This window comes from Schistocerca cancellata, chromosome 3, assembly GCF_023864275.1.
Source record: "Schistocerca cancellata isolate TAMUIC-IGC-003103 chromosome 3, iqSchCanc2.1, whole genome shotgun sequence".
NCBI lineage: Eukaryota > Metazoa > Arthropoda > Insecta > Orthoptera > Acrididae > Schistocerca > Schistocerca cancellata.
The window spans coordinates 113,753,205-114,041,562 of NC_064628.1; the positions used below are offsets into that span (position 1 = coordinate 113,753,205).

The following is a 288,358-nucleotide window of genomic DNA, read 5'->3' on the forward strand; positions in this document are numbered from 1 at the left end:
AATACTTCCTCATTAGTTATGTGATCTACCCATCTAATCTTCAGCATTCTTCTGTAGCACCACATTTCGAAAGCTTCTATTCCCTTCTTGTCCAAACTATTTACCGTCCATGTTTCACTTCCATACATGGCTACACTCCATACAAATACTTTCAGAAATGACTTCCTGATACTTAAATCCATACTCGATGTTAACAAATTTTTCTTCTTCAGAAACGCTTTCCTTGCCATTGCCAGTCTACATTTTATATCCTCTCTACTTTGACCATCATCAGTTATTTTGCTCCCCAAATAGCAAAACTCCTTTACTGCTGTAAGTGTCTCATTTCCTAATCTAATTCCCTCAGCATCACCCGACTTAATTAGACTACATTCCATTATCCTCGTTTTGCTTTTGTTGATGTTCATCTTATATCCTCCCTTCAAGATACCATCCATTCCGTTCAACCGCTCTTCTAAGTCCTTTGCTGTCTCTGACAGAATTACAATGTCATCGGCGAACCTCAAAGTTTTTATTTCTTCTCCATGGATTTTAATACCTACTCCGAATTTTTCTTTTGTTTCCTTTACTGCTTGCTCAATATACAGATTGAATAACATCGGGGAGAGGCTACAAACCTGTCTTACTCCCTTCCCCACCGCTGCTTCCCTTTCATGTCCCTCGACTCTTATAACTGCCACCTGGTTTCTGTACAAATTGAAAATAGCCTTTCGCTCCCTGTATTTTACCCCTGCCACCTTTAGAATTTGAAAGAGAGTAGTCCAGTCAACATTGTCAAAAGCTTTCTCTAAGTCTACAAATGCTAGAAACGTAGCTTTGCCTTTCCTTAATCTTTCTTCTAAGATAAGTCGTAAGGTCAGTATTGCCTCACGTGTTCCAGTATTTCTACGGAATCCAAACTGATCTTCCCCAAGGTCGGCTTCTACTAGTTTTTCCATTCGTCTGTAAAGAATTCGTGTTAGTATTTTGCAGCTGTGGCTTATTAAACTGATTGTTCGGTAATTTTCACATCTGTCAACACCTGCTTTCTTTGGGATTGGAATTATTATATTCTTCTTGAAGTCTGAGGGTATTTCACCTGTCTCATACATCTTGCTCACCAGATGGTAGAGTTTTGTCAGGACTGGCTCTCCCAAGGCCGTCAGTAGTTCCAATGGAATGTTGTCTACTCCGGGGGCCTTGTTTCGGCTCAGGTCTTTCAGTGCTCTGTCAAACTCTTCACGCAGTATCGTATCTCCCATTTCATCTTCATCTACATCCTCATCCATTTCCATAATATTGTCCTCAAGTACATCGCCCTTGTATAGACCCTCTATATACTCCTTCCACCTTTCTGCTTTCCTTTCTTTGCTTAGAACTGGGTTTCCATCTGAGCTCTTGATGTTCATACAAGTGATCCTCTTATCTCCAAAGGTCTCTTTAATTTTCCTGTAGGCAGTATCTATCTTACCCCTAGTGAGATAAGCCTCTACATCCTTGCATTTGTCCTCTAGCCATGCCTGCTTAGCCATTTTGCACTTCCTGTCGATCTCATTTTTGAGACGTTTGTATTCCTTTTTGCCTGCTTCATTTACTGCATTTATATATTTTCTCCTTTCATCAATTAAATTCATTATTTCTTCTGTTACCCAAGGATTTCTACTAGCCCTCGTCTTTTTACCTACTTGATCCTCTGCTGCCTTCACTACTTCATCCCTCAAAGCTACCCATTCCTCTTCTACTGTATTTCTTTCCCCCATTCCTGTCAATTGTTCCCTTATGCTCTCCCTGAAACTCTGTACAACCTCTGGTTCTTTCAGTTTATCCAGGTCACATCTCCTTAAATTCCCACCTTTTCGCAGTTTCTTCAGTTTTAATCTACAGGTCATAACCAATAGATTGTGGTCAGAGTCCACATCTGCCCCTGGAAATGTCTTACAATTTAAAACCTGGTTCCTAAATCTGTGTCTTACCATTATATAATCTATCTGATACCTTTTAGTATCTCCAGGGTTCTTCCATGTATACAACTTTCTATCATGATTCTTAAACCAAGTGTTAGCTATGATTAAGTTGTGCTCTGTGCAAAATTCTAACAGGCGGCTTCCTCTTTCATTTCTTAGCCCCAATCCATATTCACCTACTACATTTCCTTCTCTCCCTTTTCCTACACTAGAATTCCAGTCACCCATGACTATTAAATTTTCGTCTCCCTTCACTATCTGAATAATTTCTTTTATCTCATCATACATTTCATCAATTTCTTCGTCATCTGCAGAGCTAGTTGGCATATAAACTTGTACTACTGTAGTAGGTGTGGGCTTCGTATCTATCTTGGCCACAATAATGCGTTCACTATGCTGTTTGTAGTAGCTTACCCGCATTCCTATTTTCCTATTCCTTATTAAACCTACTCCTGCATTACTCCTATTTGACTCTGTGTTTATAACCCTGTAGTCACCTGACCAGAAGTCTTGTTCCTCCTGCCACCGAACTTCACTAATTCCCACTATATCTTACTTTAACCTATCCATTTCCCTTTTTAAATTTCCTAACCTACCTGCCCGATTAAGGGATCTGACATTCCACGCTCCGATCCGTAGAACGCCAGTTTTCTTTCTCCTGATAACGACATCCTCTTGAGTAGTCCCCGCCCGCAGATCCGAATGGGGGACTATTTTACCTCCGGAATATTTTACCCAAGAGGACGCCATCATCGTTTAATCATACAGTAAAGCTGCATGCCTTCGGGAAAAATTACGGCCGTAGTTTCCCCTTGCTTTCAGCCGTTCGCAGTACCAGCACAGCAAGTCTGTTTTGGTTATTATTACAAGGCCAGATCAGTCAATCATCCAGACTGTTGCCCTTGCAACTACTGAAAAGGCTGCTGCCCCTCTTCAGGAACCACACGTTTGTCTGGCCTCTCAACAGATACCCCTCCGCTGTGGTTGCACCTACGGTACGGCTATCTGTATCGCTGAGGCACGCAAGCCTCCCCACCAACGGCAAGGTCCATGGTTCATGGGGGGGTATACAGTATTAATGTTACAGAAAAAAATTAGAGATTATAAAAGTAGTACAATGATAATTATAACAATCAAAAAATAATGATAATAATCAAGAATAATAATAATAGTAATGACTATGTATAGGAAAGTAAACATATTTTTTCTTTTATGAATGTCAGTCCTATTGCTAGTTGGGAATTTTCTCGTTATATTCTTGCAGCTTGTGAGTTATTCTCATCAAGCAGAGACATAAGACGATAGAATGGGGTGAAAGACATATAGAAGAGGTAGATAGGTTAGAGGAGGAGATATAGAATGGTAAAATTCGAAGCTATGATGGAGAGGAGAAAGAAAAAGATGAGAGGGGCACGACAATGGTGGCTATACCGTCCCTAATATGTAAGTCTTGAGTTACCTCTTGAATGTTAAGTGGTTCTAGATAAGACGCAGATCACAGGGGAGCGCGTTCCATAGTCGTATGGCTGAGATGGAGAATGACACAGAGGAAGATTTTGTGTTATGTAAGATGCTAGACGTATCCGATCTGGTATTGCGGTTGTGGAATGATAATAGGTGTTTAATGTGAGAACATAAGTATTGGGGGCACCAGCGGCTAAGAAATCGATGAAGTAAGCACATAGTGTGGAGATCGCGTGCCTTACATGGGCGTATCCAACCTAGCTGGGAGTATGAAGGTCTGATATGATCATACAACCGTATACTGCATACGTATCTAACGCAAGCATTCATCACTAGCTCGAGGCATCTCGAATTTTCACTATTTGTGCCGTGTTGAACTACATCACAGTAGTAAAGATTAGGCAAGACTAGTGTTTGGACTAAATTTTGTTTAACATGGGTTGGAAATATTTTTCTAAATTTTTGAATTGCATGTAGGGAGGAGAGCGATTTCCGGCAAGCTGTGACTGTTTGTTCTTCTCAGTTTAGGTGTTCATCCAAGATTATTCCAAGGTCTTTTACTGTTTTTTGGTATGGTAGTTGGGTACCATTGAGGAGTATTTGAGGGACTGTTTCGCGAAAGTACCGACTGATTAACTTTGGATGAGATATAATTATGACCTGGGATTTCTTGGGGTTTAGTTTCAGACCTAGGTTCTGTGCCCATCGAGAAACAGAGCAAAGATCTGCGTTCATACTCGCTACTGCGTCAGCAATGTTCTTGGGGCTTGCACTTATGTACAGTTGGATGTCGTCGGCATATAGATGGTAGTTGCAGGAGTGAATCACTGAAGAAATATCATTAATGTACAGTGAGAAGAGTAATGGACCAAGGACGGAGCCTTGGGGAACTCCAGAGCGCACGTTTTTCCATGATGATTTTTCCGACCCACAAATGACTTGTTGACTTCTGTTTTTGAGGTAGCTGTCGAACCAGTGTATAGCGCTGTTTGAGAAATTCAGCTGTTTCATTTTAATTAGTAATATATCAAAGTCAACTGTATCAAAAGCCTTGCTAAAGTCAAGCAGTGTTAGGATGGTAGCTTCACGTCTGTCCATAGCATGTTTAATGTCATCAGTTACTTTGATTAATGCAGTTGCTGTACTATGGTGCTTTCGAAAGCCTGACTGATATTTGTTGTGGATGTTATGAGTTTTGAGGTAATCCGTCAGCTGTTCATGGACGATGTATTCTAGGGCTTTAGATATTGCAGGTAGTATGCTGATCGGCCTGTAGTCACCTGGCGACTTAGGGTTGTCAGTCTTGGGTATAGGTTGAATTAAACTTTGCTTCCACTCAGTAGGATATGTACTACTGACAAGAGACAGGTTGAAGATGTCTGCGATAACTGGAGTAATAGTGTCTACGACGTTCTTAATCATGCCAATATTCGCTCAATCATTTCCTACTGCCTCGGAAGAGATTCTCATAATTGCCTTGTGTACTGTGCCGGTAGTTACATGTTTTAGGAAAAACTTGTCTCTCGAGAGATTGATATCTTGGGGCTGGTAATTTGTCGCTGCGTGGCAGTTTACAGCTGTTGAGAAGAAATCGTTGAATTCTTCTGCAGACGCTTGATAAACAGCGTCAGATCTTCGCTTCCCTATACCGAAACTGCACAGCTTTTTCCACAGTGCAGCAGGTTTTGTTATACCGCATACGACAGAGCGGGCATGTCTGATTTTGGTATTCCTCACGCTTTGCTTGGTTCTATTTCGGAGTTTCCTATAAGCTTCGTACGCCTCGGGAGTTGGGTTACGCTTGAAGGCCCTATGTGCAGCATCACGTTTATTCATTAACTGGCGTAATGCAGTGGTGAGCCACGGGGCGGGAGCTCTCTTTACCTTGACAGTGCGTTGAGGAGTATGTTTATCATACAGCGCAATAATTTTGCGACATAATTCCCGAATTTTTCCGTCTAAAGTCGGTTCATTGCTTATATCATGCCAAGGGATGTCTGAGCAATCCTTTTGAACAGCGTCATGGTTAACATTTTCTAGGTTTCTGTAGGTTACCAGGTGAGATTTTTCTTTGGTAGTATGCACTGAGTAATTTAAGAATATCACGTCGTGAGCAGAGAGTCCTGGAGCGGATGTCTGATTGGCGCGAATTATTTTATCTGGTCGCTTTTTTGCTATTATATCAATGAGTGTATGGCTGTGTGGCGTGTGATGAGTTGGGTCCAGCGGTGTTAAACTCATATCATTGGAGTGGAACAGTCTCCTTAGTTTTTCTGCAGAGGGAGATTTTAACTGTAAGTCGATGTTTGTGTCGCCCATAATGATTATGTGTTCATACAATGTCATGAGCGAGGACAGGGCAGACTGAAAGGAGGACATAGCACCGACGTTTGGAGGTTTATAGATTACTCCAATCAGCAGTTTCTGATTTGATGTATTTATTTCGAAAAACAAGAACTCTGCTTCTCCTTCGCCCTTTGCATCCGATGTGCATAGTACAGTAGGTCTGAGATCAGAGCGAACATAGGCACCCACACCACTTCCGCGTCGTGTTTCACGATCTGCCCTTAGGAGAGAGTAACCAGTGATTCGGATAGCGTCAGAAGAAATATTTACTATATTACAAAGCACTTAACTGTGAAGAATGCGAAATATTTTGAAATGCTGCACAAAACTACATAACCTACTGTCTAACAATAACAAAACCTGCACAAAATGGCGAAACTGTTTATGGCCGTCTCTAGTGCACATTCCTTCGTACGATTTTAAAATCTGTCTCCAGACTACAGACTAAAGTACTGACCAAAAACTTCAGTTAATAACACTCTGTCCATTCTAATCACAACTCTACCATTAACAGATGTGAAGCTAGATATCATTAACAAAACATACCGAACCTATGTGCCCGACCGAGACTCGAATTCGGGACCTTTGCCTTTCGCGGGCAAGTGGTAGAGCACTTGCCCGCGAAAGGCAAAGGTCCCGAGAACGAGTCTCGGTCGGGCACACAGTTTTAATCTGCAAGGAAGTTTCATATCAGCGCACACTCCGCTGCAGAGTGAAAATCTCATTCTGGAAACATCCCCCAGGCTGTGGCTAAGCCATGTCTCCGCAATATCCTTTCTTTCAGGAGAGCTAGTTCTGCAAGGTTTGCAGGAGAGCTTCTGTAAAGTGTGGAAGGTAGGAGACGAGGTACTGCAGAAGTACAGCTGTGAGTACCGGGCGTGAGTCGTGCTTCGGTAGCTCAGTTGGTAGAGCACTTGCCCGCGAAAGGTAAAGGTCCCGAGTTCGAGTCTCGGTCGGGTACACAGTTTTAATCTGCCAGGAAGTTTCATATCAGCGCACACTCCGCTGCAGAGTGAAAATCTCATTCTGGAAACATCCCCCAGGCTGTGGCTAAGCCATGTCTCCGCAATATCCTTTCTTTCAGGAGAGCTAGTTCTGCAAGGTTTGCAGGTGAGCTTCTGTAAAGTGTGGAAGGTAGGAGACGAGGTACTGCAGAAGTACAGCTGTGAGTACCGGGCGTGAGTCGTGCTTCGGTAGCTCAGTTGGTAGAGCACTTGCCCGCGAAAGGTAAAGGTCCCGAGTTCGAGTCTCGGTCGGGTACACAGTTTTAATCTGCCAGGAAGTTTCATATCAGCGCACACTCCGCTGCAGAGTGAAAATCTCATTCTGGAAACATCCCCCAGGCTGTGGCTAAGCCATGTCTCCGCAATATCCTTTCTTTCAGGAGTGCTAGTTCTGCAAGGTTCGCAGGAGAGCTTCTGTAAAGTTTGGAAGGTAGGAGGCGAGGTACTGGCAGAAGTAAGGCTGTGAGTACCGGGCGTGAGTCGTGCTTCGGTAGCTCAGTTGGTAGAGCACTTGCCCGCGAAAGGCAAAGGTCCCGAGTTCGAGCCTCGGTCGGGCACACAGTTTTAATCTGCCAGGAAGTTTCATATCAGCGCAGACTCCGCTGCAGAGTGAAAATCTAATTCTGGAAATACCCAATCTAGGTCACAATCGAAAGTTTCTATGAAGTAAGTTCACGGACAGGAGTACAGGAAGTAACCTAAGTACGTTGCCAGTAAGAACGCAAACTGAGAGTGAGCAACATCAGGTGATGCTTTAAGCTCCAGTGGTGAGCACTGTGCATGACAGTTGCGCCAGTAAGAGCACCGAGAAGCTCCTCCTGGTGGCGCCCTCTGGAGGCAGTACCGACTGCGAGTTGGATAACATTCGTTCATTTGACAGACACACTATAAGAAGCACACTGAAGAGCCAGAGATACTGGTACACCTGCTTAATATCGTGTAGGGCACCGGCGAGAATGCACAATTGCAGCAACATGACATGGCATGGACTCGAGTAATGTCTGAAGCAGTGCTGGAGGGAACTGACACTATGAATACTGCAGGTCGTCCATAAATCCGTAAGAGTACGGGAGAGAGGAGATCTCTTCTGAACAATACGTTTCTCTCATAAATTCTCAATAATGTTCGTGTCTGGGGAGTCTGGTGGGCAGCGGAAGTGTTTGATCTCGGAAGAGTGTTCCTGGAGCCACTCTGTGGCAATTCTGGACGTGTAGGGTGTCGCATCGTCTTGTTGGAATTTCCCAGGTCAGTAGGACGGCAAAATGGACATGAATGGATGCAGATTTGTATCCAGACGTATTGAAACGTCTCCTTAGAAAAATTATACATGACTGTGCTTAAACTGACACACAATATTTTTAGCGGAACGCAATCTGACTTTCAAAAATCCCTACAAAAGAATGGCCCTTACTAACATTAACCTATACCTTTCTCAAATCACTTACCTCACAAAATCTTCGTTACTCGAACTACTGCAATACAGCGAGCGCCACTACTGCCATATAAATAAAAGATTTAAACTACTGAAGGCACTAACTACTGATAGGCATAGTTAGCAAATGAAAGATTTTGACAGAGAACAAACAATATATTTACCTTAATTGTGTTCAAAAGTCATAATATATATAACAGTTCATGTCATCCATTCTTACAAATGTACTGTTTCTGATTGACACACGTGCAGATGATCCGCTCTCAAAAATCCGCCATCTCACTTCCCCACATCCACCACTGCTGGCGGCTCACCTCCAACTGCGCAACGCTATGCGCTGTTAACAGCCAACTGCCCAACACTACAACAGCTAATTCCAACAATGCCACACAGCCACAGACTGCACACAGCACAGCCTCTGATATTCATACAGAGCGCTACGTGGCGGTGGCGTTACCAGTATTGGAACCTAAACAACCCACTTACATAGCCCCCATGCTCCCCACAAAAAATTTACAATTTGTTTTGGGCAGTGGCCAATACAGATTTGAAAAAAAAGTATTTCATAATTACAGTAACAAAGATATCAAATGCACACACTTATTGATACAATGTTGGTCAAAAGCTAAAATTTTCTCACAGTACATAAAGACAGTCCTAATCATTTATCACAGTAGTAATTACAGTTTTTTTCACAAAGTCTCATTAGTAAAAGAAAATGCACATGGAAGTAGTTGATTTCCATGCTGTCTTGAAGAAGGAGTGTAGTCCTTCCAACGGAAAGACAGTGCTGACTTTTGACATGCAAACAGGTAATGGGCCATAACAGAGCAAACCCACAGCAGAGTCAGTCGAAGTTTTGAAGAATATTGGTAGTTAGGTCATCACAGAGCAGACCCACTGTAGTCCCAGTAGAGATTACGGTATTGGTGGGCCACCAGAGATGCAGACCCACTGCAGTCCTTGTAGAAATAATGGTATTGGTGGGCCATCAAAGATGCAGACTGACTGTAGTCGTCGTAGAAATAATGGTATTGGTGAGCCATCAAAGATGCAGACCCACTGTAGTCGCTGTAGACACGGCCAGCAGCCATCTGTTGCGACTGTGCAGGTGCACAATCACCATCGAAGAGTCTTGCAGAGAATATAGCAAGTCCATAAACCACCGCTTGTGCACTCACAAAGTTTTTAGAATTGTCCTCAAAACCAGCAATAGCAAGTCCATAAACCACCATTTGTGCACTCACAATTTTTTTTAGAAGTCCTTAGAATCAGCAATGCTGTTAAACAGTCCCTTGCTAAATTATTAACACATGTGCAAACACTAACAGTCCCTACTTCTCACATATTGTCCATATACTATGACCAACAGAAATGTGTCCAGTGAAATTAACTTACAAGTTACTTAATTTGATGAACTAGCGTCAATTACAATTTTATAACATAAGAATACAATAACAAAGGTACAAAATACACTATTAAAGAACATAACAATACAGATAACATTTGTAGTAGTGCAGGCTTTACAAAAGAATATAAATAAACAGATGCAACAGTGTTACATGAATTATTACATAAGTAAATATACATAATAATGAGAATAGTTTTCAAAACATTAATTTCACATATGAGCATTAAAACAGAGGAGAATAAATAATGTCTAAACATCTTTACAAAGAAAATAACATAGTATTTGAAAAATTCTAAAACATAAATGTTATTAGCTAAACACATAAAGACAGGAAAAAGACAAATACACAAGGGTACATAAACACATAGCGGAATAATACAAAAGGAAAGGCAGGGTTCGTTTTCAGTGTAACATTTGGTACTGCAGTCCAACCCAAAACTTCATTCCATAGATCTTTCCTCCTATTTCAACATTTGTTTCCACCAAAAAAATCGTATCCAAGCATGCTTTCTGTATTTATATGTTCACATATTTCTTACCTCATTATTGATTTTCCATTATCTTACCTCATCATTTATTTCCAAGAAAATCCTACCTAAACATGTTGTCCCTAAACCCTACTGTTTCGTTCATATCCTCTTTCAAAATACTTTTTTGGCCAAACCATTTTCTTACAGCTTCTCTGTGCACTTCTTCCAATTCATTGCAACTCGTTCTCTTATATAGCCTACCCCATCTTAAGCTAACTTAAATCTACTGAGCTCGGATGCATAAACTAAGGGATGAGGCAATGCAGCAGCACAAAACAATTAACACAAACAGCAATAACAAAAATATGCAAATTGGCAAAGCAAGCAGCAATATATCTAAATTAGCAGAGCAAATGCAACATTGCAACTAATATGAGCCAATGTGCAGCAACAAGAAAAATAAATCAGTAGTAAAACTGGCTTAACAGAGTAATAAAAAGTGAAATTCAGTAGCACTATACCTGGCAAACAGCAGCAGCAAATACTATAACTTATACCTAAACATGGCAAAGCTCAAGCAGAAAAATTATTACAGTAAAGATGGCCATGTCTAATACCTATGTCACATCTTAGTGTCTATGTAATTAGAGTGGTGCACCACAACAACTTATTGTAAAAAAATATTACCATGTACTTGAAAAGAAAATTATGTATGCAGTTACTGTTACTAGTCCCTTCTTATTGTTCTTTCCTTTCCAAGTGCTCCTTGTTTGAAGAATGTGGATCATAAAATTATTATTTAACAGATCTGTTGACAGAAAGTTTTCACATTAGCAAATGCATTTAATTTTAGTTTATAAAACAAATGCTGTAACACAGCTGGAAACCAGATATCAAATGAAATAAGCAACTATCTAAAGCAAAGCATAAAAATATTATTCAATAGTCATGTGGCATTTCATAAGTTAGTAGAAATTCTCTCAACTCTCGTAGAAAGACACTTGTCATAATCAGAGGTGCAGATGGAAGAATATTTCCCATCAGTTCATAAGCATTTCAGTAAGTAGCACAAAGTACAATATGTTTCCAAGTAATGAGAGTGTCGTATTTGCGATGCTTTCTACAAAGGAATGTCAATACAAGGATAATGGCAGCTCTTTTTTCTCCACCTGTGCCTCTGAAAGGCACACACTAATGGCTTTTTTCCTGGCGACTGTCGTGCAGCTGGGTGCTTACAGTGACCTACCTTCCTTAGAGAAATATTTATGACATCAGTTTCCGCTACAGTGACAGTTTGATACAAATAAAATTTCACAGGTCGAAATATTTGCGTTACAAATCTGTAGAAACAAAATCCTATAGATATAACTGTGTCCAAAAAATCTTCACCGGCATTGTGATACATTCACACATTTACACACATTTCATAACTCTTAAAGTATGATTCTTGGTTTCCAACATCCTTTTTCACAAGTCAGAGTCCCTAACCACTACTCATTATTCCTTACCTTGTTACATATATACATATTCGTCGACATTCTTCAATATTTCATCATTATAAATATGTAGCATAATCAAATTCCTCATATAGCATCAGCTTATTGATCATAAACATACCTCAACAGCATAATACACATTGTCGTCATAAAAATAACATCATAACACCTCAGTCAAATCTCAAAAACGTCGTCGTAGCTTTCTGCAATAATGTCAAACCTAATAAAATTCTCTGCTCATTTCAATAGTGTCATCTACCTCCAACGTACTTTAAAAAACATGACCCCACACCAAATACATCATTCAAAGCTTTCATAGTATCACAATGGTTCCAAAAAAAAAAAAAATGAACGGTTCACAAAGTACAGGCAAAATACAATTTCATAAGTGTGAAATTATCCAACTGTGTAATTGCGTAAACATGTGTCACTGACATAGTAAAAAGGTTTTTGTTTCTCTGTTAAATAATCAGATAGCTCTGTAATTCAGTGTTAGAGAAATGTGGTACCGATGTGTAAAGTTGTATAAGCAAATACCATATTAGTTAGAGCTCCTCGTGCATGCCAAACACATGGTACACAAAGTAAGCGTGTATCCCCCTGAGGATTAATGTAATTATACCCTCAGGTGTTACAGATTACAACAACGGAATGAAATGTATCACGGAAAACTTTCTTTGAGATTCAAAAATCTTTAAAAATAAATGTTTTAAGTACCAAATTAATCACTCAAATGCGTGTCCTGTAGCGCTAAATGTGCGTCTTCCTGTAAGATAATTCTGTGGATGTGTCTTAGTTATCGTCCACTGTAAGCAAAGCTCTGCTGAAGTCAATGTACTCACCTCATGATAAACAAAAGTGAAATGCTTTGCGTATAGATATCGTAGTTATTATGCTTATTGCAGTAATGAAGAAAGTACTGCACGGTAACGTATAGTTGTGCTATGGAAAAGGCTGTCTCATTGTAGGTATACCACAAAAGTTACTACTAAAACATGTTTTACTTTCCAGAATAATACAGAAAAACTGTGCAGATATAAAACAGATACACCGCAAAAGCAACAATGTAAATTGTGTCACACATTAGTAGCGTTGTGGTATAATTGTGTAGCTGTCAAAGAAACCAAATGCTAAGTCATCTTTAATCTTACAGAAAGTACTTCAAATAAAGAATGTCTTTTCAACTAAACCAAAATGTTGCATTAAAATCTCATTAGCAGTACTGGTATATGTTCTAAGTATGTAAGCCTTATAGTCGTTACGTAATCATGCAATTAACAAGCAAGAATGTACACACACAATAATACTGTGTCCTCTGTTCACTATAACAATGCATTCGTAATTTCTGTTTAAATAAGTTCTCTTGGTTCTTCACTGGATATTTAACTTCAAACATTGTTGCATGTTAACAGATTCTAAGTCTGACGAAGCATACTAATAATGTAAAGTGAAAAATTTTATAGGAATGACTAAGTTAAAAAAACAGATTATCTCTCAATAAACGGTTTTACATGTGAAATGTGGTGCAATCCTTTACTCTTCCTAGTACGCAGAGTTTCAACGTCAACTCAATTATCATGTAGTATACGTCGGTAAAGAATATTGGAATTTTTCTCAAGGTTAGCGTCTATGTTATTTTTCTCTGAGCCAGCTAGCGCACGTGGCTGCCTGCGGTGGGAGTCATTGTCTGTCTCTTTGTTGGCGGGCGTCGTTATTGGGATTAGGAGACATAACTTCTACAAATTCACCTTGTCGAAAGGGTCCTGCCCTGTTTGAATCCCGCCAGTTCTGATGAAATTCAGGTCTGTCGTTTTGTCGGTAGTTTATAGTGTTTCATTTTTGTCAGCCATGTGGTGGAGAATTTCTCCCTGAATCGTAACTGCGTACTGGACTGTTGCGTCTGAAGTTATTCTGTCTCCCTCAATAATATTTATTTTGGTTCCCATATTGTCTGCTTCTCTGATTGTCTCTGTGATAGTCATTACTGTGGAGAGGTGATCTTTCCCTGTAATTATTACTACTCTGCCAATGGTTGTCATACGGGTGGTGTCTGTTTTGGACACCATTTACGTTGAAAGAATAGCATGGTCATGTCCAATTATAATTTCCGTCATCGCGGAATTGTGACGGATGTGACCTGTAATTGTTGTGTTCCTGATTTCGCGTTCCGCGATTGTCAGTGTCAATTTGTAACAGTCCCTGAAAAGCTTCAATGTCGTCTTTGCAATGTCCTGCCAAAATAGTATGTCGTAAATGTTCAGGTAATTTGATTAAGCAAATGCGGATGACTTCTGAGGGGCTGTAAGGGTTTGACAGGTACTGATTCTTGGGCAACATGTCTTCAAAATATTTCACAAGACTGGAAATTTCAGATTGTTCGAAATGTTTCATCATTACGATGCTATGTTTTACTCGGTCTTGTGTGGCTTGAGACCAATATGCTGAGAGGAAGGCATGGTAAAATTCTTCTCCACTGTGGCAATCGTGAATGACCGCTCGCATTCTTACAGCTGGTTCATTCTCTAAGTAGCCACACATAAATTCTAATCTGTGCTCTAATGACCAGTTGGGAGGAAAACAACGAGAGAATTGATGAAGCCACGCTTGTGGATGAATGTCGTTGCCGGAATGTTTTGAATTTACGTGTCGTAATAAACAGCTTATAGTCAAAATCATCAATTTGGCGAGTCGCATGTCGGTCATTGTTACGTCGTTTCGGCGTTTCCATCTCAAAATTCGGTGTACCTTTCCAATTTGTTTCATAATTTCCGAAGTGCCCTGTGTTATTATTTTGTGGCTGTTCCGTATTTCTATGTCCCTTCTCCAGTATTGGAGCACGAGTGTCCTCTGAAATATGTAATTCTTGTACTACCTGTGTCAACTGATCTTGTACTTCCGGATTTCTCTTTGGTGTTGCGTATTAATTTGATTCTGATTTTGTTTGCATTTCCTAATTTGTTCGTACTCTTCTGTGTCAGTGAAGGCTACAGGTCTTGTGTCATTCAGATCATCATCCACCTTTGTAGATAAGTTAGTGAACTGATCCGAAAGTTCAGCTACTTTCTCCGATAGTGAACTTATTTCCTCAGTGTGTTTTTCTGAACCAAGTTTCAGAGTGTCCATTTGTGTTGAAATCGTATCTACTGTGTCCTTTAAGTTTTCCTGAGTTTTTGCAAGTCGCGCAACCGAATCGGTAGATGCAACTGAGTCAATCTTAGCTTGCCAGGTCTCATGATTTTCATGAACAACAGTTTGGAGTTCTTTTATGGCTGCTTCGTGATTCTGTAATGTATTTTCATGCCGCGAAAAAATAGGTTGGAAATGCTCACAAATTTGTGTTTTTACGTCATTACAGACTTTTTGAGATTTCGTTTCGATTTTATGAAACTCAGTAGTTAAATCTTCACGTGTTTGCTTAATCGTGGTGTCTAACGTTTGAAGATTTTGTTCCATTGTGTCTAACTTTTGAAGATTTTGTTCCATTGTGTCTAACTTTCGAATATTTTGTTCCATTGTGTCTAACTTTTGAAGCTTTTGCTGTGTTAGTCCCATTTGTTGTATTAATTTTAATAACAATGCACTGGTGTCTGAAACATGTTCCTCACAGCTTTTCGGCAGTGAATTTGCACCGGCAACATTCACATTTTGACAAACAGAAGATGTGTCTTGACTTATTTGAGAAAACGGTGAGGACCCAAAACCTGAATCAACAGTATTTGCGAGATAGTGTACTGCCATTTCGGATTCCTGAGGCGAGCTATTACCGACCGATCGCTCGATAATGCTTCCCTGTTCACTAATTGTTTCACTGTCTACGCCATTATTTGCCGCCCGCTCTATTTCCCTATGCACAATTACCAAATTACCACTTTGAATGTTTGTTAATTCATTACACAGTGGTGCTGATAAGCTACGCTCGTCGTCACTATCATTTCTCAGTTTAGTTTGGAGCCTAGTGTTACGTTTCTCACACGGCAATATTGTCACAATATTTCACACGATAACACAGAAAAGCACAATTTGAAGAGAAAAATAAGAAAACACATTAACATAGCACTGATAATAATATCTAGTTAATTGCATGCGCATCTGCGAAATACTTGGTGCAAATCTACATGCATGCCACAACTGTTTTACTGTACAACAATGAAAAATTACAACTACAAAGGAAATTCTCTCTATGATTATGCGCTAGCAATAAACAATAGCTACACTAATTATACAAACTACGTGAAAAAATCAGAAGATTCCAGTGAGGTATCCTCGGCTAAGAGTCGACATATGAAACGTCCCCTTGGAAAAATTATACATGACTGTACTTAAACTGACACAGAATATTTTTAGCGCAACGCAATCTGACTTTCAAAAATCCCTACAAAAGATTATGGCCCTGACTAACATTAACCTGTACCTTTCACAAATCACTTACCTCACAAAATCTTCGTTACTCGAACTACTGCAATACAGCGAGCGCCACTACTGCCAGCTAAATAAAAGATTCAAACTACTGAAGGCACTAACTACTGATAGGCATAGTTAGCAAATGAAAGATTTTGATAGAGAACAAACCTTAATTGTGTTCAAAAGTCATAATATATATAGCAGTTCATGACATCCATTCTTACAAATGTACTGTTTCTGATGGACACACGTCCAGATCATCTGCTCTCAAAACCCCGCCATCTCACTTCCCCACATCCACCACTGCTGGCGGCTCACCTCCAACTGCGCAACGGTATGCGCTGTCAACAGCCAACTGCCCAACACAACAGCAAATTCCAACAACGCCACCCAGCCACAGACTGCACACAGCACAGCCACTGATTTTCATACAGAGCGCTACGTGGCGGTGGTGTTACCAATATGAGAACCTAAACAGCCTACTTGCAGTATCAAGGGTCGAATATCACTCCTTCTACGTACGCTCCACACCACTGCAGGGCCTCCACCAGTTCGAACAGCCCTCTGCTGACATGCACGGTCCATGGACTCATTAGGTTGTCCCCATACCCATACACGTTCATCTGCCCGACAGAATATGAAACGAGACTCGTTCGACCAGGCAACATGTTTCCAGTCATCAACAGTCCAATGCTGGTGGTGACGGGCCGAGGAGAAGCGTAAATCTTTGTGTCGCGCAGTCATCAAGGGTGCATGTCGATGATGTTTCGTTGAATAGTTTGCACTCTGACACGTGTTGACGGCCCAGCATTGAAATCTGCAGTAATTTGCGGAAGGGTTGCATTTCTGTCACGCTGAACGATTCTCTACAGTCGTCGTTGGTCCCGTTCTTGCAGGATCTTTTGCCGGTCGCAGCTACATCGATGATTTGATGTTTTACGGGATTCCTAACATTCACTGTACCCTGGTGAAGTAGTCGTACACGGAAATCCCCACTTCATCGCTGCTTCGGAGATGCTGTGTGCCATCGCTTGTGCGTCGACTAAAACAGCACGTTCAAACTCACTTAAATATTGATAACCGGGCGTTTTATCAGAAGTAACCGATGTAACAACTGCGCCAGACACTTGTTTCCTTATATACACGTTACCGACCGCAGCGCCGTATTCTGCGTGTTTACGTATCTCTGTATTTGAATACGCACGCCTGTACCAGTTTCTTTGGTGCTTCAGTGTACAAAAGACCTGGGGTTATCATTTCGATACCTGTAGTAGTATTCGCAGACGATGAAGCGCTAAGGACATAGACAAAGATTATTAAGAAATGTTGAAAGGCTTGAAAATGATCAGCGTCACGTCCCAACAGGATTTGGGCAACTGAACCAGAAAATCGAATATTATTAGGCTATACTACCGTAATGGCTGGTTAGAATCAAGATGTCACCTATCTATAAGTGGTTTATAGTGGATCGATCACATAAATCGAAGTGCAAGGAAGGTAGATATAGTTTTGTTGCAAGAATCCTATGATAGTATAAATGATACACGAGTAAGTATGTTTAGTAATTACCCATTCTAGCAATACGTCGATTAGCGAAGTTAGACAAGTACATAGCGCGCATCTATCCAGAGGCATTCAGACTAGCAGCAAGAGTTCCTAGAGTCGGGAAACTGCTTCCTCCCCTAGTTCGGGTCCTGGATACGTGCTTGTCAGGTAGATTTAATGGATGGCAAATGCTCAATAAATTGCAGTTGAGGACTCTATAAAGAAGGCCCTATTCTCGAAAGTCGGAGATCTCTCGCTACTGACTACAATATGAGAGACCAAATACACTGCTTCCTTCAGATTTGTAGAAAGACAACGAGGACAAATTCAGTGTAAACTGTGCATATTAGGACCACGAAATAATTTACTTCCCCGAAGTCCGCGTATACTCCTAGATGATCAAACACAGTTTCCACGTACGTGAATCAAGAAACACTTTACTCCCTCGAAATTATTTTTCAAGTGATGGACATTAGGGCAACAATTACAATAATTCGGCCGTATGCAGGATGTCGTCCTAGAAAAAAGAATCTGCACTTAAAATAGGGTAATACGCTTGTAATTCTCAGGAAAATGGATGTAAACTATGGAGGAAGAATGGTTATATTCTAGAAGTACAAGAACCAAGGGGGCGAAATAAGAGTGGCAGACAAGAAGGAGGGGTGTACTGTGTCGCACATGTTGTTAAATCTACACGTCGAAAAAAAATGAGAAAACAGAAGGAGAGGTTCACGAGTGGGACTGTATTTCGCTTTTGGCATTGCTATCATCAGTGAGAGCAGGAAGAACTGAGGGACCTGCTGAATGACTTTAATAGTTTAATGATCACAGTATGGCCTGGCAGTAATCCGAAGAAAGACCAGACACGAGGACTAGGAGAAACTGGGGATCACGAAGAATACGTAGGGGAAGGGCTTCTTCGGAAGCAAAAATAACATACAACTGACGAAGTACTGAGGATGTGAAATGTTCGCTATTACTGGCCAAGACGACACTCCTGCCTGCCTGAAAGAAGTCTTCTAGTGTCAAACATTGGCCTCAATTGAGGAAAATAATTTATGGGACTGTATTTTTCAAACACAACATTTTATGGTAGTGGATCATGAACTGTGGGATAACCGGAAAAGAATCGCAGGGTATGAGATATGGTGCTATCGAAATTGGAAATTAGGAGGAATGACAAGAAATAATGAGGCTCTCCGCAGAATTGGGGGAATCGTGTACTGAATGATTGACATGAAGAAGAGACATGGAGATAGGCCATGTATTAAGACATCAAGAGTAACTTCCAAGACTTGAATAATCTGTAGGGTGTGAAAACTGAATGAGAACACGGAGAATGGAAGGTAAATAAAAAAAAAAAAATGCCGGCCAGTGTGGCCGAGAGGTTCTAGGCGCTTCAGTTTGGAACCGCGTGACCGCTACGGTCGCAGGTTCGAATCCTGCCTCGGACATGGATGTGTGTGATGTCCTTAGGTTAGTTAGGTTTAAGTAGTTCTAAGTTCTAGGGGACTGATGCCCTCAGATGTTAAGTCCCATAGTGCTAAGAGCCATTTGAACCTTTTGTAAAAAATAATAACAGAGGACATTTGATGGATGACATTTGCACAGAACAGGAACTGAGGCGAACTGCATCAGACTAGACGAACGTTGAGAAAAAAAAAATACTTGAGTGGTATGGATAAACTACTTTCCCGAACTGGAGCAATAATTCGTTTGAGGAGGAGATGTACGACGCACATTAAGAAAGTATGTGTACTAAATCCTTACATTTTCTTTTTACAAACAGTGTATTTCAAAAAAAATAGAGGATATTTTTGAGGCACTGGTTGAATATTTTTCCACGTAATCGCCATACCGTTCAGTGTATGTTGTGACCCTTAGCAAAAGCTTCTTTATGCCCTCCTCGATGAACTCTGTCACCAGGTTCTTCCCCCACTGCAGAACATCTTCACTGCAAGCTCAAAAAAACCTCACCTTCCATCAAGTCACTCAAGAAACTCACAGGCACTATGGACTCGAGTTTTCTTGTGCTGCTTTGGTTTCCGGTATCCCAGCGTTTTTGTTAGTGTCTCGTATAGGAGTTGTGGGGAGTTGTGGAAACATTACCGTAGAAACGCCATCTGCTGTTAATCGGTGGTCTTCACGGACAGTTTTCTCGAATTTTTGCATCAACTTATTATTCAGAATGGAAGGTCATCCATTCCCCTGTACGTCATGAACATTTGTTCTGCCTCCGCTGCCGTTTTAATTAGCAAAAACGTTTCGGTAAGTGATATTCTTTCCGCGAGTAGGAAGCGCATCACAGCACGTGGCTTGCAGTTGGTGGGATTCCTTACCGACATTTTTCAGGCAACTGGACACTACTACCGTGTTACTGTGATGCTCCCTCTGTTCATGGGAACCTACCAACTCTACCATTCAGTGTTGCCAAGGTCAACAAACAGAAAACAAAAGTACTTTCGGAACATGTCTCGTAATTCTGGAAAATCCTGTGCCCTCCAACACACACCATACTGAGCAACCATTTTAAAGCATACAGGGTGAGTCAGGAGATAAGATAAATGCTTTGAGGGATGATAGTACTCGTGATAAAATACTTCATGAGGACTTATGCCCTATACCGAATGGTTTGCGAATTTAATATTCATTGTTATTTATTCTCTGTACTATCAAACATTTTTACTGTTTACAACGTACCACAGTAGTGTAGAGCAAGTTGAGACTAACAGTTTGATACGGGACAGTTGTTGTCTATCAAGTCAGGTAACTACCTCAAAATGGCTTTCAAAAACCACGTAAGACACAGCGAATAGGACCTTTTTTATAGGAAATTCAATGTAGTCTAATTTTATACGGCGACACATTTTCGCTTCAGGGTGCGGTTTTCGAGTTATTCAAGAAAAACGTAGAAAAGTGATATTAAATGTGTTCTATCTCGGAGACGCTGGAAATAGGTCATACGTCCACATGAAGTTTTTCTTGTTTAGTATCACGAGTACTGTGACCTCTCAAAGCACGTACCTTTCCTCCCGACTCACCCTGTATATCAGATGTACGTAGGTGTTATGTCCTGTCGGTAGTGACGTGTACATTTGGACATTAATTTGACTACACTTGAGTTACTCTACCATTTGCATATAGGTTATCCTGCTGCCTTTGCTCGAAAACGCGTGCATGCTGCAGACTTTGTGATCATTTGTGTTCTGGCATCCAATGCGTGTCTGCGACATGAAAACAGCGACTGCACAGCGCGGCCCTGCGAAGCGACTGCCTTGCTAATTGTGTGAGTGAGGGCGTGGCTAACAGTTGCGCCTCGCCCCTGTGACGTCACTGTGACAGTACACTTTACTCTGGCTCGCATGGAGGAAAATTAAAAACGACCTTCGCGCACGGGCCTATGGTCGGCAATATCTTGGCGCGCGCGCCCGTATGCGGCCAACCACGCTCGTCCCACGCAGCGCGGCGTAAAGCGTGCGAGCTGCACGCGGTCTGCACTCCTCGCAGTGGGGGCGCAGTGGTAGACAACGTCGCGCAGCAGACCACGGTGCGAACTGCTCCGACGAGGCGCTCTTCCGAGCGCCACGGCCGCCGCTGTCGAGCACCAGAGAGCGTTACCGTGTCAGCCACGCTGGCGAAACTGAGAGCAGGAGTTGCCCCTCGCCGGCATTAGTTACGGCGCTAACTTGTTGCTCCCTGCCGGGTAGTAACGACCTCACAGTCCTCGCGAACGGCCGTAAGTAGCGCACCACCCGCCGGCTGCCATTTTGTCCGCTACCGTAGCCTCACTCCCCTGCTGTTGCAGGCGTTTACCACTCCTGACGGAAATGCTCTTAAACACGTTGTTCCCTCTCATCGGCGGTTTTACACTAACAATCGTTTTCGAGCTTGAAGGTGCGGACTTTCACGGCAGTAAATTATCCGACGAAGATCTCAGCTTGGGGAACGTTTCATCTACATCTACAGGATGGGTCTATAGTCTTTGTACAACTATCGCAATTTATTTAATAAAAAATATAGAACTTAAATATTTCTTGTTTGTGACTAACGAAAGAATAAATCATCAGGTTTATTTGCATATCTGTGTTGTAGGTGGAAACTGGGTGGAGAGCACTACATCGCTGTTGTTGTAAAGTGACTTCACACGAGGAGAAGGTGCAGTGTTTTCTGTGATATCACGAAACAAAATCTCTAGATACTATGAAGCAAAATTTCCGAAGTCAGTAAGGAACAGAAGTAACTAACTCAAACAGTATTTGTGGTGTCACCGCCAGACACCACACTTGCTAGGTGGTAGTTTTAAATCGGCCGCGGTCCATTAGTACATGTCGGACCCGCGTGTCGCCACTGTCAGTAATTGCAGACCAAGCGCCACCACACGGCAGGTCTAGAAAGACGGACTAGCACTCGCCCCAGTTGTACGACGACTTTGCTAGCGACCACACTGACGAAGCCTTTCTCTCATTTGCCGAGAGATAGTTAGAATAGCCTTCAGCTAAGTCCATGGCTACGACCTAGCAAGGCGCCATTAACCATTTCTATAGAGAGTCTCACTTGTATCATCAAGAATGCTGTATACAAATGATGGATTAAAAGTTAAGTATTTCAGCAGCTACGTACTTTTCTTTATAGCATTCATTACGTATCCTGTTCCAGACCTTACGCCCGTCTGCGTTAGATTATAGCGTGCATTTCGGCCTCCTCTATCTACAAGGTGTTGGCACATTTGCCAACACATCAGTATTTATATGAGGACAGAACAGATACTGTTGATGACCGTGCAGCTTTTCCCTGGAATAAATGATGACTAACTGAAACCCTCGGCTGCCGACAGGTGTTGTTAATATACCTCGATGTGGACAGCTGAAAATGTTTGCCCCGACCGGGACTCGAAACTGGTCTGGGCACACATTTTCAGCTGTCCACATCGAGGTATATCAACAACACCTGTCGGCAGCTGAGGGTTTCAGTTAGTCATCATTCAAACAGTATTGTTGCACAGTAAATGAACTTTAAATAGATCGTCATTGTCTTGGATCTTCAGTGAACAGGGCGGCGTTTGGTCATTGAACAAAGCCCTTCCAAATCTACTCCACTCGCGTCTCGTGACTTAGGGATTTCTAAGACCACAGTGTGAACAGATCTGCATAACAGATTGCACCTGCATTCACGTCAGGTCCAGATAAGACATGCGATAGGATGATAGAACTTGTCGAGAAACTTCTGCGACTGAGATTCAGGCACTAATCGACCGCCGCAATGAATATCTTCGACGGTGCTTTATATTACATTAAGGATTTGTCTAAAATGATTGTGTAGCGCTGTTTAACGCGCTGTTTTCATTGGCCCTCGCTTTTTTCTCGAAAAGTCAGTAACAGCTAACATCTTTCTGGATATGCTAGGGCAGTCTGCGCAGACTGAGATGAGAGATATGCATTCTCACGTAATTTTAAATAATATGGTCCACCACCACATTGGGAATTTCAAGTTAGAAATTTTCACAACTAAATTCTCCCGACAGTTGTATTTGGCGTGATGCTCCCTCTGCCAAACCTCCAAGATCATCACACGTCACCCCTTTAGACTTCTACATTAAGAAGAACATGCTGCAACTGATGTTAGATCGGGAATGATGGCAAACGTATGGTTTGTAATCGTTTGTCGACTAGATATTATTCGAGCAACAAAAGGCTTACGACGTCATTCTTTCATTTGTCACAAACCAGTTCAGTAGTTTATGCAAAATAAGTTATACAAACACTCTACAACCACCCTGTAAAGCTATACCCGGCAAGCCACATTACACAGTCTGATGGACTCTACGTCTGGCACCGCTATCGTTTTTCCGTTCCCTGTTCCCATCGCAAATGAAGCGTGCGGTGGAAAGATGTTTAATTTCTCTGATTCCTCCGTCGTGGTCATTCGGCGAGGTGAGACATATGTGAGAGGAACTAGATTATGCTACTCTCGTTCGATCGCACACTCCTAGAATTCCAAGAGTCACTTTTTGAAGCTAATTTCCTCTTTTGTAGCGAATGCCACAGTAGTTTGTCGAACATTTCTGTAACTCTCTGGAGCTTACCAAACAATCCCCTCGGGAAACATGCCCCTCTGCTGAAGAGCAATGCTCAAGAATCTGCCGAACGTACTCGAGGCGGAATTACATTTCCTTAAGACTGTAACAATGGATTTCAGTTTGTTATCCGATTTTTCTATAATTTGTTTTACGGCGTCTTTCCACTTTAGATTGCTACGGACAGTTACTCCTAGGTATTTTACGAATGTCAGTTTCCAATGATGTTTCGTCATTAGCACAATCGAACAGTAATAGATGTCTTTGTTTACGCACAAAATCTGGCGTTTCCTTGCGTTCAGCATCCACTGCCAGTTACCATACAAATCATCAATCATCTTCCAACGTACATTCTGGTGCACAAAATGTAAGGACTGGTAACTTCCGCATGACGTATCATTGTCATCTAACAAACTTCGTTTACCGTGTGGTGAAGAAGGTAACCGGAATAAATGCGCAACGAGCCGAACTGAAATGACATATTCAAAGACGATAAAGTTACCGCGATTTATGACTCGGACGTTACAAAAGACAGGACGTGTTTCTTAATAGGACGCTTGATCACCATGGACGCCAACGCAGGCTCTGCTACGTGTTCCCAGGCTAGCCATAAGTTTCCTAAGGAGCTCTTGTGAAAGGGCATTCCATTTGCTCACCAGCGCGGTTGACATTTGCTGGATGGTCGTCGCCGGTGGATGTCGACGTACTGCAATTCGCATCTCCAACGCATCCCACTAGTGCTCGATGTGATTTAAGTCGTGGCGGAGGTGGGGGTAGAAGGGTTAATCCGTTCGCCGAATGTCCTCTCAGTCTTCGAGCTCCTCCATGTGCCCACTTCGATGTTGCCGCGCATTACCATCCACAAGAATGAAGTCAGCGCCCAATGCACCGCGAAATACGCACATGGGGAACGAGTACAGTGCCACAATAACGTTAACCATAGAGTGTACAGTGTTCGGAGATTTGCAGATGAGTATGCGCAGGCAACATTATGCCTCCCCACACCATAACAAATTCACCACCAAAATGACAATGTTTGGCAATGTTCATGAGTGCCCCCCCCCCCCCCCCCATGAACCATGGACCTTGCCGTTGGTGGGGAGGCTTGCGTGCCTCAGCGATACAGATAGCCGTACCGTAGGTACAACCACAACGGAGGGGTATCTGTTGAGAGGCCAGACAAACGTGTGGTTCCTGAAGAGGGGCAGCAGCCTTTTCAGTAGTTGCAGGGGCAACAGTCTGGATGATTGACTGATCTGGCCTTGTAACAATAACCAAAACGGCCTTGCTGTGCTGGTACTGCGAACGGCTGAAAGCAAGGGGAAACTACGGCCGTAATTTTTCTCGAGGGCATGCAGCTTTACTGTATGATTAAATGATGATGGCGTCTTCTTGGGTAAAATATTCCGGAGGTAAAATAGTCCCCCATTCGGATCTCCGGGCGGGGACTACTCAAGAGGATGTCGTTATCAGGAGAAAGAAAACTGGCGTTCTACGGATCGGAGCGTGGAATGTCAGATCCCTTAATCGGGCAGGTAGGTTAGAAAATGTAAAAAGGGAAATGGATAGGTTAAAGTTAGATATAGTGGGAATTAGTTCGGTGGCAGGAGGAACAAGACTTCTGGTCAGGTGACTACAGGGTTATAAACACAAAGTCAAATAGGGGTAATGCAGGAGTAGGTTTAATAATGAATAGGAAAACAGGAATGCGGGTAAGCTACTACAAACAGCATAGTGAACGCATTATTGTGGACAAGATAGATACGAAGCCCACACCTACTACAGTAGTACAAGTTTATATGCCAACTAGCTCTGCAGATGTCGAAGAAATTGAAGAAATGTATGATGAAATAAAAGAAATTATTCAGATAGTGAAGGGAGACGAAAATTTAATAGTTATTGGTGACTGGAATTCGAGTGTAGGAGAAGGGAGAGAAGGAAACGTAGTAGGTGAATATGGATTGGGGCTAAGAAATGAAAGAGGAATCCGCCTGGTAGAATTTTGCACAGAGCATAAGTTAATCATAGCTAACACTAATCATAAAAGAAGGTTGTATACATGGAAGAAGCCTGGAGATACTAAAAGGTATCAGATAGATTATATAATGGTAAGACAGAGATTTAGGACCAAGTATAAAATTGTAAGACATTTCCAGGAGCAGATGTGGACTCGGACCACAATCTATTGGTTATGACCTGTAGATTAAAACTGAAGAAACTGCAAAAAGGTGGGAATTTAAGGAGATGGGACCTGGATAAACTGAAAGAACCAGAGGTTGTACAGAGTTTCAGGGAGAGCATAAGGGAACAATTGACAGGAATGGGGGAAAGAAATACAGTAGAAGAAGAATGGGTAGCTTTGAGGGATGAAGTAGTGAAGGCAGCAGAGGATCAAGTAGGTAAAAAGACGAGGGCTAGTAGAAATCCTTGGGTAACAGAAGAAATATTGAATTTAATTGATGAAAGGAGAAAATATAAAAATGCAGTAAATGAAGCAGGCAAAAAGGAATACAAACGTCTCAAAAATGAGATCGACAGGAAGTGCAAAATGGCTAAGCAGGGATGGCTAGAGGACAAATGTAAGGATGTAGAGGCTTATCTCACTAGGGGTAAGATAGATACTGCCTACAGGAAAATTAAAGAGACCTTTGGAGATAAGAGAACCACGTGTATAAACATCAAGAGCTCAGATGGAAACCCAGTGCTAAGCAAAGAAGGGAAAGCAGAATGGTGGAAGGAGTATATAGAGGGTCTATACAAGGGCGATGTACTTGAGGACAATATTATGGAAATGGAAGAGGATGTATATGAAGATGAAATGGGAGATACGATACTGCGTGAAGAGTTTGACAGAGCACTGAAAGACCTGAGTCGAAACAAGGCCCCCGGAGTAGACAACATTCCAGTAGAACTACTAACGGCCTTGGGAGAGCCAGTCCTGACAAAACTCTACCATCTGGTGAGCAAGATGTATGAAACAGCCGAAATACCCTCACACTTCAAGAAGAATATAATAATTCCAATCCCAAAGGAAACAGGTGTTGACAGATGTGAAAATTACCGAACAATCAGTTTAATAAGCCACAGCTGCAAAATACTAAGACGAATTCTTTACAGACGAATGGATAAACTAGTAGAAGCCGACCTCGGGGAAGATCAGTTTGGATTCCGTAGAAATACTGGAACACGTGAGGCAATACTGACCTTACGACTTATCTTAGAAGAAAGATTAAGGAAAGGCAAACCTACGTTTCTAGCATTTGTAGACTTAGAGAAAGCTTTTGACAATGTTGACTGGAATACTCTCTTTCAAATTCTAAAGGTGGCAGGGGTAAAATACAGGGAGCGAAAGGCTATTTACAATTTGTACAGAAACCAGATGGCAGTCATAAGAGTCGAGGGGCATGAGAGGGAAGCAGCGGTTGGGAAGGGAGTGAGACAGGGTTGCAGCCTCTCCCCAATGTTATTCAATCTGTATATTGAGCAAGCAGTAAAGGAAACAAAAGAAAAATTTGGAGTAGGTATTGAAATCCATGGAGAAGAAATAAAAATTTTGAGGTTCGCCGATGACATTGTAATTCTGTCAGAGACAGCAAAGGACTTGGAAGAGCAGTTGAACGGAATGGACAATGTCTTGAAAGGAGGATATAAGATGAACTTCAACTAAAGAAAAACGAGGATAATGGAATGTAGTCGAATTAAGTCGGGTGATGCTGTGGGAATTAGATTAGTAAGTGAGACACTTAAAGTAGTAAAACAGTATTTCTATTTGGGGAGAAAAATAACTGATGATGGTCGAAGTAGAGAGGATATAAAATGTAGACTGGCAATGGCAAGGAAAGCGTTTCTGAAGAAGAGAAATTTGTTAACATCGAGTACAGATTTAAGTGTCAGGAAGTCATTTCTGAAAGTATTTGTATGGAGTGTAGCCATGTATGGAAGTGAAACATGGACGGTAAATAGTTTGGACAAGAAGAGAATAGAAGCTTTTGAAATGTGGTGCTACAGAAGAATGCTGAAGATTAGATGGGTAGATCACATAACTAATGAGGAAGTACTGAATAGGATTGGGGAGAAGAGAAGTTTGTGGCATAACTTGACCAGAAGAAGGGATCGGTTGGTAGGACATGTTCTGAGGCATCAAGGGATCACCAATTTAGTATTGGAAGGCAGCGTGGAGGGTAAAATCGTAGAGGGAGACCAAGAGATGAATACACTAAGCAGATTCAGAAGGATGTAGGTTGCAGTAGGTACTGGGAGATGAAGAAGCTTGCACAGGATAGAGTAGCATGGAGAGCTGCATCAAACCAGTCTCAGGACTGAAGACAACAACAACAACAACATGAGTGCATTACATGTTCTCACCTCTAGCTACATGAGGCTATGTCCAGACTCACAACTCAGAGTGATCCAATCACTCTTCCTTGGCACCATCGCAAACGGTACTGCAGACGTGCGAGGGTCAATGGAACAAATGGTACTGGTCGTCGACAAAACCGCCATCACCCTGCAGTCACCGTGCCACTGTGCAGTGTGGGATTGTAGTCCTGTTAAATGTCATTACAATTACACCCACTGTTTGACGTGGGCCCTTCTTCCCTCTTTCACAATTTAGTGGTCATCTGTTGCTGTATTTCACCATGGTCGACCACATCCTCTTCTTCAGGCAACGCCGGCCGCGTTGGCCACGTGGTTATAGGCGCTGCAGTCAGGAACCGCGCGACTGCTACTCTCGCAGGTTAGAATCCTGCCTCGGGCATGGATGTGTGTGATGTCCTTAGGTTAGTTAGGTTTAAGTAGTTCTGAGTTTTATGGGACTGATGACCTCAGATGTTAAGTCCCATAGTGCACAGAGCCATTTGAACCATTTCTTCAGGCAACAGTAACTCTGGTTCGGAACGATTCCCATGCTCGTGAAGCAGTACTATGAGCAATAGGAAAGTCCAGGGCTACACTCATAAAACGTCGTCCCTATGATTTTTCGCAGCATGAAGTCATCCAGATTTTGTCTCCGGACCATTCTGTAATGAAGAACAACACCACAGAGCACCCTAACTGTTCGCTAGTTACCCACTATGCTTTCTCCGTTCTTTCAACTGCCTTTTATTGCAGGTCCACCTGCGTTTGACATTATAATCACTCTGTCCTCACGCCACATGACGTCCAACATACTGTGCTCAACTTGGAGACCTCTGTCAACATTGACCCGGACTTCTTATTCCGTCGAGTTGTTATTATGTTATCTTACTTCGCCTATTGTAAGTTTGTTACTTTAATTTGCTATGATGACGGTACTGCTCGACAATAAAAGCGGGTTAAAAGCTGTGAGCTGTCTGGGGAAGTTAATCTTGCATTACTAAGCAACTGTTTCACCAGGTATCCTGTCTAGCTTACCAAATTCCCAACCAGACAAACATTAATTATAATCTTTTAATAGTCATACGAAAACCGGTGATATATATATATATAAAAGAGAGAATTTTAAATAAAAAGAAATAAATCAGTTTATATTTGGAAATTTATTTTAAGATTGATCATTGAAATTTCAGCATACTAAAACTGATTCCTAACTAAACTGGTGCCTTATTTAGGATTGTGAAAATGTGAAAATGTGAGATTGCAATGTTACGGAACACATCAATTATGGAGGCAAGATTGGGAGACTGCATACAACACTGCATTCATAAAACAACACACAAAGAACGCTGAAACGTATGCAAGAGAAAGTTAACCACTACCAACAGATTCAAATTTTCACCCAAAGAAATTACGTTCGTAGCACAAACCTGTCCGTCATATAATTACCACACACTGGTATACTAAATTCATATTAACTCTTTGTGAAATCTTCGCGAAAAGAATAGCTGAGGGCTACTTTGATGATTACACCACATGCTTCACGTGGTCAACTTGGTTTACACAAAGAGTGTAACTCCACAATAATTTTGATAATTAAAATAAATTAGATCGAAAAGCAATTTACAAAAGAAAAACCTCGAACTGGTTACTAACGTCTTACTGTTAACCTGACGGGTCAAACAGTTATATAAGCACGTGGTACTGGTCTCGCAAAGTACACCCCACGTGGGTTGACCATAAAGAAAAGTTGCTATACTGAAAAATATTGTCAAGACGAGACGTTATAATCACACAAGCATTCGCATTTAAGATTGATCTTAGTTAGAGTTACTGATCAACACGTGGTTCCACTTTACTCACAAAGTAGTGACAAAGCAACTACCGGAAAATAATCTGAACTTCATACGAGAATTACACTGCGCTGCAATTTAGGGTAACATTAGATATTTTAGAGCTAAACCTGAAATAAAGGTGATTAAATTTTCAGTTAGGCTGAACTTAAGAAATCAATTGTCCTGCGGACTTAGCAGAGACGCGCTTAGCCGGAGATCTTACCACTTCAGACGCTCGCCCCGGACCGACTGCCCTGCGCTCCTACCGAGGGTGCTTTCCAAATACAAACGGAAGTGACCAGAGGGGCAGCTTCCTATACCAACATGACAACGGACGGACAGGACCATACTAAAGATAGAAACCTCTTTGCTTTTAGAAAGCGTAGCTACCTGTTCCGACGTTGGTTCTACTGTTCTCTAGCAGACAGCCTTGTCTGCTACCCTCAAGCATGCAACTAGAAATACATTTGCTCATTCATCCTCTCACACAGAAGGGAAGGGGGATGACAGTATCTTATCATATACAGTATATAAAAGAAAGCGGATGTAGGTTCCGTATGAGACTGTGTGACATGAATTACATATAAACTGTGTTTTAAAGTGTAGTAGTGTGACAGATCGTTCTTGTTTATGTGTAAAAGTAACACGTTCCACTACTCAGTCTCCTCCCAGATAGTCAGAAACACCACAGTAAATTTAGAAGAGGAATTTATTCCATAAATGACAACAGATTTAAGAAATCAAACATGAAAGAAATCCAACAGAGACCTTTCACTATGTCGACCTCACGTTTTGTAGCGAAAAAAGTGGTCCACCTAAAACATTCATATTTCTTTAGTACTACACGAATTTGTAATAGAAAATGGGGGTTCCTATTTAAAAAAAAAAAAAAACAGTTGACATCCGTTTGACCTATGGAAGTGCCATCTAGCGGGCCAACCATAGCGCCATCTGTTTTCCCCCTTCAAGTTTCATTCTTTGTAGTTTTTTCGTTTGACGCTTACTTCGTGAGATATTTTGCCCGGTCACGATCAATGGAACACCCTGTGTACGATCTCCCGTGGTAGTGTTGCCTGAGAAATGTAGATGAGGCGATCCACACCTATGTCGTTGGTTATGGAGCAGGTGACCGCCTGGGGATACAATATGGTAAGAGAACTGGAAAACCGAATTATAAACTAATCGATATTTACGAAATTGTCCCAGAATTCGTAACTCATTGAGGTGGTGACTACGAAGACCACATATGGACCACCTCCTCTAACAGGTTCAGGTGTACGGAAAACTGTAACAGTTAAGGTGTTGAAGTAGCGTTGTATTTATTGTCAAGGCAGGCCATGGGTAAAATATGCGATCAGTTAGATAGGGACTTGGTCGAAGAATTGAAAATACGTTTGTACTACCTTGAACAATAGTTGATACTGAGGTCGTTGGTGCTAATTAATCACACATCCGAAGTTATCTATCATCTGGCTCGTTTGCGGTCTCCTGGTTCCTGAAACGTTTTGTTTTTGCTCTTGTGTACTTCCACTAGCGTCTATTGGTTCAAATGGTGAGCACTATGGGACTTAACTTCTGAGGTCATCAGTCCCCTAGAACTTAGAACTACTTAAACCTAACTAACCTAAGGACATCACACACATGCATGCCCGAGGCAGGATTCGAACCTGCGACCGTAGAGGTCGCGCGGTTCCAGACTGTTGCGCCTAGAACCGCTCGGCCACCCCGACCGGCTAGCATCAGTTTTCACTATTATGATACACTCAATATACACGTAGTTTCCTCACATGCCTGTCGGAAATTCTGTTTCGTGTTATTGTTAAACGACTTTTCTTCGAAGTCTTCTGATCGTGAACCTCTTTGTTATTCTTGTATCCATTGATAAACTGCATTTATTGTTTTGTTGGATTTGATTTTCGCAAATATTTACATGTGAGACAGTGAAGTAAGTGAAAGAGTAGTACTTAAATTCTCGTACTGATGACTTTTCGCATCCATCGACGTAAAGACACTGAAATTACGTCGATTGAACTGTCGGTTCAAGCAGGAACTAAATGTTTAGTAGTATGAAACGTATGTTAGGAGATAAGTCGACAAGACCTGCGAAGTGTATGAAGTGCATAACTGTTTGAAAACATAAAAATTTAAATGGAAAATATTTTGAATAGTGCACCTTGCAATTAAGTTTAAACTGAATGGACAGCGGTATTAGCATAGGTCGTAAAGAAATTTTCGAGACCAGACTGTGAAAAATAGGTTACTGGTTAGCAGTTTCATTTAAGAAATATTTTTTGTTTCTTTTTCGATGTAGTCTTCCGGTACCTTTTGTTACTGTTGTTCTAAAAGACTTTCACATGATTAGCCAGTTTTTAATCTTCGCAAGAAAATCAAAAAGGAGAAACTCTTTCGTATGCCTGGAAACGTTTGCCAGAATCATTTCATGGAAAATAAATAGTTTCATCCTTCTTGTGATGCGAGACGACCAGGTTCGATCTGCTGTTTTAATTTCAGGTTCATTCTATCTGCAAATAGGGAACCATTTTATAATCTACAATGTTACATTGGGGCGTAGTATCCACCTGTTTCATTTAAAAACAGTCCGAACAATACCAAAAAACGCTTTGTCACACTTGCTCTTTGTCAGCGTTCAGTAGCATTTATTGGAATACCAGAACCTCGAAAGCTTCTTTAATTTGATCAGTTTGTCCTCACCAAAACTGCTTGCTTATTTTGTGTGAGTGTACAGAGAGTTTGCTGTATGTAGTTACGTAAGGAGAGGCTGAGTCGGACTGGCCGTATTTCACGTAATATGGAACAAGTCTAGCTTGTCTGAAAACTAGACCTAGCAAAGCCTTCATTTTCTTCCTTCCTTAAGTGAAATATGGCCACGGTTCGATCTGCCACTTATTACGTAACTATTGGCTGCAAATGCTCCATAAATTCATATTGGACATGCAATCCCGGTGACGGTGAACTTATGAAATTAGAGAATATTTTGACTTTCTCGTATTCCAATACATCCATTTGAACGAAACACTAACAACATGATTATTCAATGACTTGACTCCGCAATTCAAATTGGACGACATAGAAAACAACCTGCAGCGGTATTGTTTTGTATTACCTCACTTGGGCCTAACTTCATTTTAAATCCAGTTCATTTACTGTTATTATTTTGGTTTTCAGATTATGATTTTAATCGGTTTTAAGACTTGTCACTATTTCTGTTGGGGAAGAGTGCCGATGACCCAGCATTTTATGGAAGTAAAATTTAATTATCAACATCACTGTCAAAATGACGGATAAAAATTCATCTCGCCTTCACAGTAGCATGAAGAAAATTGTAACTGTAACTGTTATACTATTGTCCCTAAAGATCAGTTCCAAATATTTTTACGGTACCATCGACATCACTATCGCAGCTTAATAGCGAACTGGTAAATGGAAGCACTGTTAATCGCCTTTCGCAGCTGCCTTACTGGCCATTTGCCAATTCGGTCGAGAACTCGCCATATGGAACATTAACTCTCACTCAACTGCTTATCGCAAGAAATCAGGCGCTTCCTTAAGCGAAATCCAATTATTGACTTAACTGATTTCGATACCTCATTTTCACAAGAATCTAAATTCAAGAGATTATCTTATCGTTATGGTTAATCGAAGATGTATACCATAAAAAATACTGAAAAAAGTCAACATATTCTACCAAATACTTCACAGGACGATTGCACAAACTGTCGGGATATTTACAGTTGCTCTTTATTGTCGTGTAGCCCGCAGTGTGGCCGCGTGGTTTGAGGCGTCATGTCACGGACTGCGCGGCCCCTCCCGCCGGAGTTTCGAGTCCCCCCTCGGGCATGGGTGTGTGTGTGTTGTTCTTAACATAAGTTAGTTTAAGTAAGTCTAGAGACCGATGACCTAAGCAGTTTGGTCCCTAAGGTATTCACACACATTTGAACATTTTTATTGTTGTGCAGAGGATCAGTGACAAGAATACGTGCATGGCTTAGTACGGCAACGAAATTATTTGTAATATGTCTTCTGCGTTTCAGTTTCGAACCATTCGTTGAACTTCGTGGTTGTTTTCCTCACTATCGACCACTATTCTTCATGTAAGTTTAGTTCATGGGCTATTGCGCAAACGTAAATTCCTTGCTTTGTCGGCATGGATGTATCTTAGCGGTTTAGCCCTTAAATAGAAACGCTTTACCTCATCCTCAGCCTCTGAACTCTTGGTCTTTGGAGTGTGTATAAGTTAGTGACTTAAGTGATTGGTAAGTGCGATGGTTACAACACCACTTCACCTCTCTGCTCTCATATGGCTCTGAGCACTATGGGACTTAACTTCTAAGGTCATCAATCCCCTAGAACTTAGAACTAATTAAACCTAACTAACCTAAGGACACCACACTTAACCATGCCCGAGGCAGGATTGAAACCTGCGACCGTAGCGGTCGGGCGGCTGCAGACTGTAGCGCCTAGAACCACTCGGCCACTCCGGCCGGCCGGCAGTCTCATACATTTTACACACCAACATGACTAGTCGTTTGATACCTTTTCCCTCAATAATTTTAGAAATTCCGAAGGAATGTTGTCTATTCCTTCTGCCTTGTTTGATCTTAAGCGGTCCAAATCACTTAAATTCTGACTAATAATTCGTCCCCTATCGCTTCGTTGTCGTCAACTGTTTCTTTTTATGTCAGGTCATCAGGGTCGTCCTCCCACATACAGAGGTCTTTAATATACCGTTTCCACCTGTACGCTCTCTCCTCTGCATTTACAGTAATAGTGGACTTCCCACTGCACTCTTAACGTTATCACCTTTGCTATTAACTTCACTTAAGGTTGTTTTGACTTTTCTGTTTACTGACTCAGTTCTTTCGAAAATAATTTCTTTTTCTGGTTTTCGCATTTTTCTTGCATCCATGTCGTCTTAACTTTCTTGTACTTCTTATTCATTTCCTTCATAAGTGACTTGTATTTTTGTATTCCTGAACATTCCTGAAATCTTTTTGAACCTCTTCCTTACGTCTAAAACTGAAATATTTCTTATATTAACCAAGGTGTTTTCGCAGTTACTTTCCTTGTAGCTTTGTTCGCCTTCCCATTTTTAGATATGTCCGTTCTTCTTCAACGTAAGTGCATATTGAGCTATTCAGTATCGTAATATCTATAGCTTCACAGAACTTCAAGCGTGTCTCTTCATTCCTTGGTACTTCTGTATCCCACTCCTCTGCGCATTGATCTTTCAAAATTAGTTTCTAAAACTTCAACCTACGCTTCATCATTACTACATTGTGATTTGAGCCTACCACTGCTCGTGGATGCACTTTACAATCCAATATCTGATTTTGGATTATCTGTCTGGCCATGATGTAATCTAACTACAATCTCCCGGTGTTTTCCAAGTACAGAACATCCTCTTGCGATTCTTTAAAGCAGTCTTCTCTATTACTAGCTGAAATTCGTTGCAAAATTCAATTATTCTTTCTCCCTTCTCATTCCTACTACCAAGCTCATATTCTGTCGCAACGCTTCGTTCTTCTTCTCCCCCTACAACCGCATTCCAGTCCCCCATTACTATTAGATTTTCTATATGTCTGAAATTGCATCAGTTTTGGGGGCGATCTGAAACTTTTACTGTTTTTGAAGAATCAAGTGAGCCTAGATTGCTAGCATTTCCCTTTATTATTACAGCGGTTTCGAGAGATATACGCCGTCGTCATCTGACCTGAAAGTTACAAAAACAAACATTCAGAGATTGTTCTGTTTTGTTTTGCTTTAAGGCGCCAAAAACAACTGGGGCATATGCGCCCAAGTCAAAACTACAGAAAACGAAGACACAGAGGAGCTAAAAACGACTATACGTCGGTCAAAAGTGACATACGATAAGACAGCTAAAAACAGGGACGTGGAGAAAGGGCTAAGAAGGACAACACGCAGAAACGGAGGTCCAAGACTAAAAATTAATTGGCCTTCGCCATATTGCTTTGGCGGATAAAAAGTAAAACGCGGTCGGCAGCGCGCACGTCATCAGCTAAAACGACCGATAAATCAGACGGCAAATCCAAGCGGGAACGTAAACGGTTAAAAAATGGCATTCCGTCAGCAAGTGACGGGCAGTTAAACCTTGGACGCAATGTGTACAAAGTAGTGGGGTAGCGCTATCTATCAAATGACGATGGGTAAAAAGGTAGTTCGCAATACGCAGCCTAGTTAAACTGACCTCCTCCAGGCAGGAGGGACGAGGGGAGGGAGTCGAAGCCGCTGGGAGAGGCTGAATAAGCCGGAGCTTATTCCCGTGAAGGGAGGACCATTGGCGATGCCAAAGGGATACCACCTCCTGACGACCGGCAACACATAGATCACGAGTGGGAATATAGGAACTTTTGGGCTATGGTGCGAGGGCTGCCGCCTTGGCAGCATCGTCAGCAGCCTCGCTTCCTGGCAGACCGACACGACAAGGAAGCAACATAAACATCACAGTGGCTCCACCAAGAGTGAGCAAGTGACGGTTTTCCTGGATCAGTTGCAGTAAGGGATGGGCAGTGTACACCTCACATAGACTTTGAAGGGCACTGAGTGAGTCTGAACAGAAGACACAATTGGAAAATCTGTGTCGCTGGATGTACTCTGTGGCTTATTATAGGGCGAAGAGCTCGGCTGTAAATACTGAGCTGTGCGCCAGACGCCTATATCGAAAGTCATGGGCGCCAATGACGGAGGCACACCCACTGCCACTTTGTCACTTTAAAAATCCTTGAAGGAAACAGGGCAGGCGGTTATGAAATCCTCACGTGTAAAGAGTACGGAAGACATCACTTCTCCAGCAGGCATTGTAGGCCTTCTCCAAATCGTCCGCCGCTCGTGGTCTCGCGGTAGCGTTCTCGCTTCCCGTGCACGGGGTCCCGGGTTCGATTCCCGGCGGGGTCAGGGATTTTCACCTGCCTCGAGATGACTGGGTGTTTGTGTTGTCCTCATCCTTTCATCATCATCCAGGAAAGTGGCGAAATTGGACTGAGCAAAGATTGGGTAATTGTACGGGCGCTGATAACCACGCAGTTGAGCGCCCCACAAACCAAACATCATCATCATCATTCTCCAAATCGAAAAACACGGCCACAGTCTGGGATTTCCGCACAAAACCATTCAAGACGTGGGTGGACAAAGTAACGAGATGGTCAACTGCAGAATACCGCGCTCGAAATTCATACAGTGCATTCGTCAGCAAATTGCGCGATTCGAGTCATCATACCAGCTGGGCATGAATCAAACGTTCCATCACTTTGAAAATGCAGCTGGTGTGAGAGATTGGGTGAGAGGCACACCCGACCGCCTCGAAATTCATACAGTGCATTCGTCAGCAAATTGCGCGACTCGAGTCATCATACCAGCTGGGCATGAATCAAACGTTCCATCACTTTGAAAATGCAGCTGGTGTGAGAGATTGGGTGGTAGCTAGAAGGAAGGACCCCAGGGTCAGTCCAAGAGCCATCAGTGTACACAAAGGTACTATCCTGAAGTTCCATGCGAAGGTCGCGAAATTGAAGGCGATAGAGCGAGGCTGGAGTAGTGCCCTTATGAAGCGAATGAAAGTCAAGGTTAACATGGGCCGCTTCACGAAGCCAAGATGGTGAAGTGTCCACACCCACCGGGAAAGTTGCAGGTAGTGTGAAGTTAATCCGCCGTAGGAAGTGTCTCAAGCGGACTCAAAGAGATAACAGAGAAGAGGGACACGCCCCATACTGGCGGTCAAAGAAATAATCGAAGAGGAAGACATAGGATGGGTGGCCACGCATGACAGACAAACGGCATGCATACCTGCTAAGGATAAAGTCACTGCGCTAGGACAGTGGTAGTTCAGCAGCTTCAGCATACAGACCCGCAAATGGGCTAGTGTAAAAGGCACCAGTGACCAAATGGATGCCACGATGGTAGATAGCATTGAGAGAGCTTAGGAGGCATGGACGTGCAGACGCATAAGTACTCATAATCGAGTTTGGAACGGACAAGGGGCCGATACAAACGTAGGAGGGTAGTTCGATCGGCACCCCATGAAGTACCATTGAGGGACACGTAGGACATTGTGAACCGCGTAAAGCGGGCTGCCAGGTAAGACTCACTGGAGGACCAAGAGAGTTTCCTATTGAGCATGAGGCCAAGGAATTTCGAAGTTTCAACGAACGGAAGGGCAACAGGCCCAAGATGTAAAACTGGTTGGAGAAACCATTTGGGCCGCAGAAATTCGTACAGACAGTTTTGGCAGTGGAAAAACAAAAGCCATTGTCGATGCTCCAGGAGTAAAGACCATCAAGACATCACTGAAGCTGCCGCTCAGTGAGACAGGTCCGTTGAGAACTGCAATGGATGGCAATATCGTCCACAAAAAGGGAGCAGAAGCTGCCCGGCGGGAGACAGGCAATTATCGGGATAATGGCGATCCCTCAGGCACACCGTTTTCCTGGATAAAGGTGTCCGATAAGGCAGAACACACATAAGCACCTTGAAAACTCTGTCACTTTAAAAATCCTTGAAGGAAACAGGGCAGGCGGTTATGAAAGCCCCACGTGTAAAGAGTACGGAAGACATCACTTCTCCAGCAGGCATTGTAGGCCTCATCCAAATCGAAAAACACGGCCACAGTCTGGGATTTCCGCACAAAACCATTCATGACGTGGGTGGACAAAGTAACGAGATGTTCAACTGCAGAATACCGCACTCGAAATTCATACAGTGCATTCGTCAGCAAATTGCGCGACTCGAGTCATCATACCAGCTGGGCATGAATCAAACGTTCCATCACTTTGAAAATGCAGCTGGTGTGAGAGATTGGGTGATAGCTAGAAGGAAGGTTTTTGTCCTTACCAGGCTTAGGTATGGGTATGACACTGGCATCACGCCAAAGTCTGGGAAATTTGCCCTCTGCCCAGATGCCGTTGTACGTGTTAAGCAGAAAGTGCTTTCCCGCGGGAGAAAGGTGCTGCAACATCTAAATGTGACCAGCGTCTGGCACTGGGGCGGGGGATCGGGATGAACTGTGAGTATGATCTAGCTCTTTCATTTAAATTAAAAAGTTCTCACTCAACAAAAATTATATAATTAATTATTAAATAATAAATACCCAAAATAAAAGTTAGTTCTCGAAAAAATATAAAAAAACCTTTAAGGAAAAAATACAAAAGAAATACACGGAAGGCGGCATTGCAGCACTCGCGATTCCGAGAAGAGAAGGGTATCGCCCGAGCCTCCACCGCTCGTTTCCGATGAAGGAATGCGGGGTGATAGTGGGAAGAGCTAGAAACTTCCGCAAAATGGCTGCCCAATGTGTTGGAATACCAGTAGTGTCCACGATAACATTGTCTGCTGGTCAGGCCAGAAATTGGCGAATGGATCTTGGTCCCAGACAGCCGTCGGAAGTTGGGCCAAATGACAGAGGAACGGCTGGAACTGTTAAAAGAACTAGTGAATGAAATCCAGGTAGCTTTTTAGCTATCGCGAAGAAGGCGACGACAATTTGCATACATCACTTTATAATGAATGCAATTTCCCATCGTAGGATGACGGTTAAAAGCGCGGAGAGCACGTCTCCGTGGGCGAATTGCGTTGTGGCACGCCTCAGTCCACCAAAGGACTGGGACACGGCGTGGTAAAGAGGAAGTGCGAGGAATGGAACTTTCCGCAGCGATAAGGATAAATTTTGTGAGATATTCCAACTGGTCATAAAAACTTTGGAAATCTTGTTTTCCGAAGGTCGCCAGGGAGGAGTAAAGACGCCAGTTAGCCTTAGTAAGCTGCCATTTGGCTGTGCACGCTGGTGGGATAGGAGTCAGCGAACGGATAACACATGGGAAATGGTCGTTCGAGTAGGCATCCGAAAGAACGGACCACTCAAGTCGATGGGCAAGCTGGGCAGTGCAGAAAGATAGATCCAAATAGGAATCCGTGTGCCAGGAGCCGGAAAGGAAAGTGGGTGATCCAGTGTTGAGTTGATTAAGGAGATGAGCCAAGAGAGCACCTCTCTGACAGGTCCTGGGAGAATCTCAAAGGGGATGATGTGCATTAAAGGCACCGTGTAGCAGAAATGGGGAAGGTAGCTGCCCACTAAGCTGAAGGACGTCTGCCCTGGTGACATTGAATGATGGAGGGACATAAATGGTACAGAGGGGGAAAAGTGAGATGGGGAAGGAAAAGGCGAACTGCAACAGCTTGAAGATGGGCAGTCAGGGAGATATCTCATCCTAAACGAGCAGCATCACTCCCCCATGAGATGGGATACTGAACTCAAGGGAAGGTCAAAACGAACTGGGAGGAAACGTGGAAGCTCAAAGCGGTCATGACGGAGCAGTTTCGTTTCCAGAAGACAGAGTGCAAGGGGACGCTACAATGCTAAAAGCAGCCATAAATCCTCTTTGTTGGACCGAAGTCCGCCGAGGAGAGTCATGATGAAGAAGAGATGTAAGGGTGTCACCTCGGCGGCTGCTGAGTGACCGCCTGTGAAGTGTCACTAACACAGGGCACAGAAACAGGAGGATCCTACTCCATGGTGTCTACAGAAGCATTCGCTTGCTTGTAAAGTAGATCTTTGGAATCCAGCGCTGAAAACCGGTTAGTGGTGCGCACCAACGACACACAGGCTGGCTGGGAAACGTATCACGTTGCAACACTGCCAAAGAGGATCTTCGAGTTGGCCAAGGTGAAAACTGTTTGCCTTTTTGCAGTGAACACATAGTGTGTAGTGGGGCGATCACTCCTTTGTAGAAATAATTCAAAAACCAAGATCGCTTAAACACTGTTAACTTGATAACCGGTTTCAACACACTAAACGTGCCATCATCGTATCTGAAAGTAGCTTCACATTTATAAACCATTTGGATATAACGATACATGAGGCACACTCCATGATATAAAATCATAGTCACAAAAAATAGAAAAAAAATAAAAAATAAAAGCCTTTCAGGTTTGAGGATGACTCTGGTTTCGGGTGGCTGGAGGGACGTACGAAGTCTTCACAGAAGTACTCCTTCTGTCCTGTCCAGCCTACTGGTTGTGTAGCTGGTAGCTTCGCCCCTTGAGGCGAGACTTTGATGGCCTGTTGCACAGCTGGACGGGGGGATGGCGATGCTACCTTGACACTGCACGATTTCACAACCTCGGAGCTGAATTTGAGCTCGCATGTCTGCGTGACCATGTCCTTCATTGAACGCGGGGTAACAAGAACAGAACTATAGGTGCCAGACTGGAGAACGCAGCGTTTGCGACTAGCCAATAACTTGGAAGCAACTGGGTAAGGCACTTTTTTCTTTATCCAGATCTCTTGGACAGCCCGCTCATAATGATACCCAGGGAGGCGGCGGCATGGCCGCCATTGTAGTTGATAAGCGGGGAGAAGAAGGCGGACAATCCGTCGTTCGCATCCCTACCGCAAGTCACACTTTTGGCTGGGTATTGACAAGACGTTCTAGGCAGTTGAAACGATGACACTGGTAGCAGCATATGGCTTTCGGAATGTATGGCTGGACTGTGATAATTTCATAGCCTGCTTTGATGTTGGACGGAAGCACTACTCTATCAAAGGTAGGAGAAAGAGTGCGGGTGGGCACTAAGGAGCTATCTACCTTTTTCATTACCCAATGGACGGTAAAGACACCCTGATCACAAAGGTAACATTGGATTTCGGCCTCAGCTAGACCGTCGAGCAGCATAGTGCTAATAACACCACGGGAAGAACTCAAAGTTCTATGGTATCGACACGAATAGGATTGCCATGGAGAAGCGAGGTGGCAAGCAGTTGTTGTGCTTGGGAATTAGAAATAGTCTCCAAAAGCAAAGTGCCATTCCATAAACGAGAGCAGGGTTTCATAGGTCCGGCAATTGCGTCAACACTTTTCTGAATAATAAACGGATTTACCGTGGTGAAGGAAAGACAATCTAGGGGACTGATGACCTCAGAAGTTAAGTCCCATAGTGCTCACAGTCATTTCAGCCATTTTACTTTTAGAAAACAACAGTTTACTATAGGCTTACATGTAATGGATGGCAATATATACACTCCTGGAAATTGAAATAAGAACACCGTGAATTCATTGTCCCAGGAAGGGGAAACTTTATTGACACATTCCTGGGGTCAGATACATCACATGATCACACTGACAGAACCACAGGCACATAGACACAGGCAACAGAGCATGCACAATGTCGGCACTAGTACAGTGTATATCCACCTTTCGCAGCAATGCAGGCTGCTATTCTCCCATGGAGACGATCGTAGAGATGCTGGATGTAGTCCTGTGGAACGGCTTGCCATGCCATTTCCACCTGGCGCCTCAGTTGGACCAGCGTTCGTGCTGGACGTGCAGACCGCGTGAGACGACGCTTCATCCAGTCCCAAACATGCTCAATGGGGGACAGATCCGGAGATCTTGCTGGCCAGGGTAGTTGACTTACACCTTCTAGAGCACGTTGGGTGGCACGGGATACATGCGGACGTGCATTGTCCTGTTGGAACAGCAAGTTCCCTTGCCGGTCTAGGAATGGTAGAACGATGGGTTCGATGACGGTTTGGATGTACCGTGCACTATTCAGTGTCCCCTCGACGATCACCAGTGGTGTACGGCCAGTGTAGGGTGTTGGCCCTGTGTGCCTCGGTCGTATGCAGACCTGATTGTGGCGCTCACCTGCACGGCGCCAAACACGCATACGACCATCATTGGCACCAAGGCAGAAGCGATTCTCATCGCTGAAGACGACACGTCTCCATTCGTCCTTCCATTCACGCCTGTCGCGACACCACTGGAGGCGGGCTGCACGATGTTGGGGCGTGAGCGGAAGACGGACTAACGGTGTGCGGGACCGTAGTCCAGCTTCATGGAGACGGTTGCGAATGGTCCTTGCCGATACCCCAGGAGCAACAGTGTCCCTAATTTGCTGGGAAGTGGCGGTGCGGTCCCCTACGGCACTGCGTAGGATCCTACGGTCTTGGCGTGCATCCGTGCGTCGCTGCGGTCCGGACCCAGGTCGACGGGCACGTGCACCTTCCGCCGACCACTGGCGACAACATCGATGTACTGTGGAGACCTCACGCCCCACGTGTTGAGCAATTCGGCGGTACGTCCACCCGGCCTCCCGCATGCCCACTATACGCCCTCGCTCAAAGTCCGTCAACTGCACATACGGTTCACGTCCACGCTGTCGCGGCATGCTACCAGTGTTAAAGACTGCGATGGAGCTCCGTATACCACGGCAAACTGGCTGACACTGACGGCGGCGGTGCACAAATGCTGCGCAGCTAGCGCCATTCGACGGCCAACACCGCGGTTCCTGGTGTGTCCGCTGTGCCGTGCGTGTGATCATTGCTTGTACAGCCCTCTCGCAGTGTCCGGAGCAAGTATGGTGGGTCTGACACACCGGTGTCAATGTGTTCTTTTTTCCATTCCCAGGAGTGTATTTCATTTTTCTAACATTGAAGTAGCGTACAAAATGGTTATATGAAGTCGTACTTGTTTAAGCCACTTTCACATGGGATGTTCGTTTTTGTAACTTTCAGATCCGATGATGAGAGATTAGATTTCATCATCATGCACTTGCGACATTGACATGTATGCCTGAGAAATTGTCGTCGGTGTTGGTCTCCTGTCGATTCTGATTCTATCCCTGAACTTTGTCACAGTATCTCACTCTCCTCCCCACGTTCCTATTGATAACCGGAACCTACTCCCGTTATACCATTTTCTGGTGGTCTTGATACTGCCCTATACTCGTCTGATCAGTAAGCCTTATATTCTTTCTATTTCACTTTAGCGACCCCCAAATATATCTAGATTGAACTATAGAAGTTCCCTTTTCAGAATTACTAGCTTCCCTACAATGTTCAAACTTTTGAAATTTCACTCCCCGACTCGTAAAATGTTACCCTTTTGTTGGTTATTCAGACTTTATCTGATGATCAACTCTTCCTCGTCAGTCTTCTCCCGGAGATCCGAATGGGAAATTAGTCCTGAATCTTTGGTCAATGGAGACATCACTTTTTCAATTAGAGTCCACATGTCATGTGAATACAAATTATCTGTCTGTAAGTCAGTGGTGTTTACAGTCTCCTCTATCTTCATGCCGTTGACCATTGCTGATTCTTCCACCTTTTGGGGATAGTTTCCCACCCAAAGAGAGTGACCTGCAACTCTGTCCGCATCTGCGCCCCTTCTGACAAGGCCATTGGCAGAACGAGGGAGACTTCTTACGCCGCAAGTCTTCGGGCGCCATTGGTTATGATTTTTATCCGAAATGAAGCAGTGGGGAAGTTCAAACTCGGGACCCAGGACGTTCTGATTACTAGTCAAAGACGCTACTCCTAGAAACAAAAAGGCTTAAAGTTACTTCTATCCAACATAATATTTTACAAGCGGAAATTTTGACTGGAAGTTGAGCAGCGAGTTAGTATTTTTAACAGACATCCCTCATATTCCTTATAATTTACCATTTCTCCTAAAACAGGCAGATTTCCAGTGAAGATTCGTTGCAGCATGACAAAACATACGGGAGACGCTGTATGTTGCGGGGTGGACCTTAATGTCGGATCCTTTTCGCACGGCCCCTCTACGTGGCTCTCTTCATGTTAGTTGAGAAACCGAGCACTTCGTTCAAGTCTCCCCACTAGTGCCCCAGAGAATGAAATGTTATCTAGAGTGTTACCAGTTATTTTACTGCCTCTTACGATGTATACATTAATAACTAACATCAAACGATTATTTTAACATGTCACACATTTGCTAACCATGTTTATGTGGCAGTTTTAGCCCCTGCTAGTTTTTCCAGAGTCATTTGTGTACTCATGTGCTACATTAGCTGTTCCAAGCATTTTACAGATAACTTGAGTTTTTCACTCAGTTCTCCATCCAATCACGACCTGCATTCCTTCAACTGTTTCCAGTCTCCTGGCCCACTATACACTTTTACACTTTTACGGAGTGTGAAAGACATGAATACCAAATTTGGTTGGAATTATACCAGGTGTTCTCGATAGACAGAAATATTTTTCTTCGCATATTTAACATATTTAAGTTCTCACAAAACTACAACGTCATTTTGTATCACTTAGTAACGTTTCTTAGTAGCGCTGTGTGCTGCTACGGCTGATATTAAGGTAAGCGAATGGCAGCTCCGAATCGATTGCTATATGTGTTTCCAATTACCATTATTGCAGCATCGGTGAAATATGGTTACGCGAGAAGACGTTAGGTGGCTCCATTACGACGCGTTATCGGGCACGGAAATGCCGTTATCGTTAAGTGAGATGCGTATTAATGTGTGAGTGAGGGAAGAGTACTTCTCTGGTCTCTGGTAACCTTGGTCATTGATATTCACTAACAAAACTGCTGTATAAGTCTGATCTGTATAGGACTCCGTGTGATAATTTGAAAAAAATGCGTAAACATAGAAATGAAATATATGACATAACAAGAGCACAGATAGTTCTTATTTAAAAACTTCCTTCTAATGAACACGCGACCATCACTGGCACCGAGGCTGGATCAGCTTTCATCAGAAATCACAAAAGACCTCCATTCTGCCCTCTAACGAGCTGTTACACCACTGAAGTCGCAAATGGTGGTGGTTTTCTGCCAGTGAAATACACGCTACAGAGATAATCTGGCTCAGCGCTGTCCTTGAAGTGAGCGATTTGCAACAGTCCGTTGTGTCACTATGGTGTCAGCTGCTGTTCAAATTCCTGCTGCAACTACAGTACAACCTGCCAGAACTATATGTCGAGCATGATAATGTTCCTTCTTGATAGAGTCACATAGCCGTCCAGAGTTCAGTCTTCTTGCGTCAGTACATTCCCTTGACTACCGTTGCCAACACTCATGTACAGTGGCTACACTACAACCAAGACTTTCTGCTGTATCACAAAAGGAACATCCAACTATTCGTAGCGCTACTATTCAAGCTCGTTCAAACTCAGTGAGGTGTTGGTAATAGCGTTTGAGTCGGCTTAAAGGCGTTCTTGACTGCCCCCAACTCAACACGTCTAATCTCAAACGTAACTAACGCTCACGACCATTACAACATGTATTCAAAGCAAAATTTATTTGCATCCTCATAGTGGCGTTACTAACTCCTCTTTCACGCGACTGGAGAGAAATCTGAATAGACACCATCTTTCGTATGTGGAAACGCGCCTACCAACTTTCGTATATGTCGGACAACTCCGTCGTGGTTTTGCGATTTTTCTTCCGCCAGCGTGTTACACTGGTGTGATTTCTCAAGGGACTAGTCACTACCAATAAGGCAAATCCACACTTAAGGAGAGTTCGTTATTATCACGGTTCTCAAATATGGAAAACCCTGTTTATGCATTAGGATAAAACGTTTACCACATACTTTACAGGCAAAGAATTCGTCAAATATTCAGGAAAGAACTTAAACATATTATAAAACCTCATTTAATGAAATACAGCGACCTATTCCTAACACCATCATTTGAGAGGGCATTATTGATACAAATGTTTGCTGATGTAACAATTAAATCTTATTCATGGAATAATCAGTTTCCGCCAAAATTAGCCATTTTCAAGTGATGATGAGTAGAATCGGCGTACTTCAATGTTACATTGAGGCGACCTAACTGATAGTAAAATTGCTGTAATTATAATCATTTTATGTATACTTGAACGACCAACGAGATATAATTGATGTGAAGAAAAAACTGAATTTATTTGCTGTATACATTGTAAGGCGTCAGGAAAATCCAACACCTTCCATGAAAACCCTGAAATGATAAGCAAATCCAGTAGTATGTCACATAGCTCCGAATAAATCGCGACATTAAATTAACCAAAGTAATACGAGTAACGAGTGAGCAAATGGAATACCACAGACTAACACCAGAATGCATAAATGCATGTCATACCTTCCCACCGTGAGACAGACGAAGTTCCGAGGGGAGAAACGAGAACAGAAGCCGAGAGCAGAACCGTGTTAAGCTAGAAGGCCCTACGATAAGGGACAGACACCCACGTCGCCAGCTAACCGCCAGGACCACCCCCCAGCCCATGTTAAAAGATAGAGCTCTCCTGAAGGACAGTATAGATCTTACGATAGCACAAAACGGGCCACACCAGCCGCAAGTTTTAGCGTGAGACTTTTTCGCGTCTCTGTTACGTTGCAAACTTTAAAAACATTGCCCCGCCATGAAAAGTACAACGTTTCTCATTGGATGGACAGAGTTTCTGTAGGCGGAGCTTAAGGTTAAAATTGAGACCCTGACTGGTCAGATGAAAACACAGCCAGACAGTTTTTTTTAACCAACTTCGGTAAATTGTAGTAAGGAAAAGTTAGGAAAGAGTTGCTTCGGAGACGGAGAGTTATATGGAGCTGCGTCGCCCGCCGCCCTCTGATGCTGAATAACCAACGAATAGGTAATGAACGCAAGCGATGCCGCATTTTTGAGCACATAAGGCTTCACTCAGAACTGCAGAAGTCTCATCTGTTACATCCCCTTTTTACGTAATACTAATGTCGATCGTCAATTGAAGCTCGTGGTATTCACATTTGGTACGTAAGTTAAAATCTGAAACGAGATGATTTTTCTGTTATATTATTATTGAGAAGCCACAACAGCTACTGTAATTTATGACAAGTTAGATAAGTAATTAATGATAATTGAGGGTCACTGTAGACCATTTTGATAGTTTTCTCTTTTGTGAAACTTAATTTAAAACTAGATTATTGATGTGATATGGCATAGGTCTTCCTTCGATCCATTGTAGAACTTGGAAACCCATTCAGGGAATATTCGTTCACATTTTTGTTGAACGCAGTTGGTTTTTATCATCCTGTATTAAAATATTTCCTTTTATCAACAGTGCCATTTATATACAATGTATTGTGAGTAGAATAAAATATTCAATGGTAAACTTAACTGCTTTTTCGACGTTATTTTACCAGCTAACTAAAAATTGGAAAGCCTTGAACCCCTTCCACTAAATTTAGTTAGTATTAAGATTCTTTTACAGGGACTGCAGTGGAGCTGACGCTGAAATCATTAAGTATTTGGTTATATCATCGCTAGTCTCACTGAACTCTTCTCAACTCTACATGTCATGTGTGGTCTGGCGTCTCCTTACCAGCAACAGTTCCCAGGTTCAAACTAGTCAATTCCCTAAAATACACACTCAGAGCGTCGTTGCGCAAAGTGGTAGGGAGACACGACTTAGAAGTGACAGACACCACGCAGAATGTTAGGAAATGGCGACCCTGCCAGGATGGTAAAATACCATGACTGAAGGTCGACCACATGCCTAACTAGGTCAGAAAATTATCCTGTTGAAAAATTTTCGCAATAAAAATTTTTTTTTGAAAGGCATAAATAGTTGAAAACAGTAGCTGCAGCGATAGATAGTAATAAAGTATTCAATAGAAAGTGAGACATTCTAGCAGAGACGATAGCATAATTAAGTTATGAATTTTAATATTGTTAGAATTAAGTTTTCTCTTCAATGCAAGCGCGCAGGTAGCGGATACATCACTGACAAGTTGGTTCTGACCCAACAAGTAAGTGAACGGATTGTCAAGTCGTGTGTGAAAAAAGTTTATGAAACGCGTGAGATCGTATGAGCGCATGTTGACGCGAAGTAGGGCGCGTGAATTGCTTTTAAAAGAGAAAATAAGGGATTCGGAAAGATTAGCAATGGCAGATCGAGACCATGACCGAATTGAGGTAGAGACCCAGCATGAAGACGGATAGAGAATAGAGGACAGTACAACAGACGATGCAATATCGTGAGAAATAGGACAGATAACGCACCTTAACGAGGATAATGTACGCCAAGGCACAGAAAACCTAGGTCAGTATACGAGAGAGGAGCAGGAAAGTAGAGAGACAGGCGATGAGGATTCTAACTTGCGTCTTGAATACGTAGAACCCATAGTACAAGTAATCAGAGCTCCCTCACCACAGAGTGCAAAGAATTCGAGCAGAAACGTGTCACCGCACAGTTCAATGCAATCGGTTGCAAACCAACACTTGGGCGAAAACACAGAGCGTAGGACGTCGGAAGAACACGCAACAGGACCCACCAATCTGGCAGAATTTTACAATTAATGACGGAAACCATGACAAGACAAAATAAAGAAATTGCGAACCAAATTAAAATTCAGAATGCAGAAAAGACGAAACAAATTGCAGAAACCACGAGACATATGCGTGAGATTAAAGAACAAAACCAAAAAATTCAGTTGCACCTAAGTCATATTGAAGACGAGGCAAAAGAACCTCGAGAAGTGATAGGAAACTTATTAACAGGTCACAATCAATTTAGAACAGACATTGACAAGGTACAAGCGGATGTACAAACATTGCGTAATGACACTCAGGACGAGATCAAAACATTACATAACGACACACAGGGAGAAGTTAAGAAACTAGAGAAACAGATAAACGTAAATACTAGACAAGCAGCAGGTACAGCGCGTGAAATTGTTGAAAACCGTGTGTTACGAAAACGTATCATAAAAGCAGCGCTGAAAAGATACGATAACCGCATAGTCAAAATAGAAGCGGAAACGAAGCAACATTTCAGAAATTGGGAACAGAGTTGTTGCAAACCATTGAAGAGCGTAGTGAACAGGATCGAACAAGCACTGAGTCGGCAACCACTTCCGTATCTGTAACAGCACCGGAAAAACAAGCAATTAACGAAGATATCATGCATTTTCCATTCCAATCACAGGCGGAAAATAACATACGTGAAATCAGACAGCCTGCACCGCGGGTGCGCGAAAGTTACAGTGGACAATATCCAATGGATCTACCACAACCGGAAAGAACGACGGGAGAAATAATCAGAAACAAATGTGGCGAAGAATCTCGAATTTCATTTGGAACTATGACGAAGTACGACAACGATCATTTACCCACAGTCAGAAAATTTCAACACTTTCGAGAAGGAAACTCATTACATCCACGAACTTTTATTGATCAATTCCGAGTAGGATTACCAGAACACTGGACGCTAGCACACAAATTAGACTTTATATGTGCACACATGTCAGGAACCGTCGCAGAAACCATGCAGAAAGTTGCAGCGACATGCCGATCGTACGAAAATTTCAGAGAGAAGTTTCTCTCACGATACTGGTCCAGCGAAGCACAGAACAGAGTGAAATACGAATTATTACAGAACCCATGTTTTGAAAACTCAGGAGAGAGGAGTCCCGTGAAATTTTTCGAATTAATGGCAAAGAAAAATCAATGCGTAGATGTACCATACAGTGACGGATAGTTGATAAAATTATGCGCGATGAAGTTACCATCGAAATACCAGCAATCATTAGTAGGACGTGGAGGCAATGACGTCGAAGCATTTAAAGGTATTCTAAGGGAACTAGAGTTAATATTTTCGGAAGATGACGCAAGAAAAAGACGAAGCGCACGTGAAAACGAAAGCAGAAAGCAGTGGAATCCACAAGACACAGTACGAAGAAACAATAATTACGAACAACGTGATAACTTCGCACCAAGAAACGACAATAGATTTCAACAAAGAACCGGTTATGGATTTAGAAGAGAATATGGCAATAATTATAATTCACCCAGGAACTGCAACAACTATTACAGAGGGAATAACGACAACCGGAACGGGTATTGGAGCGCCAATAGACCGACAAATTATGAACAAAGGAACCAATATCAACAAGCGGAGCAAGAAAAGAGAATACAGACAGAAGAGTGGAGGTAATACCACCAAACCCCGAAAAACGTTCGAATTGACAGCTAAGCGCCCATGCCAATGAGAATGACGCACCGACCCAGGACCATTGCAGCACTTTGAACAGAGAAGTAAATACCTTATCACGAGAAGAGAAGAAGGAAGAAACAAAACCACAGGGACAGGATGAAAACGAAGACAGGAAAATAACAATATCGTGTTGGGACGAAATTAATTGGGAGAATACTGACGAGGAAGATGAATTACCAGAGGCATGCACAACGAATGTAGGAGGAAGAGGACGTAAAGAGTATTGCAGAGCTATTTGAGATGGAAACCAGGGAAAGCGAATTCAATGAGGATAATGTGCAGTCGACAGAAGTTGAAAATAAGTTACTAGTGGGCACACAACCCAATGTATATAATGAAGGAAGTTATGAAGCGATAATTAGAGCATTTAGATGCGTTTATGTGGAAGTAGCGACGAAGAAGGAGAAGATAGACGAGGATGAGGAAAAAGTAGAGGATGTTGAAGAAAGCGTAAATGAAGGAAGAAATAGAGAAGAGGAAATAAAAGAGAGAGAAGTAGCAGTCGAAGCTTATCCTACAGAAAGTTCGAATTCACAAGGGAAATTCCTGAAAAGATTCATGTATGATTCAGTGGAGGATTCATTGATGCAAGAAGAACAGAACCAAACCTTTCAAATTCAGCCAATTGTGAAGGCCATGGTAAAGCATATCCCAGTCAATATTATAATTGATAGCGGAAGTGAACTGACTGCGATCTCAGAAAATTTATTCATGCAGTGTAATCCCAATGAGGAATTGCCAGTTCTGAAAACACGGTAGATTAAAGTAAGAGGTCCTATTAGAAACAATGCTGCGGAAGTTACGAGTAAACAAGGTTAACTCTTTCGTGTCAAGGTCAAAAGATGGAAGCCAACTTCGTGATTATACCTAAACTAACTGTAGATTTGATTATAGGTGCAGATTTTTTAAATGAGAGACGAGCGATAATAGATATGGGGTAAGGTAGCGCAACATTCGGGAATATCACACTTCTCTTTGAGCAAAAGCTAAAATTAGAAGAAGTACCAGTTATAAGCAAACAATTAAGAATGACACGAGATAAAGAGGATGAAGAATTACAACGGTATGCACAAAAGGTGGAATGGCCTCAACTCATGTTAGAAGTCCATAAAGAAATCGACGAAAAATTGCAAGAAGTTCAAGGTATTTCGGAACACAGTAAAAGAGAATTAGATGGTATTTTACGAGATAAAGTAGAGGTATTTTTACCTCAGACTGGCAGTATTAAACACTTTCAGTACAAGTTTGAAGTAAAACAGCACAAACAAGTAATAGCAACAGCGCTCTCCAACATCAGAAAGGCAGCAATTAAAAGAAAAGAAAGAGGAGATAGAACAGCAATTAAAAGAACTTCCTCAGTAGGCCAGAAAGTATTTGTAAAAACACACCATCTCTCCAGCAAACAGAAACACAAAATACATAAGTTTTACGCTGCATACAAAGGACTTGTCATAATTAGCCGAATTGCTCATGATAATGCTGTGGAACTAATGAACCCAAAAACAGGCAAAACCTTAGGACTTCACCATGTGAGCCATATCAAAAGGTTTGAAGATTAACTTTATTACTGGTAAATAATCAGCAAAATATTTCAAGATTATGTTGCAGATAAGATCGTCAGGAGAAAGAAGAATGAAGAGAGAGGAAGGTGGGAAAAAGAAAGTAGTTACAATTAAACAAAAACAAAAATAACAGCAATAGTACCATAGATTAAGGTGAAGGGATAAAGCGTAGATAATCTAACAGCATCAAATACTAAAATGTTATACACCACGACACTACACAAAAATAAAAAACGAATTTGAGGATTCTTGTAGAAGTTCAGACTCAAAATATCTTAGAATTGTAACATGGAAAGGGAGCCAAAATTTGTAAAGCTTTTTAAGAAGGTGTAAACCAATGTAGGTACTAGACATATGTTAGATGATTATAAGTAGAACTTTTTGTAAGAACCATTGTAAAAACTCCAGCAAAGACCAGATGCAACGACCCACAAGTTGCAACACGAGAAGTATCAAGAAAGAAAACCACGTAATAAGCAAGACACGATTCCTACAAGGCAGAAGCGTTGTGGGAAGGGAAAGGACAGCGAGACCAACAGAAGGCCCTTGCATCTCATGTGTGCAGTAAATCTGCCCGCTAAGCGGAACCCTGCTGTGACAGAACATGGAAAGCCAAGAGGGTCTTGGAATGCCCCGACTCAGCGGAGCGAGCAAAAAACGGCCCGACGCGAAGACGGCTTGGGCAAGCCACCATTGGCAAAAAATATGTGTAAAAGTCACACTACTGCTATTAAACAGCACACTGATGCACGAAACTGAAGAAAACATCCACAAAGTAGAAATGACATGTCCAAACAATTTATCAAACTGTTACTAAGAGGAGAACTTCAAAGCGACTAGTTATCAATAGATATTCCCATATCCTGCCGAGAGAAGAACCAAGAAGCAAGTAAGAAGCAGGGAAAAAGCAGGAAGAACAGAAGTTGAAGACTCGCATGATTGAGACCAAGAAAGAAGATGGGTGAAGAATAGAAGACATACCTTCCCAAATCCCTATCCTATTGTAAACTAGTCATCTGCGAAGTATTACAACGAAAAACGACGGCTCTCAGCGTCACATAACGATGACTTTCACGCATACAAAGCCAGTAAACGACGAGATTCTGCACTCACAGCTCCATTCCATTATGGGACCTCCACAACAGCAACACACACTTGCAAAGCCAACAAGGAATGATGAACGAAGCTATACATCAAATACTTGCCCACATCCATCTCACTCAAGTCCATCACCTTCGTGCAAAACTATTTGCCAACCTCATGTTTAAACATTCATAGGATTGTGTGAATGTGTGAAATCAAATTATGTGATGTAGAAATTGTGCAAAAAGAAACATGTGAAAAACTAAATAAGTTAAGCACACCAGACAACTAATAAACTACAAAATAACAGTCATTCACTATGGACTTAAGTAAAAAATAGACTAACGATAAAAATAAGTCATTAGTTCTGAAATGGAAGGTATATAAAGAACAAAAGTACGGCACAATAAACACTAAAACTATATGCCAATATTTCCTCCACATAAAAATAAAAGAATATCTATATTTTACTTATTTTCTCCTTATAAAAACGAAGAATAAAAAATTACCTTTTTGGATGTTTTCCCTTTCTTTTAAGATTTGTACCATTTGTTAGGATAATATCTCAATACTTGTATATGTATATATCTTTTTCAAAGCAATTCTTGGAAATAATTCTTATTTGTTAGTGTAACATTGTTGAAATGAGTGTCTAGAAACAAAAACATTTTACTTGTACATGATATTTAGAAAATGTGTTAGGAATAGATTTTACTTAATTACTACATTTATGTAAAAAAAAATATTTCTATGAAAATCGATGTGAAAGACTCCTCACTTTCGATAACAAACTTCTTAAAAAACAAACTTCACACTTAAAGAAAGAAAGAAAATAATTAAAATAAATAATAATAATAATAATAGCATAAAAATAATCTTCTCTTGTCATAAACATATTTTTGAGAATAATGTGGAAGAATATAAAAATACAAATTACTAATACAAACTAGCATACAACCAGAATTATGTGGCTAAACAGTAGGCAACAAAATTTAGACAAAGGAATAATTTTTGACTGACTTAGACAACGATTCAATCACTGCCTAACTTCAGTGCAAAAATTAAGTTCGAAGGGTGGTGATATGTAAGGTGTCAGGCAAATCCAACATCTTCCATGAAAACCCTAACAATGTAAGCAAATCCAGTAGTGTGTCATATAGCTCCGAATAAATCGTGACATTAAATTAACTAAAGTAATACAAGTAACGAGTGAGCAAATGGAATACCACAGACTAACACAAGAATGCCTAAATGCACGTCATACCTTCCCACCATGAGACAGACGCAGTTCTGAGGGAAGAAACGAGAACAGAAGCCGAGAGCAGAACTGTGTTAAGCTAGAAGGCCCTACGATAAGGGACGGACACCCACGTGCCAGCTAACCACCAGGACCACCCCCCAGCCCATGTTAAAAGCTAGAGCCCTCCAGAAGATCAGTATAGATTTTACGATAACACATAAAGGGCCACACCAGCCGCAAGTTTTAGCGTGAGACCTTTTCGCGTCTCTGTTGCGTTGCAAACATTAAAAACATTGCCCCACCTCGAAAAGTAACCGCCAGGACCACCCCCCAGCCCATGTTAAAAGATAGAGCTCTCCTGAAGAACAGTATGGATCGTACGATACCACAAAAAGGGCCACACCATCCGCAAGTTTTAGCGTGAGACTTTTTCGCGTCTCTGTTACGTTGCAAACATTAAAAAAATTACCCCACTACGAAAAGTACAACGTTTCACATTGGATGGACAGAATTTTTGTAGGCGGAGCTTAAGGCTAACCTTGAGACCCTGACTGGTCAGATGAAATCACATCCAGACAGTTTTTTTTAACCATCTTCAGTAAATTGTAGTAAGGAGAAGTTAGGAAAGAGTTGCTTCGGAGATGGCGAGCTGTATGTAGCTGCGTCGCCCGCCGCCCTCTGATGCTGAATAACCAACGAATAGGTCATGAACACATGCGATGACACATTTTTGAGCACATAAGGCTTCACTCAGAACTGCAGAAGTCTCATCTGTTACATACCTTATTACGTAATACTAGTGTCGATCATCAATTGAAGCTCATGGTATCACATTTGGTACGTAAGTTAAAGTCTGAAACGAGATGATTTTTCTGTTATATTATTATTGAGAAGCCACATCAGCCACTGTAATTCACGACAAGTTAGATAAGTAATTAATGATAATTGAGGGTCACTGTAGACCATTTTGATAGTTTTCTCTTTGTGAAACTTAATTTAAAACTAGATTACTGATGTGATATGGCATAGGTCATCCTTCGACCATTGTAGCACTTGGAAACCCATTCAGGGAATATTCGTTCACATTTTTGTTGAACGCAGTTGGTTTTTATCATCCTGTATTAAAATATTTCCTTTTATCAACAGTGCCATTTCTAAACAATGTATTGTGAGTAGAATAAAATTTTCAATGGTAAACTTAACTGCTTTTTCGACGTTATTTTACCAGCTAACTAAAAATTGGAAAGCCTTGAACCCCTTCCACGAAATTTAGTTAGTATTAAGATTCTTTTACAGGGAGTGCAGTGGAGCTGACGCTGAAATCATTAAGTATTTGGTTATATCATCGCTAGTCTCACTGAACTCTTCTCAACTCTACATGTCATGTGTGGTCTGGCGTCTCCTTACCAGCAACAGTTCCCAGGTTCAAACTAGTCAATTCCCTAAAAAACACACTCAAAGCGTCGTTGTGCGAAAGTGGTAGGGAGACACGACTTAGGACAAACACCACGCAGAATGTTAGAACATAATGAATTGTTGATGTTATCTCTTATTATGATCTGAATGTAACTTATATCGGCCGAAACTGGTTACATTTGGCAATAATTCCTAACTTTGCCAGTAAATAGCTTTAAAATTTGCTGTCAGTCAAAACTAATGTCTCTGCTGAGATGAAAACGAAATAACTTTTTAATCAACCATTATAAGAATTTTACTTCTTGAGATAAGATTAAAAGGAAATTGTGATTATAACATGTCAATTACAAAAGAGCACAAATCAAATCACCAGCTTAACAAGTTATTACAAGTAACAAAAGTAGTAATCTTGACGTAACGTTTCATAAAACAAACCAGGAACAACATGCCTAGAATAAGTAGTATGCAGTAAAGGATAGAGTAGAGTGGTGCAAGATTGCGCACTTAAAGTTTAATTAGCGTTATACGAAGGAAACTTCACAGATTACAATTATATTTTAACTGGTATTTCATATGACTTTTGCCTGCTATATAATTGATTCCGAAAGTCAGATGCACAATTGAAATTGCCATTCACATGTAATAAAATAAGCAATGGAGGTGGGCAGTCTTACCCGAGCGTGGGATAAGAGTGCGTGTCTAGTGGAGTAAATATGGGCATTATCGATACATGAGGAAGACATATATGCCATTCAGTCCTTTGTTTAATTTATAGCATACACAAACATCATAAGCCTTGTTTCTTAGCGTGTAACTGTTGATAGGAAAATTGATTTAATGAGCAACTCTGGGGCCTCTGCACTAAAATCTACAACAAATATTCTTAATAGATGAAAAATGAAGTGTCCAGAACTTTCATTAAAACTGCTACCATTCCTCTCATATAAGACATTAAATCCAGACTTATGTTTGTGGATTATTATACTTTCCAGTACAGCCTCGACAGTGAAAAATTTGTGACTTACCCGTCGACGTATTTAACATTTACTTTGCTGTATTTTTGTTTGCTTGATTTGGATGAAACAGGTTCCTCTTTGGTTTCTTTATTTTTTGTTCTGTAGATTGGGATTCCAGCTGCTTCTTGAATGGGGCCCCAGATACAGTTTCTGACTTCTACCATTTCTTCTGTCTTATTTCGCAATCTTTTCTTGTTGGCAAAGGAATTATTTCGTTTGGGGAAAGGTGGGCACTTAGTCCTTTTGTGGTTCATTTGTAGACGCTGTGAACTTTGGATCCACAGTTACATTTGACACTTTGGTGTGTAACGACAGAAGGTAGGAAATCTTCCTCGGTGAATATGTGACGTTAGACTGGATAAATGCCGCATATCTTGAACGCCTTTATTGGATTCGTCGTTGTGGCCGTCCTTTGAAGTGTGTTTCTATGCAATTCAGCACTAATTTCTTGCATAAATACATATCCAAGTTGGTTAATGAGCCGCTGATCGCATTATTGTTAATAGAAGTCGTTCGGGTGCTTGAAAAAGAGCGATCCATTGGCTGCAGTTTGTGGCTGCTCTGTGGAGGAATGGTAAGCACACGAGTGTAATATAGGACGGGATTTGGACACAAGTGTGACGAGTGATTATCAACAATTTAAAGAATGGATTTTCTTCTGTTGGCCATGTAAGTTTCTCAAAGTGTTGTTAGATACAGTGTGTGAAATCTTATTGGATTTAACTGCTAAGGTTATCAGTCCCTAAGCTTACACACTACTTAACCTAAATTATCCTAAGGACAAACACACACACACACACACACACACACACACACACACACACACACACACACACACACACATGCCTGCCCGAGGGAGGATTCGAACCTCCACCGGGACCAGCCGCATGTTAGATACAGATCTGAGTTGATGTACCCAGTGTCCTGACACATCAATAGTGACCCAGGAGCGGCACCAAACTCCCTTTCATCCTTTTCACAGGAGATACTCCTCCAGGAAGATCGTAACTCCTCCCGCATCCATGCAACATACAACCATTATCAACTAACCTCTTTCTCCGGAGGCCAGTTTGCCTACGTGCATTTTTTACTCATGCAAATACTTTAGGAACTTCGTTTCGAACAGTTGTAAACCCAGACTCATCCATGTTGAATATGCAGTGAGGTTCAAATCTGTACCTCTCCATTAGCGTTTTAAAGATTATCAAAGAAGATGCTCGTCTGCTGCTTGTTGAACCCCATCACATTTCCAAGACTAGTTTTCTTTGGGATCCGAAGGTTAAATTTTCGTCTCTGCGCGAAATCATAAGCCCAGCTGTTTCCAGCCATCGTAGTGTTCTTGCCATATTTTATTTTTATGTGGAATGTAGCAAAGAAAAGTGGCGCAGAGAACAGAGTTCGGCTACAAAGAAACACAGGAGAGAAAAGGAAACAGTACAAACCTGGCTGTAGCACATTAAACTGACCGTCATTCATCTCTTGACACTTTTGGGCTCTGGTAAACAAGCTGCTGAAGCCGGATCGAAGCTGGATTGTTGGAATTGCTGCAGTCACATCCGAAAGGAACTGCTGCAGGTCTTTAGTACTATGAGGGTTGTTGCAATACACCTTAGACATGAGGGCTCCCCACACAAAGAAATCTTTTACTGATGGATAGGGTGACCTGGGTGGCCGCGACCATACTTACCTCTGCTAATAAGTCTGTCAGGCGTCAAGATTAAGTGAATTTGCTCCAAGGTACGCCGACTATATGGAGAGATTTTCCATCTTGTTGGAAGCACCGTTTTCCTCCTCCGTTAATTCTGTCATAAAAGATTTCAAAATTTTGGCAATGTAAAGCGCTGAAGCCTGCTTCTGATGGAAGAAGTCGAGACCAATAACGTGGCGTGCAGACGCTGCAGACAAAACCCCAACCTTCTGATTACGCACTGGTGTTTCGTGGACGTTGTACTGATTCTCCATTGCCCAGAACTTCTGATTCTGTGAACTGACATAACCATTCAGGTGAAACAAGACTACATCAGACATAAAGAAAATATCCATGTCCAAGCCATTCATTGTTATCTCGGTGAACCGAGAGTCACAAAACTAGATAATTATAGTTTTAATATAGAAGGAAATAAACCTATTCTTCATAAATGAAATTTATTCAGCGAGAAACATAAAAACTGATATTAAATTTATAATATTCTTATCTCTTTTATCACTAGTAATGGAGACGCTGAGGATCATCTGCTAGTTTTAATGTACAAGCAGCAGACACTCGGCAGCGATGCATTTAGACGTCCAGGTGCGGTATTCGTCCACATGATCGACGTGATATGCCGGTCTCTGTCAATTGATATGGTAGGAATCTTGAAGCATTTTATGGTGAACTGCAGCCACATTTTCAGGTGTGAGGGCTGATGTCTAAATGTTTTTTGATGTGTCCAAAACAGTTCCTGTCTGATGCCATTTTGCGACTACGCGTTGCATGGTACTCTTTACTGGCATTTTGAAACCATTATATCTTCTCAAATCTTTCACTGTCATACCATAATTACATTTCTCCAATGATCTCCAGTGTTCATCGATTTCCGGTTCCTGCTCATCATTAAAAGTTTTTCCGAATCTTCGCAGTTTGCGTACCCCAAAATCTTTTAAAAAAGTAGTTGTTGAAATTTATGTAGGCAAGGGTCCACAGATTAAAAAAGTATAGACATAAAAGTACACTCCAAGGGGCGTAGTACCTCCGTAAGGCGATTTCTCAGGGCAGCTGCATGTATTCCAAGCTCCCTTGCTACTTTCCGTTTAGACTTACCGTGTTTCAAGCCCTGGTTTTTGCAGCTGCCAGCATTTCTGGAGAGAACGTCTTCCATTTGGTTTTCTTCTTATAGACGCTAAAATAGAAAAAAAACTAGCTCTTTCAATAATAATATCGGCATACAATAACCACCTGATGGTTCGTAAATATTTCTAGCTTCATATCAATTTGAAAAAGCTGTTAATTGTAACAGGTGGGTTAAGATTACGCGCTGTGCAGTATATCGCCACCTGCGACACGTACTACGAGACTGCATCTTTCGTCTGTAAGTGGAAACGCTTTGTAGAAATGTCGACGTGTTAGTAAATCACAAGACTGACAATACATCGTCGTATACAGTGGAATGAAGTTAACATTCGTAAGCCCACCATTGACTACATTATAGCCTATTTCCACAACACAAAATTTTATATGAAACATGACAACAATGGGGCAGCCACAGAGGTTATTTCGTGTCCTCCGGAGTAGCCAACTTCTGGATTATTAAATCTGAGATGTGAGCGTTGCGGAGACTTACCTGCCGCGCAGACTTCTTCCGATCTACTATAAATCGCTTTTACCAAATTAACTTTGTTACACCACTAAGGTAAGTAACGTTTTAGACTTTGTACATATGTACTGTGTATGTTTTCCATTTTTCGTTTATAAATGTATAGCCATGGTGTTCTTTTAATCATTGACAAAGGTCTTCTTAGGCACTTGTGGGTTTTATTTTTCTGAAGAAGGTGTAGTTATCTACGCCGAAACCTAGGTAAACACTAGGTGCTTCTTTCGCAGTCGAGGCGGGTTTCTAGTTTTTTAATAGATTAACCAACGATTGCTGACGCGCTGCAATGTTGAAGATTCTTACTCTCCTATTACACCTATATCATTTTTTCTTGTTATTTTCCCAAAACGTCTTAACACTAATAATGGAAGAGGCAAATGCTTTTGCCTTGGTGTTTTTTGACACTAAAAACGAGGGTAGCTCGCTGTAGCGAGTGGTTCTAGGCGCTTCAGTCCGGAACCGCGCTGCTGCTACGTTCGCAGGTTCGAATCCTGCCTCGGGCATGGATGTGTGTGATGTCCTTAGGTTAGTTAGATTTAAGTAGTTTTAAGTCTAGGGCACTGATGACGTCAGATGTTAAGTCCTGTAGTGCTTAGAGCCATTTGAACCATTTAGAATACTCTTTTTATAAACGACTTATTCCATAAGCCATTATTGAGCGGAAATATTCAAAGTATATTAGGAGGATAATTCTTCTCTTATCTAGATCAGCAATTACACGAAGGGCAACAGTAGCCGAATTTAACTGTTTCAGAAACTCTGCAATGTGCTTCTACCTCTTCAAGTTTTCATCAAGATGTATACCTAAAAATCTGTATTACTTTACCACACGTACTGAGACGGAGAAAAAGCTCGGTATGTTTCAAGGATAGAGAAGGAAATCGGCCGAGCCCTCTCAGAGGAACGGATAAACCTGACGCATTGATAGTTTAATATGTAAAGAAGTTCTAACATCAACTCTCGTGATTGCAATGTCTTTTCGACACTACGACAACTTCTCTTATCACGATAAATTTTGCCTGGCGTGAGAAACGCGTTACTGGTTAATTGTTGTGTGTTAGGTTAAATTAGCTCGTTGTAATATAATTGCTAAACGTTACCGTTAAAAATTAGTAGTAAAGTTCCTCTTACAGAGGAATCAATACTCGGACACGAATGCCGCTGCTCAACGGAGTCAGAACGAGATAAACAGTGGGAGCGCGGGCCATCCCTGTTCACAAGCACTCTCGTTAAAGCCGCCCGCAGCACGCTCGCCGTAATCTGTCTGGCCATCGCGCACGCCACCCGCCCGGCCGATAGCATCGAGCGCACGTGGGGCGCGGAGAAGTGCGGCCCGCGCACACAGAGCGTTCCGGACTTCCCAGAAGTCACAATTACCGAAGTAGCTGCTGCAGTTCTCATATCTTCAGTCTTAAGTAGACGAAGGGTATTCCACCAACAAGAAACAAATCGTCCTATCTCATTTCCATACTCCGACAGCAAGAATCCATTAATTAGGTCACGTGGTTCGAAATGACGCACGATAGATCCATCACTTACAACTATTTACCGTTCTCTGTAAATCGAGTAATTTAATCGTGTTGCAGCAGATAAGACGATCTGCTACATATAAAAAGTGTTGACTTCACGATATTACCAAGTTAATTAACTGAGCCTCTTACTGCAGGGGAAAAGAGCAGGCGAGATGGGTATAACATCACTTGCATATTAACGGTCTGCTAGCTTCCACTGAAGAACTGAGATTCAGTTTTCAAGTACATGTATCGTAGTATATTACTTCTTGCATCAACAGCTGTAACACAGCTAAATATTTTTATTTATTATATAGATCTTGCCTATAATCTTCAAATAAACATTCCTTACCTTGTAACCTCCCCCTCACTTATCGACCTTAATGACAGTGAAAAATTAAACCGCGTGTACCTAATGGAAATTTGGGAAAAGCAATCGTCACCGAGGTTAATTTGTCGGTAAAGAGGGAGGAAAGGGTTACATCTAAATGAAAGGAAAAATGCTAATGAAACTGGAGGAAATTAATTTTGAAAAAAAGGAGTAAAGTTAATACAGAAAGTAAATGTGCGGCCGTTATGTTAACAATCAACTAGCGGTAATTAGATATTTGAGATCTGGGGGAAATTACGGTCGCCAGTCCTAAGGACAATTACTATAGTAACCGAAAAAGAAAGATTATTACACATATAGTTAGCAGTAGAAGCGTGGCAACAGAAGGTTGACAAGTGTAGTGTGAAATCTGAAAGTTTGTCAGAAGTAATAAATTTCGCTACACTCTGACTTAATTTAGCAAAATAATTAATAAAAACCGGAAAATCGAAAGTTAATTTAGTGACTGAAGTTAATAGTGAGCTTTCTTTCTGAAGTACATCGAAATTCAGTAAAATACGGTTAGTCTTCGACTACCTCAACAATCATTTCAAAAGCTACTTGAATCTACGCAATTTAGAAATAAGAGATTTAACTTTGAACTTGAATTAAATGATTCTGAACAATTGACAATAGTAAAATTTAGTACGTACCAAGCTGAGCTGCAGTCACAGGTAAGCTAAAATACGGTAACAAAACTCGCACTCTTAATTTGTGCTAGTGTAATCTAACTATTGTAGCCAGCTATGAATACTTTAACTGAACTTTGAAATTAAAGCAGCGAAATTGAATGGTTGTATTTTAATGCTGGCGTCTGAATTCGAACGACACTCTGGTTCATTCCGGAAAAGGAAGGGACCCTGCTTGGTAATGCAATTGGGACAATGAGCAACAAAGGTTCATGCTAAGTAGCTCTAATTTTGTGATGCAACAATTTTGATAGTTTGAAAAGCTGAGGTCTGCCATACAGTTCTAAAACTTTACGTGCTTCCAGTCTTCCTTGTTGGTTGATTGAAGGTTTCAAGCCGTCGATCGAGGAGGTGGCGACAGTCACTAATTGTCGGCCGTCGCTGTTGCAGAAGCTGGATGTTGGCGCGCCTTCTTCTCGACACGGTCACCAGACGAAACGGGCTCTTGATGTGCGCCAGCTAATGCTTCCCGTCCGCGACACCATGTCAGAAACTATCATCGCAAGTCGAGCGCAATTACATGCTGCCAAACCCCGAGAGCGCGGCAACTCGCGGGAGCTTCACACCGCACACCTGCTCCACTGCACTCCCCAAACTCCCTCTCTGCCCGCGCTCCACGCGACAGAGTTAACACTACCAAAGATCCTAAACACTTTGGTTCTTCACACGACCTATCGATGTAATCGTTCGATAGCAGTTTTCCCTAGGCAAGACCCAGCGTAAAAATACAAATAATATTCACAAAACAAACCAACATAAATGCATAAAAATATATATACAAACAGTAACAATTACAATATATAAAGAGACAGAAATGTCATATCTTCAGGTGACAAAATAAGGAAAAAAATTTGCAGTGCAATAGATGGAAATAGGAGGATACGCATTTCCGGCGTTACAACCTTCCTACTTTTCGCAGTTTCATTATCTAGCTTATTCTTCGCTATGAGGTTATACATGCCCTCGCCTGAATTACGTAAAGACATTTATATTAAGTCAGCCTGTTGGTCTAGTGTTACAACGGCATGCCTGGAAACCGAGATTCATAAGGTCTGATTCTTGTCCGGCCACGAAATAATTCTTACTTTTAACCAACAAGGAACGGCACGTGGTGCGAATTCCATTTTAAACTGTTCGTCCACTTTTCCCCACGGAACTTCTAGTGTAGATTAGTGACACGGGAGGCGTCAAAGTCGCGTCCAACTGAAAAACATGCGCCATGTTGTAGAGCTTAACAGTAAACCATGAGAACGAGAGACAGTTGCAAACTATCTGCAGTGCTTTGCACATACAAACAACCTAAAGAAGACCAAAAATAAAATATCTACGAGAATAAATGTTCGGAGAGAGGATATAAAATCTATCAGATAAATGACATTGGAGACACAAAGATCTAGGAAGATCAGGTGAATAGAATGGTTTGCCTCTTTATAAGAAATTATGAGGTAGAGATCTCAAAGTAACGCTAGTTGTGTGTAGTAGAGCAGATACTTGAGTAATTAGATCACGAATTGGGCCTTAAAAGCCGTAGATGAAAACTCTTGTTTGGGCAGCAGAAAACGGACGATGCAGGAGTAAAGAGGATGTAGCAAGCAGAAGTGCACTAGTAAGAAAAAAGGAAATTTGACAGCCATGAATACAAACTTAAGTGTTGGTAGGCCAGTATTTGGTACTAATATTTTTGCAAGCAATATTCCCTTTGGCTATCGTAGTTGATCCTCATACTCTCTTCGTGTCACCGTCAGTGCATTATTTTGCTCCTATGGTAGCTGAATTCCTTCACTTCGTCTGCACCCTGCTACATTTTATGTACCAATGGATAAATGGAGTGAGAGCTGGACGTTAAAAACGCAGATTTACACTTTCGCATACTTATTAAAACTAAACATTAACAAGAAAATTACAAAATATTATCAACCATAAATGTTAAGCAGACACCTCGCAGTTTGTATCCAAACGGATGAATTAAGAAAATTTCAAATGAAAACAGTTTACCGAGGTCTAACTCAAAATTCAGCTGATTCTTTTGAGTTTTCGAATTTCTAAAAATACCTTGGTAAGGGGAATTTAAAAGTGACAATAATCGTTCAAACCAACGCAGTCATTATGCTAGGCATCAAGTGCCGTAACCAACGAGATATTAATTAAAATCAAGAATTTGTTAAACTATTTACAGACACTGCACACAAGGGAGGCTAGCATTTTACGTTATCCTACATACACGTAACAGTAACAATAATTAAAATACTTTGGCGAAATGTCAAAGGGCAAACAATGGAGACGACCCTATCGGCTGCAACATTAAATACACCACACCATTTCATTAGGTAATCCAAAAACAACCGTAATTAGTTAACGGAAAGCAGCACCACTACCAGCTGATAGAAATTACCAAAGTCCGAAGACAATTACGGTGACAACGTTGACGAGGATAACCTCTTCCTTAAGATAATTTACCATATAAACAAGACAGCAGCCTCTCGTTGTAACGTAATCAATAAAACAACACCATGACATTTACATTAGGACCTACGTGCATCAGCATACAGAGCTTAATCAAAAACATCGCATGATATCAGTAATCACTTCATTAAATTTTCCACTTAATATTTAAGACACGCCTCTATAATGCTCAAAAACAAGTGTCTCTGTCCATCCGCATGATATTTTTGCCAATTCAATCCGAACTTCCAGACTCACGTGCTAGTCCCACACACAAATTGCTGCACATCCTATCAGTCCACCAAGGGGTTTCCTGTGACATTCATAACACTCAGAAAGGATATCTGCCCTAGCACTCTAATAACACTTGCTCCTAATACCACCCTCACCTGAGTTGTATAATCACAACCGTTCGAAGGCAAGAATCACAAAAGTGGAATAATTTTTCCACTACTAAAATACAACGCGACTAGAGCAACGGAAATTGCAGACCACTTTCCAACGCAGCAAAAGCATAGGACGTAGGAAACACGATAGTTGACATACCACACCAGTTCTTTGTTGGGTGTAGGGCTGACACGACATTACTTCCGTAACGAAGTCCAACAACCTACGCTGAAGCTACTGTTACAAGCCATCTCCCCATGAAGATTAAGCTACTGGATCAGGGTAAGCACTGGAGTATCCCCAGTATCTCAAAAACCAATCAGTGCTGTTCGCGAGATAGGTAACATCGAAACCGCCAACACTGCGTTTACCCGGCGGACACCATCCTGCGTCCCCGAGACACGCCAATTAACTCAGCCTCCTTGCACCTCCGGTTGAGGCATGCGATGGCGCCGCTGCCTTGTGTCAAAAAGGCACTATGTCGTAGATTTGTTTACCTTATATATAGCCTTGCTAGCCACCTCGGACATCTGCACCGTGACCTTATAACTAAGCTGGTAAGGGCATAGCGTGCCCACTGATTCTTTTGACAGTAAATGTAAAATATACAAAGTATATGGACTCTTGTTAAAAGTGAAATGTTATCCTAATACTAGAAACAGTGATGAAATATGTAATCAAGTACATTTAGTAAATAATACTTTGAAATGGATGTATATAGAAGAAGCCAACATGTAATCGCTGGCTGCTAACATTTAATATATATAATCGTGCGATAATATTATCACACTGGATTCTGTTCTTTTTGCTCTCTCTTGCTATTGTTTTGTTCGCTTGCTACTGATCTGACGTACTCGATGTGAGTAACAGTGAATTGCTGTACTCTGCTGGGTTAGTCTTAAATTTTATTTATTCTGAAATAGAGACTTAGCAGTAAATGTGGTTACATGTTTTCGTTTATAGAAATGTAATTCCCATTCTCCACAATCTTCCGTTTGTATCATTTTTAGCATACGCTGCTGCAGAGACGAACATAACGTCGCTGGTCTCCTTGCGGTCCACGACCACTCGGAAATTTTAATTTTCAGTAATTATTTATGAAACAGTGCAACTTAAAGCGCACAGACAGTTATATCATCATTCCACAGGAGTTTTGAAATGTGATTATCACAAATATCTTTTTGAAAAAGTTTTAGAACTGATGTCAGTAAAAGGTCCAGAATCGATAATGGCTTGGCTCAAAGCTTAAGGTAAAGTAATTAATTATTAGTTTGTGCTGGTGTAGAAGTGAAAGACAGTCAACTTTAATATTACTGATTTATGGGGTACATTTTGCAGAATTAAAACTGTTTCTTTGGTGTTTAATCCATACTTCACGCGCACGTAGGTACAGACGCTTAACTTCGCGATACTGTTTTCCTTGAATAGATTATTTTCTCTTGAACCGGAATGCTTCTAAAGACTTAAGCTCCAATTACTTTAAATATATGAGGCACTGAGTACAAAAGTGGGTGGATATTATTCCTGTGGCCTACGTGTAATGCAAAGGTGTACTAACAAGATCCCACCCGTTTAAACATTTATAACGTATACCACTTGCAAAAATACTTTGCGTCCATAAAAATAGCAATTTCTTCTTCAAAAATCTAACAAAGATACAGTAACATTTTCCAGTAATATGCTACAAGGGCTAGGCCTCCGACCTGTACTAATCCTCCGAGCTTGTGAGCATTTCTGATGTTGCGTGCTTCCCTTCACTGGACAACCAATTGCTCTGGCGAACTTTGTCAAGGAAAAAGTCCTCAATGAACCACAGGCTGCTCAGTGGAGCGGTATCCTTAAACATGAAGAAAATTTCGGCAGGCGTTGTCCTGACACTCGTGATGAGCCGTATTAAAGGCTAACATTAATGATGGTAGAGACTAGTTCCACAAGGTATGATCGCGACTGTGATAAACAGTCTGGGTTGAACGCAAGTTCCTATTAACTCGCTCCAAATAGAAAGAGTTCAAGTAGTGGGGGACGGTAGTGTTACAGCAAATCCCTACTCCTACACTAAAGTTCTTTCACATACCACGTAAAACACATACCGTTGTAAACAATTAAGTCCCTTGGCGGGCAGTACATGGGAAACAAACTTATCGAAGTATGAATCACCGTCTTGGTCGTAGCTGAATTGGTGGGAAGGAACCAAATACATCGCGAAAAGGCATTTACGCACACCAAAATGTAGGTATGATCCTCTTTCATTTACAAAAATTATGTACATTTTATCCCATACCTTTTCCTCGGATTTGGACCCAAGAAATCCCGTATGTGCGTTAAGCACGCTTCCTGCTTTCCTACGTCTCGTAGACAGCGACTTTCTTGTTTACATCCTGACTATGGCGTGCCATATTTAATGTTTCTCTTATTTTATTCCTTGTCTTGGACTACTCCGAAGGGATAACCAATTTCGATCTTAAGTTAATCGCTGTTCTTTATTACTTCGTCTTTTTGGTTCATCTTCTGCATTTATTCTGTCCTCATTTATTTGTTCACTTTACTGAATAGTCCTGTCATTCTTCCTCACTTCCACAGAGAGCTCATGATCACAACCAGTCTTCTTTGCTATACTTTCACCATGAATTTTAACTTTTCTTGTATCTGTGTGAAACGTCCCCTTTGAAAAATTATACAAGACTGTGCTTAAACTGACACACAATATTTTTTAGCGCAACGCAATCTGACTTTCAGAAATCCCTACAAAGGAATGGCCCTGACTAACATTAACCAGTACCTTTCACAAATCACTTACCTCACCAAAAATCTCCGTTACTCGAACTACTGCAATACAGCGAGCGCCACTACTGCCAGCTAAATAAAAGATTCAAACTACTGAAGGCACTAACTACTGATAGGCATAGTTAGCAAATGAAAGATTTTAATAGAGAACAAACAATGTATTTACCTTAACAATCATAATATATATGCCATCCAGTCTTACAAATTTCAAATCTCCTCCATTTCTCTCCCCACATCCACCACTGCTGGCGGCTCATCTCCTACTGCACAACGCTACTCGCTGTTCACATCCAGCTGCCGCTGCCCAACACTACAATGGCAGACAACAATGCAAACTAGCCACAGACTGCACACAGCACAGCCAGTGATTTTCATACAGAGAGCGCTACGTGGCGGCCGTGTTACCAATATAAGAACCTGAGCAGCCTACTTACATAGCCTACTTACATAGCCCCCATGCCCCCACAAAAAATTTTACAAATTGTTTTCGGCAGTGGCCAATAATGATTTGATAAAATTTTTCATAATTGCAATAACAAAGATATCAAATGCACACACTTATTGATACAATGTTGGTCAAAAGCTAAAATTTTCTTACAGTCCATAACGACAGTCCAGATTGTTCATCACTGTAAAATTGCAGTGTTTTTCTCAAAGTCTGAGCAGTAAAAGAAAATGCACACGGAAGTAGTGGATTTCCATGGAGTCTTGAAGAAGTAGTGTTGTCCTTCCAACGGAAAGACAGTGCTGACTCTTGACATGCAAACAGGTAATGGACCACAACAGAGCAAACCCACAGCAGAGTCATTCGAACTTTTGAAGAATATTGGTAGGTAGGGCATCACAGAGCAGACCCACTGTAGTCCTGGTAGAGAGTATGGTATTGGTGGGCCACCAGAGGTGCAGACCCACTGCAGTCCTTGTAGAGACAGCCAGCAGCCATCTGTTGCGACTGTGCAGGTGCACATTCACCATCGAGGAGTCTTGCGGAGAATATAGCAAGTCCATAAACCACCACTTGTACACTCACAAAGTTTTTGGAATTGTCCTTAGAACCAGCAATGCTGTTATCCTGTCCCTTGCCGAATTATCAACACATGTGCAAACACTAACAGTCCCTACTTCTCACATATTGTCCATATACTATGACCCACAGAAACGTGTGCAGTGAAATATAACTTACAAGTTACTAATATGATGAACCGGTGTCAATTACGATTTTGTAACATGAGAATACAATTACAAAGGTACAAAATACATCATTAAAGAACATAACAATACAGATAACATTCGTAGTACAAGCTTTACAAAGGAATCGAAATATCATATACATCAGTGTTACAGGAATTATGACATGAGTACATACATAAAAGATCAGAATAACGTTTGAAACATCAACTTTACGCATTATCATTAAAACAAAACAGAATAAATACTGTCTAAACATCTTTACAAAGAAAATAACATATTATCAGAAAAATTCTACAACATAGCTCTCATTAGCTAAACACACAAAGACAGGAAAAAGACAAATAAACAAGGGTACATAAACACATAGTGGGATAACACAAGGAAAGGACAGGTTTTGTTTTATTGCAGTATTTTGCAAACAAAACTTTCTTTGCTTCTTGGAGATCTCCCTTCATTCATCATTATTCCCAAAAAGTCCTATCTATACCTCCTTCCTGTATTCTATTCCTATTTCTTTCAAAATAATTATTTCTGATTGTACAATACTCATTTCGGCCCAAATCGTTTTCATATAACTTCGCAATGCATTCTTTACCTATTCTCCATAGTCAGTTTCTTATATAGTCTACCCCTCTTAAGCTAACTTAAATCTACTGAGCTCAGATGCTAAACTAAGGGACGAGGCAATGCAGCAGCACAAAACAATTAATGCAAACATCAATGAAAAAATGCAGATTTGTGAAGCAAGCAGCATTATATAAATTAGCAAAGCAATTGCAATATTACAACTAATATAAGGCAATGTGCAGCAAACAAGAAAAATAAATCAGTAGTAAACTGGCTTAGAAGAATAACACAAAGTCAAATTCAGTAACACTATGCCTGGCAAACAGCCGCAGCAAATGTAATAACTTATATCTAAACATGAGAAAGCTCAAGCAGAAAAAATATTACAGTAAAAATGGCCATGTTTAATACCTATGTCACATCTTAACACTACAGTGATGCATCACAGTTTATTCTACAAATGAAATTACCAAGTACTTGGAAAGAAAATTATGTATGTAGTTCCTGTGAAGGGAAATGTCTTTGTGCTCCCCCATTTTTGGGAAATGTATTACAAAATTAGTATTTACTGGATCTGTAGACAGAAAATATTTATATTAGTACATCTATAAGATTCTATTTTAACCAATGCTGCAGTGCAGCTAGAAACTAGATATTAAAAAAATGAAAATATGTACAAAGGAAGGCATGAAACATCATTCATTAGCGATATGGCATTTCATAAAGTAGTAAAAATATCTCTCAACTCTCGCAGAAAGATACTTGTCATAATCAGGTGTGCAGATGTAAGAATGTTTCCAAGTAATGAGCGTGTCGTATTTGCGATGCTTTCTACAAAGGAATTTCAATAGCGAGGATAATGGCCTCCCTTTCTTTTTTTACCTATGCCTCTGAAAAGGCACACCCTAATGGCTTGTTCTCCAGGTGTCTGACACAGCTGGGTGCCCATGACACATTATGTGCAGGTGGTCACTTAACTTTCTTACGGAAATATTTACGATAGCAGTTTCCGCTACAGTGACAGTCTCATATCCAAAATTTCACAGGTCGAGAATTTGCGTTGCAAACGTGTAGAAGCAAGATCTTATGCATATAGGCAGTGTCCAAAAAATTTTCGCCAGCAGTGTGATACATTCACGTATTTACACAAACTCTTAAAGTATGATTCTTGGTTTCCAACATCCTTTTTCACAAGTCAGAGTCCCTAACCACTATTCATTACTCCTTACCTTATTACACCTATATATATATTCGTCGACACGTCAATCTTGCGACAACACTTCAATATTTCATCATAATAAATACATAGCATAATCAAATTCCTCATATAGCATCAGCTTATTGATCATAAACATACTGCAACAGCATGATACACATAGTCATCGTAATAATAACATCATAACACCTCAGTCAACTCTCAAAATCGTCGTAGCTTCCTCCAATAATTTCAAAACCTAAAAAATTATCTGCTCATGTCAAAAGTGTCATCTGCCTCAAACATACTTTAAAAATCGTGATCCCATACCAAATATATCATTCAAAGTTCTCATAATATCACAATGGGTCCGAAAAAAAATGAACAGTTCACAAAGTACAGACAAAATACAATTTCGTAAGTGTGAAGTTATCTAACAGTGTAATTACGTAAACATCTGTCACTGCCGTAGTAAAAAAAATTGTCTCTCTCAATTAAATGATCAGATAGCTATGTAATTATGTGTTAAAGAAATATGGTACCGATGTGTAAAGTTGTATAAGCAAATACCATATTAGCTGGGGTTCCTTGTGCTTGCCAAACACATGGTACACAAAGTAGGCATGTACCCCCCTGAGGATTAATGTAATTATACCCTCAGGTGTTACAGATTACAGCAATGGAATGAAATGTATTACGGAAAACCTTTGTATCATTGTACTTCAAATATCTTTAAAAATAAATGGTTTAAGTATAAAATTAATCACTCAAATACGGGTCCTGTAGCGCGAAATGTGCATCTTGCTGTAAGATAATCTCTGTGGAGGTGTCGTAGTGATTGTCCTCCGAAAGCTAAGTTCTGCAGAAGTCAATGTACTTACCTTATGATAAACAAAAGTGAAATGCTTTGTGTAGAGATATCTTAGTTATTACGCTTATTGCTGTGATGAAGAAAGTACTGTGCTCTAACGTATTGTTGTGCTACAGAAAAGGCTGTGTCATTGTAGCTATACCACAAAAGATACTACTAAAACATGTTTTACTTTCCAGATTAATACAGAAAAACTGTGCAGATATAAAACAGAAACACCGCAAAAGCAACATTGTATATTGTCACTCATTAGTAGCGTCATGGTAAAATCGTGTAGCTGTCACATAAACTAACCACTGTGTCATCTGGTATCTCACTGAAAGTGCTTTAAATCCAGAATGTATTTCCAAGTAAACCAAAATGTTGCATTAAAATCTGGTTAGCAGTACTGGCAAATGTTCTAAGTATGTGAGCCTTATAATCGTTATGTAATCGTGCAACTAACAAGCAAGAATGTACACACACAATAACACTGTGATGTCTGTAAACTATAACAATGCATTCGAAATTTCTGTTTAAATAAATCTCTTGGTTCTTGACTGGATATTTAACTTCAAACATTGTAGAATGGTAACAGTTTCTAAGTCTGACAATGCACAGTAGAAATGTGAAGTGAAGAGTTTTATGGCAAAGACAAAGTTAAAAAGCAGATTATCTTTCAATAAACCGTTTTACATGTGAAATGTGGTGTAAACCTTTACCCTTCCTAGTACGCAGAGTTTCAACTTTACCGCAATTATCATGTGGTATACATCGGTAAAGAACACAGGAATTTTTCTCAAGGTTTGCGTCTATGTTATTTTTCCCCGAGCCAGCGGGCGCACGTGGCTGCCTGCGGTGCGAGTCATTGTCTGTTTCTTTGTTGGCGCGCGTCGTTCCTGGGATTAGGAGACCTAACTTCTACAAATTCACCTTGCCGAGAGGGCCCTGCCCTGTTTAAATCCCGCCAGTTCTGATGGAATTCAGATCTGTCGTTCTGTTGGTAGTTTACATAGTTTCTTGTTTGTCGGTCATGTGGTGGAGAATTTCTCCCAGAATCGTAACGGCGCACTGAACTGTTGCCTCTGAAGTTATTCTTTCTCCCTTGATAATAATTGTTTTGGTTGCCAAATTGTCTGTTTCTATGATTGTCTCTGTCATATTCATAGTTACGGAAGTGCGATCTTTCTCTGTAACTATTACTCTGCCGTGGTTGTCGTATGGGTGGTGTCTGTTTTGTTCACAATTTGTATTGTGAGAATAGCCTTGTCGTATATTATTTCTGTCAACCCGGAATTGTGACGGATGTGATCTGTAATTGTTGTGCTCCTGTTTTCGCATTCCGCGATTGTCAGTGTCAATTTCCAGTTCTTGTAACAGTCCCTGAAAAGCTTCAATGTGTTCTTTGCAACGTCCTGCTAAAATAATTTGTTGTAAATGTTCAGGCAGTTTGATTAAGCAAATGCGGATGAGTTCTGAGGGGCTGTATGGGTTCGACAGGTACTGTTCTTGGGCAACATGTCTTCAAAATATTTCACAAGACTGGAAAATTCAGATTGTTCGAAATATTTCATCATTATGATGCTATGTTTTACTCGGTCTTGTGTAGCTTGAGACCAATATGCTGAGAGGAACGCATGGTAAAATTCTCCTTCACTGTGACAATCGTGAATGACCGATCGCATTATTACAGCTGGTTCATTCTCCAAGTAGCCACACATAAATTCTAACCTGTGCTCCAACGACCAGTTGGGAGGAAAACAATGAGAGAATTGATGGCGCCACGCTTGTGGATGAATGTCGTTTGCAGAATTCTTAAACGTTTTGAATTTACGTGTAGTAATGAGCAGCTTATAGTCAAAATCATTATGTTGGCGAGTAGCATATCGGTCATTGTTACGTCGTGCCGGCGGTTCTATCTCAAAATTCGGTGGACCTTGCCAATTTCTTTCATAATTTCCAAAGTGCCCTGAGTTATTATTTTGTGGCTGCTCCGTATTTCTATGTCCCTCTTCCCATATTTCAGCGCGAGTGGCCTCTGAAATTCGTAATTCTTGTATTACCTGTGTCAGCTGATCTTGTACTTCCCGGATTTCTCTTTTGTGTTGCGTATTAATTTGATTCTGATCTTGTTTGAATTTCCTAATTTGTTCGCACTCTTCAGTGTCAGTGATGGCTATAGCTCTTGTGTCATTCAGATCATCATCTACCTTTGCAGATAAGTTAGTGAACTGATCCGAAAGTTCAGCTACTTTCTCTGATAGTGTACTTATTTCCTCAGTGTGTTTTTCTGAACCAAGTTTCAGAGTGTCCATTTGTGTTGAAATCGTATCTACTGTGTCCCTTAAGTTTTCTTGAGTTTTTGCAAGTTGCGTAACCGAATCAGCAGATGCAACTGAGTCAATTTTAGCTTGCAAGGTGTCGTGATTTTCATGAACAATAGTTTGGAGTTCTTTTATGGCTGCTTCGTGATTCTGTAATGCATTTTCATGCCGCGAAAAAATAGGTTGAAAATGCTCACAAATTTGTGTTTTTACATCATTACAGACTTTTTGACATTTCGATTCAATGTTATGTAACTCAGTAGTTAAATCTTCACGTGTTTGTTCAAGCTTATGTTCCACTGAGTCTAACTTTTGAAGCTTTTGTTCCATTGTGTCTAGCTTTTGAAGCCTTTGCTGTGTTTGTCTCTGATTTTGTTCCATTTGTTGCATTAGCTGTAATAACAATGCATTAGTGTCTGGAATCTGTTCCTCTACGCTTTTCGGCAGTGCATTTGCAGCGGCAACATTCACATTTTGACAAGCATAAAATGTGTCTTGACTTATTTGAGAAAACAGTAAGGACGCACAACCTGAATCTACAGTATTTGCAAAATTGTGTCATGTCATTTCGGATTCCTGAGGCGAGCTGTTGCCAAGCGATCGATCGATAATTCTTCCCTGTTCACTAATTGTTTCACTGCCTACGCCATTGTTTGCCGCCCGCTCCATTTCCCTATGCACAATTACCAAATTACTACTTCGAATGTCTGTTAATTCACTACACAGTGGTGTTGATAAGCTACGCTCGTCGTCACTATTATTACTCAGTTTACTTTGGAGCCTAGTGTTACGTTTTTCACACGCCATTATTGTCACAATATTTCACACGACAACACAGAAAAACACTATTTGAAGAGCAAAAATAGGGGAACACATTAACATAGCACTGAAAATAATATCTAGTTAATTGCAAGTGCAGCTGCGAAATACTTGGAGCAAATCTACATGCATGCCACAACTGTTTTACTGTACAACAATGAAAGACTGCAACTACAAAGGAGATTCTCTCTACAATTACGCACTAGCAATAAACAAAATCTACACTAATTACACAAACTACAAGAAAAAATCAGAAGATTCCAGTGAGGTATCCTGGCAGGGTCGACATATGAAACGTCCAATTAGAAAAATTATACATGACTGTGCTTAAACTGACACACAATATTTTTTAGCGCAACGCAATCTGACTTTCAGAAATCCCTACTAAGGAATGGCCCTGACTAACATTAACCTGTACCTTTCACAAATCACTTACCTCACCAAAAATCTTCGTTACTCGAACTACTGCAATACAGCGAGCGCCACTACTGCCAGCTAAATAAAAGATTCAAACTACTGAAGGCACTATCTACTGATAGGCATAGTTAGCAAATGAAAGATTTTAATAGAGAACAAACAATGTATTTACCTTAACAATCATAATATATATGCCATCCAGTCTTACAAATTTCAAATCTCCTCCATTTCTCTCCCCACATCCACCACTGCTGGCGGCTCACCTCCTACTGCACAACGCTACACGCTGTTCACATCCAGCTGCCGCTGCCCAACACTACAATGGCAGACAACAATGCAAACTAGCCACAGACTGCACACAGCACAGCCAGTGATTTTCATACAGAGAGCGCTACGTGGCGGCGGCGTTACCAATATAAGAACCTAAACAGCCTACTTACATAGCCTACTTACATGTGTTTCCGAAGCATCAATAAACTGTACGGAATGTATTTTCTGTATGCGATTTTCTCCTCAGCAAGAATTAATTTTTTATCTTACTTTATTTTCGCTCATTTAGATTCGAATATGGCTCATTTTCACGTTGTACATTTACGGAATTTTAACGTTATTTACGAACTATGACACTGCCAAGAGAACACAGAGCATAGGCGTGTTGGAAGGCGTTGTAATATCCACCAGAAGTTATTTTATACCTTACTGTTTGCTACTTTATGTGTCTGCCATGTTTCTGATGTAACTGTGCACTGGGATACTGTCTATCCGTTAGTTATTTTATACCGATAATATGATAGTTGCGTACTTATATTATAAATAAGACAGAGCAGAATAAATTCGTATTTCAAGGTCACCGCAAATGTACCACTTGATAGTCGCCCTTGCTCGAAAGTAACATCGCTAAAATAAAATAACGAAGAGGCATAAATTGCATCACTGGTGGCATACATACATAGAAAATGGATTTCATACAATGAATGTTGAATCTACTCCTTCAATGGAGTGCATTAATTGCTTCTGCGGTGCCGGTAGGGAGCCTTACTGGTACGGTTCACTGGAGTACTGGTTCATAACCTAGTGCTACAAGTTTTAACACTTCCTTTACAATTACTATTGGAGCAGCCATTCCACTTTTAACTTGAACAAAATATTTTTCGTTGCCTTTACCGTCTTTGATAACCTTTCATGCTTTCCATCGTTTACAGTGGAAGCATGTGAATATGATTTAGCTTTCTAGCTGATGTAATTAGACTAGAATAATTTAATAATAAAGAGGTAACATGGTGTTAGTACAGCTTTGTGACTTAAATATACTAAGAACATGAAAAATCAAACAAATAAGCGTGTCTAGGTTGCTCCACAGGGGCATGCTCGAAAAATAACTACGATGTTGTTGGATTTTATGTACAGGGTGTTTCAAAAATGACCGGTATATTTGAAACGGCAATAAAAACTAAACGAGCAGCGATAGAAATACACCGTTTGTTGCAATATGCTTGGGACAATAGTACATTTTCAGGCGGACAAACTTTCGAAATTACAGTAGTTACAATTTTCAACAACAGATGGCGCTGCAAGTGATGTGAAAAATATAGAAGACAACGCAGTCTGTGGGTGCGCCATTCTGTACGTCGTATTTCTGCTGTAAGCGTGTGCTGTTCACAACGTGCAAGTGTGCTGTAGACAACATGGTTTATTCCTTAGAACAGAGGATTTTTCTGGTGTTGGAATTCCACCGCCTAGAACACAGTGTTGTTGCAACAAGACGAAGTTTTCAACGGAGGTTTAATGTAACCAAAGGACCGAAAAGCGATACAATAAAGGATCTGTTTGAAAAATTTCAGCGGACTGGGAACGTGACGGATGAACGTGCTGGAAAGGTAGGGCGACCGCATACGGCAACTACAGAGGCCAACGCGCAGCTAGTGCAGCAGGTGATCCAGCAGCGGCCTCGGGTTTCCATTCGCCGTGTTGCAGCTGCGGTCCAAATGACGCCAACGTCCACGTATCGTCTCATGCGCCAGAGTTTACACCTCTATCCATACAAAATTCAAACGCAGCAACCCCTCAGCGCCGCTACCATTGCTGCACGAGAGACATTCGCTAACGATATAGTGCACAGGATTGATGACGGCGATATGCATGTGGGCAGCATTTGGTTTACTGAGGAAGCTTAATTTTACCTGGACGGCTTCGTCAATAAACAGAACTGGCGCGTATGGGGAACCGAAAAGCTCCATGTTGCAGTCCCATCGTCCCTGCATCCTCAAAAAGTACTTGTCCGGGCCGCCATTTCTTCCAAAGGAATCATTGGCCCATTTTTCAGATCCGAAACGATTACTGCATCACGCTATCTGGACATTCTTTGTGAATTTGTGGCGGTACAAACTGCCTTAGACGACACTGCGAACACCTCGTGGTTTATGCAAGATGGTGCCCGGCCACATCGCACGGCCGACGTCTTTAATTTCCTGAATGAATATTTCGATGATCGTGTGATTGCTTTGGGCTACCCGAAACATACAGGAGGCGGCGTGGATTGGCCTCCCTATTCGCCAGACATGAACCCCTGTGACTTCTTTCTGTGGGGACACTTGAAAGACCAGGTGTACCGCCAGAATCCAGAAACAATTGAAGAGCTGAAGCAGTACATCTCATCTGCATGTGAAGCCATTCCGCCAGACACGTTGTCAAAGGTTTCGGGTAATTTCTTTCAGAGACTACGCCATATTATTGCTACGCATGGTGGATAAGTGGAAAATATCGTACTATAGAGTTTCCCAGACCGCAGCGCCATCTGTTGTTGAAAATTGTAACTACTGTAATTTCGAAAGTTTGTCTGCCTGAAAATGTGCTGTTGTCCCAAGCATATTGCAACAAACGGTGTATTTCTATCGCTGCTCGTTTAGTTTTTATTGCCGTTTCAAATATACCGGTCATTTTTGAAACACCCTGTATATGGTGTTTATCGTTCCAGAGGTTTAGCACAGAGCGATCTCCAAAGAAATGTTGGTGGGTATTACGAGCTAACATCCCAAAGATGTTCGGGCACACATGCGTTGAAATGTCTTCGTACAAACTCGTCTCGGCATTGAACCGCACATGTCGCACTACAAGCCCTAGATTACACACTTGTGACCCTTTGGTGGACTACTCGTCTGGCTGGTGGCAAGTTTTCGAAATACAAAGTTACAACAACGTATAATAACAGTAAAAATAATACTGTTACACTCGAGCGCGTATCCATGTGACAGAGATCATTCACAATCTCATCGCATATTATGTCTACATCGATACCCTGCAAATCCTATTTAAGTGCCTGGCAGAGGTTTCATCGAACCACCTTCACAATTCTCTATTATACCAATCTCGTATAGCGCAAGGAAAGAATGAACACCTATATCTTTCCGTACGAGCTCTGATTTCCCTTATTTTATCGTGCTGATCGTTTCTCCCTATGTAGGTCGATGTCAACAAAATATTTTCGCATTCGGAGGAGAAAGTTGGTGATTGGAATTTCGTGACAAGACCAAATCCTGTATCAATTCTGTGACACTCTCTCCCATATTTCGCGATAACACAAAACGTTCTGCCCTTCTTACTCTTACGATGTAGTCCACCAGTACTACCTGGTAAGGGCCCCACACCGCGCAGCAGTATTCTAAAAGAGGACGGACAAACGTAGTGTAGGAAGTCTCCTTAGTAGGTCTGTTACATTTTCTAAGTGCCCTGCCAATAAAACGCAGTCTATGTTTAACCTTCCCCACAACGTTTTCTATGTGTTCCTTTCAATTTGAGTTGTTCGTAATTGTAATACCTAGGTATTTAGTTGAATTTACGGCCTTCAGATTTGAATGATTTATCGTGTAACCGATGTTTAGCAAATTCCTTTTACCACTCATAAGGATGGTTTCATACTTTTCGTTATTGAGGGTCAACTACCGATTTTCGAAGCATTCAGATTTCTTTTCTAACTCGTTTTGCAATTTGTTTTGCTCTTCTGATTATTAGTCGATAAACGACAGCGTCATCTGCAAACAACCGAAGAGGGCTGCTCAGATTGTCTCCGAAATCGTTTATGTAGATACGGAACAGCAAAAGATCTATAACACGACCTTGTCGAACGCCAGAAATCACTTCTGTTTTACTCGATGACTTTCTGTCCGTTACTACGAACAGAGACCTCTCACAGGAAATCACAAATCCAGTCACGTAACTCAGACGATATTCCATAAGCACACTATTTCACTAAGAGCCGCTTGTGTGGTACAATGTCTTAAACCTTCCAGATATCCAGAAATACTGAATCGATCTGAAATCCCTTGTCAATAGCTCTCAACACTTCATCTGAATGAAGAGTTAGCTGTGTTCCACAGGAACGATATTTTCTAAACCCATGTTAAGTGTGTGTCAATAGACCGTTTTCTTCGAGGTCATTCATAATGTTTGATCACAATGTACCGTATGTTCCAAAATCTTGCTGCATATCGCCGTAACGATATGGGCGTGTAATTCAGAGGATTACTCCTACCATCTTTCTTGAATATTGGTGGGACCTGGGCAACTTTCCAGTCTTTGGGCACGGATCTTTCGTGGAGCGAACGGTTGTATATGATTGTTAAGTGTGGAGCTAATGCATCAGCATACTCCGAAAGTAACCTAATTGGTATACAGTCTGGACCAGAGGACTCTTATTAAGTTATTTAAGTTGCTTCACTACTCCGAGGATATTTACTTCTTCTTTACTCACGTTGGCACCTGTTCTCGCTTCGAATTCTGGAATATTTACTTCCTCTTCTTTTATGAAGGCATTTCGGAAGGCTGTGTTTGGTAACTGTGCTTTGGCAGCACTGTCTTCGATAGTATCTCCATTTATATAGCGCAGAGAAGACATTCATTGTCTCTTGCCCCTAACATACTTCACATACGACCAGAATCTCTTTCGATTTTCTGCCAGGTTTCGAGACAAAGTTTCGTTGTGGAAACTGTTATAGGTATCTCGCATTGAAGTCCGCTCTAAAACACGAGCTTCTGTAATAGATCGCCAATCTTGGGGATTTCGCGTCTGTTTAAATTTGGCCTGTTTGTTTCTGCGACAGTGTTCTAATCAGTTTTGTGTACCAAGGATGATCACCTCCGTCGTTTGTTACTTTATTTGGTATAAATCTCTCAATTGCTGCCGATACTATTTCTTTGAATTCAAGCCACATCTGGTCTACACAAATATTAATAATTTGGAATCAGTGGAGACTGGCTCTCAGGAAGCCGTGAAGTAAATTTTTATCTTGTTTTTTTGAATAGCTATATTTGTCGCTTATTTTTGGAGTATTTCAGGTTTACAATATTAAATCTCGCTACGATAACCCTATGTTGCCTAATCCCTGTATTGGTTTTGATGCTCGTTATTAATTCAGATTTGTTTGTTGCTAAGAGGTCAAGTGTGTTTTCACAATCGTTTACTATTCAAGTGGGCTCATGAACTAACTGCTCGAAATAATTTTCAGAGAATGCGTTTAGCACAATTCCGGATGATATTTTATGCGTACCTCCGGAATTAAACATGTGTTGTCGCCAACATATCGAGGGTAAATTAAAATCACCACCAACTATTATCGTATTTGTGGGGTACGCGTTTGAAGTCGAACTCAAGTTTTCTTTGAACCTTTCAGCAACTGTATCATCTGAATTAGGAGGTCGGGGAAAGGATCCAGTTATATTCCGGTTGCCAACAATGACCTCTGCCCATACTAACTCACAGACTGTATCTACTTCAATTTCGCGACAAGTTAAACTACTTATGACAGCAACAAACACGCCACCGCCAACTGTGTTCAACCTATCCTTTCGAAACACCGTTAGATTCTTCGCAAAGATTTTGGCTGAGCATATATCCGGCTTTAGCCCGCTTTCAGTGCCTATAACGACTTGAGCATCAGTGCTTTTTATTAGCGCTTGGAGCTACGACAATTTACAACTGTTATACCAATGGCTCCTGTATCTACGTTCTTCCTGCGATCGGCCTGCACCCTTTGTGACTGAAGCCCTTCTTGTGTTTCCCCGAGACCCTCTAACCTAAAAAAAACTCACTCCACGCAACACAGCCCCTGAAACGCGTGTAGCCGCCTACTGCGTATAGCAGACTCCTGACCTATTCAGTGCAACCCTAAACCCAATCACCCTTTGGCGCAAATCGAGGAATCCGCAGCCTACACGATCGCTGAACCGTCTCATCCTCTGATTCAGACCCTCCACTGGACTCTGTACCAGAGGTCCGCAATCGGTCCTGTCGACTATGCTGCAAATGGTCAGCTCCGCTTTCATCCTGCAAGCAGGACTGGCAGCGTTTGCCACTTCTGTTAGCCGCTCGAAACCAGAGAGAATCTCTTCTGATCCAAAGTGACACACATCATTGGTACCGACGTGAGCAGCCACCTGCAGTTGGGTGCACCCTGTGCTCTTCATGGCATCCGGGAGGACCCATTCCACATCCGGAATGACTCCACCCAGTATGCACAGAGAGTAAACATCGGTTTTCTTTCCCTTCCTTGTCAGCCAAGTCCCTAAGGGGCCCCATAACGCGCTTGACGTTGGAGCTCCTAACTACCAATAAGTCCACCCTCTACGATTGCCTTCATCTTGCAGGCTGAGTGGTTTCCTCTGAAACAGGACAGGCGACAGCACCTGGAACCTGTTTGTCAGACAAACCGGTAAGGCCTTACGTGCGACCGCCAGTGAAGTCTTTCGCCGCCTGCTTCGCCCCGGAGCGACCTCCTACTGACCACAGGTGAGGGGTCAACCTCAGTGCGAGCAGTAACTGGCTTGGTCACTAGTGTGGTAGTAGTTTCTCTTGAAGTTTAAACAGATAGTTCCTGCAATTACAATGGGTAGAGGTTATAGTCAACAGCCGTACCAAATTAATAATTGGCTCTTTCTACCGACTCCCGTCTCAGATGGTATAATAGCTGAAAGGTTCAAAGAAAACCTTATTCTCATTACAAATAAGTACCCCACTCCTACAGTTATCATTAGTGGAGACTTCAATCGACCCTCGGTTTGTTGGCGAAAGTGTATGTTTGAAGCTCGTGGTAGACAGAAAACGCCTTCCGAAATTGTGCTAAATGCTTTTTATGAGAGTTAATTTGAACAGTTAGTTCGTGTGCCCACGCGAATTGTAAATGGTTGCGAAAACACACTTGACCTCTTAGCCACAAATAATCCTGATCTAATAGAGAGCGTCATGACTGATACAGGGATTAGTGAACGCAAGGTCATTGTAGTGAGGCTCAAAAACCAACCAAAACCACTAAAAATAAACGCAAAATATATCTATTTAAAACAGCAGATAAAAATTCGCTTGATGCCTTCCTAAGACAGAGTGTTCATTCCTTCCAAGCTAATTATGTAAGTGTAGGCCAGATATGACTAATTCAAAGATACAGTATCGGCAGCAATAGATAGATTCATACCGCATAAGTTAATGAGAGACGGGACTGATCCACCGTGGTACACAAAACTCGTCAGAACGCTACTGCAGAAGCAACGAAAAAAGCGCGCCAAATTCAAAAGAACGCAAAATCCCCATGTCTGCCTAAGTATCACGGAAACTCTAAATTTAGTGCGGACATCAATGGGAGATGCTTTTAATGGTTTCCATAATGAAACATTGGCTCCAAATATGGTAGAACACTCTAAGAGATTCTGGTCGTGTGTAAAGTACACCAGTGGCAAAAGACAGTCAATACAGTCACTGTGCGATAGCGATGGAAATGTTACCGATGATGGTGCCACTAAGGTGGAGTTACTAAATACAGTTTTTAGTAGTTCCTTCATAAAGGAAGACGAAGTAAATGTTCCAGAATTCGAAACCAGAACAGCTGTTAGCGTGAGTGACATCAAAGTAGATAACTTAGGTTTTGCGAAACAACTCAAATCACTTAAGAAAGGCAAGTCTTCCGGTCCAGATGGTATACCTATCAGGTTCCTTTCAGAGTATGCAGACACAATAGCACCTTTCTTAGCAATCATATACAACCGTTCAGGTCTGTTTCTCACTACTGGAAAATAGCACAGGTGACACCAGTATTCAAGAAAGGAAACAGGAGTAACCCACTGAATTACAGACCCATATCATTGACCTCAATTTGCAGTAGGAGTTTGGAGGATGTACTGTTCTCTAACATTATGAATCACCTTGATCAAAATGACTTACTGATACATAACCAACACGGATTAAAAAAATATCGTTCTTGTGCAACACAGCTAGCTCTTTATTCCCAAGAAGTAATGAGAGCTGTTAACAAAGGATCACAGATCGACTCCATATACCTAAATTTCCAGAAGGCTTTTCAAAAATGGTTCAAATGGCTCTGAGCACTATGGGACTTAACATCTATGGTCATAAGTCCCCTAGAACTTAGAACTACTTAAACCTAACTAACCTAAGGACATCATACACATCCATGCCCGAGGCAGGATTCGAACCTGCTACCGTAGAGGTCACGCGGTTCCAGACTGAAGCGCCTAGAGCCGCACGGCCACTCCGGCCGGCAGAAGGCTTTTGATACTGTTCCTGATAAGCGAATATTAATCAAATGTAGTATAATTTGCAATAGGTACTGGGAGATGAAGCTTGCACAGGAGAGAGTAGCATGCAGAGCTGCATCAAACCAGTCGCAGGACTGAAGACCACAACAACAACAACAGTATCGTCTCAGCTGTGCGGGACGGAATTCGTGATTTCCTTTCTGAGAGGTGACAGTTCACGGTGGTAGACGGTAAACCATCGAGTAGAAGAGGTATCTGGCGTTCCGCAAGGTAGTGTCATAGGCCCTCTGCTGTTCCTGATTTACATTAATGATCTATGTGGTAATCTGAGCCCCCTTAGATTGTTTGCAGATGACGCTGTAATTTACCGTCTAGTAAAATCATCGGACGATCAATTGCATTTACAGAATGGTCTAGAGAGAATTTGTGTGGTGCGAAAAGTAGCAATTGGCACTAAACAAAGAAAAGCGCGAGGTCATCATCATGGGTACTAAAAGAAATCCGATAAATTTTGGATATACGATAAATCGCACTTATCTAAGGGCTGTCAATTCGACTCAGTACCAAGGAATTACAATTACGAGCAACTTAAACAGAAAAGACAACGTAGATAATATTGCGGGGAAAGCGAAAATGTGACAAACGCACTAAACAGACAGCCTACATTACACTTGTCCGTCCTCTGCTGGAATATTTCTGCGCAGTGTGGGATCCTTATCAGGTAGGGTTGACGGAGGACATCGAAAAAGTGCAAAGAAGGGGAGCTCGTTTCGTGTTATCACGCAATAGGGGCGAGAGTGTCACTGATATTATACGCGAGTTGGGGTGGCAGTCATTGAAACAAAGGCTCTTTCTTTACGGCGAGATCTGTTTACGAAATTTCAATCACTAACTTTCTCTTCCGAATGCGAAAATATTTTGTTGACACCCACCTACGTAGAGAGAGATGTTCATCATAATAAAATAAGAGAAATCAGAGCTTGACCGGCGGAAAGCCTCAAGGAAACATGGACAGAACAAACATATACAAGGTGCAATACAAACGGCTGAAAGCCACAAATTTCAAAATTCTGAAATATATTACCATAAAACATAAGAAATACTTTTTCTTTTAAGGCGTTGGCAATAATAGACTACCCACAGACCATTAAACACCCATGAAAACAACAGTAAAGACAACGCCACTCAGTAGCCACCAGGGGTCTGCCCTCGTTAGCTTAGGTGAGACAGGTGGTGAGCCGAACTGCATTTGATCCCTCTGAACCCAACCAATGGACAGCCACAGACATACCGACAAACGGCTTGCTTGCCACCAATCGGTACATAAGAAGTCAAACACAAAATGTTACGGGCGTGATTATCCACAACCAAATATGCATATGTATTAAGCTGTCAAAACTACAGACCCTGTTGGGCAACGAGAACAGGTGAAGAGAGGACATCGCCTGAAATTACGTTAGTGGCCAGGGCACGTAACCGGAACACTAACGGCCACAAGGCAGAAAATTCCGCTTGTTCACTCTAATTGTAGTCAGCCAATATAGTTAATTGCACAGCATGGCGGCTAAATCTCAGCAATACAAACACTCTGTTTGCTCACAGGAAAACGTCCCCAACAACGAACCAGCGAAACGAACCACACAACATAAATGGTCGTATCTTGGATACTTCAAACCACTACTCAACTTTGACGTCTTGGGTCGGTGAACCACGAAGCTCGTAGCGATCGAACAGCTGCACACACGCTCCGACACTGCGTGAGGATCGGCAGCGGACCCTGCCGACTGTACCGCGCGGAGATAACTTCCCTGGTCCGCAGCAACCGACCTACTGCTTGCTGTGCTGGTCCATCCGCGACTGCTGCACCGTCGCGACTGCACTGCTGGTGCGTCTCCCACTCACTTCCAGACACACGATGGCGGAAATACCGACTCTGACCCAACCACGCAGAGGAAACACGCCCACTGGCTAAACAGCATCTCTGCAACAGGAAAGGACCGACCAAAGTTCCACAAGATGGTAATTGAAGGGGCCCAGAAGCGCGCGGAGAACCACCTACACGTCGCCCGATGAAACGACCGACCTCTCAGAGGCAGTACGTCGACAACATTTAAAGTAACTTGTCAAAGGAAATAACGCCAACTACACACACAACCTGACAAACACTTCCACGAAGACGTGAACGATACGCAACAGTAACTAGACATGCACGAAGACAAGTGGGTAGTCACACACACACACACACACACACACACACACACACACACACACACACACACACACACACAGCCGACTCATGAACAACAGGCGAGCCAAACGCGTCGTCCACTAGAACGACCGACCGACGATCCCCCAAGACCATATCCTGGGTCAAGTGATGCGTGGCAGCAATGGTCGGGCTAGCCATGTCGACGCAGAGCTCACTGCTGCTCCAACCCGACTGCGCTAGTGCCGCATTGCAACTCCCCGACTGGCAGGTGCGGACTGCGCTCCAGACGCGTTCCAGCCGACTGGCAGACCCGAACTCGCGACCCGAACTGCTCTTACGTCAGACAGCGACCAGGAAGAAATAGCAGTCGAGCAAAGATACTACGAAAGGGGATATATCGATACACACTGCTAGCGCCGGTCACAGTCAGGCAAAGTAGCAACTCAGTGACAGTAGTAATTTAAATTAACATATAGGTGGAAGTTGTTGTTGTTGTGGACTTCAGTCCTGAGACTGGTTTGATGCAGCTCTCCATGCTACTCTATCCTGTGCAAGCTTCTTCATCTCCCAGTACCTACTGCAACCTGAATCTGCTTAGTGTATTCATCTCTTGGTCTCCCCCTACGATTTTTACCCTCCACGCTGCCCTCCAATACTAAATTGGTGATGCCTTGATGCCTCAGAACATGTCCTACCAACCGATCCCTTCTTCTGGTCAAGTTGTGCCACAAACTTCTCTTCTCCCCCATCCTATTCAATACTTCCTCATTAGTTATGTGATCTACCCATCTAATCTTCAGTATTCTTCTGTAGCACCACATTTCGAAAGCTTCTATTCTCTTCTTGTCCAAACTAATTACCGTCCATGTTTCACTTCCATACATGGCTACACTCCATACAAATACTTTCAGAAATGACTTCCTGACACTTAAATCTATACTCGATGTTAACAAATTTCTCTTCTTCAGAAACGCTTTCCTTGCCATTGCCAGTCTACATTTTATATCCTCTCTACATCGAACACCATCAGTTATTTTGCTCCCCAAATAGCAAAACTCCTTTACTACTTTAAGTGTCTCATTTCCTAATCTAATACCCTCAACATCACCCGACTTAATTCGACTACATTCCATTATTCTCGTTTTGTTTTTGTTGATGTTCATCTTATATCCTCCCTTCAAGACACCATCCATTCCGTTCAACTGCTCTTCCAAGTCCTTTGCTGTCTCTGACAGAATTACAATGTCATCAGCGAACCTCAAAGTTTTTATTTCTTCCCCACGGATTTTAATACCTACCCCGAATTTTTCTTTTGTTTCCTTTACTGCTTGCTCAATATACAGATTGAATAACATCGGGGAGAGGCTACAACCCTGTCTTACTCCCTTCCCAACCACTGCTTCCCTTTCATGTCCCTCGACTCTTATAACTGCCATCTGGTTTCTGTACAAATTGTAAATAGCCTTTCGCTCCCTGTATTTTACCCCTGCCACCTTTAGAATTTCAAAGAGAGTATTCCAGCCAACATTGTCAAAAGCTTTCTCTAAGTCTACAAATGCTAGAAACGTAGGTTTGCCTTTCCTTAATCTTTCTTCTAAGATAAGTCGTAAGGTCAGTCTTGCCTCACGTGTTCCAGTATTTCTACGGAATCCAAACTGATCTTCCCCAAGGTCGGCTTCTACCTGTTTATGCATTCGTCTGTAAAGAATTCGTGTTAGTATTTTGCAGCTGTGGCTTATTAAACTGATTGTTCGGTAATTTTCACATCTGTCAACACCTGCTTTCTTTGGGATTGGAATTATTATATTCTTCTTGAAGTCTGAGGGTATTTCACCTGTGTCATACATCTTGCTCACCAGATGGTAGAGTTTTGTCAGGACTGGCTCTCCCAAGGCCGTCAGTAGTTCCAATGGAATGTTGTCTACTCCGGGGGCCTTGTTTCGACTCAGGGCTTTCAGTGCTCTGTCAAACTCTTCACGCAGTATCGTATCTCCCATTTCATCTTCATCTACATCCTCTTCCATTTCCATAATATTGTCATCAAGTGCATCACCCTCGTATAGACCCTCTATATACTCCTTCCACCTTTCTGCTTTCCCTTCTTTGCTTAGAACTGGGTTTCCATCTGAGCTCTTGATGTTCATATAAGTGGTTCTCTTATCTCCAAAAGACTCTTTAATTTTCCTGTAGGCAGTATCTACCTTACCCCTAGTGAGATACGCCTCTACATCCTTACATTTGTCCTCTAGCCACTCCTGCTTAGCCATTTTGCACTTCCTATCTACCTCATTTTTGAGACGTTTGTATTCCTTTTTGCCTGCTTCATTTACTGCATTTTTATATTTTCTCCTTTCATCAATTAAATAGATGGAAGTACGGTGTGTAAAATACATGATGACTGGAACACGAGCCACGCACGGCTCATATTATGCATATGATCAATACTCATGTTTTATTGGGATCCCCATGAAAATTTATGGATGATGACAGATTAAAATTAATGCGGCTTGATTCCCTGCATTACCAGAGCATTAAATAGATTTCATAAATGTTCCCCTTTATGGGAAAACTTAGGTCCGCCATATTTAACACTGCTACGTATCCTCAGCCACAAAGGCCTTCTACTGGGTTTCCCTATGACATAGGTTTTCGTCTGTCTCACTCGCACACTACATCACTTAGGCCTCTATAGACAATAGATGCCTGCGAATTTCCCCATCCCGTGGTGAATCTTCCGCCTCTGTGGCATGTGGTCCTGGACGAAGGTGTTCATTTCAGTATCCCTGTAGGCTGACTCTTTTGGCAATATATTTAAATGAAAGCGCGCAATGCTCGTTTACTTGACAGTATCGATAGTTAACGTTCATTAGGCTTCCCTAGATGTATGCAGTTGTTGGCTGCTATGGAGATGGTAGATGCTGATCTCGGGATGTTCGCATTGAAGTGGCCACAAGTATTGATAAATGATCCTAGTACAGACCACTACATGGCTGTCTATGGTAAACGATTGTTGGTCGTAATATACTAGCAAATGACAGAAAAAGTGGTATGAGTGGCTAGGAATACTAAAGGAAAATACTGAGCACAATAAAATATAAACAACGAAGATAATTCCGTGATAAAAGGTAAAGTTAAAAATGCACTGCTGCGACTGACCTCACTTGGTGATTATTTATACTCTGCAATCCACTGTATGAATGCGTAAGAAAGTAATACGAAAGTAAAGAAAAAGGCATAAGCCGAAATATTTCTTCTATAAGTTAGTCACAAAAAAAGGATCACAATGAAAGGAATGTGAAGAACAATTTACAACACATTTGTACAGCTATAAAATGTAGACATCACACTAAATGTTCAAAGCAAATCGTCAAAATGCTGAAAGATATGTTTTCCTTTGAAGTCCAGCTGCTCATTTATAGCAGATAGGATTTGTTTTTGCAACATGAATAGATTTTGATTTCTTTGATGTATTAAGAAATAGCCCTTTAGGTACATTAAATAAAATTCTCATGTTGTTAGAAGAGTAATTATATTCGTCAAAACGCTGACGAAACAGTAATTTGCTACGTGTAATGCAAGCAATACGATCTTTGAAGCATATCAGAAAGTACAGCCGCTTTGCCTGATATACCGCTATCACAGTCATTGCACTGTATTTTGTATGTACCAGAATTTTGGTACTGGTTTGATTCGCCAATTGTATCTTTCAAATTTTTGGTGTAGGTTGTTAGTTGTGCAGCGCATCATTAGATTTCTTTTTCATCATCATCATCATCATCATACAAGACTGATTATGCCTTTCAGCGTTCAGTCTGGAGCATAGCCCCCCTTATACAGTTCCTCCATGATCCCCTATTCAGTGCTAACATTGGTGCCTCTTCTGATGTTAAACCTATTACTTCAAAATCATTCTTAAGCGAATCCAGGTACCTTCTCCTCGGTCTGCCCCGACTCCTCCTACCCTCTACTGCCGAATCCATGAGTCTCTTGGGTAACCTTGCTTCTCCCATGCGTGTATCATGACCCCACCATCTAAGCCTGTTCGCCCTGACTGCTACATCTATAGAGTTCATTCCCAGTTTTTCTTTGATTTCCTCATTGTGGACACACTCCTGCCATTGATCCCATCTACTTGTACCTGCAATCATCCTAGCTACTTTCATATCCGTAACCTCAATCTTGTTGATCAGGTAACCTGAATCCACCCAGCTTTCGCTCCCATACAACAAAGTTGGTCGAAAGATTGAACGGTGCACAGATAACTTAGTCTTGGTACTGACTTCCTTCTTGCAGAAGAGAGTAGGTCGTAGCTGAGCGCTCACTGCATTAGCTTTGCTACACCTCGCTTCCAGTTCTTTCACTATGTTGCCATCCTGTGAGAATATGCATCCTAAGTACTTGAAACCGTCCACCTGTTCTAACTTTGTTCCCCCTATTTGGCACTCAATCCATTTATATTTCTTTCCCACTGACATTACTTTCGTTTTGGAGATGCTAATCTTCATACCATAGTCCTTACATTTCTGATCTAGCTCTGAAATATTACTTTGCAAACTTTCAATCGAATCTGCCATCACAACTAAGTCATCCGCATATGCAAGACTGCTTATTTTGTGTTCACATATCTTAATCTCACCCAGCCAGCCTATTGTTTTCAACATATGATCCATAAATAATATGAACAACAGTGGAGACAGTTTGCAGCCTTGTCTTACCCCTGAAACTACTCTGAACCATGAACTCAATTTACCGTCAACTCTAAATGCTGCCTGACTATCCATGTAAAGACCTTTAATTGCTTGCAAAAGTTTGCCTCCTATTCCATAATCTTGTAGAACAGACAATAACTTCCTCCTAGGAACCCGGTCATATGCCTTTTCTAGATCTATAAAGCATAGATACAATTCCCTGTTCCACTCATAACACTTCTCCATTATTTGCCGTAAGCTGAAGATCTGGTCCTGACAACCTCTAAGAGGTCTAAACCCACACAGATTTTCATCCAATTGGTCCTCAACTAATACTCGCACTTTCCTTTCAACAATACCTGAGAAGATTTTACCCACAACGCTGATTAAAGAGATACCTCTGTAGTTGTTACAATCTTTTCTGTTTCCATGTTTAAAGATTGGTGTGATTACTGCTTTTGTCCAGTCTGATGGAACCTGTCCCAACTCCCAGGCCATTTGAATTATTCTGTGTAGCCATTTAAGACCTGACATTCCACTGTATTTGATGAGTTCCGACTTAATTTCATCCACCCCAGCCGCTTTATTGCACTGCAATCTATTGACCATTTTTTCCACTTCCTCAAATGTGATCCTATTTCCATCATCATTCCTATCCCATTCTACCTCGAAATCTGAAACATTATTGATCGCATTTACACCTACATTGAGCAACTCTTCAAAATATTCCCTCCATCTGCCCAAGGCATCCTCAGGATTCACCAGCAGTTTTCCTGACCTGTCCAAAATACTTGTCATTTCCTTCTTACCACCCTTTCGAAGACTGATAATTACACTCCAGAATGGTTTTCCAGCAGCTTGACCCATAGTCTCCAACCTGTTTCCAAAGTCTTCCCACGATTTCTTCTTGGATGCTGCAATTATCTGTTTGGCTTTGTTTCTTTCTTCAACATAACTTTCTCTGTCTACCTGGGTTCTGGTATGTAGCCATTTTTGATACGCCTTCTTTTTCCTTTTACAGGCTGCCTTGACTGTATCATTCCACCAAGCTGTTTGCTTCATCCTACTTTTACACACTACTGTTCCAAGACATTCTTTAGCCACTTCCAGTACTGTGTCCCTGTACCTTGTCCATTCCTTTTCCAATTACTACAATTGACTACATTCAACTAACTGGTACCTTTCTGAGATCGCTGTTATGTACTTGTGCCCGATTTCCTTATCCTGAAGTTTCTCCACTCTTATCCTCCTACATATGGACCTGACCTCCTGCACTTTTGGCCTCACAATCCCAATTTCACTGCAGATTAAATAATGATCAGTGTCATCAAAGAATCCCCTGAATACACGTGTGTCCCTCACAGCCTTCCTGAATTCTTGATCTGTTATTATATAGTCAATGACAGATCTGGTTCCCCTGCCTTCCCAAGTATACCGGTGAATGTTCTTATGTTTAAAAAAGGAGTTTGTGATTACTAAGCCCATGCTGGCACAGAAATCCAAGAGTTGTTTCCCGTTCCTGTTGGCCTCCATATCCTCTCCAAATTTACCCATAACCTTTTCATACCCTTCTGTTCGATTTCCAATCCTGGCGTTAAATCACCCAAGAGCAGAACACTGTCCTTGTCCTTTACTCTAACAACTACATCACTGAGTGCCTCATAAAAACTATCCATCTTATCTTGATCTGTCCCTTCACAATGCGAATATACTGACACAATCCTAATTTTCTTGCTAGACACTTCTTTTTCTAAATAATATTTTTCCCTGAAATAAGTCCCCTATTAGTCATTTTAGTACAACTCCTACTGGAATTTCAGACAATCTAACTTGTGGTATAAAAGTCTATTTAACTAGAACTAAAGTAAATAGCAACAGAGATTTGTTTAACATATCAGTATCTTTTTGGACTCCATCAGGTTGAAGAGGTAATTTTAATAATCAATGAACCATTGTATTGAAGAAAGCTATTTTTAGTTGGAAGGAGGGCTTGAAATGACATTGATTGTTATATCGGTTATGTTGGTTTTCTGTAAATAGAAGTACAATGTTTCCATTAGAAACTGTAAGACCTAGAAGATCAAAACGGAAAGTATTGAACTTCTGCTTACAGAAAACCAATATCAACGACTATAATAATTAATTCCATGACTAATTAGATACCAATTAACAAAGGAGTACGACAAGGCTGCTGTATACCCCAACTTTCTTTAACATTTATATACCTGAAATAATACATATTTTGAAAACAGAATTTTAAAATGGTATATACCTATACAGGAAAACTCTTTTAAATAATTTACCATATGCTGAGGACACAGTGATCCTAGCAGATAAAGGAGAACCTTCAGAAAAGAATTAACGTACTGAAACAAATAAGTACGAAATAAGGCATGGTGATCACAACAGAAGAAACTAAGACAATGACTTCATTGTGAAAGAACACATCACAACCAAAATAGTGGTAGATCAGGAGATTTTAGAGCAAATAAAACACTTTACCTATCAAGGTGGCATATGGATACATCAAAGTTATAGAAATCAAGCTTGCTAAATTTAGCCAGGTATGTGGAACAGGTAACAGAAATCTTAAAAACCAAGAAACGTACTCAACTTATTTCTACAAAACAGTTGCAGTCCCCAAACTACTCTATGGACATGAGACCTGAGTGATTAGCAAAAAGCAAGAAAGCCGCTTTCAGACGCAAGAAATGAAATTGCTGAGAAGAGATAAAGGTTACACAATACAAGACAAACTAAGAAATGAAGATATTAGAGAAGAATTAAAAATATTTGACCTAAATTATAAATTGTAAAGTATAGGAGAAAATGGGACGAATATCTAAAAATAATGGAGAGTGACAGATTCTTCTTACAGGCAAATATTTTAAGTACCAATGAAGGAGAGATAGAGGAAGACCACGGCAACGATGGGTACCATAACAGGCAATTATAGCTAATACCTGAGGAGAAGAAGAAGAGGAATGTTCAGATTATTTTATGTATCCTGTAAATTATACCTTTGTGTTATATTACAATTTGGAAAGTCTGAACACGATAATGTGGTGATGAAAACCGGCCACCTTGTAGAAAATGTGCCTTTGCGATTCAGACTGTTTAATAATAATTTCAGATGTTTTCTTCCTGACCAAGAAAGTGCAAAAATTCATACAAACTTACCCTTGAACAGAAAGCAGTTCCACAGATTTGGCAAATACATGTAAGCAGTAGAAAATTACAAAGCGATATAACGGCTTCGGAGTAAATATTAGATTCATAAAGTACTTTTCGTCAGTAATAAGATCGTCGTATTCAACTAATACACCCTCACTGACATCTGAGGCTGGACCTCATTTCCTAGAAAAGTGACGCTAACGAGGTGACATTTTCAGTTTTCTGTCACTTTTCACGTTGTGCGAGTATTACGCTCTTGGACGAATATCATTTGTTCTGGAGGCTGACGCTAACAACCGTGATATTCAGTTACATCTGACTTTAAAAGCTGAGGCTATGGTTCCTGGAAAACATAACTGGCAAACTGAACCTTCTTTCTTCAAGCGGGAATAACGCTCTACACGCATTATTTTCCTTTTCTTTGTGTAGCTTCGAGCTAAACAGTGACTAACAAAGCCCTGCTGCTCTGTTGATAAAATTTTGTCGAGTACTTGAAGATCAGTTGTCGCCGACATTGATTTATTTGTTTTTGTTTTGTTTGCTTGACGCAGCACGCCTATTGGACAGGTTTGGAAATGAAATCTATGTTCCTGATATGGACCTGTGATCTCTAAAGAAAATTTCATTCTAATAATTTTACCTGGTAAGTGTCCGTAGGCCTCTTTCCACTTTTAAGGAAACAATATACACAAACAGGATTAAGTGCCAAAACAGAGAAATGAGGTAACTGAATTCCAGGAGTATTTTGCGTATAAACATTAGACAAAGAAGCAAAACCATCTGCAATTTTTTTCTGCAGAAGTCATAACGGAATATATTTTGAAACAGTTGATGTTTGAGGTTATCGGTAGGAAATAGAATAGAGAGAGTATGCTAAGAATAACAAACAATCCTCAGTCACTATGCGTCTATAATCTGTGTGATGTCCAAGCTGTTTCTAAACAACGGTCATAGAGGAGTGTGATAAGAGTTTGTTGTTATCAAAGGCACACAGCTACAATTTGTTGTGGCTTTCTCCCATATACCGAATTAGCACTTCGTAATTTAAACATAATATATGGTTTACTAGTTCGTTTCAGTACAAGAATAATAGTAACTACCCATATCTACGTACATTTTGAAGATATTTTCTACGTACTTAGCTTTATCTCGCCTTATTTCAGCGCAAATCCTTTCTTTGTTTCACAGGAAATAGCTGCCTAAATTGTACCACTCTTGTAAACTATGTCCCTGAGCTTGAAGATATGTACAGGTCTAAGTTAAGGTAATATTCCGTATTACATAATTCTTACATCGCTATTTGCAGATATTACCCCGAATCTGATATATATAAATCTTCGTCGCACAACTCTCAGTACCATTCTCTAGTTCTATGAATGAGTTTATTTTTCTCCTGGAAATCTTTAAAATTTCCAATGTTGTTTACACACAGCTGACTGCAGATAGAAACCATTGTCTGAAAGCGTCATCCACGGAAGTAACAGAGCACTGCAGTGATAGGAGACAAGACTTTTCCACCTAGGAGCCAACCTCATCTTCCCCACCGGCGACCGTGGCTATCATTCACGATCAGTGAATAACAAAAAACATTGCGAGATGTTCTACCTAGGGTTCGTCAACGTAAAAAGTAAGCTGCCGACGGAGTGACCGAGTGGCAAGCGCCGGTGCCTATAACGTCCACGGTCTTCAACGGCATTGGCTGACGTTTCTGGACACGGATACCTATCGTAGACTTGTTTCTCAAGACGCCTTCTACTACCCCTCCAAGCTTGCTCTTAGGATTTGTGGACCTAGAAAATTCTGGAGGAGGACGGTTCTGGTCTGCGTTCGCTCATCGAAATTTAGGTTTTCCCTTAATCGCTCCAGGAAAATGCCTGGATAGTTCCTTTGAAAGGACACTGCCGATTTCCTTCCGCATCCTTGACGCAATCTGAACTTTTGCTCCGTCTCTAAGGACCTAGTTGTCGACAGGATGTAAAACTCAATCTTCCTTCCCTTCCTTAGACCTAGAAAAAGCGTTCAACAATGTAAAATGGTGCAAGATATCCTGATTTCTGAGAGAAACAGGTATACGTTTTAAAGATAGACGGGTAATACACAATATGTACAATAAACAAGAGAGAACAAAGAGCCTGGAAGATCAAGAACGAAGCGCTCGGATTAAAAAGGATGTAAGACATTGATGTGCTCTCTCACCTGTACCTTTCAATCTATGCATCGAAGAAACAATGACGGAAATAAGAAAGAAGAATAAGAAGAACAGACTAGCACCAACGAAGAGGGCATACCTAGCCAAGAGAAGTCTACTGGTATCAAACATAGTTCTTAATTAGAAGAAAAAATTTCTCGAACTGTACACTTGGTGCGGAGCATTATACAATCGAAGCGTTTGAGACGTGGTGCTACAGAAAAGTTGAAAATTAGTTGGAGTGAAAAGATAAGCAATGAGAAGTTCTCCACAGAATAGGCGAAGAAAGGCACATATTGGAACCACAGGAAAGAAGCAGGGACAGGATGTGAGACATATGTTAAGATATCAGGTCGAAAACTCCGTCGTACTAGAGGGAGCCGCAAAGGATAAAAACTGTGGGAAGACGGAGACTTTAATGCAGCGAACAAATAACTGAGAACGTAGTGTGCAAGTGAGTTGTAGAGTTAACGCAGGAGAGGAATTTGTCGCGGGCGTAATCAAGCCAATGAAAAGACTGAAGACAAAAAAAAGTTTCAGAATTATCCAAGGTTTCTTTTACATTTATACTCGTATTACAAGCGAGCGTACAGCACGCCGCAGATGCTAATTCGAAACACTCCTAGTTAATTTCAACTGTGTATCATTCACGCATTGAAAAATGTTAGTAAAACTGTCTCTATGTCTTTGAAGATGCTCTAGTCTCTCTGTTATAATTTCCAAGATCCCTGAGCAAGGCAAATGATGGTGCAAACCTAACCATCTTCTAATACCATGGAATTTTAAAGAAGGAATTTTGTGTATGTTTTGTTCATATGGAAAAAAATCCTTGTGTTGGGCAGTTCACAGACAAATAAATTCATTTGAAGTTGATGACGGTTCGTTCCTATAACCTCCATTAGTACTGCTCTAAGAAGTTGCTTTCAAAATGGGCACTAACTTTCTTGTGTTTGATCTGGGAGATGGATATGTGAAAACACCAAGAAAAGGCACGATGTGTTATTGGGTGATAGGCGATTAAAAGATAATTATGAAATACCTAATGTCATTGCGTACCATAAGAAAGAGGCAGTATATTTTCAACTAAGGATTATCTGTGAGAAATCTTTGTGCAAGATAAGTGAAATATTTCGTGAGTACTCACCAACAGTCAATGCAGTAACGTTTGTATAGCTTTGAAAAGAACTCTGCATTTTTCGTGAAGATAGGGTCCCTAGCATCACACAAGATGGGAAGCAGCAAGCAATATCAAGAATACAGGCCGGTATTCTTGACCAAAGTAAGGCTAAATCGATTTCAACTGCAATCGAACTGCCTTTTGTTGTCTTACCGGAAGTAGACTACCAATTTGACGAGAAAATTCATCAGGACAAATATAAAACGTGCAGACGATAAGGCTGTGAAAAGACTAGGTGGATTTGAAACAAATAGTGTAGGTATATTCCACCAATTAAACACAGAGAGTTTCGAGGGGCAAACGTTTGGAGCGCTGCCTCAGCTGCATGTATCTATTTGGTAGACCTTTCAAAATCTAGCTTAAACATTAGAAAACGCTTGATAGATTAACTTTCGATGAAACGCATGACCTAAAATGGAATTTCGTCAAGACAGTATATTTCCTGGGGCATCATCTCCTTTCTCTGTTGTGGTTAACAGAAAACGGTGCTGAGCTCTAAACCAGCAGAATAACTCGAGGTCATTTACGAAAAGAAGGAACAAAAACCCGACAGTCAATTCTCATTATAAAAGACCCAGATATTGCCCGCCTGTAGCTAAAGTATAGGAAAGGGGAACGTGTGCATTGCATTCGTGGTAGATGTGCTATTTCACTGCAATGTTCTATAGCGGCCAATACAATTAGACAGTGAAAACGATGACCACCGAAGCTTTTCTGCTTCCTTAGCCCTTCCATTTTTGATCGATTTGGCGCACTGCGGAAATGTGGGGAACAACTGACTGGATGATTTGTTCCTTTCTCTTCTCACGGAGTTTCCACTTGCATTCAACGAGGCTCTTTATTTCTTCTGTTTACTGGTGTACTTCGATTTTCCTGGAACACCTTGAAGTTATGGATTTCAGTTTGAAACAACGAATTATGCTACTTATCCATTATTTCAATGCGAACATCATCTTTATTCTTATGTCTCTATTTCTCGATAAAATAATCTCATTTTTCTGGTTGTGCGCAAAAGAACTGTGTATAGTGCCGCGTCTCCTTGACTTCCTTGGCTCTTCGGCTCTCATGTTTCTTCATTAACAGTCTCTTTCTTGTTCGGGCTGTAAAACTTTTAATATTTTTTTGCCATTTCTTTCTTCGTTGCTGTTATGTGATCATTTCTTATTTGTCTGATTATAAAAATTCTACTACACATGATATTTAAACTGATATATCTTGCTCTTTTACAGAACATATTCTACATTAGGTTGTGCACCCCAAGCCTACGGGTAGCACCATTGACTAGTAATCAAATCATCCTTGGTCATGGTTTTCGGTCGTAGTCACTGCTCAAATTTGGAATAAAATTCGTCTGCAGTGATAGCCGAAGACTCCCGGCATAATGAACTATCCTCCTAGCGTCAATCGCCATGTCAAAAATGGCGGAGGATCGAACAGAAGTTAGGTGCACACCCTTTTCTTTGTACTGAGAAACTGTCCCTAGAAGACGAAAGAATCTGCACTGATCATGAACGGCATGAAGTTGCAGAGAGCAGTGGAAAGCATTACATCCAAAGGACATGAGGCCTGTAACTGAAAAAGTGTCATGGTGATTTCTCCATTGGCAAGAGATTCCAAATTAGACCTCTCCCTCCCCCCCCCCCCCCTCCCAATCTGCGGGATTTGATGCCAAGGAGGAAATAAATGAAATCACTCTGGATAGGAAGGCAGAGGAGAGAATGAGTTACTTGTAAACAGTTCAGTGACATAAGACTGAAACAACAGAAGTTCAAGTATACATGGCAGACGTCATAGGCCATAAGTATAAGATGACAAGGCAGGGACGCAAGTTTAACAGATCATCCATCTATACTTTTTTTTTTCATCAGTCTTCTGACTGGTTTGATGCGGACGCCACGAATTCCTATCCTTTGCCAACCTCTTCATCTCACAGTAGAACGTGGAACTCACGTTTTCAATTATTTACTGCATTTATTGCAATATTTGCCTTCTTCTACAGTATTAACCCTCTACTGCTCGCTCTACTGCCATGGAAGTTATTGCACAATATGTTAACCGATGGCCCATCATGCAGAATCTTTTTCTTGTCACTGTTTTCGATACATTCCTTCCCTCTCTGATTCTACTAAGAACTTCCTCCTTCTTTACCTTATCAGTGCACCAAAGTTTCATCATTAAAATTATACAAAGGACCAGAATTCTAACCCGAAACCTTAGCCTTTCAGGACAAGAGTTCTGCCATTTGCGCTATCTAGACACAATTCACAGCTCACTACTCGCCCGCACGCTTTAATTGCACCAATACTCCATTCCTGCCTCTCAAACTTCACAGAAGTTTTTCGGCGTACGTTGCGCGACTGGTTCTCGTGGAAGGAAGGATATTGCGAAAAATGGCTTGACAACGAAATTAATCTTCCAGCTCCAACGGTGCATGTGCTCTAACCTGAATCTTCGTGACCAGCAACAGTTTTGGTGTGACAGAAGGTTTCAATTCAGCGCACACTACGCTACAGAGAAAAAAAATTCATTTTGGAATTTGACAGTAGTAACAGCAATTTCTGCTAATGGACTAACATGGAATAAGCGTTGGAAATCATACATTACGTTAGAGACGCTGTACAGACCTCACGAATGTGAAACAGCAAATTACCCTAAGACACTGATTAACTTATTAAGATGAAAGTGAAATTGGATTTTCATTCAGTCTTTAACAGAAAAGTATCAGAAAATAGATTCCCAGATACTATTTTATGAATATTGTAACAGTCACTTAAACTGTAGAGAGAACACCAAACCATTTCTACTCGTAAGTAATTTCGAACTCGGTCTTTCCGAAAGATATTTGATTACACCATGCAAATTTGGCGGCTGTTATAGACCCGTAATCGAAAAACTTTTGACAAATCTCGACTTCACTTCCACATGCAGAGAGTTCATTCCAGAGCCTAACGACTTAATTTGCGGTTGAAATGGGTTCCCAGCGCACCATTTCTTGCTTCTTCCAGAAGTGTTGCTGGCGAAACGAGGTAATAAATAACCGCTGGCAATGCACGTTTCCAATAATGTTCTCCCAGCTGCTCGTCCTTGCTTTGCGCCGAAGTTGTTAGAGGAGATAAAGGCAGCGGAGGGGAACGAAGAGAGAGTTGAATTAAGGGCTTGCGTCCGTCTACGTAAGAACGCGGCCCTAGGACAGCTGAGGAAAGATGAGGATCGGAAAAGGCAGATAAATTAGTGATTAGATCATCGAAGATATTGCAGTGAGTCTGGGAAATCGTTGGTACCAATACGGGAGGGTTACAAGGATATCCTACCTAATACAAGAGACGTACTATGCCAACAGCAGCAACGATAGAAAAGATCTAAAATGCTTTCCTGAATGTTTTTTAGGGATTATAAAGCGCTAAGAAACATTCAAGCTCGAGTCCATGTTGAAACGTTTCTTAGTTTTATTTCATCCCTATTATTATCTAGCTAAGTAGGCAGCGTATAATATATAATTATGTAGCTGATAAGACGAAACAGCACACGTTACTCTCTACGCAAAGCGCAGTCCCACATTTGTCGAAATATTGCCATTACTCCAATATGTCATTAGATTAGGAAGACGTATGGTGGTGAATTTGCGATTTTTATGTAGAACGAATATTTGTTCTGTCATTACGAACGTCATCATTAGAGGAAAGAAAGAGCCTACCCTCTATTTTGTTTTACATCCATAATTATACGTCTTTCACAGAGAAAGTAATTTAACTTCCAAGCAAAGCAGCAGAAGTCTGCAGTATGACTAACTCCATAAAGGATACTAAACCAAAGTATTTTATACGACAGGACTCCATGAATACAAAAAATGTGGTGCACAATACATTAGTAGGAAAGGTCAGCCGTTTTAATTATCCAGGATGTGATATCACATACCAGTACGGCAAAGAGATAGAGAAGAAAGTAGCAAAATTTGTAAACTAGTTTGGAACAACTAACGGTTATTTTAGCAACGAACCACGAAAAAGAACGCGAAGATTTATAAACTAAAGGCCGTTATGAAGCTACTCTACGGAAATGAGCCTTGGTTCAGAAAGCAAGTCAGAAAATAAGCTGAGACAGCAGAAATGAGAATTCTTTTTTACTATGAAAGGCTGTACCAGAGAAGACAGAATAAGAAACAGTGACATTTGGAAGGCATTAAACTTATTCGATGAAGCTGACGACAAATGGAAGACAAATGGAGTGAACTTTTGACATAATGAACAGTGGAAAACTACCTTACAAAGAAATTATAATCCGGTAGGGTGAAGAAGTCGGAGAAGGACAAGGAAAGCTTCAATATCATAACGGGAAAAACCGAATACATGAAATGCAGAAGAAGAAGGAGATGAATAAAGTCCTGAGAGTAATGGATCCATGTTTCACGCCTCTGAAGAACAAGAAGACTAACTGCCTTGATCATAGAAGTTGTGCTTGCTGAAAACGTGGTCCTTGTTTCGATCACCATACTGAATCAAATAAATTCTGTATATTGTACGACTGTATCAACAAGCACTAGTCGTACTTATGTGTACATCAGCGAGGCTATATTTTGACCTGTAGGGGGCTAACGTGACCTTTCTTAATAATTCCCTAGAACGTTGATTGGGTGATGACAGTAGTGAGACAATTTTGGTCCTGGTGAATGTACCACTAAACTTAAATCAGGACGGCACCAGAATCAAATTCATCCCATAATCGCCTCATGGTACGGCTCTCTGTTGCTGAACGTGGAATTGCCTACTGTGTCAGCTAGATCCTGGGGAACGGTGTCGCGATTGATTAGCTTCAAGTGAGGCTGCCAATCACCAGGTTTCTTCTCAGATCTTTCCACTGTACTATAGGAGACAGGGTCTCCTATAGTACAGTGAATGTCATTAAGTCAGGCAAGGGCCCCCGCAGGCTCCTAGCATTCATTATCGGTCGAGTTTAATAGACGTTCGTCACCTCCTCTGGCTAGACCAATCACTTTTTCTCCCTCTCCCCCCCTTCCGACTCCCGCTCTCACCGAGTTTTTGCGTTGTGCGTGAGAAAATGGATTGCCGCGTGATCCAACTTATTACATCACGTGCCAGTGTGCGGCTTCAGGTGGATATTTATCGCAAGACTGCCTTCTAAGACCTTTCATCTTCTTCTGCGGATTTCTAGTACTGCATTGTAAGCAGTTAAGGCTGCACAAAATACGGAAATTGCTGTTGATGATAATGCGCCCATAACTACTCGACCACTAATCAAATTTACACCACGTTTTTTGTAGGTATAATAATTATTCTAGGTAATAGTAAGACTAATTTGAATAATCCTTTCAGCACAAAATTTTCAAAAATTTTCTCTCGTTATGGAAGTGTCTCTGTTAAAATCTAATTAAATGGTTGAGAGTTTTATTCACTAAAGCAAATTCTGTACAATGGTATACAACTATAGACTATAATGGCCGACATGGTTAACAATAAATACAAGGAATGAATCATTTCAGCAAAAAATTGCAAAATTTTCTCTGATTACGGAAGTGTAGCTGTTGATTTGTAACCGAATGGTTGAGAGTTTTACTTCCTAAAGAAAGTTTTGTACAAAGGTATAAAACTGCAGAATATCATTGCCGAAATGGTTAACAATTAATACAAGGAAGGATTCCCCTGCCAATCTGGCAGGTTGAGCAAGGTGCGTAGTCTAGTGGAGCAACTTGCAGAGTTAAAGATACGATGGAGGTAAAACATCTGTTGATAGGAGCCGATTCACAGCTCGTTAACCCATGCTAATACAGAAAACAGATGATTATAAAGCTGTACAGAAGCAGTAATTATTAGTGAACAAGTAACACAGCAAACAGAAGATTTAATTAACACTTATTTCTCCAAACATATGAATACTCGATGCAAATGATGCAACAAGAAATAGAGTTCACTTATCACAACAGCAATAATGATCGAGATGGGGGGCAGTGATTATGTGGCTTCCGTGTAGCATCCCGAATTGAAGTGCTTCCAGGTATGAGTGGGCTGAGTTGCTGCTGCCGCTGGCCAGAGGACGGTCGAAGTAAAGGACTGCTGAAGTTGCTGCCCAGTTTAGTTGGTTCCACTGGATCATGCACGACCGCTATTGGCGCTGGACGGAATCTTGCAGTTCTGTTGCAAGCTTAACGCCCATAGCACGGTATCGATATGTGATACCTCAAACACTACATGCAAACAGCTCTTTTGATATTGTCTTGGCACTATTTCGTTCATAATCCGAATTATCAATTTGTCTCTTGTATTTCTCTGTAGATTTCACCTTTCCACCATCCCCACAAACGAAACTGATAAGGGATAACCTATGGGGGACTACGATGGCCGAGAACCGTGACTTCCTTTCTGCCGGTGGATCCTCCATGGAATGTTAGTTTTTGGTGACTTGTCGCCTGACAGCTAGAATGCACAGGGATCCGGTGTTGCCAGAAGAACATATCTATCCCTGTAGCTAAGGGACCCTGTTCCCATTATGCAAGATGCACATTTTCTAGAAAAGATTGATAATGGGGCCCTGTAAGGTGATGTAATACAACAGGTCCAATCAGCTGATTGTGTACAGAGATACCTTCTTAACACTGATTATTCACACAGGCATGTGGGCTTCCGTAGCTCACCTACATACGTCAGTTGCGTAAGTAATGACGTCATGGGTGAAAGTTTCCCATTCTTGAAAACTTAAGTTTCATTATTCCTTCGTCGATGTGTTAATTCAACAGTTGGCAGTTGAGGGGGGGGGGGTTGGAACTAAGTCCCTGACTTACACCCTTTTTAATCCGAGCACTTCGTTCTTGGTCTTCCACTTCTTCCATTCTCAATCACAAGGTCAAAGTTGCCTCCCTGGTGCCTTTACCTTTACTAAAGCCAAACTTGTCGACATCTAATACGTCTCCAATTTTCTTTCTAGTTGCTGATTGTGCGATAATTCTCCCACTTGTCAGCTCATGGAGCCTTCTGAATTGTGTGGGAGATATTTTTCCGATAGTCAGATGACATATCATCAGATTCATATATTATACACACCAACGTGAACAGTCGTTGCGTTGTCACTTCCCTAATGGTTTCAGAAACTGTGATGGAGTATCACCTATCCAATTTCTTGTTTGACCTTATGTTCTTTAAAATTCCGATTCCAATACTGGATCCTCTACCTCGTCCATATTGACTCCTGTTTCCTCTTCTATCCCGTCATTAGAGAAGTTTTTCCCCTCGTAGAGAACTTCAGTTTACTCTTTCCTCCTATCCTCTCTCTCTCCTCTGCATTTAACAGTGGAACTCCTATCGCATTCTTATTGTTACCACCATTGCTTTCAATTTCATTGAAGACTGTTTTGACGTTTTTGCGTAGTGTGTCAGTCCCACAATCATTTCTTTTTCGATCTCTGGGTTCTTATCAGATACCTTCTTTATACCAATATTTTTCTTTCTAATTTCTGTGTTTGCCTTTTTAGAGATGTCCATTCTTCTTCGACTAAACTGTGTACTGAGAGTATCCTTACCGCAGTATCTACAGCCTCAGAGGATTTCAACCGTATCTATTCATTCTTTGGTATGGTATTTCCGTATCCTACTCGTTTGGACATTGATTCTTCCTGACTTGTCTCATAAGGTACAGCCTACTCTTCATTACTATTAAGTTGTGACCTGAGTCTACATCTGATCCTGGGTACGCCTTATAATCTCTGTCTGAGCATGATAAAATCTAAGTTAAATCTACCCGTATCTCCCGGCCTTTTCGAAGTGTACATCCTCCTCTTGCGATTCTTGAACAGAGTACTCTCCATTACGAGCTGAAATTTAGTGCAGAGTCGATTTTCATTGTCTCGCAGTCTTAATACCACGCCTGTAACTTTACTTCTATCCCTTTCTCTTTAATCGCATTCCCGTCCCCTATCACTATTAGATTTTATCTCCCTCTACGTACTGAATTACTCACTACATATCCTCATATATTTTCTGTGTCTTTTCATCATTGGCTAGCGACGTCGGCGTGTATACCTGAACTCTAGTTGTCGGTATTATTTGCTGTCGATTTTGATGGGAACAAACCAGTCACTGAGCTGTTCACCGTAACTCACTCTTTGCTCTACCTTCCCATTCATAAGGTGTCCTACTCTCGTTATGCTATTTCCACCTGTTGTTGAAACTATCCTATACTCCTCTAACCAGAAATCGTGTGTTCTTTGCATTTCATTTCACTGTCCCCAACTATAGCCAGACCGATCCTTAGCTCTTTGTTTCTTAGCATCTGTAGCTTCTCTATCCTGTTAAAGATATGTAAATGGCCGCAATACAGTCAGCTAATGGGGGAAAGACGAAGTGACGTCTTGAGTGACTTCCGCAGAATGTATCTTACGTTGACTTTTGTACGTCTTTTGTGTAGACAGTGCCATCACATTCTACTTCCTCCACGGAGATGTGTTAAAAATACACGCTCCAGTCTGTCACAAGCCTGAATAACTACTGTTTGCTGTGCAGGCATGGAAATAGAGAGCCAATGAGGTTCTGGAAGGCATCGACAGGTATGTGGAGCCATGATAACTCCAGTGCCGAGGCCAGGTGAGCTAGGTTTCTCGGTTGAAGATCCATGGCGCGAACTGACACGGTTGCCAAATAAAGATGCATACGTTTGTTGATGCATTTTGCCTTCCAGATTATCGACAATACCCATGGAACGCGAAGAAAACGTTCCCCAGATCATAAAGTTCTCTGCTCTTGTCTGAACACTACGGGCCATTTACGTTTATGACCATCTTCCGCTAGAGGATAAATCGTTATTTATCTGAAAAGAACACCTGTCGAAACTCACTGGACGTCTAGCTGCGTTACTGTGGCGTACAGATTGTAGGCTTCTCCACCAATCAGTGCATCAACCAAGGGCTTGCTGCGGAGGACCACACTCAGCAACTTTCGTTGAGCGCTCGTTGAGGAGAGAGTCTTGGTAGCCTTTGGTTGAACTGGGTGATCACTTGCTCAACAAATGTATGTCTGTTCTCTCGATCTTTGCAGATGGTCCATGGTGCACTACAGTCGCCTCAGTGTCTGATCAGATTGTGACATTTTGCCACGCGCGGCACACAAACAGTTCGCAAACTTTGCCATTTCGAAAACGGTTCCCCCCATGGCCCGAAAGCCATAGATTGTGCCCTTTTCAACGTCAGATAAATCGCTCCGTTTCCAAGTTATGACACGGACTGCAATGTTTCCGCGTCCCCACGACACGCTCCAGTGCTAGTGGAGCCACCTACCGTCTGTGAGTAGTTATTGCACGTTGATGTCGACCACGGGCTGTGGTTGCATTAATGTGACTGAATCTTGCATCGTATTTTATATGATACAACTTTTACTGTGATGTAGCTTGATAATGAACAAGAGTACAAAATTAGCTAAGCGTTAAGTTATAAAATAAAATTGTTGTTTCAAAATAAGGAATGGTCGCTGGTGATGGAGGTTTAATTGTGATTTCAATATCGTGCAAGTAGAAGTTGGTTTTTATAATGAGCGTTATTTTATACAAAATTCCAAAAGTATCTTGACAGTTGAACATTAACGTTCAGTTATTTTGCTATCATTAACTGTTCATACTTCCAGCAGTAGGGAAACGAGGAGAAGAGAAAGCAGAATAAGAACTGGGCGAAAAAAGAAAGGAACAGGGAAGATGCCTCGAAGACTTTTGCACAGAACATTATTTACGCGTTAATAACACCGTGTTTAAGAAACATGGAAGAAGACTGCATAGGTGGAAGCGACCCGGGAGCGCCTAGTGGCTGGAAGAGGACGAGGCCTAGTAGATATCCATGGACTGCACAGAAGATTTTCAGTACAATTGACGAAGGAGGAAATATAAAAATGCGGCAAATGAAGCGGAAAAAATGAAAAACAGGCATCGTAAAAATGACATTGACGGAAACTACAAAATGATTGAGCAAAGATAGCTAGATGACAAATGCAAGACTGTAGAAGTACCTGTCAATAAGAGAAAGATAGAGGTTGTCTAAAGGACGATAAAAAAATGTCTTTGGGGCATAGAAGAGGAAGCTGGATGGTGGTGTATGTAGCATATGGAATACATTAATCGTTTAGAGCGAAAGAGGTACAACTCAATTTTTCCCATTTCTGAGAAATGGTTTTGCATTTCTTTTAATGTACATTCATGCTTTAGAATAATTCGTGATTTATTTGATGAAATGTACAAATGAAATATTATAATTACGATTGCTACAAACATTTTAGTTATTTGTACCTTAAATTCCTGTTTATGGTCCCTAAAGGTGGAGGACTACTTTCTCTCACAGTAAATGACTACTACTGAAATGTAAAGTGGTTGGCTGGTTTGTTGATTTGCAGGAGGGGCCAAACAGCGATGTCATACTTCTACGCGTATTAGGGAAGGATGTGGAAGGAAGTCGGCCGTACCCTTTTAGAGGAATCATCCCGGCATTTGCCTGAATCGATTTAGGGAAATCACGGACAACCTAAATCAGGATGGCCGGACGCCGGTTTGAACCATCGTTCTCCCGAATACAAGTCCAATGTGCTAATATAAAGCGGTATAAATCAAGAGTTTTACCACTCTTCTTATAAACGTTCTGGTGAAGTTGAATACCTGAGAAGAATTACGCTGTCTTTTAATCTCTATAATTGCAATTTTTTTTATAACACACAAACATAATGTGATACAGTAAATGTGAGTCTGAACTTGTTGCTACTATTATACACTTTTCTCTCACAAATTGAGTTAAAATAATTGAGTTATGGTTGTTAAACAGGTAACAGGTCGCGCAGCATTATTGGGAGGGGTGAGTTGAACCCTAGACAAGCGAGGGCGGTCACGAGCAGGATGTGAATTTGTAGTATCCAAAGTCCTGCATCAAGAGATTCTTTACGTTAAACGAGATGTTGGCAGTCTTTCTGGAAATGAAACCATCCACATGAAGCCAACTAAACTTTTCATTCGGCGTGTTATTTTTTTCAAATGTCGCGCCTTTCTCTAGAACTTTTCTTGAGACAGAGTCGTTGAGAGCCATTCTACAAACGAAAAAGCGTGTTTTCCTTCTTGCCTTTTGAATGACATTACACCAATCATCTTGAGAGAAAATTTGAGCGGTTCTAGATTTTTTTACGGTAGCTCCGAAATCCCGTTGGTTTTGCAGAAAGGAGGGTCCCAAAACATTAACTTACGGTCAGCCGTATGTGTCTCATTCCTTGATTTCTTTACAATCTCTACCCAAATTGGTGCAAGTTTCGAAATCCGATCTTGACCAGTTGCAGCGTCACTGTATGGTATTACGTGATGAGCATCATGGGCATAGAATTCTGTATGGTTTAGAAAGCAGCGACCTACTTCTTGGGAGACCTTTATTGCCAAACACCCATTCCAAATGTACATAAAGGCAAGCAGTATTACAAATACAAAGAAAGTTAACAATCTTAATATTTATTGCCCCTGTTGCAGTAGCTTTTCGATTTTAGGGAGTAAATAAACACGCAAATGACGGAGTACAGCGCGATCACGTGGCCTTGCCGCTTGACTTGTACCGCTATTCCCACGAACGGACTTCACTCTGTTGCGAGAGCAAGAATGCCTTTGCTGCTCTCAAGCGTCTAGGGTGAGAGTTACCGTACACCAGTTCTCTACAACAAATTCCGAGTATTCTGAGCACCCTCAGTGATATAACTGAAAAGTTTTTTTAACTTAGACCACTTTGGTTCTCAGCGGGACATATCTGTGTAAAACAAAGTACAGGACAATATTATACACTACTGGCCATTAAAATTGCTAAACCACAAATATGACGTGCTACAGACGCGAAATTTAACAGACAGGAAGAAGATGCTGTGATATGCAAATGATTAGCTTTTCAGAGCATTCACACAAGGTTGGCGCCGGTGGCGACACCTACAACGTGCTGACATGAGAAGAGTTTCCAACCGATTTCTCATACACAAACTGCAGTTGTCCGGCGTTGCCTGGTGAAACGTTGTTGTGATGCCTCATGTAAGGAGGAGAAATGCGTACCATCACGTTTCCGACTTTGATGAAAGTCGGATTGTAGGCTATCGCGATTGCGGTTTATGGTATCACGACATTTCTGCTCGCGTTGGTCGAGATCCAATGACTTTCAGCAGCAAATGGAATCGGTGGGTTCAGGAGGGTAATACGGAACGCCGTGCTGGATCCCAACGGCCTCGTATCACTAGCAGTCGAGATGACAGGCATCTTAACCAAATGGCTGTAACAGATCGTGCAGACACGTCTCGTTCCCTGAGTCAACAGATGGGGACGTTTGCAAGACAACAACCATCTGCATGAACAGTTCGACGACGTTTGCAGCAGCATGGACTATCAGCTCGGTGACCGTGGCTGCTGTTACCCTTGACGCAGCATCACAGACAGGAGCGCCTGCGATGGAGTACTCAACGACGAACCTGAGTGCATGAATGGCTAAACGTCATTTTTCGGATGAATCCAGGTTCTGTTTACAGCATCATGATGGTCACATCCGTGTATGGTGACATGGCGGTGAATGCACATTGGAAGCGTGTATTCGTCATCGCCATAGTGGCGTATCGCCCGGCGTGATGGTATGGGGTGCCATTGGTTACACGTCTCGGTCATCTCTTGTTCGCATGGACGACACTTTGAACGGTGGGTGTTACATTTCATATGTGTTACGACCCGTGGCTCTATCCTTCATTCGCTCCCTTCGAAATCCTCCATTTAAACAGAATAATGCACGACCGCAAGTTGCAGGTCCTGTACGGGCCTTTCTGGATACAGAAAATGTTCCACTCCTGCCCTGGCCAGCACATTCTCCAGATCTCTCACCAATTGAAAACGCCCGGTCAATGGTGGCCGAGCAACTGCCTCGTCACAATACGCCAGTCACTATTCTTGATGAACTGTGGTATCGTGTTGAAGCTGCATGGGCAGCTGTACCTGTACACGCCATCCAAGCTCTGTTCGACTCAATGCCCAGGCGTATCAAGGCCGTTATTACGGGCAGAGTTGGTTGTTTTGGGTACTGATTTCTCAGGATCTATGCACCCAGATTGCGTGTAAATGTAATCACATGTCAGTTCTAGTATAATATATTTTTCCAATGAATACACGTTTATCATCTGCATTTCTTCTTGGTGTAGCAATTTTAATGGCCAGTAGCGTAGAAAGAGAAGGGAAAGTAGGTGGAGATGATACCGTGGAAATGGTACTACGAGGAGAGTTTGACAGAGCACTGATGTACCTAAACAAGGTGCCTGGAGTAGATGACGTCCCCTCAAAATTGTTCAGTTTGTTGGGAGAGACACCTACGACAAAATTATTCTACCTATTGTGCAAGATATCCTAGACAGGCGAAATACCTTCACACTTCAAGAAAAATGTAACAATTGTTCTTCCAAAGAAAGTAACTGCTGACATGTGAAAATGTTAGCGATTCCTAATGGTTGGAAAATATTGATACGAAGTATTTATAGGATGCGGGAGGCCGATCTTTAGTTTCGGAGAAATGTAACAACATGATTGGTAATGTGAACCCTACATCTTAGTCTGAAGGCAGGCAAAAGCTTTCGTTAGAGTGTTTATAGATTTAGATAAGTCTTTTGACAATGTTGACTGTACCAGGTGTTTGAAATTTAGAACTTAGTAGTACAGGAAGTGAAAGACTGTTTACAACTTGTGTAGAAACCAGATAGCAGCATAAAAGTCGGGGGAATTGAAAGAGAACAAGTAGTTGGGAAGGGAGTGAGATAGTGTCGAACTCTATCCCCATTGTTATGCACTCTTTACACTGAACAAGCTGTAAACGAAGCCATTGAGAATTTTAGAAAGGGAGTTGAACTTCAGGGAGAGGAAGTAAAACCCTTGTGTTTGCCGATGATTTTGTTATTGTGTCAGACACAGCGAAGGTATTGAGACATCAGTGTAACGGAATGGAAAGCGACTTGAGAACGAGATGAACGTCAACAAAAGTAAAACAAAGATAACGCAGTATAGCTTAATTAAATTATGTGACCCTGAGGGAATTAGATTAGGAAATGAGACACTTAAAGCAGTTGATGAATTTTTCTACTTGGGCAACAAAATAACTGATGATGGCCAAAGTAGAGGAGATACAAAATTCCGACTGTTATAGCAAGAACATAATTTCCGAAAGAGAGGAATTTGTTAACATCAGATACAAAATTAAGTACTAGGAATTATTTTCCAAAGTATTTAGAGTACAGTCTTGTACGGCAGTGAAACGCGAATGAGGAGAAGGCCAGATAAGAAAAGAGTACAGACTTCTGAAATGTAGGTAAAACGGAAGACTGCTGAAGATTAAGTAGACGGAGTAGACAGAATAACTAATAAGGAAGTACTACATGGAATTGGGTAAAACTAGAAATTTATGGAACACCTTGACTAAAAGAATGAATTCGTTGGTGGGAGACATCGTGAGACACCACGAAATTGTCATTTGGTAAAGGAAGTTTGCAGATGGAGACTAGGGCTTAAATACAACAAATTGATCGAAATGCATGTATAACGCGGTAGTTCTATAGAGATGAAGACACTTGCACAGGATGGACTAACAAGGAGACCTGCAGCAATCTAGCCTTCGGACTGAATACCACAACAACAACTTATAATAATGACTTTAAACGTGGACATGTTGATTAAGGTCACACAGCCATTGTTAGAATCGGATGTGAGCAGCGGATGGGAGCTCCGGTACGAATTAAGGAATGTGATTCCCGAATATCGATTACGCTGCAGTAATTTACCACTGAAAAGCATACAAAATAACAATTTTAAGAAAGAAAACGAATATAAAAATATCCTACAAAATTATTTGCCGTTTCTTTCGAAAGCCGTGGAGCGAAATAAAACTGTGTATAGCACGTTATTTGAAATCACACAACTACCTTACGACGACGACAAACTGCAACACGAAGTACTTGCGTCTCAGAAGGCGGTACGGGGAGCGCGTGGTTGCGCAGCGTAGATCTTACGTACCTGCTGCGCTTTTTTTCGCGAGGTAATTTATGCAAGCTTCTGGCCGCTTTCGGTGAAACATGTAAATGAGAGTAAGTGCGGCGACAGCAGCTGTGCGGCTCTTCCCTTGTGCAAAAATTTGCAGCAATTAGCAAACTGTCAGCACCTGACAAAACTGTACGCTCCAGGAGCTGTGACGTAGCTGCGTGATGTCCAGGACTCATTAAAGTTGCTGCCACGCGTACAGCCTTTCCAGGCTGTAGGTCGGGAATGTCAAAAACTACATTAACACCATTTCCCGTAGATGATAAACAATTTTCCGTTAAATACCGCTTTGCACTTACATTTATTGGCCTGAATGTGTGCCAAACCGTTATATGTGATTACCAATAACTTAATAGTTACTTTGTAATCAGTTAGCTGCTCATGGTCTAACTTTTAGCGCTCCTTTCTCTACATCACAAAGCCCAGAGTTCGGTTCCAGGGCGCGTGGTGATTTTCTCCTCTCCGAACACTCTCTCTCTTTCTCTCTCCCTCTTTCTCTCTCTCTCTCTCTCTGCCTCTGTGTGTGTGTGTGTTGTGTGTGTGTGTGTGTGTGTGTGTGTGTGTGTGTGTGTGTATCGGTGGGTAAGTGTGTGTGTGTGTGTGTGTGTGTGTGTTTGTGTGTGTGTGCGTGTGTGTGTGCTGTACTCGTCATTCAGTGCATCTTAATGAGCCGCCCAAGTCAACGAACGGCCGTCAAATAGAAACACTTGCACGTGGCGTCCGTCCCCTGATGGGATTTCCCGGCCAATAAACACACTCTATCACTTCATTTCGGTTCGTAATCGTTCTTCCTTTTGTTTGGAAGTAGTTTAGTTAAAAATGAAGGCTACTATTATTCTAAAATGATATATTCTTTACTTATTTATATATATATTCTTTACTTATTTATTTAAAGGCTATTTTATTTATTAATTCATTGACTGACTATTTTTCACTAGCCATTATGGCAATGCTGGCAGAGGAAACGAAGTGCGAACATGCCAAGTGAACTGTCTTGGTATCTTCTTCTCCTGGTCCCATACGGGGCCACAGAGTTTTAAACCACTGCGCTGTTTCTCTGCTTATAAAGGGTGGTCAATTGATTGTGACCGGGCCAAATATCTCACGAAATAAGCGTCAAACGAAAAAACTGCAAAGAGCGAAACTTGTCCAGCTTGAAGGGGGGAAACCAGATGGCGCTATGGTTGGCACGCTAGATGGCACTGCCATAGGTCAAACGGATATCAACTGCGTTTTTTTTTTTTTTTAATAGGAAACCCCATTTTTATTACATATTCGTGTAGTACGTAAAGAAATGTTTTAGTTGGACCACTTTTTTCGCTTTGTGAAAGATGGCGCTGTAATAGTCACAAACATATGGCACACAATTTTAGACCCACAATTGGTAACAGGTAGGTTTCTTAAATTAAAATACAGAACGTAGGTACGTTTGAACATTTTATTTCGGTTGTTCCAATGTGATGCATCTACCTTTGTGAACTTATCATTTCTGAGAACGCATGCTGTTACAGCGTGATTACCTGTAAATACCACATTAATGCAATAAATGCTCAAAATGATGTTCGTCAACCTCAAGGCATCTGGCAATACGTCTAACGACATTCCTTTCAACATCGAGTAGTTCGCCTTGCGTAATGTTCGCACATGCATTGACAATGCGCTGACGCCTGTTGTCAGGCGTTGTCGTTGGATCACGATAGCAAATATCCTTCAACTTTCCCCAGAGAAAAAAAATCTGGGGACGTCAGATCCGGTGAACGTGCGGGCCATGGTGGTTCGACGACCAGTCTTACTGTCATGAGATATGCTATTCAATACCGCTTCAGCCGCACGAGAGCTGTGTGCCGGACATCCATCATGTTGGAAGTACATCGCCATTCTGTCGTGCAGTGAAACATCTTGTAGTAACATCGGTAGAACGTTACGTAGGAAACCAGCATACATTGCACCATTTAGATTGCCATCGATAAAATGGGCCCAATTATCCTTCCTCCCATAATGCCGCACCATACATTAACCCGCCAAGGTCACTGGTGTTCCACTTGTCACACACATCGTGGATTTTCCGTTGCCCAATTGTGCATATTATGTTGGTTTACGTTAGCGCTGTTGGTGAATTACGCATCGTCGCTCAATAGAACGCGTGAAAAAAATCTGTCACCGTCACGTAATTTCTCTTATGCCCAGTGGCAGAGCTGTACACGACGTTCAAAGTCGTCGCCATGCAATTCCTGGTGCAGAGAAATATGGTACGGGTGCAATCGACGTTGATGTAGCATTCTCATCATCGACGTTTTTGAGATTCCCGATTCTAGAGCAATTTATCTGCTACTGATGTGCGGATTAGCCGCGACAGCAACTAAAACACCTACTTGGGCATCATCATTTGTTGCAGGTCGTGGTTGACGTTTTACATGTAGCTGAACACTTCCTGCCGGCCGGAGTGGCTGAGCAGTTCTAGGCGCTACAGTCTGGAACCGCGCGACCGCTACGGTCGCAGTTTCGAATCCTGCCCCGGGCATGGATGTGTGTGATGTCCTTAGGTTAGTTAGGTTTAAGTAGTTCTACGTTCTAGGGGACTGATGACCACAGAAGTTAAGTCCCATAGTGCTCACCATTTGAACCAATTGACGCTAGTGGAAGTGTACAAGAGCAAAAACAAAACGAACCAGGAGACCACAAACGAGCCAGTTGATAGATAACTTGGAATGTGTGATTAACGGCGAACGGTCCGGACACTTGGATGACGTCATCCAGGATACTGACCAGCATACGTAGCACACGCCCGTTGGGAATTTTGATCACAATAGTCATACATCAATACGATACCGACATTTTCCGCAATTGGTAAACGGTCCATTTTAACACGGGTAATATATCACGAAGCAAGTACCGTGCGCACAGGCGGAATGTTACGTGACACCACGTACTTATAGGTTTGTGACTATTACAGCGCCAACTACCACAAAGAAAGTGGTCCACATAAAACATTCATATTTCTTTACGTACTACTGGAATATGTAAAAAAAATTTGGGGGTCCTATATAAAAAAAAAACGCAGTTGATCTCCGTTTGACCCATGACAGTACCATCTAGCGGGCCAACCATACCGCCATCTGGTTTCCCCCTTCAAGCTAGACGAATTTCGTTCATTGTAGTTTTTTCGTTTGATGCTTATTTCGTTAGATATTTGGCCCAGTCACTATCAATGGACCACCCTGTAAACCCCTAGCTAAGACGAGGCTACCCTGCGCCCTGAAGCAGTGCCATTACTTTCGCCTTTCTGCGCTATGATCGTTTGAGAAAACATACACTTCCACGCAAAAAACAAATTGCTGGGCCTGGAAGGACAGGGTCGATTTTGATCCGATGACGCCACATGCCATATGGGGATAGTAGACGTACTGATAATGGTTTGAACATCGTCCGCCAACATACAGCGTAGTCTGCTCTTTAATAGGGAAAACTCACCGCCAGAGGGCTCAGTGTGGTGCAAGCAGGCAACCGTGCCAAGGAGACGCACTCGTGCTTCCTACAGCCCAGTGGTCGCGTTTGAAAGCGGTCAAATTGTGGCCTTCCGAGTATTAGGACGATCCTTTCGGAGAACTTCCACACAAGTTGGACGTGCTTCGGAAATTGTGCAACGATGCTGGTGTCAGCGGTCTCTGAACATTCACATACCAGCAGACGAGGTTCTGGACGTCCAAGCAGCACAGACACCCGCCAGGATCGCCGTATTGTAATGGCAGCAGCGGCAGATTATAGCCATCACAGCACAGATCAGAGGGCTTTTGAGCCCACACGTGCCGACACGAACTGTCGCGAACCGGTTATTTGCAGTAGGACTATGGACACGAACTCTTCTAGCCCGTCTTCCACTCGCGCCATTATTGCACGGCTCGACTGGAGCTGTCAGAGGATCACTTGGAAGATGGAATGCCGCGCCTTGATCTTCAGCTATGAAAGAAGTTTCTACCGGCACGCAAGTGATGGTTATTTGTGCATACGTCATAAACCTGGTGAACGGTGTCGCGTAGACGCCTTATGATCTGGGATGCGGTAAGCCATAAACCTCACGCACCTTTGGTGTTTCTGGAGGAAACGCTAACCAGCCCTCGGTAAGTGCTTAATCGCATTTGACCCATTCTTTTTCAGTGCTTGCAAGAAGAAGGTGATGTGTTGTTACACAGGATAATGTTCGCCCACACACTGCCTGTGAAAGCAATCGCGCTCTGCGGGACGTGCTGCAACGACCAACGACCCTGACGAGCACAGCCACCGAACTTGTCTCCGATCGACCACGTGTGGGATATAATGAGACGAGAAGCGACTCGTGCGACACGTCATCCAACACCTCGTACAGTAATACGTAAGCAGATTGAGCGTGCGTGCCATGACTTTACCCATTATGGCAAGACAGGAAAAGGAAACAAAGGGCCGAAACAAACATCCGGGTATTACCTTCTTCTTTTTCCTGGTCGCAGGTGAAGCGATACAAATTTAGTCTACTGCGTCGTTTCTCTGCTTGAATACCCCTGGCTAGGACGAGGCCTAACTGTGCCTGGTAATAGTTCCATCTGTTTCGCCTTATTGCGGTATTATCACTATGTAAAACTTATTTCTTGGCCCGCCGAAGTCAGTATCAAACGGAAATTGTGGATATGTTAGTTTCAAGGTAGGCACGTTAATAGCGCCAGAGAGACAGTTGTAACGAATCTTCCTGGCAGATTAAAACTGTGTGCCCGACCGAGACTCTAACCCTGGAGAGCTTCTGTAAAGTTTGGAAGGTAGGAGTCGAGATACTGGCAGAAGTAAAGCTGTGAGTACCGGGCGTGAGTCGTGCTTCGGTAACTCAGATGGTAGAGCACTTGCCCGCGAAAGGCAAAGGTCCCGAGTTCGAGTCTCGGTCGGGCACACAGTTTTTTATCTGCCAGGAAGTTTCTTATCAGCGCACACTCCGCTGCAGAGTGAAAATTTCATTCTGGAGACAGTTGTAATCTTGCGCTTTATACACTATACAAGAAATCAGGACACGTTCTTAGGATCTAACGACACAGAAAAATCGTTCGATAATCTAAAACAGCACAAGATATTTGTATTATATATCGTCGAAAAATAGATATTAGGATTGTTAATGATATAAGAAAAGGGTGTCGTCTTTTGCATTTGCCTCTAATCTGAACATCGAGAGAGCAATGACAGTAACATGGGAAATTTCCAGGATTGGGATTAAAATTCAGGATGAAAGTATACCATTGATATAGTTCGCTGATGTTATTGCTGTCCACAGTGAATATGAAGATGAATTACGGTACGTCGTAAAGGGATTTACAGTCAAATGATCACGCACTATGGACTGTGAGTAAAGTGAAGAAAGACGAACGTAATGAGGAGAAGCATAAATGAGATTAGTGGTAATCTTATGAAGATTGAGAACCACAAAGGAGATTGAACAGCTCCCGCTATTTTGGAAGCGAAATAACAGTTGTTTTTCAACCAGTAACACCTCTAGAAAAATCAGCATGGGTTCCGCAAATCTTGAACTTACATAACTAAGCACGCTCTGTTCCTTCATGAGATCCACAGCGCTGCCGACAACGGCTCTCAGTTTGATGCCATGTTCCTTGACGTCACTAACACACCGTCCTGCAATGTTCTTTCGTAAAAAAAGTACTTTTTTGAGTATCAGATCAAATTTGCCATTACATTAAAGACTTCCTTGTAGAAGGATCTCAACATGTCACACTTACCTGACGAGTTCGACTGATGTTAATATCCAGAGAACCCAATGTATGTGTGATAGGATCGTTGCTATTTACAGCGTACATAAATGATCAAGTAGAAAGCGTCGGAAGCTCTTTAACTCTGTCGAAAGATGGTGTGGTTGTCTATAAGAAAGTAGCAACACCAGAAGGCAGTATCGATTAGCAAAATACCTACATAACACTGATGAATGGCACAGACTAACAGTTGACGTAAAAAAAAAATAACGTATTGCCCCTAAATATGGAAAGAAATCCTCTACTTTATAACTACACTATTGATGATAAATTTCTGTAAACACTATCTACTGTAACACATCCAGGAGCAACAACACAGAGCTATCGTTAGTGCAGTGACCACATAAAACAAGTAGTAGGAAAACCAGCTAACGAACTGAGATTCAGAGGTAGGACGTTAAGGAAATTTAACTCATCCACGGAAGAAGTAACTCACAAGGCGGATGTTCGACTGATTCTGGAGTACTGTTCGTCAATCTGGGACCCTTAGCAGGTAGTATTTCTAGAAAAGGTAGAGAAGATCCAACAAAGAGGGGCACGTTTCGTCAAGAGATTGTTTGGTCGGCGTGTGTTACAGTGTTGCTTAATGAACTCTAGTGGCACAAGCCAGAAGAGAGACGTGTATGATTCAGAGGCTTACTCTTCAAACTCCGAGAGAGTATTTCCAGGAAGAGTCGGACATCTTGCGAAATGACCACTTCGAGAAAATTAGAGAAATTAGAGACAATACAGCGGCTTACCAGCAGTCATTCTTCCCACACGCCATTCGCGTGTATTGACGTAGATGTAGAAGCGGAGAATCATATTCAAAGAGGCCATTACTGGTCGAATAGTCTCCTAGAAGCAGCCATCAACCTTAATTAGAGGAAGACTCCTCTTAGAATATACATTTTAAGTGCTGCATTGTACAGATGGCAGTCGTGGGCTCAAAATGTCTGAGCTGATATGCTGCAGAAGGATGTTGTAAATTGGATGGACTGATAATAAATGAGGAGGTTCTGCGCGAAATCTGAGAACAGAGGAACCTATGTAGAATAATGACAAGAAAAAGGCCAGAAAGACAGGACATATGTTAAGAGATGGAGGAGGGAGCTGTAAGGAGTAAGAACTGGGAAAATAGAGTGAGCCGTGCGTGGCTCATGTTCGTGCCATCTAATATTTAACATCTTCTTTTTTACCGTACTTTAATTTCAATTACTGGTGTCACTGAATTGCCGTCTTTCCTGCCCGAGAGTGGCACCAGCAGCGCGTATCGATATTAGCATTGCCGTATTATCTTTTCTGGACGGCTATTACTTTCCGGTCGTCATATGTCGTGGTGATAAGATCGCACACGGCAGTCGTTGAGTTGGAACGCGGCAGAAGTGCAGAGACGTAGCAGCAGTCGGGGTCGGAGCGCTAGGGAGGCGCGGACAACCAGTACCGCTCGCGACGCAGGATGTGCTGTGCGACGCTCGCAGATGGCAGCGGGATCGACCGTTGGTCAGTCGTCCAGTTGGTCGCCTCTTGGGCGACGTGTGTTTGGTCTTTTGACCGTTCCTGGACCTCGCCACTGGGTCATCTTGCTGGACGTGGCTCGGTTCCTTCTTGTGCGGAGACGTCGTGGCCAATCGGCAATTGTTACCTCTGCATGATTAGGTCTGAGCCAGTGTGCCCGGATAGTCAAGACTCGCCCGACCGTTGCTGATACACATGGTTTGAGTGACAACGACCTTGGTTGATTGTTGGTTGGTCTTCTAGTCAGACGACATGTGTTGTGTCACAGACCAAAATGTTCAAATGTGTGTGTGATCTTATTGGACTTAACTGCTAAGGTCATCAGTCCCTAAGCTTACACACTACTTAACCTAAATTATCCTAAGGACAAACACACACACCCGTGCCCGAGGGAGGACTCGAACCTCCACCAGGGCGAGCCGCACAGTCCAAGACTGCAGCGCCTGAGGCCGCTCGGCTAATCCCCCGCTGCTGTCACCGACCGTCCTTCTGTTTTGTGTGTGCCCGCATCTCCTGGTCGTGCGGTAGCATTCTCGCTTCCCACGCCCGGGTTCCCGGGTTCGATTCCCGGCGGGGTCAGGAATTTTCTCTGCCTCGTGATGGCTGGGTGTTGTATGCTGTCCTTAGGTTAATTAGGTTTAAGTAGTTCTAAATTACAGGGGACTGATGACCATAGATGTTAAGTCCCATAGTGCTCAGAGCCATTTGAACCATTTGTTTTGTGTGTGTGTCCACCTGTGATTTATTCCAGTTGTTCATCAGTGATTCGTTTTACGGATGTGCCAGTTTCTTGTGGCGCTGTTTCGTGGAACACTGCGTACCCTGTGCCAGTTCCACTAAGCAATGCTTTAAATGCTGTAATGCTGTCTATGTACTGCAATAGCCAGTTGGTTTGTTGCAACACAGCAGAGAGTGAGTGTTTTGTTTACCGTGTTCATGCTGTCCGCCACGGCGTGTAGTTCCACAATCGTGGTGATATTCATGTATCTCTGTTGTTATTGTGCCTTGGCTTATTAACACACCAATATTTGAAGATGAGTGTTACTAGTGTGTTCGCCTCGCTGGCATTTTGCTTGTACTGCCGTTGGTCTGGTCACCGAACTCAGGTAGTTGGTTGGTTCGTCGGCTGTCTGTCGGTTGGATTGCCTCCAGATTAAGAAGTCGATGGACAGGCTGATTGTCTCACCTAAACGGGAATTAGTGTTACAGTCCCACGCCGACCCTTGGAAACTTATGAGCGCCGTTCCGTGTCTGTTACATAGTAACTTCTCTGTTCGAGTTTCAGTTATTTGCTTGATGTGTGGCCTTCAGCCGAGTTTTAATATCTCTTAAACGTTCCTGTCTTGAATATGAAATGTTTTAAGATAAGGCCTTCTGCCTTTTAAATTGAAATTCTTCTTTCTAGGCCTAAGCCGTTAAATTACTGACTAACAGCCGGCATTCAGCCAAGTTCCATTACAATTAAATTGCTAAAACCCTCAGCCTGTTTAGATTTAAGATTTAGAAATAATTTTTGGGGCTTAAAAGGTGAAACCTCCAGAAGAACCATGTATTTCAATTTCTTGCTTAGGCCTTGCACCTTGGAATTTGAAATGCGGCCTTCAGCCGATCTAAAGTTAATCAAAGAAGATCGATTAAAACTTTCAGTGTTTTGCATCCTTGAGTAATATTGTGTGTGTTCAAATAAAGTTTGTACGTTGAGTGCAACTAACATGAACTCATTTTGGCCCCCTTCCACAACCTAATCCGCTCTGTCCTGCAAGCTCAGGAATTTCTTTGAGGTTGAAGTATACCCAACAAATAATTGAGGACGTTGGGTTAAGTGTTACTGGGAGATTTAGAGGTTGGCACAGGAGAGTTATACCGGTGGGAAGCAACAAACCAGTCAGAAGACTGATGATAGAGAACACGTGCAAAAATGCTGAACAGTGAACAAGATGAACGTAACGAAAGGTCAGGATTGTCTTTCCAGACAGGGTGAAAATGAACGCAAAAGTTATCGAAAGGAATCACCTGTGTCACGTCTCCGCATTATATTGTCCGAGACATTCCACCTACAGATGCAGCAAGCACAGCAGACAGCTAGACTCCGTCGCAACAACGGACTGCACTAATAACTGTTGAGAAACAGCTTTTGCGAGTGTCGAAGCGCGAACGTTAAGTGCGACTGGTACAGAGCAACAAATCAATCACTACCTGAACTGTGACTGACCCATCTGTTCTCAGACAGTCCGTGTGCTTCCTCAGCGGCCAAAGATGGACCAGCTAAATATAAAAGACGATACTGAAATAATTAAGCGCTCCAGCTTCATGAGCAGAAAGGATGTCGCAAGTTGCAGACGGCTGGACTGCCAGCGATCCTAGTCCAAGATCCCGTATGCGTTCACCACATAGCAGCTTCTTCATACCGGGGCTCTGAAATCTGAACAAGTGGCATAAATTTATCTCTACAAGTAAAAGCAGTCCTCGAGTACAAGCTGCTCATTGTCTGCTACCTGCAAATCTCCTACGTGAGCAGGACGGCCAATAGGAATCCGCACGACCACCCCACCAACGACCTTCTTCAGTCGAAGGGGCTCCAGTATAGAGGCACCGATTTTCGAATAACGGCTGAAATGCGATGGTACACAAGGGACGCCATTGGCAGAATTCTGCAGTGTAGTCGTCCAGAAGAGTACCGCTGCAAAAGGAAGTTGTAAAGTAAGTTTTAAAAGTTATTTTTAGTTCCAGAAAGATGCGGCAGAATTCTCAACTTTATGCAAATATGTTAAAACAGTTAACAACTTAACCTCAGTCTCGGAGTACATTTGTCCCCTGATTGAATTTGTCAATAGTCTACCTGATTGAATTTGTCAATAGTCTACCTGAATTTGTGAGTAGTAAAAATACTCCTAACTACAATACCAGAAAGAAATCCGATCTGCACTATCCTCTACACCTATGGATAAATTCAAGCATCATATAGCCTCCTTCGTGATGGCTCATGGGTTACACGTCTCATAATTAACAGTAAACTTACTTTTGACCATTTTTTCATAGATGCAAAAATTACTGGCATCTCGAATGAAGCTCCATGGCGGCATGTCACTGCATACATGACACACATCGAACAGGGGTTGTCGAAAATAATGTTGCGTTTAATGACGTTCTAGTTGATCTCATGTAATTCCACGATACCACGTGACGAAGGTACAAGATCGCAGAGAGACACGATAAAATGGTTCAAATGGCTCTGAGCACTATGGGACTTAACATCTAAGGTCATTAGTCCCCTAGAACTTAGAACTACTTAAACATCTAAGCACATAGCACCCATCCATGCCCGAGGCAGGATTCGAACCTGCGACCATAGCAGTCACGCGGTTCCGGACTGAAGCGCCTAGAACCGCACGGCCACCGAGGTCGGCAGAGAGACACGAAAATAAGTAACAATTTCTGTAACAGTTGTGATGACTATAATTATGTAGAACTGACAGTCGCGACTAACTACAAAAAGAACTAAAATACTCATTTAAAAATTGTTAATTTTGCGACACAACCACATGCAATTTCAACAAGAAATTGGCGGTTTCGACCGTCAACGGCCACCTTTGTATCAAAAGGAAGAAGAAGGAGTTCACTCTGAACACAAACACAATGTATATTTCTGAGTTTTTCTGTCTTATGACCTCAAAATGACCGGTGATGGCTGAAAACAGTCATTTGTAGTTGAAATTACATGTGGCTGTGCCGTTATTAACGGTTGTTAAACAGAATTTTAATCTTCACTAACGTCTGCAGTACGACGGAAATCTTCTTTCATAGAACTGTTGTTGTTGTGGTCTTCAGTTTGAAGACTAGCTCAGTGCAGCTCAACACGCTATTGTATTCTGAGCGAGACCCTCGTGGCATCACCACCCCAACCCCGACCCACAAATTCCTCACAGTGTGTTCCATCATTCAATTCCTTCTTTTAGTCAGGCTGCGCCGTGAATTTCTTTTTTTCCCAAATTAGATTCAGAATTAGTTACTCGATATATCGGTCCATTCCTCAGTATTCTTCTGTAACACCGATTTCCTGAAGCTTGTATTATCTTCTTCTGAGGACGGTTTATCGTCCATGTTTCAGTTCCACACAGTCATAGGTTCCAGACAGAAAAGCTTTTATGCTATTGCCAGTCTGCACTTTATATCCTCTATACTTCTGCCATCATCAGTCATTTTGCTGCCCGAGCAGCAAAGCTCATCGATACTCTTTAGTGTCTCATTTTCTAACCTAATTCTCTCAGCATCGTCTGATTTAATTCTACAGCAGCCCATTATCCTTGGTTTAGTTCTGTTGATGTTCACCTTGTACGTACTTTTCATGACACTATCCATTCCTCTGAACTGCTCTTCCACGCCGTTCGCTGTCTCTGACACGACTATAGTGCCTTCAGCAAAAATAATTTCTTTTATTTGGATCCCTGAGCTTCAGTGCCTTTTCCTTTCTTCTCCTTGCTTCTCTTTGATGGAATAAACTGTATAAAATCATGTATGTTTTATAACTCAGTTTAAATTAGTTTTTCCTTGATCATACATTCTCTGTCTTACTATATTCCTTGAATACATAAAACAAGCAGCTAATGAGAATCTAAAATGGCAAGACGGTGTGGACGCTTATAGTATCGTCTATAAAACGGGCAAGTGAAGACACAAAGATATTACAGACACTGGCTGCGAGCGAGCATTGACTGAAATGAATGGAGAGAGTAGAAAATCTCTGCTGGACCGGGATTCGAAGAGATGTCTCCGGCTAACTAGAAGACGCTTGGACCACAAAGCCATCCGAACAAACTGGTCACTACCAATGGACGAAGTACTCTAGCACGCCCCCCGTCAGACACAAAGTCTCAACAACCACACTACTAACTGAGTGCCCCTTTCCCGTTAGCCTCGATATTCGCGGCATTTCGCCGATTCCCGTAAGAGTTCGGGCCTCGTTTGCATCTGCACTGAAGAGACCATTGGCCGTTTCGCCTTAATTATATATATGTAATAAGTGTGTATCCTTTAGGATCTGTCTGGAAGAAGAGACACCCCTCTTCTACTCAAGCTCTGCCACAAATTGCTCTTCTCCCCAATTATATTCAGTACCTCCTCATTAGCTACAGGATCTACCCATCTAATCTTCAGTATTCTTCTGTAGCAACGCATTTCGATAGTTTTTATTCTCTTCTTGTCTAAACTATTTGTCGCCCATGATTCACTTCCATACTTGGCTACACTCCATGCAAATACTTTCACAAAAAAAAAGTTCCTGACACTTAAATCTATACTCGATGTTAGCAAATTTCTCTTTTCAGAAACGCTTTCCTTGCCATAGCCAGTCTACATTTTATATCCTCGCTACTTCGACCATCATCAGTTATTTTTCTCCCCAAATAGTAAAACTCATTTACTACTTTAAGTGTCTCATTTCCTAATCTAATTCGCTCAGCATCACCAGACTTAATTCGACTACATTCCATTATCCTCGTTTTGCTTTTGTTGATGTTCATCTTATATCCTCCTTCCAAGACACTGTCCATTCCGTTCAACTGCTCTTCCAAGTCCTTTGCTGTCTCTGTCAGAATTACAATGTCATCGGCGAACCTCAAAGTTTTTATTTCTTCTCCATGGATTTTAATACCTACTCCGAATTTTTCTTTTGTTTCCTTTACTGCTTGCTCAATACATAGATTGAATAACATCGGGGATAGGCTACAAACCTTTCTCACCTCCCTTCCCAACCACTGCTTCCCTTTCATGCCCCTCGATTCTTATTACTGCCATTCGTTTCTGTAAAAATTATGAATAGCCCTTGACTCCCTGTATTTTACCCTTCCACTTTCAGAACTTGAAAGATAGTATTCTAGTCAACATTGTCAAAAACTTTCTCTAAGTCTAAAAATGCTAGAACCGTAGGTTTGCCTTTCCTTGATCTATCTTCTAAGATTAGTCATAGTGTCAGTATTGTCTCACGTGTTCCAGCATTTGTACGGAATCCAAACTGATCTTCCCCAAGGTCGGCTTCTGCCTGTTTATGCATTCGTCTGTATAAAATTAGTGTTAGTATTTTGCAGCCGTGACTTACTAAACTGATAGTTCGGTAATTTTCACATCTGTCTACACCTGCTTTCTTTGGCATTGGAATTATTATATTCTTCTTGAAGTCTGAGGGTATTTCGCCTGTCTCATACATCTTGCTCACCAGATGGTAGAGTTTTGTCAGGGCTGGCTCTCCCAAGGCTATCAGTAGCTCTAATGGGATGTTGTCTACTCCCGGGGCCTTGTTTCGACTTAGGTCTTTCAGTGCTCTCTCAAACTCTATTCGCTGTATCATATCTCTCATTTCATTTTCATATGCATTCTCTTCCTTCTCCATAATATTGTCCTCAAGTACATCGCCATTGTATGGACCCCCTGTATGCTTCTTCCATCTTCCTGCCTTCCCTTCTTTGCTTAGAACTGCTTTTCCATCTGAGGTCTTGATATTCATACAAGCGATTCTCTTTTCTCGAAAGTATCTATCTTACCCCTAGTGATATATGCCTCTACATCCTTACACTTCTCCTCTAGCCATCCCTACTTAGCTATTTTTCACTTCCTGTCGACCACATTTTTGATACATTTGTATTCCTTTTTGCTTGCTTCATTTAGTACTTCTTTATATTTTGTCCTTTCATCAATTAAATTCCATATCTCTTCGGTTACTCAAGGATTTCTACTACCACTCCCATTTTCACCTACTTGATCCACTGCTGCCTTCACTATTGCATCTCTCAAAGCTACCCATTCTTCTTGTACTATATTTCTTTCACCCATTCTTGTCAATCGTTCCCTAACGCTCTCCCTGAAACTCTCTACAACCTCTTGTTCCAGTTTATCCAGGTCCCATCTCATTAAATCCCCGCCATTTTGTAGTTTCTTCAGTTTTAATCTACAGTTCATAACCAACAGATTGTGGTCAGAGTCTACATCTGCCCCCGGAAATGTCTTACAACTTGAAACCTAGTTTCTAAATTTCTGTCTTACCATTATATAATGTATCTCAAACTTTCCAGTGTGTCCCAGCCTCTTCCACGTATACACCCTTCTTCCGAGATTCTTAAACCAAGTGATTAAGTTATGCTCTGTGCAAAATTTTACTAGGCGGCTTCCTCTTTCATTCCTTACCTCTATTCCAAATCACTTACAACTTTTCCTTCTCTTCCTTTGCCTACTACCGAATTCCAGTCCACCATGGCTATTTAATTTTCCTCTCCCTTCACTATATGAATAATCTCATCATATATTTCTTCAGTCTCTTCATCTGCGGAGCTAGGTGGCATATATACACTACTGGCCACTAAAATTGCTACACCACGAAGATCACGTGCTACAGACGCGAAATGTAACCAACAGGAACAAGATGCTGTGATATGCAAATGATTAGCTTTTCAGAGCATTCACACAAGGTTGGCGCCGGTGGCGACACCTACAAAGTGCTGACATGAGGAAAGTTTCCAACCGGTTTCTCATACACAAACAGCGGTGTTGCCCGGTGAAACGTTGTTGTGATGCCTCATGTAAGGAGGAGAAATGCGTACCATCACGTTTCCGACTTTGATAAAGATCGGATTGTAGCCTATCGTGATTGCGGTTTATCGTATCGCGGCATTGCTGCTCGCGTTGGTCGAGATCTAATTCCTGCAGCATCACCCGACTTAATTCGACTACATTCCATTATCGTCGTTTTGCTTTTGTTGATGTTCATCTTATATCCTCCTTTCAAGACACTGTCCGTTCCGTTCAACTGCTCTTCCAAGTCCTTTGCTGTCTCTGTCAGAATAACAATGTCATCGGCGAACCTCAAAGTTTTTATTTCTTCTCCATGGATTTTAATACCTACTCCGAATTTTTCTTTTGTTTCCTTTACAGCTTGCTTAATATAAACGTTGAACAACATCGGGGAGAGGCTATAACTCTGTCTCACTCCCTTCCCAACCACTGCTTCACTTTCGTGTCCCTCGACTCTTATAGCTGCCATCTGGTTTCCATACAAATTGTTAATAGCATTTCGCTCCCTGTATTTTACCCCTGGCACCTTCAGAATTTGAAAGAGAGTATTCCAGACAACACTGTCAAAAGCTTTCTCTAAGTCTACAAATGCTAGAAACGTAGGTTTGCCTTTCCTTAATCAAGCTTCTAAATTAAGTCGTAGGGTCAGTATTACCTCACGTGTTCCCATATTTCTACGGAATCCAAACTGATCTTCCCCCAGATCGGCTTCTACCAGTTTTTCCATTCGTCTGTGCAGAATTATAGTTAGTATTTTGCAGCCGCGACTTATTAAACTGATAGTTCGGTAATTTTCACATCTGTCAGCGCCTGCTTTCTTTGGGATTGGAATTAATATATTCTTCTTGAAGTCTGAGAGTATTTCGCCTGTCGCATACATTTTGCTCGCCAGATGGTAGAGTTTTGTTAGGACTGGCTCTCCCGAGGCTGTCAGTAGTTCTGACGGAATGTTGTCTACTTCCGGGATCTTGTTTCGACTTAGGTCTGTCAGTGCTCTATCAAACTCTTCACGCAGTAACATATCTCGCATTTCATCTTAATCTACCTCCTCTTCCACTTCTATAACATTGCCCTTAAGTACATCGCCCTTCTATAGACCCTCTATATACTCCTTCCACCTTTCTGCTTTCCCTTCTTTGCTTAGAACTGGGTTCCCATCTGAGCTCTTGATGTTCATAGAAGTGGTTCTCTTATCTCCAAAGGTCTCCTTAATTTTCCTGTAGGCAGTATCTATCTTACCCCTAGTGAGATAAGCCTCTACATCCTTACATTTGTCCTCTAGCCATGCCTGCTTAGCCATTTTGCACTTCCTGTCGATCTCATTTTTGAGACGTTTGTATTGCTTTTTGCCTGCTTCATTTACTGCATTTTTATATTTTCTCCTTTCGTCAATTAAATTCAATATTTCTTCTGTCACCCAAGGATTTCTACTATCCCTCGTCTTTTTACCTACTTGATCCTCTGCTCCCTTCACTAATTCATCCCTCAGAGCTACCTATTCTTCTTCTACTGTATTTCCTTCCCCCATTCTTGTCAATTGTTCCCTTATGCTCTCCCTGAAACTCTGTAAAACCTCTGGTTTAGTCAGTTTATACAGATCCCATCTCCTTAAATTCCCACCTTTTTGCAGTTTCTTCAATTTTAATCTACAGTTCATTACCAATAGATTGTGGTCAGAATCCACATCTGCCCCTAGAAATGTCTTACAATTTAAAACCTGGTTCCTAAATCTCTGTCTTACCATTTTATAAACAATCTGAAACCTGTCAGTATCTCCAGGCTTCTTCCATGTATACAACCTTCTTTTATGATTCTTGAACCAAGTGTTAGCTATGATTAAGTTGTGCTCTGTGCAAAATTCCACCATGCGGCTTCCTCTTTCATTTCTTACCCCCAATCCATATTCATCTACTACGTTCCCTTCTCTCCCTTTTCCTACTCTCGAATTCCAGTCACCCATGACTATTAAATTTTCGTCTCCCTTCACTATCTGAATAATTTCTTTTATTTCATCATACATTTCTTCAATTTCTTCGTCATCTATCTACATCTACATCCATACTCCGCAAGCCACCTGACGGTGTGTGGCGGAGGGTACCTTGAGTACCTCTATCGGTCCTCCCTTCTATTCCAGTCTCGTATTGTTCGTGGAAAGAAGGATTGTCGGTATGCCTCTGTGTGCGCTCTAATCTCTCTGATTTTATACTCATGGTCTCTTCGCGAGATATACGTAGGAGGGAGCAATTTGCTGCTTGACTCAACTTTGACAAAAGCCCGTACCGAGCTACTGAGCGTCTCTCCTGCAGAGTCTTCCACTGGAGTTTATCTATCATCTCCGTAACGCTTTCGAGATTACTAAATGATCCTGTAACGAAGCGCGCTGCTCTCCGTTGGATCTTCTCTATCTCTTCTATCAACCCTATCTGGTACGGATCCCACACTGCTGAGCAGTATTCAAGCAGTGGGCGAACAAGCGTACTGTAACCTACTTCCTTTGTTTTCGGATTGCATTTCCTTAGGATTCTTCCAATGAATCTCAGTCTGGCATCTGCTTTACCGACGATCAACATTATATGATCATTCCATTTTAAATCACTCCTAATGCGTACTCCCAGATAATTTATGGTATTAACTGCTTCCAGTTGCTGACCAGCTATTTTGTAGCTAAATGATAAAGGATCTATCATTCTGTGTATTCGCAGCACATTACACTTGTCTACATTGAGATTCAGTTGCCATTCCCTGCACCATGCGTCAATTCGCTGCAGATCCTCCTGCATTTCAGTACAATTTTCCATTGTTACAACCTCTCGATACACCACAGCATCATCTGCAAAAAGCCTCAGTGAACTTCCGATGTCATCCACAAGGTCATTTATGTATATTGTGAATAGCAACGGTCCTATGGCACTCCCCTGCGGCACACCTGAAATCACTCTTACTTCGGAAGACTTCTCTCCATTGAGAATGACATGCTGCGTCCTGTTATCTAGGAACTCCTCAATCCAATCACACAATTGGTCTGATAGTCCATATGCTCTTACTTTGTTCATTAAACGACTGTGTGGAACTGTATCGAACGCCTTGCGGAAGTCAAGAAACACGGCATCTACCTGGGAACCCGTGTCTATGGCCCTCTGAGTCTCGTGGACGAATAGCGCGAGCTGGGTTTCACATGACCGTCTTTTTCGAAACCCATGCTGATTCCTACAGAGTAGATTTCTAGTCACCAGAAAAGTCATTATACTCGAACACAATACGTGTTCCAAAATTCTACAACTGATCGACGTTAGAGATATAGGTCTATAGTTCTGCACATCTGTTCGACGTCCCTTCTTGAAAACGGGGATGACCTGTGCCCTTTTCCAATCCTTTGGAACGCTACGCTCTTCTAGTGACCTATGGTACACCGCTGCAAGAAGGCGGGCAAGTTCATTCGCGTACTCTGTGTAAAATTGAACTGGTATCCCATCAGGTCCAGAGGCCTTTCCTCTTTTGAGCGATTTTAATTGTTTCTCTATCCCTCTGTCGTCTATTTCGATATCTACCATTTTGTCATCTGTGCGACAATCTAGAGAAGGAACTACAGTGCAATCTTCCTCTGTGAAACAACTTTGGAAAAAGACATTTAGTATTTCGGCCTTTAGTCTGTCATCCTCTGTTTCAGTACCATTTTGGTCACAGAGTGTCTGGACATTTTGTTTTGATCCACCTACCGCTTTGAATTAAGACCAAAATTTCTTAGGATTTTCTGCCAAGTCAGTACATAGAACTTTACTTTCGAATGCGTTGAACGCCTTTCGCAATGCCCTCCTCACAGTACATTTCGCTTCGCGTAATTTTTGGTTGTCTGCAAGGCTTTGGCTACGTTTATGTTTGCTGTGAAGTTCCCTTTGCTTCCGCAGCAGTTTTCTAACTCGGTTGTTGTACCACGGTGGCTCTTTTCCATCTCTTACTATCTTGCTTGGCACATACTCATCTAACGCATAATGTACGACGGTTTTGAACTTTGTCCACTGATCCTCAACACTATCTGTACTTGAGACAAAACTTTTGTGTTGAGCCAACAGGTACTCTGAAATCTGCTTTTTGTCACTTTTTCTAAACAGAAAAATCTTCCTACCCTTTTTAATATTCCTATTTACGGCTGAAAACATCGATGCCGTAACCGCTTTATGATCGCTGATTCCCCGTTCTGCGTTAATTTTTTCAAATAGTTCGGGTCTTTTTGTCACCAGAAGGTCTAATATGTTATTTCCACGAGTCGGTTCTCTGTTTAACTGCTCAAGGTAGTTTTCAGATAAAGCACTTAAAAAAATTTCACTGGATTCTTTGTCCCTGCCACTCGTTATGAACGTTTGAGTCTCCCAGTCTATATCCGGCAAATTAAAATCTCCACCCAGAACTATAACATGGTGGAGAAATCTACTCCAAATATTTTCCAAATTATCCTTCAGGTGCTCAGCCACAACAGCTGCTGAGCCAGGGGGCCTATAGAGACATCCAATTACCATGTCTGAGCCTGCTTTAACCGTGACCTTCACCCAAATCATTTCACATTTCGGATCTCCGTCAATTTCCTTCGATACTATTGCACTTCTTATCGCTATAAACACGCCTCCCCCTTCACTGTCCAGCCTGTCTCTGCGGTAAACATTCCAATCTGAGTTTAGGATTTCATTACTGTTTACGTCTGGTTTCAGCCAACTTTTTGTCCCTAGTACTACATGGGCGTTGTGACCGTTTATTATTGAGAGCAGTTCTGGGACCTTTCTATAGAGGCTCCTGCAGTTTACTATTAGCACATTAATATTGTTACTCCCTGTTGCATTTTGCCTACTCCTACCTTGCCGCGTCTCAGGAGGCGTCTTGTCGGGCCTAGGGAGGGGATTCTCTAACCTAGAAAACCCCCATGTGCACTCCACACGTACTCCGGTACCCTTGTAGCCGCTTCCGGCGTGTAGTGCACGCCTGACCTATTCAGGGGGACCCTACATTTCTCCACCCGATAGTGGAGGTCGAGAAATTTGCACCCCAGATCTCCGCAGAATCGTCTGAGCCTCTGGTTTAATCCTTCGACTCGGCTCCAAACCAGAGGACGGCGATCGGTTCTGGGAACGATACTACAAATAGTTAGCTCTGAATCTACCCCGCGGGCGAGGCTTTCCGCCTTCACCAATTCCGCCAACCGCCTGTACGAACTGAGGATGACCTCTGAACCCAGACGGCAGGAGTCATTGGTGCCGACATGAGCAACAATTTGCAGTCGGGTGCACCCAGTGCTCTCTATCGCCGCCGGTAGGGCCTCCTCCACATCTCGGATGAGATCCCCCGGCAAGCAGACAGAGTGAACACTGGCCTTCTTCCCCGATCTTCCCGCTATTTCCCTAAGGGGCTCCATCACCCGCCTAATGTTGGAGCTCGCAATAACTAATAAACCCTTCCCCGCGTGTGCCTGCTCGGACCTTGCTGAAGGAGCAGCCACATGTCCACTCACAGGCAGAGCGGGCGATGCCACACGGCCAGCCACCACATTGACCCTCCGCCTCGTGCGCCGCGAACGCCGCTGAACCCGCCACTCCCCTTGGGTAGAGGGTGGCCCAACCGCGCCCAGTACCCGCGAAGATGTCTCGACAGCAGGGAGAGTGGGTGAAGCATGTAACACGCGGGGTGTACCATGCGACGCACCAGACTCCCCACTGCCGCTACACTCCGAGGCAGCAGCCTGAAGACGGCTGACCGCGGCCATCAACACGCTCAGCTGTTCGCGAACAGTGGCCAGCTCCTCCTGCGTCCGTACACAGCAGTCACACATCCTATCCATCCTAAGGAATCAATTTACTGAAGAGAGTTAATCAACCTTTAACTAGACTGCTAATTCAATAAAGGCGGCTGATAGTTGACTAAACTGTGGTTGCTAGCCACTTCTTTGAAAAACCAATGAAAATAGCACTACCTGTCTCTGGACTGTATTGAAAACAAACACTAGCACTACTGGCACTGTGGTTGACTAAAGGGCCTCTGACTGTATTCAAAACAAACACGAAATCTATGGAACACTATTAATAGCACCCGACAATTAAAGCTTCCTAAAAGCAAATACTCACGGAAGAAGAAGTGACAAGTAAGAAAACTACAGTTAATACTTAAATTAAGGTAGCTCGCTGCACAGCAGACGTGAAGCAGACGGCAGTTACGAGCTGCAGAGCTAGTTGGCATATAGACTTGTACTACTGTCGTAGGCGTGGGCTTAGTGTCTATCTCGGCCACAACAATGCGTTCGCTGTGCTGCTTGTAAAAGCTTACGCGCATTCCTATTGTTTTATTCATTATTACACCTACTCCTGCGTTACCCCTATTTTATTTTGTATTTATAACCCTCTATTCACCTGACCAAAAGTCTTTTTTCTCCTGCCACCGAACTTCACTAATTCCCACTATATCTAACTTTAACCTATCCATTTCCCTTTTCAAATTTTCTAACCTACCTTCCCGATTAATGGATCTGACATTCCACGCTCCGGTCCGTAGAACGCCAGTTTTCTTTCTCTTGATAACGACGTGCTCCTGAGTAGTCCCCGCCCGGAGATCCGAATGGGGGACTATTTTACCTCCGGAATACTTTACCCAAGTGGACGCCATCATCATTTATGCATACAGTAAAGCTGCATGCACGCGCTTATTTTTATTATTTTTCTTCGAGCATGTGACACCCTCACACCAGATTTATGAACCTTCTGCACTGCATGAAATGGTCGCTCGATGGTGGAAAGTTCACAGTTCATTACATTTCCCACTTCCTGAGTGCACTGACGTGTATCACTGTGGATTAATGCGTTTAAAGAATCTTCTTCAAACCCCGAAGGTCTTCCTGAATGTAGGGAGGGGAGATCACTAATGTCAAAACGATCCTGCTTAAAACGAGAAAATCATTTTCTTGCCGTTCTCTGTCCAATGACGTTGTCCCCATACACGGCAAAAATGTCTCCGGTTGTCTCCGCTACTGTCACCCCTCTATTGAAATCAGAGGAAAATATCGGACATCCGATTTTTCCACTGTGGACTCCATTTTCTATTGTCTATAGCTCAACTCACTATCTCTAAATGAAAAAATGGCAGTACATAAACGAAATAGCAACAGGGAACTACAAATAAAAAAACTGCAATCGAGTAATAAACGCGTATGAACCAGAACACGAACATCCAACCTAGTATTTTAATATTGCACTATCTCACTCCAAAAAACTATTGGCTTACGCAACGTCACTCTCTCATACGTTATAATTCAGTATTCACAAATGCTCTAAGAATATTATGATGCAGTTATAATCACTAATCAAGCGCAACTTTTTTTGGGATCACTTGCAAGTGACGAGTACACAGGTCGTGTTCCAAGCGCTTCAAAAATGCTTACCTCGCTCTGAGAGGCGACCGCTTGGGAACGAGAGTATCGAGCGCGTCGGTGGACTCCGCTTTACCGAAGAGGAAGATCCGCCAGCGTTAATACACGGCTAATTTGGCGGCCGGCGTAATGGCAGGAAGGCGCTGGCGGGGGAGGGTGGGACGGCGGGGGCGTATCGAGCTAGCAGGTGCCGACGTCCGCGCCGTTAACGCCGGCCGGCCGACTGTGGACGCCGGCGCCGCACTGCGCACTGCTCGGGAGGAGGCTTACGTGAGTAGTACCAGGGGACACAAACTGGTAATTGTCAGCTTCGAATAATAAAGTTTGAGGGAGGCAATGTGTACTCGCTACACCGTCGCTCTCTACAAGTATGCTAACTTACTGATGTTGAGAATTGTATCACATTCGACCTCTGCGGTACCGGGATGTTTTGCTGAGCCAAGCCACGCGGCCAGTTTCGCTTTTTCCATATGCCAGTATTGTGACGTCAGTTCTACAGACCGTTTTGCGGCTTAGGTTATTGTGAAAAAGACATTCCTGTGGCGGACACCGCGGAGGAAGGACATGTTTTGAGCGCGTTAGGAGGACCGTGTTGCGAACAGCGGAATTGGTAACGAAAACTTTCATTAATATTATGTATGTTGCGAAAAGCATGCAGCTTACCTCTCGTTTAATTCTTTACGTTTTATTAGTGTTGTGTGATATAAAATTGCAGTTATTGATGACTTATTCTTGCCGTTTTACAAGAAGCAGTTGGGCTGTACAGCACAATTAGTGTATGTCTCGTGAAACTGATGTCTTCCTTAACTATTTATATGTACTATGCCACTAGCAGTGAAACTAAAGCGTCAATATGGCTTCATTATGCAGGACTGCAGTTAGTAGGTTCAAATGGTTCAGAGCACTATGGGACTTAACATCTGAGGTCATCAGTCGCCTAGAACTTAGAACTACTTAAAACTAACTAACCTAAGGACATCACACACATCCATGCCCTAGGCAGGATTCGAACCAGCGACCGTAGCAGTCGCGCGGCTCCGGACTGAAGCGCCTAGAACCGCAGAGGCCACCAAGGCCGGCGCAGTTAGTAGGGATTCGCTAGTTATAGACATGGACAGGTATCCAACTCGATGGCACACGACCAAATAACCAAAGGAAGGACTTAGCCGGTTTTTGTTAATTTACACATAGCTGATAGGTAGGTAACATAGACTTTATTTAAGTTAGCCTTGACAGTACAAGCTAGCGATCTTTAACAGTTTATGACTTACTTTAAAAACACTGATAACAACCGAGCCAAATTAAATGTTTCACACACAGCCAGAAGGGCTAATATAAAGAACAAACGTAAACGGAAATATAACAAAGTCCCAAAGCAAAACGCCAGAAGTGCTGCTTTTAAGGCACGGCACACAACGACCAACAACGCCCGAAGATTTGATGTAAAGAAATAGCCATTACCACAACCAATAACGCCTGAAGGCCTGATTTAAAAATAATGCAACTAACAACCAATATGCGTGAAGATCTGATTCCAACAACAAATAGCAAACTGCAACCACTAACGCCTGAAGTGCTGATTTGAAGAAATAGCAATTAAAAACTCAATAATTAACAATTACTTGGAAAGTTAATTTTGAAACATTCCTGAAGGGCTATCTTAAACACACGATATTTGACAACAAGGTATTTGACTGAATAATTAACAAGACACTTTAAACAGAAGCAAAAGGTTTAGCAAGAGATTCACAGTAATAGGTAGACTTTAAAATTTTCATAGATGATAATTACAATCGGTAATAAAATAAGTGAAAATTTGGTTCTCAACTCTAAATCAGTGCGAGCTGCTTCACGTTTTGCTCGTACATGACCTGGCCGATACACTACAGCCGGCTCGTAAATCACCAGTTGAGCGTGGGAGTGTCCACATGTCTACAACAGAGTAAACATCTAATTACCAGCCGGTACTGACAAATACAATACAAACAGAAATGAGAACCGAAACAGAATTATGCTGGCCCCACGTCAACAAGCTGGCGCCGCAAGGAATCATTTTGTTACTGAAATACAAGTTCGCGCCCCAGCCGCCAATTAAACAAACACAAGTGAGATACCAACGCGCCAGACAAATCGTACACAGCAAACACTCTCTCCGTGAAGTTGTTAAAGAAGCAGAGCATAAAATATCTTAATATAGGGAGGGGCAGACTGAGTCGACACAGATATCAGACCAGTAAGTACAGTCAGGAAATCCAATTCGGCCGATGTGGCCGAGCGATTCTAGGCGCTTCAGTCTGGTACCGCGCGACCCCTACGGTCGCAGGTTCGAATCCTGCTCGGGCATGGTTGTGTGTGATGTAATTAGGTTAGTTAGGTTTAATTAGTTCTAAGTTCTAGGGGACTGATGACCTCCGATGGTAAGTCCCATAGTGCTCACAGCCATTTTTTTTTAAATTCAAATTGCGTAACTACTAACTAGAACGGCTGGCGACAGCGGAAGAATCTTGAGAAGGTGGCACACCGTTTCGTAGTAGTCTGCAGAAGCAAGTAGTAATTATGCTCTCTTTAGCACCAGGATGCTGATTTCAGTGATAGTTAGTCTCTAACGAATCCCGCCTGTGCGTGTCACACAAACAACGACGCCGTCATTCCGTAATTCCTTACGATCTGCAGCTAACACACTGCACCGTGCTAACATCCTGTACTGAAACCTCCACAAGCAGTGGCGTACGGCGTACTTGCTCCTCTCCAGCAACGCCATGCATGTTTACTATGTTATACAGGCCACTACTTCCCGCTAAAAGCACACACCGTGCAACCTACACGCTGTCACGTGCCAAGACAATGCAGAACTCACTGCATGACCGTTCGTATTGACAGACAAGGCGCCACTCTCTACTGCAGACCCGTTCAAAGACTCTCAACCGGCGCCCATTAACCTGTTTGACAAAGATCACAAGCCGTGAATAGAAAAGATAAACTAGCCAATCGATGATGGCGATCAGCGATCCGGTTCAGGTAGTTCAGTACGTGAATCATAATGAATCACGGTTCACTAATAAATTAACGCGTGTTTGAGCTCATCAGGACACTCGCCTCACGTGCGTTCCCGGAGCTTTTTGTAACTATGTTTAACTAGTCTCTTACCCACATCTTCGTCCGCTGTTGAAAACAGCAAATACACTGTCGAAAGAAAATTCCATCACCAAAAAAATGAGTTGAGTCAGAGTAATGAAATTTCGGGAATACAATTTGTCTAAGTAAATTATTTAAGTGATTAACATTGCGAGTTCAATATATAACAGAATTAGCCCAGAATTGTTCAGGGCGATCCCAGATGAACAGGCAGGCTTTCGGCCAGGGAGAAGTTGTACTGACCAGGTATTGTCACTCACTACTTACATTGAGGTGGGATTCCAGAGAAAATTGGAAACATCAGTCGCCTTTATTGACCTCTCAGCAGCTTACGACACTGTGTGGAGAGAAGGCATCATGTACAAAATTCTTCGAATTATTCCCTGTAAATCTATAGCACGCTTAATAGACAGCATGCTCAGTGATAGGGTGTTCCAAATAAGTATGAACACTGACTGCAGCTCCATCAAAAAACTAAATAATGGCTTACCACAGGGATCAGTGCTTTCACCACTGCTGTTTAGCCTCTATATTGTAGACCTGCCGGAAACACAATCAAGAAAGTTCGGGTATGCTGACGATTGGGCTCTCGCTACAAGATGTAGCACAATTTAAGCATTTAAGGATATCCTAACGAAAGAACTGAAGATAATGGGTGAATATTTCCGTAAGTGGAGACTTCAACCAAATGCTTCCAAAACAGAGGTTAGTTGCTTCCATCTCAACAACAAACTCGCTGGAAAGGAACTCAACATTCGACTTGAAAACACCGTTCTCAGGCATAATAAAACTCCGAAGTACTTGGGCATGACGCTGGACAGAACACTATCTTTTAAAGAGCACCTAACAAAGACTGACGAAAAATTAAAGACAAGAAACAACACTATTCTAAAGCTCTGTGGTACTACCAGGGGAGCAATGGTCTCCACGCTCCGCACCTCTGCTTTAGCAATTGTATTCTCGGGTGCCGAATACTGTGCTCCGATTTGGCTAAACAGCCCTCATGTAAAAAAGGTGGATGTCCAGTTGCATAACTCTCAGAGGATGATTTCTGGAGTAATTAAACCCACTCCAACGCAATGGGTCCCGATATTAAGCCACATCCCGCCGCCACACCTGCGACGTACTGACGACCTTGTACGTGAATAACATCATGGGAAACCAAAGCCTGCCAATCCACCAAGACATTGAGGCTGCAAACACTAATAGGCTTAGATCTAGGAACCCGCCAACAAGAACAGCAAAGAACTGTGTACAAGAAGGTTTCAGTATCACAAACACATAGTGTGAAAAATGTAACGCATGGCAAAATCATAACATGCCTTGCATCACACAAAAGCCACCTGGTTTTGACCTACCACGCAAACCGTGGTCCACTCTAAATAGGATTAGAACCCGTCATGGCAGATGTGCTTACTCCCTGTATAAATGGGGTAAAATATCATCCCCTCAGTGTGACTGCGGAGAAAGTCAGACCATCAGCCACATCGTTGAAGAGTGTTCCAGAAGAGCCTATAATGGGAGCCCCGACGACTTCCTGCTCGCAACTCCAGTGTCGATATATTATACACTCCTGGAAATGGAAAAAAGAACACATTGACACCGGTGTGTCACACCCACCATACTTGCTCCGGACACTGCGAGAGGGCTGTACAAGCAATGATCACACGCACGGCACAGCGGACACACCAGAACCGCGGTGTTGGCCGTCGAATGGCGCTAGCTGCGCAGCATTTGTGCACCGCCGCCGTCAGTGTCAGCCAGTTTGCCGTGGCATACGGAGCTCCATCGCAGTCTTTAACACTGGTAGCATGCCGCGACAGCGTGGACGTGAACCGTATGTGCAGTTGACGGACTTTGAGCGAGGGCGTATAGTGGGCATGCGGGAGGCCGGGTGGACGTACCGCCGAATTGCTCAACACGTGGGGCGTGAGGTCTCCACAGTACATCGATGTTGTCGCCAGTGGTCGGCGGAAGGTGCACGTGCCCGTCGACCTGGGACCGGACCGCAGCGACGCACGGATGCACGCCAAGACCGTAGGATCGTACGCAGTGCCGTAGGGGACCGCACCGCCACTTCCCAGCAAATTAGGGACACTGTTGCTCCTGGGGTATCGGCGAGGACCATTCGCAACTGTCTCCATGAAGCTGGGCTACGGTCCCGCACACCGTTAGGCCGTCCTCCGCTCACACCCCAACATCGTGCAGCCCGCCTCCAGTGGTGTCGCGACAGGCGTGAATGGAGGGACGAATGGAGACGTGTCGTCTTCAGCGATGAGAGTCGCTTCTGCCTTGGTGCCAATGATGGCCGTATGCGTGTTTTGCGCCGTGCAGGTGAGCGCCACAATCAGGACTGCATACGACCGAGGCACACAGGGCCAACACCCGGCATCATGGTGTGGGGAGCGATCTCCTACACTGGCCGTACACCACTGGTGATCGTCGAGGGGACACTGAATAGTGCACGGTACATCCAAACCGTCATCGAACCCATCGTTCTACCATTCCTAGACCGGCAAGGGAACTTGCTGTTCCAACAGGACAATGCACGTCCGCATGTATCCCGTGCCACCCAACGTGCTCTAGAAGGTGTAAGTCAACTACCCTGGGCAGCAAGATCTCCGGATCTGTCCCCCATTGAGCATGTTTGGGTCTGGATGAAGCGTCGTCTCACGCGGTCTGCACGTCCAGCACGAACGCTGGTCCAACTGAGGTGCCAGGTGGAAATGGCATGGCAAGCCGTTCCACAGGACTACATCCAGCATCTCTACGATCGTCTCCATGGGAGAATAGCAGCCTGCATTGCTGCGAAAGGTGGATATACACTGTACTAGTGCCGACATTGTGCATGCTCTGTTGCCTGTGTCTATGTGCCTGTGGTTCTGTCAGTGTGATCATGTGATGTATCTGACCCCAGGAATGTGTCAATAAAGTTTCCCCTTCCTGGGACAATGAATTCACGGTGTTCTTATTTCAATTTCCAGGAGTGTATTAATAGACTTGATGTTTGTTTGTAATCCGTAAACTTCGTTATATTAGTAATGTTGGTTTGCAATTATTAATTTTTGTTATTTTAGTGATCTGTCTGTTTGTTTCTTATGTGTCTGAGTTGCCACACGATAAAAAAATAAATAGCAAGTTCACAGGCTAATGTAGGACCGAGATAAATTATAGCAAAGGTGAAATGCTGGTACGCTAATAACCAGTGTAACAGCAAGAATGTTCAATGCAAGCATCCAAACGGTGTTGTACAGGTGCCAGATGTCAGTTTGTGGGATAAAGTGCCATGAATGCTGCACTTAGTCGGTCAATACAGGGTCGGTTATTGCAGTTTGTGGATGACGCTAGAGTTGTCGCCTCACGGTGTCCAGTATGTGCTCGACTGGAGACAAATCTAGTAATCGAGTAGGCCAAGGTAACATGGTAAGTTGGATGGTTTGTAGAGAGGAAAGGGACTGAACTGCAAGTCCATCTGTTCCTTAAGATAACATGTCGACACCCGGTACAGCATTTTGTGTTACAACAGCGGAATATATGCGAGCGTTGCTCCTTTGAATGCTGTTCATGAATGTCAGCACAACACCTCGAATCACGAGATTGACATACAAATTTCCAACCAGGGTGAGCGGGATAACCACGGTGCTGCTCTTGCTATCGTACGGAATCGTACCCCAAACCATAACTCCATATGTAAGTCCAGTGTATCTAGCACACAGACACGGCCGTCACTGGCACCGAGGCACAACCAAGTTTCATCAGAAAAAACAACAGATCTCCATCTTGCGCCTCCAACGAGCTCTCGCTTGACATCACTGAAGCCCCAAACGGTGGTGGTTTGGCGTCAGTGGAATGCACGCTACAGGGACTCTGGCTCCGAACTGACCTTCAAGTAAACGATTTATAACAGTTCGTCATGTCATTGTGGTGCCAACTGCTGCTCATATTGCTGCTGGATACGATGCACCAGAGCCATACGTCGAACACGTTGGTCTTTCCTTACGGTAGTGCCATGTGGCCATCCAGAGTCCGGTTATCTTGCGACCGTGAATCCTCGTGACCACCGCTACCAGAAGTAATGTACTGTGGCTACATTCCTTCCTAGCCTTTCTGTAGTGTCGCAGAAGGAACATCCATTACTCCCTCCCCACTGTCTCTGTTCAGGTTCTCCTGCCCCCCCCCCCCCCTCAGCTCCTTCAAACCCTCTTTTCAAACCTGTCCACTTTCTTACTCTATTGCCTACCCCTCTTTCCGATCATGTCCTCTACCATTATTTCTGTGTCCTTGTACGCTTCTCTCTGTTGTTCATCTAATCCTCCACACTTTCTCTCTCGCTCCTCCATCCTCTCTGACCTTGACTCCTCCTCCCCACCTCTCTCTCTCTCTGTCCATCTCATCATTCCACCTTTACCTGTCCATCTCCTTACCACCTTTCTATGTCTCATCTCTCCCAACCCCCCCCCCCCCCCAACCTCTGGCATGACATTTTTCCTTCTCTTTCTGCTCAGCCATGCCCATCCTGTCGTTTACCTCCCGTAATACATTTCAATACCGTCTGCTTAATACACCTGTCGTGCTGGGCAGCATGTAAGTCAGTCGCTACCGAACCTTTTCAATTGCACCTTCTTTCCAAATAATAAGAAATATGTGATTAGATGGAGTTGTGTCAGACACACACACACACACACACACACACACACAGATGTATATTTTATATATGTATATGTTGTATAATTTAAGTGGTGTGTTTTCGTCACAGCCCATCATTGTGCACATCAATTGGCCGCGCTTATGAACATGTATGTCTGTAATTGTTTTTTTTATTCTTTTTCACTTAAATGAACATATTTCATTAGAATATATTTACATCCAGAGCATAATCTTCTGTTACTCCAGCTCGGTCACTCCAACGGTTACAATATCGCCTTCTTGGATTCAAACATTACATATACTGGAACAAAATGTTTTTCTTTCAGTGCATATGGGAAGATCTTCACCGAACTAGCCTATGAGATATGGGAACAGGTACAGCACAGAATAACTGTTATGCGTAATTACAGTTGAAGATTGCACATCATCTGAGGTTCGGAAAATGACTTGCAGTTATTAGGATCATGTAAAACATAAGTCTCAACACATTTAGATAACGTATGATTCACATCAGATTAGGATCTAATTTTCGAGAAGACATTTAAATTTATTCTGAAAATCCAAAGAGAAAATCCTCAAACTTAAGTTCACGACATAAATAAAAAACAAGTGTCAACATCAGAAACTGTTTAAGCTACGTTATTAATTCTTTGCTTGTTTGCTAAAATGGTTCAAATGGCTCTAAGCACTATGGGACATAACATCCCCTAGACTACTTAAACCTAACTAACCTAAGGACATAACACACATCCATGTCCGAGGCAGGATTCGAACCTGCAACAGCAGCAGCAGCACGGTTCCAGACTGAAGCGCCTAGAACCGCTCGGGCACAGCAGCCGGCGCTTGTTACAGAACACGTCTGTGTTCCGGGTACAATATGAAATCACGGCACCACGGCACCGTAGTCCGCCGTTAGAGTAGCCGAAAAAATATGTCGTGGACACATTTCCAAGAGTCTGTGATTAAATTTTCAGATGCCTTCTCGATTCTTTTGTGTAGTTTGACGCTTCTAGTCTTTTCAACCATAAGTGTCTTCCTCAAGATGTACAACTCTTGACAATTACCTTGTGCCCAGAAATTACACGGTGTTGCGATTTTGCAAATTTGTAATTTTCAAACGCGGGGTTAATTTAACTTACGCATCAAAACTAAAAGTTTATCTTGGCGCCAGCTGTAGTTACAGATTCGTGTGTTTGCCGACATGCGTCTCCTTGGTTCAGCTAGCTGGATCGTTCGTTCATTACCCAGTGCAAGTTCTTGAAATCTCTAATTTCGCTTAGGATCTCTTTTGTACCACTTTTAGCCTTGATAAATACTTCCATCGCCTGCAAGTCCATTTTCTGCCCGGTGTGATTTTCGTCGACAATATTACAGCATCATCTGCCGTAAAGAGTGCAAGAACGAAGCTTAACACCGTTGGTGTTGGTCACCGGACCTTGCGGTATGGTTTCCTTTCTCTTGTTTCGTCAGTTTATGGATGATATGCCTCTCTCTCCTTCCTTTCAACAATTCTGTGTGTACTGCGGTGGCTCACAGCAGCAGCAATGAATACCATTAACTTCATGTGACTAGTCTGACAGGCGTCTAGATTTTTGTCGAGCGTCTGATACAGGGCACATGAATGATTAATTCTAAACTGTAATAAAAACGTTTACTGAAGTTTACGTGTTAAACGCACTCCAAGAATGTACTTTCACGCATTTATAAGATTACTTTCTTAGAATCGGATGGTTCCTTGGCAATAAAATATTTTGGGGTCTTATGTGTACGATAAAATTTGTATTCTTTTTCCGTTCATGTACAACATGAAGAGTTGAAAAACCTTACGATTATTTTTTAACCTCTGTAAATAGTAATTAGATTTAAGATTTGTTCCTTTTGGCTGATCATTTATTTCATTGACATATTCTGCTCTAGTACAGTCACAGCAATTCGTTGGCTTTTTAACTTATGTAAAATATGAGCGTCAGTACAATAGAATCCTTTCGTCCTCGTGGTGATAAACGGAACGCCCATTACAGTCACTCATATTACATTCTAACACAGAACTCTTTATATTGAAATAAATCTATTTTAGCAAATTTCACTATGCCTACTGAAGCTAATAGCACTGTTGACGAAACTGATTATAACTCATTTCGAGAGTGACCCGAAATAACATTCTACATGGGGTCACGCATCACAGGTTGGTGCTTGAAATTTTCTGTACCACATAAGACAAACATATTTTACGAAATATCATCATCCTGTTAATCACCGGTAAGTACGAAATGAGGTACTACTCAACGACTCAGTACTCTCACTCTATCTCACCCTCTCTCTCTCTCTCTCTCTCTCTCTCTCTCTCTCTCTATATATATATATATATATATATATATATATATATATATATATATATATATATATACAGGGTGTTTGAAAAATGACCGGTGTATTTGAAACGACAATAAAAACTAAACAAGCAGCGATAGAAATACACCGTTTGTTGCAATATGCTTGGGACAACAGTACATTTTCAGGCGGACAAACTTTCGAAATTACAGTAGTTACAATTTTCAACAACAGATGGCGCTGCAAGTGATGTGAAAGATATAGAAGACAATGCAGTCTGTGGGTGCGCCATTCTGTACATCGTCTTTCTGCTGTAAGTGTGTGCTGTTCACAACGTGCAAGTGTGTTGTGGACAACATGGTTTATTCCTTAGAACAGAGGATTTTTCTGGTGTTGGAATTCCACCGCCTAGAACACAGTGTTGTTGCAACAAGACGAAGTTTTCAACGGAGGTTTAATGTAACCAAAGGACCGAAAAGCGATACAATAAAGGATCTGTTTGAAAAATTTCAACGGACTGGGAACGTGCTGGAAATGTAGGGCGACCGCGTACGGCAACCACAGAGGGCAACGCGCAGCTAGTGCAGCAGGTGATCCAACAGCGGCCTCGGGTTTCCGTTCGCCGTGTTGCAGCTGCGGTCCAAATGACGCCAACGTCCACGTATCGTCTCATGCGCCAGAGTTTACACCTCTATCCATACAAAATTCAAATGCGGCAACCCCTCACCGCCCCTACCATTGCTGCACGAGAGACATTCGCTATCGATATAGTGCACAGGATTGATGACGGCGATATGCATGTGGGCAGCATTTGGTTTACTGACGAAGTTTATTTTTACCTGGACGGCTTCGCCAATAAACAGAACTGGCGCATATGGGGAAACGAAAAGCCCCATGTTGCAGTCCCATTGTCCCTGTATCCTCAAAAAGTACTGGTCTGGGCTGCCATTTCTTCCAAAGGAATCATTGGCCCATTTTTCAGATCCGAAACGATTACTGCATCACGCTATCTGGACATTCTTCGTGAATTTGTGGCGGTACAAACTGCCTTAGACGACACTGCGAACACCTCGTGGTTTATGCAAGACGGTGCCCGGCCACATCGCACGGCCAACGTCTTTAATTTCCTGAATGAATATTTCGATGATCGTGTGATTGCTTTGGGCTATCGGAAACATACAGGAGGCGGCGTGGATTGGCCTCCCTATTCGCCAGACATGAACCCCTGTGACTTCTTTCTGTGGGGACACTTGAAAGACCAGGTGTACCGCCAGAACCCAGAAACAATTGAACAGCTGAAGCAGTACATCTCATCTGCATGTGAAGCCATTCCGCCAGACACGTTGTCAAAGGTTTCGGGTAATTTCATTCAGAGACTACGCCATATTATTGCTACACATGGTGTATATGTGGAAAATATCGTACTATAGAGTTTCCCAGACCGCAGCGCCATCTGTTGTTGAAAATTGTAACTACTGTAATTTCGAAAGTTTGTCTGCCTGAAAATGTACTGTTGTCCCAAGCATATTGCAACAAATGGTGTATTTCTATCGCTGCTCGTTTAGTTTGTATTGCCGTTTCAAATATACCGGACATTTTTGAAACACCCTGTATATATATATATATAGGGTGATCCACTGATCGTGACCGGGCCAAATATCTCACGAAATAAGCGTCAACGAAGAAGCTACAAAGAACGAAACTTGTCTAGCTTGCAGGGGGAAAACAGATGGCGCTATGTTTGGCCCGCTAGATGGCGCTGCGATAGGTCAAACGGATATCAACTACGTTTATTTAAATTGGAACCCCCATTTTTTATTACATATTCGTGTAGTATGTAACGAAATATGAATGTTTTAGTTGGACCACTTTCTTCGTTTGTGATAGATGGCACTGTAATAGTCACAAACATATAGCTCACAATTTTACACGAACAGTTGGTAACAGGGAGATTTTTTAAATTAAAATACAGAAGGTAGGTACGCTTGACCATTTTCTTTCGGTTGTTCCAATGTGATACATGTACCTTTGTGAACTTATTATTTCAGAGAACGCATGCTGTTACAGGGTGATTACCTATAAGTACCATATTAATGCAATGAATGCTCAGAATGCAATTGGCAATACGTGTAGCGACATTCCTCTTACCAGCGAGTAGTTCGCCTTTCGTAAAGTTCGCACATGCATTTACAATGCGCTGACGCATGTTGTCAGGCATAGTCGGTGGTTCACGATAGCAAATATCCTTCAACTTTCCCCACAGAAAGAAATACAGGGACGTCAGATCCGGTGACCGTGCTTCGACGACCAATCCACTTGTCATGAAATATGCTATTCAATACCGGTTCAACCGCAGGTGAGCTATGTGCCGGACATCCATCATGTTGGAAGTACATCGCCATTCTGTCATGCAGTGAAACATCTTGTAGTAACATCGGTAGAACATTACGTAGGAAATCAGCATACGTTGTACCATTTAGATTCCCATGGATAAAATGGGGGGGTCAATTGTCCTTCCTCCCATAATGCCGCACCATACGTTAACCCGCCTAGGTCGCTAATGTTGCACTTGTGGCAGCCATCGTGGATTTTCCGTTGCCCAACAGTGAATATTATGCCGGTTTACGTTACCGCTGTTGGTGAATGACGCTTCGTCGCTCAATAGAACGCGTGCAAAAAATCTGTCATCGTCCCGTAATTTCTCTTGTGCCCAGTGGTAGAATTGTACACGACGTTCAAAGTCATTGCCATGCAATTCCTGGTGCATAGAAATATGGTACTGGTGCAATCGATGTTGATGCAGCATTCTCTACACCGACTTTTTTGAGATTCCCGATTCTCGCGCAATTTGTCTGTTACTGATGTGCGGATTAACCCCGACAGCAGCTAAAACACCTACTTGGGGGGGGGGGTTGTTAGGGGGAAGAGACCAAACAGCTAGATCATCGGTCTCATTGGATTAGGGAAGGACGGGGAAGGACGTCAGCCGTGCCTTTTCAAAGGAACCATCCCAGCATTTGCCTGGAGTGATTTAGGGAAATCACGGAAAACCTAAATCAGGATGGCTGGACGCGTGAGTGAACCTTCGTTCTCCCGAATCACCTACTTGGGCATCATCATTTCTTGCACGTCTTGGCTGACGTTTCACATGTGGCTGAACGCTTCCTGTTTCCTTAAATAACGTAACTATCCGGCGATTCACTTGGATGATGTCCACGATACCGAGCTGTATACATAGCACACGCCCGTTGGGCATTTTGATCACAACAACCATACATCAACACGATATCGACCTTTTCCGCAATTGGTAAAAGGTCCATTTTATCACGGGTAATGTATCACGAAGTAAATACCGCCCACACTGGCAGAATGCTACGTGATACCACTGCAGAGTGAAAATCTCATTCTGGAAACATCCCCCAGGCTGTGGCTAAGCCATGTCTCCGCAATATCCTTTCTTTCAGGAGTGCTAGTTCTGCAAGGTTCGCAGGAGAGCTTCTGTAAAGTTTGGAAGGTAGGAGACGAGGTACTGGCAGAAGTAAAATTGTGAGTACCGGTCGTGAGTCGTGCTTCGGTAGCTCAGTTGGTAGAGCACTTGCCCGCGAAAGGCAAAGGTCCCGAGTTCGAGTCTCGGTCGGGCACACAGTTTTAATCTGCCAGGGAGTTTCATATCAGCGCACACTCCGCTGCAGAGTGAAAATCTCATTCTGGAAACATCCCCCAGGCTGTGGCTAAGCCATGTCTCCGCAATATCCTTTCTTTCAGGAGTGCTAGTTCTGCAAGGTTCGCAGGAGAGCTTCTGTAAAGTTTGGAAGGTAGGAGACGAGGTACTGGCAGAAGTAAAATTGTGAGTACCGGTCGTGAGTCGTGCTTCGGTAGCTCAGTTGGTAGAGCACTTGCCCGCGAAAGGCAAAGGTCCCGAGTTCGAGTCTCGGTCGGGCACACAGTTTTAATCTGCCAGGAAGTTTCATATCAGCGCACACTCCGCTGCAGAGTGAAAATCTCATTCTGGAAACATCCCCCAGGCTGTGGCTAAGCCATGTCTCCGCAATATCCTTTCTTTCAGGAGTGCTAGTTCTGCAAGGTTCGCAGGAGAGCTTCTGTAAAGTTTGGAAGGTAGGAGACGAGGTACTGGCAGAAGTAAAATTGTGAGTACCGGTCGTGAGTCGTGCTTCGGTAGCTCAGTTGGTAGAGCACTTGCCCGCGAAAGGCAAAGGTCCCGAGTTCGAGTCTCGGTCGGGCACACAGTTTTAATCTGCCAGGAAGTTTCATATCAGCGCACACTCCGCTGCAGAGTGAAAATCTCATTCTGTGATACCACGTACTTATACGTTTGCGTCTATTACAACGTCATCTATCACAAAGCAAAAAAAATGGTCCAACTAAAACATTCATTTTTCTTTATGTACTACGCGAATATGTAATGAATATGTAATGAAAAATGGGGTTCCTATTTAAAAAACGCAGTTGATATCCGTTTGACCTATGGCAGCACCATTTAGGGAGCCGACCATAGTGCTTTCAAGCTAGACGAGTCTTTACAGTTTTTTCGTTTGATGCTTATTTCGTGAGATATTTTGAGATATTTGGCCTGGTCACTACCAATGGACCACCATATATATATATATATATATATATATATATATATATATATATATATATATATATATATGAGATTGAGTGTATATATGACTCGAGAATGCGTACAATTAGAAAATCTTTCTCTAGGATGCTCTCTTGGACTGGAAAACCGATTCTCTCAACCAACTGCCAGAGCTTTCTCGCACGACTAGAGATGGCACCACTTGCCTTTAGACACTTTTTACACATAAAAGTTACACTGAAATAAATTTTAGCATTTAATTTTTGCTGACGTATAAGACCTATATGGCCAACTGGACCTTGGACATAGAACTTATTTTGCTCCCGAAGGGATAAGGCCAGGATCAGATACAGTGATGGCACAAATTATCTGATTTTGATATAAGATTCGTTACATCTTACCCTCTGTGTAAAATAACGCGTTCTGTAAAATTGTCATAGATTATGGATTAATCTCCCTTACAGTTTGATGAAATAGGAGCTACCAGAGAAGTGAGCTTGATGTGTAGTATAGCATAGGAAGAATTCAGGAAGCCGTATGACTGGTTAATCCTACAATAGCTTCTGGAATTTATGAGAAATAGTTTGAGTTAGTAGATGCTAAAGACTTTTGGTAATCCAGTTCAGCTCCCTTGCGTTGCTGATTTACTTCTTTTTATCAGTCTAGGGAGACGAAAATTTAATAGCCATGGGTGACTGGAATGCGAGAGTAAGGAAAGGGAGAGAAGGAAACATAGTAGGTGAATATGGAATGGGGCTAAGAAATGAAAGAGGAAGCCGCCTGGTAGAATTTTGCGCAGAGCGTAACTTAATCATAGCTAACACTTGGTTCAAGAATCATAAAAGAAGGTTGTATACATGGAGGGATCCTGGAGATATTAAAACGTATCAGATAGATTATACAATGGTAAGACAGAGATTTAGGATCCAGGTTTTAAATTGTAAGTCTTTCCAGGGGCAGATGTGGACTCTGACCACAATCTATTGGCTATGAACTGTAGACTAAAATTGAAGAAACTGCAAAAAGATGGGATATTAAGGAGATGGGACCTGGATAAACTGAAAGAATCAGAGGTTGCACAGAGTTTCAGCGAGAGCATAAGGGAACAATTGACAGGAATCGGGGAAAGAAATACAGTAGAAGAAGAATGGGTAGCTTTGAGAGATGAAACAGTGGGCAGCAGAGGATCAAATAGCTAAAAAGGCGAGGGCTAGTAGAAGCCTTTGGGTAACAAAGGAAATTTTTAATTTAATTCATGAAGGGAGAAAATCCAGAAATGCAGTAAATGAAGCAGGCAAAAAGGAATACAAACGTCTCATAAATGAGATCGACAGGAAGTGCAAAGTGGCTAAGCAGGCATGACTAGAGGACAAATGTAAGGATGTAGAGGCTTATCTCACTATGGGTAAGATAGATACTGCCTACAGTAAAATTAAAAAGACCTTTGGAGAAAAGAGAACCACTTGTATGAATATCAAGAGCTCAGATGGGAACCCAGTTCTAAGCAAAGAAGGGAAAGCAGAAAGGTGGAAGGAGTATATAGAGAGTCTATAGAAGGGCGATGTACTTAAGGGCAATGTTATAGAAACGGAAGAGGAGGTAGATGAGAATGAAATGGGAGATATGATACTGCGTGAAGAGTTTGACAGAGCACTGAAAGACCTGAGTCGAAACAAGACCCCGGGAGTAGATAACATTCCATTAGAACTACTGACAGCCTTTGGAGAGACATTCCTGACAAAACTCTACCATCCGGTGAGCAAGATGTATGACACAGGCGAAATACCCTCAGACTTCAAGAAGAATATAATAATTCCAATCCCAAAGAAAGCAGGCGTTGACAGATGTGAAAATTACCGAACTATCAGTTTAATAAGTCACGGCTGCAAAATACTAACGATGATTTTGTACAGACGAATGGAAAAACTGATAGAAGCCGACCTCGGGGAAGATCAGTTGGGACTCCGTAGAAATATGGGAACACGTGAGATAATACTGACCCTACGACTTATTTAAGAAGCTAGATTAAGGAAAGGCAAACCTTCGTTTCTAGCATTTGTAGACTTAGAGAAAGCTATTGACAATGTTGACTGGAAAACTCTCTTTCAAATTCTGAAGGTGGCAGGGGTAAAATACAGGGAGCGAAAGGCTATTTACAATTTGTACAGAAACCAGATGGCAGTTATAAGAGTCGAGGGACACGAAAGGGAAGGAGTCGTTGGGAAGGGACTGAGACAGGGTTGTAGCCTCTCCCCGATTTTGTTCAATCTGTATATTGAGCAAGCAATAAAGGAAACAAAAGAAAAATTCGGAGTAGGTATTACAATCCATGGAGAAGAAATAAAAACTTTGAGGTTCGCCGATGACATGGTAATTCTGTCAGAGTTAGCAAAGGACTTGGAAGAGCAGTTGAACGGAATGGACAGTGTCTTGAAAGGAGGGTATAAAATGAACATAAGCAAAAGCAAAACGAGGATAATGGAATGTAGTCGAATTAAGTCGGGTGATGCTGAGGGAGTTAGATTAGGAAATGAGACACTTAAAGTAGTAAAGGAGTTTTCTATTTGGGGAGCAAAATAACTGATGATGGTCGAAGTAGAGAGGATATGAAATGTAGACTGGCAATAGCAAGGAAAGCGTTCCTGAAGAAGAGAAATTTGTTAACATCTAGTATAGATTTAAATGTCAGGAAGTTGTTTCGGAAAGTATATGTATGGAGTGTAGCCACGTATGAAAGTGCACCGTGGACGATAAATAGTTTAGACAAAAATAGAATAGAAGCTTTTGAAATGTGGTGCTACAGAAGAATGCTGCAAATTAGGTGGGTAGACCACATAACTAATGAGGAGGTATTGAACAGAATTGGGGAGAAGAGGAGTTTGTGGCACGACTTGACTAGAAGAAGGGATCGTTTGGTAGGACATGTTCTGAGACATCGAGGGATCCCCAATTTATTATTGGAGGACAGCGTGGAGGGTAAAAATCGTAGAGGGAGACCAAGAGATGAATACACTAAGCAGATTCAGAAGCATGTAGGCTGCAGTAGGTACTGGGAGATGAAGAAGCTTTCGCAAGATAGAGTAGCATGGAGAGCTGCATCAAACCAGTCTCAGGACTGAAGACCACAACAACAACAACATCAGTCTGTTTGGATAATGTTGGTTCACAACAATGCAGAGTGTTGTTACAGGTGCAGTTAATGATTAGTCTTATTATTTAATGAAGAAAACAGTTTAGATGACTTTTATTAACTGTAATTACCGGTTTCCGCAATTTTAGGTTATTCTAAGTTTTGACACAGGTGGTAGCATGATGGTTCAATAGGTCTAAACCAATACAGTTTAATAAAGCATGATCTAACTTCTCTTGTTCATTAAGTGGTGATACGGTTCATTTTTAATGGCTTTCTTTACTTCACGCTGTATTAGTCTATGTCGCCGCTAACAATGTATTTGTTTGCAGTTACGGAAATTCCTCTAACAGAATTTATCAAATTAGGCAAAGCATATCGAGTGTTCACCAATACATAAAAGATGTTCACCATATGATTTAAACATCTCAGTGGTTTACTAGCGATAGTTCCATAACAGGTGGTATTGCCTTTCTTTCCTGGGAGCTGTTTACATTCTAATTCATTTCCTTTGTTGCTTTCTCTCCTTTATTAAGAAACAGCCTGTTTCCTTAGATACACATACTTTGTACTTATACCCACCTTTATTATCGTGCAATAATCTTCAAGTGAACTGTGTTTGATGATTTTGAGAACACTACAGATCACATCACGTCTTCCTTACAGAGTCACTCAATGGCCGCGCGGGATTAGCCGAGCGGTCTCAGGCGTTGCAGTCATGGACTGTGCGGCTGGTCGCGGCGGAGGTTCGAGTCCTCCCGCGGGCATGGGTGTGTGTGTTTACCTTAGGATAATTTAGGTTAGGTCGTGTGTAAGCTTAGGGACTGATGATCTTAGCAGTTAAGTCTCATAAGATTTCAAACACATTTGAACATTTTCTGAGTCACTCAGTCGTGTGTTAAACGGTCATTGTTTCAGTTCCTTAATGATCTAATTTTGTGTATTTTTCAGAAATTTCAAGCTGCTACTCATCATCTTCATCCACACGGATACTCTCAAAGTCACACTGAATTGCATAGTAGACGGTTCATCGAAGTACCTTCACAATAGTCCTCTATTCTGGCCTCCAACAGCTCGTGGAAAAATCTCTTCTGTGCTAACTCTAATTTCCCTTATTTTATTTTGATAATCTTATCTCCCTATGTAGGTCCGGGGGAGATCATTAGTGTTTTTCAGAGTCGACACACAGGAAAATAAACCAATGTTTCTCCAAAAAAAAAGTCGTTTCCTGGTATCCAATAGAAATTTCTAAGAATAATTTCGACATTGGGTCTTAACCGATTTAAGGAAACCACCGAATCTGGATAACTGAGAGTGAATTCAAATACCTTTCCTATCAAATGAGATTTAGGAGTTTTACAACACTGACTCCTCGCTTGATAGCATGAAGAAGTAATGTAACAGTAATGTAACAGTAAAAATTCGAACCGGCCGTCAAACGTTGAAAATATGGTGAATAGTTAAGGCGGTACTTTAAAATACTGTGGAGATCGTAAATCAGAAAAAAGGCAAGCTTAGCGATATGTGAAATACGTCGCTTGTTATAGGTATGTTGCGGCGTCGATATTAGGACGCGAGGGCGCCATTAGCTCAACAAAGATACTGCAGCTCCGTGATCACACCCCGGCAGCCACTCGACGCCTAACGGTCATCTGTCTTTTGACGTCAGTATTGAGGGGAATGTAGTTATCATAGTGCCCCTTCTGGTCGTTAATACTGGTTTTCCCAAACAGTAGTCACTCCATACTCGTCCAGTAGCAACTCAGTTATACCGGTACTTCACTGTATGAGCACACGCGATCCTGTCAATCCTGAAAAAAATTATTGACGCTATGGATGGAGATCCGGTCCTTCATTTTATCGCATTCCAACCACCCATATAGAATTTTAGGTTGAGAGACCGCAGGAATTGATAACAAAATAAAAGGCAAAACTATTCACACACTTAATAATCGGTCCATGCACGACAGTGCACCGTACTAAAAAGACACGAGTGAAAATGCGAGTTTTCAGGGGACCGTTTCTGGACTTCTATTGATCACAGAGAAATGTGGTCCAGTGTTTTGGATAGCCCTCGGCTTAGTGACCATTTGTATACCTCTCGATAGAACGCACATATGCCAGCGGTCCTCCAGCATAGGGTCAAAATTTAAAAGTTACAAACTTCCTCCATCTCAGGAAAACTGAGCAAATTGGTTGGTTCTTTTGCATTAGCCGTGGTCTATGGTGGTCCTCAGGTGACTTGACAAAGCACCATTTGTTCAAGGCGGTTTCTGAGAGACTCTAGAAAATCCATGATTTTTGGGTGCTATAAGTACCAATTTTGGGGATGGCCACGTCTAAAATTTATATTCTTCTCAGATCGTCAACTACAAGTAGGAACTGGGTAAAAGGATTTACAGTGTTCTACTGTAAAAAATGTGAATATGTTCTCAAGCAAAAATATTTGGTGAGAAAAGTGGAATGAGGTATGAGGCAGGTTATTCAACACATTCGCGTCAGATTCTTTTAAAAAAGAACACAATGGCCGTATTTAAGCTACGACAGGAACATTTTTCGGTTTGTATCCTCCAGTACTCCAGCAAACATTTAAACTTTCTAACACTCTTGAGGAACAAGTATGTAGTGTATAGCTTGATTCAGTTTCCTTTTAATGGCTTCGTTGAGTAGATTCCATTCTGAGGCTGATTTCCATTACTTAAAATATCAGTTCGACTGTGATTAATCCGTCTTCAGGCTCAGGGACTCCACTTGTCTTGCGATTCCCCATACACTACGGAAGGGTGGTCTGCAAATTCTATGCCCGCCACTCGTACTTCCTGAAGACAATGCAAGCACCTGCCTCACCTAATGACTGAGCCGTGTAGTGGTCGACTGTTTCTGTAATCCTCCACCACCTTGTCATAGATTGTTGCCGCGTTTTCCCCCCTCAAATGCTGAAATTGAGGTACCGCACGATGCTCCACTTCATCAAGGGAATACGTCGTTTTACTTTTTCTCCTCTTACCGCCGTGATACGGAACTGTGGTGCGGGAGTTTAAATTTGTATATGGAATGCAGAGATTTACGTGCACAAACATTAAAGTAACATATTCATCACGTAACGTACTAGAACTTTATTACCACCTGTCATAATGTTCCCAATGTTCGATGCCGGTTTGTGAATGAAAAGTTCCCATCTATGTTGTTTGAGTCCCTGAAAATACGAATACAAAATTCTGGGCTTAGCTGTTGTCTTTTAGCTACGGGAGAATGTGTGGGTATATATAAACAATATACAAATTACAATACATTTTTTTTCTAATTCAAGCATGGGCAACCTTTGGCGATTCGCGACCCGCGGGCCTGAGACGCATACACTTACTTAACGCTAGGAGACCAGCTCGTTACAACGCTACAGCAACGCTCTTGGTGCATAAAGTCACTACCATAGCGTCCTAGATGTTTATGGCTTAGCGCACACATGTGAATGGCACCCATTTCCAGACACATCATGCCAACAAATCATGCGTTGAACACGTGTTTTAGACAAAACATTTGTTTTATATTTAGCTGTTTTACATCCAGCCAGTTGAAGTGAATCGAGGACCAGATGCAGCTCGCGGGTCGCCGTTTGCCCACCCGTTTTCTTCGTCAACTTTGTATAAGTTTGTGTAGCGCTAATGTAACTTGTCAATCACGTTGGATGCTCTTTGTGTGTGTGTGTGTGTGTGTGTGTGTGTGTGTCTGCGTGAAAGACGCGAGGTGAGATCAGCAGCCACCGCGTCAACTCTACGGCCCAACACTTGTCTCCTGCTCTCAGAGGGGGACGAGGCCTGGCCAGAGATAAGAGCAGAGGTAGGGAGCTCCGCGCTGTGGTCACAGCGATTAGCGCCCCCGCACGGCCTAGTTAGCTCGCCCTTGCCCTGGCCTATCGGCTGCTGCAGGCACCCACCGCAACAGGCAGCTTCGGCCAGGAGGTGAAGGGCCGCACGCTTTTGTGTGTGTGTGTATGAGTTTGTGTGTGTGTGTGTGTGTGTGTGTGTGTGTGTGTGTGTGTGTCAGTCAGGTGAAGCCACTGCGCCACTGTCTTCATAGATTCATTTTCTCCCACTATGATCGATTCTTCAGAGCGCAACAATAATGGAGTGGGGACGGGACTTTCGTTTACCTCCGTTTGTCACTTAACTGTTAGTTTGCTCAATATCTCTGTACTACAAGGTGCTTCAAAAAGATTCTGCCGGCTTCACCGCACCATATTCTACATGAATGGATATGGAAACATGTGGTATATTTTAACATAGGCATAGAAACTAAAAGTCTACCCTAGCTCCGGTTTTAAGGGCCACTGCATGTGGTCACCTATAGGAGTCTTCCTGGAGCAGGTTTTGCTGTTTAGTTCCTTAGTTCCGCCTTATTACTGTATACCATATTAATAGTGATACTGTGAGTTATCTACTCACCATGCACTGTTTTAATATTGCAGCTGATAGTCAGGAGTGTTATAAGACTTCAGTCCGAATTAGTTGGTGATGATTATTTCCAAGAGTGTTAGTCTGGAAAGTGCTCTATAAAAATGTGAAGTTTAGAAGTCTGAATGACTGGCGGAAGTAAATCTATATGGCCTGTCGCGAGTTATGCTTGGGTACATCAGTTGCTCGTGAGAGGCAAAGCTCCTATGTTCGCATTCCGGTAGAGCACACAGTTTTAATCTGCCACGAAATTTCAAATACGTGCACACTTTGCTATAGAGTGGGAATTTATTCTGGTCATTTGTGAGAGTTTTTGCACCTTTTCTTATGATTCTTCATTCACGACCCATGAGTTATTAATTCCAGTAAAGTAGTGTGCTACCTAAAATTTCTATGATCATAAGTACAGTATTTGATGCGTAATATAATAATTGCATGCCGTTACTTACGCGAAAAAGAAGCACCATAATGATAGAGTACCAAAAATTTTAAACAGAAATCCAGCGTATATTAATATTAAAATTAAATCGTAAAAATTGGAATTTAAATATTCGTTTGCAGACAAGGACCTTTGTTGCTGAAAGGGATCACGGCTAACTACCAACAAAAAACTACAAAAATGACCATAAAAAACTAGAATATTGTGGAAAGGTTAAAACGTAGAGAGTAAAACTAAATCAATATATCCTGATGGATTTCAGTTCTAAAGAAACGGAATTATATTATATTCACTGGTTGAGATAAAATTAATACAGAAATTAAAAGTTACTTCATGAGGATGACCTTTCACCTTTAATTCTTTTCTAAATGTAGTCAGATTTGAGAAACACAGACACAAATATAAATAGTGGCTTCTTCTTTTTTGACATGCTATCATGTGACTTGTTGCTTCTGTAACTCCCAAGAATGGCAGGAAGTGCCCGTACTGAGTCATGTGATACTTTCATGTGTCCCTTTTAAATTCTTGTTTGAAGCTTCCAATACTAATCTCTTTGGTAAACTGGGAAGTCTTAGGATTTCATGTGCCATTCTCGGCTAATTAACGAAGCATAGCTGTTATGTTTAGCTGCAGAAAGGGTTAGTCAACCTAGTTCCGTATTATTGGTGGTATTAATCGCACAGGGAGCGACCCGCTCCAGAAAGGATAGTCATATTTCTATTCCAGTCCCGTACCTGGATTCCTTCTTTTCATAGAAATATGCCAGCAACAGAATCTATAGTACGACAGAGGATACAGTAAGCACCGACGGTAAGTTGAAGTTCTTTAATTTCTCGAGCGTCGAAATGGTGTCCAATTTTTTCGTGCCATAACGCCTCCACAGAAATTGATAAGACATTGTTGTGAATATTGGAGCAGATTCCTGTCTTTTTTTCCTTAGGTCTTTCTACCTTACTGAATAACGGGATTTGGAAGCTGGTTTGTGATGATTCGACATTTGTTTGCCGTAGTCGTTTTCTGAGGTTTCTTCTCTGAAGTAACTAACCCCTAGAAAGTACAGGCTACTGCAATGAAATTAGGAATTCTAGAGGGGCAATCTTAAGGATTTTTACCATCTCGAAGAAATTAAAGCCTTGACCATAAAACTTGGCGATGGTGTTAGCCATTCTCTACATAATCAGCCTTCAATGAGACGCATTTTTCCCAACGACGGATGAGCTGGCGGAGACCTCGGCAGCAGTAGTCTGCAGTTGGATTGTTCCAAAGATATACCACCTAGAAAATCGGCTCGTAATTCTGGAGATGCCTTCACGGTATGGTTTCTCCATCTGATGAAGAAGTCACTCAGTGCTTTGTCAGGACAATATGGATACCGAGGAAAAATTTGTTAGCCCAAATAACAGTATGTCTGACTGCGCACAGTGAAAGGAGAGCTCGAGTAATCTCGTGGAGATAAAATACCTCGTCGGACAGTTTCTCCCTACACTTCGTCGTTATATCCTGTCGCAACAGCATCGGATTTGGGTAATAAGCTCATGTGACGGTTTGCCCCTTAAGAGCATAATCTTTAACACCAGGACATGACTGTCCCAAAAACACCCAACATCATATTCCCAAACGCCTTTTTCAGCGGTAATGATTGAAAACTCCTGGTTACCAAAGGACAAACATCAGTAGACATCCATCAGAATCAGTATTGTGCATGGGGTGCCATGTCTGTAGAAAACCATCGTAATTCATGATAACGCACATTCCCATATCGCAGACATCGTAACGCAGAAGTTACGTCAACTCAACTGGGAGATACTCTAGCATGCGGAAATGTCACCCAACGACCTTCCAAAGTGTAGAAGTTAGAGGTGTCGGCGCCTGCCACTGAACTGCGACTACAGCAGTAAACCTAACTTTGTACGGTGATGGACCGTAGGTGGGACGTCGCGCAGTGTTTTTTTGTTATTCAGTCGTCGCGAATGATTGGCCACAGTAGCCATTGGAGAAGAGGCAGCTAGCTGCTTCGTAGAAAGGCCTTTTCTGCTGTGAATGCGATGCTCTGTCACCTCGGTAGGTGACCCTTTATGTCTCGTCAGGACTTGCTGTCCCTCTCTCGTTTTTACCCATCACGATTTCCTCCATTACCGAAATGACTACTTTTTTCACGAGCTAGGATGTGTTCTACCAATATTTTTGTGTACACAAAAGAAAAGTAAACTACAGATGGAATCCGTGACCGAAACCGTCATCCACCGAGGCAACAGAGCATCTCGTTCACAGGAGACAATACCTGTCTACGCAGCAGCTAGCTCTCTCTTCTCTACTGGAGATCGTGGCAATGAGTCACGATGACTGAATAACCTACGACATCGAGTGATACTCCGCCAAACGACCCATCAGCCTAGAAAGTCACGTTTGCTGCTGTTGGCCTAGTGGGAGGTGACAGCGCCTGTAACTTCAATCCCATAACAGTGCTGTTCTATGACCTTTCAGGAGACATGTATCTATCCTCCTACAATCCCGTCGCAACATTCTGCAGAATTGTACACTTCTGGCCATTAAAATTGCTACACTACGAAGATGACGTGCTAGAAACGCAAAATTTAACCGACAGAAAGAACAACGTGCTGACATGAGGAAACTCTCCAACCGATTTCTCATACATAAACAGCAGTTGACTGGCGTTGCCTGGTGAAATGTTGTGATGCCTCGTGTAAGGAGGATAAATACGTACCATCACGTTTCCGACGTTGATAAAGGTCGTATTGTAGCCTATCGCGATTGCGGTTTATCATATCGCGACATTGCTGCTCGCGCTGGTCGAGATCCAATGACTTTTAGCAGAATATGGAACCGGTGGGTTCAGCACGATAATATGGAACGCCTTGCTGGATCCCAAAGGCCTTGTATCACTAGCAGTCGAGATACAGGCATCTTATCCGCATGGCTGTAACGGATCGTGCAGCCACGTCTCGATTCCTGAGTCAACAGATGGGGACGTTTGCAAGACAACAACCATCTGCACGAACAGTTCGACGACGTTTGCAGCAGCATGGACTATCAGCTCAGAGACCATGGCTGCTGTTACCTCGACGCTGCATCACAGACAGGAACGCCTGTGATGGTGTGCTCAACAACGAATCTGGCTGCACGAATGACAAAAAGTCATTTTTTGGGATGAATCCAGGTTCTGTTTACAGCATCATGATGGTCGCATCCGTGTTTGGCGTCATCGAGGTGAACGCACATTGCAAGTGTGTATTCGTCATCGCAATACTGGTGTATCCCTCGGCGTGATGGTATGGGGTGACATTGGTTAGACGTCTCGGTCACCTCTTGTTCGCATTGACGGCACTTTGAACAGTGGACGTTACATTTCAGATGTGTTACGACCCGTGGCTCTACCCTTCATCCTATCCCTCCTAAACTCTACATTTCAGCAGGATAATGCACGACCACGTGTTGCAGGTCCTGTACGGGCCATTCTGGATTCAGAAAATGCTCGACTGCTGCGCTGACCAGCACATTCTCCAGATCTCTCACCAATTGAAAAAGTCTGCTCAATGGTGGTCGAGCAACTGGCTCGTCACAATACGCCAGTCACTACTCTTTATGTACTGTGGTATCGTGTTGAAGCTGCATGGGCAGCTGTACCTGTAAACGGCATCCAAGCTCTGTTTGACACAATGTCCAGGCGTATCAAGGCCGTTATTACGGCCAGAGGTGGTTGTTCTGGATACTGATTTCTCAGGATCTATGCACCCAAATAGCGTGACAATATAGTCACATGTCAGTTACAGTATAATATATTTGTCCAATGAATACCAGTTTATTATCTGCATTTCTTCTTGGTGTAGCAATTTTAATAGCCAGTAGTGTATTTGTCATAATAGTCTGTACTGAGGAACCAACAATATATTCGACATAGTTTTAACATAATTTACAGCACTTCAGCATGTAGAAGAAATATTTACAAATGCTGTACAGAACACCACTTCATGTCTAGCGAAAGCAAAAGCTTCTCACAATGGCGGAAACTGTTTGTAATGGTCTCATGTGCCCATACCTTCGTATGATTCTGTAACGAGTCACTAGACAGAAGTATCAACCGAAAAAAATGAAGTGTCCCTGGTTACACTCTCCTATATGTAGAAGACACGCCGTTCTACCGTCTGCCCGGAGACGTTTATTGAAATTGGAAATATGTGTTAAGGACTATGGGACCAAACTGCTGAGGTCAGGCTTACGCACTATTTAACCTAACTTGAACTAACTTACGCTAAAGACAACACAAACACCCTTGCCAGAGGGAGGACTCGATCCTCGAACGGGGAGAGCTGCGCGAACCGTGACAAGGCGCCTTAAACCGCAGAACCACCCCGCGCGGCCAGAGATGTACTGAGTTGGACGGCCTGAATAAAACATTAAGGATCGCAGCCCCCACTCCAGCGGACACTGGAGGACCGGGAAACCTGTGGCGTTCTGCGGCGTTCCCCGTTGCCACTCTCCGCCAGCCGGGGCTGTTGCGGTGGGAGGCGCCACAGGAAGTACACGCCGTGCCGTGCGGCTGCTGCTGCGCCTACGGCTGCGCCAGGACAGGCCAGTCAGTGCTCCCTCGGCCCTTCTACTCCGCGACACGGCGCGACAGCCGGCGTTACGTGCCTCGTGGTTCCCGGGCGCGCCGACAGCGGCCCGCGCTGCGAGCCGTCCCCCCGTGCAAATGAGGTCCTTCTTCCTCCACTACTGGAGATGTCACCTCGACCAATGGAACATACTCTTCGTCTTCCAACGTCTCGCACAGTAAGTACGGACGAATTTGAAGGGTGTTCGATCCTCAACGCCGCAGAGGAAAAGTGGGGAGTAATGTGAGTTCAAATACGGAACCTTTAACAGAGATTCTTTGTCGCAAATGTTTCAGTTTGTTTCTAATTCACTCCAAAGATTGTTCTCCAAGGTAGACTACTCTCCATAAGCCTCTTTATCTCTGTATGACTACTGCAGGCCGGCCGGAGTGGCCGTGCGGTTCTACGCGCTACAGTCTGGAACCGCGCGACTGCTACGGTCGCAGGTTCGAATCCTGCCTCGGGCATGGGTGTGTGTGATGTCCTTAGGTTAGTTAGGTTTAATTATTTCTAAGTTCTAGGGGACTGATGACCTCAGAAGTTAAGTCCCATAGTCCTCAGAGCCATTTGAACCATTTTTGACTACTGCAGTCGACCCACTTCTGCCTTCTAAGTGTAATCAGGTCTTGGTCACTCTCTAAATGTTTCAAATGGTTCAAATAGCTCTGAGCACTATGGGACATAACATCTGAGATCATCAGTCCCCTAGAACTTAGAATTACTTAAATCTAACTAACCTAAGGACATCACACACATCCATCCTCGATGCAGCATTCGCACCAGTGACCGTAGCGGTCGCGCGGTTCCGGACTGAAGCGCCTAGAACAGCACGGCCACAACGGCCGGCGGTCATCCTCTATCGGTTTTAGCACTCACGCTTTCCTCCATTACCGAAATGACGTTTGTTTATCCACTAGGATGTGTTCTACCAACCAGTCCCTTCCTTTAGTCAAGCTGTTGAATAAATTTCTTCTTCCCCCTCCCCATGCCCCACAGTCGATTCGGTACCTGTCACTAATTATCCGATCTACTCATGTGATCTTCGGGATTCTTTTGAAGCACTTCAATCCGGAATCATATGTTCTGGATGAAGACCGACATTGTCAAGGAGGAGACTGTGGTCATAACGAAATTTATAACATAAAATATTTTTTAATTGCAAGAAAACTATTTATGACTAGACCGCAGTTATGGTATACAGTTACATCACGGTGATTAGTCTCGGTTGTTTTCTATAACCATTTTCTGATATGTAACTAAACGGAGGACAAGGAACCTAAGACAATAACGTAAGTTAGAAAACAACGTATAATATCTGAACAATCATCTTGTGGTGCAGTTCTTGTTGTCTCCGTGCTTGCTAAGAAAATGGGATGAGAAGTTCCGCCTTATGCAAGACACCTTTTTTATTTTGTTTCACCCATACGTGTTTCAGCACTTTTGTGCTATTGTCAGTGGGTTCTATTTTTTTATTTTTAACTGTAAATTTGTTGTTAACATATTAATATTTGTGTTGTTTACAACATTATGTAGAAGTTGCATTTATAAAGTAATTGGCGAAAAGTGGGTGTAAGCATTAGTTAACATACCTTACATGATGTTATTGTCCATTTATTTTGGTAGCTGTTCTGCTACGCAATATACAATTTGTCATCTGCATACAGAAAACGTAATTTATTTTTCTGAAAACGTGATACAGTCTTATTTCCGTTCGTAAATGCATAACAAACAGAAAAATAAATTATGTTTTGCTGTTTGCACATGACAAGTTGTATATTGTGTAGCAGAAAAGCTACAAAATAAATGGACAATAACATCATGTGAGGTATGTTAACTAATGCTTACACCCACTTTTCGCCAATTACATTATAAACGCAACTTCTGCATAATGTTGTAAACAACACAAATGTTGATATGTTAACAACAAATTTACAGTTAAAAATAATAAAATAGAACCCACTGACGATAGCACAAAAGTGCTGAAACATGTATGGGTGCAACACAACAAAAAAGGTGTCTTGCATAAGGCGGAACTTCTCATCCCAATATCTGAACAAATTACGTAAGCAGAGCCAAATCCGATAGTGAAACTGAACTTAGATCTACTTGACAGTAGAGTATAAGTAGTATGTTACTGCTGTTAACGTAACATACCATTTAAACCGTACAATAGATGTGAATATACATTGAAAGACACCATCCTTAACTATAGTTACTTAGTGAAATTCATTCGTGATGGGAACCAAAAAGACTAAAAATATGAATTTAAGAACTTCGTCATAAGCGAGCAAGGCTGTAAGCTTGTCGAAAGAATTTGAAATCAAAAATTCCTGAAAAGCTTATACGTAAATTGAAGTAAATTTTGAAATAGTAAAAATTACAAGGGAGTGAAGTTAAAACTACAACACGAGGAACCTGCTTTATGTAGTTTGGATTGGACTGTTTTGGGGGAAGAGACCAAACAGTGAGGTCATCGGTCTCATCGGATTAGGGAAGGACGGGGAAGAAAGTTGGCCGTGCCCTTTCAAAGGAACCATCCTGGCATTTTCCTGGAGTGATTTAGGAAAATCACGGAAAACCTAGATCAGGATGGCCAGACGCGGGAGTGAACCGTCGTCCTCCCGAATGCGAGTCCAGTGTGCTAATCACTGCGCCACCTCGCTCGGTTTTATGTAGTTAATTACCAACATTCCATCTGTAAAACACTAAAGTTACGTAGCTGTCAATTAATAAAACATGAAAGTACGGTGTAGCGCTAAAGATATGAATAACATAAGATAATCCAGCAAGATGACGGTAACAGAGAAGAAAAACTACCAATGGCATTATTAGTCTGTGATTTGCCAACAGAAGTAGCGAACGAGGCCAATGTCCGTGATTTGCAATTGTTCAGCACGATTTATAGTGGGAACAGAGTATGCAACGGTAGAAGAATTGTCAGCTGTTCCATAGCTGTAAACAAAGACACAAAACAGTACATATTAGTTTTATAGAACAGCAACGTGCTCGTGATCATTAATTGAGAGAGAAATACGATACCCTGGCTTATAAAGGTGTTATACAGCATTGCGTATAACTTCGGCATCTTTATAAAGTGTGCACAAGTTGAAGATTAAAAGTAAAACGCCAGAGGTGCAAACACACGTCAGTACGCTTAAGAAGATGCCAGTTGCTATTGTCGAAACATGCCTAGTTCCTAGACCTATCCCTCTCCAACGGAGATAGTGTTCTATTTCTAATGAAACCGCATTAAGAAACTACACACATCAAAAATAAGTTTTGCATCACCTCAGTTCCGAGAGTTCTGTAACCTGTACAGAAAATTGGAATAGAGATCAACATAAACATCATTTCCGCCCTTTTTATTCCTCATGAAAACCGCACATTGCATATTGTACCACCGTACAGCGAGACCTTCAGAGGTGGTGGTCAAGAATGCTGTACACAACGGTACCTCCAGTACCCAGTAGCACATCCTCGTGCATTGATTCATGCCTGCATTCGTCGTGGTATACTATCCACAAGTTCATCAAGGCACTGTTGGTACAGACTGTCCCACACCTTTCTGGAGAACATACTGGCACCTCTAGTCGAGCGATGCCGTTACCTTGAAGGAAGTTCAAAATGTGCAAATGTGTGTGAAATCTTATGGGACTTAACTGCTAAGGTCATCAGTCCCTAAGCTTACACTCCACTTAACCTAAATTATCCTAAGGACAAACACACACACCCAAGCCCGAGGGTGGACTCGAGCCGCACAGTCCATGACTGCAGCGCCTTAGACCGCTTGGCTAATCCCACGCGTCTTGAAGGAAGTCATTCACAAGATGTGCACGATGGGGGCGCGAATTCTCATCCGTGAAGACCAACGCCTTGCCAATATGCCAGCGATATGGTGGCACTCTCCGTCGGAGGATGGCATTCACGTATCGTACAACCGTTACGGCACCTTCCATGACCACCAGCGGCGTACGTCGGTCCAACATAATGCCACCTCAAAACAGCGGGAGACCTCCACCTTGCTGCACTCGCTGGACAGTGTGTCTAAGGCATTCAGCCTGACTTTGTTGCCTCCAAATACGGCTCCAACCGTTGAAGGCGTATGCGACACTCACCGGTGAAGAGAACGTGATGCCAATCATCACCGGTCCATTCGGCATGTTGTTGGGCCCATCTGTACCGCGCTGCATGGAGTCATCGTTGCAAAGACGTACCTCGCCATGGACGTTTGGAGTGAAGTTGCACATCATACAGCATATTGTGCAAAGTTTGAGTCTTATCACGAATTCCTGTGGCTGCACGAGAAGCATTATTCAACATGGTGCTGTTGCTGCCAGGAGTCCTTGAGGCCATAATCCGTAGGTATCGGTCATCCACTGCAGTAGTAGCCTTTGCGCGACCTGAGCGAGGCATGTCATCGAGGCATGTCTCTCTGTATCTCCTCCACGTCTGAACAACATCGCTTTGGTTCACTTTAGAACTTTAGAACTTTTCTTCTTTGGAATGGGGATGAATACTGATCTTTTCCAGTCTTCTGGCCACTGCTGCGTGATCCATATTTTTTGACATATTGAGTGCAGCACTTTTACTGCATCCTTTCCAGTGACTTTAAACAATTCTGCTGGTATTTCATCTTGTCCACTAGTTTTGTTATCAGCCATATTTTCAAGGACCCACTGGATATCGCTCTCCAAAATATCTGGCTCTAGTTCTAAATTAACATTGACATCAGCATTAGGAGCCCTGTCATGATGCAGATCTTTCTTGTATAGGTCTACATATTCTGCCCATATTTCCTTAACATCCTCTGCATCACTCAGATCTTTCCCGTTTCTATCTTTTATCATTCCAATTTTTGCCTGGAATTTTCCTTTAATTTCTCTAATTTTCTTATAAAGATCTCTTGTCTTCCCCATTCCGTTACTATCTTCCACTTCCTTGCACTGTTCATTAAAGAATATATTTTTATCTCTTCTAGCTAATTTCTGAAAATCTTTATTTAATTCAAACATAGCTGATCTATCTCCCTTGATTTTTGCTTTCCTTCGTTCTTCTGCAACTTGCACTGTCTCAACTGATAGCCATATAGCCTTCTTACTGTTCCTTTTCTTGGGAATGTGTTTCTCTGCGGCCTCCTTGACAGTATTAGCTACTTCTGTCCACATCTCTTGCGAGCTTTTGTCCTCCAGCTGTAATACATTAAATCTGTTTTGTACCTCTACAGCATAGTCGGAGGGTATAGAGTTAAGGTCGTATCTGGAAGTTGGGATACGTTTTGCTACATTCTGAAGTTTCAGCCGGAATTTTGCAATCAGGAGCTCATGATCTGATCTGCAGTCAGCCCAGGTCTTGTTGTAGCTGACTGAACCGCGCTCTTCCTCCTCTGATTACAAAGTATGTAATCAATTTCGTTCCGGTGTTGGCCATCTGGGCGAAGTCCAGGTATATAGGCGTCGTTTTGGTAGTTGAAACAGTGTATTAGTAATTATCAATGAATTTTCTTGGCAGAATTCTAGGAGTCTCTGTCCAGCTTCATTTGTTGTACCAAGACCACATTTCCCTGTTATACCTTCTAGAGCTTCATTTCCCACTTTTGCATTCCAATCTCCAACTATGAAGACGATATCCTTTTTTGGTGTTGATAGTAGTAATTCTTGTAAATCTCCATAGAACTGGTCAATAAATTCCTTTTCAGCATCGGTTGCTGGTGCATAAACTTGAATTACTGTGATGTTGAGGGGCTGACCTTGAAGTCTGATGGACATCATTCTATCATTTTTATATTTGCATCCCATTACAGCTTTTCTCACTTTATCACTAACTATGAAGGCTACTCCATTACTTCTGTTGTTATCGTGCCCAGAATAATACACCATATGGCCATCCGAAGCAAATTCTCCCATGGCAGTCCACCTCATTTCACTTATTCCCAATATGTCGATGTTAATATTCTCCATTTCTCTTTTCACTATGTCTAGTTTTCCTTGATACATGGATCTTACATTCCATGTTCCTATGCAGTGCTTCTCTTTGCACCATCTTACTCTTCGTGAAGCTCCTCTCAACGTGGTTCCTCCCGGAGATCCGATCGGGGAACTTGAAACTCCGGAACATTTTGAGCTGAGCGAATCCATGGGGTTTTCTTGGGGTAGTTCAGTGGTGGTTTCCCGTTGCCTTCCACTGTCCTCCACCTCCTATCTGCTCACCGACTCAGTTTCCCGCTGGGGTTGGTTACCCAACCTTCCGCTGAGTTGCTCGGCTTAACAGGGGCACCACGTGTAGGAAGGAAGTTGGAGAATTGAGGTGACAGAGGCTGTGAGAACTCTCTTGCTGAGTTCTTGTAATCGCGTATCACCCCCATTTTATGCCAGAGTCTCATGATATCTGCAGAGACCCCCCCCCAGGTCATTTCCTGGGCCCCTGTGATACAATATCCACAGTCAATATGTTCTGGAATTCTGGGAACTGGTGTGATGCAAAACTTCTTTTTATGTGTGTAGATCGATGGCAGTGTTTCACGGGTGAGAGACTGTAAATGTAATGATGAAATTTTTCAAAATGGAACCGTATAAAATTATTATGGTCGACATTCAGGACAGCATCCACAAGTAATCCCCTATTTTTCATACTTACCATAAAGTAAGGAAATAGCAGTTCGTATATCCATATATCCTCTACGTGTTATAGCACTGGTGCAGTTAAATACGCATGCATGCATGCGTTACATATGTTCCACATCGTGTCCTAAATCTCTGTACCGATTTCAACCAAACTTGGTAAACGTATAACTTACGGTCTGGAGAGAATCTCTGTGAGGAACAGAAACACCTACCTATCAAAGGGGTGGGAGGAGAGTGGAGGAAGAAGTGTAGATTTTATTCATCCAATCCTTGAAAATTAACAAGTAGTGACTCGCAGCACATAATACAAATAATTTTAAGACCTTATGAATTTTTTCACTCTTAGAAGTCCCAGAAAAAGTGATGAAACGAGACGAGTTTATCGCTTACTACGTTTTTGCTTTTTATGAACGAAAACTTGCACATCAGCCATGAGGTTTTACTTTATTACTTCTTTACTGTACACTGCATTTACTACATGTTTTGCAGACAGTATTCACACACCTGCCAAAATACATCACTGTACGACACACAGTTCCGGAGGTATGTCATAAACAATGAGATGCGTAAAAAACTGCCGTAACGCACACGACATTTAAATGTATTCCTTATCTGCTACGTACCCTATTCGCTGCATATTTCGGAAACAGAAACCAAAATGTAAATGAACCTACAAAATTTTATTATAGTTCAGGAGAATGACGTCATAAACAATGCGATGTGTGAAAAACTGCAGTATCATCCATGAGATTTTAAGTTATTATTTCCTTATTTCTAACTGTATTCACGAAACATGTTGCGGAAAATATTCTTCCATACCACTGAATATGCGAGTAAAATTCAGGGTATATGAAGTGACAGACACTGATCTGCGTAAAAACGAATCTGCAGGGTGAAATTCGATAGACATGCAAGTAACATATGTGTAAAAATTCATATGAAATATGCAATGTATATATGAAATAGAATATGCGCGTAGTTTGGAAAATTCGTGTTTCAAAACCTCCTCCAAAACCCCTGGTTCAGTTTTATCCGAACTTGGTACACATATTACTATCTGGAAAGAAATTCCATGGTGTTAAAACCAGCAGTCTGCACTGCAGTTGAGCTGATAACGTGGAGACCGTAGGGGGAGGAAGAAGTGAACAGAGGGAAGAAGGACATGGGCGCAGATATGGATGAGGAAAAGATGGAAAAGTCAGGAGGAGAGGTAAATGGTCAGAGAAAGGGAAGTGGACTCGATGGACGGAGAGAGGAGGAATTAGCAAATGGAAAGAGATAGTGTAAGGTGGCAGGAAGGTCAATTTCGCACCTTACATAAGAGTTCATACGTCATAGCGGGAAGATGAATAAGCCACCTAACTCACTTCCGTGGTAGTGAGCAGATTTTCCTATGAGTATGCAGTGCAAAAGGGATGACACTCAACTGACAGTATTAACACACCACTCCTATATAATGAAAGCCGATGACCAGAAGGTGAAACAAGCAGCGACAGGAAACGTTTTGTGTGGAAGCCAGCACAGGCAGACACAGAGGCTGTATCCCGGGAGGCACTGCTGGAAGCTCTTAGGGGGGCACGTTCCACAGCGAGGGTCAGCGACCGGACAGGTGACGCATAGTGCAGGGCGAATAATGGGCCACCAGAAGTAGGACAGAAAGAAACTGCGTTTCGGAATGCCAAAGGGATACGAACAAAACCAGTGACGCATTCGATCACGTGAACTGAAAGTGGTACACACGTGATAGACACACGTAACTTTTTAGGCGTCTGGAGCAGACACAAAACGTCCGATTGGCGGAAACGCACCGGGAAGGAGTAAAGTGCCGAGATTTCGACGCAGTTTAATGGTAGGACCCTTGCGACTGGTAGAGAGAGTTTCCACAAAATAAGAGGAACGCTCCTATTCGTCGAAAAAAGCCGTGACGGGGAGAACGAAAGGACCCAGGTGGGGAGAGAGTTCAGCTACGAGAAATACTAAAGCACAATTTTCGAGGAACTCTTCTCTGAACTGGCGTCAAATGCAGATCGCAGAGGAGAAATTTGTGTGAACACAGCATTCACAGCGGCTGACCTCCAGCTAGAAATTACTTGTAGCAACGTTGAGATCTAACTGTGGAAATACGAACCAGCCAGTTAGTTAACTGTTCTTGCGAGAACTGAGAGGGCAATATAATATGCACACTGCTCTAGCCATGCGCGTGTATATCGCCACAGTCTGAGACTAGGGATGAATTCATGTTTTCTCGCACATCGAGAAACATAGGGAGAGTTTCTGCTGGAAAATTCAGAAAAGGCTTAATTAGATTTTGTAGGAATTTCAGTGGGCGAGAGAAGCTAGGCAGACGACTATTCATCGCAGCTAAGGGTAAATACCGCGTGCAGCGGCATAAACTTGTTGGTTCACCTGCTTGCATCCACTGTAAACTCGTGCGACTTTGGGTAATCTTTTGCTCAACTTGTCACAAAACTAACCATCCTCCATAAGCTTGATTGTCATCCGATAAAATAGCACCGAAATTTGAACCGGAATCGGATGATTTATCGTAGTACTGGCCTTCACCATAATGTAATCGTAAGAATAATTTTGTAAAGAAACTTCTAGTTAAAATTTAATATTGTTGTGTTTAGGATTATTTAACACTCTGAGAGTTACAGTTTAATACTGTTGTGTTTAGGATTAGTTCACTTTCAGAATCCGAGATGCGCAATTTTGACAACTGTCTTGACATTTTCACATTGTAAACTGTGTAAAAGCGTGTATTTCCGGGACAAGATTCGAATATTAAACAATGTCATTACAGCTTACACAGTTGTGTAACGCCTAACCATAACCCTACAAGAGGAACAGGAGAGAGAGTTGGAGGAGACGGTGGAGGAGATTGAGGGATACAGGGGAGTGAACGGGGGGAAGAAGGAGATGGAGATAGATGAGGACGGGGACCATGCTGAAAGAGAAGGAGTTGATCTAAAGGAATAAATACATAACTGGGCAACTCCAGGTACTCAACTAGCCTGTATCGCATAAATTTGACACGTATTTTACCTTGAACTTTCGAGCACTTCATTCTGTATGAAAGAGGTGTACGTCTGTTTATTCTAGTGTAAGAGATCGCTGCAATATCACACACAATTACGTCAATGCGCTCTCATAGCTAATACTTATAGATATAAACGTATTCTCAAGAGCATTATATGGGTTTTTTGTCCTTGGGTTCGAAGGGATTGTAATGAAGTAAATAAATGAGTTTTGCCGTCTTGATAAAAATACACAGCGCAGCACATAAAGGATCACTCCAGTCCTAGATGCCTGCCTGCACGCGCTAGCGACTACTTCGTAGATTGAATCTGTAAAGGCGCAACTTAAAAAGTTAACAAAAAAGTGGACGGGTATTATCATCGACGATGTTGCCGAATTGGGCTGGTTTTAAGAGACGCTTTGCCTTTTATTCATGCACGTCAATGTCGCAACTGAACGGCCCCCAGTGCATCCCACCTGCACAACAGAGCAATATTTGCGGTTGCGCTGAATTCCAAAGGGGAGCGCTCTTGTTGAGCGTGGCTCCGGCCCCACAATGTCCTCAGAGTAGGACTGAGTGTCCAGGGATGTCAGAATGTCAAATGTTGTCAAGAACTGCTTCCTGCTGCTCAAACTATTGATTTAGACGGGGACATTTGTGCGAATTCACGCCCCAATGGAAGTTGTGGTCTCATTAATACCCACGTGTCATACCCTGAGGTATTTTAGATTCTGACGGTGTCGTGTCTAAAATGTTTTCCTCGGCAACTCATAAGAAAACCGCGTGGTTTCAACGCTGGGCGTCACGATTATGGCATCCATCACTTAGGCATCAAAAGAAGGGGAGGGATGTCAGACTGTCAAATGTTGTCAAGAACGGCTTCCTGCTGCTCAAACTATTGATTTAGACGGGGACATTTGTGCGAATTCACGCCCCAATGGAAGTTGTGGTCTCATTAATACCCACGTGTCATACCCTGAGGTATTTTAGATTCTGACGGTGTTGTGTCTAAAATGTTTTCCTCGGCAACTCATAAGAAAACCGCGTGGTTTCAACGCTGGGCGTCACGATTATGGCATCCATCACTTAGGCATCAAAAGAAGGGGAGGGATGTCAGAATGTCAAATGATGTCAAGAACTGCTTCCTGCTGCTCAAACTATTGATTTAGACGGGGACATTTGTGCGAATTCACGCCCCAATGGAAGTTGTGGTCTCATTAATACCCACGTGTCATACCCTGAGGTATTTTAGATTCTGACGGTGTTGTGTCTAAAATGTTTTCCTCGGCAACTCATAAGAAAACCGCGTGGTTTCAACGCTGGGCGTCACGATTATGGCATCCATCACTTAGGCATCAAAAGAAGGGGAGGGATGTCAGAATGTCAAATGATGTCAAGAACTGCTTCCTGCTGCTCAAACTATTGATTTAGACGGGGACATTTGTGCGAATTCACGCCCCAATGGAAGTTGTGGTCTCATTAATACCCACGTGTCATACCCTGAGGTGTTTTAGATTCTGACGGTGTTGTGTCTAAAATGTTTTCCTCAGCAACTCATAAGAAAACCGCGTGGTTTCAACGCTGGGCGTCACGATTATGGCATCCATCACTTAGGCATCAAAAGAAGGGGAGGGATGTCAGAATGTCAAATGTTGTCAAGAACTGCTTCCTGCTGCTCAAACTATTGATTTAGACGGGGACATTTGTGCGAATTCACGCCCCAATGGAAGTTGTGGTCTCATTTATACCCACGTGTCATACCCTGAGGTATTTTAGATTCTGACGGTGTTGTGTCTAAACTGTTTTCCTCGGCAACTCATAAGAAAACCGCGTGGTTTCAACGCTGGGCGTCACGATTATGGCAGCCATCACTTAGGCATCAAAAGAAGGGGAGGGATGTCAGAATGTCAAATGTTGTCAAGAACGGCTTCCTGCTGCTCAAACTATTGATTTAGACGGGGACATTTGTGCGAATTCACGCCCCAATGGAAGTTGTGGTCTCATTTATACCCACGTGTCATACCCTGAGGTATTTTAGATTCTGACGGTGTTGTGTCTAAACTGTTTTCCTCGGCAACTCATAAGAAAACCGCGTGGTTTCAACGCTGGGCGTCACGATTATGGCAGCCATCACTTAGGCATCAAAAGAAGGGGTGAAATGCGGGTAGAGCTCCTCCGTTTTAGGCGCCAATATATACAGGAAAACAGAGTGGTAACGACTCGTATACTCTTCTAGAATGGTGAAATGCTACATGCTCTGCTGGATAACAGAATATCGTATCGAACTCCAGACTTATTTCAAAAGTTTCGAGAGGAAACGGATCCAAAAGTATTACTACATCGACACACTCCATATGTAAAAGCTCTTTTGGACTCTGCACATCTGTTTTTCAAGCGTTCTATTTGTAATTTAGTGTGAAAGTTGGCAGAAATCTCATCTTGACAGCACGTGTCTCATTTAAAAGTTGAGCGAGGCTGTCCATATAAAGACTGCGTAGTACCATTGGGACTCATAGCTTAGGAAAGGATGGAAACATGTGATTGAGTGACAGGTACATTACATAAATTCTTACAGCTCAGGAGATTACAATGTTGTGTTCCATAGAACAAATGGCCTTCATCATCATAAGAACAAATTACTCTTCAGAAACAAAATTATTCAAATCAGCAGTAGCCAACTACTATTATACTGCTATTAAAATAGTTTCTGATCCAACAGCAAAGAAGCTGACAGAATTAAATGAAGCGAACACAATAAACAGTTATTTACAAGAGCATCAAGACAGTTGTCTGAGTTGAAACTGTGCTACAAAAACCAGGATGTTCACAAGTCCCAAACATTGGTTAACGTAATTGTACAACTGGCAATTCTACTAAAGTTGCCATTTTAAAAGAAAACTACACCATAAACGTAAGTAATAATACTACCAAATAGCTTCCATAACGTCGGTACATTATACTGGCTGCACTCAGAAAATCAAACAGAAAAGAGCATAAGCGTGTATTGATCAAATTCTGCTTGTTTCATCTGGCAGACAGATCAACATTTAAATTATTATTATCAACTAAAATTGTCAGAAACGATTCCTTCCCTTTAGCAACGCTCGTTCAGTTACCAGGTGCCGTTCGTTTCATGCAGATACTCGTCTGATCGATTTCCAAGTCCTTCATACAATATGCGATGTATCTCGTAGTGCACCTGCAACAACGCAGTATTAGGAAACACACTACCATATTTCACTTATGTATGCGTCCACTCGTAAGATTATCAGTTTACATTTACATGTACATTTACTCCGCCCGAGAAGGCCAAGAAGGCCCAATGGTACTCACAGGCCGGCGCAACCCACAGGCATCACTGAATGTGGATTTGGAGGAGCATGTGGCCAGCACACTGCTCACCCGGCAGCTACCTCTCAATCTAGTAGCTCCTCATTTGCCTCACAAGGGCTGAGTGCACCCCGCTTGCCAACAGCGCTCGGCAGACCGGATGGTCATCCATCCAAGTGCTAGTCCAGCCCGACAGTGCTTAACCTCGATGATGTGATGAGAACCGGTTTTATCACTGCGGCAAGGCCGTTCGCGTAAGCTTATCATAAATCAGCAAAATTAAGTAAGTATATCGTACCTGTTTCAATCCACTACCGGCAATGGCTACCAATGAAAAATGGAAAATATGAATGCCCAGTAAGGAAGGTGAGGCTAATGGCACATAAGCTAATAGTACTTTCTTTCCCACGTTAGTAGTACAGACTGGAGGCCGTTATGACCAGAACACAACAAGTAAAAGAATGGCTGAGCAGTCCAAGAGTACGCCAGAGTCTCACGTGTGGCACAAATCTACCAATTGCTTCATGAACAATTACAGTACTTCACTACAAGAAGCACAATTGTGACACAATGATCATTACACAGTACTTGAAAACAATGGGCCTCCAACACCGTTAAGGTAGACAATTTCTCTACGTCTTATTCGTCCACGAACCTTAATGCTCCGTACGCTCGTGACCGCTGTACAATGGCGACATCCAGTAAGACAGGATACGGCGCTTATCATCTAGAGCCAAGTAAGTAAGTTGTCTGCGCTGCACGTGCATACATAAAGACGGTCACTAGATGCTTACTCGCCGTCACTACTCCAAGTCACTGCCGCCCTTCTACCGCTACGCTGACAAAGATGAACTGTCACTTCAGTCAGATGAGTCACCTCTGCATCGATAGATAGTATTGCCAACGTAACTGTGGTGTCGTACACTAAGTTTAAGAATCGTGGCAGAAAGTATAACAACTCAGGGTGCGCTTCCTAATGTCCATCATTAAGGCTATAAAGTAGTCAACAGCTCATAACGACGAGTAGATTTTAATTACTTCTTATTCAAAACGCTTCCTCACTGCCGCAGAGTTCTGGGAGACAGCAGTATTCTTTTTTTAAAAGTCTCGTCACCAGTTCTGTAAAGGCCTCGTCGCTACTGCTGTGGAGGCCGAGTTGCCACTGTTTTTACGGCAGGCCTAGTTAGCGAGTTCGTCAAACTGCTTCTGGTGCAGTAGACCGCTAAGACAATTTCTCCCTGCCACCATTACACAGCTATGCCCCAGGGTCAGGTAACATTATAGGAGAACGAAGGTTCTACAACACTCCAACAAATTAGTTATAAACTCTTACAAATGAGTTAAAAAGCGTTACTTATCTTTGTGTCTTGTTTAATAATGAAGTATGCAACACTGCATGTTATGTAACACAAACAAAGCCCTCAATGGGTAAGAGCAAATAATCGTAGGTAAACTTCACAGTACATGGCAAATGCAATTTACAACAACTATCTGCTGAATACCAAGAGTTCACTAAAAGACGTTCCCTGTCTAAGTAAGCCCTGGAAGATGGTCTATAACCAAGTGGGCGAGAGCTGTTATTGTACTTTACGAGTAGGCTTTTGTCCGTTGTCGTCCGGTCATTGGCGGATTGTACTCGCCCGGCAATTGGCCGAGGCGCCGCCGATATCTTCATCCGTCCGCCTGCTGCCGGTGGAACTGGCGCCAGTGGCGAGTCTCTACGGCACTGGCACCAGCTCGCATCTTTGGGCCGGGGGTGCTTTTGCCCTGGCTGCATCTTGTTTGGACGACACAGTAACCTTGTTATAGAGAAGTCTACGAAATAATGGAATTCTCTCGGACAAACAAACATATTAATTTGCTTTGGCCAGAAGCAGACGCAGGAATTTTGTATGATGAAACAATATACCAGTTGGCTATGGAAGCTGATATATTTGGAGCCTATCTTGATATCCAGTTACCATATAACGACTACTTATATCAAGTAAAAATACAAATTATTTTCCAATAGGATGAGAAATGGGGAACATCAAACATAAATAATTGTGGAAGTGTTAAACTGTACATCCCTCGGTTAACCTAGATGCCCAACATTTTCTACAACGTAGAGCTATCTCTACCATCATCACGACACTCACATATACATTAGTATCGCGTAAAACTGAAAAAGCCGGAAATTGGGGATTACAGTAAACTCCACACAACGTTTTTCCACTGTTCAATCGTCCAATGTCTACGCTCCTTATACCAAGCGAGGCGTCGTTTGGTATTTGCCGGCATGATGTGTGGCTTATGAGCAGCCGCTCGACCATGAAATCCAAGTTTTCTCATCTCCTGCCTAACTGTCATGGTACTTGCAGTGGATCCTGATGCAGTTTGGAATTCCTGTGTGATGGTCTGGAGAGATGGCTGCCTATTACACATTACGACCCTCTTCAACTGTCGACGGTCTCTGTCAGTCAACATAGAATGTCGGCCTGTACGCTTTAGTGCTGTACGTGTCCCTCCACGTTTCAATTTCACTATCACATCGGAAGCAGTGGACCTAGGGATGTTTAGGAGCTGGAAATCTAGCGTACACACGTATGACACAAACAGCTGAACACGTGCGAAGTCCGTGAGTTTCGCGGAGCGCCCCATTCTGCTCTCTCACTATCTCTGATGACTACTGAGGTCGTTGATATGGAGTACCTGGCAGTAGGTTGCAGCACAATGGACCTAATATGAAAAACGTATATTCTTGGGGATGTCCGGATACATTTGACCACATAGTGTATGTGACCAGTCCTGTGAAAGGAACCTTTCTCATCCTGATCACTGAAAATATTCAAATACAGAACTTAGTTAATGTTCTCGGTCATGATACGTTAAATACTCTCAACTACATCCTAAAGGCTAAACATTTCATTTTACCGTCGATGCCATTACGCCTGCCGTCATTTCCAAACGATATTTCCTCAGACAACACCACACGCCTCAATCAGGCACTCTCCAGTCCTCCAAGCTTTTCGTCACGTTGAAGAGTGTAGTTTGTATAGTGTGTAGCATATACTCCCGGGCCGGAACCGACATGTCATGACATTCGTCTCCGCTCGCTATTGGTTAGGATATGTTTACTACCTCTGTTTGTGTTACATGGCCGCGAGTGGTACAACATTCCACGCAGACACGTTCCGGTTCGCCTCGATACACTTCATTCATTATGTTGTCGTGGGCGCCTTCTGACACGATAACACTTTTCAGGCTCTCTGGTAGATGTCCAGTTGATTCTACACAACCAATTGGCACGTACTACTCACTTTATTGTCTAGTTTCCATTATCGGTAGAGGATCGTATGACCCTAGTACAAGTTCTACACTATCTACAGCGCTAACAAACAACGTCTTCTTTTAAGATGGCAACTAATGTTTGGTCCCTTAAGCCCTTACTTCCCGTGTTATGTCTCGCAAGTATGTAACAGCAGAGAGTTGGAACACGGCTCTTGTACACTGCTCTTCCATTGTGACTGCACTGTTCGATTTATAACCAACACTACCAGTAATCAATAGCCGTTCTCCCTAGATTAGTTAACAGATCGCCTTTAGTAAGACTGTTAATTCTCCATATTTCCTAGAATTAATTTCATCTTACACGGTCCAGTCACATTAATGTGATCACCGCGTATGTTCAACGTCAGCGAGCAATAACCATTCACAGGCGGAAGGTGGTAGCAGTAGCAGTACAGGGTAGAGATATAAAGCGAGTCGGGGGACGTGTGAAACAGTGCAGTCATTGTCGTAATGCTGAAATGGAGTTAATTATTTAACGGTCAAAAAGGCATGATCATTGGCTTTCAGGCCAAGGGTGGTAGTATTTACTCAACGGGTGGGTTTGAAAACTGCTCACGTGCCGCCGTTGCTGAAGTACACCGTGTATGGCAAAATGGCGCAATCCAAAACATTCGCCAAGGCACCTGTGGTGCACCAAGGTTCAAAATGGTTCAAATGGCTCTGAGCACTTAACATCTGAGGTCATTAGAACTACTTAATCCTACCTAACCTAAGGACATCATACACATCCATGCCCGAAGCAGGATTCGAACCTGCGACCTTCGTGGTCGCGCAGTTCCAGACTGAAGCGCCTAGAACTGCTCTGACATCCCGGCTGGCGGTGCACCAAAGGCCAAAGATGACAAACGACGGCTACGGAGATGTGTACGGGCGAACAGACGTGCAACTGTTGAGCAACTGACCCTCCAGATGAATCAATCGGCTATCAACAGTGTGCCCTCAGTGAACGTTCAGTGAATGATGCTGCTAATGGGCATGCAGCCATGCTTAATGCTGTGCATCTGGCTGGAATTTGCACACCAATACCACAAATGGACGTCCACTAAGTGGCGATGGGTGACTGTTTCAGATAAATCATATTTTACGCAACACCGGAGAGACGGCGTTGGCGTGTATGGCGTGAAACACAAAAGCCGGAGGAAAGAGAGTTACGGTCCGGGGAATGTTTTTGTGGCACTCTCCGGGTGATCTCTTTCTTCTGGCAGGCGCAGTGGACCAAAATAAGTATACATCTCCGAAGAGCTCCCGCAGCCATCAAACTCCTTGAATTTAAAACCCATAGAGAATGTGTGGTACCACCTCAATCAGGCTGTTCGCGCCCTGGATACTCAGCCGAGAAACCTGGCGCAGCCGCCCACGGCTCTGGAGTCGACGTAACTCCAAACCCTGTCAGTACTGTCCAGAACCTCACTGACAGTTCTTGCACGTCTCACAGCGGTCCTCACAGCAAGAGGTGGTTTTTCATGCTTTTAATAGGTGGTCATATTAGTGTTAGTGGACAATGTACACTCCTGGAAATTGAAATAAGAACACCGTGAATTCATTGTCCCAGGAAGGGGAAACTTTATTGACACATTCCTGGGGTCAGATACATCATATGATCACACTGACAGAACCACAGGCACATAGACACAGACAACAGAGCATGCACAATGTCGGCACTAGTACAGTGTATATCTACCTTTCGCAGCAATGCAGGCTGCTATTCTCCCATGGAGACGATCGTAGAGATGCTGGATGTAGTCCTGTGGAACGGCTTGCCATGCCATTTCCACCTGGCGCCTCAGTTGGACCAGCGTTCGTGCTGGACGTGCAGACCGCGTGAGACGACGCTTCATCCAGTCCCAAACATGCTCAATGGGGGACAGATCCGGAGATCTTGCTGGCCAGGGTAGTTGACTTACACCTTCTAGAGCACGTTGGGTGGCACGGGATACATGCGGAAGTGCATTGTCCTGTTGGAACAGCAAGTTCCCTTGCCGGTCTAGGAATGGTAGAACGATGGGTTCGATGACGGTTTGGATGTACCGTGCACTATTCAGTGTCCCCTCGACGATCACCAGTGGTGTACGGCCAGTGTAGGAGATCGCTCCCCACACCATGATGCCGGGTGTTGGCCCTGTGTGCCTCGGTCGTATGCAGTCCTGATTGTGGCGCTCACCTGCACGGCGCCAAACACGCATGCGACCATCATTGGCACCAAGGCAGAAGCGACTCTCATCGCTGAAGACGACACGTCTCCATTCGTTCCTCCATTCACGCCTGTCGCGACACCACTGGAGGCGGGCTGCACGATGTTGGGGCGTGAGCGGAAGACGGCCTAACGGTGTGCGGGACCGTAGCCCAGCTTCATGGTCCTCGCCGATACCCCAGGAGCAACAGTGTCCCTAATTTGCTGGGAAGTGGCGGTGCGGTCCCCTACGGCACTGCGTAGGATCCTACGGTCTTGGCGTGCATCCGTGCGTTGCTGCGGTCCGGTCCCAGGTCGACGGGCACGTGCACCTTCCGCCGACCACTGGCGACAACATCGATGTACTGTGGAGACCTCACGCCCCACGTGTTGAGCAATTCGGCGGTACGTCCACCCGGCCTCCCGCATGCCCACTATACGCCCTCGCTCAAAGTCCGTCAACTGCACATACGGTTCACGTCCACGCTGTCGCGGCATGCTACCAGTGTTAAAGACTGCGATGGAGCTCCGTATGCCACGGCAAACTGGCTGACACTGACGGCGGCGGTGCACAAATGCTGCGCAGCTAGCGCCATTCGACGGCCAACACCGCGGTTCCTGGTGTGTCCGCTGTGCCGTGCGTGTGATCATTGCTTGTACAGCCCTCTCGCAGTGTCCGTAGCAAGTATGGTGGGTCTGACACACCGGTGTCAATGTGTTCTTTTTTCCATTTCCAGGAGTGTATATCCTTGAAATGGAAATGAAGTTAAATGTTTTTTTGCAGAGCATAGGGAAACGATGCTGGAGACCCCCACCGCTTTACCAGGCAAGGTCCTAGTGGAGGTTTGCCATTGCCTTCCTCCGACCGTGATGGGGATGAATGATGATGATGATGAAGGCGACACAACAACACCGAGTCATCTCGAGGCAGGAAAACTCCCTGACCCCGCCGGGAATCGAACCCGGGACCCCGTGCTCGGGAAGCGAGAACGCTACCGCGAGACCACGAGCAGCGGACATGTATATCCTTAGTACCTACTAATATTTAGTGAAATCGTTCGCAAACGGCTTAAGACCTCCTCGTTGCAGAAACTCAGGACGAGTCGGAGCTATTACGTGAAGAGCTATACAAACGTTAATTGCCACCTGGACGATATAAATGAGCAATTTATGGGCGGAGATACTGACTGACTTCTGTTACGGGAAGCAAATTAGGCGTTGTATTTCAGAAAGTTGGAACGGCTAAATGTCAGAATCGTGCTCGACAAAGCCTGATTGATGGGTTTCACGCTGATCTGTCCCATTCACAAAGAATGAACTGGATTTATATTCTTTTTCAAGTTGAAGTGAGAAACAAACGGTTTTCTGTTACATTGTGAAAACTGGAAAGTTTGCAAATCTTCAGGTGAGAACTGTCGATACCTGCACGTAACTGCCATTGTACTTCGAGAGTATGGTCAATTCTCTCCGTAACTGTTTATTAGGTGAAGAGCTTTCGCTTGATGTATTTACACTTCAAACCATCTTTTCTTTGTTATTTGCAGGCGTTACCCTAGAATAAATATTACTTGTCTTCGCTTCAGTCGTAAAATGTGGAATATCATGCTGCTGTAAATTATTCCACTTCTCACTTTCACACCGTCTCTACATCTTTTGCTCGGTACAGGCAATGCTTTCAAACATGCGCATTCTTCATAACTGAAATAAAGTAACAAGCTGTTGTAAGAAGAGTCGTTTGTCTTGTCCTACTCAGTGGGCTATACTTTACAAAATGTGAAGCTGAACTGACGTGTTTCACGCTCCGTGCTGAATACTGAACGTGAAAGCATTGGATAGTTTATTATTGTCATCAGCAATGGTAGGAACTGCAGGGACCGCACAGTTTTATACTACAGATTTCTTTCGCGTTTTATACCATTACATTGTACATTTACTAAGAACTAAAGGATGGTCACTTTCCAGCCGAGATTCTTCCAGGGCTACTTTTAATGTTTTGACGCATCAGTAAGCACGGGAACTTTCATAAAATAAAAATTGCGCAATATTTTTCTCGCTTTTACGCATACTTGTCAACTTTATATATTCAATCCTCTTTCGTTGTTCTTCAGTATTTTTAATGTTTTAAGCGACTTCTGACTCTTTCTCCTGTCGCTGTTTCTTTGCTATGATGACCGTGTACAATAGTAGGCAAATAAGCCGGTTTAGCTAAAGGGCTGCCAATACATCAAATAATCAATCTAATACTAACGCCATAAGTCTCACTAAATACCAATAAAGCTTCTGGACGATCTGAAAACATGAAAGACTCCGAACCTGCTATGAAAACGGCTTTGAAAACAAATGAACTTATACCAATGCGTTAATATTAAACTTTCTTTACATTTTTGTAAATCATTTGCTTCACGGGTTTGAATCAAATTTAATAATTCTTTGATTAGAGGAGCATCTGGAAAGAGACCAAAGCTGGAATAACATATATTCAAATTAAGTTAATCCTAACTGTGTCAGGAAAAAATTATATAAAAATTTATATTCAATTTTTAAGTTAACATATCGGATAGCACAAAAGACACTTTATTATGTGTATTACGATCTGTTTGCAACGTTAATGATTAACTATACTCGTTACCTCTCATCTGTTTCAGCTGCAACAAAAAAAATAAGATGTTAATGCGGTGCTTTAAGCTTTATAATACTAGGACTTGGTCCAGAACAGAAATGTGCGATTTCTACATGAATATCAACTTTCATTTCCTGCGTATGGGACTGACATTGATGAAAATGAAAGGAATGAACAAGTAAACTGAACAGAACGTGTATTATCTGATTTACTTGATCAGGTTCACTCAGCAGACTCGCGAAATACACGAAGTACTGCTCCTGATGATGGTGCGAGCAGTGCTTTAAACTAGAGCATCTTGTCACCTGGCCAGCAAGCATCAGATGATGCGCGTCTCTGATGAGTGGAACTGAAATAAATAAAATAATACTTAACTTGTGACTTTTGTTTTGCAAATTTATAAATTACATATTACTTGCCTGGGTGACAGCATTTGTAAGCTCAGAGATGGAATCATTCGATCTGTGCGATGCTAGAGGTGTAAGCTGCAATGTCCAATTTTTCTGTGTTTTAATCACGTCTCTTCTATATCCTTTCCGCTATCCCTCCTCCATCCCACCCTATTTCAGCACTCCTTTCGTTTACTGAGTGTCTAACGGATGCGTTAGGAACCTTGCATGTTGTTGTTCTGTTGCTGCTGGCACGCACAAACAACGATGACACAGAAATATACTGTAACAGAGTAAATACCAAAATCTACCTGTTAAGCATGTTTTAATAAGAACTATTGAAAAATATTGTGAAAATGTACAAAAATCTTTCGTGTACAGAACCAGTACAGTTTTGTATCCATTACAATGTTTGAAGATTACCCAAAAAAGATTGTTATTTTAAATGCAAAAATAGAATAATTTACTCTCTGATTTTACAATACACATCCAGTGGCTGTAACTATGTACACGCCTTATCTTTGCCTAACTGTAATCCAGTTGCAACAACCGCCAAGTTAGACGAGATCAGTCCGGCTTTCGCAGCCGTGCAGTGCGGACGTAGTGTTGTTTCAGCTTGCGGAGTGCGCGCGGTCGCTGTTGTTTACATTTCAGGCGGCCGTCACTTACGTGTCGCTTACGTGTACTTGAACCATCGCCAGCCGTTCTGCAACGACTACACACGATCAAAGGCCTTGGAAGTGAAACACTTCCTACGCTATGTTGTTAAGAGCCCAGCTTCCGACATCTTGGGTATCCATTTGTCCATATTAAGCAGTAGGGTGTACGTCAAAGTCGTCAGTGACGCGGTGCGCGAAACAATACTTCGTGACACCAAACACGGACCACGCTTTTGCCACACAGACGGAAATGTCGGTGCGGTCACTGTCGACCTCGCAGGCTTGGAAATGCGCACCATACGAGTTTTCAGACTCCTGGCGGAAGACGTCATCGCGGCTTTCCATCCCTATGGCACTGTACATGGACACACTGTCGACCACTGGGCGCAATTCCAAACGTACCCCGTTCTTAACGGTGTACGACAGATCACCAGCGATCTCCATCGCCACGTGCATCTTACCTGCAAATTAGCGGGTGCCGCACGGTCGTCATATACGACGGGTAACCCAAGACCTGTCCCGGGTGCGCCGGCCGGAGTGGCCGTGCGGTTCTAGGCGCTACAGTCTGGAGCCGAGCTACCGCTATGGTCGCAGGTTCGAATACTGCATCGGGCATGGATGTGTGTCATGCCTTTAGGTTAGTTAGGTTTAATTAGTTCTAAGTTCTAGGCGACTGATGGCCTCAGACTTTAAGTCGCATAGTGCTCAGAGCCATTTGTACCATTTTGTCCCGGGTGCGGCAAATCACCCAATCGCCAGCAGCTACCGTTGCGCCTCCGACTCCGACTCCGACGACGGACTTACCGATCACCTACGCATCGGCGCTCTCTTTTCCTCCCACCAGCCGCCGCCCTTTGGACCATGTACCGGCGGCCCTTCGTGCTGCTACGCCGGGGTCGACGCAACGCGCTCACAGGCTGACCCTACTCCGGCGCCTCTGCCAACAGCGACGACTTCCGATCCCCAACTGGCCGAGCATATGGATGCCCCGCGACCACCTTCCTCCCAAAACACCACGACTCCTTCCAGTCTTCCGACACAGAGGGACGAACACGGAAACAACGTTCACCTAAAAGACGCCAGAGGAGGCGCCGTACGGTCTCGGAACGAGACGGATCACCTCCCCCCGATGCTCTAGAGGCCGTCCGACCCGACGAGGCCTCCGAGGATCAGCACGTCGACACGAATGTCGACAACATGACGTCAACCATGGCTGTGCCGGCGCCTACTCTGCTGGCTCGCCCAGGTGCACCTGAACCAATAGACACCGCCGTTGCGACTTCCACCGAGGCGTCCTACGCCCCTGCGACAGAAGTGGAACGTACGAACATCACAACGCCAGCGCCTTCAATGGCGTGGAGTGACGAAGTCGACGAAGGCCCGGACCACACGCTGGGGACAGAGTTACCCCAGACGGAAGTCTAGTTACGCCGCCGAATACGCCTCCAAATGGCGTACGGCATCACTCGCCGTTGTCTCGCCTCTCTTCACGCTCCGCTGATGGCTTTCCCGTCCACGGCGGGGTACGGCTCCAAACCTACCGAGTAGCGTCCATGAACACTAACACTATTAGCTTCCCCGTGAAACTCCAACTGCTGCGAGAGATGATATGCGCATCGGACGTCGACATCGCACTACTACAGGAAGTACACTTCGCCACACTTCCAGACGTCGCGGGATATATCACTTATCCTTCTGCTGTTGAACAATTGAGACGCGGAGTAGCAATCTACGCCCGAGAAGGCATTCCAGTGGCTGACATCACATACTTTCTATCCGCCAGAGGCATAGTCGTCATTGTCAAGGTGACGCATATTGTCAACATTTACGCTCCGTCAGGCTCCACCCGCAGATGCGACAGTGCACACTTCTATTCAGAAGAAATCACCCCTTTGTTTCTTGAACGCTGTGACCATTATTTGCTTGGTGGTGATTTTAATTTGTCTTGCACCCTAAGGATCAAATTCCCCACTACAACACCTGTCAAGAACTGTGTCTTGTCGTCCGTGATCTGTTGCTCCGCGACACTTGGGAAGTTCGGCACGGCGAGGCCCCTGGACATACTTGCCAGACGAGTCACTCCGCGAGCCGCATTGATAGGATTTACATCTCTCGGGAACTCACACCTGCAGTCCAAGCTGTAGAGCTTTGGCCCTTGGCCTCTTCGGACCAGTGTGCCTACATCTGCACCATTTTCCTCCGCCAGCAGGTGGTCTGGTGTAGTCGTGCACTGTGGAAACTAAACACCTCCCATCTTCATGATCCGGAATGTCTTCAACGTGTTACCGAGACATGGGCTACCTGTGAACGTCACTTACCTAAGTACTGCACGACCTTAACTTGATGGCTGGAATGCGCCACACCTGCCATTCGACGTACCTTGATTCAGTATAGCAAGGACGTAACTGTGTGGCGGCGACACTCTACCGCCTACTTCTACGCCGTTCTCCGCGACCTGGACTCCCAGCCGCCCACCCCTGACACCCAGAGGGAAAGAGCAGGATTAAGCCACAAATTGTTACTTTGACACGCCGTAGACTGCAGGTGGCGATTGTGTGGACTCGACGTCAAGATTCGGCGGAACAAGAACATTACACCATTCATCATTTCACCTCCGATAGGAAACACCGACGGCAACGACTCATCACCAAGATCTACACCTGTCGCGCCCTCAAGTCACTTGCCAGGCCGAAATCGTCAATGACTTTGTAGACCACTACCACTCAATGTACCAGGAGGAGACTACCAACAACCACGCTGGGGTGTCTGTGTTACCACACGTAACTCGCACCATCGCCAGCGACGAAGCGGTCGAGCTCATGGAGCCAGTTACATGTGACGAAGTCCACTACGCAACCAACAAAAGTGCTCTGAATAAGTCACCTGGTATCGACGGATTGCCGATTGAATTTTATCGGGCTTTCCTCTCACTAATGGCGTCACGTTGGAGGACGATGTTTCATGAACTGATGACGATGGTGAACGCCGTACTGCCGTTCTTTGTCACGGGAATTATTATACCCATCCACAAAGCGACAACAGGAGTGACTACAGCACATTACCGTCCCCTGACTCTGCTTAACGCAGACTATACATTTTTTACACGACTCCTGGTGACGCGATGCCGCAAGATCCTGCCTAGCATTCTATCCCCGAAACAGACCACTCTGGGTGGCTCAGTTAATATACAAACGGCCACAGGGGAATGTTGTGATTTAATTGCACTGCCAACGGCGTGCAGAATCCGCGCCGCGTTGGTTGCCATTGATTTTGACTGCACTGCGCATGATGGGCCGAATGGGTTTTCCACCAGCCTTTATCGATGTCATCAGGCGCCTGTACGGTACCGCCGAATTGCTGATTCAGGTCAATGGCCGTGTGGCGGGACCAGTGACGATCTGGCGTTCCGTAAGGCAAGGTTGCCCACTTTCGACTCTCCTGTAAGCCATAAATCTGTAGCCACTTATCGGGAGTCTGACGAGCCACCTTTCTGGTCTGACTTTGCGACAGCACAGGTTTCGATGTCGTGCACATGCAGACGACCTCCTCCTCTTGGCCCGCTCACGGAATGAAACACAAACGGTGCTTCATTTGATTCAACGTACGGGACTGCAGCGGGCAGTAACATGAATGTGGCTAAATCCACGGCGATGTCCATTGGACGCGGCCTCTCACACATCGACTAAGTATCTCTCCCGTGTTTACAGAAACTACGATACCTTGGTATCATTTTCACCTCCACTGTGCGCCACTCCGCTGCCATCAATTTTCGGCGTTTACTCTAAACTATCCGCAAGGCGGTGCGACAAAATCTCCTCCGCCGACTCGATTCTTTACAACGTGTCCAGTACCTCAATCAACATGTGGTGTCCAGAATGGTCCACCTCGCACAGGTCCTCCCGCTGCCATCAACTATTGGACGCAGCCTCCAGGCTGCTTTCGGATACTTTCTTACGGCCGGTACGCTCCACTACGAAATGCTTACCCTTCCCCTGCGAGCGGGAGGCCACGGCCTTGTCACTGTGCGACTCCGAGCGTTGACCTTGTACATGTAGACCATGCAGAAGCAGTGGCACGGGGGCACCTCCCTTATGCGCAGTTTGCTGTAAATTATTCACGTGACCATAACGCCACCTGTACCAGTCGGACACACATTTTTGGTTTCATCGTCGACTTCAATTATGATCACACACACGTACCGACCACGCGTTCTCCTCGAAGTAAAGATTTTTACACCATACGCAACATCCTCCAGCAACAAAATCGAGCTCAAACATCCATCCAAGCGGTGGCCCACAGTTTCGCGCCATTTCGCGTCATATCCATCATATCCACCAACCATTCCTTCCCTCCAATGTCCAGGCAACATCGTACCACGTCGCAAGTGGATAATCCTCCACAAATCAGCGTATTCATGCCATCGGACTAACGGACACTCCGCTTTGTTCCATTTGCCACGTCATGGATGACGATGTCCACCAACTGACTTGTGCCGCCACCTGTGACGTCTTGAAACTTAGCCGTCAGTTCGTTGCCTGTTACCTCCGCGTTCCGCCGGAATCGTTTGACCCATGGACTTTTATCCATTCTGAGAATACTTATTTCCCCCTACCAAAAATCATTCGATTGTATGGATCAAGGGATGGACGATGGCGAAAAATCACGCCTTGAATTCTGGCAATACTTATAAACCGCCCACAGTGAAGTTGAGCACCGACCACACTACTGCGCCTTCTTCGCCAATTACCTGCACGCGATCTTTACGTCACACCCGCTCAGCTGGGGCCACATGCCGACAACACTCCCGCCCCCTGCTGACATCTTGGACCTCCGCACTGCTTTTTATATCGTAACCCACCGCGGAGTAGGCGCATGGACACGCGACGCCTTTCTTTCAATCACTGTACCAGAACACGATGGTTATTCCCCGAACTCTACTGTCTATTGCCTCACACCTCTTAGATTACATCTGTATTATTTTTAATATGTTTTTCCTACACCTTATCAATAAACAAAATTGCTCGCCTTGTTCGAGTGTAATGTCTCGTGTTATTTCTGCCGGAAGGATGGCGTTTCTGTTGTATTTGAGCTTGTACCAATAAAGACATTTTGTTTATTAGCCCTGGTCCCGGTAAAAAAAGGGCTAATGCGCTCCTTTCTGGACTCAGATAGGCGCACCGGCCACGAATCGAATCAGTCCGGAGGATTAATGACGAGGGCCATTGTCCAGGCCAGTCTGGATGTGATTTTTAGGCGGCTTTCCACATACCGCTAAATGAATAATGGACTGGCCCCCCTTGTCCCGCCTCAGTTAAACGACTCGCAGACATTTGAAAACGTTCGCACTATTGCATGGCTTACACGGGGCGCAGACAGCTGGGGTACACTATTTCCGTCCCATGGGGTACGAGGTGGCGACAGGAACGGCAAGGACGAGAAATAACGACACAGGAAGAAAATATGAGAATAGAAGCTTTCGAAATGTGGTGCTACAGAAGAATGCTGAATATAAGGTGGGTAGATCACGTAACTAATGAGGAGGTATTGAATAGGATTGGGGAGAAGAGAAGTTTATGGCACAACTTGACTAGCAGAAGGGATCGGTTGGTAGGACATGTTTTGAGGCATCAAGGGATCACAAATTTAGCATTGGAGGGCACTGTGGAGGGTAAAAATCGTAGAGGGAGACCAAGAGATGAATACACTAAGCAGATTCAGAAGGATGTAGGTTGCAGTAGATACTGGGAGATGAAGAAGCTTGCACAGGATAGAGTAACATGGAGAGCTGCATCAAACCAGTCTCAGGACTGAAGACCACAACAACAACAACATAGGCGATAGGGAGGAGGAGGCACAGTTTAATAGTAGCAGGTGTGATTGTCACGTGTGCAACTATTTCCGTCCCATGGGGTACGAGGTGGCGACAGGAAGGGCGAGGACGAGAAATAACGACACAGGAAGAAAATATTAGGTGAATACATAGGCGATAGGGAGGAGGAGGCACAGTTTAATAGTAGCAGGTGTGATTGTCACGTGTGCAACTGCATAATAACAGGGCTGATCCCGCACTGATGTGGGACAAATGCCCAAGAAAAAGAAGAAGAATGTCATTTAGTTGCAACGCATACTTCGTCTAAGGTCCTCTTCATGTCCGCTACCCAATGCAACGTATTTTTACAAACGATGGATTACGTGGCAGAAGCCTTGGTTGTGAAAGACTTTTTTTAAACTGTTATGAAAACGTTCCATCTAGAGACAAAGTCGTTATTTTTTAAATGGATGTCTCCTAATAGTTTTTTCATCCAAGGAAATAGGAACAAGCCACTGGTTGTTGGGAGTCTTGCATCCATAGACACCTGAACGATCTTCTTCCAGTTACCCACTGTTGTTTCTGTCCCAATTTCTCCTCTGATGACCGACTCCTGAAGCTCACCCATCTCCTATTCCACTATCTCAACTGACTTCAATCCGCTGTTTTTGTCTCTTTCGACCTAGAGAAAACCCTACAGCCATGTTGGCATTCAAGTCTCCTTTCTATGCTCCAGACTTACACACTTCAAGTTAACTATGTCCGCCTAATTGCATCCTTCCTATCTAATCGTCAACCTTCGTTAACCTTCACAATAACAGTTCTTTTACTTTACACCCCAGTGCCCCAAGGTTCCATCCTCTCTGCTCTCCTTAACTTCTCTTTGCAGCTGATACACCCAAACTGTTCCCACTTCAACCAATCGACCTCTTTTAGTGTATGTTTATGACACCACTTTCCTTGCCCTTTGTTGTACAGTCCTGAAATCTCAACGATCACTCCAAATAAACCGCAGTCAGTTTACTAATGGCTCCACATAATCAACCTCTCCAAATTCCATACACTAATTACAACTAATTGTAATACGAACTACCTCCATGAATTCTAGCTTATCATTTACGACCACCCTATCTAGTTAACTTACATACTAAAGGAACTTAGACCAACTCTCGGCCGCCCGGTGTGGCTGAGCGGTTCTAGGCGCTTCAGTCTGGAACCGCGCGACCACAACGTTCGCAGTTTTGAATCCTGCCTCGGGCATGATTGAGTGTGATGTCCTTAGGTTAGTTAGGTTTAAGTAGTTCTAAGTTCTAGAGGACTGATGACGTCAGCTGTTGAGTCCCATAGTGCTCAGGGCCATTTGAACCATTTGAACCAACTGCGACCTTCAACTAACCTGGAAACTTTGTGTGCTAACCATCCACCAGGAAGCCCACAACAAACTAAAACTACGAACAGGCCGATCTTGGGTTTTACAGACCTCCATTATTCACCACACCTACAAAATCCTGATCCGACCTATTCTGTGCTATGCAAATATTGCATGGCTCTTTGTCTCACCAACAGAACGTAAGGCCCTCAAATTACCTCGAATGCCATGCATTTTGTCTCGCTTTCTGCATCCCTTTACCTTTCCTCACATGGGTTCTCTACCATCCCTCTGTCCCAACACCTACACGTGCACACAAACACACACACACACACACACACACACACACACACACACACACAGACAACACGATATCCTATCTTAGCGCAACTTCAACCAACTCCCTCTCCCAGACAGTGAGATCCGCCACGACATTTATCTTTCCTACCAATTTAACTCTTCTCACTTACACCGCTTCACATCAGGGTTTCTCTCTGCTTCTCTTCCACCGACCATCCTGTCCTCTCTTAACAGCTAACATACCCACGCACCACATTATCGCTCACTCTCTGTCTTTCCCACCGTCTGTATTCCCAGTATCTCGTACCTACCATCTCCATAGTTTCCCCTATCTTTTACCCACACCCCTCAACCCTATGGAACATATCCTCTCTTTCAAAATACTTCTCATCCAGCGCAGGTCCTTCAGGTTTTGAGTGAGAGTGAAGTGCTCCAGTGCTTTTCATAGAAGAATATCAAAACTTCGTAATTTCGTTTATTAAATTATACATATTTTTGAAATTTTTTGCTGTCCACCATTAATCTCTTTAATTTTAAAAGGAAAGCAGTCCTCATATACCTTTCCCCCTCACCTTTGTCATGTTTTAAAAATGCTGTTGGCTGATGAGTGGAGTACTGTAACGTTGACGTCCCATCCCCCACTCTTAAGGGGCGAGAGACGAGAAAGAAAATATTAGATGAATACATGTGCGTTAGGGAGGAGGAGGAGGCACAGTTTAATAGCAACTGGTGTGATTGGTACGTGTGCAGAATGAGCTGGGGCGTTGTCTTCGAACAAAATCACGCCTTGGACGGCTTCCCACGACACGCCGTCTTGACAGTCTCCAATAAACTCGCCCATAGATTGCGGTAGCATGGTGTTTTGGCGGCTTTCTCTTTACTAGCGTAATATGGTAGCAACGCAGCATGGCAGTCGCAAAAACCCTCAGTGTCACCTTGCCTAATGGTAGTTTGGTCTTCGCCTCTGTCGACTGTAGTGAATCTACCGGTTTCCACTTCTTACTTTCCTTCTCTGTCCCGGGGCCACAGTGACTCACCAGCGCTTGTCCGTGGTAATTGGATGGCTAAGGAAGTCATCTGGATTGGCCTAACACAATTGCAACGTTTTCGCTGCTGGCTCGATATGATGGGGAAGGGTATCAGCAGGGGCAGAACCCAGCGGGTGGCGACATCTATCACGTTCAAAATGCCGTGCTCCTACTTTCGTGTGGCCTTCTGAAAGTCGTCGCCACATTCCAAATATCTGTCACCAACGGTTTCTATCTTTGCATGCTTCTTCGTCTTCCTCTATTTCCCTTTTTCTCATGACTACCCTTAACCCCATTTAACCTGGTAACCTCTTGCGAATTTCGTTTCTTCTTCTTCGTCATTGATACTTGCTTGACAACAGTGAAAGCGTCTCTATCTAACGACTGGGTCATGTAATGCAGTGTTGGAAGATACTTCCACCAAATCAGCAAGTATATGAATGTAACCACATATAAATGGTTTGCATCGACATGAAGTTATGATGTTTTAAAAATACAGTTGTTATCTAGAAGAAGAACTTACCTTGAGGAGAAATATGTAAGGTAACACTTTTTCGCATATATACGTTCACGCGAATTCTGTTCACAAGTGCGTTTTTGGTAAACCATGAAATGCAGATAATTTCTCGCAGCACACGAATGGAATATAACTTAAGTACAATGTTCTAAATTATGTGGGTAAATGGGAAGTAGTATTTAAAATTGGTCTTATTTCGTTTCTCATGCCGCAGACGATAGAGAGTGTGAGACAGATCGGTGACAGGTGTGAGTGTTGGCATCTGTTCGGATTAAGGAAGACTCGATACATAGAGTATGAGCTGTCGACGAGTGCGACACCATTGAGAGAGTGAGAAAGCTTGTACAATGCCACTCAATTTTTAAAGTGGCTGGCGAAGATTTAATGATAAAAACGATAACTCCTCTGTAATATGCCGATGTATTCTTTAATTATTCATAAGAATGTCCTCGTACTTCTTGGAGGGAGAAATGAAATGTGCTGTCTCCTGTGAGATTATGTGCAGGAAAAAGGGTTTCGTTGGAAATTTTAAGGAGGAATATGCTTGTGCATTGAAAAAGCGACTACAGAATGTAAATAAAGAATGTATAACAATAAACTGGAATAGCAAAACGTAATGTAAATAAATTATTTCATTAATCAGATTACAGGTTTTTTTTGTAAAATTTGAAGTGTAGCCTTTTAGTTTCAAACAAACGTCAATACAAGAGAGTTTTGCTGGTGACGTAAGTAAGTTACTGTGAATCGGAAGCCTACTGCACTCACATGTGACCGACGATACATTTATTTTCAGGAAGAAGTGTAGCACGACATTTCTTCACGAAAAGGTGAACTGAAAAGCCATTACACAAGAGTAAATCACATTGTAGCAGTTGGTCTAATATTTTTCTGTATAAATACAAAAGGGAGAGAGTGTACTAGATGGATTATTTTGATTAGACTCATCGAACCCCTCTTTCGTATGTATGTAATAACTCTAGACTCCCAGTAGATAACGCAAGGAGCCAACAACATATTTTCAAAGAATTGGTATATAAATACTTTTATCTGCTATATGCAGATAGCAGCGTATCACACTACAAAGACTATCACACTGCAGCTGTGAAAACTAATGACCATATACCCATTCAAATCCAAATCTCTCATTTTACAACAGCAAACCAGGTTTATTAACCTGTTGTACAGGCTTTGACTCTGTACGCGGGCGAGTGAATATGAACATAAAGTACTTAACATACTTCGCTTCACAGACCAAGTCCGATGCCTGCTGTCATTCTGTGCCCTAGCACTGTCAATGGATACATATAACTAAGCGATCGTACACTATATTAGCTTTCGGGATTAACAAATCCTTAATTGTGGATGCTCCATGAGGGGGCTACGAATTAAAATTAAAAAATAAAAACTGAAAAGGAAATGAGAAATTCGTAGCAGAATGATGGTACTTATTTCTTTTTATACAATGACGATCGCAGTATCTGGTGCAGAGTATTTCACCACAATGTGGAAAATCCTCAAAATTTTGTAAAGAAACAGTTCTCGTGACCGGAAACCCATGCTGAACGGTCCAAAACCCACCTGTTAATTTGGCTTTGCAACGAAGAATGTAATGAAGAATCTGACGAGTACAGAATAAGGACTGACAGTTAATCGAAGACAGACGAAAGTAATGAGAAGTAGCAGTAATGAGAACAGCGGGAAACTTAACTTCAGGATCATGAAATAGATGAAGAAATTCTGCTACCTATGCACCAAAACATTACTAAACGCTCAGACGATTAGAGCGAAGAAGTCATAAAAAGCCGAGTAGCACTGCCAAAAAGGGCAATCATGGCCAAGAAAATTGGGCATTAATTCGAGGCATAAATTTCTGAGAATTTACGTCTGCAGCACAGTATTGTATGATAGTAAAACATGGACTGAGGGAAAAACGGAGAAGAAGAGAATCGAAGCGCTTGAATTGTGGTGCTATAGAAGGATGTTGAAAATTAGATGAACTAGTGAGGTTATGAAAGAGGAGGTTCTCCAGAGAGTCGGCGAGGAAAGAAATATATAGAGAGCACTGACAAGAAGATGGGACAGGACGATAGGATATCTGTTAAGACATCGCGGAATAACTTCCAGGGTACTAGAGGGTAAAAACTGTAGAGGCAAACAGAGATTGCAATACATCCAGCAAATAACTGAGAACGAATGCTGCAAGTGCTACTCTGAGATCAAGAGGTTGGCACAGGAAAGGGATTCGTGGAGGGTCGCAGCAAACATGTCAGAAGACTGATGACTCAAAAAAAAAAAGAAAGAAAAGACAAAGAACCAGAGTAAAAACTGCTAAGGCTATTAAGATGTTCCGGAATATGGGTCATTCCTTCTTGAGCCGTGCTGCGGCTCGCGTTGGTGCTGTTTGTAGGTTTCCGTCCTCTGTTGGAGGCCGGACCGTATCGTTTAGTTGACATGGTTGCAGTTGATTGTCTTCTTCTCGTGTTGACTGGCGCTCCTTGGATTCGCAAGCGTTGCCTGTCCGCTAGTGGCAGCAGCGGCGGTTATCCATAAGTCGTAACTGTGGCCCTATCTTTGGGGCGACGTCGTTGTACTTCCGGGTTGTGTCAGTGTGCAGTTTGGTTGGGGACTCAGGAGAAGGCAGGTCCGTGCAGTGCGAGAACACACTGGGACCACTGTCGGCGTGCATGGACTGCCGAACCGAAGGTCTGTGGTCAAGAGGGCGTACGACCTCGTCGTAAACTGGATCCTGCAAGCTTTAAGTTGAGTTCATTTGGATTCAAGTAGAGAATCCTCCACCATTGTGAGATGTTGCGATTCTCCAGTGACTTGGGTTCGTGTTGCTGCTCGTACTGTTGCCAATGTGAAGAGAAGTGAGTGGTGTGCTTGGGTAAGGCTTATCTAATTAGCTTTCCTGGACTTCTAATTACTGTTTATTGCGTTCAGTTTGTTACTATTTGTTAAGTTCAACCAGCGTTACTTTTCCTGCTTTGTGGTTGGTAACGCCCTTATTACCTGCCCTGTGGCTTAGTGCACGTAAAGGCAGTGTTCGTTTCCTCGCCTTGCCGCTGCTGTCCAGAGAGGCGTGTAGTTTTGACAACTTCCTTGATTGTAGGTTCGTTGGTGATTATTCTACTCAGGTGGTAGTGATCCCTTTCTTGTTCCAGGAGCTCTAAGCACAGTATTCTGCGGGTGGAGTCCAGACCGCCGGTTCTGGCTTTGGCGTATTTTTACATCTTTGCATTGGGTTGTTGGACGTCAGGTAGCCTCAGCAAGATTATCATTAGTCATTCGTTAGACTGCCACTAGTTTGAGTTACCATCGTCTGAAGTGAATGCAGCTCATGGCTGCCTTTCTAATTGCTCGCGAAGGTGGTCTTTTTTTAGACCTATTCAGAGCTCGTTTCCTGGTGCACCGACTGTGACTGGCCCTTGTGTTTTATTATTGTATTTGCTGTTTTATTGTATGTTTCTAAATTTTTTATATAATTGACATTCTTGGCGTTACAACTGGTTTAAATGACTGTGCTAGCTAGTTAACCATCATTTTCTCTCACCTGTTTGGTGATCAGTTACTTGTCCTTTTAAATTGACCTTTGCTGTTGTATTTGCTGTTTTACTGTATGTTTTTAAAATATTTTTTGTAATTGCCATTCTTGGCGTTACAGCACGTTTAAATGGTTATGCTAGCAAGTTTACCATCATTTTGTATCACTCGTTTGGTGATCAGTTGCCTGTCTTTTTAAATTGATCTTGCAGTTGCATTGCTGTTTTACAGTATGTTTGTAAACATGTTTTTTTAATTCCCTTTCTTGGCGTTAAAGACCTTCAGCCATGACTGTGGTTACTCGCCTTGAAACTCTAATTAGGATCACAATGGCTTGTTTTTAAAACATTATTTGCTGTGTGATTCTTGAGTTTCTGCCAGCGTATTTGATAATCAAAATATCCACGGGTGTACTGCCGGTCTACAGTCTTCACTGTAGACCGGCAGTACACCCGTGGATATTTTGATTATTATTTGCTGTGTCTGTATTTTATGTTCATTTGGTAAATTTTAACGCACTGAAAGCACTATTAATTACATGGTTGTTTATTCCTTCATTAATAACGTGTGACATCTTTATTTGTTGCTGAGTCTGGAATTATCGTTTTAAAATAAATGTGTCCCATTGCAAAAGGGAACCAGTACTAGGTGATTACGGCCCCGTCCACAGTCGTAACTCAATCCTGCCTTCATTGACTACCAGGTTTCACTTCTCTCAGTAAAAGAAAATCGTATGGTTCAAATGGCTCTGAGCACTATGGGACTTAACATCTGAGCTCATCAGTCCCCTAGAACTTAGAACTACTTAAACCTAGCCAACCTAAGGACATCACACACATCCATGCCCAAGGCAGGATTCGAACCTGCGACCGTAGCCGTCGCGCGGTTCCAGACTGAAGCGCCTAGAACCGCTCAGCCTCACCGGCCGGCTGTCAGTAAAAAAAAAAAAAAAACATTGAATGAGCTGTACAGGGATAAAACTGCACTATCAGATCCGATTTTGTACGTGAGACACACGTGCAGTTGAGGGAGGAGAGTGCATGTAACAGGCTGGAGTTAAGCAGAGTCGAAGGCGCGGGTGGGGAGCTTGGCGAGCGGTGCGGCGCCGGGGGCGGACTGCTGGCTCGGCGGGCGCCGTCAGCCCACTCGGCCCGCTCTGTGCGGCGCGCCCGTCGCGGCGGCCAGCTGGCCCCCTGCTATCTGCGCGACACTTCCTGTGCGGCGCGGCGGTGCCGGAAGCTGCCACCTTGCACGCCGGCGCATGCGCCACGCTTCCTTTGATAACACAAATAATAACAGCCGCCGCGTCACGCTGTACCGGCACGGGGTCACGCTTATGAATTTTCGTCGGGGCGATAGCTGGGTACAACTGGGACAGGGCGACGCACCGTGTCTTCTGGATATGACATGCAACCGTACGAAGTGACTCATGTAACTTAAGTAGCACAGTAAGCGTTTAGTAATGTTGAGAAAAGTAGGCAGTGTCCGCTTATTTGCGAGGATGATCCAAATGAAACGTTAAACGTTCCGTAAAATTTCGTGAACTTGTGCTATGGGGTTGATATGTGGCAATAAAGTTCCTTCTACATCTACATTTATACTCCGCAAGCCACTCAACGGTGTGTGGCGGAGGGCACTTTACGTGCCACTGTCATTACCTCCCTTTCCTGTTCCAGTCGCGTATGGTTAGCGGGAAGAACGACTGCCGCAAAGCCTCCGTACGCGCTCGAATCTCTCTTATTTTACATTCGTCATCTCCTCAGGAGGTATAAGTAGGGGGAAGCAATATATTCGATACCTCATCCAGAAACTCACCCTCTCGAAACCTGGACAGCAAGCTACACCGCGATGCAGAGCGCCTCTCTTGCAGAGTCTGCCACTTGAATTTGCTAAACATCTCCGTAACGCTATCACGCTTACCAAATAATCCTGTGACGAAACGCGCCGCTCTTCTTTGGATCTTCTCTATCTACTCCGTCAACCCGACCTGGTACGGATCCCACACTGATGAGCAATACTCAAGTATAGGTCGAACGAGTGTTTTGTAAGCCACCTCCTTTGTTGGTGGACTACATTTTCTAAGGACTCTCCCAATGAATCTCAATCTGGTACCCGCCTTACCAACAATTAATTTTATATGATCATTCCACTTCAAATCGTTCCGTACGCATACTCCCAGATATTTTACAGAAGTAACTGCTGCCAGTATATAATCATACAATAAATGATCCTTCTTTCTATGTTTTGTTTATATTAAGGGTCAGTTGCCACTCCCTGCACCAAGTGCCTATCCGCTGCTGATCTTCCTGCTTTTCGCTGCAATTTTCTAATGCTGCAACTTCTCTGAATACTACAGCATCATCCGCGAAAAGCCGCATGGAACACCCGACACTATCTACTAGGTCATTTATATATAATGTGAAAAGCAATGGTCCCATAACACTCCCCTGTGGCACGCCAGAGGATACTTTAACGTCTGTAGACGTCTCTCCATTGAGAACACCATGCTGTGTTCTGTTTGCTAAAAACTCTTCAATCCAGCCACACAGCTGGTCTGATATTCCGTAGGCTCTTACTTTGTTTATCAGGCGACAGTGCGGAACTGTATCGAACGCCTTCCGGAAGTCAAGGAAACTGTCATCTACCTGGGAGCCTGTATCTAATATTTTCTGGGTCTCATGAACAAATAAAGCGAACTGGGTCTCACACGATCGCTGTTTCCGGTATCCATGTTGATTCCTACAGAGTAGATTCTGGGTTTCCAGAAACGACATGATACGCGAGCAAAAAACTTGTTCTAAAATTCTACATCAGATCGACGTCAGAGATATAGGTCTATAGTTTTGCGCATCTGCTCGACGATTCTTCTTGAAGACTGGGACTACCTGTGCCCTTTTCCAATCATTTGGAACCTTCCGTTCCTCTATAGACTTGCGGTACACGGCTGTTAGAAGGGGGGCAAATTCTTTCGCGTACTCTGTGTAGAATCGTATTGGTATCCCGTCAGGTCCAGTGGACTTTCCTCTGTTGAGGTTCAAGAAGTAACCAACAATTGACGGAGTGATCTACAACCCAGGATAAGGCACCAGTGTCCACAACGCCCCGCTGCCAACGTGCACCGTGATTGGGCACCGATCTGTAATGCGTTTTCTGTGTGGCAAAGACGTCAAACAAATCAAAACTCGTAGCAGAATGACAGCGCAGAACGATGGCTCGTGTTCGTCGTTGCAGTAAGTGTACGAGTGGTAGAGTAGGTTTAAAATCGGTATAACTTCTGCAGAGGATGCCCCAATACCTGGGCAGGCTCACCGTGTAGTGACGGACGAGAGCATTGCGATAGAGGAGCTGCTTGCAAAGGAGAACAAACGCGTAATTTTGAATGAAGTAGCCACAAGTTTGGTTCAGCGTAGAATATTGTTCACAATGTACTGCACTTCATGAAGGTATGTGAAAGACGGGTGCCACGTCAGTGAACTTCCAGATTGAGAGACGTGAGCAGTACCTGTGCAGACTTTTCGCATTTCCACGTCAATGATGGTTCGTTTCTGGGAAAAAATTTTACAGGCGACCAAACTTGGATCCACTATCATCAACCAGAAACGAAAAGGTCAAGCAAGGAAGGGCACCACAGCTCACCGCCGAAACCCAAAGAAATCTGCACCCAACCGTCAACAGGAAAAGTCATGCTCATTCACTTCTGGGATGCCAATGCAGTAATTTTGGAGCATTACACGGATAGTGGAGTGATGATGACTTTTTCCTACATGCACAAAAGTCAACTTTGTCCTACAATCATGAGAAAACGACAAGGACTTGTGATTTCAGGAGTATTGCTACAGCGTGACAACGCCCGAACACATACAGCCCATAAGACTGTTGAAACTACTCAGGAACATAAATTTAAGTGTTGGCACGTCCTTATTCATGAAAACTCGCTCCTAGAGACTTACTTGTCCGAAACACTCAAGGAAGCAATGGAAGGCAGGAACTTGAGAAGCCGGCCGCGGTGGTCTAGCGGTTCTGGCGCTGCAGTCCGGAACCGCGGGTCTGCTACGGTCGCAGGTTCGAATCCTGCCTCGGGCATGGGTGTGTGTGATGTCCTTAGGTTAGTTAGGTTTAAGTAGTTCTAAGTTATAGGGGACTGATGACCACCGATGTTAAGTCCCATAGTGCTCAGAGCCATTTTTGAACTTGAGAAGAAAGAAAGAGGTGGAAACCACAGTGCATGACTGGCTACACAAACGACCAAAGGAATTCTTTCATCGTGGTCTCTGGGCACTTCCAAAGCGGCAGAATTTGAGCATTCGCCGTCAGTGAGCTACGTTGGAAAAATATATGTAAGTTTTTTGTTCATTGCTACAATTAAAAACATTAAAGCACTCTTAAAGTTTTCATTTGAATCAACCACATACATTTTAAAGAGGTTTTCTCATGGTGTTCGCGGGTGCCACATCGGTACAGTGAGAGACATGTCACTGGATCATTGATGAGATTGACGAAGTGCTACTTTCTTGCCTTACGCTGTTACTATTACTATCAGTATTGGTTTAGTTCTGAGGACACACAGTTTCATGCATGTTTTTGTCCACTGTATAAAATTAGGTTCCTTTTAAGAACTCTAGAGGATGATTTTGGTTTGCATAAAGTGGTTGTGTAACGTTTTTAGTACGATTCAGTCTTGTCATATGTTAGACCGTACGAAGCGTGGAAGACCGCTGTACACACGGCTGTCGTATGATGAAATACACTCCTGGAAATTGAAATAAGAACACCGTGAATTCATTGTCCCAGGAAGGGGAAACTTTATTGACGCATTCCTGGGGTCAGATACATCACATGATCACACTGACAGAACCACAGGCACATAGACACAGGCAACAGAGCATGCACAATGTCGGCACTAGTACAGTGTATATCCACCTTTCGCAGCAATGCAGGCTGCTATTCTCCCATGGAGACGATCGTAGAGATGCTGGATGTGGTCCTGTGGAACGGCTTGCCATGCCATTTCCACCTGGCGCCTCAGTTGGACCAGCGTTCGTGCTGGACGTGCAGACCGCGTGAGACGACGCTTCATCCAGTCCCAAACATGCTCAATGGGGGACAGATCCGGAGATCTTGCTGGCCAGGGTAGTTGACTTACACCTTCTAGAGCACGTTGGGTGGCACGGGATACATGCGGACGTGCATTGTCCTGTTGGCACAGCAAGTTCCCTTGCCGCTCTAGGAATGGTAGAACGATGGGTTCGATGACGGTTTGGATGTACCGTGCACTATTCAGTGTCCCCTCGACGATCACCAGTGGTGTACGGCCAGTGTAGGAGATCGCTCCCCACACCATGATGCCGGGTGTTGGCCCTGTGTGCCTCAGTCGTATGCAGTCCTGATTGTGGCGCTCACCTGCACGGCGCCAAACACGCATACGACCATCATTGGCACCAAGGCAGAAGCGACTCTCATCCCTGAAGACGACACGTCTCCATTCGTCCCTCCATTCACGCCTGTCGCGACACCACTGGAGGCGTGCTGCACGATGTTGGGGCGCGAGCGGAAGACGGCCTAACGGTGTGCGGGACCGTAGCCCAGCTTCATGGAGACGGTTGCGAATGATCCTCGCCGATACCCCAGGAGCAACAGTGTCCCTAATTTGCTGGGAAGTGGCGGTGCGGTCCCCTACAGCACTGCGTAGGATCCTACGGTCTTGGCGTGCATCCGTGCGTCGCTGCGGTCCGGTCCCAGGTCGACGGGCACGTGCACCTTCCGCCAACCACTGGCGACAACATCGATGTACTGTGGAGACCTCACGCCCCACGTGTTGAGCAATTCCGCGGTACGTCCACCCGGCCTCCCGCATGCCCACTATACGCCCTCGCTCAAAGTCCGTCAACTGCACATACGGTTCACGTCCACGCTGTCGCGGCATGCTACCAGTGTTAAAGACTGCGATGGAGCTCCGTATGCCACGGCAAACTGGCTGACACTGACGGCGGCGGTGCACAAATGCTGCGCAGCTAGCGCCATTCGACGGCCAACACCGCGGTTCCTGGTGTGTCCGCTGTGCCGTGCGTGTGATCATTGCTTGTACAGCCCTCTCGCAGTGTCCGGAGCAAGTATGGTGGGTCTGACACACCGGTGTTAATGTGTTCTTTTTTCCATTTCCAGGAGTGTATAACAAGACGGAGATTCTGGTTTGTCCTTCCTCTTACTGTGGTAGTGTTGTGTATGAAGCTGTTGATATTAAACTACCAAGCCACCATATAAATAGAGACACAGGAATTTGCCTAAATTATGTCTTCAGTTCTGATATCTCCCTGGTGAAACATCAGATACACAAACTTAGCACTACTTGCCCACCCACTGCTAATTTATATTTCACTTTCGATAACGTCTGATGTTATTTTTCGCTGGATGGTGGCTCTAGTTCATAACGTCGTATTTAGATTCCTGGTAAGCAGCCCCACCCACCGTCGGTTTGTGATGCACAGAGACCTTAAGTGTCAGCTGTGGCATTGCAATGACGGGTTGTTCATACGTCGAAATATCGGTGGTCGTGGAGGTCAATACGCGGCTTCATGCCTCTAGGTTGTTTGAACTTTCGATACGCTGGAAGAAGCTCATGTTTCACAGGCGTAGTATACTGTTGATACTACGTACGAGAGACAGCCAAATTAGACAGACACATATGGGAAAAAGTAAGTAAATTGTTTGTTATTTCAGAACTAACCGCCATAACCATTAAGACATTTACCGGACTGTGAGACAAGCTGGTTCGTGCCTGCATAGAAAAATGTTTGCGGTGTCCTACGGAAAACGATTGTACCCAGGCATGCACCTCTTCCCTCTTCACGGCTCCAATAATATGGAAATCGCAAGCAGAGAGATTTGGACTCTGTGGAATGCGTAACAGCTTCCGCGTGAAACTTCTGTAGCGCAGTCAAAGCAACCGTGGCAACATCTGCGCCCGCACGTCTGTTGTCATGTGACTGCTCCTTATGTATCTACTAGCCAACTGTAGAATTCCATTCTTCACATGAATAAATGTTGTCGAGATTGTAATTATAATCTGAAAATATTATTCTGTATACAATATAAGGGGACGCCGCAGTGAGCTATACATTTTATGTTTGAAAAATGTTTTCAAGATTAAGAAGATATTGTGCTCGAAACAAAAGTATGTGAGTTGCCACGTCGAGAGAGGTAAGCGTGTGTGTTTTGTGGACATTTTAATGAGACTGTGAGACATTTTGGTAAGGAATTTCTGCTTGAACTGCTCATAGCTTTGGAAGTGGTTTCGGAGAGACCCTGCTGTACTTCTCTGAGTGAATACGAAGTTCAGGCTGTGCATTAGCAGTTTTGTACTACACATTTTTATGCGAAAGGAGGTTGCTGTTTTGTTAACACGAAGATCATTAAAGGATTAAGCTCATAAATTTTGGAACTGTGTGGGAAGTGAAAGTTAAATGAGTGAGAATTTCTGATCAGAACAGTGAAACAAATTGTATCGAACTATGATTCGTTCTTCTGGGCACTATTAAGGAGAGACAATGATTTTAAGCAATGGACTAAAGTTTAAATAGACAGAGCGGACCAACTGTATGGGTAGTTTGCGCATTTTGCGTGTTTGTTTTTCTGTGTGTGTGTGTGTGTGTGTGTGTGTGTGTGTGTGTGTGTATTAAAGTGTGTGGACACACTCTGATAAACTCGGAACGGTTGTGTATTGTTAAGCGTATTAACCATTCTTTTGCACTAACAGGACATCGAATTCCCATCCCAGCAGCCGTCTGTCGGTCTTGAAACTTTAAACATGTCGCAAACCGTAAAACGATGGATTTCCGACAGAGTGACCCCTCACGCTGAATATTTAAAGCTGATGTTTACAGATATTGAACTCTGAAGTTTACTAAAATCATAGATTTTGTTTTGAAGTATCCGTTCCGGTGAATTTTGTAATGGCCTTACCATGGCTACGATATTCTGACGTATGTCTTCTCTGACAACTCTCTAGAACAGGGCTGGGCAAGTGAACTGACCGAGTGGCTGCCTGAGGCTGCATCTGTATCGCCGTGTGGGCACGATGTGCGCGCATTTAACATTCCCTTATCAGCGAACGGGACTGAATACTGCCAATAATACACGATGAGCATTTGACGTTCGAGTTTGTTTCCACGTTAGTATTCTTTGCATTGTAGTAATTACTGCAGTACTACAGGTCAATGAATGTTTAGGAAACAGTAGTCACTATCTTTCTTTCTTTTGTTTGTGCCTTTTTCCCACAATGACGCAGGGTCCGCACGGTTAATCGGATTTGGCAAGGTTAATTTAAGGGGTGGCCGGATGTCCTTCCTGCCGCCACCCCATACCCCCCAGGACGGAATTAGTGTACCCCAACTGTCTGTGTCTAGTGTAATCCAAGGAATAGTGCGAATGGGTTCAGATGTCTGCGAACCGTGTAACTGAGGCGGGACGTGAGGACCAACCAGGTATTCACCTAAGGGGATTTGGAAAACCGCCTAAAAACCACATCCAGGCCGGCCAGCACACCGGACTCCGTCGTTAAGCCGCAGGGCGGATACGATGCGGGGCCGGCGCGCCTACCCGAGTCCAGAAGCAGCGCATTATCGCTCTCGACTAACTTGGAAGGTAGGAAACAGTAGAGACTATGCAGTATACTACTTCGCGGCGCTGCAGTACTTATTACAAAATTACGCACTGAAAGGACTGATCTATTCATAGTCCATCATATCTGACCAGCCATGCAGGAGCTCCGTCTGTTGGAGTCAACAAAAGTATCCTTAAAGGCTATTCTACTGTCACACAAAAACGCCATCGAATGAAAAAATTAGCGTCGTGAAGAAAAGCAAATGAATGTACACCAGTGTTACGTTGCTCTTATGCGCCATCTCGTCACATAAGGCTTTACGTGAGAATTACTAGGCTGTAAAACAGAAGAGTTGTTTTCCAGAGCTAGTCTGTGAATGAAATTTAGTTCATTTTTCTGTGCGATCAGCTAGTACCTCAAATTCCACTTTCTTCTGAGCGCGATTGTATCGTTCCAGCTTCGATCGAAAATCTAAAGGGAGGTACACATGTTCCTATGACACCATCAAACGATAGAAAAGCGGTTGACTGTTTGCATTTCGCTATAGGCACAATAAAGCGACAAAGAAAGGAATAAAGATTAATTGTTCAGTGCGTAAATTCGTAATGATTACTGCAGCACCGCAAAGTAGAGCATTGCATAGTTTTAAAGCAATTACAAGCATTAGTAAACGTTTCAAATTCTATCGTCCAATTCAGCAAAAAGCAGGCCGTGGGAGGGGTCGGTACAGGAACCTAGAGAAAGAGAATAAAACACCAAATTTCATGGTCACAAATGTAACACTGACATAAATTAAAAAGCAAAGGACTCTTTATTTGCTAAACATTTATTGATTTAATACATGTAATGTCACTGAGAAGTGACACTTTGTTCCTTATCAGGGCCACAACACCAGACTCTTGACCAATCATTGCAGTAGCTCTATCTATTGGATCAACGAAAGTTTTACCCAGCGAAGGCCATTTTGTTGATAATGTTTGCTAATCAAGAAATATGGAATCTGCCGCTGCTGTGCCGTGCAGTGGCACTTTTAATCAAGGAGAACTTCGTCAAGCTGAACTCAGTGTCAACAGCTCTCACAAATACAACAATACGAGCAACGTCCGTTACATTCATGCTTTTATCCCAAGCAAAGAGAAGAAAACCAAATGTTTCATCTCATTTCTAAAACATTTCTCAACAAATTCTTCATCACTGAAGGGACGCACTCAATTAAAGTGTATTTCATTGACTGGTTCATTAGTTATTTCTCTTCGGCATGTCATTTCCAACGTTTCCACATTGTTCAATTAACCTACAATCAATCGTTTTTCACGGGGACCTCTCAAGTAGCGATAATTTAGTTACATCCATGCAGTATATTAGCGACTATCAGAAGCATCACTAAATAGATTTTTTACTGAAATGGTGACTTCACTTTCTTTCCGTCAGAGGTAAGTGCAGCTGGCACCCACACAAAACACACGTTCTCTCTCTCAATCATACTACACACTAATATACACTGAAGAGCTAAACCTACCTGATATCGTGTAGGCCCTTCGCGAGAACGCAGAAATGCCACAACACAACGTGGCATGGACTCGACTAATGTCTGAAGTAGTGTTGGAGGACTCTGACATCATGAATCCTGCAGGGCTTTCCATAAATCCGTATGAGTACGAGGAGATGGAGATCACTTCGGAACAGCACGTTGCAAGGCATCCCAGATATGAAACTTCCTGGCAGATTAAAACTGTGTGCCGGACCTAGACTCGAACTCGGGAACTTTACCTTTCGCAGGCAAGTGTTCTACTATCTGAGCTACCCAAGCACGTCTCACGACCCCTCCTCACAGCTTCAGTTCTGCCAATACCTCGTCTCCTACCTTCCAGACTTCACAAAAGCTCTTCTGCGAACCTTGCAGAACGAGCACTCCTGGAAGAAAAAATATTGCGGAGACATGGTTTCGCCACAGCCTGGGGCATGTTTCCAGAATGAAATTTTCACTCTGCAGCGGAGTGTGCGCTGCTATGAAGCTTCCTGGCAGATTAAAATTGTGTGCTGGACCGATGCTCGAACTCGGTACCTTTGCCTCTCGTGGGCAAGTGCTCTACCATCTGCGCTACCCAAGCACGACTCGCGACCCATCGTCACAGCTTCACTTCTCCCAGTACCTCGTCTCCTACCTTCCAGGAGTGCTAGTTCTGCAAGGTTCGCAGAAGAGTTTCTGTGACGTTTAGAAGGTAGGAGACGAGGTACTGGCAGAACTGAAGCTGTGAGGACGGGTCTTGAGTTGTGCTTGGTTACAAGGATATGTTACAAGGAAGAGATAAAATCGATGACAAAACCTTATAACGCTTTATAAATAGTAATAACATCTTCAAGAAGTGACCTATATCTATACATCTCTTCCTCTCTTTCCCGTTTAAGCTCGAGACGTTTGGCCTTTCTTTCCCCAAAATATGCAGAATTATCTCGAATTTCTCAAGAAGGTGTAAGTGTGGCTTCTCGCTGTATTTATTCCACGGCGATAAAACAGCATTACAAACGAACACTGAGGGCTGCTTCATGTTCCAATAAAAAGGTAATCCTCTTCTCGCTGTGGATTCAAGCGAAGGGATGCGACAGATTTTCGTTTTGAGGACATTAACTTCTCCTCAGCCATGCTTCTCTCTCTAATTTTGTCTTACTGTGAACTTCAAACATGAGAGCCCGAAATAGCGCAATGTTGTACTAGAATAGGTGTTTATATTGTTATAATTGCTGGTTGATCTTCTAATTCAAATTATTCTTTATTACTAGAATTTGTTAGAATCCAGCGGTAACCAGAAAAGGTACAGCTGGTTTTGAGAATTTTAAACGTGAATATTTACGTATCGGAATAAACTTCGCGAATGCTAAAGTAGGATCGGAACTAAACCCACTAAGATAGTAGAAGCGTTATCACTTTCGAGAAAGAACTCATCTGTAGCTAAATCTTAAGAAATAACTCATGTACTGTTTAATGTTACCTAATGTAAACATTACACATACAGAAAGCAAAGTAGTTCATTCACAACTTGGCAACTGCATTTGACATACCGTTCAAACTGAATAAATTTGCAATATAATTTATTACGTTACACAGATAACTAAAACTGCATAGAAAACTGTTAATGTTTATAAAGTAGTGACATATACAGAATGTTGTGCAATTACTGCTCTCATTGGTTTGCAGTCGCAAGTCATTATACGAGCAAGCGTCCAGTTAAAAAAAAATGGCACTGAGCACTATAGGAATTATCATCTGAAGTCATCAGTCCCTTAGAACATAGAACTACCTAAACCTAACTAACCTAAGGACATCACACACACCCATGCCCGAGGCAAGATTCGAACCTGCGAACGTAGCAGTCATACGGTTCCGGATTGAAGCGACTAGAACCGCTCGGCCACCGCGGCCGGCAAGCGTCCCGTTACATTTCAGCACTGATCTCCAATGATCTGATACTTTTGGTGTCGTTGTTCGAGTACACACTGAGCGCCAAGGAAAGTGGTATAGGCATGCTTATTCAAATACAGAGACATGTAAACGGATACAATTAAGCGCTGCAGTCGGCAACGACCAGATAAGACAGCAAGTGTCTGGTAGAGTTGTTAGAGCGGTTACTGCTGCTATAATGAAAGGTTATCAGGATTAAAGTGAGTTTGAACGTGGTGTTATAGTCGGCGCTCGACCGATGGGACACAGCATCTCCAAAGTGGCAATGTAGTGGGAATTTTTCAGTACGACCATTTCACGAGTGTCCCGTGAATATCAGGAATCCGGTAAAAAAAACAAATCTTGGACATCGTTGCAACTGTAAAAAGATCCTGCAAGAACGGGGCCAACGACGACAGAAGCGAATCGTTCAACGTGACAGAAATGCAACCCTTCGGCAAACTGCAGCAGATTTCAATATTGGGCCATTAGCAAGTGTCAGCACGTGAACCATTCAACGAAACATAATCGATTTGTGTTTTTGGAGCCGACGGTCCACTCGTATACCCATAATGATTGCACGACACAAAGCTTTAGTCCTATCCTGGGTCCGTCAACATCAACAGTGGACTGCTGATGACTGAAAACGTGTTACGTAGTCGGACGAGTTTCGTTTCAAATTGTATCGAGCTGAGACAAGAGTACGGGTGTGGAGGCAACCTCAAGAATCCATGGACTCTGACGGCTGGTCCCGGCGGAGGTTCGAGTCCTCCCTCGGGCATGGGTGTGTATCTTTGTCCTTAGGATAATTTAGGTTAAGTAGTGTGCAAGCTTAGGGACTGATCACCTTAGCAGTTAAGTCCCATAAGATTTCACACACATTTGAGTATTTGAAGATGGACTCTGCAAGTCAGCGGCGGAATGTTCAAGTTTGTGAAGGCTGTTTAATGGTGTGGGGCGTCTGCAGTTGGAGTGATATGGGACCCCTGATTAGTCTAGATACGACTCTGAGAGGTGAAACGTACGGAAATGTCCTGTCTGATCACCTGCATCCATTCATGTCCATTGTGCATTCCTACAGACTTGGGCAATTTCAGGAGGACAATGCTACGCTTCAAATGTCCAGAATTGCTACACGGTGGCTCCAGGGACAATTCTGAGAACCGCGCAGGGTAGCCGCGCCGTCTAGGGTGCCTTGTCACGGTCCGTGCGGCTCCCCCCGTCGGAGGTTCGAGTCCTCCCTCGGGCATGGGTGTGCGTATAGTCCATAGCAAAAGTCATTTTAAGTTAGCTTAAGGGTCGATGACCTCAGCAGTTTGGCCCTACAAGACCTTACCACAAATTTCCAGATTTCCAAAACTCTTCTCAGATTACACCCGTTGGCCACCAATCGCCCCAGACATGAACATTTTTGAACATATCTGGTATCCAGAACGAAATTTTCACTCTGCAGCGGAGTGTCCGCTCTGCCATCTGAGCCACCCAAGCACAACTCAAGACCCGTCCTCACAGCTTCAGTTCTGCCAGTACCTCGTCTCCTACCTTCCAAACGTCACAGAAACTCTTCTGCGAACCTTGCAGAACTAGCACTCCTGGAAGGTAGGAGACGAGATACTGGGAGAAGTGAAGCTGTGACGATGGGTCGCGAGTCGTGCTTGGGTAGCGCAGATGGTAGAGCACTTGCCCACGAGAGGCAAAGGTCCCGAGTTCGAGCCTCGGTCCAGCACACAATTTTAATGTGCCAGGAAGCTTCATAGCAGCGCACACTCCGCTGCAGAGTGAAAATTTCATTCTGGAAACATGCCCCAGGCTGTGGCGAAGCCATGTCTCCGCAATATTTTTTCTTCCAGGAGTGCTCGTTCTGCAAGGTTCGCAGAAGAGCTTCTGTGAAGTCTGGAAGGTAGGAGACGAGGTACTGGCAGAACTGAAGCTGTGAGGAGGGGTCGTGAGACGTGCTTCGGTAGCTCAGATTGTAGAGCACTTGCCTGCGAAAGGTAAAGTTCCCGAGTTCGAGTCTAGGTCCGGCACACAGTTTTAATCTGCCAGGAAGTTTCATATCTGGGATGCCTTGCAACGTGCTATTCCGAAGTGATCTCCATCTCCTCGTACTCATACGGATTTATGGAAAGCCCTGCAGGATTCATGATGTCAGAGTCCTCCAACACTACTTCAGACATTAGTCGAGTCCGTGCCACGTTGTGTTGTGGCATTTCTGCGTTCTCACGGGGGGCCTACACGATATCAGGTAGGTTTAGCTCTTCAGTGTATATTAGTGTGTAGAATGATTGAAAGAGAGAACGTGTGTTTTGTGTGGGTGCCAGCTGCACTTACCTCTGACAGAAAGAAAGTGAAGTCACCATTTCAGTAAAAAATCTATTTAGTGAAGGAAGAGGATGCTTCTGACAGTCGCTAATATACTGCATGGATGGAACTAAATTATCGCTACTTGAGAGGTCCCCGTGAAAAACGATTGATCGTAGGATAATGGAACAACGTGGAAACGTTGGAAATGACATGCCGAAGAGAAATAACTAGTGAACCAGTCAATGAAATACATTTTAATTTTGACATTAGAGGGTAACATTTGTTTACTGCTCACCAATGACCGACGGAGAAAGGAGGACATCGAAAACAGACGACCACACGTAAAAAGGGCACTCAGAGCAGTTTCGTAGTATCAAACATAGGCCTTCATTTGAGGAGAAAATTTCTGAGAATGTACGTTTGGAGCACAACATTCTATGGTTGTGAGACATGGTCTTTTATAACACCGAAACAGAAGGGAATCGAAGCATTTGAGACGTGCTGCTACAGACAAAAGTTGGAAATTATGTGGACAGATATGGTAAGAAATGTTGAAGCTCTGTGCAGAATAGGAGAGGAAGAGAATGTGTGGAAAGCACTGAAAAGGCGAAGGGACAGGATCATAGGACTTCTACTAAGACATCAGGGAATGACTTCCACGGTACTAGATGGTGCTGCAGAGGGCAAAAACTGCAAAGGAAAACAAAGATTGGAATGGATCCTGCAAATAATTGAGGACGTAGGTTGCAAGTGCTCATCTGAGATGCAGAGGTTGGTGCCGGAGAGGCATTTCTGGCGGGCCGCATCAAGACAGTCAGAAGACCTGATGACTCACAAAAAAGTTTACGTTCCAGGTTACTGCTCCATCTGGCAACCATCTGCATCCAGGACGGCCTGGAAAGACACCAGATATAACATTTCACAACTGTTCAAAACAGTTTAAAATGGGGAACCATAGAATGGTCAGCTGTCGTGTTTAAGTCATAGCAATAGTAACTTCAACAATTTGTAGCGCAAGTGGCCACAGACCGATCCTACGAGGAGTTCGCAAATCGCCATTTAATACGAACTTGCGAGTCATATTCTCCAACCTCGATAAGAAGATCTCTCCGAATTGCTCTCATACGTCGATACTCCCGAAGAGCAGCAACACTAGCGCTGTTGTTTCGATAAAAATAGCTTTGGGAGTACAGTCCAAATGGTTCAAATGGCTCTAAGCACCATTGGATTTAACATCTGAGGTGATCAGTCCCCTAGACTTAGAACTACTTAAACCTAACTAACCTAAGGACATCACATACATCCATGCCCGAGGCAGGATTCGAACCTGTGACGGTGGCAGCAGCGCGGTTCCGAACTGAAGCGCGTAGAACCGCTCGGCCACAGAGGCCGGCCAGTACAAAAAAATGGTTCAAATGGCTCTGAGCACTATGCGACTTAGCACCGAGCGGGGTGGCGCAGTGGTTGGACACTGGACTCGCATTCGGGAGGACGACGGTTCAATCCCGTGTCCGGCCATCCTGATTTAGGCTTTCCGTGATTTCCCTAAATCACTCCAGGCAAATGCCGGGATGGTTCCTCTGAAAGGGCACGGCCGACTTCCTTCCCAATCCTTCCCTAATCCGATGAGACCGATGACCCCGCTGCCTGGTCTCCTTCCCCAAACCAACCAACCAACCACTATGAGACTTAAGTTCTGATGTCATCAGTCACCTAGAACTTAGAACTAATTAAACCTAACTAACCTAAGGACGTCACATACATCCATGCCCGAGGCAGGATTCGAACCTGCGACCGTAGCGGTCGCTCGGTTCCAGTCTGTAGCGCCATAGAACCGCACGGCCACTCCGGCCGGCCCTGCCAGTACAGTGCAGCTTATGTCGTCCACACCTATGTTCACTGTCTGAAACTGTAATTTATACTGATGCTAGTGTTTCAGTCCTACGTCGTCGTAACAGTACTAGTGCGTAAGGCGAAGTCATGGCACTAGCACAAGCAACCCAAATTCTACAGCATACAGTTTGAACACGATTCCTCTAAAGTTGGGTACCCATACGGTATATAGTTTTCTCTACTCTGGCACAAGTAGCGAAAGTTTAATTACAAGCACTCTGTAGTTTCCTGCGATATTCACAGTTTTACACTAATAGGTTAGTTAGACTTCTTTCCGATCAGGAAAAAAACTGGTTGCATAGCTAGTAAATATAGAAACGGGAACAAATCACCAGAATCTAAACAGAGTTCAACAGATGTGACCCACTTAATGTACCATGCCAAACGTTCCATACTGTATTTTGTACTTTCGCTGATTTCTTCTTCTTGTTTCGAATGGGCCTACTTTGGACCACGCTTGTTCAACTGTTGGACTCTGATCTTGCTCAGTAAAGTCGCATCCGCTGCCGATGTAACTCCTTCCTTTCTTCTGTCTAGAGGGTACCTTTCCTTCGGGGCTTTTCCTGAAATCCTTGGGCTTCCTTCAGGGTATGTCTCACAGAGTGTCTGTTCTGAAGAACAGTTATTCCTAGTTCTTTAACGTCGTTTTCAGTTTCTGTCTCTGCCAACCAAGTGGTGCGAACCTTCTTGTTTTGCCAGAAGGTGAACAGCCGGTTGGTCAATCTGTTTGGCGACAATGTTGCAGCATGGCTATAGAAGACTACCCTTCTTTTTCTTGCACAGTTAGAGAGGCTCTCGATATGTTCCTATAGCCCCGAGTTATGTCGCCTTCTGAATTCCCCATCTTCTTCTAACTGAGGATTCTCCTCTGTCTGACTTCCACTTTCTACATCAGACCTCTCTGGTTCATGGAAAGACACTTCATGGCGTACAGGGCTTCTGGTCATATAACTGATGTGTAGTACTTAAGATTCAGGTTGCCTGATAGACATTTTTTCTTGTAGGTGTTGATAGTCAGTCGATGGCCTAGTTCTAACTTGTTGACTCTCATGGATAATGACGTTCTTTCTGATACGTTAGGTTCAGTTCATTCTCCAAGATACTTAAACTTCTCAGTCCTTTTGATGTTTCGCTGGTCTAGTAACATTTCTCTGTTAGCTTCTTTGATATTGGTGAAGAACTCTGTTTTCTACACTAACACTTGAAGACTCACTTTGGCTGCCTGTTTTCTGAGGCAGTTTACCTACATTGTTGCAATTTCAAGAAAATCAGCAATCAGTGCCATGTCATCTGCAAAATCCAGGCGATCTGCAATCAGTCCTTTGTTCTTATGGCCCAGGTATACAACACTCTGAACACACATACTGGTCAGTTCCTTGCGCCATTCTTTTCAAGGACACAGTTGAAGAGACATGGGGAGAGTCCATCCTCTTTTCTCGGTTTTTAACTTGAAGCTTTCTGAGATCTCACCTCTAAATTTGACCTTGGAATTGGTGTTGGTCAAGGTTTCTAGAATGAGTTTGCGGGTTTTGTTGTCTAGTCCTAGTTCCTGGAGTATCTTGTTAAGCGTTTCTCTATCAACAGAGTCGTATGCCGTTTTGACATCAATAAAGTTGACGACCACATTGCGGTTTCTCGTCTTGGTGTATGCCAGTACCATTTTAAGGTTGAAGATCTGCTCAGCACAGGATCAGATTATCCTGAAGCCTCCCTGATCTTCTCCCAGTTGAGTATCCAGTTCATCTTCTGCCCTTGGTAGTAACGCCTTGGAGAGAATCTTGTACGTTACTGGGACGAGAGAAATTCCATGGTAGTAGTTCAGACCAGTAAAATCTCCCTTTTGGTGAAGCAGATGGATCAGAGCTGTGTTACAATCAGTTGGTAATGTCTCTGTTTCCCAGATGTCCTGGATGATCTCGGTGAGCTTGCCCACAGCATTTCTTCCAGCACATTTCCAGAGTTCAGCAACGATACAGTCCTCTCCAGCTGCCTTATTGTTCTTTAGAAGTTGGATGATTTGTCTAACTTCATCCAATGAAGGAGGCAGTGAGTCTGGGTTTGGTGTGGTTTGTTTGTAGATGAAGCCTTCACTGGGTGGATCACAGTTGATTAGGTTTCTAAAGTACTGAGCTAATAGGTGACGAAATCTCTACAGTTGTTTTTAGCGATGCTCTCTTCGATTGGGGTTAGTTGGTTTCGTGTGAAGGTCTGTTTGGTTTCTCGAATTATCTTAGCCTTAAGTCCGCCTGCTTAGCTGGATGGTAATGTGCTCGCCTCCCATGCAAGCATTCCCAGGTTCGATTCCTGTCTGGATTGAAGATTTTCTCCACTCATGGTCTGGGTGTCGTGTCGTCCTCATCATCCTTTCATCCTCATCACCGGCGCTCAAGTCACCCAGTGCGGCGTCGACTGAAATAAGACTTGCACTTGGTGACCGAACATCCCTGGATGGGGCCTCCCGGCCCGCAATGCCATTTGGTCATTTCATTTCCATCTTAGCTGTAAGCCTTCTTTGTTCCAAAAAGTTCTCCCAGTTTTCCTTGGTTTTCTTTCAATTCCACTTCCCCCAGAGTGTCTGTCTTTGGGCTATTGTATTGTCACGTTCTTCATTCTACCATGGATGCTGCCTAGTTTTTGTGTGGGGGCCGAGTTCGTTGGCCGTCTTCACAAAAGTCTTCTTCAGTTGGTCCCACCTCTTGAAAACTATACTGTTCACTCTCTGGGTTACTTCTTGTCTGTTCTTAAGTCGCTCTACGTCAAATCTTACCATCTTGGATGTTCTGTGTACTCTAGTGTTTCTAGGCTGGAGTCTCATTTTGATCTTTGAGAGGTAGTGATCTGAGTGCAGATTGGCACTTCTTAATACCTTCACGTTTTGTATTTCCTTTTGAGATTTTCTTGAAATGGCCACATGATCTATCTGGAGTTCACCTAATTTTGTGTTAGGTGAAATCCAAGTCTTGTGCTTCCTTGGCAGGTTTTGAAGGCTGTGGACTTCATGACCAACCCAAAAGTCTTACAGAGATCCACCAGTTGTTCCACATTGCGGTTGGTTCTCATATGTGCTGGACAGTTGCCCACTATATTTCTGTACTTTTTCTCTCTTCCCAGCTGAGCATTGAAGTCACCAAGCTGTATGACAGTATGTCTCTCTTGAACTTTAGAGAAAATATCTTGTAAGTCTTCTCAGAATTTGTCACTTCTGTTTGGATTGCTCCATTGTCCGAGTTGGTTGAGGCATGTACGTTGACTACACTGTTAGCACATTTGAGGGAGAGGATAGATACAGAATTTCTTGGGGAGGTGAAGTCAATCACAGAATCCGGTACCTTGTGACTGATTATAAACCCTGTACCTCAGTGGGGCACGTTATCCGTTACCTACTGACCCACTTTTCCTTTGAGGACTCTGTATACTTGGGACTCGAAGGCACGATCATCTGTGAATGTGGTTTCCTGTCCTCCTGTCGGTACTATGTTGTGTTGTGTTCGTGAACTGGTCAGATGATTTATATTACTAAGTTTTACTAGGTTTAGGCACTACAGTCTGGAACCGCGCGACCGCTACAGTCGCAGATTCGAATCCTGCCTAGGACATGGATGTGTGTGATGTCCTTAAGTTAGTTGGGTTTAAGCAGTTCTAAGTTTTACGGGACTGATGACCTCAGAAGTTAAGTCCCATAGTGCTCAGAGCCATTTGAACCATTTTTACTAGGTTTACAATTATGGTGTGAATTCCACATACGTTACCTGGTTATCTTGGGATCACCATACGTTTTGAAGTGTGTTCGTTTCCTCACAAAATCTGAAATTTACGCATGGGACCAATTGGCTTTTTATCGCAAGAGCAGTATAGTTCCTGAATTGTTGGTTTCAGATTTTTCTTCTTCTTTGTATGTTAACGAATCATCCTTATCTATTTTATCTATTAATTGTAAAATACAATGTTGCGTTCGAAATTTATAGTGTTTCGGTGTATCTGAGATGAACTAAGCAGTTATCTGTTCTTTAATACCACTTTTTGGTCTTGATGAATATCATACAGTGAAATAAGGTTTCCGAATTATTTTCTTAGTGGACACTGTCTGTTCAGTCCGATCAGCTTGCTCCTTTGATTTGTTTTGTCTCAATCTGTTTTATGGTCGGCCTGAAATCCTTAATGTTTTCTGTGTAACTGTTTTTCACATACTGCTTTCCTGTTTATTCAGTCCTCTGAAGATGACCTACGACCGTTCCCTGGGGCTTTCAGCCAACATTTAGCTTATATTAGCAAATTGTGACACATACAATGTATGGATTTTGGATTATGCTCCTTTCAAAACTATGACTGCCGATTTTTTTTATGCATAAATGTTTGTTCGGTACATTTTCTTCTTTGTACTGTCCTTCTGAAGATGGTCAATGGGTGAAGCACATCATGGAATTAATAAAATAGTTGTGATCCAGACGAACGTATACTTTGCATAAGTGTCTCAGCACTGAATCTGAAGTTGTCATCATGCAGTGTATTTGCACTAAAATTCTTATGATCTGTGCCGAAGAAAAAGTTAAATGGAAGGAAAGGGCAGTGCTATTTACAAAAGGATATGATGTTCTGTTATAGTATATAACGGACAGTCAAATAAGAACAAGACAGAGGAAAGTATATTGTTTATTACTAAAAAAGTACTTGCTGATACAATTATGCCACTGTGGGACAAGAGAGTCAATGCCTTCATGGAAAAATGTTTGCAGTCGTATGCGGAAACTTTATTGTACCCATGTTGTAAAAATCTCAAGGAACAGGTAATACTTCTTTGGCTCCAAAAATCAACAATTTTTATCTTGTCCTCATACTATACTGCCTTTTATTGTTCTCTTTATAATGTGTGGTGTGACAAAAGATGAAATCTGTTCGTGGTCATGAGGGTGTTGATAATTAATCATCTCTGATGAGATGGGAAATACAAAGTTTAGGATTGAAAAGAATTTTTGTTAATAATCTTGTGCATCGCTTTTTATCCAAGCAATTGTGTCTGTGACTAAAATTTTGCCGTAACACTGTTTCACAAGGAATTCTGTCGAGTATCTCTGTTCTAAGTACCGTTTACTGCTCCTTGCCTGAAAATATGCAGCCATTGCCTAAATTAGTAAGACAGAAGCTCAGTAGCTCTACGTGATAACAGTTGTCAGTAATAACTGTCCTACGCCTCAGAATTCAGTTGATAAGAAACTACAAATTAGTACAAAAGGCGATCAGCTGTTTTATTTGCTATTAGTCTCAGAAACCCCTGAAAAATGAGCGTCAGATTAAGTGAAAGAATATTTCTTTAGACAGAGAATGGTCCAGGAAGCAATCAAGGTCTTCGATCAGTGGTCTTGTGTGTAGGGGAGGCCAGTAATTACTGCATTCGGGCGTCTGCCCACTCACTGCCCGTTGCGGTGTGCCCCCACTCCCCCCATGCGGCCGCCACACCCTCCTACGGCGGACTTCCGCTTCGTGTATGTGGGCAGGCCACGCCCCGGTCGTTGACCTCTTCCGGAACGATAGTTCGATGGGCTCTTCATTGCGTTAGGTTTCGTGATTCTGCACTCCATTATCCAGCAAGCGTGCATCAGAATAGCTGATCTAGAACAAACACGACGTAATTAACTGCTGCAGCATACTTTATCAGCTGGCAAGTACGTTCTTGGAGTAAATTTACGGGTATATATAGGCAGGGCTTCCTACGATAATGCAGAACACTACAGATTCCTCAAATGATATTGCAGAGCACTGTAGTTTGCTGCCGCGCCCTGCGATACTGTGCTTGCAACTAGAGTTGGTTGGGGCAACTCTCTGAATATAACTATTTGTCCGATAGACATACTACTTGTAAATCGAAATCTGAAGGGCTCTCTTTGGATACCTTATCCTCTATCCGATTTTCTTAAACGAATTTTTTCTTTATTCTTTGGGCTAATTAACTAACGTAAACAGAGTCTAACATAGGTTTACGATGAGACAAATGTCCACCACTTGATATCGGCAGTTTAACTTGTCCATAACACAATGACAGTAGTTTTGAGTACATATTTATGTGTTTGTTAACACGTATAACACTGAATCTTTGTGAAGCTGGGACATTTGTTTGTACTTAAATGTTTACAGCTCAGAACATAGTTAGGGACTGCGCCATCTGTTGTTTATTTACGAATCCACACATGCCATCGTTTAAATTCGTAAGTTGTTTCACTGTGAATAAAGGGAAACAATAGTAGCTTCGAAAAGCGTTGCTCCTCCAGAAGCAAAGAGTGTGTGCTGCAGTTTGAATTTTGAGTACACATAAATTTACAACTACGCACATTCATCGCGAACTGTGCCCAGTTTATGGGCATACAGTACTGACGGTAGGAAAGGTTAGGCAGTGGAATTTAAAAGTGGCTGTACAAAATGGGGAGCAACCATTGGAAACGTGTATGTCACAGAAAACAAAATTTTCAGAAGAAATGAGAAACTTAAACTGCAACACGTATTTCATTATTTTTTTCGAATTATACACAAAATACTCAGGTAGGACGTAGACAAAAACACGTTTATTACAAGGTAAATGCTTTTCTTTACTTCTTGATGGCAGCCCTCACGTTGCTATTATGAAGCTAAACGTAGACCACTCTAAGAATCAAGAAAGTAGAATCCAAGCGGCAGAAATGAAAAGCTAAGGGCTGTACTAGGTTAGATAGACAAGGACATTACATAAAAGGTGGCTAGAGCATCTAAAGAGAATGTGAGATTCAAGACTACCAAAACAAGCCTTAAAACTTTAAACCTGTAGGTAGAAGATCCTTAGTAAGAACAAGAAAAAGACGGCTGGATATTTAGAAGAACAGACATGCCTATGCGATAGACAATGATGAAAGAAGAAGGAGAAGAAGAAGAAGTGATGGACTAAACGCGATTTGCAGTGTTTCCTTTCTGATATCTTCTTCATTCGTCTTCTCGTTCCAAGATTCATTTCCTCTCCAACTGTCACACGTCCATCCTATATTACACTCGCCATATAACAGTACAAAGGTTCTAGATCTTACTTCTGCATTTCAGACAAAACAAAAATAAATATACAAAATAATGATGTAGAACTAAAAGAGGAAAACCATTTAGTCATTATTGGTCAGTTGAAAGGTTTCTTACATTCTATCGGTCTTACACTATGGGCAACAGACGTTAGTATGACAAGTAAGTTGAACAAATTGATGGGCTTGACAGAATTTGATTCGTTCATAACAGAGGCGAAATGCTGTTTATTCCTTTTGCTGCTTTTGAAAGCGCTTTTCGCAAGTTTGAAATACGTCTTGAAGGGATCTGATAGTACGCGTGTGCAGAGCATGTCAGAAAATACATATCATATCAAATTTAGTTTTGTCCACCAGCGGCCATTATGCGTTTATATGCGTAAGTAGCGAACCTACCAATGCTTTGGAATTGCTAAATATGTATGGGAGATGGGTATACGTTTAAATATCCCTGTCTTCCCTCTCTCGGACCATCTCTTAATCCTTCGCTTTGTCCATCTCATAATCCTCCCCCTCTCTCTGTCCACCTACGCACTTCCCTCTCTCTCTCTGAATCTTCGTCTCCCCTTTCTCTGCCTATATCCTTCTTCCCTCTGTATGTCCATTTCTTACCCTTTTCCCGACTCTGTCCATCTCCTCTTCGCCAGCACTCCCTCATCCACCATCTGACCATGAACTTTGTTCATCGTTATTGCCAAAAACCTTGATTGGGAATGAATTCATAATGTTTGGTTGGGAACAATGTATACGTTGTATAAGAGATCTCCTCTGCCGGTGGATTTGTGAGGATAACAGATTCAGTGACAGTGTCTCAAATAGATTCACTCTGCAAACAGGCATGATTATAACATTTCGGACGATTCAGGTTCCGTAGTAGTATTCAAATTCACAATCCAAATAAGCAACAAACATAACATCCTGTTACCGTTATAAGCGACTGTAAGAGAGAGAGAGAGAGAGAGAACAACAGCATACAGTTGTATACAATGTTTGTTTAAAAATATTAAAAAGATGAAAGGAATACATGGAACAAGCAATCTGTCGATTGGTTTAAATGTCCTATTATTGTAATTAAAACTGAGAATCCGAGAATGTAAACAAAACTGCGCATTTTTACAGCACAACATTTGCTTTCTCACTGTCGTATTCAGTACAGTGTTTTCTGTTTTCGTAGAAATCAGCACTTATACCCCTAACATCCTGAATACTACAAAAAATATGTGGTCTTAGTATGTCCAAACGTTTATTAGAATATCACGTAAAAGTTAAAAACAAGGTGGTCAAAGTTTATGACATTTTCGCAACAATTTTTCCCCTTCATACAGCACATATATTGCTATATATACCTTACGTATTTCAAAATAAGTGGTCTTTGTCTGTCTGAAAGGTCAGTACACCATGTAAAAATATTTAGTAAATTGGTCAAGAACTTTTCAAGATCTCTTAGTAACAATGTTAAACAATGACTTTTCTTTGTATGGTACTAGACACTGACGTGACAAGAGTCATTGGACGGCGACATGAAACAGATACAGATGCCGGTAGTATTGCGTACACAAGGTATGAAAGGGCAGTACATTGGCTGAGCTGTCATTTGTACTCAGGTAATTCACGTGAAAAGGTTCCCGACATGATTGTGGCAGCACGACGGGAATTAATAGGCTCTGAACGTGGAACGCTAGAGGAAGCTAAATACATGGATTACTCCAATTGGCAAATCGTTACATAATTCAGAATTCCGCTACCCACAGTGTCAAGAGTGTGTTGAGAATACCAAATTTCAGCCATTACTTCTCACCACGGACAACGCGGTGGCCAACGGCCTTCACTTCACGATTGAGAGCAATGGAATTTCCGTAGAGTTGACAGTGCTAACAGATAAGCAACACTGAGTGAAACAACCGGAGCCGGCCGTTGTGGCCGAGTGGTTCTAGGCGCTTCAGTCTGGAATCGCGTGACCGCTACGGTCGCAGGTTCGAATCCTGCCTCGGGCATGGATGTGTGTGATGTCCTTAGGTTAATTAGGTTCAAGTAGTTCTAAGTTCTAGGGGACTGATGACCTCAGAAGTTATGTCCCATAGTGCTCAGAGCCATTTGAACCATTTTTTTTAAACAACCGAAGCTAACGTAGCCGTTAGGACCAGGGGCAAAATTTGACGTTAATGGGGTATGGTTGCAGACGATCGACGCCAGTGCCTGTGCTGACAGCACGACATCAACTGCAGCGTCTCTCCTCGGCTCGTGACCATGTCGGTTGTAACCTAGACGAGTGAGAAACCATGGCCTGGACATATGAGACCCGCATTCAGTTGGTAAGAGTAGGTGGTAGATTTCCAGAGTGGCGCAGACCCCACGAAACCATAGAACCAATTTGTCGACAAGGCACTGCACAAGCTGTTGGTAGCCCCATAATAAGGTGGGCTGTTTTTTTACATGGGATAGACTCGATTCATTGATCCAACTTAACCGATCATTGACTGGAAATGGTTATGTTCGGCTACTTGTAGACCATTTGCGGCCATTCACAGACTTCATGTTCCAAAACAAAGCTTGAACTCTTACGGATGAAAATCAACCATGTCACAGGACCACAATCATTTTTGATTGATTTGAAGAACACTCTGGACAGTTCGACCGAATCGATTGGGCACCCAGATCGCCAGACATGAATCCCATCTGACATTAATGGGACATAATCGAGAAGTGAATTCGTACGCAAAATCCTGCACCGGCAATACTTTCTAAATTATGGACTTAAATAGAGGTCGCACGACTCAGTATTTCTGCATGGGACTTCCAGCGACTTGTTGAGTCCATACCACGTCGTGTTGCTGCTCTACGGCCAGATAAAAGGAGGTCCGACACGGTATTATGAAGTTCCCAAGACTTCTGTCTCGTCAGTGTAACGCGGCCCCTCCCGCTTGGGGTTCGTGTCCTTTCTCTAGCATGGGCGTGTGTGTGGTGTTCTGAGCATGCGTCAGTTTAAATTAATTCGAGTAGTGTGTAAGTCTAGGTACCGCTAACCTCTGCAGTTTGGTCTCTTACGAATTCACAAACATTTGAACATTTTAACCTCAGTGTAAATAAAGAGCAGAGTGGGACTCTCAGTATGCAGACTGTTGAAATCTGCAACAAGTGGACTGAAAACGACGATCTGATTCTTAGTTTATGATTCATGCTACCTTACCAACTTACCGACCGACACAAAGAGCGAAAAATGTCAAGTCGACCATCGCTTATGAAATGCTGTCGACTAGATGAAAACGATTTATTGGCAATACTGATCTACGCCAAAAACGTAAGAACTGAACAATCTCCTTACTCGATACGAAGTTGATGTTCACATCGTTCTGGAACGAAAAGAGCGTTATTTTAAAAGACTGATAGGTAAATAATTATAGAAGAAATTAACAGCAAAGGCTCACCAACTGAGACGTGCCATCAAAAACCGACATTGAGAGAATTTCCGGGAGCCGTCCTCCCACACAAGACGTGTCAACGTACTGCTGCCAGTGCCAAAGATAAGCTTCAACGTCTTGGTTGGAAACTTTCCCCACCCACCCTACAATCCCGACCTCACACCCAGCGATTTTTACTTCCTTTTGCACTTAGAGTAAAGTTGAATACCGGTTTGAACATTAGGAGGTACCTTATGTCTTGTTTTCATCTTGTACATTTCCCAGTCCGAGAATAGTCTTCCGGATGGGTCCAATAAGCTGGTTCAACATTACTAAAAGTGCTTAGAAGAGACCGGTAGTTACGTATAAAAATGAAATTTGTTATTAGGAAACAATAACGGCCAATAAAAGCCTTTTTCGAACAAAAGTTCTTTTCGTAATGATCGGCTCTTTATAGTTCGTTATTAGGAAACAATAACGGCCAATAAAACCCTTTTTCGAACAAAAGTTCTTTTCATAATGATCGGCTCTTTATTTTCTAATACGCCTCACAGAACACTTTTCCATTCATTTTAGAGAATTACGTTACAACTATCATCAGCCAATTGATGCCACCTGCACGATAAGGACCTCCTCCTGATTTTTCAGTACATTACGAACATTATCTGCATTGAGTGATATGGCTGGAACGATGTTGTGAGTTGCAATAGGAAGTCCCCTTTATTTATTGATGGTAGCTAGGTTTCGGACTTATGTCCATTCTCAAGCCACCAGGAAGGAACAAAATTACAGCACATGTTACGATAGTAGTAACTGTACCGCATAAGTATGACGATGCATAATTCATGTTGCAACAGGATACAAACAAGGTTACATAGCGTCTTTGTATGTGACTGAATACAGTTATGTATGCATGCATGGAACAACCATAGCAAATTATCCAAATGGTAATACAGATACTTAAGCATACAGTAGACAAGTTACAATGAGCAGTGCGAAGATAACTAATGCTACCGAGTAGTCGTGTGCGTGTGCGCAAAATATTTATTTCCTAGTAAACAGCTGTAGCACTGCTATGTTATCACTGCAAACTGTGTAATAATACTTCAAACATACTGCAGCTACCTATTGATGGTAAGGTCGGTACTTCACTATCATATTTCTTTGAGAAAGGACTAAGATCAACTATTGGCCGAATTTCTTTGACAAAGATCTTTGACGCGGCGCTAAAACGGGTCCTACAATATAGTCATATTTTTCGTCAAAATTCAAGATGGCGGATAACAACTTGTTATTATGAACTGCAGTTCCTAGTGCCACAATTGTCTTGTGAAGAAGGAAACACTCTTGAATGAAGCCATAGGTATTACGTCGAGCTAGTAAAGGCATTCAGCAAAATTTGTTACGGCAGCTGCAACTGGAGGATGTCAAGTCTTGCATATAAATTAATTACGAATGGATAAGAGTGTATTTCAGTCTTTTCTCAGTAAAGTGGTTTCTCATATTACAAAACAGATAACTCTCTTGAGAAATGCTACACCTGCAGAAGGTAGGCAAACTGTGACACAGGGATTTATTGATGCAGGAGAGAGCTACTCTAGTTCACAATACAGCACTCGAATGTGACATTGCACATTAACCAAAATAATTCCAGAAACGTGTGAAGCGATTTATAAAACACTGAAGGCGGAATATGTAAGGTAAATAATTGTGTAGTACACTATATGGGCAATAAGAGCTATTTTTATTTTTGAAGAATTTAATTAACGTTCCAACAACTACAAAATTAATAAAAGTACGACAAAGATGCGGGACTTTTTAACTTGTGGCATCAAGAGTTCAAAATGGACAAAGTAGAATGGAAAACTAAGAAAGAGTCCTTTTTTATTTTAGAGCGTGGCCCGGCTTGCTGAAAAGCTACATGCATGTTTCCAGATGTAGAGGTGGATAGCTGTAGCTGTGATTGAGGACATATGTTGCCTGCAGCATATTCAACCTGCCCATCTATGGCGAGGCCCTAGATTTCACCATATTTATTTGACGACAGGTGAGATCTGAGAAAGTTCCCTATTACACCATCAAATTCTTTGACATAAATATAAGACATATTAACTTTAGACAAAGAAATATGATAGTGTAATACCGACCTCACCAATCTAAACTCATTAAAACAGACTGCCTAATACACCTAGCACCACATATGGCGTAATTTGCAGTTACGTATAAAGGCTACACCATAAATGAGCAACAGTCGAAAAGAATATTCAAAATATGTAATGTAATAAAATACGCTTCACATAATAACAACCACCTGACAAAACTGCTCCACATGCGGAGTAGTTCAAAGAACATACGAGTATTCAGGTTGCAGTATAGATTTCTCGCAACTGAAACAGATTACAAATATTTAATAAAATAAAATCCCAAATAATAAATTACATGAATTTCACATGCCTTATTATGTCACTAATGGCTTAACATGCAGTCATGATAACATTTGTAAGATTTATTCCATATTTACAGCTAACACATTTCTCGTCATGGCATCATATGTTTTTAATTAAGCAAAATAAAAATATATTAGCCTCCCAATAATTAGCAGAGACCGCTAGTAGCGGTGTATCCAAAGATACAAACGTTTACTCTACAGCCAAACCATTATTATTATTACAAGGCCATAATAAAACATGATGTAAAATGAAGCATGGACACTTTTTGGTGTCACACCGACGCAGTATCATTTAAAGCAAAGGAGTTCATAAAAATAATTGTAGCACTACGTTGTGATTCTAAGTTGCATACCCTAGGACAATAGGTATTTGAGTCAAACAGTTTATAAAATTCAGACCAATAGCAAGCATAATAAAATTTAAGTAAAACACCTTCATAGTATTAGCAAACAATTCCAGGCCGCCACAGACGACTCAAACTTTACATAATAGTGCCTATACGAACACATCCTTAGCGTCAGACAATGTACATCTTGTTACATACATATATACATATATAAACGCCGAGGTTATCTGTAGAGTACCCAAAGAGATGATTGTGGAATACACATGAAAATGACGTGACACAAACCTCAAACCTTAGTTAAAAGTCCTCGGTTATTGGCTGACTGGACAGATGTGGTGTGTCCTACCATCATAAGCAACCTACACTATCAATGAACAAGCCACCAGCTCGCGTACAAACTTTTTCGTGATATGACACACAGTAGCCATGAAGTAGGAACTGTTCACATAATTACTATTTCTCATTCTACCAACTCTTATTAAGGGATCACGCTACATATCAATTATATGTTAAGATGTCTACAATTCCTGACGAAACAGAGCAAGGAACCCATTGTACCTAAAGTATACCTGTTTCTTTAACATTTTTTCGACTCTTTGATCTTAACCCAACTACACGCTTATACGTTTCCTTTGAATGTGTTTTAGTCATTCACCAACATTCAGTTACATCCTTGTATAGCTCTTTCCTTGTCCGTTGGAATCAGGTGAAAACCTCCCTTTGTCCTTTTATCGTACATTAGTCTGGTTAAATGATCCACCTTAATTTCCTTTACATTGTGTTCATTGCAAAGAATAAATTTTCACAGGTGGAAACGTCACAGGCATAAAAATTTTCCTTGCCTTTAATGCCGTGATCGGATGAATTTCTTATTGAAATTCAACGTTTCGTACCAGTCAGCAGAGGACGTCTTCAAGCGGGATTAACGACTTTTCGAAAGTCCAATGTACATCCTGGCTCGCTATTAACTGCAGTTAGCGATGCTTATCAATTCCGTAGAGTCCTTTAGTAAAATCATGGTGAAACGTGACATGACGTCAAATCTCAGAAACAGGTCACTATCACTGAGACGAATTTCTTGTAGTGTAGCACCAAATACTTTGAATTCTGGGTGTGATTTTAAGTCTCGGACGATTTTTCTGAGAAAAGAAGGTTCGAAGCGTAGTGTACGTGACGGTGTATTTGTTCAGAGTACATTCGAAGACCTGGTCGACATGTGCAGTGTACCTGCCTACACCGAAGAAGCTGTCAATGCAACAGGCTCAAGTACTTCTACATCTTGTGGAGGAAATATCATTCGAGATATTCGTTTTGTGCTGTAGTTTTGAAGCGTCAAGCTTCAATGTTGTCAAGAGCTTTGTTGACTGCATCACGCTATGCTACGCTGGCAGTACTTCGTGTGTTCTAGTGGAACTCTGTGGAACTCTGGAGAGGGAAAAAAAAAAAAAAAAAACAACGCTACGACTGACGGTACAAACAGCTGAGGAGATACTATATCTTAGCGATACATAGGGATTTTCGATAGGGAAGGTGTGTGTGTGTGTGTGTGTGTGTGTGTGTGTGTGTGTGTGTGTGTGCGTGTGCGTGTGTGTTTGTGAGTGAGACTGAGGGAGAGAGAAAGAGTCGGATAGACAGAGAGAGAGAGAGAGAGAGAAACTGAAATTGCGTGTTCTTACTGTCTCGTCCCAAAACACATTTTCTGGAATCTAACTGTGACGAAAGTCTTAAAAAATTGCTTTATCTCTCCATCTATACCAGATGTATTTTTTGTTTTGTTTTTTTGTTAATAGGAATCAAAGCTTGTCTCACATTATTCCTCACTCCTTTCAATTTCTGCTGCATCTACTGAGGAGAGCGCTGTATGCCTAGACACAAAAAGCTCGTGCAACAATGATTCTTGAGTATTGGGTCTGTGTTACTTGTGAAGGACAACGCATTATAAAGCGAACAGTTAATAAGGAGCAATCAGTATTTGAGAACACATTGTTTAACAAAGGTAATTACTATGATACGTAGATATGTTCTGTGATAGCCATATTCGTTGGTGAATGCCGTTTGAATCTCTCCCCTGTAGATATGTTCTGTGATAGCCATATTCGTTGGTGAATGCCGTTTGAATCTCTCCCCTAATCTTGACATTGTTAATGCTTAATAATTCTCTGTTTCTGATACGTATTTTAGTGGTATTATCATTTTCTATATTCGACTGCTGCATTGGCAGTAGGACAACGATTGGGGTAACACTGCAGTTCTATAACACGGACATAGGAGGTAACACTAGAGTGGCATACGCGGAGAATGTGGGCTATCATTCCCGGCAGACACCATCGATCTTGGCCAGCGCTCGCGTGCTAGCGTGTAATACCAGCATCACGAACAGATAATCTCTCTCTTGTAAGTATTGTTGGTTTTATATTATAGGCGAGAGCTTCGCAGACAATTTATGCGCTACATGGACGACGGTTCTCTATAAGGACACATAGATACCAATGTAAAAAGTAAATAATAATTTGAAACCATAGAAAGTTCGTGGAAAGCACTGTTCTGTGTTGGTACGAAGAACTGATAATAGAGAAGAGGAAAATTTGACAATCATATATCTCCTAAATGTTGCGTTACTTAGATTCATTTCGATTGACCCAATGTGTCAATGGAAAATAATGTCTAAGAAAGAATATAAAGGAAGAAAGTGAGACAGTAGTTGGGAACATATTACAACGTGAACAGTTGTTGGATTCGCAATATAAAGAGTGGGGGAAAGAAGGAATTGCAGGGGCAGGTTAGATTTCAGTATATAAGCCATTATAACTGAAGACGTAGGATTCAGTAGTTATGTAAAACGAATAGGGTAACTGACAAGGAATGGGAATGGAAGAACTGCATCTAACGAACCATAAGGTGGATGACAAGCAACATAGACGTGCAATTAAACTGGTTACATGCCAACTGATATTTTATACTCATTACTAACTTTTAATGAAATAGAGAAATATTTTCCGTGGCTTACTTATAAGAGACAGAAAGTTATCAGAGGGAACTTTGTATTTCTCCTGTAAAGACATGTATAGTGTCTCAATTTCCAGATGTGTTTCAAGATAACAGCGACTGTCTCGCAGCAGTAGTTAGTCACAATCGCGAAAGCCCTCATTCTCTATTGTCAGGCCAGTCTTGATGAAAAATCAGTAACTAAATACAATAGCACTAAACACTGCGAATGGTACATGAGGTTAAAGGAAAGAAGAATGAGAGACACCAAGAAAAATGAAAACTTCCTAAACGAAATCATGTGCATGATGAGATTATAAATATTACATCTTAAACAAGGTTATCCTTCTGGAGGGCTACGTTTGTGGCATCAGTGTTCCACATCTAGATTTTGATGTTGGAGAGAGGTTATTGTCAACCGGACTTATTTTTCGAAGGTTATCAGAGCGTGATTTCAGCGTTTGTGTTCAACTGATGTCGTACTCAGCGAACATTCCCCCCACCCATCCACCACCTCGTCTCTTATTATCTCTTGCACCTCCTTCTCCCTCCAGTCCGTTTCCATCTTCCCCCTCCTCTCCCTCAGTCCAATTCTCCCTCTCTCTGTTCATCTCTTCCTCTTTTCTTTCTCTGTCCATCTCCTCCTACCCCCTCTCTCTCTGTACATCTGCTACTCTTTCCTTTCCTTTACATTTCCTCGTCTCCTCTCTCTGTTCATCTCACCTCACCCTCTCTCTTCCTCTTTCTCCGCCTTTCTCTGTCCGCCTCTTTCTTTCCTCTCTCTAACTCATCCTCTCTCCTTTCTCTGCCCATTCCCACCTTCCTCTGTATCTGCCCATCACCTCCTCCTATCTCTGCTCTTCTTCCTCGTTGTCTGTCCAATTCTTTTTCCTTCCCTCTCCACGTTATCACGCTAACCTCCACCGCAAACCTGTGGTTCTTACCCCTACAGTATTTCTTCCCATAATGTAACTAACGTGCTTATCAAATTTGGTTGAAATCATTCCAGGGCATTGGGATGAGACATCTATCCTTGGCTTTACATGTGTATGCACATCTCATACACATTTAACGTACTTCACTCGTATTTGTACGCACGTGTCACCTGTATTTCTAGCGAATTTCGCCCTGCAGCTTCATTTTCACGCAGGTGAATATTTATTACATCGTATGCATGTGCTGTACATCCAGTGGTATATGTGGTTACTGTCTGCGAAATGTGTCGCGAATGCAGTCAGTGGTAAAGAAGTAATAAATTAAAACGTGATGGATTCTTGTGGCTGTTTTACTGTATGAACAGCCAAAAATGTTGTAAGAAGTATATATTTTTTCAACATTTTGTGGTGGTTGACAGCGAGAAAGAGTTTTTTAAAGGTTTAAAATTATGTTTAAAGTTTGTTGCAAGTCTGGAAGTGTACTTTGTCTCAAATGACGGGTAGATAAACTCTGGGCATTGGCGCGTCACCCAGACGCCTTTGTGAGGTAGGTGGTTCTTACCCCTGCAGCGATGATTTCCAGAGACTTAGTGAAGTGTGCACCTAATCTGGTTGAAATCGGTGAAGTGGTTTAGGAGAACATTTGGAACATACATGAATACAAACATATATGTGTACATCCATTTTTATAATACCTACGGATTAAAGGCTTGTGGTTTCGAACTTCACATTACACTTCCCTTGTCAGTTCATATTCGTTTTGAATTATATGAAGTATTTCTCCAATGTTCTCACGCTCTAGTTCACTCATACGACTAAAGTTACATGTTTTGGTATTTAATTGAAAATGTTATCGTATCTACAACAGAGGCACCGTGTTCCCAAGATTTTTACGCTTCACTTGAAGCATCTGCATACTTTCTGCGTCCGTTTTTGTGGAAGCAGTGAGAAAGGTACCGGCTACTCACCTCACTAAGTATTGCATCCATTAAAACTGGAAAAACAGAACCACTCCTCCCCTTTAGCGTGTCCAGGCGCAGTTCCCTCCCTGGCGCCAGCCTATTTTGCTGGCATGTTTACGGCTGGCACGCTGCCACCTGAGGATCTCCGTCAACAACGCATCACTCGTGCCGCCGTTGTGCTGCGTCAGTCAAGATGTCAACAAAGTATACGTTTATCACGTGTCGAAAATGGAGAGAAAGTTGACACGTTAAAAAACATAACTTTATGTGAGGTAGACTAAATTTAGTTATTGTCACATTTCTTCTCCTCCGGCTCCCCATAGCTGACTTATCGAAAAGTTCTATTACCACAGAGCATTTTCCCTTCCTGTTACTGATTAAAATACGAATTGTAACGACACAATCCTTACTTTCAATGACACATTTTCGTTTCAGTATTTTAAAACACTTAAGTTTGTTATCCGTTTCATTTCTCTCTCTCTACGTCTAGCTAATAAGCCATTTTTCACTGTGGCTACAAAACGACTCTTCACTTTTGCATTGTAGAACATTTACGTCTGGCGACATGTCATCTGACTTTCGAAAAAGTCATCCACACAATTCCGAAGACAGCAAGAGCTAAAACATTGCACAATCAGCTTAACAACTGATGCATCCAAGTTGCTGAAAAGAATAATATACAGGAAAACGAAATAGAAAATTTAGAATGTGTTAGATGACGACACGTTTGGCATTAAGAAAGGTAAAAGCACCAAAAAGGCAATTCTGACGTTGCGGTTGATAATGGAAACAAAACTAAAAAAAATTAAGACACCTTCATAGGATTTGTCGACTGCGAAAAAGCGTTCGACAATGTAAAATGGTGCAAGATATTCAAAATTCTAAGAACAATATGTGTAAGCAAGAGGGACAGACGGGTAATATACAGTATGTACAAGACCTAAGAGGGAATAATAAGAATTGACGACGAAGAATGACGTGCTGGGATTAAGAAGGGTGTAAGATAGAGATGTGGTCTCTCGTCCCTACTGGTCAATCGGTACATTGAAGATGGAATGATTAAAATTCAAGGTGAAAGAAAATCAGTGATAGATTCGTTGATGACATCGCTATCGTGAGTGAAAGTGAAAAAGGATTAGACGGTTTGCTGAACAGAATGAACAGACTAATAAATACAGAACGTGGATCGCAGAAAGACGAAAGAAATGAGAAGTAGCATAAATGAGAACAGCGAGGAGCTTTACATCCCCATTGCTGATCACGAAGTGGATCAAGTTAAGGAATTCTGTTACCTAGGCAGTAAAATAACCAACGACGGACGAAGCAATAAGGACTTCAAAAGCAGACTAGCGCTGGAGAAAGGGCATTCCTGGTCAAGAGAAGTCTACTAGTATCAAACATAGCACTTAATTTGATGAAGAAATTTCTGAGAATGTGTGTTTGGAGCACAGTGTTGTATTGTAGTGAAACACGGACTGTGGGAAAACCGGAACAGGAGAAAATCGAAGTGTTTGAGATGTGGTGCTACAGACGAATGTTGAAAATTAGGTGGACTCAGAAGGTAAGGAAGGAAGACGTTCTGCGCGGGATGGGAGAGGAAAGGAATATGTGGAAAAGAAGGACAGGATGATAGGAAATCTGTTAAGACGTGAGGGAATGACTTCCATGACGCTACAGGGAGCCGTAGAGGGCAAAAACTGTAGAGGAAGACAGAGATTGGAATACATCCAGCAAATAATTGAGGACGTAGGTTGCAATTGTTCCTCTGAGATGAAAATGTTGGCACAGGAATGGAGTTCGTGGTGGGCCGCATCAAATCAGTCAGAAGACTGATGACTCAAAAAAAAAATTGGTTGGAGATGTGCCCACTGTAGGCCTATATTCAAGCTCACTCATATGATCGATTCTGCTAACGTTTCAGCTATTAGTGGCATACACAGAGAAGCCACATTTCTGGACGTCGTCCACGCTGGAGCGGGCACACAAAACTCTACTCTATGACGCCTGTGATTCGAAAGACAGAAGTAAATAACGACAAGATATAGAAGCGACTGGCAGACTACTCGAAGGCAGTGTTCGGACACAGAGACGTTTAATAGCCACCGACAAGACATCAGTGGTATTGTCCGGTGGCTTACCTGGAAGACTGCATTAAACTCTGACACAGGCCTTGAGTTAAAAGCACATTGTAGCTCCGTAAGGCACAATTTGTGTTGTGCTTGTTGTGTGTGTGTGTCTGTGTGTGTCGTTGTGTGTGTGTGTGTGTGTGTGTGTGTGTGTGTGTGTGTGTGTGTGTGTGTGTGTTCTTATTTCGATGGTATAGTTACAATAGTTCCTACATTCGCAGCTGTGAAATGATAGGATACGTTTCAAAATATCCAATGGTTTAAGACAAAAAATGAGTTATTACCTATATACACGGAAGACACGCAGAAACGCCGCAATACGACGAGCGATGGACTCGACTAATGTGCTGGAGGGAATTGACACCATGAATTCTGGAGGGCTGCCCATAAATCCGTATGAGTACAAGAAGGTGGAGATATCTTCTGAACAGGACGTTGGAAGGCATCACAAATATGCTCAAATATGTTCAGGTCTGGTGAGTGTGGTGGCCAGCAGAAGTGTCTGAACTCAGAAGAGTGTTACTGGAGACACTTTGTAGCAATTCTGGACATGTGAAGCGTCGCATTGCCTTGCTGGAATTGCCCAAGTCTGTCGGAATACACAATGAACATTGTAAGTAGGCTGTTTAGGTTTTTTATATTGGTAACGCCATGTAGCGCTCTGTATGAAAATCACTGACTGTGCTGTGTGCAGACTGTGGCTGGGTGGCATTGTTGGAATAGTCGCGATTGTAGCGTTGGGCAGTTGGATGTTAACAGCGCGTAGCGTTGCGCAGTTGGAGGTGAGCCGTCAGCAGTGGTGGATATGGGGAGAGAGATGGAGTTTTGAGAGCGGATGATCTGGACGTGTGTCCATCAGACACAGTTACTTTGTAATACTGGATGTCATGAACTGATATATATATATATATATATATATATATATATATATATATATATATATATATATATATATATAATGACTTTTGAACACTAATAAGGTAAATACATTGTTTGTTCTCTATCAAAATCTTTCATTTGCTTAGTATGCCTATCAGTAGTTAGTGCCTTCAGTAGTTTGAATCTTTTATTTAGTTGGCAGCAGTGGCGCTCGCTGTATTGCAGTAGTTCGAGTAACGAAGATTTTTGTGAGGTAAGTGATTCATGAAAGGTATAGGTTATTGTTAGTCAGGGCCATTCTTTTGCAGGGATTATTGAAAGTCAGATTGCGTTGCGCTAAAAATATTGTGTGTCAGTTCAAGCACAGTCATTTATAATTTATCTAAGGGGACGTTTCAACATGAATAGATATAGGTGGTCAGACAAGATGCTTACTTATGTGTCAGCTGTCAGAGTCGTATCTAGACGTATCAGTGGTCCCGGATGACTCCAGATCCGCCACGAGCTTGAACAGTCCCCTGCTGACATGCAAATTCCATGGATTCATGAAGTTGTCTCCATACCCTTACACATCCATCCGCTCTATACAAACTGAAATGAGACTCGTCCGACCAGGCATCATGGTTCTAGTCATCAACAGTCCAAGTCGTCTTCTGGACGAATGGAGGCCAACACCGTTTCCTGCTCTGGCTAAAGTTTCTCTCGCATTGACAGCAGACTACACCCAGTGTTGTCAGTCCGCAACCCCACCACCCAGCTTCGTCCCTACTATCCACTCCGTCTCCGGACAGCACTACTGAACTTCCTCCAGGATGTGTTCACTTTCACCGGCGGATTGCAAGGGATGTTCCACAGTGGCTGCCTCAGGCCAACTAGTGGGTCCCTGTTCTCGATCAGATGCACCCTTACGGTCAACAGCACATCCTGGGCCGGCCCAATAGATACTAAAAAAGATCGGCTGTCTTGCTAATGCCTGAATACCAGTCCCCGCCGACGCACCGATGACTCGTCTGCCTTTTCCCAAAGTGGTCCCGAGCTGGATTCCATTCCAGTCGTGCAACTCGTCCACACTAAACTGAGTTCACTGAAGAAAATCCCTCATCCGGCCACGCTGATGCAAAAACAAGGTTGTCCGATCTACGAACAAGGTCGCTGGTTGTGTTCATTTTCACCGGCGAATTTCAAGTGTTGTTCCACTGTGGCTTTACTTGTCAGCCGTTGCCCGAAGCTGCTCGGCGTTGGCTCACAATCCCAATTGCGATTCTAGTTGCATACTACCAACTACCCTACTCAAAACTACCCTTACCTGTCCTGAACCGCCACAGTAAGTCTGACGTGGCTCAGTGTCCGCCAACTCGTCGACACCAGCGTCCTCTCTGGAAGTGGAGCGACTGAACTGCACTGTCGCGAAATGCTGGCTTTGGTGGGGATTCGAGCATGTCGTAAAATAGCTGTTTTACAGCACATATAAATAGCCCAGTGAATGTGTGTGTGTGTGTGTGTAACCGCTGCGAACGCTGCATCAACCTGACGAGGGATGAGTGCGGCACCTTTACTTCAATAATGGAAGCTTGTTGTATTAGTTGCATAACCTTTATCCAAAACTTATCATCTAATAAAGTAAACATGAAGCCTTTAAATTATTTTATATGGGCCACTGATCCTAATTTCAAGAAAAGAAGTAGCTATAATTTTGCTGCCCCAACTTATATACTATCTGACAAAAAGTATCCGTATACTTCTAGGGAAAGCAGAATTAACCACTAGAAGTCACGGGAGACGGACCTCCCCTAACAGCAGAGAACATTATTTTGTCAGTAGAGAAGCGGTAGCAGCGAAAAGGGTCGGTCTTAAGAGCTCAGTGACTTCGAAGTGGACTCGTTGTTGGATGTCACGTGACTAATAAATCTGTCAGGGGCAATTCAACCCCTCTGAAGAGGCATAAGCCGACTGTTCTGTATTTGACTGTAAAGCTGAGAAGTTGAAACTCGGAGCAATAGGCATAGCTACACCCAGGTCAGGCAGACCAGATGTATCGACGGACAGGGACCATCGTCGAGGATTGCGGAGCATGCTTGTAAAAAAAAGAAAAAAAAAAGGGTTTTCATCTTGGAAGGATCGAGATAACACTAGCCTTTGTGGTATGAAGGTTTCGAATCCTTGCTATTTAGCCATCTGATAGAGTTAACCTATATGTCATGGTGAACAGTGTGAATGTAGTTACAAACGCAAACGGTGATGTACTGTTTTAGTCCCTAGATTAATGTATATCATGTCGGCTAGACAAATTGAAATATATAGCATCTATTAGTGCTGAAAGTAAGGAAATGAAATGTCATTAAATGTTACGTTCATACATCAAAAGCAAGCAAAAGAATACGTTTAAAAGATTGGAGTAGATATTTGGGAATCCCCATAGAGCCTCAAGTAATAGCGAGTACACTGTACAAAAACCGCAAGGCAAGGACATATGCGCGGGAAAGATCGGAGGACAACGGGAAGATTCCAGAAGGGTTGAAACACAAACGATTCCAAAGTCGACTATTATATTGTAAGGCGTGCCCAGAAGCAGACAAAGACTCAGATCACCGATTACGAAAAATGAGGAGTACAATGAATTTCAGCAGAATCATTTGGAAGAATTAATGTAAAGTGTAGTGAGATTACTAGAGGAACTGAGGAATATTGAAATTCGTTTTAAATTCTCTAGGGCTGCAATTACTGCAATGATGGAAACCACCACAAGGGATGCAGTCGAAGAGGAATCACTAAAAAAAGGCAGTTACACAAACTGAACAAGCAAGGATAGTAGCTACGGAGAAACATTAGCGACTGAAGGAATACTTCAGTCAGTCAATGAAAGCAGAAGTACTAAAATATTCAAGATAAAAAGGAATACAACAATATAAGTCACTCAGGAATGAAATAAGAGGGAGCTGCAGGGAAGCCAAGGCGAAATAACTGCAGGAAAAACGTGTATACCCAAGTAAGACATGGACGGCAGAATCACTGACTCCGCATACTGGAAAGTCAAAACAACCTTCTGTGAAATAAAAAGCAAAGGCGTCAAATTGAAGAGTAAGAATATTTAGACTTTTAAAAGCAAAAGATAGACCGGATGGGTAGTTTGAAGGCCTTTATGAGGAGAATCACATTTCTGATGTGACGGATGAACATAACGCAGTGATTACGGAAGACACAGGGTATCCAGTATCAGAGTCAGAGTTCATCTAAGCTTTGGAAGACTTGCGCAAGATGTAGATAATATTCTTTCAGAATTGCTGTTGTCATCTGCAAAATATGAAACCTGTTGTTGTTGTGGTCTTCAGTCCTGAGACTGGTTTGATGCAGCTCTCCATGCTACTCTATCCAGTGCAAGCTTCTTCATCTCCCAGTACTTACTGCAACCTACATCCTTCTGAATCTGCTTAGTGTATTCGTTTCTTGGTCTCCCTCTACGATTTTTACCCTCCACGCTGTCTTCCAATGCTAAATTTGTGATTCCTTGATGCCTCAAAACATGTGCTACCAACCGGTCCCTTCTTTTTGTCAAGTTGTGCCACAAACTTCTCTTCTCCCCAATTCTATTCAATACCTCCTCATTAGTTATGTGATCTACCCATCTAATCTTCAGCATTCTTCTGTAGCACCACATTTCGAAAGCTTCTATTCTCTTCTTGTCCAAACTATTTATCGTCCATGTTTCACTTCCATACATGGCTACACTCCATACAAATACTTTCAGAAACGACTTCCTGACACTTTAATCTATACTCGATGTTAACAAATTTCTCTACTTCCAAAACGCTTTCCTTGCCATTGCCAATCTACATTTTATATCCTCTCTACTTCGACCATCATCAGTTATTTTACTCCCTAAATAGCAAAACTCCTTTACTACTTTAAGTGTCTCATTTCCTAATCTAATTCCCTCAGCATCACCCGATTTAATTTGACTACATTGCATTATCCTCGTTTTGCTTTTGTTGATGGAACCTAACAGCTACAAAAGTTGGTTTGTAGAATAGCTGAGTCTGGAGACATAACATCAAACTTTCGTAAAAAAAGTATTACACAACCCAGAAATTAGCAAGCGCAGATAAATGCGAGAACTATCACTCGATCAGGTAAACAGCTCAAGCGCCATCCAAATTGCTGACGAAAATAATTTACAGAATAATAAAAAAAATTGAGGAAGTGTTAGATAACCATCAGCTGACTTTAGGAAATTTAAAGCTAGCAGAGCGGATAAACTGACGTTGTGCTTGATAATGGATGCAGGACTTTAAAAAAACGTTAAAACACGTTCATATGATTTGCCGTCCCAGAAAAAAACTTTCGACAACCTAGAATGGTGCAAAACGCTCGAAAGTCTCAGAAAAATTGGCTTTAGCTACAAGTAAAGAAGGTAAATGTTCAATCAAGAATGAAATGAAAGAACGAAAGACCAAGAACGAAGTGCTCGAATTAAAGGAGTTTAAGAGAGGGGTGCAGTCTTCCTGCCACCGTTCAATCTGTACATAGATTAGGCAACCACGGTACTAGAAGAATGATTCAGCGTGGTACCAAAATTCTGGATCAAAACCTCTCAGTGAAAATACTCCCTTATGAATCGCTAATCTCATTGAAATCGAGATCATGCGACCATAGCTGGATTGCGATGTAAGAATAAGAGATAACATTTCCTCAGTACAATTCGTTGGACGTGCCGGATTCCTATCTTGCGTGATGTTAGTCTGTCGAAAAAAAAAATTACGAATATTTATACCCCTGTGCAGAAGTGCCTCCTATCTAATAGTATATATATATATATATATATATATATATATATATATATATATATATATATATGTGTGTGTGTGTGTGTGTGTGTGTGTGTGTGTTTGTGTGTGTGTGTGTTCTTTTGATCCATTTTGTTCCAGCAGCAATCATTGATTAAGGGGGATAGGACGTCAAACGGGACGACTTGGAGCAGGAGAGGCACCATAGCACATTTTAATTTCAATTGTCTATACTTTTACAAATAAATTCATAAAACCTTGAAAGCATGATCAGGAAGGATTCAGAATTATTACTCATAGTAGCGGAAGCTCAAAAACGTAACAAATTGCATTTATTTACAGGTGAAATTTCATCATTTTTTCACTTACTACTGGCTGCATTTGTTGCTATAGGTACACTTTTCTTCCTAAGTAAGAGAGATTCTTCGATGAAGTTTGCACAGCATACAAACTATAGTTACATGTGTATGAAACTCTAGAGTTTATTTAATTTATGAAAAAGTGAATGAACTGTTATATTTTAAACTTCTTGTTTAGAAAAAACTCAAATTTTATAGTTAATTACCTCAATTTTTACCACAGTTTTTAATATATTTGGAAAATTCTAGAGTTTGATACACCTGTAAGTACTTCTTGTATGCCTTGCAAAATTAATCGAAGAATCTCTCTTACTTAGGAATAAAAGTGTACCTACAGAAACAAATGCAGCCAGTAGTAAGTGAAATAATGATGAAATTTCACATGTAAAGGAAAGGTATTTTGCTACGTTTTTGAACTTCCACTGCTATGAGCAAGAGTCCTCAATCCTTCCTGGTCCTGTTGACAAGCTTTTATAAATTTATTAGCAAAAGTATAGACAGTAGAAATTAAAATGTCCTGTGGTGCCTCTCCTGCTCCAAGTCGGTCCGTTTGACGTCCTACCCCCCTTAAGACACAAGGGAATTATAGACATTGGGTGCAAGCAAGAATTGATTGAAATCAATGGGGAAAGTGGAAATTTTGTGTCAACGGGGATTCGAACCCAGGTTTCCTGAGAACTAAGCAGCTGCTCTGGCCACTAAGCCATCCGGACACAGTGGGCATTGCACCTGCGCGGACTACCCCACTGCGCCTGCCGTTAGACTCAAATTCTCAACTTGTCCACACATTACAAATGTAGTGCCCCTTTCCCATTATCCTCAATACATGCGGCATTTCGCCGATTCGCGTAAGAGTTTACTCCTTGTGTACATCCGCACAGGAGAGATCGTTAGCCGTTTCGCCTTAATCTTCTCTATACAGGGTGTTACAAAAAGCTACGGCCAAACTTTCAGGAAACATTCCTCACACACAAATAAACAAAAGATGTTATGTGGACATGTGTCCGGAAACGCTTAATTTCCATGTTAGAGCTCATTTTAATTTCGTCAGTATGTACTGTACTTCCTCGATTCACCGCCAGTTGCTCCAATTGAAGGAAGATATGGTTGCTTCGGTGCTTGTGTTGACATGCGACTCACTGCTCTACAGTACTAGTATCAAGCACATGAGTACGTAGCATCAACAGGTTAGTGTTAATTACGAACGTGGTTTTGCAGTCAGTGCAATGTTTACAAATGCGGAGTTGGCATATGTCCATTTGATGGATTAGCACGGGGCAATAGCCCTGGCGCGGTACGTTTTTATCGAGGCAGATTTCCAGAACGAAGGTGTTCCGACAGGAAGATGTTTGAAGCAATTGATCGGCGTCTTAGGAAGCACGGAACATTCCAGCCTATGACTCGCGACTGGGGAAGACCTAGAACGAAGAGGATACGTGCAACGGACGAGGCAATTCTTCGTGCAGTTGACGATAACCCTAATGTCAGCGTCAGAGATGTTGCTGCTGTACAAGATAACGTTGACCACGTCACTGTATGGATAGTGCTACGGGAGAACCAGTTGTTTCCGTACCATGTACAGCGTGTGCAGGCACTATTAGCAGCTGATTGGCCTACACGGGTACACTTCTGCGAATGGTTCATCCAACAATGTGTCAATCCTCATTTCAGTGCAAATGTTCTCTTTACGGATGAGGCTTCATTCCAACGTGATCAAATTGTAAATTTTCACAATCAACATGTGTGAGCTGACGAGAATCCGCACGCAATTGAGCAATCACGTCATCAACACAGATTTCCTGTGAACGTTTGGGCAGGCATTGTTGGTGATGTCTTGATTGGGCCCCATGTTCTTCCACCTACGCTCAATGGAGCACGTTATCATGATTTCATACGGGATACTCTACCTGTGCCTCTAGAACATGTGCCTTTACAAGTACGACACAACATGTGGTTCATGCACGCTGGAGCTCCTGCACATTTCAGTCGAAGTGTTCGTACGCTTCTCAACAACAGATTTGGTGACCGATGGATTGGTAGAGGCGGACCAATTCCATGGCCTCCACGCTCTCCTGACCTCAACCCCCTTGACTTTCATTTATGGGGGCATTTGAAAGCTCTTCTCTACTCAACCCCGGTGCCAAATGTAGAGACTCTTCGTGCTCGTATTGTGGACGGCTGTGATACAGTACGCCATTCTCCAGGGCTGCATCAGCGCATCAGGGATCCCATGCGACGGAAGGTGGATGCATGTATCCTCGCTAACGGAGGACATTTTGAACATTTCCTGCAACAAAGTGTTTGAAGTCACGCTGGTACGTTCTGTTGCTATGTGTTTCCATTCCATGAATAATGTGATTTGAAGAGAAGTAATAAAATGAGCTCTAACATAGAAAGTAAGCGTTTCCGGACACATGTCCACATAACATATTTTCTTTCTTTGTGTGTGAGGAATGTTTCCTGAAAGTTTGGCTGTACCTTTTTGTAACACTCTGTATTGTGTGATTTGTGAAAGGTATAGGTTAATGTTAGTCAGGGCCATTCTTTTGTAGGGATTTTTGATAGATTGCGTTGCGCTAAAAATATTGTGTGTCAGTTTAAGCACAGTCCTGGACAATTTTTCTAAGGGGAAGTTTCACAAATAAACAAATACATGTTTCAATGTTTCTGGAAACTGAACCCCTAAGAAAGTGAAATAGGGGATGAGATTTTTTTCGTCAACGCGTATTGTTTGAAATAATGGTGGAGTGTTTTATGGAAACGTTTCATTCTGCAAGCATTCTTGAAACTAAATCTGTGAAGACTTTTATTTGGCTTCTCTGATAGAAATAAAACGTATGCATGTCATTGTTTCTGGAAATTCAACCCCTAAGAGGGTGAAGTAGGTGATTAAACATTATATGAAAATATTCCATTGTGAAAGCAATTTTAAAGCTAAATCTTTGAAAACTGGTAATTGACTTCTCTGTTAGAGATAAAAAAAATGTATTGTTCACTGTTTTTGACATTCAATTCATAAGTAGGTGAAATTCTGTGAGAGTGATTCACTGACTGATCATCGTCCACCCTAAACCGCTTACGATAGAAGCTTTATGTCTGGAGAGGCAGCGGATCTAATACTGCAGGCATAGTTTAAGAAGAGAGTGTCCCAAATTCTACTCATAAGGGGGTGAAATAGTTGATGAAAGGCTTTTTGGAAGTACGACACTATTAAGGGAACTTTGAAGCTAGAACTACGAAAACTGGTATTTCCATTGTATTTTATGGTATGGAGCTGGGGACCTAGAAACGACAGAGAGGCTTGGTCGCGCCGGAGCCCTGAGTGGTTCAAAACGCCACAACAGGCCACAGCAGTACACCCACATCACCTCCGACCCACACCGAACCCAGGGTTGTTGTACGGTTGGGCCCCAGTGGACCCCCTCCCCCCTGGGAACGTTTCATACCAGCCGAGTGTAACCCCAATATTTGCGTGGTACAGTAGTTATCGTGTAAGCGTACCTGGAGACAGTGTTCGTGCAGCAATCGCCGACATAGTGTAACAGCGGCGGAATAAGGAGAACCACCCTGCATTCGCCGAGGCAGATAGAAAAACGCCTTAAAAACCATTCAGAAACTGGCCGGCACACCGGGCCTCGACACTAATCCGCCGGGCGGACTGTTGCCGGGGACCGGCACGCCTTCCCGCCTGGAAAGCAGTGTGTTAGACAGCACGGATAACCGGGCGGGTAAACTGGTATTTGGTTTCTCAGTCAGAAAATTTTTGGAAACCACTAAGAGGGGAAAATAGTGGGCGAAATTTTTAAAAAAATAAATAATTACTAAAAAACTACCAAAGGATTTTTAAGGCTAACTCTATGCAATTGGTATTGGGCTACCCGGTTAAAAATACGTGTTTCATTGTTACTGGCAATTCAGCCCCTAAGGGAGTTCAATATGGGATGAAACTTTTGAAGAAAATATTGTGTTATTTTAAAATACTCGAAGCTAAATTTATGAAAATTGGCGTTTCAGTTCTCTATTAGATGTGTGTGTGTGTGTGTGTGTGTGTGTGTGTGTGTGTGTGTTGTGGTCTTCAGTCCAGATACTGGTTTGATGCAGCTCTCTATGCTACTCTATCCCGTGCAAGCTTCTTTATCTCCAACTAACTACTGCACTCTACATCCTTCTGAATCTGCTTAGACTATTCATCTCTTAATCTCACTCTACGATTTTCACCCTCCACGCTGCCCTCCAGTACTACATTTGTGACCTCTTGACGCCTCAGAACATGTCCTACCAACCGATCCCTTCTTCAAATTGTGCCACAAATTCATCTTTTCCCCAATTCTATTCAGTACCTCCTCATAAGTTACGTGTTCTACCCATCTACAGTTTTCCTCTGTAGCACCACATTTCGAGGGCTCCTATTCTCTTCTTGTCTAAACTATTTATCATCCATGTTTCACATCGATACATGGCTACACTCCATACAAATAATTTTAGAAAAGACTTGCTGACTCTTAAATCTTTACTCGATGTTAGCAAATTTCTCATCTTCAGGAACTTTTTCTTGCCATTGTCAGTCTACATTTTGTATCCTTTCTACTTCGACCACCATCCGTTATTTTGCTCCCCAAATAGCAAACCTCATCCACTACTTAAATTGTATTATTTCCTAATCTATTTTCCTGAGCATCACCTCAATTAATTCGACTACACTCCATTATCCTCGGTTTGCTGTTGTTGATGTTCATCTGGTATCCTCCTTTCAAGACACTGTCCATTCCGTTCAACTGCTCTTCCAGGTTCTTTGCTGTCTCTGACAGAATTACAATATCATCACCGACCCTCAAAGTTTTTATTTCTTCTCCATGGATTTCAATTTCTACTCCAAATCTTTCTTTAGTTTCCTTTACCGCTTGCTCAATATGCTGATTGAATAACATCGGGGATAGGCTACAACAGTGTCTCTCTCCCTTCCCAAGCACTGCTTCCCTTTCATGCCGCTGTGTTAGATATACAAAAATATTTTTAGAGGCTGAAAGTTGCCATAGAAATATCTCCACAAGAACACAAAAGGCAGGATTAACAAAAACTTTGGATTCCAGCTACATGAATCCCTTTTTTGTCAGAGATACATTCGGTAAAGACCTTGCTTATATGACCTTAATTAGCGTGAAAACACAGAACGTGTTGCAGTTTGCGAACAACGTAAAAATTAGATCAAATCAAAACAAAAAGAAAAAAAACAAGAAGAAGTCTCTTCACAAGCGAAACGGCAGGCTCTAACCTATTGATATGCATGTGGTGCCTGTTCTCTCGGACAGACTTCGTGTTTTCCACTATATAATTCCACTGTTGCTGGCAAGCTGGCTGAGAACCGTTCGGACACTAACAGCTCTCGACTGAAGCAACATCCTCTCGTGAGAGCAGTTGGCGATTAGCTAAGAAGTCAGCTTGCCGGTTACGCAACTATTGCGGTTCATCGGAAGGATGTATTGCAAGTGCACCACTGGATTGAGAAAAGTCGCTTTAAATTTCTTCATCTGCCTTTGTCATGTACATTACAATAGCTACTTAATAGTAAGGTAGCTTATCTGGTGTGGTATCAGCCTATCGTTCGCTCCAGTCTTCGCTGCAACAAACCTTATGTTATTCTAGACCGGTTCTCCAGTGCATTTCGTTAAATGCCAGCGAGTTTGCAACATTTGTCGTGCAAGTTGATAACGTTGAACTATCAGCCGACACTGTTACAGTCCTCTGCCGAAAAGTTTGGGTAATACTTTGAGCCAGCCGCACAATTCCAGCCGTACTTATTTCATTCGATCACTTGATTATGTTTGTCAGTTCGAGACTTCTTAACGGCAAATTCCAATGTTTCAACCATGTGTTGAATACACGTAATTGCCTGATGTATAGACAGGCTTTTATCGTCATGGTAAGATGATATGAAATAACTTGGACCTATCCAGACACAAAACAGATCTCAAACATGTTTGTTTATTGCTCGGCATTTGAAAACTGTATGTGGAGCAATGAGCGCAGTCAGTGACTTTGAAATTAAAATATCATCAGTGGAGAATAATAATGATATTGTTTCTGTTCTATTAGTCTTTTTTTTCTTTGAACCTCGTGCGCATACACAATACACAAATATGCAGTTTCAATTATGGGGCATGGATGTGTGTGATGTCCTGAGGTTAGTTAGGTTTAATTAGTTCTACGTTTTAGGGGACTGGTGACCTCCCAAGTTAAGTCCCATAGTGCTCAGAGCCATTTGAACCAATTTTTTAAATTATGGAAATATAAAGGTCGTAGCACCAGTGAAACATATCAATGAATGGCATAGATGCTAGAGTTGTACGCGAAGCCTTAGGAGAGTGAGTGAATGAGCATGCCATCTTTGACTGACGTAGCGTAACTAAAAAACGTTTTATTTGCAACGATCAGCTACACCTTTCAGCTACTTCTCTACGTAGTCGCCACTCCGACTTGAGACATTCGTCGCAGCGTAATTCCAACTTCGTCGTAGGAGGCAAAAGCCTTTGTTTTCTGCCGATTCCCTACGCTGACCTGCAACTCGTTGTCCGTGTCACAACGCTGTCCTCATAACCAGCGGTTCGTGCGCCCAGAGAGATGAAACTCAAAGAATCCCGGGCAGCAAGGTGGGTGATCAAACACTCCCCATCGAACGCGCTGGAGAAGCGTCTTTGTTACGGCTGCACTGTGGGGCCTAGCACTGCCATGAAGAAGGACAATGCCTTATGACATCATTCCTCTTCGCATGTTCCGAATTGCCTGATACACTCTCTGAACGAGATCATTGGTTGACACCTCAGCGCCTGCATCTCTATCGTCTGTTCTCCTGCTTTAGAGTTACAGCACTACTGCTCAATTTGCTGTCACATACGGCAGTTACGTTACGTGGGATGAACTCAGGTGGAACCTCTCTGCATGAAGAAACCGAATGACAGCACGGAGCAATTTTACATGCTCACTGTACGGTCAGAACTGAAAAGTACGGCGTGACCGATCGACGGGCACATTAGAAACACGGCACAATACATCTGCACAATGCTCCGTTTGATTTTCACTGTGGTTTCATTTAGTAACCGATCGGACAACTTTCGCTGCACCACCTGTGGGAGACCGTCCGGCAGAAATGGGTAAGGGGAAAATTGATATGTGAGGTATTGCTATCTGAACCCTCACAGACAGCACAAGTGTTGGCAGGCCTATCCACCATGAATTATTATAGATGACTGGAGATACGATAACAGCTGAAAGCGTCAACACTTGCCATCATTCCAAATAAGGAATCACTTGGTTCTGATTATGTTCTCCTTGGCATAACATTTTGCTCTGGATTTTAGTATGCTGCAGTTACTTAAAGAATTTTATCCAGCGTTAAAGGCCATCTGATGAAGTTCTTAGTTTGTTATCAATATGTTGGAGCGAAGATAGATTGAGGTTTAAAGAGACGTGTGAAAGAGATGGAGACTGATGTTAAACGTGTAAGATTTGAGCCGTATTATTACGGTTTGGCTGAGAAGCGGGTGGTTTCTGAAAGACATACTAGACCACATAATTATCAAGATTTTCCAATTATAAAATAGTTTTAAACAGTGACATAACAGCATCCACAGAGACTTTAGTTCCGTTTTCCTCGCCTAGTAATCCACCTATAATGATTGTTTTTCTTTTAATACTGGAATGGGACTGATTCAAGGAACTGGCTGAGGATGGTATGTCAATGGGTCGACGTGTCGGTGGGAATTTTTATTGGAGTCGAATAACGATATTCGAAGGCATTACGCAATTCTTTAGATACCTGAACACAGATTGGTATTTTAAGAGTCGTTAGGTCTGTTAAGAAGGATAAATGGCATTCTGAAAGGTGTCCACGGTCGAGAATAGGTGATATGTTTCCAACCACACTTAATAACGACACATTGTACTGTAATGGCCTGTGATTCAGTCTGCTTCGGTCGTTAAGTGAAGACCGGCGGCAAATGCGATATCCATTGTGAGAGTTAACGCTTGAAATTTGTTATTCTCCATACGCTCTTGACACAGCGGATTGCGGAATAATGAATTCTTTAATGATTTCTGAAACTGAATGTCCCATGCGACTAGTTCCATCTACCATTAAGTAGTGCGAAAAGTAGCTGCTAGAACCCAAATGAAAACGATACAGATGGAAAAAAGTAAATTGTGTGTTATTTCGAAAGCTATTCCCGTAACAGTTTATATATTTATCCTACTGTGAGACAGACGGTCAATATCTCCATTGAAAAATGTCTGCAGCGTAGTCGAGACAATCTTGAAAACACGTGAGATGGCCCACATGTTGCCATGGTTGTTTCGAGTGAGCGGCAGAAGTTTCGCTGGGAAACGCTTACACACCCCCCATACAGTCCCGATCTTTCGCCATAAGATTTAAATACACTACTGGCCATTAAAATTGCTACACCAAGAAGAAATGCAGGCCGGTCACGGTGGCCGTACGGTTCTAGGCGCTTCAGTCCGGAACCGCGGGACTGGTACGGTCGCAGGTTCGAATCCTGCCTCGGGCATGGATGTGTGTTAGTTACGTTTAAGTAGTTCTAGGTTCCAGGGGACTTATGACCTCAGATGTTAAGTCCCATAGTGATCAGAGCCATTTGAACCAAAAAATGCAGATGATAAACGGGTATTCATTGGACAAATATATTACACTAGCACTGACATGTGATTACATTTTCACGCAATATGGGTGCATAGATCCTGAGAAATCAGTACCCCGAACAACCACCTCTGGCCGTAATAACGGCCTTGATACGCCTGGGCATTGAGTCAAACAGAGCTAGGATGGCGTGTACAGGTACAGCTGCCAATGCAGCTTCAACACGATATCACAGTTCATCAAGAGTAGTGTCTGGCGTATTGTGACGAGCCAGTTGCTCGGCCACCATTGACCAGAGAGAGATCTGGAGAATGCGCTGGCCAGGGCAGCAGTCGAACATTTTCTGTATCCAGATAGGACCGTACAGGGCCTGAAACATGCGGTCGTGCATTATCCTGCTGAAATATAGGGTTTCGCAGGGATCGAACCAAGGGTAGAACCACCGGTCGTAACACATCTGAAATGTAACGTCCACTGTTCAAAGTGCCGTCAATGCGAACAAGAGGTGACCGAGACGTGTAACCAATGGCACCCCATACCATCACGCCAGGTGATACGCCAGTATGGCGATGACGAATACACGCTTCCAATGTGCGTTCGCCGCAATGTCGCCAAACACGGTGAGACCATCATAAAGCTGTAAACAGAACCTGGATTCATCCGAAAAAATGACGGTTTGCCATTCGTACACCCAGGTTCGTCGTTGAGTACACCATCACAGGCGCTCTTGTCTGTGATGCAGCGTCAAGGGTAACCGCAACCATGGTCTCCGAGCTGATAGTCCATGCTGCTACAAACGTCATTGTACTTTCGTGCAGATGGTTATTGTCTTGCAAACGTCCCCGTCTGTTGACTCAGGGATCGATACGTGGCTGCACGAACCTTTACAGTCATGCGGATAAGATGCCTGTCATCTCGGCTGCTAGTAATACGAGGCCGTTGGGATCCAGCACGGCGTTCCGTATTACCCTCCTGAACCCACCGATTCCATATTCTGCTAACAGTCATTGGATCTCTACCAACGCGAGCAGGAATTTCGCGATACGATAAACCGCAATCGCGATAGGCTACAATCCGCCCTTTATCGAAGTCAGAAACGTGATGGTACGCATTTCCCCTCCTTACTCGAGGCATCACAACAACGTTTCAGCGTGCAACTGGCATTTGTGTATGAGAAATCGGTTGGAAACTTTCCTCGTGTCAGCACGTTGTAGGTATCGCCACCGGCGCCAACCTTGTGTGACTGCTCTGAAAAGCTAATCATTTGCATATCACAGCATCTTCTTCCTGCGGTTAAATTTCGCGTCTTTAGCACGTCATCTTTGTTGTGTAGCAATTTTAATAGCCAGTAGTGGTTTTTTTTTTATTTTTCTTGGCGTATACAGTTTTCAGACAACTTACGGGAATTCAGCCACGTAATATTAACAGCGACCGCCGATATTTCGGTATGAGCACACCATGCCATTTTCAAGGCAAACTGCATTAAACTGCATTAAAAATGGCGGGGTGTGCTCCCGTCGAAATATCGGCGGTCGCTGTCAATATTACCTGCTGAATTCCCGTAAATTGTCTGATATATATTTTTTCGAGCCCTGAAGAAAGAAGATTTGCTTCTGTCGAAGGGGTGCATTTTTGCGTACAATCATAGTTCAGTATGCAACCGCAAACATCTTTCTAAGAAGGCAATGACCGTATGGTCTCACAATGGGAAAAATGTGTTAAAGATTGGAGCGATCACTTTTGAAATAAAGAACAGTTTACTTACCTTTTCCATATGTCTCATTTCCACTTGCCTACCTTTTGTAACTGGCAGTTCACTTTAGTTTTGTATGACACGAAATAATATGTAATATTTCACAACGACCAGACTGAATTCGGAAAGTCTTGGGGAGTTGTAGAATCAAGTGAATGCTTACGTATGTTGAATGAACTTTAGGCAACGTAGGAATATTTTCTATGAATTTAAAGTATAATAAATACAGTGTTTAGTACAAACGATTCTGTTTCAAGATATCTATCTCGTCGTTTTATAATGTTTTATTGGTTCAGTTACGTGGAGTAGGGGGAGTAGGATTTTGATAAGGCACGTACCACTTAGGCGAATGGCTAGGAACGTTATTACTGTAATATATGTACATTGGTAGTAAAGCTACCCATCAAAGCTGTCATTATCAAGCTTTTGTTGCCAAAGTGACAGCAAATTACGGAACCTAGTATCCGAGAAACAACATGAATCCAAAATCGTCATGGGGCTTTACAGGTGGTATCCTGTGACGAGAATGAAATGCCAACTCCTTGGACGCTGCCACTATGAGAAACTTGTTGCAGTGAACTCCCTCTGGACAGCACAGAAGTGTTTCAGTCTTCAGGTGCAGTTATTACAAGAGGTGCGATGCCTAACTAACTCAATCTGGGAACAAGACGAAGGGTTCTTCTCTTTACGTGTTGGTGGATTCTGTTATACAGGGAATGTTCGAAGTTTGTTCACTGTGTACAGGAAGGACACGTTCAATGAACAAGTCAAGTATCTTTGCTTTAATGTGTCCGTCTGTTAGTGGTTAGTTGTTACGGAAGGAGGCGTAGTTTGGTATAAACTGGTGCCGAGGAGCTGGCATATTGTTTCCCAGTCTTTTATTAAATCCACTGGATATTTGGTAAGTGTCTGTCACCATGCCGTAGATAATGGATTAGGTACCCTAAGGAATTTCCGATGGTATGAGTACCGTTTAGGACGATGCAGAATTTGCTGAGGAGCAGCATATAGATTGAGAGGTTGTGGCTTTTAAAGCGATAAGAATTAAAGAGTGAATGACTAGAGTAAGGTACTGTAGCTTTGGATGCAGTGAGTACAGAATCAGTATGTCAGTGCACTATCCCTCACCTATAATGTTCTCCCCAATATTTGATATGTCTTGAGTCTTAGGAACTCTGTGACATAGGTTGCATCAACGCTTCATCTGTTCATGCTTTTTTCCCGTCGGAAGAGGAATGTATAGTCACCAGTGGAATCGTTGGAGGGAGACAGTAACGATGAGAGGACCCCATATTATGGTGGTGGTGATGAATTTGATGATGATGAAGTAGTCGCTCATTGAGTTGGTACCGGTGCTGAAGGTGTTGGTGATTCCAATGGTACGACGATGGTAGGGTTCTCGGTATTGGCTCGTAGTAAAATGATGGTGGTGCTGGAATGAATTTTAGAAAAAAATATTTCGAATCATAAATTTTCTGAATGATTTGATGTGTCAACCATAAATTCTTCTCTTGTGCCAACATTTTCATCGCAGAGTTGCATTTGCATTCTGTGCTTTGAATTATTTGTCGGATGTATTCCAATTTCTGTCTTACGCAAATATTTTACTCTCTACAGCTCCCCTAGTACCACTGAATAGCATAGGGAATTTGTCTTGAAGAAATTGTTGATCAGTACCCTGATAATCACAGTCCAAGCCGGTTACGAGAAATTATTCGGCAAAAGAATCGGACCTTCTCCGATATCGTGATTGAGATTTCGAGGCTCTGACTGGAGAACTTAGGTCTTCACCCCGTATTAGATTCCCTATATCAGGAACTACAAAGTCAAAAACACTGATGAAGTATAAATTGTACCCTATCTAACCACCAAGAGAAAGTACATTTCATTGCATCTTCTTACTGATGCTATTTTCGAAAACATTTGTGAATAAAAACATTATTTTACGTGATCAATTTCTTACCGGTTAGAAGCGACCCACCACGATTGCTTATCCAGCCCTAGACTCTTCATTTCGGAACAGAACTGTCACCCAAGTCCTCAATTTTCTGTTAGATGTATTCCAGTGTTTCTCTTCCCCTACACATGTTAACGGCCATAGTTGCCTCCAGTACCATGGATGATATCCTTGATATCTTTACACACATGTCGTATCATCCTGCCGTCCTGTTCCGTCTTCTTGCAGTGTTCTCCATATTTTTACTTCCTCGCCCATTCTGTGGAGAACATCTTCCTTTATTATCGTATTAGTTCCCGTAATGTCTAACAAGTCTTCTGTAGCACCATATCAAACTTTTCATTTCTCTTGTGTTCCTCTTTTTCTACAGTCCACCTTTCATCACCATACAATACTGTGCTCCAAAAAACATACTCAGACATTTCTTCATCAAAATAAGGCCTACTTATGATATTAGCAGACTTCTCCTGATACTAGCAGACTTCTCCTGTTCAGGGATGGTTTTTTTTCTGCTTGTTATGTCCTTCTTGCTTCGTGCATCGTGGTTTACTTCGTTGCCTAGGTATCAGAAATCTTTAACTTCGTCTACTTTGTGAACACCAATTGAGACTTGAATTTCCTCGCTTTTCTTATTTTTGCTATTACTAATTAGTTACGTATTTCTTCGATTTAACTTCAGTCCATATTCTCTAGTCATTTGTCTGTTCATTCCATTCAATAGATCTTATAGATTTCGTTCATTGTCAGTAAGGGTAGCTATGTGATCAACGAAAATTTTCACTTATATCCTTTCTCCCTGAGTTTTAATCGCAGTTCTAAGCATTTCTTTTATTTACGCCACTGCTACTTCAATGTATAGAATGAACTATAAGGGCGAAAGACAGCGTCCCTTTCTCAAACCCTTTTTAATCCGATCGCTACATTCTTGGCCTTCCTATCTTATTGCTTCCTCTTGTGCGTATTATATATTACTCGACTTTTCCTATAGCGTACTCCTTCCTGGTTCCCTCAAAATTTCGAACATCTTGCACCACTGTACAGTGTGGAATGATTTTTCCAGTTCGACAGATTCTATGGAAACGTTTTGACATTTGTTGTCGTGCTTCCGCTATCATATGCCACGCCAGGACTGTCTCTGTGGTGCGTCTACCTGTCCTAACACCAAGCTGATTGTCATATAACACCTCCTCAGTTTTGTTTCCCATTTCTCTGTATACTAATCTTATAATCAACTTGGATGCATGGACAGTTAAGCTGACTGAACATTAGTTCTCGAACTTAAATGCTCTTGCATTCTTCGTAAGTAACGGATGATACTTTTCTGAAAGTCGGATGGTTTGTTTGCAGTTTCACAGATTCTACATACAAACTTGAACATTGGTTTGGTTCCCACTTTCCTATGTGATTTCAGAGATCTCTACGGACTGTCTACTATGCCTATTGCCTTACTTAAGCTCAAGTCTTACAAGCTCTTTTAAATTCTAAGTCTGATACTGGTTCCCCTGTCTCTTCCATATGAACACCAGTTGCCTTTTCTATCAAGTCATCCGGCGCTTGTTCCCCTTCTTTCCACCCATCCGCTCTCTCATCTGTGTTTGACGGTTGTATTGTCATTGTACTCTTAATCTTGCCGTCCTTGGTTTCAATTTGATCGAAAATTGTTTTGATTTTTCGATTTATTCACTTTTTTGTTTTGGGTACGCCACCTTGTCATTCCAGCACTTTCTTTTTTTATTTCATTCCCAGATGATTTACGATAACAAAATTCATGTTATATAAGTTTGCACATCTATGGAACAGGGTAGTATTGCGTGCATAAGGTATGAAAGTACGGTGCATTGGTGGAGCTGTCATTTGCACTCAGGTTTCCGACATGATTATGGCCACACGACCAGAATTAACAGACTTTCAACGCGGAATGATAGTTACAGCTAGACACATGGGACATTCTATTTAGGAAATCTTTAGGAAATTCAGTATCGCGAGATCCACAGTGTCAAGAGTTTGCCAAGAACGCCAAACTTCAGGCGTTACACGTCACCACGGAAAATGCAATGGCCGACGGACTACACTTCACGACCGAGAGCAGCGTCGTTTGCGTATAATTGTCAGTGCTAACAGACAAGCAAGACAGCGTCCACGAATAGCAATGTTGCACGTACAACGAGTACATCCATTGGGACAGAGTGGCGAAATGCGGCTTTAATGCGCTATGGCAGCAGACAACCTACGCGAGTGCCTTACTCACAGCATGGCATCTCCTGCAGCGCTTCTCCTGGACTCATGACGGTATCGGCATAAACGACAGTGAAACCGTGGCCGGGTCAGATGAGTCTCGATTTCAGTTGGTAAAAACTGATGGTAGGGTTCGAATATGGCGCAGACAACACGAAGCCACGGACCCAAGTTGTCAACAAGGCGTTGTGGAAGCCGGTGGTGGCTCCATAGCGGTGTGGGCAGTGTTTGCATGGAATGGAGTAGATCTACTGGTCAAACGGAGGCTATCGTTGACTGCAAATGGTTATGTTTGGCTACTTGGAGACCATATGCAGCCATACATGGACTGCATGTTCCCAAATAACGATGCAATTTTAATGGGTGACAATGCGCCGTGTCCTCTGGGCACTATCGTTGAAATTGGTTTGAAGAACATTGTGGACAATCCAAGGCAATGATTTGGCCAACCGGATGGCCCGGTATATTCTTCGAACATTTATGGGACATAAACGAGAGATCAGTGCGTGCTCAAAATCCAGCACCTCCAGCGCTTTCACCTTTACGGGCGGCTGTACAGGCAGCATGGCTCATTATTTCTGCAATAGACCTCCAACGACTTGTTGGTCAACGCACGTCGAGATGCTGCACTACGAAAGGGCAAAAGGAGATCCGACAGGATATTACGAGGTATCCCACATCTTTCGTCAATTCAGTGTATATTTCTGTATTCGTCTCCCTCCCAGAACACTATTTTACTTCTTTCTGCCGCCGATCAATTGAAGTATTTCATCTATTACCCAGGATTTTTTTACAGTTACCTTCTTTGTACCTATGTTTGTCTTTCCAACATCCATGACTGCTCTTTTTAGAGATGTTCATTTCTCAACATCTGAAATACCTACTTCAGTTAACCTTAAAGCAGTATCCACCTTATAGCAGTATCTACATCATTTGCAAACTTCACGTGTGTACCATCATTACTCAGTACTTCAGTATCCCACTTCCACGCCGAATCCGCCGTACGATCTCTTCAACTTCAGTTTACTCTCCATCATTTCTGAATTGCTATCTGAGTCTATAAGTGCTCCTGCCCTTGCAATCCACTACCTGGTTTCTGGTTTTTTGTCTGATCAAGATGTAATTCAGCTGCAATCTTCCTGTATCTCCTGGCCTTTTCAAAGCATATATCCTCCTTCTGAGTTTATTAAATGGGATTTATTACAGTGATCTTTTAGTCTTTCTCCTCTCTCATGCCTACTAACAAGCCCATATTCTTTGATAATACTTTCGTCTCCTTCTTCCCTCCTTCCACCCCTCCCCTACAACCGCATTCCAATCCCCCAACACTATCAGATTTTCATCTCCACTTAGGTACTGAATTACCGGTTCAGTATCCTAATATAATTTCTCTATTTCTTCACCTTCGGCTTGCGATGTTGCCATGCATGCCTGAGCTCTTGTTTTCGGTGTTTGTTTAGTGTCGAGTCTAATGAGAACTTCCTTGTTACTGAACTGTTCACATTATCTCACTGTTCACAGTATCTCGCTCTCTGCCCAACTTTCCTGTTCATAACGAATGGCTTAAAATCGGTTCTAATGGCTCTGAACACTATGGCACCTAACTTCTGAGGTCATCAGTCCCCTAGAATTCAGAACTGCTTAAACCTAACTAACCTAAGGACATCAGACACATCCATGCCCGAGGCAGGATTCGAACCTACGACCGTAGCGGTCGCGCAGTCCCAGACTGTAGCGCCTAGAACTGCTCGGCCACCTCGGCCGGCCATCTAATTTCAACATACGTCTGTAGTACCACATCTCGAATGCTTCTATTCTTCTCTGTTCTCGTATTCCCACAGTATATGTTTCACTACCATACCATGCAGTGCTTCTGACGTACACCTTCAGAAATTTCGTCCTCAATTTAAGGCCTATTTTTGATATTAGTAGATTTCTATTGACCAGGATTGGCCTTTTTACCGGTGCTAATCTGACTTTTATGCTCTCATAGCTCCGTCTATCATGTGTTATTTTACCACATAAGTAGCAGAATTCTTTACCTTTGTCTACTTGGTGGTCACCAATGCTAATGTTAACTTTCTCGCTGTTCTCTTTTCTGCTACTTCTCATTACTTTCGCCTTTCTTCGATTTGCTCTCAGCCCATATTCTCTACTCATTAGACTGCTCTTTCCGTTCAACAGATCGTGTAATTCTCCTTGACTTTCACTCAGGAAAGCACGTAAGTTGTCGCCCTGCTGTTGCTGCCCACACGGCCGTGTGCCAACTACTTTCATCTTCACCATCACGTTTGGGTAATGCATGACTCGTTACAAATTCATAACTCCTGCAGTATGTTTTAACAACATTAGCACAAGGTTGCTCAGCAATATTTTATGAATAATCTAGTATCTTTATACTCCACAGGAGAATCAATAATTTCCTGCGGTCATAGGTGAGCCGCCTCAAGCAACATAGTGTAAAGACAGTTTTACTGCCCAGCACAATCTTTCTGTATTAACCAAGAGAAAATAAGGAATCAGACACTTGACTCCCTTGGCACCCTTCCCCCTTACTGTTCTATCGTCATCATAAACCAAAATTTATTCACCAACATTGCATCGTAGCAGAGGACAGTATGTAACAACAATGACGCTGTACTATTGTACCTATAAATAATTTTTTTCTTCTGATTATTTGATACATTTATGTAATTGATGCCCTGATTTCATTTTTTTTGTTTCATGTCATTATGTTAAGAAAACTATAAGCAAGTGTCAATGTGAATATTAATGTTTATGACAAATGTCAAGTAATATTGTAATAGAAATGAAATGTAACAAATGTTGAAACTGTTGTAAGATATTTAAAATTGTAACTGTGCGTCTGGTCCATACGTAGGCAATGTGTTAGGATATGTAGAATGTTCAGATCGTCGAGCTGCACATTCCAATCAGTTAATTCTGCTTGTTCATTCTCGCCATTTACTTCATTGCTAACACTGCTAACCGCACCTCTCTGTGTATCCACTGTTCTATCTACTATTTCCTTCGCCATGGAATTACCACTCATAATGTATTCGCCAGCTTTTGTGGCAATACTCGTACTTAATTCTGCCGCCTTGCTAGCGGCTTCTCTCTGAACAGCTGATCTGCTAGGTTGGGCCGTTGCCCTCTGATGCTCTACTCGCCTGTTAACATGTAGCGCTCTGCGCAGCGAAGATGAATCATCTGCGCATGCACCTGACGCTTGTTTCGCAACAACACGCTGCGTCGTTCCACGCCTGTCCCTAAGCTGTCTTATAACTTTATTGTCAGTCCGGTAATGTTTCTGAAATCGGGGCCGGTATGCTCTGTCCACTTCCGTTTGGCTCGCAAAGTTTCCCGCGTCGTAGTTACTTTGCGCTGTGTACCCTCTACCGCGACCTGGATAACTCCCTCTTCCTCTTCCTCTTCCTCTGCCTCTACCTCTTTGTATCATGTTGATGCGAAAACCATCGCCACCATTCCTCTCTTCATTATTGCGGTTATTCCTATTACTAAAATTCTAATAATTGGCACGACTTTCGCGCCAGTGGTCTTCGTATTCGACCCTTTCGAGAAACGCTTGTAACCTGCGATGATTGCTTTCCACATATCTCTTTGAATCTTCTGGAAGCTTTTTATATAGCTCCCATACGATTTCAGAATCGGATCTTCTCCCTCTTAAATGTGTCAACTTTCGGTACCAATATTCGCAGAAATCTTTCAAAGAATTCCTGCCACTGTTATCATGAAGTTTTGCCGTGATAAACTCGCGGCACAAATGATCCTGTTTTTGTTCGGACCAGTATTCTTCCATAAACTTTCGTTTAAACTCTTCGAACGTCATTAGTTCGGTATTCAAGTTAATTCCCCAGCGCTTAGCGTCACCTGCTAAGGCGCTAATTACTACGTTTATCTTCTCCTGACCAGACAAGTGTTTAGGAAACATCCTCTCGCAATTTTTGATGAAATCTAACGGATGCCATCCGTTATGTTTCTTGGCGGCATCGAAACGTTCCTCACCTTCCAACAGCTTCGTAAGTGTTGTGCCATTACAGACCACGCCAAGCCTATCGTTGATTTTACTCTCGAGATCGAAAATTTTGCCTTGAATTTTCGATGTGTTTTGTTCACACTTTTGTACACATCCGGAACTGTTTCGCCTAAATCTCTTTCAGTATCTGAAACTGCCTTTTTTAACCGTAAGATTCCATGTTGGCATTCGTATACGATCTCAGTTTTAAGAACGAAAACTTTCTCCTCTACTTTTGTTTTAACTAGAGGCTCTACTTGCTCTTGGATGTTGAAAATTTCAACATCAAATCTACTGTTTATGTCGTCAATTTCCCCCTGCATAGTATTCATATTTTTATTAATTGTGTCAATTTCAGACTTCATATTATTTACTGCAGAACTTAACTTACCCACTTTTTGTTCTACCTCTTCTATTTGTTGACTAAATTTAATCCCTTGTTCTTCGACCTGTGCTTTAAGCTGACCAACTTGTGTTTTAAGCTGCTCGTCAACGTGTGTTTTAAGCTGATCATTCTGTGTTTTGAGTTGAACATCGACATGTGTTCTGAGCTGATTACTTTGTTTTTTAAGCTGCTCGTAACGTGTGTTTTAAGCTGATCATTCTGTCCTGCAATTTGTTTGGTTAATCGTTCAAATAAGTCGTTCATGTTTAAAATTTTCACACTGTTTTGTTCTACGGAATCGGTGTGTTCCGATCCTGCTTCAAAATTTTCTTTCGGTTCTTTCTTTATCTGAGGTGAATCAAACATGTCAGTGGATTCGTTCACGTACCCACTAGCATTTACAAAGTCATTCTCTACTTCCTGTTCTATTCCTTGCTGAGTTCGAGGCGATCTCGACATTTCAATTGTTCGTTAAAATGTTCATGGTATTGTATGTACGCCAATTGTCTCCTGCTAACGCCATCTGTTATCTGCCCGCGTAAACTCTTGTCATCTCCCATTACACTCGGGGCATCTACTGTGTTTACATTCCTGTCCATACCGAACGCAAATTACACCTCACTACCGTACTTGACGTTCACTGCTATTTACTTTACTGAATATTGTTGCAGTTCGTACCACTGAACATTCACTGTTCGGTATTCACGTTAATTTGTGACCGAAAACAACTGGATGTCCTGTCACCTGGAAGCCACTTGTAATCTGTGAGGATACAGTACTCGTTAAAGCCTGTACTATGGCAAGTGAGCGGTGTTTTTGTATAGATACCGACCGTGTGTGCCTGAATGGTGGAAAATCACTCTGTAATAACAATGATCCGTCTAACAAGTTCGAAATGCAATTACACGTTAGGATGGATCAAAAGCAACACTGAAGATGCTACCAATTTGATAATAATACGGTTGCCAGCCTAATTAGGCATTAACTGAGTTTCTTCCCTGTAAAAGTTGGCAGATATTCATGCAAAACAACAAGTAGTAACACTGCATAATATAGTAGAATTTTAGAACCAGAAAATCTATTGAACCGATTGTTTCACGTTCTGTACTGATATGGAAAAACCACGAATACATAACACTACACTATAATGTATACTACAAAACTTTATCAACTGTCTATCAATCTGATTAAAATCGGGCATAGGTTACCCTAGAAATAACACTTTCGTGCCACACACACAAAATGTCAATATTGTTAAAGATAAAACACTGAAAATTTTGACTTTTATATTGACTTTAACTTTTGCTGGTCAAAGCAATTTAGGACACTTCAAAATTCAAATGAATAAAAAGGGGTTGGGGGGACCCTGAAACTGTTATGATCGCTGTATTAAAAAAATGATTACTGACTTTATTATGCGTTCAAGATTTCCAGTATATATGTTACTACTCTTTTCATCTTATTTGCTGCTCATTTAAATACCTTTATATTTGTCTCGAAATAGTAAACTTCATTACCGTATCAATATTAAAGTTACCTTTCAACTTCGTTAGACCTTCGTTATCCATTTACTGGTTCATTAACAAAATATTTCCTTAAACATCATTCTAACATAGCTAGTTCTGCAAATAATTATTATTAACTAAAATTTTAATTTTCATTTTGGGCCACTCGGATTGCACAACATTAGGAGAGGACCCTGTCTAGATTAGTTGTGAGGATAATTAAATGATGGGAAAGTTCTGGTAAAATTTAGGTTATTATTGCACAGTTCACTCTCTGATCCATACGAATACAGTACTAAAATTTTGAACCTGCTAATATCGATGCGGCGGTTGGCGGGCGGCGAGGTGGCGAGGCACAGCGCACTCATACTACCACAGCTATGGCTCTTGATGTATCGGCACTTCAATTCTTCTTAGCATCGCAATACTTTTCCATCTAGAGCCTATGGAATCTTTCCATGCTGTGTGGGCGTTGTAACGGCATACCCGAGGCTCAGTGAAACTACGTCTTCCAGGAGAGCCTCCTCTCTCCAGAAGGTGTTGCTCAAACCAGTGCCAAAGTCCAACTACTACTGCTGATCCCGTTGTGCCGTGCAGTGCACGTGCGCATTTTCCCGCGCTCGCCTGCCATCCACCTTTTACCGCTCTCTTACAGACAGGGTATTCACCCGAGGTTTTGCATTCTACATATCCTAACACATTGCCTACGTATGGACCGGACGCACAGTTACCATTTTAAATATCTTACAATAGTTTCAACATTTGTTACATTTCATTTCTATTACAATATTACTTGACATTTGACATAAACATTCATATTCACATTGAAACTTGTTTACAGTTTTCTTAACATAATGACATGAAACAAAAAAAAATGAAATCAGAACATCAATTACACAAATGTATCGAAAAATCAGAAGGAAAAAATTATTTATAGGTACAATAGTACAGCGTCATTGTTGCTACACATGACCCTGTTTCCAGTAAATTTCACTAAGTGCAAATTTGATGGGAACACTGAACTTTATATTTATACAGGGGTTCTGAATCTTTCTGTGAGTGTACCATTATAAAATATTATATCACAAAACTTCCTTTCACTCACATTATATAGGTCTATACTTTTTAATATATCGAGAACATTTACCTATCATTTACGTAAGTGACTTTGGCACAGTTCAACCACCTATCACAACATGATTTGAGTAGCAAACTACTTATTATTAAAATTCTCAGATAAATAAAATCAAAATTTGGAACGCAAATACTTGACTACAAAGCATATACAAATACCTATACACACTATAAAACAATTTGTTGCTGCTTGCATTCAATGGCATTCCGTTTCCTTACTTACTGATAAACACCAATACTATTTAGAAAAATCACTACACATATTTGCTGCCTATTATTCAGATTTGGGCAGTCCATCTCGCATCATTTTATCAAATTACCTGTACCACACATACCGTTCTCCTTTGACTATTTATCTGCCCTCTTTGGTGTTTGGCAGTCCCTTATATCACGACTCACGTACTGCCCACTTTGATTTTTAGCTGTCCCATCTTTTATTTGGCTTGCAGCATTTACCTATCCTTTTCGGTAATCTGAAACTTACATAAGTACATTATCACACTGACAATGGTATACATACATTTACAAATATTTGTTACATTTAGAATAAAATAGTTTCATTGTAAAATACAGCACATTCATTGCAGATTGCTTTCTGAGTGTACTTAGGTCACTCACTCCTAGGAACATACAGTTTCAGGTGCACAACGTTTCTTACACCTAAAGGTCTCTTGGATTTTGGGTAGATCAGGTAGTAAGCATTATCGTGTGGAATGTTCTTTATTATATACGGTTCATTATAAATATACACTCCTGGAAATGGGAAAAGAACACATTGACACCGGTGTGTCAGACCCACCATACTTGCTCCGGACACTGCGAGAGGGCTGTACAAGCAATGATCACACGCACGGCACAGAGGACACACCAGGAACCGCGGTGTTGGCCGTCGAATGGCGCTAGCTGCGCAGCATTTGTGCACCGCCGCCGTCAGTGTCAGCCAGTTTGCCGTGGCATACGGAGCTCCATCGCAGTCTTTAACACTGGTAGCATGCCGCGACAGCGTGGACGTGAACCGTATGTGCAGTTGACGGACTTTGAGCGAGGGCGTATAGTGGGCATGCGGGAGGCCGGGTGGACGTACCGCCGAATTGCTCAACACGAGGGGCGTGAGGTCTCCACAGTACATCGATGTTGTCGCCAGTGGTCGGCGGAAGGTGCACGTGCCCGTCGACCTGGGACCGGACCGCAGCGACGCACGGATGCACGCCAAGACCGTAGGATCCTACGCAGTGCCGTAGGGGACCGCACCGCCACTTCCCAGCAAATTAGGGACACTGTTGCTCCTGGGGTATCGGCGAGGACCATTCGCAACCGTCTCCATGAAGCTGGGCTACGGTCCCGCACACCGTTAGGCCGTCTTCCGCTCACGCCCCAACATCGTGCAGCCCGCCTCCAGTGGTGTCGCGACAGGCGTGAATGGAGGGACGAATGGAGACGTGTCGTCTTCAGCGATGAGAGTCGCTTCTGCCTTGGTGCCAATGATGGTCGTATGCGTGTTTGGCGCCGTGCAGGTGAGCGCCACAATCAGGACTGCATACGACCGAGGCACACAGGGCCAACACCCATCATCATGGTGTGGGGAGCGATCTCCTACACTGGCCGGACACCACTGGTGATCGTCGAGGGGACACTGAATAGTGCACAGTACATCCAAACCGTAATCGAACCCATCGTTCTACCATTCCTAGACCGGCAAGGGAACTTGCTGTTCCAACAGGACAATGCACGTCCGCATGTATCCCGTGCCACCCAACGTGCTCTAGAAGGTGTAAGTCAACTACCCTGGCCAGCAAGATCTCCGGATCTGTCCCCCATTGAGCATGTTTGGGACTGGATGAAGCGTCGTCCAACTGAGGCGCCAGGTGGAAATGGCATGGCAAGCCGTTCCACAGGACTACATCCAGCATCTCTACGATCGTCTCCATGGGAGAATAGCAGCCTGCATTGCTGCGAAAGGTGGATATACACTGTACTAGTGCCGACATTGTGCATGCTCTGTTGCCTGTGTCTATGTGCCTGTGGTTCTGTCAGTGTGATCATGTGATGTATCTGACCCCAGGAATGTGTCAATAAAGTTTCCCCTTCCTGGGACAATGAATTCACGGTGTTCTTATTTCAATTTCCAGGAGTGTATTTAAATTTGGAAATTTCATGTTTCAGTTCACTAGATTTTTCGTGGGTTTTTAAAAGAACATAATCCCCAATTTTAAATTTCCTAACTTTCAGGTTTTTATCATTTCTTTTAGACTTAGATTCAGCTTTTTGCTTTGCCCTTTTTCTGACTAATTCTTCCTTTTGACTCAATCTCAAGGTTGTACAAGGTGGAAACTCTAGTTTCTCTTCAATTAAACTTTTACTTTTGCTACCTAACAAAATTTCTTCCGGTGGGAACCCAGTAGACTCATGATGTATGTCGTTCATGACATTCTCAAAGTCCGATATAAATCTGCCCCAGGCTCTAAATCATGCCCCTTCTTGTTTTCCCCACAACGCACCTTGGCCGACTTTGACATAGTCCCAAGATACTTTCCTGACCTATAAACCATTTGTATCTGGTGGTTTTCTCGATTTCTGGAGTTCAAAGTCTTCAAATACTTGAACTATTTATAACATTGACACTGATTCGTCAGCTGGCTCTTTTTTCTGTGTTCATTCTCAATATTTGGGTTTTGGTTTGAAACTTCGTCATCAGTAGGTTATTGTTGTTTTTGTCTTCAGTTCTGAGACTGGTTTGATACTGCTCTCCATGCTACCCTATCCTGTGCAAGCTTCTTCATCTCTTACTGCAATCTACATCCTTCTGAATCTGCTTAGTGTATTCATCACTTGGTCTCCCTCTACGATTTTTACCCTCCACGCTGCCCTCCAATGCTAAATTTGTGATCCGTTGATGCCTCAGAACACATCCTACCAACTGGACCCTTTTTCTTGTCAAGTTGTGCCACAAACTCCTCTTCTCCCCAATTCTATTCAATAACTCCTCATTAGTTATGTGATCTACCCATCTAATCTTCAGCATTCTACTGTAGCACCACATTTCGTAAGCTTCTATTCTCTTCTTGTCCAAACTATTTATCGTCCATGTTTCACTTCCACACATAGCTACATTCCATACAAATACTTTCAGAAACGACTTCCTGACACTTAAATCTATAGTCGATGTTAACAAATTTCTCTTCTTTAGAAACGCTTTACTTGCCATTTCCAGTCTACATTTCATATCCTCTCTACTTCGACCGTCATCATTTATCTTGCTCCCGAAAAGGCATAACTCCTTTACTACTTTAAGTGTCTCATTTCCTAATCTAATTTCCTCAGATCACACGATTTAATTCGACTACATTCCCTATCCTCGTTTTGCTTTTGTTGATGTTTATCTTATATCCTCCTTTCAACACACTGTCCATTCCGTTCAACAGCTCTTCCAAGTCCTTTGCTGTCTCTGACAGAATTACAATGTCAGCAGCGAACCTCAACGTTTTTATTTCTTCTTCATGGACTTCAATACCTACTCCGAATTTTTCTTTTGTTTCCTTTACTGCTCGCTCAATATACAGATTGAATAACATCGGGGATAGGCTACAACACTGTCTGACTCCCTTCCCAACCGCTGTTTCCCTTTCATGCCCATCGACTCTTATAACTGCCATCTGGTTTCTGTACAAATTGTAAATAGCCTTTCGCTCCCTGTATTTTACCCCTGCCACCTTTAAAATTTGAAAGAGAGTATTCCAGTCAACATTGTCAAAAGCTTTCTCTAAGTCTACCAATGGTAGAAATGTAGATTTGCCTTTCCTTAATCTATTTTCTAAGTTAAGTCGCAGGGTCAGTATTGCCTCACGTTTTCCAACATTTCTGCGGACTCCAAACTGATCTTCACCGAGGTCGGCTTCTACCAGTGTTTCCATTCGTCTGTAAAGAATTCGCGTCAGTATTTTGCAGCTGTGACTTATTAAACTGATAGTTCGGTAATTTTCACATCTTGTAACCTCCCCACAAAAATTTTAAAGGAAATTGACAATATTTAATAAAAAATGGGGGCCAAGTGTAACCTCCCGCAATGAAATGTACTGACAAAGGCAACAAAAATGTGAAATTCGCAATCTGACTCTGGTGTAAGCTCCCACAAAAATAATGAAAAACAATTCAGTGCCAATGAAATCTCAGTGATAATGATAATTCAATTAAACCGAAATATCGGTCTTTGGCCCTGTGCAAATCAGAATTAAATTCTTACCTCATTGTATCTGCTAGTCAAATTTCTGCTCTTATTCTTGCGCACAGCTTGGAGGAACTGCATTGCAAATAATAATATTCCTTTTTTTTTGTAATTTAACTGAAATTTGTTTAAGGGAAGTGGAACGAAATTTAGTTCAATAAAATTGCTTTTGAAATCATAATTATTATTGGGGCACTTGTTGGAAATTAATTACAATAAATAAACTTTACATTATCTGATGATTACCTTAATTAACAATATACCTCATTCAGCATCTTGACCAGAATGCCATGTCGGCGCTCCCCGACTGCGTCCCGCTCGCGACCGTGACAGGACCAGACCACTACTGAACTGAACTACATGACAACTACAACCGAACTGCTCGCAACACTCGCGCGGTCAAGCGCAGACTAACCGCGAAAATAGGCTCTCTGGTCAAAGATTTTAACGTGCCTCACCATCGCTGCTATGTTACATACGTGTTTCAATCTGTCAACACCTGCTTTCTTTGGGACTGGAATTATTATATTCTTCTTGAAATCTGAGGGAATTTCACCTGTCTCATACATCTTGCTCACCAGATGGTGGAGTTTTGTCAGGACTGGTTCTCCCAATGCCATCAGTAGTTCCAATGGAATGTTGTCTACTCCCGGGGCCTTGTTTCGACTCAGGTCTTTCAGTGCACTGTCAAACTTTTCACGCAGTATCGTATCTCCCATTTCATCTTCATCTACATCCTCTTCCATTTCCATAATATTGTCCTCAAGTACATCACCCTTGTATAGACCCTCTATATACTCCTTTCACCTTTCTGCTTTCCCTTCTTTGCTTAGAACTAGGTTTCCATCTGAGCTCTTGATATTCATACAAGTGGCTCTCTTTTCTCCAAAGGTCTCTTTAATTTTCCTGTAGGCAGTATCTATCTTACCCCTAGTGAGATAAGCCTCTACATCCTTACATTTGTACTCTAGCCATTCCTGTTTATCCATTTTGCACTTCCTGTCGATCTCATTTTTGAGACGTTTGTATTCCTTTTTGCCTGCTTCATTTACTGCGTCTTTATATTTTCTCCTTTCATCAATTAAATTCAATATTTCTTCTGTTACCCAAGGATTTCTACTAGCCCTCGTCTTTTTACCTACTTGATCCTCTGCTGCCTTCACTACTTGATCCCTCAGAGCTACCCATTCTTCTTCTACTGTATTTCTTTCCACCATTCCTGTCAATTGTTCCGTTATGCTCTCCCTGAAACTCTGTACAATCTGCGGTTTACTCAGTTTATCCAGGTCCCAACTCCTTAAATTCCCACCTTTTTGCAGTTTCTTCAGTTTAAATCTACAGTTCATAACCAATAGATTGTGGTCAGAATCCACATCTGCACCTGGAAATGTCTTACAATTTAAAACCTGGTTCCTAAATCTCTGTCTTACCATTATATAATCTATCTGATACCTTCTGTTATCTCCAGGATTCTTCCATGTATACAACCTTCTTTTATGATTCTTGAAGCAAGTGTTAGCTATGATTAAGTTATGCTCTGTGCAAAATTCTACCAGACAGGTTCCTCTTTCATTTCTCCCCCCAATCCATATTCACCCACTATGTTTCCTTCTCTCCCTATTCCTACTCTCGAATTCCAGTCACCCATGACTATTAAATTTTCGCCTCCCTTCATTACCTGAATAATTTATTTTATCTCATCGTACTTCCGGCATAAGAAGTCAGCTTCATTCTGCCAACGGCCTTGTCAAAGAGGGCGGAGAAGCGGATAGAGGTTCAGGGCACTTTCTTGTACTGGGGGTGAGAAATTGCCCCTAAAGGCGGAAGAATCAGCAATGATCAACGACATGAGGATGCAGAAGGCAATGGAAACCACTGCATTAAAGACACGTAACGTGTATCCACATGACATGTGGCCTGTATTTGAAGAAGTGTCATGACGATCTTTCCATACGCAAAAGATTCCGGAATAGTCCCCCATTCGGATCTCCGGGAGGGGACTGCCAATGGGGAGGTTACCATGAGAAAAAAGGATAGTATAATCAACGAAAGGATAACGTTCTACGAGTCGAGGCGTTGAATGTCAGAAGCTTGAACGTGGTAGGGAAACTAGAAAATCTGAAAAGGGAAATGTAAAGGATCAATCTAGATATAGTAGGGGTCAGTGAAGCGAAGTGGAAGGAAGCCAAAGATTTCTGGTCAGCAGCAGAAAATGGTATAACAGGTGTAGGATTCGTTATGAATAGGAAAGTAGGGCAGAGGGTGTATTACTGTGAACAGTTCAGTGACCGGGTTGTTCTAATCAGAATCGACAGCAGACCAACACCGACAACGATAGTTCAGGTATACATGCCGACGTCGCAAGCTGAAGATGAACAGATAGAGAAAGTGTATGAGGATATTGAAAGGGTAATGCAGTATGTAAAGGTGGACGAAAATCTAATAGTCATTGGCGACTGGAACGCAGTAGTAGGGGAAGGAGTAGAAGAAAAGGTTACAGGAGAATATGGGCTTGGGACAAGGAATGAAAGAGGAGAAAGACTAATTGAGTTCTGTAACACGTTTCAGCTAGTAATAGCGAATACCCTGTTCAAGAATCACAAGAGGAGGAGGTATACTTGGAAAAGGCCGGGAGATACGGGAAGATTTCAATTAGATTACATCATGGTCAGACAGAGATTCCGAAATCAGATACTGGATTGTAAGGCGTACCCAGGAGCAGATATAGACTCAGATCACAATATAGTAGTGGTGAAGAATAGGCTGAAGTTCAATACATTAGTCAGGAAGAATCAATACGCAAAGAAGTGGGATACGGAAGTACTAAGGAATGACGAGATACGTTTGAAGTTCTCTAACGCTATAGATACAGCAATAAGGAATAGCGCAGTAGGCAGTACAGTTGAAGAGGAATGGACATCTTTAAAGACGGCCATCACAGAAGTTGGGAAGGAAAACATAGGTACAAAGAAGGTAGCTGGGAAGAAACCATGGGTAACAGAAGAAATACTTCAGTTGATTGATGAAAGGAGGAAGTACAAACATGTTTCGGGAAAATCAGGAATACAGAAATACATCACTGAGGAATGAAATAAATAGGAAGTGCAGGGAAGCTAAAACGAAATGGCTGCAGGAAAAATGTGAAGACATCTAAAAAGATATGATTGTCGGAAGGACAGACTCAGCATACAGGAAAGTCAAAACAACCTTTGGTGACATTAAAAGCAACGGTGGTAACATTAAGAGTGCAACGGGAATTCCACTGTTAAATGCAGAGGAGAGAGCAGATAGGTGGAAAGAATACATTGAAAGCCTCTATGAGGATCAAGATTTGTCTGGTGTGATAGAAGAAGAAACAGGAGTCGATTTAGAAGAGATAGGGGATCCAGTATTAGAATCGGAATTTAAAACAGCTTTCGAGGACTTACGGTCAAATAAAGCAGAAGGGATGGATAACATTCCATCAGAATTTCTAAAATCATTGGGGGAAGTGGCAACAAAACGACTATTCACGTTGGTGTGTAATATATGAGTCTGGCGATATACCATCTGACTTTCAGAAAAGCATCATCCATACAATTCGGAAGACGGCAAGAGCTGACAAGTGCGAGAATTATCGCACAATCAGCATAACGGCTCATGCATCGAAGCTGCTTACAAGAATATTACACAGAAGAACAAAAAAGAAAATTGAGAACGCGCTAGGTGACGATCAGTCTGGCCTTAGGAAAAGTAAATGGACGAGAGAGGCAATTCTGACGTTACGGCTAGTAATGGAAGCAAGGCTAAAGAAAAATCAAGACACTTTCTTAGGATTTGTCGACCTGGAAAAAGCGTTCGACAATATAAAATGGTGCAAGCTGTTCGATATTCTGAAAAAAAGTAGGGGTAAGCTATAGGGAGAGATGGGTCATACACAATATGTACAACAACCAAGAAATAATAAGAGTGGACGATCAAGAACGAAGTGCTCGTATTAAGAAGGGTGTAAGACAAGGCTGTAGCCTTTCGCCCCTACTCTTCAATCTGTACATCGAGGATACAATGATGGAAATAAAAGAAAGGTTCAGGAGTGGAATTAAAATACGAGGTGAAAGGATATCAATGATACGATTCGCTGATGACATTGCTATCCTGAGTGAAAGTGAAGAAGAATTAAATGATCTGCTGAACGGAATGAACAGTCTAATGAGTACACAGTATGGTTTGAGAGTAAATCGGAGAAAGACGAAGGTAATGAGAAGTAGTAGAAATGAGAACAGCGAGAAACTTAACATCAGGATTGATGGTCACGAAGTCAATGAAGTTAAGGAATTCTGCTACCTAGGCAGTATAATTACCAATGACGGACGGAGCAAGGAGGACATCAAAAGCAGACTCGCTATGGCAAAAAAGGCATTTCTGGCCAAGAGAAGTCTACTAATATCAAATTTCAGCCTTAATTTGAGGAAGAAATTTCTGAGGATGTACGTCTGGAGTACAGCATTGTATAGTAGTGAAACATGGACTGTGGGAAAACCGGAACAGAAGAGAATCGGAGCATTTGAGATGTGGTGCTATAGACGAATGTTGAAAATTAGGTGGACTGATAAGGTATGGAATGAGGAGGTTCTATGCAGAATTGGAGAGGAAAGGAATATGTGGAAAACACTGATAAGGAGAAGGAACAGGATGATAGGACATTTGCTAAGACATGAGGGAATGACTTCCATGGTACTAGAGGGAGCTGTAGAGGGCCAAAACTGTAGAGGAAGACAGGGATTGGAATATGTCAAGCAAATAATTGAGGACGTAGGTTGCAAGTGCTACTCTGAGAAGAAGAGGTTAGCACAGGAAAGGAATTCTTGGCAGGCCGCATCAAACCAGTCACACAGTAAAAAAAAAAAAAATTGTGCAATCCGAGTGTCCCAAAATGAAAATTAAAATTTGAGTTAATAATAATTATTTGCAGAACTAGCTATGTTAGAATGATGTTTAAAGAAATATTTTGTTAATGAACCAGTAAATGAATAACGAAGGTCTAACGAAGTTGAAAGGTAACTTTAATATTGATACGGTAATGAAGTTTATTATTTCGAGACAGATATAAAGGTATTTAAATGAGCAGCAAATAAGATGAAAAGTGTAGTAACTTATATACTGGAAATCTTGAACGCATAATAAAGTCAGTAATCATTTTTTTAATACAGCGATCATAACAGTTTCAGGGTCCCCCCAACCCCTTTTTATTCATTTGAATTCTGAAGTGTCCTAAATTGCTTTGACCATCAAAAGTTAAAGTCAATATAAAAGTCAACATTTTCAGTGTTTTATCTTTCACAATAGTGACATTTTGTGTGTGTGGCACGAAAGTGTTATTTCTAGGGTAACCTATGCCCGATTTTAATCAGATTGATAGACAGTTGATAAAGTTTTGTAGTATACTTTATAATGTAGTGTTATGTATTCATGGTTTTTCCATATCAGTACAGAACGTGAAACAATCAGTTCAATAGATTTTCTGGTTCTAACATTCTACTATATTATGCAGTGTTACTACTTGTTGTTTTGCATGAATATCTGCCAACTTGTACAGGGAAGAAACTCAGTTAATGCCTAATTAGGCTGGCGACCGTATTATTATCAAATTGGTAGCATCTTCAGTGTTTCTTTTGGTCCATCCTAACGTGTAATTGCAATTCGAACTTGTTAGACGGATCATCGTTATTACAGAGTGAGTGTAAGTCTGATTTGCCATCATTCAGGTACACGCGGTCGATATCTGTACAAAAATCCTTTCTCATAAGGTGAACCCCGCTCGCTTACCATAGTCCAGGCTTTAACGAGTACTGTGTCACGCCGAGGTTAAAGGTGGAGCTATATTGACAGACTTCAATGGATATGAACTTGAATAGAAAAGGCAAAAGTCTCATTTCAGTTACTCCTCTGTCCGAAAAATTCAGAAAATGTAACTCTCCTGCTACTGGCTATTTTAATCTGGAAGCTAATGAACTCTTTCCAGTTGTACTCTCAATAATTTGATACACAGTACAAAGGAAAGAAACATTATAGCTCCGTAATACTGATTGTCGCATATTGAAATCCGGTTAGCGATATTATATGATGTGATGTCAAAAGAAATGCTAAAACGATAGTTTACAGTATGTGATAGTCCCATCTCGGGATCTCTATACCTTTTCAGCAGTTCTAGATTTCGAATCAATTCATCCAATTAAGCTTAAAAAAGTAACAGAAAATTCCTTAAGGCTTTTCTGTCGAGATAAACCGTTCACTCCATTCGTTAGTTTCACTTAGCTACACAACAGCTGAATCGTTCTTCAAAAATGGTTCAAATGGCTCTGAGCACATGGGACTTACCTGCTGAGGTCATCAGTACCCTATAACTTAGAACTACTTGAACCTAACTAACCTAAGGACATCACACACACATCCATGCCCGAGGCTGGATTCGAACTTGCGACCGTAGCTGTCGCGCTGTTCCAGACTGTAGCGCCTAGAACCGCTCGGCCACTTGGGCCGGCGAAACGTTCTTCAACTCGCAGGGTTACAATAAAACTGTTTCCGAGCACTTGCTAAGGTCTGTCGAGCTTGGAAAACGAGATATCATATCATACAAGCAGCAAGTGAAACATTTTGTTTAACTTTATCAATGTGTTACCGGTGTTGATACGTCATTAGTAAAATTGGATGGTATCTCATCAGAGCCGGCAGAGTTGATTATGACTCAGGCTCAAACCGGCCAAACAGAATCCGTAATAAGCAGAATTTTCCATTTTTGCCAAAAGAGAAAGCACATATGAGATTTTATCTATGATGCCCGCTCAAAGTAACTAAAATTAACATTGCTCGATATGAGAGTTGTAGGAGTAACATGACACGCGGAAAATAATATGATATGCGGGAGGAACAAAGTTCAAACGCGTCCTGGAAACATGCACATGCCGCTTTTCACTACATCACTGCGGCCATTCCTGTTCACATCATTTTCAGATTGCCCGTCATCATCCGATTTCAGATGAGTTGGTAACTGATGAAACCTTAATTCTTTTTTTCTCTTTCTACCATGCTTTTTGTCTTCGAAGCCAAAAAGTATCGTAAGATAATGAACTTCTCTTAATATCTCTCTAGACTATCTCTGCTGATATAGGCAGTTCAACGGCCACCCACGCTCCTTGTGCAACTGAAAGTGATTGGAGCCCTACTGCAAGACTTGAATCAGTTCAATGAGGTGCTAATATCGCTAAAGATCCAAACTTAGAAAAAGAAAGATTACTTACTCATCAGCGTACGTATCATTTACATGAACGTTTATGGTCCGGTCGTAACCAGGAGCAAATAGAGACTCAGGCCACAATTTAGACTCAGACAACAATTTAATAACGATGAAGCCTGAATTACGGAAGAATGTTAAGCACGTTAGATTTTATCTAAGGTTGTACGTACTGTGACAGTATATACCATAACAGCCAGTTCAGCTGGAGACGTATGGACATCATTAAAAATACGATTACAGGAGCTGGACAGAAAAAAATTAGTTCCAAGGAAGGTAACTGTCAAGAAAATTTGCGTAAAATATTGTATGATTTCATTGATAAACAATAGAGAAAGTACAAAAATTATCGGGACACAAAAGAAGTACCGCAATACAAGTGACTTAAGAATGAAGTAAGCAAGTAGTACGGGGAAAAAAGTTTGAAATTTATGGTACATCTACATCTACATGATTACTCTGCAATTCACATTTAAGTGCTTGGCAGAGGGTTCATCGAACCACAATCATACTATCTCTCTACCATTCCACTCCCGAACAGCGCGCGGGAAAAACGAACACCTAAACCTTTCTGTTCGAGCTCTGATTTCTCTTATTTTATTTTGATGATTATTCTTACCTATGTAGGTTGGGCTCAACAAAATATTTTCGCATTCAGAAGAGAAAGTTGGTGACTGGAATTTCGTAAATAGATCTCGCCGCGACGAAAAACGTCTTTGCTTTAATGACTTACATCCCAACTCGCGTATCATATCTGCCACACTCTCTCCCCTGTTACGTGATAATACAAAACGAGCTGCCCTTTTTTGCACCCTTTCGATGTCCTCCGTCAATCCCACCTGGTAAGGATCCCAAATTTAACATTGCCAGTAAACGTTATCATATTTGCTATTATGTAATGGAAATGGAAATGCAGTGTGGCGAGTGCCTCCCGTCGGGTAGACCTTTCCCCTGGTGCAAGTCTTTCGAGTTGACGCCACTTCGGCGACTTGTGTGTGGATGCGGATGAAATGATGATGATAAGGACAACACAACACTCAGTCCATGAACGAAGAAAATCTCCGACCCAACCGGGAATCGAACCCGGGCCGTTAGGTATGACATTCCGTCGCGCTGACGACTCAGCTACCAGGTCTTATGGGACCAAACTGCTGAGGTCATCGGTCCCTAAGTTTACGCACTACTTAATCTAACTTAAACTAACTTACGCTAGGGACACCATACACACCCATGCCCGAGGGAGGACTCGAACCTCCGACGGGGACAAGCAGTAAGGGAAATCTAATGGCTGCAGAAACAATTAGAAAAAAATGAAAGAGAAATTCTTCTACTAAGGAAAAAATACAGAATACAGGATGATTCTGTGGTATCATAATATGTTCTCAATTTTTTGGATAAAAAAAGCTTACCTATACGAACGTAACCTAACCTAACCGTACATTGTTTTCTGATTTTTATAACAAAGGAGGGTTTGACATTCGTTTCACAATAGGAGAATGAATTTACGGAAATCACGGTTCACGTAAATGATAATCACCAACAGATCATCTACTCTATGGTAAGTGCTGTGCCTTGATGAGTTCCCCAAACGTAAATATTGAGGTCAGTAGTGACAAGCTTCATAGAGTTCCCGGTATTTTGCTTTACAGAGAGGGAAAAAAATGACGCCCATCAAGTTGGACGATGTCTGATCTTCCAAGGCCTTCGCATCTACCTCCTACGATTCGATGATTCTGATACATGAGAACGTCCTCCGAGACTCGCCATTTTCTTAATACTAAACCACGAGCTAGGATATTATGACTATTATTAATATCTCCTACATTAGCAGTATCAGAATTTCTGCCATATATTTCGGTATCAGAGCACGGCATGAATGGAATGGCACGATATTGCAGTGCATGTGCTGTTCTGAACTGCTCTGCAAAGTTCCATTGTACATGCATCGAACTATACAGACACTGTAAAATACCGACACTGCCGTGCTGTATTTAATGTTCAAAAATGGTTCAAATGGCTCTGAGCACTATGGGACTCAACATCTTAGGCCATAAGTCCCCTATAACTTAGAACTACTTAAACCTAACTAACCTAAGGACATCACACACACCCATGCCCGAGGCAGGATTCGAACCTGCGACCGTAGCAGTCCCGCGGTTCCGGACTGCAGCGCCAGAACCGCTAGACCACCGCGACCGGCTGTATTTAATGTGAATGGGTGGCAATCTGATGAGCAAAACAGTGTCTCCCCATGTGCGGGAATCGTATGATTTGTATGCGAGCTCTATGGTACCTTGACACTAGCACATGTGGAAGATTGGGTCGGTCCTGGGAACGTGCTCAGATGGTCGAGAGCTGCTGGGATACCTATGCGATTCAGCATAGAGTATGCGAAAGACCTTGCTCTTCTTCCAGCAGCAGGTTACTATACGTCATTTAATAAGGAAACATCTTAAACGATCAGAAAAATGTGTAGGGTTTGAAGAAAGGTAATCAAACTGACTCAGGCCCGTACCACTTGCGATTGTTGGAACGTTTTGGAATATGCTTTGGAGGCCGAAGACTTCGTCTGTAGCAATCAACAGGGATTCTGCAAACAAGAGTTATGTGAAATCAGTTCGATCTGTTTGTGGAAACCAACGCCCTGGTTGATACCGTAGCCCTTAACTTACGGAACGCTTTCGGTTCTGTTTGACACTCTCACCTAATTAGTCAAAATTAGAGAGAACCGAACGTCAGACCTTTTTTTCTATTGGGCTGAGAAATTCCTAGCTAATTGAATGAAAAAGAATATCATCAGACATGAAAACAGTTTCTGCCGTGTCGCAGTAGAGTATGGTAGATTTATCACTATTTACAATATATATAAATGGCCAAGCAAATGAAGTTGGAAACTCCATGAGGCTGTACGCGTATCTTGCTTTTGTAGATTGATCAACCAGAACATTATCAGCACCTACCTAATAGCCGATATGTCCTCCTTTGGAATAGAAAACAGCGACGAAGCGTCGTGGCATGGAAACAATGAGGCCTGAGTGGGTAGGTGGAGGGAGTTGGCATCACTTCTATCCACACAGTCACCTAATGTTAGCCGGCCGATGGCCGAGCGGTTCTAGGCGCTTCAGTCTGGAACCGCGCGACCGCTACGATCGCAGGTTCGAATCCTGCCTCGGGCATGGATGTGTGTGATGTCCTTAGGTTAGTTAGGTTTAAGTAGTTCTAAGTTCTAGGGGTCTGATGATCTCAGCCCTCCGAGCCATTTGAACCAATCCACCATATGTAGTGCCAAAACTGAGGCACAGAGGAGGTGTTGTTACGATATGCGAGATTTTTTTCGTGACGAGGGTGTAGTCACCTTAGGTGCCTAAGAAAACGCTAAATGAGGAAGAATATGAAAATGTTCTACAGCTTTCTGTAGTGCGTACAGTAGAGAAACAGTTCAGACGCGATCACTCTATCAACATGTCATTTCACTCCGCCACAAATCAACATGTGTGAGGCAATGGCTTGTTGACAGCAATATTGCTGAATTGGAGTAATCTGCCCTGAGTTCCAGCCTGACTCCAGTGGATGACAGCTGCGTCCAACATCATGACATAGATTGGTTTCGACTCTTGAGGAAGAATGGACAGCCATTCCTCCACAGACATTCAAGACACCTCATTCAAAGTTTTACCAGCAGAATTCTAGCGATGATTGGATGCACCCATACTGACGTTCGTTAACAGGTGCCCCAACACATTGCATCAGATAGCGTGTATTACTATCTGCGTCAAGGGAAATATTCAGTAAAACTGTAGGCAAGTGACTCAAAGCCGGTTATGAAAAGCTGCTTGTTAAGAGAAACAACTGAGTAGCCGTTTGGGTGCACTTTATCGATGTTGAATATCCACACAGCAAGCATGATCGCCAGATGTATCTGGGAGACAAATAACACCTGTATCGATTCAGTTTAATATACCCGTGCATGAACACCTCTTCTCCTGTTATTTTTGGCTGCTACGTATCGCCTAGTATTATAGCAGTTATTCCCTGAAGTATTAACATAGGTCCTATCCTTTCTGCCAGGTCGATTTATTTCTTTCCTCGTCGTTTCTACGGTCGCAGGTTCGAATCCTGCCTCGGGCATGGATGTGTGTGATGTCCTTACGTTAGTTATGTTTGACTAGTTCTCAGTTCTAGGGGACTGATGACCTCAGATGTTAATTCCCATAATGCTCAGAGCCATTTTTGAACCTAATGTTAATTCCGGAGATGTCCACTCGCATCCAAGATAAGCTCGATCGAGTTCATATCTGGCGAATTTGGCGGCCAGTACATTAATTGGAACTCGCCACTGTGTTCCTCGAAGCATTCCATCACACTCCTGCCTTTGTGACAAGACGCATTATCTTATTGAAAAATGCCACTGCCGTCAGGAAACACGATCGTCCCGAGGGGTACACGTGGTCTCCAGCAAGTGTAGGATACTCGTTAGTCATCATGGCGCCTTGCACGAGCTCCACTCCAGGAGTGTTCGGTGCACTGTTTGTTCAGACTTGTTTGTGCCCTGCCCAGCGTTAAAGTCTAATGTTAGTTCCGCCTGCCTTGTTTTAAGAGTCTGCCCAGCCTACGACGTCCGCTACCAGTAGTGAGGGGTGGCCGCCCAACACACAACATCTGGAACTGGTTTCATGTTGGTTTCGCCAAGCGTCGATGACACTCGCCACAACACTCCTCTAACACCCGACAATCCGTGCAGTTTCCGAAATGCTCGTGCTAAGCCTGCAGGCCATTACAATCTGCCCTGAGTCAACTCAGACAGATCGCGCGCCTTTCCCATTCTACACCTACAGCCCGGCCACTGGTACTACATCCACCTGGCATGTGTCTCAAATGGTTCAAATGGCTCTGAGCACTATGGAACTTAACATCTGAGGTCATCAGTCCCCTAGAACTTAGAACTACTTAAACCTAACTAACCTAAGGACATCACACACATCCATGCCCGAGGCAGGATTCGAACCTGCGACCGTAGCGGTCGCGCGGTTCCGGACTGTAGCACCTAGAACCGCTCGGCCACGCAGGCCTTCGACAATCTAAGGAAGAATCTGTAGAACGTGTAGTTCACCCATAAAGGACGCAGTCTAAAAAGTCGTTTGAGCATTACTTCATTATTGACATCAGTGTTTTACTCTACGCAGAGAGGATTGATACAGCGGAGAAGATCCAAAGAAGAACAGCACTTTGGTCACACATTCGTTAGTAATATGCGAAAGCGTCACGTCCGCAGAAGTGTTTTCCCAACTGCAGTGGCAAGCATCGCAAGAATGGCGTTGCACATCACGATGTGGTTTACTGCTAAAATCCGGGGAGCGTGTACCTCGCAAAAAGACTATGTAGGTAAAATTAAAGAGATTCATGGTCAGTTAGAGGCTTACCAAGAATGGTTCTTCGAGCTCATAATTTGTGCCTGAAACAGAAAATGTGTTAATTCACAGTGTAGAGTAGTAGAAGTACACTCCTGGAAATTGAAATAAGAACACCGTGAATTCATTGTCCCAGGAAGGGGAAACTTTATTGACACATTCCTGGGGTCAGATACATCACATGATCACACTGACAGAACCACAGGCACATAGACACAGGCAACAGAGCATGCACAATGTCGGCACTAGTACAGTGTATATCCACCTTTCGCAGCAATACAGGCTGCTATTCTCCCATGGAGACGATCGTAGAGATGCTGAATGTAGTCCTGTGGAACGGCTTGCCATGCCATTTCCACCTGGCGCCTCAGCTGGACCAGCGTTCGTGCTGGACGTGCAGACCGCGTGAGACGACGCTTCATCCAGTCCCAAACATGCTCAATGGGGGACAGATCTGGAGATCTTGCTGGCCAGGATAGTTGACTTACACCTTCTAGAGCACGTTGGGTGGCACGGGATACATGCGGACGTGCATTGTCCTGTTGGAACAGCAAGTTCCCTTGCCGGTCTAGGAATGGTAGAACGATGGGTTCGATGACGGTTTGGATGTACCGTGCACTATTCAGTGTCCCCTCGACGATCACCAGTGGTGTACGGCCAGTGTAGGAGATCGCTCCCCACACCATGATGCCGGGTGTTGGCCCTGTGTGCCTCGGTCGTATGCAGTCCTGATTGTGGCGCTCACCTGTACGGCGCCAAACACGCATAGGACCATCTTTGGCACCAAGGCAGAAGCGACTCTCATCGCTGAAGACGACACGTCTCCATTCGTCCCTCCATTCACGCCTGTCGCGACACCACTGGAGGCGGGCTGCACGATGTTGGGGCGTGAGCGGAAGACGGCCTAACGGTGTGCGGGACCGTAGCCCAGCTTCATGGAGACGGTTGCGAATGGTCCTCGCCGATACCCCAGGAGCAACAGTGTCCCTAATTTGCTGGGAAGTGGCGGTGCGGTCCCCTACGGCACTGCGTAGGATCCTACGGTCTTGGCGTGCATCCGTGCGTCGCTGCGGTCCGGTCCCAGGTCGACGGGCACGTGCACCTTCCGCCGACCACTGGCGACAACATCGATGTACTGTGGAGACCTCACGCCCCACGTGTTGAGCAATTCGGCGGTACGTCCACGCGGCCTCCCGCATGCCCACTATACGCCCTCGCTCAAAGTCCGTCAACTGCACATACGGTTCACATCCACGCTGTCGCGGCATGCTACCAGTGTTAAAGACTTTTTTTTTTTTCACTAGCTGCTTATATTTTATGACCCACCGTCTAATTTCTTATGGTGGGTCGTATATTGCCACTTAGCCGCTGTGACTGGGTCCGGGGTCCGCAGTGACTGAAAGTAACACCACACCGGCTCCCGTCCCCACTCACACCGTTGCCCGTGTCCCGCCACGTGGAGGCGGGCTCTGTTTAGATACATTTGATATCTTTTTTTTTTGTGCAGCATTAGAAAAACGTATAACTAATACAAAATCAAGTACGGTATTAATAAACAAAACGAAATTAAATATTTAGAAAGAAGGAAGGAAGAGAACTGAATAAAGATGTTATAGGTATAATATTGCCCGTCACCTGGTTGTGGGCGGCGGCCCGGGTCTTGGAATGAAACTCAAGACGCTGGCCGTTGCTCACCATGCCTTTAACATCCACTATCCTAAAAACTACCTTAACTAGAAGAGATTAGTGTACGTTAAAGCTAGAAACTAAGACTAAGACCTCCATGTCCAGCCTACTAAACTATTTACGATATACAATAGAGAGGTACCTGATTTTGTGCTTGGCTCAAAGTTGCTAATGAAAGGGTACTCGTAGTAAAAGTAATAAGGTAATGACGCTAACGGTTTGTGTTGAGCCTACAAGGCTCCTAGTAGAGTACATCAGGCGCAAGCACCTCCCGGCCCCGCCGACAACACGACCTGAACGGTGGTTTTCCCCGATCTACCATAGGTATCCGTCGGGTTGGGCTCAAAAGAGAGGAACCACAATTAAGATCCTTCCATCCAGGACGTGCGCCGCCTCTTACCAGGGGGGCGTGGGTCCCTTGAAGAGGTGCCCAACTTTAAGCTTCACATGAGAAGTTCTTAGTATAGTGGAGGTTGAGGTATAGGCTGTGTAGGTTAGTTGTACAAACAGTTCACACTGAGCCAATGAGACTTACAATGATACGTGGTGTGGCAGTTAGCACCTTCCGGCCCCGCCAGCAACACAGCCTGAGCGGTGGTTTTCCCCGATCTACCATAGGTATCCGTCGGGTTGGGCTCAAAAGAGAGGAACCACAATTAAGATCGTTCCATACAGACTGTGCGCTGCCTCTTAACGGAAGGCGTAGGTCCCTTGAAGAGGTACCTAGCTTTAAGCTCTTATGGAACATGGAGATGCTGTTAACTGTTTATATATAAGGTGCAATCTGTTTTTAGGATTGTGTGTGACTTGTGCACCTCTTGTCGGTTGTTCCACTCTATTCTTTGAATTTAACTTGGTTGACACTATGGATCATCCGCGCTGGACGCTTCAATATCTGTGTTGGTGTCCTGGTCTGTATCTGTTTCTTCTTCATCACTCGTGGTGCTAATCATATCTGTGTCCCCCTGGGCATCGTGACGTCTGTTTGGACCGACTTGCCTTCGGTAGGGTCTGTTGCGCAAGTATTCTATTTGTTGGATCTTCGAGATTTCGTCCGTTAGTTTGTTGAGTTCAGTCCACCTTTCCGGGTCGCGAATTATGGCATGTAGTTCGTTCTGTGTGTTCAGGCGATTTATGTGTACTGTGTGTCTTATGTTCGTGCGTTGTCCGCAGAAGAAGACAGTATGTTCAGGGGAACCTTCTTCCCCGCATGTGCATCTATTAGTCTGCTGCAGACTCACGCGGTACAGGTGCGTGGGATAAGGGCCATGTCCTGTGATGAAATGTACCATACCGCGGCTGGGATCAATATGTTTTAGTTTTAGTCTTTCCCGGATGTCAGGGAAGAAGTTGTATACACGGCGGCCCTTATCGCTGTTGGCCCACTCGCTCTGCCAGGTATCCACTCGCCATGCTCTGAGTTGGCGTGTTGTCTCAATCGGTACACCAGTGATCTGCCGAACCTGGTCCATTCTCCCCATCCTAAGCCAATACATTGCTGCGCGGTACCTGATGGTGATATCTATGGGGAAAATTCCCATGACGACACGTAGTGCGTCATTTGATGTTGTGTTAAATGCCCCTGTTAGTCGAAGTAGAACACTTCTTTGGCCTCGACGTACAATGGTTCTGTTGGTTGAGAGATTTAACCTGTGGGCCCACGTACTGGCAGCAAAGCATAGTACTGACTCGAAGAGAGCGCAATGGTATGTTCGTGTCACTGACAGGGGTAGTCTGAATTGTTCCGAATTTAGCCTAGCCAGTTTGTGTAGTATCTTTTCTGCTTTGTTTGTGCATATTCGCATGTGTTCGTGGAAGTTCAATCGTTCATCAATGTATACTCCTAGATAGCGTGTGACTGCTAGTCTTTTTATGTTAGTGTCCCCGATTTTGACTATTGGGTTCCTGCGCAGGATACCCTTTAGCAATGTATAAGTTGTTTTGTTTCCTGCTATCTTTAATTTATTATCTGTGCACCATTGGGTTATTGTCCTAAGTGTTCCATTGGCTCTTTCTTCTAGCTGGGCACGGTTATTTGCTGAAACTACGACGAGTAGATCATCAGCATAAGCGACAGCTCCATCTGTCAAGATGTGCTCCTCTAGTAACAGTAGGAGCGGTTCTATAACCATGTCCCAGAAGATGGGGCCGCAGATCGACCCTTGTGGACAGCCTTTTGTAATTCGTTTAATCACTTTCTGGTTGTCCATTTGCCAAACGACCGTTCAGTCTCTGCAGTATTCCATGAAACTATTATACAGAGACTCCGGTACCTGCAGGTGTCTGAGCCTCTTGAACAAGGCCGGCCACCAGAGTTTGTCGAAGGCACCTGAGATGTCTATCATAATTGCAAGTGTGTATTTGTAGGGTGTGTCGTGTACTATTTGGAGTGCTCTGTTAATTGCGTCGTCTATAGATTTCCCTTCCCTGAAGCCATATTGGTGTGGTGTCAGTCCCCGTAGTGTTCGATGTGCTTGTAGTCTTTTGCAGAGTAGTTTTTCTTGTACTTTACCGAGTGTATTGATAAGGCAAATTGGTCTGTATGACTTGGGGTCTGATGTGTCTTTGTCTGGAGCCTTTTTGATGATAACCGCCTTCGAGGTCTTCCACACTGCAGGCACACGGCCCAGCCTTAATGCATCGTTTAACAACGTTGTGAGAAACGGGATGATCTGCGGTGCAATTTGTTTCAGTACCTCAGAGTGGATACCATCCGGTCCAGGCGCCTTTTTGTTTTTGAGTTCTGAGATCGCTGTCGCCACTTCTTCCTGCGCAAATGGACAGGTGACGGTTGGTGTGGTGCATACTGTGTCTACTTCGCGTCTCACCGCTGCATGTTGTGGTGTGTCTGTGTCTGCGATGTCGTCGGGCAGGAGTTTGCTCAGCAGGAACTCCGCTGTGCGTCTCCAGCCCTTAGTCATCTCACCATCCTCCTGTCGCAGCGTTCCCAGAACCAGTGGGCTCTTAATTTTCTCTGTCACGATTTTGTATGGTTCCCCCCAAATGTTTAGTTGTGTTTGTGCTGCTACATGTCTGTTCCAATGGTCTTTCCTGGTCTTATTCAGCTCAAGTTTATATTTATCCTTGGCAAGCCGGTAGTCGTGTAGTCGTAATTGTCTTTCTCTATCTGAAATTGCTCGTTGGTAAAGTTTACGTTTACGTTTTGAGTCTTGTTTGAGTCGTGTTAATTGTGTAGTCCAGGGAATATTTTGGTGTTTTGTCATTCTTTGTGTGGGTATGCAGGTATTCTGTGTGTGTGTGATGATATCTGTCAGCATGTGTGCTCTGTAATCAACACTGCCGGTGATGTCTTGCGGTATGTGCTCATGTATTTTTTGTCTGACCCTGTCCCAGTCTGTTTTGTCAAATAATAGTCTTTTTGGTAGTGTTTCTGTGTTGACGTTTGGTGTGCCACTTAAGGTTAGTGTGATAATGTTGTGGTCGCTAGCAGTGATCTGGTCATGTACGGTCCAGTCTCGTACGTGGTTGATGGCGGCGTTATTAACGAGGGTGATGTCTATGTTTGATGAATGACCGTTGTGTCCGATGTGAGTCGGGTGATGTCCTTCCTTGTTGAGTACGTGTAGTCTGTTTTCTTGGATGATGTCATTTATAATTCTACCTCTGTCGTCAGTTCTGTCTGAATGCCACAGGGTTGATCTGGCATTTATGTCTGCACAGATGAGAAGTTTTTTGTTGCCAGCGTATTGCGCAACATCTCTGATGAGGTCTGCGTATGGTTTGATGCAATGACAGAATTGGGCGTAAAGCGACGCGATGATCCAAGTATCCCCCTTGTGTGTGACTTCAACTGTAACTAGGTGCTCGGAACAGAGTTCTGTAATTTTGACTGGATGTATTTCTTTGTTTAGGATTATGACAGATGCCATGCAGCCTGTCCCCTCCGCAACCGTCACCGCACTTGGAGGAAAGTTGGGGATATGCCCTTGTCTAGTGTAGGGCTCCTGTATGCACAGAATGTCACTTTTTAGTTCACGTAGGACCCGTGGGAGCTCCGAATTTACAAGTATACTCCGCATAGCATTAAGCTGTGCTATTAGCAGTTTGGGTGTTTAACTGTGGCGTAGCACTTGCTGCCAGTTTGACTGTAATCGAAGTATGTTCTCCCATGAGCCCTTACGTGATCCTTGTAAAGCTTGTCCATATCGAATGGTTCCTCCCTGCGGGCGCACACTTGCATGAGCAGGTCTAGTAGGCTGTCTGGATCTGTTGGAATATTCTCCGTTTTGAGAATCACTCTATCGGTTTGCTCTGATGTACGGAAACAAACAGATTGGCCGCACGGGTGTAGGGTGCGGATGAGCATCCGCTGTGCCGTCTCTAAGATGTCTCTTTTTTCTAGCCTACTTAATTTTACATTTATATCTAGCTTGTCGTAACTAAAACTATCGGTGTCGATGGCGTGTGTTGGCGTCTCTGCAGCCGTGACGTGTCGTGATGGTGTAGTGGCGTTGTTGTGCACCTCTGCCGGCGGCGCTGGATTGGCTTCCTCGTTGGTTGTTGTGGGGATTTCCTTGGGCGTCGGCATTGAGGCTGTTGGTTGGGGGGTTGCGAAGGTGTTGGTATCATCAGGGGTATGCACTTTCGTATCACTAGGTTTTGAGGCAGCCTGCGATTGCCGAGATTGGTCGTCACACGCTTTCACTTTCGGGACTCTCTTAGGCTGTTTGGGTTTTCTATGCGGTTTTAGTTTCCTAAAGGCTGCGATGATTCGTTTGTTTTTTGTGTGTGTTTCGTTTGTGCAGTCTTGATGTGTATCAGATGTGTTGGTTGTTTGTGCCTCCATTCTGCATTGATTTGACGTGATTTGGTTCCCACTTGACTGCTCGTCTGCGCTACCTGTGACAGACATAACAGCTTTTGGTATGTTATGCCCACTGTCGCCTCTGTTGCCAGACCCTCGGCAAACTTTTGTTGCGGTTGTTGCTGCGGCTTTTTGTGTGGCATTCGTGGTGTCTGCCGGCGCTGTGGCCTGTTGAAGGTCGGTATTACGGTTTCGAATATCATTGTTATGAACACTACAATCTCTGGCGTAAGGGCAATAATAGACGTCGTCTTCTTCCTCTGTCAGTGAGTCAGAGAGAGCTATTTTGCGTTTGATTTGATTACAGTCTGAGGTGTCTGATTTGTCCATGTTTTCCGTTTGGATTCCAGTTGTGCTTGCTTGCGTTACGGTTGTGTTTAGCACCGTTGGGTTCAAGGTCTAACTTTGTATGAATTTAAAGACTGCGATGGAGCTCCGTATGCCACGGCAAACTGGCTGACACTGACGGCGGCGGCGCACAAATGCTGCGCAGCTAGCGCCATTCGACGGCCGACACCGCGGTTCCTGGTGTGTCCGCTGTGCCGTGCGTGTGATCATTGCTTGTACAGCCCTCTCGCAGTGTCCGGAGCAAGTATGGTGGGTCTGACACACCGGTGTCAATGTGTTCTTTTTTTCCATTTCCAGGAGTGTAGATGCATGTGGCCGATTGCAACGATCTTACAGGAAACGGTACTTACAATTGCTACATTGCTTCCTCCTTTTCTTTCTGAATGCCTTGCTTTGTTCCTTTCTGTTCTTTTAGAGTGTTTGTCGAGAGAATTTATCTGCGGTCTCTGTCTCGGAAATCGACCGTAGCAACGGTGCAGGACTTCGGGAATGTGGCGAATCCGCGCGGAGTGTGTGAGCGTGTTGGTGGGAGGGGGGGGGGGGCGGCAGCGCTGCATTCGCGATCCTCAGTAATCGGATCAGGGGGCTCGCGAAGCGAGCAATGCGGGGTTGGTCAGCATTGCTCTCGAAACCACCTGCTAGCGGCGCAGCGCCGCAGGCAGGTAACCGTGCGTGGGCGAACAGCGCAGACGGCGTGGCCACTGTAGCCTTGTTCGGCGCATCCGACAACTGTCGCGGGCCATGCGGTGGGAACACGTGTACATACCGGCAACAGCCGGCTGTCTGACGTCACGTCACAGGTGTCTGGCGAGCGGGAGTATCGAATAGGTTCAGTGCCGTATTTACAGACTCAGAAAGGCAAGCACAATCTGAACTATCCGGAAAGTTGTATGCGATGCGGAACCGACCACTAGAAGTCAAGAGAGGCGGACCCGTCTAAATAAAGGGAGGGAAGGGGGTGTTTTATTGTCACGGGAGAAACAGTGAAAGCAGAATGCATCGGTCGGAAGAGCTCATTGCCCTGGTACGCGGGTTAGGTATTGGATGTCACCTGATTAAATAACCGTTACAGACAATTATTTCAGCCCATCTGAAACGCCAGACAGGATCTGCTGGTGCTTATGTAATTGTGAAACAGAAATGCGAAGGAACAACCCCAGCTAACATTAGGCCGATCTCATATACTGACGGACCGGGATCCTCGACCTATGCGGAGAGTTATTTTAAGTGACCACATGAAACCAACAGAAGGAATTATTTGGGAATCCCGAAGTACTACCAGCAGTACAGCTAGCACAATGAGTGTGCGTAGGGAGTTAAAAACACTGGGATTCAGTGACGAGCAGCCACACATGTCTGTAGTTAATGCTAAGTGACGCTTGAAGTGGAGGAAAGTGTGACGCTGCTCGACATAGGAGATTGGAAACCAGAGATTTGATAAGTTACGCTACACACTGTGGCAATCCGACTGAAATATTTGGGTTTGGCGAATGCATGGAGAACATTTCCTTCCACCATATGGCCGGCCGGTGTGGCTGAGCGGTTCTAGGCGCTTCAGTCTGGAACCGCGCGACCGCTACGATCGCAGGTTCGAATCCTGCCTTGGGCATGGATGTGTGTGATGTCCTTACGTTAGTTAGGTTTAAGTAGTTCTAACTTCTAGGGGTCTGATGATCTCAGATGTTGAGTCCCATAGCCCTCCGAGCCATTGGAACCAATCCACCATATGTAGTGCCAAAACTGAGGCACAGAGGAGGTGTTGTTACGATATGCGAGATTTTTTTCGTGACGAGGGTGTAGTCACCTTAGGTGCCTAAGAAAACGCTAAATGCGGAAGAATATGAAAATGTTCTACAGCTTTCTGTACTGCGTACAGTAGAGAAACAGTTCAGACGCGATCACTCTATCAACATGTCATTTCACTCCGCCACAAATCAACATGTGTGAGGCAATGGCTTGTTGACAGCAATATGGCTGAATTGGAGTAATCTGCCCTGAGTTCCAGCCTGACTCCAGTGGATGACAGCTGCGTCCAACATCATGACATAGATTGGTTTCGACTCTTGAGGAAGAATGGACAGCCATTCCTCCACAGACATTCAAGACACCTCATTCAAAGTTTTACCAGCAGAATTCTGGCGATGATTGGATGCACCCATACTGACGTTCATTAACAGGTGCCCCAACACATTGCATCAGATAGTGTGCATTACTATCTGCGTCAAGGGAAATATTCAGTAAAACTGTAGGCGAGTGACTCAAAGCCGGTTATGAAAAGCTGCTTGTTAAGAGAAACAACTGAGTAGCCGTTTGCGTGCACTTTATCGATGTTGAATATCCACACAGCAAGCATGATCGCCAGATGTATCTGGGAAACAAATAACACCTGTATCGATTCAGTTAAATACACCCGTGCATGAACACCTCTTCTCCTGTTATTTTTGGCTGCTACGTATCGCCTAGTATTATAGCAGTTATTCCCTGAAGTATTAAGACAGGTCCTATCCTTTCTGCCAGGTCGATTTATTTCTTTCCTCGTCGTTTCTACGGAAATTCTCATCAGTCTACAAAGTTATTAGAATATTTCTGTAACCCTGTCAAAAGCGAGGTGTGTTGTGAACATCACCACTTGCTTATCACGTGCTCTGTGGGTATACAGATTAGATTTGCTGCTAATTATTGTCACCCCAGATCATACAAAATAATACATTACTACCATTAAGTTAGTAGGCTACTTGAAAAATCAACTGTTACACACACACTCTAAACGTCATACAATAAGTTTCGGAACTCGGCATGGGCTCGCCTGTTGGTTATGGTTGAAGGACCCAGGTATTCACCTGAATAAATTACCGTACTGGTTATGGAATCGTCGAGTTACCGAGCGAGGTGACGCAGTGGCTGACACACTAGACTCACATTCGGAAGGACGGCGGATTGAACTGGCTTTCCGTGATTTCCCTAAATCGCTTCAGGCAAATTCAGGAACGGTTCCTTTGAAAAGGCACGGCCGACTTTCTTCCCCATCCTTCCCTTATGACCTTGCTGTTTGGTCCCCTCCCACGAATCAGCTAACAAACCAGTCGTAGAGTTAGATCTGCTAAGCATGAAATTTATTCAGGCAGTATGAAAATTAGCCAAAATACATTAATCGAAAGACTACAGGAAGTTTATAATGATTTTACATGAGAAGAGTAAAACAGTAATAAGAAAAAGAACGATTATTAAGATCGTTGCTAGCATGATGCTGGACAATTACGGTTGACATGGTGCTCAGATACATAAAGGATACGAGTGTTGTATTTAAGTGTGACATAAAGCTTTATAGTTACATAAAATAATTACAAAAAGAAGACCGAT

At 42.8% G+C, this 288,358-nt stretch overlaps 1 protein-coding gene across 1 annotated transcript; it reads right to left on the reverse strand.

Moving 5' to 3' along the window:
• Positions 1-55,038: 55,038 nt before the first annotated feature.
• LOC126176153 (uncharacterized) lies at positions 55,039-198,363 on the reverse strand. Its single transcript, XM_049923295.1, has 3 exons — positions 198,247-198,363; positions 166,987-167,586; positions 55,039-55,137 (listed from the first exon to the last, which is right to left on the reverse strand). Exons 1-3 carry the CDS (start codon positions 198,361-198,363, stop codon positions 55,039-55,041), a joined length of 816 nt encoding a protein of 271 aa, XP_049779252.1.
• Positions 198,364-288,358: the final 89,995 nt, after the last annotated feature.

What these genes read in the sequence shown, in the direction of transcription:
- LOC126176153 (XM_049923295.1), bottom strand. Translation starts at nt 198,363, where the DNA reads ATGCGCCGGCGTGCAAGGTGGCAGCTTCCGGCACCGCCGCGCCGCACA. An exon ending in CGCCGCACAGAGCGGGCCGA is followed by an intron (nt 167,587 to 198,246) that starts GTGGGCTGACGG and finishes AATGTATTACAG; the next exon opens with CTGGAGGACAAAAGCTCGCA. An exon ending in AAGTCACTGGAAAGGATGCA is followed by an intron (nt 55,138 to 166,986) that starts GTAAAAGTGCTG and finishes TTGGTTATTCAG; the next exon opens with CATCAGAGGGCGGCGGGCGA.